Here is a 245204-nt window from a genome sequence, read left to right as displayed (position 1 = left end):
AAAGAATAGAAAGATTAAAATTATAAAAAATTTAAAAATAAAAAAAAAATATTTCAATTAAAAAATAAAAAAACTAAAATCAAAGAAAAAGAAAAATAAAAATTATATTTTAACTCCTTTTAAATTATTATCCAACATGTTAAATAAATTGATATAAAGTTTTTTTAATGATCGATTGATATATATATATATATATATATATATATATATATATATATATAACTGCATTAAAAATGTAATCTACAATAGTTCTTAAAAGCATAATAAAATTTATTTTACTTTAATAATTACTTAATTAGACCTGCAAATTTAATTTTTATCATGGATATGAAAAGATTTTGTTACAAGAGATACATTTCATTTGCGCAACCTCTATGTCTGGAAATACTAGTCTCGTATCTTTCTGCGATGAAGATACGTTGCTTTAAGCATTGTTAAAAAAAAGTCCTGAAAATTCGGTTCTATTTTGCCGGTTTGATATTTTGGATTTTATAATTTTTAAAATAAATTTAGTAATGATTACATTAAACATTTTTTTAAAAAGAAATCGATTAGCCACTTGTGGCAATTTTACTTGCAACTAGTAGTAAGTACACAGTTTTTATTATTAAGAGAAAATAAAAAAATACAGTAAAATGATAACGTTATAAAGAAATAAAAAAACAATATCATAAAATAGTATAAGAAACCATAAATAATACAGGTAGAAATACTATCATAATGGAAAAGTCAAAGGTATTGTATTATTGATTATTTTACTTTATGTAATGATTTTATAATATATGGGTTTTTTTATATATATAATAGTGTAAATTACACATGCATCCATGATGTTAACATTTATTACATTTAATCTCATTCGTTTTTATCATACATAAGACTATTTTTGTTTTTTTACTATTCATTACACTTTAATCCCATGATTCGTTCACATTATCAAAGATAACGAGAAAAAGAAAAAAAAAATGAGAATTTAGTGACATCGCCATCATGTTCTCAACCCCGATAAAGGTGACATTATTGTACTTGACTAAACAATTATTGAGTGTCGCAATGCTTCGTTGAAGGAGGTGAAGTAGAAGTTGCCAAACTGGATGACCGCATCTGACATGAAACGAGAGCACTAGTCATTGGTGAGGTCGTCTTGATACGGGAAAAGGTCAAAGACGACGTCGGAAGAGGTAGGGACGATGAAGTTGTTGTGGTTGGTAATTGTGACACAGTTGACGAGAAGGTGAGGAGCAAATTCACGATATTTCTATGAGTAAAATTTGATGTGGATTGGAAATAAATTTACACGAGACTAATAGGGATTTTTAGGACATTTTACAAAAAATTAATATGATTAATAACCGTGACTAGTCAGGAGAACTAAAAAAAAATATAATTTTAAAAAGGATGTGTAAGTGTAATAAATATTAATCTAGTATAATTTGTTGTATATAATAATATATGGGTTTTATATGATACTCCAATAAGCATAAGTTATTCATGCGCTAGGTAACATCATATTATATTACATCTTAAATATAATGATTTTGTTCAGTAAAAAAAAAAATACATAATTGACGTTGTTTGTTTACTTTTCCAGCACATATCAGTTACGTCCTTCTATACTTTTGATTACGAATGTTTTTAATTATAATTGTAGTTTAGGACAAAGTAGGTTTAGCAACTTCAATTTATCCCCAAACTGTCTCAACAAAATTTTGTATTTTAAGTGGAACATTTAAGGCATCGTGCATAATTTGTATAATAACTTTTAAAAAAGTTAATTATTGTGTTGTTAATAAAGTTGCAAGATATTAAGCAAACTAGAATAATTACGAAAGTTTAAAAAGTTATGAAACTATAAATTTAAAAAATTCAACTTCAAATTATGTATGTTATTTTCGTTGATAATATTATCTGTTAGTTAAACGAGTTGCTTTTTTTTAATTATTTAAAAATGACGGGCGACACATTCTGAACTTATGTTTGCAAGGACGCATGTTACTGTGCCTTAAGTTTTAATGAAAATTTCTATTTGTGTATAATTGCACACCTAATTACGTTTTGAAGATTGCTGTGACTGTATACATCATTTGTACCTACACGTAAGATCTAATCATTTAATGTATCAAAAAAGTGATTAATTTAATTAGTAACAATAAATTTTTCTTTAATTTAGAATTTTTCTAAAATAATTTCTGTAAGGAATACTTCTCTTTTTTTAATTATTTGTTAATATATTATCTTTTTTCTTTAAATTATAAATATTTATGAATAATTAATAAAAAAATATTATAAGTTAAATGTTATAAAAAAATAAACATTATTTTAAGTGACTCTTACAAGGAGTAACAATTGAAATAAGAATGAGTTCATGTGGTGTGATGTGGGCATTTCAATAAACAACTAATGTAATTAGTTTTCCACGCCCGTACGTGACGGCCCACACTCTATATTACGCAAGAGATTGCTATATAGGTTGGATGAACTTATTATAAATAGATGATTGGTTATGTTTTCATTTTTCTAAACAACTGAAATAAATATATAGGTGACTGGTTACTTAGGCTTTGGTTTGTGAGGTGTCAGAGTTCTAAACCTAATTTAGAGGGAAAAATGAATTTGATATTATATTTAATTTCTCCCAAAAATTTAGAGTTAAATTTGGTTTGATTTTTCGTCAAAAAAAAAAAATCACTCGAATCAAATTTATAAAATATATATAGTTCAATTAGTTTAGTTTTTATTTAAAATAAAATTCGAATCAAATTAAATCAATTACTGTTTGGTTTAATTCAATTTTTATGTTTTTTAATAAAATATTATTTCATTAAAATATGTATACTTCTTTCATTTTTAAATTAAATTACATTAAAAAATTATTAATAACAATCTAAAAACTTAGTAATATGTTAAAACTTCTACAAGAAAAATCTATCATATTTTCATTCATTTCAAACTAAACAATATTAAAAAAATCATCTAAAAAAAGTAATATACATTATATAGGTTTCGTATACATAACATTATCATTATACGGTAATATCCAAGTGATATACATAACACGAATAATACTAAAGTAATATAAGTGTTGTGATTCGGTTTAATTTCAAAAATACAAACAAAAACAAATCCATCAATTTTAGAAAAAAACTATTCATACAAATCCAAAAAAAAATGGTTCAATGTTTATTTTGGATTAATTTGAATTTAATTATACATACCCAAAAGTATGTTTGAAGCTAAAATTTAACCTAAAAGCTCTTTGGGAGAAGTAACTATTGGGATAATTTTAGAAATTCAGTTTGACTCAAGCTTAAATTTACAAGCTATAATCCAAATATACACTTAAACTAAAGTGGATAAAACACACACTAATGTTTTGTTTGGATTAGGAGTGGAAAAAAAATGATAGAAATAGAAGAAAAATTTACTAAAAAACATAGTTACGTGAAATGACAATAAAATAGTTACTCCTATATTTTATTATTTCCTCAAATTTTTGAAATAATTTACATATATTTTTTTATTGACTCGTTATTTTAATATTCATGTGTTTTTAGTTTAATATAATTATGCACGTCTAAATTTATAATCTCTTTAATTTTTTTAAATCCGTCTCTATTTAAAAGATAAATAAAATAATAACACTTCATATTCTGGACACTAAAGTAAAACACAATACATGCATTAACAATAACTAATATTTTTTCTTATTTTTTACTTTTTAGATTTTAATTAAATCAGAATTATATTTATATTGGTATAAAAGAATAAATAAATAAAATGAAATTCTTAACTATTTTTTAACGAAAATAATAGGCAGAAATGAATTTTTTTCTACGAAAATAGCATTCCTCTTCATGTAACCTTGAATAGCGGAAAAGAAGTTTATTTTTCTATTTTTTTATTTTTTTAAAAAACTAAATACAATTTTATATACCATCAAAAATATATATAATAAATTTTTTAATTTAAATCATTTTTATGTTAAAAACCAATATAGTAAAATTTTATTTTTAAATTAAATTCATTTTTAATTAATATACAATTTATAGACTTTTTTATTTATTTTATTATATTTTCTATTTCTGTTTAATAATAAAAAAACAAATATGTAGATTTTTTTCTTTTCATTTTTATTTATTCAAATTCAAATAACAATTTTTTTTGCTCATTTTCTTTTCTCTCTTATGAATTATGATTCCTCGTCCACCAAAAGTGTAAAGTAACTTTCTTTTTAGCAGCTTTGTACTTTCGGTTTCGACTAATGAGTATTGAGTAATGTCAATGACGCTTGAAACTTTCCATAGCAGCCCGGCATTTTGAGTAAGCACTCCTCCAAATTCCAATGGCCTCTAATTTCTATCGTCAAAGCCGTACGAATTAAAAAATAAAACATTATTTCAACTATAAAGTAATCTATATTATCATGCACAAGAACTTCCAAATTCTATGTCACGTCAGGTTCAGTTACGATTTGGTTTTTTCTTAATTTTCAGTTCAGTTATTAAATTTAAAAACCTCATAACTATACAAAAGAACAATAATACTCTATATTAAAATAAATAAAAAGTATACTTTTCTGAATAATGCCGCAAGTAAGAAAGCCATCTTGATTTCTCCCTAATTGTTTTATTTTTAAAACAAATATGAAGTCCAAATTAAGAGGTATTAAAAAAATTTCATATATTTTCACCAAAAAATATACTAATAAAAATATTAATCATTAATATTGTTTTTATGTAACATGTATGAAATTATTAATATATATATATATATATATATATATATATATATATATATATATATATATATATATATCATGAGTTGGATAGTATGATGCATCCTACCAACAATATAATATATTGACAGAACATATTCAATTTTTATTCTAACACAATTACAAGTTAATATAATACATCCTATTATAAGTGTAAATTTATAATATACGTTTGTATTTATAGTTTAATTTTTTTAAAATAAATGCTATACTAATGAAATAAATCCAACTTCTAATCATTAGTTACAACTTTATTTTAATGATGCGAGCAAATTAAATACAAGGCTAGTTTAGTTCAACTTTAACTTTTCTGTATATTATATATTATATAAATATATAATGTTATAGGGAGAACTAATGATTGGATATTGCTGACCAATATTCTTAAAATATTGATTAAGAAACTAAAATGAAAAAAAAATAATAAAATTATGCGCTCTTCCTAACTTTTTTAAACTCACCTGTAAAATCTTTTTTGTTTTGATTCTTTAAACAATGTTATAAGGACATCAATTAACATTTATTTAAAGTGGGTATTGCAATAATCATAGTGGAGTAGAATGTAATTAATTTAAGAATGAATGGGTATGAAAGATTGGTTCATGGTTGGGTTAGGGCTACAGACAGCTGTTTGGAAATGTTGGTAGACTTAAGTTGATGATTGGAATAAATACTAAATAGGTGTGGGACTCTGCAACCATATATAGAGGGCTCTCCTTTATGCAATTTGCTCAAATAATAATTATTATGGTCATAAGTCACCCTTAGCGTGCGCAGGTTGCCACCACGTTCTCCTATCCTATAGTCCATCTAATGGTATGTATTCTGCACCGGAAGGGATATAAAATACATTATTCAAACCATTAATTATTTTTATCCTTCAAAAATATATAATACTGATAAATTTGTTTCTGAAAAATAAAATAAAAAAATCTTTGAAAGTATAAAAATTGAAATAAATTTATTTTATTGTTAATTTTCATCTATTAACGTTATAAAACTTACTTACTTGATATGCAGAGATAAAAATATTATGAAATTGATGCTTTCTCAAACATACGAATTAAAATTATTAATAAATATATTTTTAAACTTAACAACTTATTAACATTTTCGTCCATTAAAAGATACAATTGCTTTATAAATATATTCACAAAATATATAAATCTAATTTAACAATTTAATTAAAAGCCTTTAAATACATTCATCTGAATTGTTTAATTAAATATTTATTCAATAAATTTTTTATATAACAATTTATATTATTATAAAGCTAACCATAAAATTTATATATTCAAATAAATTGGTAAAAAATTATTATGATAAATTTGATTATAAAACTTATTATCAAAAGCTTAATTATAATTTACCTTTACAAGTCTAGGAGCATGTTTAATTATATTATTTTCAGAAATTATAATTTGATTGATGAAAAAATTGTTGTTGTTAATGTTCAAGCATATATAGTAATTTAGATATTATTGAAATGTTTCTTTCTTGTTCAAAGTTAATTCGAACAGATACGAAATAAACTCAGCTCAGTATAAGGTCTTCCAAACACATTTTTATATAACGTTTGGTTTTTCCTATTTAAAAGTTAATTTCAAGTTTAAACTAAAAATAATAACTTTAAAAATAAAGCTAAAAGTTATTTAGCTATTCCCAGTTTTCTTTTTTGACTCATTGGTTACGAAAAAAGAGAGGAGAAATGCACAGATAAGAGTACTTTCACTTTGTGCTGTAAAAAAAAAATAAAAAAAGAGTACTTTAACTTTGGGCTCTAAATCACAAAAATCTTAGTTTTGGTTGCTAAGTGTGTAGATTGCAGATTGCTACAAGGGAGGTTGGTTGTGGGTAGGCATGGTAATGGGATCCGAGTCCCCAAGTCCTTCCCCCCTCTCTGTCTTTCATTTTTGTTGGAGTCTAAAAATTAGACCTATTTCCGCTTCTGTCTGCGGATCAGATTTTTCGATCTCCTATCTTATCCTATTTTTTTACTCATAAAAAATAGAAAAATAAGATAATTCTTTTTTTAATTTGACTAAATTTATTACAATGCTAAATTGAAATTTTAGGTAAAAATTATCTGATATCATTTTTTTTGGATAGCTTAAAAAAAAGTAATTATAATATTTTGTTCACCAGGATTGAAATTTCAAGTACTTGATAACAAAGTAAAAATTATTTGTTCTTTTTTTTTAGTTCAACATGAAATTAAATAAAAATTATACACAATTATAAGAAAAATAATAATTTTATGCATAAAACGAATATAAATTCATTAACATTGGGACGAGTGTGAGGATCAACATATCTGATTTCATTCTCGAATCCAACTTTCTTAATAGGAAAAAATTTAAACCTGACCTCAATTCCAATCGAAGAAAGAGTGAGTCCATTTCAGCGGGGATGGGTATACTTATCATGCCTAGATGTGGGATCTTTTTTATTACTAATAGTATAATTAATTATTAAATATTTAAAAAAAAAACATTTTAAATGTTTTACGTATATTTACGATATATTATAAACTTAGCGCGTACAACACACAAGATTCTTACTACTTCATTTATATTTTCTAATAGTCCAATTTGACCATGTCAACCAATTTTTTATTCTATCTTTCTAAAAATTATTAGGTGATTATGAATTATCACCTGATTCATGGTTATAATTATTACATAATAACATGTAATCAAATATTATTAACTATCATGGTAAAGGTTTTTATCTTGTAAGTAAATTAAAATTATCACCTATGATCATTTTATTAATTTTAATTATCTTAAAAGTCATTTTAAACATAATTTTTAATGGTTGACGATATAAAAATCCAGAAATTGTATAATACATAAAAATTAAATTCAAGTTTCAAACTTAAAACTAACTATCTTTATCAACGTGTCATAAGTGAGCTTATTAAATAATTAGTGCTCTACTTCCACTACATTCAATGTGTTAGTGATTATTGAACTAGGATACTAAACTAAAAAGAATCTCTTTTTTACTTAAAATAACATTAGGTCTTTTGGAGGGTATGTGGAGACATTAAGTTTTGTTCGTCCCATGATTCCAACTAATGAACAAACCCAGCAAAATCATATCGTGTAAGCAAGTTTTGTGGCCAGCTATTTGCCAGTATTGTTATTCTTTAATTATTTTCCAGGATTTGCACCAAATACTAGTTCTTCCTTCAATCATTATTTTTTATTCAAAGCAAGGATGATGCAAACCGTAGAATAATGGGTTTTGTAGATTCAAAGGTATTTAATTTGGCAGTGCATGTAAAGCAACCAAATTAAAAATGGTGCTAATTAACCGAGTTCTATAGCATGATGAAGTGGGGACTGGGTGACACTTTCATTGGCTACCTCAAGCCTATGAGGTCGTGAGAGCTACTTTTGTTGCAGAATTCCTCACAAGCGTTGAAACATGAAATTGCTTTCCCAAAGACAAAGTATGTCTGCACCTAGTAAGTGGGAAACCAATCTCCATACGATTAGGCACTGAAGTGGGACTCCTCCCAATCATGCATGTTTTATGATATTTTTGGTGGTTTGATAAAAATGGCGGGTTATTATTGTGTGAATTGTATTAGGTAGGAGCTGGATGCTGTTAGTTTATTGTTATTATCTGATAGAGTGTTCTTTGTAACTTTGGCATGGTTTGGTCATTCCTTGTGGACAAACTATTACTTGTGTTTAATAAGTTTGGTTTGCATCATAAAAAAATGTGTGCATTCTATAAATAGTCATACTACTACAAGGCAACAAACAGATGATGAATATTTACAGGAATTTTTTTAAGATAATAAAGAAGAAACAAATGTAAAAGCTGAAAAATCCATATTTCAGACCAACCATTGGTCTCTTGGACATATTTGCCTTCTATTAACTTTTATAAGCATGGACAAAGCTTCCCACTAAAGGTCTTACATACAATGCAAATTACACTGCAGCAATACATAAATACACACGATATCCAAATCTTTTTTTAATTAATATAATGGCTGTAATGAGGTTTAAACTTAAAAACTTTATGCAACCTAATCCAAACTCTCACGGCTAGTAATGAGTTGGATATATCCAATTTATCGACAAGCTTTACATCTTATTCATCACATACTATACAAAAATCATACAACTATTTCCTCTAAAAGATTATGCAAAAATAAAATTATAATGAAAATGAAAATTCCAAGATGAAGTTGCAATAGCTATAATTATTGTTCCTTCAAATACTATAAATACTTCAGAATTCATACAGTGTCCCTGCACCAGAAAATAGAGATTATGAAAATATGTCAGGAGTATTAGATGTTCAATATATTCAGGTTAATAGACAAGAAGCCTAGACAAAAAATAGTAGTTGTAATCCCATAGTACATTAAAATTTCAGTCAAGCAAGATATACTAATTTATGTAAAGCAACTTGTCCAGATTATTTGGCTAAATTAAAGCTACCTAAAGTTGCCATGACTTCTTCATTTTCAATCTCTGCATCAGTAAAAGTCAGGGCTTTCTGCAACTTCCTTGGAGAAAACACCTCAACCTCAGCCATGTATGTGGCAGTCACTGGTCTGTGGTCTGAAAACCTGAGTTCAGTCCTTCCATATCTTAGTAATCTCATTCCCATGCCATAGGAGAGAATACGATCGCACCTGAAAGGTAATTGCAAATTTTATAAAGAAAAATCATTTATAAAAGAAGGATTTTGCCAAAAAGTGTGGTAAAGATATTGGTTAAGGAATCAATATATAAAAAGTTTTTATTGCCAAGTTGTATTGAAATCATGTAGGAGTGCATAGCTACATTTTCTAGTAAAAACTTTCAACTTTTGATTCCTTAAATAGTACCCTTAAGACTTTAGTTAACATTTTCTTACTTAAAAAACCATGTGTTAAATGACTTTTGTGTTTTCAATATAATAAATCCTTTCATTTCTAATAAAAAATTTCACCTATGATTCCTTATCCTTAGCATTTGCCTATTAAAAAGGACAATGTTAAGGAATCAAAAGTGGAAAGTTTATTTATTTAAGTGTACTCTCCTGTGATTTTCAATGCAACCCCAACATAATCTTTGATAAAAAAAAAAATATATTTATTAATTTCTTAACCAATATCCTTAGGATAACAGGACCCATAAAAAAATCATGTACTAGTCACAAACACCTCTGGTTCTCACACCATTAAAATTCTTGATATTTTGGGGTGTGTATTCAAGACATAAAGTATAATCACACAACACAAGGACACAGAATTATTAATACTTGATTTTCCTCAGAAAAAAAATCAGTTTAGAAATATGAGAAAGCAATGATAGTTCACTTAGATAATAGAAAATAAATATATAAACCCAGACTAGCAAATGTTGAAGCAGAATCTGAGTTCAAACAAACTCAAGCATACCATGAAGGTGTGCGCCTCCCAACCTTTGGGTCCTCTCCATAGTATTTATCTGAATTATTCTCATACTTATACGTTGGTGGAAAATTTAACTTGCCTTCTGACCATCCACCAAACACACCTTTCTCGAGCTCTTTTGAAAGCTGTCATAATAAGATATCAATAAGCTAAACAGCCACTACTTAGTTCTTTTTTTCCATGCTGGTACGTTCAACATTTTTTAATCCATAAATGGTACCAAAAATATTAAAAAAAAAAAATAAAGGCATCGACTTTAGAGCTATTTATCTACCTTGGTCCTATTAGGAAGCGTTAAGAATGCTATAAATAATAGTTCCACTATCAAATTTTGGTTACTAACAGACAAATGTTCTCTTTAAGGCAAAGGATGTTATTGTTAAGTTAACACTTGAAAAGAGATGATTTAAAATTAAGACCAAAGTTTAAAACTAAAAAGACAAGTACAAGTACGACAAGTACAAATTCAGATCCTCAAATTTGAAAGAAAAAAAAAATTATTACAAAACTACAGTTACCACATGTATCACGGAAAAATTGTCAAACAAAACAGTAGGATAAAATCACCAACATAACTATCGAGAAAATTTTATAAAAATCTGGTAACAAATATTTTAAACAGTAGTTTGAAAATAAAAATAATATAGATTTTTTGGAAAACTTGTCATACATTCTTTATTTCATCCTCTTCTATCAATACAATTCCTTGCTTTTGAAAAAGACAACTAGATTTGCCACTATGATAAACTGAAATCAAATTCTTCACCAACTTGTGTGGCTATTTTGTTTTGGACCATATAATTGTTATGCAGGGGCCGATTCTTATGTAGTACACATCTTAAGAGTATCTATACAATTACCTGGTCTTTCTCAATCAATTTGGACCATTGTTTTTTTGAGATAAAATCTCTTGTTTTCTCATATGACAAGTTGATACGATAATTCAGATCACCCAACCAAATTATTCTCCTGCAAATAAATTGGAACTGATTAAGTGATTATTATAGTTCTTTTAGACAGAACTTGTAAATACAGAGTTAAAGCAACCAGCCAACCAGACATAAAAGGAATTATCATCATGAAAGCAATCGCACCGAAAAGTTTGATAAAATCATCCTTTTGACAATCCATTGACTAAACACCAAAAAGAAAAATAACTTCTCAGCCAAATAAATGAACAATTACCATCTTATGCAAAATACCCTAGTATCAAAACTTTTCCCTTGTATATGCAAAGAGACTGTTTTCAGATTCGAGTCCATGACCAGCCAGTCACCATGGCTTGCCCTCAATTTCCATCTATGCAAAAACTAGACAAAATAGAATATTCAAAAGACCAAACTAACATATGCAAACCCAATAGGGCTAGCTTAGTGACAAAGGGTTTGAGTAGTTCACATAAGTTCTAGGTTCGAACCTCGTTGCCATTGTAACAAAAAAAAAACACTACTAAATGCCGGATGAATTTGTAATTTTTTAAGTACCTTCATTTAAATAGAAATTTCTCGCTTACATAAATAAGACAATAAGATCAAATCAAAGCAAAGCTGCAAGAATTTAAGTCCGGAAGTAAACTGTTTTTCATCAAATATAAATTATATCAAAACCATTTCGTAACCAGGCACTTGCCTAGGCTGTAGACTAGTGCCTTAGAGGATTATCCGCCTTGTCCCTCAGAAGAAACATTTTTTGGCTACTTACACTGCCTGTTTTTCCAATGGATATCAATTCACAAAGTTCAATTATAGTCAGGCTTACTAAACTACCACAACAAAGAAACGTTTCTTTTTAATGCAGAGAATGGATATGCAAAATATACACACAGAATAAATTTATTGGCACCATTTTTTTATTGACACTTATAATCAATAAGCAATGTACCATTTGCTTAGAACATTTTAGTTTATCTTTGTATGTAAAACATGCACTCACTCATGATCAAGGATGTTTCTGGGAACTCCAATATCCGCAAGAGAATAAAAATGAGTTCGTTGATGTATTTCACGCACATCAGCATTTCTTTTATGTTCATCTCCCTCCTTTTCACCTGCCGTAAGATGGGTACATATGAAACAAAAGAGTGTCTGGTATATAGACATGCTGATAGATATTGATCCCTGAAAAAAAAAAGAGTTTCTCATTATCTCTGATAAGTACATTAACATTGATCAGATGTCAAGATCACCCAATAACAATAAAATCACCTTGAACAAAATGAAGACCAATATAATCATCACAAGAAGTTATGTTAAAAGTTAAAATTAACTGGTGGATTAACTTCTTTTTTCTAATACTAATGCTCCTAGCTTAGTGTTATCATTGAATGAGATAATCAGTACTGAAAGTGTCATCATTGCATGGTGAGCAAACCATATATCAATACTATACAAAATATTAGTTTGTGTGGCACCACCAAACAAACCAACTGTATTCCAAGTCCACAATAGATAGCAGAAAATAAATAAGAACCTATTTGATAAGCGAGTAATGCAGAAAACTATATATAACAAAAGGAAAAAGATTATGTTAATGATAATGTACTGAGTAGGGAGCAAATGCTACAAACTCAAGCAGTAAAGAAAAAAAATGAATATTCTAAAGAAAAGGATAAAGACCTTGTTACCAATATAGCCCATAACACCAACCCCAACAGTTGACACCTTCAAATTCTGAATATGTTTACGCAAGCTACGACGAACCCATATGGTGATGAAAATCCCAACCATCTGTTTGCTCACTATCCTTACATATGATGATCTTCTTTTCCGCTTCATTAAAGCTTCAAGGTCAATTTCAGCAAGCAAACCTATGTCATCTATGGTTTTTTTGAAGGTCTGACATGTTCTGAAAGACTTTGATGCTGAAAAGGATCTGACAGATTTAAAAGAAGTTGGTCTATCCAATGGTCCCTGAGATAGCAGATGTAGTGGTGGCTCTGGCCAGCTCAATCCAATCCTATCAGAACTACTAATCATTCTGGATAGCTTACTGGCCTGTTGAGAAGATGATGTTTCTGTTTTTTTGGGCAAATTTTCGTCACGGAAACAATTCAGCCTACTCAACCTCTTTCCATCAGAAAACTGTCTCTTTAAATCATTGCCTATTGGTTCTTCTGTGTTGGCAATATCAGCAGCATCTGAAGCCTGAAAATTAGTATTCGAGGCTTCTTCATATGTGGTTGGTTTATCTGCACCTCCATCATAAACATTGTGTTCTTCATCCAACGGATGGACTTCCTCACCAATATCACCATCACTTTCAAGTAATATTTCTTCTTCTATGTCTGGCGCATCATCTGATGGCTTAAATTTTGATGGTGATGGGGGATCGCTGAAGGATTTCATCTTTGGTGCTTTTGGTCTAACTCTATTCAGTGTATCTCGAATAATGTTTTCCCATTTCGGTACCGGCCGAGTGTCTTCAGCACCAAAAATGTTACCAGGATTTAATGGTACAATCTCCTGAAGACTGCAGCATTGTAATACTATGTTCTAGTCAAACAAGGGGACAAATATCCAAATGCATGAAGAGAAAACTGATTATATAAAGAAAATATATTAAAAGCAACAGCAAAATGACATTGTATTTAGGTGTATATTCAAAATAGTTAGAAACAGAAAATAAAATAAACTTTTGATAAGGGAACAACTTACCCAAGAACATAGATATCAGCTGGCTCGTTAATGCCTAACCAATCATCAATATCTAGGTCATCAGATGGAAGCTTTCCTCCAACATTCCATGTTCCAACACAAACTCTAAGACAAATATTCACCAGAATCCAGATATGAGAGGCTTGAGCAATACCATCAAATGAACTATGCTTTATACTCTTTCAAATCATCACAATTAGAGTCTTCTCTTGCTAAATAATCACAAGAGTAGTGCCTCACCTTAGTTCCTTTTTGTTTATATACTGAGACCTAGAAGTTAATGACTTTTGCCTCCTTAACCTTGGAAGAAATTCTGCAGTTCATTAGAAATTGAGAGGGTGTGATAAAGACAATTAAGAAGAGTAACATACTAATCTTTGCGATTCTCAGATTAGAAAAAAATTCAGAAACTATAATTTCGTATATGAGAAGGAAAAAAATAATGACCATTTGACTCAATTGGAGCTTGTTCCTCTCTGCTGTCCCCAAACCGTGTCCGTTTTCCCAACTCTGCATATTCAAATTGAGACAGATCACAGAAACCAAACTGAAAAGGAGTTGTAGAGTCTCAATTCTAAATTTTCATATCATTTTTGGCACTAACCATAATGCTCAATTTCCATATTCTAATAAAATTCAACAACATGCTGGGATCAATTTTTCCAATCTTCAAATGAACACACACAAACACACTCATAACAATAGAAATTTAGAAACATCATTGTAAACACTCACCTTCATTATCTGAGTCACTTTCAGGGTCATCCTCATTATCATCATCAGGGTCAGCGGTGTAATCAGGCTCGTTACTAGCCATGTTAAGCCATTTGCGCATAACCACTCTTGCCCAAAAGAGCTGCATGCAACACCAAACCAAAAAAGCACATCCAACTCTAAGCCCAAGTCCTTTTCACTGTGCCTCAGTTTCAAAAGATCAACAAACCCAAAACACCAACTCTCACAGGCATGCAGAAAGAAGCCATGCACAAGCTCATGGTAGAGAGAGAAACAGTACCTGTTGGTTGTTTGCTGACCCTTGCTTCATCACTGTTCAAAATGACTATAATTGGACAAAGCAGAAGACAGTAGCAGAACTGAAGTAGTGCCTAGAAAAAAGATAAAGAACAGTGTGAGAGGGAACAAAAGCACATCCAAACAGTTGTCAACGTTGTCAAATTGTTATGAAGTGGAAACAATGGGTACTTGAACTTGAAGCAGCAAAACTGGGCTTTTCTTATGATACTTTTTTCTTTGGCTATTAACTATGGTCTATAGTAGTAATAACGGGGCATTTTGATAATTTGTTGGTTTCACATAGAATTCTTCGCATAGTATTTTCAAAATATGATTATTCACACCATTAGATCCAGTTCAGTGGAAAAGACATCATTCGATCGTTATCAAATGGCTTATATTAATCTATATCTTAATATCTTATATTCATACAAATGTAAATTAAGGATATTTCAATTGGACTGCAACGTAACGTGACCAAAGATGGCTAGAGTGGGTCCGTGCCTAAAATCACGGGCCATGACCAAGTTTCCAGTTGGAGGTTGAGCTAATAAATTAGAATAATCGTACTCGCACATGTCAACAGTTCCCAACTGTTAAACACGTGGCATACCATGGGGAGAAATCTTCAAATTTCTTAAAAGCGCTTATGAAAAAACAATATACATGACAAGCCAATTAAGTTATTAAATTAGGTGCCAGACATTAAATTTTATTAATCATTCCATAGTAGTACAAAATTAACAAATTAAACTTGAATTCTTATTTTATTGAAAAAATACTTAAGTTTCCTCCGGTGAGACTTGATTGAAAAGTTTTAAATATGATTTATACATGATCTTCAAGTGAAGTCAATAATTTTTTTTTTAAAAAAAAAAAGACAGACAGACAGAGAAAAACTAATGTTTATGAGAGTATATCAAACTCCCAATACCTTGATTGGAACTAATTTAATTCTTATTTTATTGACTAATTAAACTTGAATTCTTATTTTAGTGAAAAAATATTTAAGTTTCTTGCGGTGAGATTAAGAAGTTTTAAATATATATTGCTCTAAGGTGACCCTCAAGTGAAGTCAAGGAAGATTTTTTTTTTTTTAAAAAAAAAAGAAGATTAATGTTTTTGAGGGTGGATCAAACTCCTAATACCTTGATTGGCACTAATCACCACCCTTGATCCACAGGATCTCAGGTAGTATTGACACTTATTGATTTAGTTAAATTAAGTTACTGTAATAGAGCACCTCCTTGCCTAAAACTAGATTAATTTCTTCTGCGCACTCATGACTCAACATATATGGATTAATCAGTAGACCGCGTGAAAAGCAACAACCCAATTAATGGGTCAGTCTATGGTATAAGGGAAAATTAGTGTTGCATTCTTTTACAACCTAATTGGTTGAACAATCAACTAATGAAATGACAAAAAAGAGAACTCATCATGAGATGAAATGAACCTACGACTAGAAGAAATAATTGAATCACATCACATTTATCACGTGTAACAAAACAACCAACCACCAGTTGGGGGAAAAGAAGATTGTGGAATGTCTCAGAAATGATTGAGTTATTATTATATATTAAACCTCGAAGAAAAAGTAAACCAGAAAAGCGACTAAAATGAAAAGGAAAAAAAAACGATTTTTTTTGTTTTTCAAGTTTGGGATGAGTGGAAGTGTATAAAATAAGAATCACGCTGCAATGCCCATTTTTTCAAAGAGAAGTGATGAGGTTGTGTGAAAAAATAACATTCGCATAAACATCCATTCATTAATTCTCTTTAATTATCATTTGTGTTTACAAATGGGCATGATTATCATTTTGATCAATAGCCATATTATATGCATAATTTCGTATATAACTAGTTTGGTACCTCATTAATAGTGTTTATGAATGCATCTAAATTATACCAGAGACACTGACAAGATTACAACTCCGGGTATAATCGTAACCCTCAACTTTATGTAATAACTTTCTTCGTTAATAGTACAATTATTTATATACACAGCGCATCATAGTTTGGTTTGAGTAAATATATGGACACCGACGAGTTTTCTTGTGTGTGTGATTATATTGGCTTATAAGGTAAGAGATATAAAGAAAATCTCACATTCCATGTTTTGAACAATAAGGACCTCAAACTACAGGACCGACAAGTTATGGTTTGAAGATCAGAAAATTTTAACATCAATTTAGTTTTATTTTTTAAAAAAAATTCCTGTTTTAAGTATTTGGTAATAGTTCTCATTTTCAATTTTATAGGATTGTGAAAACATGCATGTTTACTTTGAGAATTTATTTTATTTTTTAAGAATTCAAAATATTGAATGAACTTATTTTTCTTAACCTGCTAGTAAATGAATAAAGTCATCTTGATCCCAAATTAGACAAAACATTTTTTTTATTTAAGTCCTCTAAAAAATATATATTTCCTTAATTTAAAGTATATAAAACTTATAAAGTATTTTTTTGTTTATAATTATACATTGAATTCTTATATATTGACAATATTAAATATGTTTTTTTCTTTCGTATATTATATATTTCTTCACTTTAAAGGAAACAAATTCTTTTTATTAAATTTCACTTTTGTAATTTTTTTTATCAAGTACTTTGAGCATAATTGTTATGAAATATTTAATACACGTTCTAAAATATTTAATTATTTTGAAAATATTAAATTATTTTTCATTAATTTTTTTAATAAATATTATTTTTTATTCCTAGTGTTTTAATTAAGACCCTGATTAGTATTTTTTTCATCATTGATACACTAATTATATGAAAAAGATTTTATTTACAATAGTACTATAACAGTATAACTTATAAAATTCATGGTGTCGCAAATTAAGACGCAATGACTTACCTATGTTTGGATTCTTGAAAATAAAAGGGAAAGCAATAGAAAAGAGAAAATAGGATAAAAATAGTAATTTAAATTTATTTAAATAAAATTTTAATTATTATAAAGTATTTTTGTACAATTTATTTATTTCTGCTTTCAATCATCAAAATAAAAGAAAAAATCTTATTTCTATTTATTTAAATGACATTTTTTTATTACTATCCTTCCCATTTTCTTTCTTTTTAAAGTAATATGCATAATGTATAATACATAATATGAAGCACACATGACACAACGATGCAAGTCATGAAGAATGAGTGAATCACCGGCAAAGGAAGCGAGTTCCAGACATGAAAACAAGCACGCACATGCATGTCACATTGACTTAGACATGTCCTAATTCCTAAACCCACAATCATATATATTCATATAGCCACGAAGCCATTGATTCCTAAAAAAAATTGGGCAAAAGCCTCCATTTATATACAACAAAACTGAGCAAATCTGGTTTGAGGAAAAAGTGACTGTTTGTCGTGACTTTTTTTTTTAAATAATGATCGTGCCTTTTTCTTTATCGTGAAAGACAAATGCTATTCCTCACATATGTATTTAGTTTTCATAATAATAACAATGATGATGTATGTATAAAACTTTGAGGTTGGTAATTGTGTAATCAAATTTGAAATTTATACTTACACCAAAAAGATTGAAATTTATACATATGCATATGCATGTAATCACATGTGGGATTTTATATCAAAATGATGTAATTTTTTTCCAAAAATTACCAAAATTGGTCGATTCAAAAAAAATTTGAAAATGGATAAATCGTCTATTAAAAGACGATTTCAACATGAAAAAGTTATGTTTTCATAGGTGTTTTTTATTTTTTTTATTTTTTTAAAATTGTGATGATTAAAAAATTATCACAAATTACTTCTTAACCCTCATAAATAAACATTTGTCTGTTTATGTAGTAAAACAATGTGATAGTTTTAGAAGTAATTTGTGATTATTTTTTAACTGCTACAATTTTATATATAAAAAAACAAACTAAATAAGTAATATTGTCTTTACAGGCACATTTTTTCATGAAATCATCCTTTTATAAGGACAATTTATCCATTTTTGTGATTTTTAAAAAACCTATCCATTTTAATAATTTATGAACAAAAATTATATCATTTTGATACAAAAGCCCCACATACAAGGTAGAGTGTTTGTAAATATCTGTATCTAATATTATTGATAGATTTTGTGGTATCGATCCAAACCCAGTGTCATTATATCATCACAATAATAATAATAATGGTGTCCAAGCCTAGCTAGTAAGTTTTTAAAAAATTTAATTGGACATGTTAAAGCAACTGTAAGACTAATTTTTTAATCAAAATTGACCAACCTTCTCCAAATTAATAACGAGACTAACATTCAAATTCCTAAATGTATTAAAATGAGCATAAAAAAGTATGTAATTATCCATAATTACGGGTTAGTACGAACAACTGAACAAGGATAGTTGTCAGCATTATCAAGATGAAGTAACATCACTGATTTGGTCTGCCATGATATTGATAAAGATACAGGCATTATAACGACTGATTTATGCCCACGCAAGAAATTCATAAAGATATAATTTTTTTTGGCTTTGTTATCCTTATGAATTGCTTTTAAAATTGTCATATTTTTTTGGTAATTTTTAAAATTGTCATATTAACTTAGCCTTTGAAAAAAAATATTAACATTATAAATTATACTTTAGGAATATTATGAAATAGTAATTTTATAATTTATAACATCAATTTTATAGTTGTAAAATATAAAAATCGTACTTATAAAATATGACTTACTTTATGTTGATATTTTATTTATAAAATTACACGGATACAATACAATAATTTCAAAAATAAAACATATAGTGGTACGATGAAAAAACCAACTCTCTCTCGCTCTGCTCTCTGGATTACTTTTATTTGAAACCGTATGCAAGCTTTAATTAGGCTTGGTCTGCCATGATCACCTTTATCTTTGATAAAAGGAAGATAAGTACTCAAGTATTTAGAAAGAAATTAAGTTAAATTTAAACCCACTTTTCAAGATGACATCAAAACATATTATTTATCATATTATTCATATACTAAGTCTAAAAATATTAAACGCGAGACGATGTATTGAAAAATACCTGATGTAATTAATTGTATGGTGTGCAGGGTGCGATTTGGGAGGAAATTTCCGCCATAATGGTTTTTGAATAGTTGTTTGTTATTTTGATATGAGTGAGTGACTAAAAGTTGATTAATTCATAAGGACGAAGATTCTTAATTTTATAGTTTTCCTTTGTCTTAGATTCGGTCTCTTGGGCTTTGTTACTAGATCAGATATCTTGAGCCTTGCCTTATTGTCCACCACACATACATATATATATATCATAATAGTAGTCACTAAGTTGGTATGCTTGGATATAAGTGATACTAACTTAAATTGTAGAGTTTCAAGTTAGTTGGTTAGAGATAGGATAAACATAAAATAAAAATAATGCGATCAACTCTTAATTTATGAATTATTTTTTTTGAATTGAGTTAGACATAAACCATAAGATAATAATTAATATTATAAGAGATACAAGTGTTAAAAAATAATTAATGTTATATATTAAAAAGTTAAAATAATAAGAGTAAATTACACTCATATTCTTTATATTTTTTTTAAATTGCATCCTATATGCTTCTTTTTTTACACCCTATAAAAAATTCCTTAATTATTTATATCACATTACACTTAGACCTCTTTCTTCCTAAATATAGTTTAATAATTTATATTTTTTAATGAAAATTTATGTCTAAAATAGTTCCATCTTCTTCCTCTTGACTCCATAAAAAATATAACACAATTTTCAAGCTAAAAATATTTTAACATTCTTGTTTTTTGTTTACTCTAATTAGATGTGAACTCATCTTGTTAGTACGTATGCGTTAACCTCCTTTCTTTTTTTTCTTTTTAGTTCAATTTTTTTTGTGTATGTTAGATCGTTTGGTTGCTGGATTTTTGTCGGATGTGTTGTCAGTAATGTCTATTGATTGAATATGATCAATTAAGAGTTGCATCTTCTTCAAGTGTCAGCAAAAATGAAGTGAGAGTCAAATATTAAAAGAAAAATTGTAATTGCCTTAAGAAAGATCCATTCATTGAGTCAATTGCTAATTTGTTATTGATTATTCAATAAAGATGTTAGGACAATTTCATCTGGTCATATATTTTAATTAACATTATTTAACAATGTTAACAAAAGAGAGTAAAAATAATATAAAAAAGAGAAAAATATCATATGCAACTTAAAAAAAAAACATAAGATGAGAATGTAATTTACTCAAATAACAATTATTTTGAAATAACTGTTTTTCTTATATACAATATTATAATGGAAGAGAGAGAATAATTTATTTATTTGATTGATGCAAATTGATGACCCGACATTATCGTTTCTCCTTAAATCATTAAAAAAAATGAATATCTATTGCATTTATAATTTTAAAAAAATTTCAAAAATAAAGGAAAATCATAAGATCTTCCCCAGGAGAAAAATTAGATTAAAATAAATTATCTAATCTACTGGGATCAACTTAATAACGGGATTAGGATTGCTTGTATAAAATCTTAAATTCAAATCATACTACCGTAGTTCTAAACCAAAATTTAAAATCATCTTTAGTGTATATATGGGGATCGAGCTATACCCTGGTATTTTTCATGATGAATCATGTTCAAAGAACTAAAGTCATATTCATTAATTGCTATACCGACAGTTAACTCGTATATAAAGCAAAAATGTTCAGATTATAGAGGTGTAAAATAATTAATAGAGAAAAACGAGAAGAATATTAGTATTGATCAAGAAGAAAACGGAGAAAATTAATTAATATCGTACCTCTGAATATGAGATTAATTAGCAGCTAGAACGGCAGTGTACTTTCGTTTTGTGGTGGAAACCCCTGGCATGCAGTGTACTTAATATGCTTCTTCTCTAGACTTCTGCTGTTGCTACACCGTCACTTTCAGGGAAAAGGAGAAAACGAAAAGGGTTACATATATATTGTTGGTTAAGCTAAGATAAGGTGTACTTTTACGTTTTGCTTAAGCTTAATTGAAGAAAATTGCATTGCTACCTATGTACCATATAGTATATGCAGAAAAATGACACCCATGTCGGTCCACTGCTGCTTTTAATTCTTTCCCTCTTCCTTATGTTTCTGTATGTTAGAAAAAAATGTTTCCCTCAATTATTGACTAATGTATACTTATAACGAAGTGGGGAAAGGGTGGAGCATTTCTTTCTTAATTTCTACATCTTGTCTGACCCAACACTGATGGTACACGTGGCCTTGCTTTAATTTCTGTCATACTCATACCCGCGATATGTATGTATGTAAAAAATAATAATTAAGAAAAAACATTATATGTGGTAGCTATACAAGGTGTTGGATGTGGTTCTTCTAAAGAAAAAGGAGGTGTATGTGGTTCTTTCACTAGATCTACAGGTGAAGGTAGAAGATTCAAGAGAGACAGAAAATTTCAACATGCAGGTACAAGCTTAATTTTCGCGTGAAATTTTCGTCTTTTGTTTTGCTATTGTTGGATGGACAAATGATAGTTTGATGCATCATCATAGTCGCTCCTTTCGGATAGTTATTGTCGGCTAACCCTATCGTTTTTATCGTAACATGACAATTGGCCAACGTGTAATGATAAAATAAAAAGATCAGCATATATACATGCACCTTCCTTACTGGTGAGTGTGAAATTAATGGCCATGAATTGATGAGATGGGTTTTTTCTATCTATTTCTGTTTGATTGGAAATTTTGTTACAGTTAGTTTCTTGAACAAGAAACCGATTTGATAAAAACAAATTTGTTAAATTAATAACAAGATTAATTAGGTTAATTCAACTTATTATCGTTGCGGTATTTGGCTTAACATTTACGTAAGAAAACTCGCATCAAAATGAAATAATGTAAAAGCAAGTATTTTATGCTTCAATTTATGTGCATCAGCCACGACTAACCAGGAACCAAACACATGGATAATATGTCAACTTTAACATTGTGTGTAATTAAATCTAGAATAAAAGAAATATAAAACTTAAATTAAAGTATACTTTATAATATTGTTTTAAAATATCCCGTTGTATATAAAAAGAGTTTTATAATCATATATACTGACAATTTAAGTTGGTAAAACATTATTTTTTATTAATATTGTACAAAATTATTTTTCTCTTTTTTTCTTATTTTTCACACAGTCAATGCGACTATGGAAGTAACATTTTTATTTCTGAGATAATTATAAATATTTTTTTCCTCGATCTCTCCGACATAATAGCCTATTATAAACAGCTAATTTTACTGCATTTTGCATTCAATTTACGATGTTTAGTCTTATCACTTTGTGTTTGACTATTATTTACTCAATTATACTCCCCAGAAACTTTGTCCGGATATCTCACATAGTATACATATATCCTATTATCTTATAGTAGTATATCTCACATATGATGGATGACAGCAACAGGCAAGGAAACGTACGCAGACAGCAACCGATGTAATATTTTCAACAAATGTTAATTGCTAGAATGATGACTTGACAAGCTTTATACAATTAATTAAGATCAATGGCCAATATACAATTAATTAATTACATATATACTTATATAGTGGGAGAATAGTGTCTATCAGAGTTTTAATTTTTTGTACTGTTTTAATTACAAAGACTTCATTTATTTTATTTTTTAAAAAAGTTGATTCATGGATTATTTTAAAATTCAAAAGTAAATGATTTCCACTCATAATACCAAGGAATAATAGTAAATGAAGGCAATATTTATTGTCTATTTCTATAATTAACTTTAGAAAAATTTTATTAATTAAACTAGCTATACCTGTTATTATTGTTTTGACCCCCTTTTTTTTATAGACTAGTTTCTTTTTTGTGTGTCAGCAAAATCAAAGATATATTAAGCAAGGTACCAGAGATGTACCAAGATAGAATACAAGTTTAAGTCCATCCCTGGTTACTCTATATTTATCACATATAATAAATATAAATTAATCAATTTTTTTTGGTGGCATATAAATTAATCAAGATGCCAAAAACAAAAGGCATATAACGTATCCATCCACCCTTTTTAAATGGTATAGTAAATTAAGTCAAAGTGATAACCCAACTATCAAAATTCAGAACCCATCAATCGAGGGTTAAATAAACACATCAAGAACCTATCAATAGTAGACACATGGATGTGAAGCATGAATCATAGCCAAATGTTTGTTAGAGATAATGATACTGGTGAGATAACTAATTCAGGAATAATATAAATAGACCCTATATATATTTTATTTCCTTTCTAACTTATTACTTATGTCTTTTATTTGTGTATTTAAAAAAAAAATCGACTTAAATGTCGAAATCCTTGTACACCATTGGATTTTAGCTTGTGAGAAGCCATAAAGATTCCATTCCAATATTCAATTCCAACGAATTGATATTAAACAAATTATTATGATTATTCCCAGACATAACAGCAAAAGTTTGTTTATTTTATTAATTTCCATTGAGGGGAAAAATAAGTTTCCTCGATAACAAGTGTCACAAAGCCCGCATAGCTTTCCTCATTGTCCAAGCTTTACCCCATTTTATTAATGTAACTAACAATTTGTTTGATCGGGGAAAATAAGGGAAAGTTTTGTTTATTACTTTGGATATGATTCCACATTGACATAGGTTTTTAAAATGGTGAATTTATCATATTTCCCTTGCTTAATTTCATTAATTAATCTAGTATATAGTAAACTCATGCCAGGTGCCACATAGAAACCTACTGATTATTTTTTTTAATCATGGAATTCTTAGGCATGACATGTAACAAAGTCAAATATTTGGGTTTTTTTTTTTGCCAATCAAGGTTTGTTTGTTCTTGTGACGACAGTGGACAGAAACGGAAGTGTTTTAAATTTTTAATTAAGGGCAAGATTAGCTGACATTGCATTTGCATCTTATTGACTCAGCACTATTTGGATTCAGTGAATAGTGATTTCAAATAAACGTTTACCACAAAACTAGAAGATTTAATATTGAAATTGATATTTTAAATTTGTATTTAAATCTATTACAAGAAATTTACTTATTAACGACTATGTTTTTTGTTAATTTTATGGTCAATTAAGTGGCGGTTTCATGGCCATCGATGAAAGAGTCATCACTAATTTATTTGTATTGATCAAAAGAGATCATATATTCCTTTAAAAAAAATCATACATAATAGTGATAGTTTGATCATTATTTAAGCGGATCTTAAAATATGATTATATATAACCTAAAATAAGAAAATGTGTTGGTCATTACCAAAACAATTTTCAGCTTCCATCTCACTCCCTTTTCTTTAATTCACTTTCTTCTTCAATGCATGTTTCGGTGGGAAAGTAAAGTTATAGTGTTTGGTGCACAAAGATAGGCAACCCGATTGTTGGCCGTTAGATTAATGATCTTTATATTGAACAACTGGATTTGGTCGGTGGCTCGGTGCAATCTTTTGTACCAGTTAATTAGTTTTTAATAGTTATGGGTTATTTTACTTTTATACCCCTTCTTTATTATTAATTATTTGATTACAAAATGTTCATAGAAATATTATTGTCTTATTTTCCTTTGGTTAAGAATTTGATTTTATTTAATTATGATTTGTTAGGTATTGGTTGGTCGTGGGTGTTGGTGTCATTGTAGGAAGGAAAATAATTTCAGAGAGTATTTGGTGAGGCTCGTGAGGGTGGCTGGTGAGGAGGTTGTAAAGGATAATGTCACAGGATTAGGCATCAAGTCATCGTAGTCAACACAACAGAGGATCTCTGGCACGGTCAAGGCAGTGTGAAGGAGCTTGTTGCGGAGGTGCTCAAGGAAGACAGAGAGGCCAAAGTTGGAGACCTTGAGGTCGCTAATGGCATCTAAGAGTAGGTTCTGCAACTTGAGATAGGAGTGAGTGACACCATGGCAGTGGCATCCGTGAGTAGGTTCTCCAGCACACAAAATAATGACCACGATAGCATAATAAAAAACAACAACAACCAAATAAGAACAAGCACAAAACTAAAGGGGTTGACAATCAACATGATAGAGTCCTAGAAATGCCGACAATCAACCATCTTCAACGAAATTAATCTTCAAAACAAAATCCTACAAATACAATATAGGGCTTATTTTTACACCTGGAATGGTAAAATAGTATTTAAAGTTCATAAATGACATTCTTATCTTTTCATTAAAGTAATGACAAAATTATCTTTCTATGTTAACTTAAAAAAAAATATTAAAAAGTTTAAATACTAACCCTCTTGCGATACCTCATTTGTATTTCGTTGATCACAAAACACACCAATTAGGTGATCACTTTAGTTTGTGTTTCTTCTCTCATTTTCCTCGTATGTCGCTATTGTTATTTAAAATAAATTTCTTAAAACTAGAGTTATGTAAATAATAAATATAGAATAATAAAAAAAACTTTTTTGTAAGTAAACATAAATAAATCCATAACCTGTAAAAAAGACTAATTCAATTTAAATTGTTTAAAATTAAAAAAAATACTTCAAAAGTAGAAATATCAACATGCATTCTAAAAGAGTAAATAAAAATAAACTCAAAAAAGAAGCCACAACACAAAAAAGACATTGCAAATTGTAAGAAAGGAAGAAGCCCAACTTCGTGCAAGGGGAGCATTAAGCGAAGAAAGAGGAAGGGAATCAAGAACCACAAAACACAATGATATGGAGAGAATCAACGAAGATGCATAAATAATTGCCATGAAAATATTCAAAATCAAAAGAGACTCATTATTGGCAAATAAAGATTCAGAAGGCACCACGTCATTGATCTGTCCTATAAAACAGGAACAAATCGACGTGTTGAGGGGCACTCCAAATGGATTTTGCTCTCTTGAACGTAATCAATAAGACAAAAAATTCAGGCATGCTTTGAATACAAGATTAAGGAAATTCATAATAAAATATCTAAAAGTGTAATTCGTGAATTATATTGGTCTAACTTTTTTAAAAATTTGTGTGACATGATAGTATTAACATATGTTTAAAAACTAAAACAACAATAAGTAATTAAATCTATAAACTTGAATGAAACAATTAAAAATTAAAAAAAATTGAAATAACTTCAGAGACCAGTATAACAACTTTTTAAAAAAATTAAAACAAATTATACTTTCAATAACTAAAATAATGATTTACTTCATTCCATCATAATTGTGTTCCTCCCCTCCTTTATCCAATATAAAAAAAAGTCATGTGAAGTAAATCATGTGCCTTTCATTATATTATGGAATGAATATTTTAGAATGTAAATTTATATTTTGAAATGAATTTTATGAAATACAATATGAGTACAAGATTCAATAATGAAAATGTGGGAAATAAATGCCATCACAAAAGACAAGATATACTAATAAAAAAACAAAAAAAAATCCATTTTGATATTCCTTTTAAAAGGTGTTGCTTTACACTTCCAGCACAATTGTTTGTACACTAAGTACAACATCGTGATTTTCATTTTACCCTTCCTAAAACTCCACGGATTGGGCTTTCGAATTGAAAATTCATATGATACTTACATATTAGACTTACGGATTGATAATTTGTATAAGAGTTACATGTTAGACAAAATGAGAATTATGCAAGTTATACTCGATGTAGCAATTTATATGTTGCGACCTTTCAAACAGCCTCTTCTATGGTCCACCAAACCATAAGAGATATCTTCTTTTGCGTTTATTTATTTTTGTTTGTTCCACAAGAGCCGTGAAGCCCAACAACTTAATTTTGGGATTAGTGTATTGGGCTGAACTTTCGTTTATTTGCTTTTGTTTCAAATTTATTTTAGTGCAACTACTTGAGGCACCTAGCATTTTTGCTGGAATACCTAGCAGATTTTGAAAATGGCACGGTTTGGGGAGGGATTTTTTATTGTTTTATTCTTGAATTTGATTATTTTTTGTTACAAATAGGAAGTTTGATTTTTCATTTCTGTAACATCTTTTTTTTTTGCAAAATTTCACACCCTTAGTGTTAGTTTTTTTCGTTAGGTGATTATTCGTCGTCGGAGAAAAAGAGTTACGTAAAAAATTTAGAAACATACGAATTGTCAATCCGTATGTTTCTAAATTTTTTTAAAAAAATTTAAATCTACATGACCATATAGTGATTAATAATTAAATTTTAAACCTTAAATTTTGGTTTCAATATTTTTTATAACTATCAAATTTAATATATCTTTAAATTTTATTTCAATCATTATCTTAAACTAACAAACTTATCATATTTTAAATTTTAAATTTTGGTTTCAATATTTTTTATAACTACCAAATTAAATATATTTTTAAATTTGATTTTAATCATTATCTTAAACTAACAATTTTATCATATTTTAAATTTTAAATTTTAAATTTTGATTTCATATTTTTTTATAATTAACGGATTTATTGTACAATTAAAAATTATGTTTCAATATTTTTATAACAAATTTTAATCATTTAAAATTTTTGTTTAAATATTTTTTTGTAACTAACAAATTTAAATTATTTTTAATTATGATTTCAATATTTTTCATAAGTAAAAAATTCAACATCTTTTAAATATTTGTTTCGATTTTTTAAAAAAGTTAAACAAATATAATATAACAATATTGAAAATTAATTATTTTACAAATCTAATCTTAATTTTAGCAATCTAATCTAATCTAATCTTAGTATTAACTAATATATGATTTTATAAATAAAATCAATACTTAACATATAAATCAGAAAAAATTATAAAATTTACTAACATTACAAAATAATATTACACTACAAAACAATTTAAATAATAATTGACAAATATATATTTACAATGTAAACAAAAAATTAAAAAAATAGAAGAAAAAAATTGAAAAAAATTATTTAACAAAAAAAAACTCATACAGATTAGCAATTCGTATGGATCATAGGGATTGATGATCCGTATGAACCATAGAGATTGATGATCCGTATGAACCATAGGGATTGATAATCCGTATGTGGTTTTTTCAGAAAAATGTCATTTTTGTTTGCGGCATTGCTTCAAACAACAACATCAAACCAATATTAACAACATTTAACACCCACGAAGGAAGAAGAAGAAGCACCAACGGAGTGAAACGACACAGGGAAGAGGAAGAAGAAGAACCACAGTGGCGCAGGAAGTGGAGGAATAAGAAGGAAAAAAGAAGAACCACAACCGCATGGGAAGTGGAGGAAAAAGAAGAACTGCAACGAGGAAGAAGAAGAGTCGCAATCACGACTTGTGCGTGAAGGAGAATGAAGAAGAAGAAGGAGAATGAAGGAGACCACCACAAGGAGGAAGAAGTACGACACAAAGGAAGAAGAAGTATTGCGGCGTACGGACACACACTGTAGCCGTATTTATATTAATAGGATGAAGGGTATTTTAATCCTTTCACCTAAGGTGTTAGGTGTCCCAACAGAATTGCTTGGTGTTCAAAGTAACACCCTTGTTAGGGTAAGTTTATTTTTATGAATGGAAGTGGGGAAGAGAACACACAGGCCCAATATCTATTAAATCCCTCAGGAACAAGCTTTTTTAGGATAAGTCATTGATTTTAGGAATAATTATTCTTAATAAATAAATAATAAAACACGAAATGTCAACATTAAAAAATATTCTGTAAAAAATCTTTGAAGATTTAAAATATTTTGAAAAATAAGTATGAGTGTTTTTAATGCTCATCAGTTTAATTATTCTGTTTTTTTTTTATACTTTTTTTATATGTTTATGTATTTAATTATCATGTTATCTAACTATTATTTAAGTATTTTTTATTATAACTTCAACGTGTTATTTGTCCATTATTATATATTTAAAAATATAAATCTATTATGCATTATAACTACAATACAATTTAAATTTGAAAATATTTATTTATATACACTTATAAATATATATATATACATAAATATTTATTTTGTGATACTTAACTAATAATTAAGCTTGATATATATTTTTGGCTTAATGCACTTTTTATCTTTAATTTTGCAAACGATTTTTATTCCAATAAATTAACTTGGCATATTTTACCTTAATTTTTATGAAATTTACCAATTTTATCCTTCATTAATTTAATCATAATATAATTATATGTTTCATCTCTATTTTTTGACAAATTTTATATTCAACTTTTTATTTTTTGGATGAATTTTACCCATAAGTTTTTATTTTTTTTTATAAATTTTACTTTCATTTTTTGTGCTTATTAAACAATAAATAACAGAGAAAAAAATGATAAATCTCTTAAAATTTAGGAATAAAATATACCAAATTAATTTATTGAGGGTAAAAATTATAAAAAAATAATAGTAAAAAATATAATTAACTATTGTTTTTGGTAGGAATGAAAGACATGAGACGTTTACAAATAAGCTTGATATTTGAATAGTAGGAAAAAATTTCGCTTTTGCCACAAAGAAAATCTATTGAGACTTTTGAGATTACTAAACTGAACTAAAAGGGTAAAAAAAAATATCAAGAAGAAGAAAGGCAGAGAGCGAGACACATGAACTGAAAACCTGAAAAGGATAAAACAAAAATAAAAATTCTCGTTTCTGTCTGAAAAAACCAAAGGTGATGCTGTGTGCACCACCATTCCAAGATGCCATTTACTCTTCATCCCTCTAAATCTCTTTGCTCTCCCAACTTCACAATAACACCAGGTAAGGATACTACTCTTTTCACCAACACCTTCTTCTTCATCAACAAACCACGCAAAAACCCCACAAAGTTTCGTTCTTTTGCCAAGGTTGTTCTTTACACTCCCCGTGCTTCCATAGTTTCTAAGAAAGATCCAATCTTGGGCTATACCCACTTCACACTTCGCTCCAGGAGTGATGGGTTTGATGGCTTTTCCACTGATGTATCTCAAGATGATGGAACAAGCCAAGAACTTGAACAGCTTGAGTTGCTGAACAAGCCTTCACCAGTGCTTGTTACCGAAGAGTCTTCTTCTGAGGTTGAAGTGGAGGAAGAGAAACCCTCCAAGGAGGAGGCTTTGGCACCTTTCTTGAAGTTTTTCAAAGGCAAAGATTCTGGGCAGGAGGTTGAGGAAGATGGTGAGGGGTTGGAAGTTTCTGAAGAAAAAAGTGATGTGGAGGGTGAGAATGAAGAGGGAGATAAGAAGGTTAGTGTTGAGTACTATGAGCCCAAACCTGGGGATTTTGTGGTGGGTGTTGTTGTTTCAGGTAATGAAAACAAGCTTGATGTCAATGTAGGGGCAGACTTGCTAGGTACAATGTTGACCAAGGAAGTGCTTCCCTTGTATGGTAAGGAAATGGAGAACTTGTTGTGTGATGTGGACAAAGATGCTGAGGATTTTATGGTTAATGGGAAGATGGGAATTGTGAAGAATGAGGAGGCAATAAGTGGAGTGCCAGTGCCTGGAAGGCCTGTTTTGGAGATCGGAACCATTTTGTTTGCTGAGGTTTTAGGTAGGACTCTTAGTGGCAGGCCATTGCTTTCCACCAGAAGGCTCTTTCGCCGGATTGCCTGGCATCGAGTGAGGCAGGTTTTTCTCTTTCTTTTGTTCCTCTTTTTCACACCAGTATGTTTTGTTTAGTAGATATTCCTACTTTCATGGTGAATTTGTGATGAGGCATCAATACATTCTTGCATTTGCTTCATATATCTATGTATCTGTATTGAATGCATATTGAACACTGCTACATTTGGATACTTTACCTACACATATTTATGAAGCGTGCAAACCTTTTATTTTCTTTTATTATGAAAATCTGAGATGGCTGGATACTCCTCAATATGGCTAGTGAGAGGGAGGTTTGAAATGTTTCAATATGGATTCTTTAATTTTCTGAATTTTCATTTTCCTCTAACTATATGGCATGAGATGCTGCCCATATCAACACAAATGTTCTTTTCTCTTCTTTCATGAGATCGAGAATGAGAACTTGGTCACTAGACAGGGCGCAAGTTGCACACACACAACGAGCAAAACATCCTGTCCTTTCTATAAATGATACTCAAGGAGGAAATAAGATTGATAATATTCCTGCTTGTTGGCAATAGGCAGGGATCTATGACAACATAATTTATAATTTCTATTCTATTTTTAGTAATGTCCATGAAGAATGCTTAGTTTGGAGTTGTGGAACTGCAATTATATATTTATTATGTTTTATGATTTTTTTTATGTATATCTTTATATGTGCTCTTCACATATTCATCCTTTATATATTAAAAATAGGATACATATGTGTCATATCCGAGCATCATTTTGGATTCAGCAGTTCTTATGACTACTTTATTGGAAAAATACAATATTGAGAATTGAGCAAGCAATTGTTTTGCTCCTCCAAATATATTCATGAAATCACATTTGTCCTCCATATATTAGTAACATCAAATTGGTCCTTCTATGATAATTAATGCCTTCAATTTTGTCTTTCAAGGGTCAATTTGTTATAGATATGTGTGAGGGCAAAAATAGACTTTCAGGGTGTGTTTGATTGTGTTTGTTTTTTTAGTTTTTAAAAACTATTTTATAAAACAAAATTCAAAACTTAATTTTTAGAGCGTAGTAGAGAAAATATGGGAGAATGTAAGTAAAAGCATGAGTAATAGAAAATTGAAAGTAGAATACCATAACAACTTAGAGATTTTCTATTTTTTTTTTTTCATTTTAAAAACTGAAAAAAAATTAAAACAGTTTTCAAAAACTACTTATCAAACAAATTTTTTGTCTTTAAAAACAGAAAATACTAGAAAACAAACTGGCTGTTACCCTTTATTATTTTGTATCAACATATTAAGTAAATATTACATCACATTTATCCCGAAATTGTGGTCTAAGAGGAAATATACTGTGATCTAATAAGAAAATTGATGAGCATGATCTCATGAATGCTACATTATCCTTGTTTGTAATCTTAACTCATCATGTAAAGTCAAATAACATCTTTCTAATGCTGATGAAATTTAAATTTTAAATTGTTTAATGTTTTGGACAGATAAAACAGCTCAATGAACCTATAGAGGTTAGAATTACTGAGTGGAATACCGGGGGCCTGCTAACAAGGATTGAGGTCTGTACCATTGACCTGAATTTTATGTTCATGTGGCATTTGAGTTGATGCTTATCTCTTCTTGAATTTGGATGGGCAGGGTTTACGAGCTTTCCTACCCAAAGCTGAGCTTGTAAAAAGAGCAAATAGCTTTACTGAATTGAAAGAAAATGTAAGTTGCAGCTCGGAACTTTCCTTCCAGCCATGGAAAAAAATCATTTTTCTTATTGGGACGGCTTCTGCTGATACTCTGATTTTATTATCTGTTATTTAGCATATCTACTTATAACAATATGTATAATGATGTAGGTGGGGTGCCGTATGTACGTACAAATTACTCAGATAGATGAAACTAAAAACAATTTGATACTTAGTGAAAGGGAAGCTTGGGTTAGTATTCAAATCTTCCTATTTTCTATTCTTCCTTGTTTTTTAGCTTCATTGTTTCCAAAGTTGGAGTTTTTAGGCTTTTCTTTCTCTCTTTTGTCTTTTGAAATTTCTGCTGTACAATATTATATTGCAGCAAAAATTGTATCTTCGTGAGGGAACACTTCTAGATGGGACTGTGAAAAAGATCTTACCATATGGAGCCCAAATTAAGCTAGGAAAAACTAATAGAAGGTCAGTGACTCTTGGATTTGGATGGCTTTGTGCATATTTTTTGTTGTTTGATAAATCACAACTTTATTCAAAGGGATTCTGCAAGCTATTATTCTTTCTTTCAAGGAAATGCTTTTTAATAATTTTCTCTAATGTCCTTCTCGGTCTCCTTCCACCCCTTTACAAGGCTAAAAACCATACAATTTACTCTCCTCACTTGTGCCTCCAATAGACTTCTTTACACGTGTTCAAACTACCTTAATCATTTTTCTATCATATTTTTTTCAATGTGTTTGTTAGGAACCAAGAATAGAAATAAGAAAGAAAAGTAAGATTGTATTGAAGGGGAAGAAAAGAACAGTAGAATAGGAGAGAAAACTCTCTTCCAAGGGTTTCTCCTTCACAATGGGTCGATGCTCAATTTACAAACGACAATACATCTGAATGAACCCTGCTATCCTTCTTCCGCTTTTTATATCGAATTAAGCCCTCTAATTAACTAACTCATTAATATTCTAACTAGATAAAGTTAACAAATATAACGTGCTTCAATCCTTGTTCCTGCATAATTTTCTTATTTATTTCCCTACCTATCATAATTTTAAATTATTCCCATGCCCATATCCCTTATCACTCATCTATCATCTGACATACTGGTTGGGCTGCTTTCTTGTTAAAAGGGTTCATAGGGATTTTTACATCTTCAAGATTTATATATCAACTTCATGAGTTTTATTGTTAAATTTAGATTAAGCCTGCTTATATACAACACCCCAACATTTTAGATGAAACCTATTGTATGCCTTTCAGTGGATTGCTGCATGTTTCAAATATCTCTCGAGCTGAAGTTACTTCTGTCAGTAACATACTTTCTGTTGATGAGAATGTCAAAGCTCTTGTGGTGAAGTCAATGTTTCCTGATAAAATTTCTCTGAGGTAATGGATTGCTGACTTTAACTTCTGCAATTGTTGGATACATTTCAGTTTATTCCTGTTTCTGTAATTGCTGACAATGAAAAAGATGATAGTAAATTACTTTTCTTGCCATGCAGCATTGCTGACCTTGAGAGTGAACCTGGCCTTTTTCTATCAAATAAAGAGGTATATTATTTATCATTGTTTTTCTATTAAAGTTCTCTGTGGATTTAACTTGGACTGATATTGTTAGATGTTTTAATTACTTTTTTGGTCATGAAAAGAGAGTATATATGGAGGCTGATATGATGGCAAAGAAATATAAGCAAAAGCTACCACCTTCTGTCACCACTCAAAGATTAGAACCCCTACCAACCAGTGCCTTGCCTTTTGAAAATGAAGCACTTTATTCCAACTGGAAGTGGTTTAAGTTTGAAAAATAATGATGAAACAAGTTGACACAAAAAGCATGATACTTTTCACTGACAGAAGCTCAACTGAGAGAACTTGACATTGCATGGGAGCAATGCCTGTCTGGAAGAAAACATCAAGAGCCTCAGTAGTTTTGATTTTGATGAGTCATTGTTCGCCTGATGAGTTCCATAGAGATCACAAGCTATTATGTGGTCAAAAGGGTCAAAGCATAATTCAGTTTTATTCTTTTTTTTCTTGTCACCGAGAAAGTTTTTTTCCTTTCTTTTTATCTTAAATTTTCCGGTGCCAGGCATCATTTTAAAGATAGGTTCATGTAGTTTTATGTAAATTCTGGGATAATTTTCGAGCTTAATTTTGATTAACGCTCAGAGTAAAGCTTTTGCACTATCATCATATTGTGTTAACTCTTTATTTTTTACCTTTCAACTTAGAAAGTTGTTAATTTTCTAATAATATCGAATGATAGTGTAGAAGTTTTACATGAGAAGATCAAAATTAAGTCCAATTTGTATAACATTCACTTCCTCAATTTTTGTCTTCTTCCTTTCTTTACTTCATCTTGAATTTTGCCCTATGCTTTCTGTTTATTTTTTAATGGTTTGGACAACATGAATTACTAATTTTAGTCACAATAAACAAATACGAATTGGAGGCTTAAATTTCAGTTCATTTGAAGGTTGTCAGAACTCAGAAGTAAATCGTATGAATATACGTTTCCAAACAGAGAAAACTGACAAATCAGAAGAGACATTGATTGCAGAAAATTTGCTAAAAACTAGCTAGTAGATAGATATACAGCTCACGTGAAAAGAGAAAAATTAGGAACGAATTTAATTGAAAGTTATAAGTTATAACTCATTGAAAACTTGAAAGAATTGAAACACAAAAATCACGTAAAAGAAAACGATAAAAGCTTTTCAAAAATACACGTTTGATTTCATTCTGACTTTTTTTTAAGGGATTATATACTACTTAACAGTCAATTCCTTATCTAAAAATCATGTTTTTGAAAATTTAATACTAAAATATACACAGTTGATATATATATATATATATATATATATATATATATATATATATATATATATATATATATATATATATATATATATATATTTCTCCAGTTTTCTTCGAATGTCCATTTTTAAGTGCTTAAAAAGTGACAAACAATATCAACTCTTGGCCAAATAAACCCACTAGAAAACATAAATTCAAATTCACCACAGCAGAACATTGAGGAAACAACCAATCGGTAGCAGTGTTACAACTGGTTAGTTTTATGGTATAGATTTCGAGATGAATAAAATAAATCAATTTAGCAATTGATTTTTGTCAAGTCTACTATCTTGTAAGTAAATAAAACTAAGAGGAAGATGCAACGTAGCCGTGAGTATGACAACAAACTGCCAATAGTAATTATAAAAAAAAGTTATTCACAAGTCATGAAAAGTAAACAATAGAAATGAGATTTTAACATTAACATGATAGAGAAACCTTCATGGTAAGTTAGCAGATCGGGGCCCACAATCGTAACATAACACAACCTATCATCTGAGTTATACACAACTAAGTGGGAAATTGCAAATCTGAACCGAGCACCATTTCCAACCTATCATCAATTTAGTCCATGAATGTTGAACCCCATACTCCTTTATCAGCTAGACAACCCAATGATCTTTTCATATACTCACAGAAAGAAACACAGACAATTCCATACAGCATTTAGCTCCGGACTGCCAACATTGTCACCGTCGTCGCATTCAGGCAGCAACACTTTGCCAAATGTCTCCGTCCCCAGATCGAAGGAAAGAATCCTCAATTGATTACCTCTCTTAGCTATCCAATTAAGAGTGTCACTCATTCCTCGTTCCACAACATGAAATAACGTTGACGAGTATCAGACAAGCACAACAAACCACTGCAGGATCCTAGAATGCGGTAATCGTTATCCATCATGAAGTAATGCCTTTCAGCAGGGATTGATGGGTTTTGTTAGAGTGACTGCAGAAATTATTGACATAATTTGGGAGGGCGGCCAAATTGAAAATTTGCAAAAACAAGTTTCTCTTTCCCATCTTTGTAAGTAAAATTCATTTTCTCTTCGTAATCTTGAAGAGAAAATTTTGAAGGAAAAAAAATCTGTAATGTTTGTCGCATGTCATTCATGTGCTACTGCTTTCTAAAAAGTACTAGTTTGTAATGTTTGTCCATTCATTTTTTTCTTCGTTGGCATGTTCTTTTTAAAAATAGTAAACTTTGACCTTGTCATTTTTTCTTCCTTGTATCCCAATCGTCTGCCTATGTTCACCGTATTCCACTCCCTCTCAAAAGCACCATGATAAAAATGCTAGCTCTAACGTGAAGCCTATGAAGAAGACTATAGCAGCGGGAACAGGGAAAAAAGAAAATTTAGTTTGAGTCCTGAAAATAAAATAATTGTGGAACTCAAACAAGTTGTACCAAAACCTTCGTCTATAATTTTTACTATTTCTGGACTGCACCCTCCCAACCAAAATGACCCATTACTCGCAACAAATACATATGTAGAATGAAAATAACAATAATAATAGACTCCCAGACCCCGAAAGCTCAACCATTCAAGCCTCAAAATTCAAACCCAACCCTAACTTTGCAAGCTGACAAAAACTCAAGAGGACACAAACAGCTCAATTCAGTGACACAATCCGGCAACCATCAAGTATGAGAATATCCCAAGATATGGGCGGCAAAAACATCAACCACCTAACCTTGTCAGATAGCCAAGTATAGAATATGAATAAGAAATACTCAAGCTGAGGACGCAGGCTCTTCAACTGCCTTGCTTTCCTTTCCTGATGCAGATTCTTTCTCCACAGTTTTGTCCTCAGACTTCTCTTCATCTTTCTTCTCTGCATCAGCCTTCTCTTCAACACTTAATTTCTCAATAAGACCAGCTGCATCAGATGATTCCTTCTCATCCTCTGCCTTTTGTGTTTCAGCAACTTCTTGGAATGTTTCCATGAAGCTTTTGCAATCTAAAAGAGACAAGGCAAAAGAAAATGATTAAATATAGAGCTACAATTATGGCAAGCACAACAATTTTAGTTGACCAGGGAGAAAAAGATAAAACTATCCCTCAGCCAAATAGAGCATAGGAAAGAACATCAGGGGTTAAAAAAGAGAGATGTTCACAGGCACGTCATTGTCTAGATCATCCAGACTTAGGAAAGGGGGTAAATGGCAAAAACATTTCACTTGACATTGACAATGATAACAAGTACACTCTGAATCCATGAAATAGAAGAGGGAGTAGATGCATAAGATCAACTAAGGCAACATGCATCCAGCCAAATTACTAGTAAAGTCTTTTTATAAATTTATTACACACATGCCATTGTGATGTTAAAGTCTTTTTTCAGAACCAAAGATCATGTAACACAGAATACAAGTAATGGTACATCAAAATATTGAAAGAAAATTCAAACAAGTGAGTTACCATATGCAGGTAATATATTTTTCTGCATCTGAACTATGATACACACAAACCCCCATTGCCTAACGATTTACTAAATTTATTAAAGTTGAAAGATGTGAAAGACACTATTAACATAAATCAAGCAATTATTTCATAAACTTAGTATGCATTGCATAAGACAGTAAAACAATTCCTACAACTCATAGTTGACTCAGGTTAGATGTTCATTATCCACTTAAAAAACTAAAAGATATCACAAGTAAATGTCATGAGTAAGTGATTCTACTAGGAAGAAGGAACCACATCATATGAATTTTTAATACTCAAAGCCTTTCAAAAGCATTGTAAACATGTAACTGTTAAGGCCAGAAACTATATCAAATCATTTTTGCTCACTTAACCACTTCACTTAGAGATTTTACTTAAAACTGGGAATATGTGCACAGATGATTTCACTAATCAATAGTTCAAGACAATACCCAACAAGGACACTTTATCAAGAAACCTACGGCCAAACTATGCAGGAGAGCAGATATCGAATTGAACAGAGCGTGAACGCATACTTCAAACCCTGAACTCAACAGAAGACTTAATACAAACTTTACATTGCAAGTGTGTTAGTAGAGATGCATCAAATGCAACTTTATGATGATGTTTCAAAGAGCCAGTGGTTGCAAAAAAAACAGTGCTTAGTCGGTCTATTAAACAGAGTGAATAAAATCGCACAATTACAAAACACTGTGCTTAGTTGGTTCAAAGTCAAAATAGCAAACACAGAAGAGGAACTTCGCACTTGACATATTTATATTGCCACCACCACATCTATCATGAAACGTACATTGGCTGATCAATGAACAGCAACAAATAAGTGGAAACATAACTTCAAGGCATCTAGATGTGAATTTGCAAACATCTAATCACAAAAATCCATCTAAATCAAGAGAACCACAAAAACACCAAACACATCAAATATTATTAGCTCCAAAAAAACAAGCACAACTCACTTTCAATAGAAGGAAAACGGATGCAGAAGAGCTCGTCCTTGAGTTCACCATCAGCAAAATCCCTAGCATGCCAAACGCAGGATTTCTCGTTCCCAGCGTGCTCTTGCACACTCATCGTAGGCAAAACTGCAACAATCAATAACAAAAAAACAAATAAACAAAATCTCAAAATCAAAATTCTGAAGCAAAAACAGACGCAAAACCGAATAAGAAAAGAAGAAAGCACATACTGAGATGATTAGCGCAGATCTTGAGCGTCTTGGATTGCCTCATGAGAAGCCTAACCTTGCCGGAAGCCTTATGCTTCAGGAACTTCACAGTGCCGGCGCCACGCTCCTTCCACTGGTTCCCGTCCTTGTCGAACCGGTAAAGCTTCGATTTGCTGCGATCAGCGAGAAAACAAGCATCAACCGCACCAATCAGTGGCAAAACAGTAAAATCGGGAAGCAAAAAAGGAGAAAAACGAGAGAAAGAAAGAGCGTTACAGATCCAGGATTGCATCTTCGTCCTCCTCGCCGGTGGTGACAGCAACCTCCTCGAGCTTGACGATTGGAGCGACGTGAGCTCCGGTGTCCTCGTCGTCGCCAACGGCGGGTGCCTCCTCCTCTTCTCTGTGCTCGGGATCGGCGCTCGACATCTTGGGGAGATAGCGATAGAACTAGTGTGTAGTGCCGCTAGGGTTTGGAGAGTGTGAGGGACGGGTTTGTGTGTGCTCTAGAGAATGTTGTAGAATAGAGAGTGTGAGTGCGAGGGTTATTTTAAACTTTTTCCAAAAGGTAGTTTAGGTAATGTAGAATTTTTGTTTTTTTATTTGTTAAAATAGGTAGATTCGATAATTTTTATTTGTTATTCATAAGTAATAACTAACTATAACTAATTTTGTTTGGATACATCTTATCTTCTCCTTTTTTACTGCGGATTCATCTTCTCTAATCTTATTTACTGTTATTTTTTATTCATTTTTTAAGGTTATTTATTTTTTATTCTAATAAGATTAATATATTGGTATTTTCATTTTATTTTATTTATCATAATTGGTAATCATTGTTTCTTTTTTAAAATATTTTTATGTTATTTACAACTTTTTTTAGATACTGATTATTTACAACTAAAATCTATTTTCTTTTATTTTCTAATTATTTTCCATTTAATAACATTATCTTATTTCTCCTATAAATAAATAAATTATAATTTTCATATTCTTTAATTCTTAATTTGTAATTTTGATCCCTTCCTATCTAAAAAAAGATATAATTTTAATCAATTTTCCAATTATATATATATATATATATATATATATATATATATATATTATTTTGGTCCAATTGTTATAAACCCAACGTATTTGCTTAAGGTGCCATAAAAATAATTAAAATAAACAAAACATAACAAATAAAAGAAATAAATATATGTCAAATTAAAGATTAAGCTAAAATTTCTGATAACATAACCCCTGTTTTTAGAAATAAATATAACCCTTATTTTCTTATATTAAAATGTGTTTTTATTATTCAATCAAATAAATCTCTTGATTTCTTATATTAAAATGTGTTTTTATTATTCAATCAAATAAATTTTTTGTTTACATTAAAGATTTCCATCAATTCATCCCTGGAGACACATTCTTTTTGGGATGTAAAATCATCAAAGTAAATTTCATTTTTTACAATAAAATCATCTTTAATTCTTCATACACATCACACATGACTAAGAATCCAACATTGAAAACATGTTTAAAAAATCTATTTATCTACTAGTTATGTTGGACATTGTTGATTCAATCAAATAAATATAATTACATGGTAGAAATTATAGTGTATTATGTTTGTATTTTCTTTGATTTTCATTGAAAATAAAGTAACACCCATGCTTTGCATGCATAGATAGAGGAAGAAAAAAAATTAAAACAACAACTTCATGCTTTTAATGGGTGTGCATAGAGAAATAAATAAAATATATTTTTTGACATGTAAGAATTAAACACAATACCAAATAATTTATAACAGTACACATTTTGTTCAACAAATTAAACTAAACCTTTTGCTAAGAAATAAAATCGTGAAACAAAAGTTGGATACTTTGTCCTGTTAAAATGAATACACAAACAACACTTAGCTGAGTTAGCTCAACAAAATGGTGACATGATTATTTTTATAATACTATTTAAAATAAATACATGTGTCAAAATAATCAAATTCATTTGTCAATTTAATAATAAATAATAATGTTAACTCATATTAATAAAAAAAAACGTCTAACATTCATCCAAAATCTTAAGTATTAAGGTGGATATTGAAGTTTGAATTTTGATGTAGACAAATAAGACTGAAAAATACATTGTGACGTGTCTTATTCAGCGTTTTGTTAATGGTTAATTTTTTTTATAATATTGTGTCTTTATATTTCTATTTTGTTATTGTATTTTTATATGCTAAAATTTATATATTATTATGTATCGACGTTTATGTTAATTTTTTTAATTCATTTTGTTTTTTTACTTATTGTTCCGTTTAATTTATTTGTTGATCGCTTATATGACTCTAAAAATAATAAATAAAAAGAAATTAATTATTTTGATTACTTTTTTTAAATGGGCTCAAGGGAGACAAATTAGTTATATTTATTACTTTCAATCTTAATATATATATATATATATATATATATATATATATATATATATATATATAATATTCTTCCAATTGAAAGTATGTATTCTATAAACTATCTCATTTAAATTGAGATTTTTTTGGAAAAAAAATAACAAATAACACTACAAATCCAACAACTACAAAATCATCTCTACATTTCACTATATCAGTTAACTTTTAACTTTTATATATATATATATATATATATATATATATATATATATATATATATATATATACACATTCATCAATTGCAATGCATCCAATCCATATAAAGTCCAAGCCATTGGACATGCTCAATAGTAGGATCTCCATCACACAAAAATTGTTGTCACCATATGGATTGAAAAATAGAAAATAACACTAAGCATCAAGTATTTTTTTTGGGAAGGTAAGCACCATTATATATGCACATTTCCTGAATTTTGTCATATACATTGTTCATTATTTAACAAAAAAAAAAATCAGAGTTTTTATGGATCAAAAAAGTTGATTTCAAATTAAATGTTAACAATGAAAAAAGTCAAAAAATTAGAGATTTCAAACTTGAAAAACAAATTTGATTGTTATGATTTAGTAATATATTAAAAAAATATTGATTAATATGAAGATAGGCCATAAGGTTGATAAGATAAAATAAAATAGATAAAGAAAAACATAAAATATTATAATAGACGATGAAGAAAAATGTAACAAAAATAGAGGAAGAAAAACATAAAATATTATAATAAATGATAAAGAAAAGGATAACAAAAATAGATGGAGAACAAAAAAAAAATCAGAATTTTTTTATGTGACAAAAAAAAGTTGATTTCAAATTAAAATGAGGGTAAACTAAGGATTTCAAATTGAAATTGAAATTATATTTTAAAAAATAAAGGAAACTAAGATTTTCAAATTCAAAAAATAATTTTAATTGTTATGAGTTAATAATATATTTTAAAACAACATTGACCAATAGAGGAATGACACTAGATCATGATGTTAGTGATAGAAACGATTAGAGATATAATAATAGATGTATTGAATAAATTGTGCTGAGTAAAAAGATAACAAAATAGACGAAGAAGAAAAATATATATGAGCAAAATAATTTATAAACGATAAAAAAGAATAAAAACATGGGAATTATATATATATATGGAGAGAGGGAGAGAGAGAGAGAAAATAAGATTAAAAAAAAAACATAACAGTGTAGATGAAGAAGAAAAAGAAGAAGAAGAAATAGATGAATAGGGAAAAACATGTAAAAACAAGAGTCAATATTTCCTTCTTGCTTGAAGTGGAGGTTCTTTTACTAATATAAAAGTTGCTTGAAGTGAATTAAGGTTCTTTTATGTATAAAAAAAATCATTTGCTACTTCCTTCTTGCTTGAATCACAAAGTATTCAATAACAGGCAATCATGGAGGGATCATGGAAGTTTGAGTTGTATCGAATGCGTTGAATTGTTTCCGGCATTCACCAATGCAACACTTGAAAAACATTAAAATAATACTAAAAATGAGTCTTGAATGCATTGTTATAATTGACAATTCTCATCTAAACAAAATGAAATTTCAAACAACATGTAAATCAAATTACAACAAAAAATATAATTATAGAGAAAGTAAAAATATGAAGATGCACAATAAAAGAAAGAGAAATGCAAATAACAGTGAAAGACAAATGAAAAAGGAGAAGAGAGAATGACGTGCAACATAAACAAATTCAAAATAATAATAATAATAATATTGGATAACTTTCTTAAAGAGAGAGTGAATAAAAGTGAGTGAAATAGTTTTCCAAAAAAAGTGAAGAAATTTTTATTTTTTTTTATATTTTTACTGTTGTTTTTATTTATTAAGGGTATAATGGTCTTGTAGAAAGAGAGTCTAAAAATGGTTATCCGACTATATATCACCTTTATTTATTGTTATAGATTTGATATTTTTTTATAAAAAATATCTTTATTTATAAAAAGATTTAAATATGTTTGTTTTCCATGTAAGTTATCATTTTTTTAAAATATTTGGTCTTTATAAATTTATTTTTTAAATTTTAGTCCCTGTTGGATCATTTTTTTTTTTAATTTTGGTTTCTATAAGTCCTTTTGTTCATATAAAGTCCTTGTAAATTAGTATTTTATTTTTACTTTTTTTAAAATTTTAATCCCTTAAATATCTCAATTTTTTCATTTATATAGTCTCCATAAATTTATTAAAACCAAAATTTAAAAAGTGTAAGCTTACAGACCAAAACGACACTTAAGCTTATAAAAAAAATGACATATGCTATTTACACCCACCCTTTTTCCTTAAACTGGTACACCCCTTGGAAACCCCATCATTCTCTTTTGTAAACCCCTATCTTTTTTGCACCCATGCTCTTTTTTTACTCCCATCAATTGATATATTAATTTCTCCATACATCTTACTAATATGATATTTCATGTTCATATACAAAAAAATAGAAAAGAAATAAAGTTGTGATGAGATAAAACAAAATAAAACAATAAAGGAAATGAATTTAATGATAAGCATACCTTGAAACCTAGTTCATGTAAAGGAAAATGCACAATGTTACATTTAATATTAAAGGAAAATGCAATATTATGCAATGAATATGGTTGAAGATGAGATTCAAAATTAGGATTCAAAAACAACAAAGATGAGATGAATATAAGATTTTAGATGAGGTTTGAAATTAAAGGTTTATAAAATGATAAAGATGAGATGAAAATAAGATTTTAAAGACTAGGAAACATAGGGGGTGTAAGATATGGGTTTAGAAGGATAAATATGGTAGAAAAAAATATAAAAAGGGGGAGGGGGTGTAAATTGCAAGTGCCAAAAAAATTGTCTTTGTAATCCTTGGGTGTGGTGGGCCTGATGGGCCCATTGGTATTTGCCAATGAAGCTTAAGCCTGTGAGGTTTGACCCAAAGAAACGTGAGGCAAAACCGGAATAGAACTCGACCTGGTTGCCTCACAGAGTGACAAGTCAGAGAAAAAAAAAATCTCGACCTGGCTGGTTGTCACAATGGAAAGCAGTAGATTTTTTCACCATGACTGCACACGATGAGTCGCATAACTATGGTAAAGAAAACCATGTATGCCACGATGGAAAACTGACAAGAGGAGAAAGCACTTTAGGATAATATAGATGTTAGACTAAAATATATTTCGATGCTTTATTTTGTTGTAAAAACTCGTTTTGGTTCCTAAACTTAAATTTTGAGTTAATGTTTTTTTTTTTAAATAGTCAGCGTTTTCGGTTTTGAGTTATGATTTTAAACTTTTTTTTTTTGTCTTATTCAAAATGTTAAACTTGTCACCGTGAAAACTATACAATCCAATAATGTTCGAACAAAAGAATGTTATAATCATAGTGAAAATTTCGTAAAGATCGAGTCTCACAAAAATTGAAAAACTAACAAGTGACTTTGATATTAGATTTTTTAATTTTAAAGTTGCTAATGATATTTATTGTTTACAAGATTTTCATCATGTTTATGATTGTTCTTTGGATTAAACATTAATTAAGTTTTATAATTTCTACGTAGGTAAATCCAAATTATTTGATTTAAGCATTAAATTTTATGATAGAAAATTATTTATTTGTTCCCACTTTTATTATTACTATTATTATTGTTATTTGGATTTTCTTCCTATTACAAAACTTTTATATAACATCCTGTTAAGTGTTTTCTTTTAATCACTGCTAAACTTTCACATCGTGTCCTAATAGTCCAAACCTAAAAATGGCTTTAGGTTTTCCTCTTTGAATTTATGCCCTTTTTATTTATTTATATGGCATGCCCTTTTCTTTTTATCTTGGTAATAAAATTGAATTAGAAAAGTATATGGGTTGATCGGAGAGTAAGAAATTGTTGAAGTTGCTCATGCGAGTCATGCCCACCCATCACAAAACATTGGGTCCATAGAATTACTGGCAGCAGAAGTTACACATGTGTATTGTGTTGGAGTAGGCTTTTACTTTATGCACTTCTTCTTCTTAATTTATTTATTTTTATTTCTGCACCTCACCCTATTTTGGAATGATCAGAAGAATATCCTACTTGGAAATAGATATTCGAATACGTATCCAGATTATTTATCTCTATTCCGGTGATTAAGGTGGATATCCGTATCTGAAAATTAACCATTCGCTTTTTCAATCTTCTAGGACCAAATAACTCAATTTTCTTCCTTGGATTTTCTGTTATTAAAAAAAAAAAACATTTTCATATTTTTTGAGTTTTTTAAAATAATTTTTAGCTCGTCCAGATGGTTCCTTGAAAAAAACACTAAACAAAGTTCGATCGGATCCCATCATATAATGCTTCCACTTTAAATCTATACTTATTGCAAATTAGTCAAAGTTCCCCCTTCAATGGCTATCAATATTGGTTACAATTTTTTAATCACTTCAAGTCCTCTTTAATCAGTACTACAAGACTAATCCTAATTAGATGACATGAAGTTTGATCGGAAGTTATATGATTTATCTTCATGAAGTACATATCATATCTTTTTTTTTTTTTAAAGTCATATATTTTTGCAATTGTATTGTATGTCTTAAGACATGCAAGATCATCATGAAACCCAAAAGTATTTAAAAGCTAAAAAAGTCTTCGCAACACGCGTGTGAATTGTTTCTCCGGCCACTAGCCGCTTGGATTTATTAAGATACTACCACTATGGCTTAAGTCCATCTCCTTTGTCCTCTTCATTTAGAATTTATTTACTATTTGTATTAAGAATGACAATCCCATATTTAAACGGCAACAATATATAGACAAAAGTTAATTCAGTAATAAAAGAATTGATCCTAAAAGAATATTTTAGAGTGATCATATTGGCACCCCTATTTATATCTTAGCATTGTAGGGTTTGGGGCTCTATGAACTTAACTATGATTAGAATACAAGCTTATAAGCATTCAAAATCATTTTTTGTACCTCACCATAGGATTTCTGGTAACATACACCATACTAGTAGCAGGTGCTACACAGCGCATATATGCCAATTTCCTTAGTTTTCTTTTGACCCTTAATATATATATATATATATATATATATGAAAAGGAGGCTAATAAGCCATTCCATATTAACATAACGTGGGTGTGTGAACTTTTGACCCTTAATATATGAACTATGAAGTAGCTAGGACCCCGGAAAACAAGGGAATCCTGTACACTCTGAATACCCCACTGCTTCATTCTTTAGGGTTTTTATGTATTTATTAGTTATTACATTTATGTGCACTGCTTAGTATAAAGATGCTTATTATATACTTGAATGGATAAAAATTTAAACTTGTACACTAAAACAAAGCACCTATTTTTTAATACAAAGCTAAAAAAATAATAGATACATGTTCCCGGTGTACTTCACTGCAGAGTGCAGAGGCCTAGGTTTGTCTTTGATTGCTTTTGAGTTCAGCTTCTTATCTTAATGGATTCACCATGTCCTATCAGGATATGCCACATATAATTTAACATTTTTTTATCAGACAAGAGCCATAATATCCCCCATAACTATCATAATGGAATTCAATTAAAAAAAATTATATTGTAAACAATTTTTTGTATACATAATAGTTAATTAATACTACCGTGTTGTACATGTAGCGGCGCATTAAAGTAAACTTCGATTTTTTTTTCAAGTGATTCTTTGCTACTAGAACTGCCTAGTTGCATGGTCAAATTATTTTCCCCCCTAAATTATTTATGGTTTTTGAGCATCGTTATTTAATTTGGTGTAGCCCCAAAAAGGGGAAAAGAAGGTGATACGTGTATTCTTTTTAGAGAGGACGTGTATTCTTTAGTTTGATCATATATGAGATGTAATTATGATATACGTAAAATGTGAAGATCTTGGTTTACACTATACGTTACAGGATGGACACTCACAATAACAAAACAAATTTTCACGAATAACTATACCATTTTGTTAGCTAACAAGGGATGTAATTGAGTTATTTAAGTGCATAAGTGTTATAGATTTGATCGTCTTCAATTCTTTTGAATAAAAACATTACCATTTTGCTAGGTAGCTAATTGAGACCAACCCACACACCATTGAGTCAATATTAAACTTTTACCTTAAGAAATGTAAAACGCCACTTCAATAACCTTTATATGTAATGTCTTTCTTGTGGAGAATATGGTCGTCTCATCTGACATTTATGTTGCAAGTTTTTAGGACTATTTTTTCAACTGTTTTTTTAACATACACTTAGATTCAATTTTTGGCATGTATATAATTACCAAAGAAAAAGATCAACCTTAACTCCATTTTAGGTGATTCGACGAAGAGAAGAGAAGGATAAAAAGAAATAGAAAATATAAATATAAAAGTGATACTTGTGATAAGTAATTTAATGAAAAAAAGAAAGATAAAAAGAAAATAATATGGAAACAGGACAAAAAGAAAAAATAAATGTAAAATTATATTTTTAATTACAAATTATTAAAGTCTAAATTACTATTAGTCAAATTAGAAAATTTGTAGAGCAGGAATAGTCAAATTTGTAAAATTTCCATTATTCAACGGTACATAAACAAACTTATATGATTCTATTTGTAATATTTATTTATCAATATCTCATTGGTTCATAAAGAAACTTGTTTGATACAACTTTCACCTGATTTATCAACTAGTCATTCATTTTGTACATACAGTTGATCAGAACATTTTTCCAATAAAAATTAAAATCTTAATTTACCATATTGCCCAAAATTAGCACTTCCACTGTACTCAACCGTGTTAGTTGTCTAAGAATATCATAGTTACCAATTCCAAAAGGTTCCCAATTCTAAAATTTTGTGACATTTATGAGAAATAAGCCTCGTGCAGCTGAAATGTAAGAACAGTCAAAACCTAAAGCTTAATAAAAACCCTAATCGTTACCTGTGCCCTAATTTATTCCAAAACCTTCTCAGTCATGTGACACAATTTTCTTTTGCTCCACTCCCAAAACAAACCCACCTCCTCCTCCTCGGTAACCAGATCACTCTAACCTTTCTTAATTCAATCTTCAAAACAGTAATCACTCACACAGTTAAAAAGTATAAACAAACAACGTAAATCTTAATTACAAATTTTACACTACCAATTTAGCCCCTCCCACGTAGGAATTCCTCTATTACTACGCTACCTTACACACAATGTCCTTTTAAAATAACAACTACTACTACTTGCTTAAAACCAAGGCCACGTTTAATGATGCTTAGTTTATGCAAGAAAAAGACATTGAAATTATTTTGCTTACTCTACCCTTTTAACCTTTCACAATCTCCCAGGCTACCTCACTCCTTATATTATCATCAAAGTGCTCTTTCTGTTCCCAAGAAGGAAATCTTACTGTGTGTGCCATGCCAACTCCATGGACACATTTGCACAAAAACACACAGCTCTGAATCTCTTGCGTTGTCCCAATTGGAGCCCTTACCACCAGGATTGAGATAGAGGGAACTTATCCACAAATACCTAATTTTGCCACATTGATGCAAGTACTACTGTTTTGCATTTCATAGGACCTTGATAAATTCATGCAGGTCTACAAAAGGAAACTTTGTCTTTTTAGGCATATATTTGTGAGGATTGATATTCACACCAACGTTGCTCTCACATAGTCACAAGCCTCACAAGTCACACATTTTTACTCATCAATATACATCACTTTATTTTCACTCTATAATTTTTTTAATTGCCCTCCTGTGAGTACTGAAAAAATGTTTAGGTCCTATGCCTAAAAAACCTCAAATACCTTTGGTTAGATAATTTTTTTTAAGTTATTGATATGTAACTTATTGACAATTTGATGGTATATCAAAATTAAACTTAAAGATATTTGGCATGCAGTTTTATCAATTAAATTAGTAGTATCATTTACAGGTTATGTGGCTTGCAGAATTCATCAATATGGCGTGAGAATTTTGGTCTGTTTGATAAGTCAGTCACTACAGCAGGTACAAGAACAAACATGGAAGCCCCACTTCTCCCTAAATAGTAAGATAATGAAAGGGTAAGGGAGAGTGTCAGTGAGTTATAGGAGGAACAATTTGATTTTTGTAAACTGTCAACATTGTCCCAATTCATTAATTCCCTATACTAAATAATGGAGGTTAATTTGGTACATGTACACAACAACGAATACTGCCAAAGCAATGAAATACTAAAAACTAGACTAACTATTTAAAATGTAAAAAAGATACTGGGAGGGGAGGTTTTCAAAGTGCATTGAACTAAAAAAAGCTCAGTCACCGCACTACTAACACCGTTGAAGTAAACTCCTTTGTTATTATTACCTGTAAGCAGTCACGCGAATCATGGAAACCAACAATGGTGCATGCACCACAAGTGCCAGAACTTAGATTGCTATGCCACCATTAGCATAACACCAAAAGTACTGGAACAGCAGCAGCATAGTAAGCATCATCAGAAGCTTGGATTTGGTTTTCTACCATTTGGTGGCAGAGAGAGTAGAGCTACTTTTTGGTAAGAGAGACATAAGTTGCACTCTTCATTCTTCATCTCAGCTTGTGATCTTCCTTCTTAAAGATACGTGATACAGTCTCTTTTGTTTCACATGCTAGTATTGAAAACGTTAGTGTGAAACTTAAGCAATAGAGACACTCCTTCACATGCACTTGGTCTCCTAGAGTGGACTTTCTTCACCAATCACCACCATCTTCAATAGCTGAAAGAAAGATTGACATAGACACATAGTGACCCTATAATCATCAACACACCATTAGACCAAGTTCTTAATCTCCAAAACCAAGCCATATTTTCAGTCCTAATGGAAAACATTGTTCCCCATAGTAGTGTTACCACTTTGTTATTTTCCTTGCTATTCTTCTGCCTCACCCTGACAACAAAGATAGGAGTCACTTGTCTCTCCCCTGATGGACAAGCCCTTCTTTCTCTTCTGCCTGCTGCAAAATCATCATCACCTTCCGTTCTCTCCTCATGGAACCCTTCAAGCTCAACACCTTGTTCATGGAAAGGCATCACTTGCTCCCCACAAGGTAGAGTCATCTCCCTCTCTATTCCAGACACTTTTCTCAACCTCTCCTCTTTACCTCCTCAGCTCTCCTCTTTATCAATGCTTCAACTTCTCAATCTCTCTTCCACCAATGTCTCTGGCTCCATTCGACCCTCTTTTGGTCAACTCTCTCATCTTCAGCTTCTTGATCTATCCTCAAACTCTCTCACTGGTTCCATACCTGCTGAACTTGGAAGGCTCTCTTCTCTTCAATTCCTTTACTTGAACTCTAACAGATTGACAGGAAGCATTCCTCAACACCTTTCCAATCTAACTTCACTTGAAGTTCTTTGCCTCCAAGACAATCTTCTCAACGGTTCAATCCCATCACAGTTAGGCTCTTTGACATCTCTGCAGCAGTTTCGGATAGGGGGCAACCCATATCTCAATGGAGAAATCCCCTCACAGTTAGGCCTACTCACCAACCTTACCACTTTTGGTGCAGCTGCCACTGGACTTTCTGGTGCCATTCCCTCTACATTTGGTAACTTGATAAACCTACAAACTCTTGCACTTTATGATACTGAAATTTCTGGTTCAATACCACCGGAACTCGGGTCGTGTTTGGAGCTGAGAAATCTGTACCTATACATGAACAAGCTCACCGGTTCTATCCCTCCTCAGTTGAGCAAGTTGCAAAAGCTTACTAGCTTGTTACTTTGGGGAAATGCCTTAACTGGTCCAATCCCAGCAGAGGTTTCCAACTGTTCATCGCTTGTTATATTTGATGTCTCTTCTAATGATCTCTCTGGTGAAATACCTGGGGACTTTGGGAAGCTGGTGGTTCTGGAACAGCTTCATCTATCAGACAATTCACTCACAGGTAAAATACCATGGCAGTTGGGCAACTGCACCAGCCTCTCCACTGTTCAGCTTGACAAGAATCAGTTATCAGGTACCATTCCATGGGAGTTAGGCAAATTGAAGGTTCTGCAGAGTTTTTTCTTGTGGGGTAATTTAGTGTCTGGAACCATACCATCCTCTTTTGGAAACTGCACAGAACTATATGCACTTGACCTTTCAAGGAACAAGCTGACAGGTTTTATACCAGAAGAGATTTTCAGCTTGAAGAAGCTGAGTAAGCTTCTGCTTCTGGGAAATTCATTGACAGGAAGGTTGCCATCAAGTGTTGCAAATTGCCAGTCTTTAGTGAGGCTGAGGGTTGGAGAAAACCAGCTTTCGGGGCAGATTCCGAAAGAGATAGGCCAATTGCAGAATCTGGTGTTCCTTGACTTGTACATGAATCGTTTCTCTGGAAGCATACCAGTGGAGATTGCCAATATCACGGTTCTTGAGCTGTTAGATGTGCACAACAACTACCTCACTGGGGAAATTCCATCTGTGGTTGGTGAGCTTGAAAATTTGGAGCAGCTTGATCTCAGTAGAAACAGTTTGACAGGTAAAATTCCTTGGAGCTTTGGAAACTTCAGCTATTTGAACAAGCTCATCCTCAATAACAACTTGCTGACAGGATCAATCCCAAAATCCATTAGAAATTTGCAGAAGTTAACTCTTCTTGATTTGAGTTACAACAGCCTTTCTGGTGGCATACCTCCTGAGATTGGTCATGTTACAAGCTTAACCATCAGTTTGGACTTGAGCTCGAACGCATTTACGGGAGAAATCCCAGATTCAGTGTCTGCTTTGACACAGTTACAATCACTTGATCTTTCTCATAATATGCTTTATGGAGAAATCAAGGTTCTGGGGTCTCTCACGAGTCTCACTTCTCTCAATATCTCCTACAACAACTTCTCAGGTCCTATCCCAGTAACTCCATTCTTCAGAACTTTATCTTCTAATTCATATCTTCAGAACCCCCAGCTTTGTCAGTCCGTGGATGGGACTACATGTTCTTCAAGCATGATTCGAAAAAATGGTTTGAAATCCGCAAAAACCATAGCTTTGGTCACAGTCATTCTAGCCTCGGTTACTATAATTCTCATTTCATCCTGGATTCTAGTAACTCGTAATCACGGATACAGGGTTGAAAAAACACTGGGGGCATCGACTTCCACATCAGGTGCTGAGGATTTCTCTTATCCTTGGACTTTCATCCCATTTCAGAAAATAAACTTCAGCATTGATAATATCTTGGATTGCTTGAGGGATGAAAATGTCATTGGAAAGGGTTGCTCAGGTGTTGTGTACAAGGCTGAGATGCCAAATGGGGAGTTGATAGCAGTGAAGAAGCTATGGAAAGCAAGCAAAGCAGACGAAGCAGTGGATTCTTTTGCTGCAGAGATTCAGATTCTTGGATACATTCGGCACAGGAACATTGTGAGGTTCATAGGTTATTGTTCTAACAGGAGTGTTAATCTTCTTCTCTATAACTACATCCCAAACGGTAATCTGCGACAGCTGTTACAAGGGAACAGGAACCTAGACTGGGAAACAAGATACAAGATTGCTGTTGGATCAGCTCAAGGTCTAGCTTACCTTCACCATGATTGTGTCCCTGCAATTCTCCATAGAGATGTGAAATGCAATAACATACTCCTAGACTCCAAATTTGAGGCATATCTGGCCGATTTCGGTCTTGCAAAGCTAATGCATTCACCAAATTATCATCATGCAATGTCCAGAGTTGCTGGTTCCTATGGTTACATTGCCCCAGGCAAGTCCACATGGCTTTCATTACCTTTTTCTTAACCTTATTTAAATTCTTACATCCTTTACATAGTTTACAAAATCATTGCCCTTAAATTTGTTGTTTTAGTTTAGTGACATCCAAAGGAATACTTGGAGATCCATATTTTGTTATTCATTGCAATTGGTTTAAATTCTAACAATGTTTTATTGCACCAATGCAGAATATGGCTACTCCATGAACATAACAGAGAAGAGTGATGTCTATAGTTATGGGGTGGTTTTGCTAGAGATACTAAGCGGGCGTAGTGCTGTTGAATCCCATGTTGGAGATGGTCAACACATAGTGGAGTGGGTGAAGAGGAAGATGGGAAGCTTTGAACCAGCTGTATCAATACTAGACACAAAGCTCCAAGGTCTGCCAGATCAAATGGTGCAAGAGATGCTTCAAACACTTGGCATTGCTATGTTTTGTGTGAACTCTTCCCCGGCAGAGCGCCCAACGATGAAGGAAGTGGTTGCACTACTAATGGAGGTCAAGAGCCAGCCTGAGGAGATGGGCAAGACCTCTCAACCTCTAATAAAACAGTCCTCAAATCAAAGCTGATTCCTCCACTCTTCTTTCTTTTTTCATTATTTCTTTTACTTCCAAATTCTAATGGTTAGTGATTGATTTTCATCTTTTCCAAGATGAAAACAAGGATGCTGCTAATGTGGAAACATGAGATGAGAGTAGGAGCTAGAGAGGAACTGATGTTTCATTCAAACGGCTATTGTTGTACAGTTTTAGAAATACAGATATTGTCAGTTATCTGCATTATGAGATTGTGATAGTAATATTTGTGTTTCGCCACCATCTACTATTGAGTAACTATGCTTTTTCATGCCATCTTTTCAAGTTGCTAATCCATGTTATTATAAGATTTGCTCAATCCTAAATAGTTTGCCTTAATGGACTTCACATGTACCGAAAATTTGTCATATATTCTAGTTGCATGGTACCAGTTTTTCTGCCTGAAATTCTGCTGATAATGATTAGGAAAAACTGAGAAAGGACCTTTTGAATAAATTGATTTTAAGGTAGAAATTTAAAGTAATTTTTTTTAAAATTTTAATAAATTATGACCAAAGATAAAGTTTAAGTAAAAAAAATAAAAATTGTAAGCATCCTTATTCTTGTTGTTCACTTTGGTTATATTCATCACAACTAATTAAAAAACTAGCTGAAAGTTAAAAAGTTAGCTGATAGTTGACATCTGATTGTTGAAAAATTAATTTATTAAATTAGAAGTGTTCGATAAAACTAGTTGTTAAGGTAATCGAAAAGTACAACATAATAAAAAAAATAAGATAATGATTTTTATTTAAAAAAGATAACAAGAAAAATGAATAAATATATCAAGGATAAAAGTGAAAGAAAATATAAAAAGTTAGAAACTATTAACTAATATTTTAAAAAAATGCTACTTCAAGTAGCGTTTTAAAAAACACTAAGAAGCAATTAAAAAAAACTTGCTTACTCAATAGTCAAATAAACTTTTAAGTCAATACAAAAAATTAAAAACTAACTAAAATATCTTTCCACCATAATCTTTATAAAATCATCATGCTAACTTTTTATTTTGTAATATTCACTTTAAGTAAAGAATAACTAAAATGGATTTTTTTTTTACAAAAATTAAGAATTAAAGTAGAAAATTTATAAAGTTAACGCTTACCATCTTAAAAATTACAACAAGGTTTTACTCAGAAAAACTTCTTATTGATTAAAGTGGTGTGTAGCTTAGTTTCCATTAACCACCGTCTCATATTTTTGTTTTTTTTAACCATGAGAATAAAAAATAATGTCAAAGAATTTATAATAATCCTGGCACACTTATTTAACCACTATCTCATGTTCTTTTAGGTAAAGAAAATAAGCATTTGGAGAGTTTTGCTTCCGTAACTGAATCCATCTGGCTCCACTCCTATTTATTTTATTTAAAAAATATTTTAGATCTCATTCTGATTCTACGTAAATAATTTCTTTGGCGACATTAGGTTTCACATCAACAAAAGGGTACAAGAGACTAGAGAGAGCCGAAAGGTGTGTGAGGCTGACCTGACAGGAAAAATACAGAACCTCTATGGCCCGGAAGTTTATTATTGAACAATAATAGTGGCCGTAGACAAAACGCATGCTTTTCTGCAGAGTAAATTAATGTTTTCATCATGCAAAGATTGCTTTTTTTTTTTTTTTTTAAAGTTTACATACATAATGCCATCACACTAAGTTGAATTTCATTCAATTAATACTCAATTTTAAAATATAACTATTTTTATTTAAATTAAATTTAGAGAATACTAAGATCAGAAACTTTATATAAAAATTACTACTACTCCACTGGTGGCTGAACTTAGTGGAAGAGCAAATGATAATTATAAAGACTTCAAGGCTCAAATTAGAAGTGATTTTAGCAAAGTAACATTATATGAAACAAGAAGATATCTCATTGTAAGAGAAGTCTTGATATTTATAGATGAGGGCCATTTACAACAGGTTCAAGGCAATTACCAACCCACATGGACAGTTGCCAATCAAGTGAATCAACCATTGGTTTTGGAGAGTCATACTTCTAGGATCGTGCCTCACTCTGGAACACTAACACTTTCTTCTTCTTCTTCTTTTTTATCATAAATTGTAATAAAATCTTGTTTATTATTTTTTCAATTAATATTGCTAGAAGACATTTAAAGAATGACGTTACTAAAATATATAAAGTGGACTCTGAGGCTTACAGATGCATGAGCCTTATGGAGAGGTTTAGGTGTGGGGGCCAAGATAGCAGTCTGTTGGGAGACAAAAGGAAACAAAGTCATGCTTCCCTCTCCTTCTTCCATGTCTTAGCAGACACTACATTTCCTTCTATACGGCGCTTTGATTTGTCAGACAATGTTCGTCAAAAGGCAGAATAGTCATGTTCATCAGTTTGCTCTCCGAATCCCCCTTCTTTTATTGCATTCATCCCCTCCAAGGACCTCCGACAGTTTGTAGGATAGCAAATTTTGTCAACATTGAAAAAGATGTTGTTTTAGATGTTTCTTCTTCTTCTCTGTTTTCTTATGCTACAACACTGTTATTTCAAATGGTGTGTCTGCTGGTTTCTTTGGATTGTTCTGTAAGAATGTTTTTGGGTTGAGTATCCCTTGTACTCGCTATCCTTTGCCTTTTAAAAAACTTTTACTTTACATTTGTGTTTCTTATATTATCCTTACGAAACCATTTACAACTTCAAAATTTGAAGTTTTAATAAATGGATATATCATGAATAACCTTACTTTTTTTTTTTTTATCGATGATATGGTTGTGAATTTGGTCCGTGATTGTTGAATATTAATCAACTTCCTTCCGAAAAGCTTCCGTTCATATGTGTGAGACTATCTGTTAATTTTCTTGTAAGGGTATTTTTTTAATCTGCTAATGATAAATTTATCATCAAGTAGGCATCTCCTAATTATGCAGAATACCGTGTCTCAATTCTTTAACACGTGTTCCTTCATGTGCCTCTAAATTAACTACAATAATACAGATTTAAGAAAATGGATTCTTACTTGAACATAACACAAGGGATTACATTTCATGTTTTTCTTACCTTTATTATGTGTCAATGGAGCTGCGATAAATACAAAAAGTTCATCTTGATTTTCTCTAGTAGAACAATATTCATTCTTATATTTTCATTTTCAGCTACAAGCATTCCTCTAATATACTAACCATAGAAACAACATCCGAAAGAGTATTCTTGCTTTATGCTAATTATTATCTGTTCAATATGTCAAGGAGGATACAACACGCTTGTGCTTATAACAGAGATATAGTATAAGAGTAATAAATCTGAGATACAGGAATTCCTTTGGCCATGAGGCCTATCTGTAGTCAGCAGCTGTAGTTTATTCACTTTATTGCTTTAGGGATGACAACTCAAGGGAGATTAAGATCTTATGTTAGTCGCACTTTTCTTTCTTTATCATAATATTGTGAGATTAAACCTTACTAAAGTTCTAGAGATATGCGTATAAGGATAGTACCAAACTAACAATTTCTGCATATAAAACTATTTGTTCACTCTCAGTGCCTGGATAACATGGTAATCATCACATTACATCAGTTAAGTAGCAACAAACTAAACAACTACATGCGGCTCGAAAAATGTTTGGCTATCTATTAGTACGTAAAGAGATGTGTTGTTTTCTAAATATGTTCAGTAATCTACATTTAGATATATAGGACAACAAAATATCAAATGTTGACATGTAAGCAGAGTATTCAATTTTTCATCCCACAGCTAAAATAAGTAGAACTATCTCACAGTGGGCGAGAGAAATGTAAACAACAATTAGAGTTGTAATTATTAAAATAAGTTTATTGATTGTCAATTTGTTACTTTCAGTTTCCTAATAAGCACCTCAATAACTAGTTTCCCCTGTCCTCGTCACACTATCAGCAAATCTAAGAATTGGTATAACAACATCCCTTTAATTGAAAACCAATACAACAAATGCAAACCCTGTAACGAGAATACCAAAAGAATAACAGCATCAACATCCCTTTAAATGAAAAGAACCATAGTAGTAGTCACTAGTCAGAGCTCACATATAAGTGACTTAGAGTTGGCTTGGCTTTCAATGCATTTATTCAAAACTACAGCCAATAAAACACCCTAAAGCAATTCTATCAGCCGCACAATCAAGCTCTTACTCATTCAATTGTGCAAGTTCAGCTTTCAATTGTTCAATCTTGAGACCCATAGACCTCTGCAGAGCCCCTCTTTCCCTCTCTGGCAACTTAGCCAGCAATCCCTCGAACATGCCCAAAACCTCGTTGACGGCGGCGCGTGCACACTCGGCTTCCTCGTCGAAATAAACGGTATCTTTGGACTCCAACGCCATCTCTATCTCTTCCCTCGCCTCTGCAAACTTGAGGTTGATGGTGTCCACCTCCTTGGTGTGGTCCAACGCGCCAGACCCACCAGCGAAACTTCTCGGATATTGCCGAATCGCGAAGTGGGTGTGAGGGATTGTGGAAAAAGAGTGGAACTTTGAGGTGGACGCGACGTGGGTCGGTGGAGTGAAGGGAGCAACAATTGGGGATTGGTGAAAAGGGCGTCGGGTTCTGAAGAACGCGTTCAAGAGGGAAAGCTTTTCGCGGCGATTCATTCTGTTAGTGTTGTAGTTTGCAGCGGAGCGGCGAGAGGGAGAGACAGAGTGGCTCTTAAACCTCAAGGTCGAAGAACTTCAAGTCACATACGTAGCAACATTAATTCGATTATGATAGAGCATTAGATTAAGGATCCCTTGATTTTTTAGAAGATTAAAATTGAATCATCGTAATAATCGGGTTTGTGTTTACCTTTATGCTAAGTTAAACACTAATTAGAGAACTTTCAAGTTTTTTTTCTTTAAAAATGATAACTAGTGATTAAGGGATTAAAAAGAAAAAAAATATATTAAAAAAGTAAAATTATGTTGTTTATAATTTTTTACATTAAATTTTTTAACTCCTCTACGATTTTTTAGGATGGATTTTGCGTGAGATTTCACTAAGTAAAAAAGAAGATATTTAAGAGATAAAACGTGAGTTTGTTTAAATTTTTAAAGAAACTTTAAAATAAATTGTTTTGAAAAAAAATCTTTTTTTATTAAGTAGATAAATTTTGTTTTTTGAAAGTAACGGATAAAACTATTTATTTTATTAAAATAAGCATTTTTTAAATAAATTTTAAAAAATTCACCCAAAGTTATAATCAATTAGCTCTTACAAAATTTAAAAAAATGTATTATTTTACTCTTTTTTTTTTTATCTAAACCTTATCATTTAGTTTGTTATTCTGTAAAAAAAAAATATTTTGTTATTTTTCTTTTTGGTATTTGTTATCTTTTTTCCATTAGATATATGACTTACACGATTACTTTTCTTTAATCGTCTTCCCCAGCTGAAAGCACGTATGAGTATTGCTCCCTCTATCATAAATCTTTTCTAATCTTATATATTGTTACGATATAAATTGATTGAAATTTAAATTACAAATCTTGATTATAAAACTAATAAATCATTATATTTTTATCTAATCTTTTAAATTTTATAAATCTGAATCCAAACACTCTCGATCATCCAAAATCTTTGAGGTGAAGAGTGAGGTGATGATGAGCAAGAACACTCACTGCCACAGCGTTTCTACTCAAACGATGCCTGAAACCACCGCCAAGATTCCCAAACTTGTTTCTCCAACCGGCGATGAATACCCTTCGTGCCATTCGTTGCCGGTCTTACCATACGATCTGATATGGGAGATCCTCCTTAGGGTTCCGGTGAGATCCCTTATCCTGTTCAAGTGCGTCTGCAAGTCATGGAAAACCCTAATATCTGATCCCCAATTCGCAAAGGACCACCTTTGCATTTCAACCGCCGATCCAAATATGACTCATCAACGAATAGTCGCCCGCCATCACCGTGATATCCTATCATTCTCGGTGCAATCGCTGCTCCAAAACCCATCAAATCCTGCTAAACCTCATAGCTGGAGGATGAGTCACAAGTACTGCATTGTAGGTTCTTGCAATGGCTTACTTTGTTTGTCTCGTTTTAAACATGGTTATTGCAGATTGAGATTGTGGAACCCTTGCACCGGATTGAAATCCAAAAGATTGTCGATCGGCTTTTACCCTGTTGATATCACTTTCCATGGTCTTGGCTATGATCATGTGAATCACAGGTACAAGTTGCTAGCAGGTGTGGTAGATTATTTTGAAACCCAGACCAAAATATATTCCTTTGGTTCGGATTCCTCTACTTTGATTCAGAATCAGAATTTACCGCGTGAACCCATCAGGATGCAAGGGAAATTTGTGAGTGGCACTCTAAATTGGATAATTGAGAAAGGTACAAGTGATGATCATCAATGGGTGATTCTTTCCCTTGATATGGTGACGGAGACATTTGGTGAAGTGTTTCTTCCTAAATGCGTCGAGGACAGTGAAAAGATTTGTCATCCCATTCTAGGTGTCTCGCGTGACTGTCTTTTTGTTTGTTTCTTAGATTCGAAGAAAGCTCATTGGAGTGTGTTGATGATGAAGGAGTATGGAGTTCGAGATTCTTGGACTAAATTGTTGATGACCCCTCACATTAGTATCTTCAGAACACAATATTTATATCCCTTGTTTGAGACCTTGCGCATTTCAGAAAATGGGGTTGTTCTCCTGAGAACGCGTACCAATTTACTTCTGTATAATTCCAATGACGGTTGGTTGGTTTATCCTAGGATTAGGCGCAAACTTGGGTTCGACATGCATATTTACCATGAAAGTTTGGTTTCACCAAAGAGTTAAAATCCACATTTGTGGATATTCCATCTTCTTGTGCTTCTACGATATCTGATTAAAATAAGGCTACTGTATGTTTCAGAATTTTTGGGCACTGCATTAATTTGAATGACAGAATATTATTGGGTCACTCACTGCTTATTTAATTGTAATCCTACTGCCTAAGTTTAGTTTTATTTTTTCTTAATTTATAACTTTAAAGTTGTTTTTTTTTTCTTTTTATTTGTTTGACTTTAAAGTTGTAATTTTTTTTTTTTTTGTTTTTACAGCTCTAAAGTGATAAACTTTTTTCTTATGACTTTATTTATTTATTTTAATTATATGTTATATTATTTTTGATTTGTTATTAGTTTTATTTAATATTTTGTATATATTTTTATATGATTTTATCTAATATGTTATATGTTATTTTATGGTATAATTTTTTTATTATTAACAACAAATAATAATTTAATAATAAAAATAATTTTTAAAATAAAAACAATATAATACATTAACATAAAATAAACAATAAAAAATTAAAGAGAAACATAATAATAATGACATCTTCCTCAACAACAACAACCATTTTTTAAATTTAAGTAATTTAAGTATTTTATATTATTTTTTTCATTTAAAAAAATCAAATTCCTTAACATTACTAAAAAGTATATATATAATTTTGAATATAGAAAATTTATTAAATAAAACAATATTAGAGAAACATATAAAATATATTAAATAAAATAATATTAAAAAAATATATAACATAGAACATTAAATCAAACTAACAACAAGTAAAAAAATAAGTTAACGTATAACTAAATTAAAACATTTATTTTTATTAATTAATTAAATAAAAAAATTATTGAAATTATTTTGAAAAAAAAACAAAATAAACTAGAAGTCATAATTTAACATACGACTTCTAATAAAATAAATGGCTTAAAATAAAAAAAATAAAAGAAAAGTTTACATCTTTAAAGTCATAAAAACAAAAATAAAAAAGAGTATGACTTTAAAGTTATAAAAAAAGCCCTATGATTCTAAGTCGTAAATTAAAAAAATAAAATAAACTGAAATAATAAAGTTTATGACTTCAAGTTAAAAAATAAGATAAGAACCCAAAAGTGATGACACCCGTTAGTGACCGACCTCAAAATAAGTAATAATTCAAAAAAACGAGGCCCGTTGATTTGATCTTGTATTGACAAACATTTCCTTGTCTGATAATTAGTACAAGTAACACGCTGTCACATTGCTTTAATAAGATAATAGTGTAAATGAAATTGTAAAGCTCTGAAACAATTTATTTCGTGATAGCCATGGAAAGCACACAGCAAGGCCCTGTTATTCATTTTCTTCTAGTTTCTATATGCTACTCTTGGAAGAATGTGTGGCAGACAAACTTGTAGAACCATGTTTAATGCTTTAAGATTCCACGTGTGACAGGTTTCACTAGGAAATATAAGATCACTTGTAAAGTTCAGGCTTCAAAACACCAATGTAAGGCAAATTTCTATAGAGTTCAGCGAAATCCAGTCCATAACCTACAACGAAATAGTCTGGACACTGCATACCAAACATATGTAAACAGAATCAATAGATATCACTCCTATCTCATACTGCTTAGTACATAACACTTCATGTCAGTACCATAACATAGACAACGTTGCTGCATTACAAACTATTCAGATTCATGCTAGAAACTATCTAGGGAATAAAGACTCAGCTAAAGCTGAAAATTCGAAAACTAAAATTATCAGCTAAAAGTTAATTGGAGTTGGATATTGATACGAGACCAAGAAGAGTACTTTTCTTTCATATTTCCATTCAAGTAAATAAGCAAGAAAAAAGAGGAAGCTATTGGATTAACTTAAGAAACACTTACAATTAGGAGGTAAAATAAATCAAACTTCTTTCACAAGTTAAAACTAAGTTATTCACCTCAATTTTTAGAGAAGTTAACGAGAGAACTTGTAAAGAATTTGAGGTGTATAAGCTAATTATAACTTACGAAAGAAGTTTGATTCATTTTACCACCTTATTTTCTTCTGCTATAAGTGTTTTCTGATATGTTTATCCAAACACGCCCCAAGTCTCAATAGAAGTTGAGATGAAAGTTGCAACTTAATTCTGAATGTTTTAGGAGAGCCTTCATGTCATGTGGCATGTTTTGGTATGCATAAAAAAATACAACAACCCCAAAACATATAAAAGGGAAGAATGGGAGCATCATACCTCAAATCCCCGGTAGTATTTCCCTTCACCCAGCAACTGAAAATGAACTTTTCTCCTTGCAGGTTTATCAAGGAAAGTGCATACAGAAACAGAGGATACTCCCTTTGATTTCAAGTGCCCAATGACTTTAGATAAGGTATGTCCAGTATCTACAATGTCTTCAACCTAATTATCAATCCAATCTTAATGATTTTAAAAAAAGTGCATATATAACTATACAAATAAATACATAGGGCTAACAAAGAGGGGAGGGGAAAAAATATGTTAGTAACAGAAAAAAAAAATGTAAATAAGAAATTATTAATAGTACATACATATGAAATTGAAAAGATTTGAAAATAAGAATATATATATATATATATATATTTGAAAAACAGTTTTGCAATTGTTGTGTTGAGTGGAGGAGGAAAAGGGGGAATATACCACGATGACGTGACGGGCGTTGACGTCGACCTTCAAATCGAAGGAAATGGTGGGTGCGCCATTGGAAACGGTTCCGAAACCGTAGGATTCAACTCGGACGAAATCAACGGCGATGGACAGATCTATTTTGCGAACGAGGTCAGCCAAGAAGAGGAATGCCCCGGTGGCCACGCCGACGACCACGGGAGCCGGAGATTGTCCGCCGAAGTCGGCGGAGATTTCGGCGGCGAGCTCGGAGACACGGCGAGAAATTTGGTCCTCGCTCCATAGGATTCTCTCGATATGGGAATGCATAGCCAATAGGAAGGGTTTATGGGATGCGTTGCGTTGCAACCACCTGCTACACTAGGGCTTATCTTATTACTTTATTTAGAATAAATTACTGTTTTAGAAATTAGAGATGTATCCTTTATATAAGAAAAAATATACATTTAATAACTGTCATGTAAAAAAAACAATAACCAATTTAATTTTCAACGTCACATTAACTATTTTTTCTATTTATAATCATAATATTAACAATGAAAAATAAAATTTATAAATAAATTAATGATGATAAAATAATAATTTTATAAAATTATCATTCTTTCATATATTTATTAGTTTTTCTTTCACACATTCAATAGACATATGTCAAATAACTTGGAAAAGTCACAATTACTCTTCAATAATAATCAAGTTATTTTAAAACTAAGAGAGTCATTGATGAAAAATTTCTGATGTTATAAAGGAAATTGTTGTTTCATTATGCATTAATCATGATTGTATGAGCATATAAACTTGATTAACAATCTTAGAATAACTTTAATGATAAATCTCAAATTGGAATCTTAAATCATTTTTTGATAGATTCTATGGTATCCTACATGATTGATAATCTCTTAAGATTTATTATGTTTTTTTCTTCTTTATGGTAGATCTCATTTGAGATCTTAAACAATTTTTTTATGTTTCACATGGACCTCATTTGTAAATAAATAAAAATTGAAAACAATATAACAAATCAAATTTTTTTCTTTCCCCAACATCTCACTTCCCATTGATAGTCTCACTCTCTCTCTTGTGTCTTTCTCCACTTCCTAATGTCTCGTACTCAATTTTTTCTCTCTCCCTCTCTCCAACCTCTTCTTCTGCCCCTTCCCCTTCCCCTTCTTCCTCCCTCCTCCACGACCTCCCCATCCCTCTTCTTCTTTCTTCGGCCCCTCCCCCTCCATCTCCCCCTTCTTCCCAATTCAATGTATTTTTTTGTTCTTCCTTTTATGTTCTTGCATTTTTTCTCCTTTTTCCATTTTTTTTCTTCCCGTGGGTTGGTCTATTGGTTTGTTGGTCCATTGGTTTGTTTTTAAGTATTTTTTTGTTTTTTTGAAAGTTTGTCTAGAGATCTTCAAGGTTTTACTACAAAAACTCATTCTCCACCCTTGAAATCTCTACAACACCTTTATTGCAAGACTTCTGCAAGACTAGATCTTGAGCACGCTCAAGATTTTACACTAAAGATGCTTTTATACTTTGTTGCAACAAGAGAATCTAACTCTTCAAATTGATGAAGACTATTTTGGCAGAGTGAAACAACAGATAAATATGAATTAATTAATTATTATTTTACTGATAGTAAAAGAAAGATTGCATAAAATAAATAAGAGAGAGAAAATCACTTTTTCTTAAGATATCATAGTAATTAGTTAGTTGGAGAGTGGATAATTAAGAAGGCTTATCGTGTGTAAAGTGGCAAAGGTTAGAAAAATCCTAAAAAAAATTAGAATGACAAAAGTTTAATGAACATCCAAAACTCCTATGCAATACCTAGAAAGAGAAAAAAGATATAAGTAGCATAAAGTTTATGATATGATAAAAAAGAGATATATAATCACAAATGAATTGTGTTAGTGGAATCTTTAATTATCCTTACTTTTTTATCTTTAATGGTAAGAAATATATTATCACTTTTAAATGTATTTTATATCCTTAATTTATTACAAAGTCTATTACTAAGATATCATTCATTCCTCATTGATTGAAAAAGTACTGTCATTATATCTAAACAATACTTAAAAATTACTAATTTAAGGCATTTTTGGAATAAAATAAGAATTTGTTAGTATCAATTAAAAATAACTAATTTAATAAGTTATTTTAGGGGAAAATTGCTTTCTTTTAGTCTTGATGGTTTAGGTATATGTTTCTTATATACAAGATCAAAAGTAGTATTATATCATTCTCCCTCTAAAGGAAAAAATAGACTAGGTTAAATTATATTTTATTAGGCTTGATTTTGTTCTCGGTCAAAAATATATGATTTAAGTAAGACTTATTTATTTGTCATCATAAATTTTTTTTAAAGACCTAATAAAGCCTAAAAAGTATGATATGACCTAAAATTTTATTTAAGAATTTATTTTGTGATTTAACATCAAGATAGAAGTAAAAATAAGTGTGTTAAATTTTTATAAGTTTGAGTCCGATTTATTATGTGACATAAATATATTTTTAGGTTTAATTTGACATTTATGATGACTTATTTAAAACATACTTATTTTGCAATAAGACCTTTCAATATGACATAAATTTATCTTTCAATAAACTTAACTTTTTTATAAAGTTTAACATGCTAATGTCTAATTGTATATAATAAAGTTATATAATATTTAGTAGAGGACATATCATATAATAAAAATGCATCAGAATGAAGAGATTAAATTTGAATCGTATAATCAAATATGATAAATAAGATTTAATGTTATATGATCAATTGTCATGTGATTTTTTGACATTAAATTTTAACTATTCATATATGATTTAGATTTAATCCTCTAATTTCATAAGATGTTTCATCATATTTACTAAATGTTTGAATTTTAACTCAAACCATATTATATTTTATAAAATAAATGTCAATTAGGTAAGTCAACTTTATTGACTGTATTTGAATGTGAATATTTTTCCGGTGAAAAGTGTATGATTTAATTTGTATTGTTCAAAAAGTTGTTATTTCATAGTGTGGAAATGAAAAACAGAAACTATGTCTGAGGAACAACACTCCCAAGTCCCAAGGTAGGACAATTCTCCAAGACAACAAAATGAGATTCTCCTTGAGCAACTTCCTTGGCGAGACTTTTGTTTCTTAGCCGTCAATCAATTTTTTTTTCATTTAAACATAACTTATATATTATATCACCATTATCTCGTTACCAAAAAGAAATTATATCTTTTGTAAAAAAATATATTATATCTTTATTATCTATTTTTTTGATCTTGTGTATTAAATATCTAGAAAGATTAAAGTTTAACTCACTCTTATTTTATCATGTTCTTCCTCTCAAAAAAAAAATAAAATTATATCATATTCTTATCTCACACTTCTATTATATCTTATATTCTGACCACAAATCAAAACCTTATCATAAATGTTAACCATAATCTTTCATATATTAGTTAAGGAATTAAACATACAAATATTTTATTAAAATGTACAAAAATTATTAGTAAGATTTCATCTTTATCTTTTAGGCAAAAGCTGACAAGTATTTTTAAGATATTGGTTAAAGAATTTTAAAAAAATATTTAATTTTGATCAAACAAAACAAAGTTCCAAGTCAACTGGCCATTTCTAAAAGCAAAGTTCCAAGTACTTATGATTTGGATGTTGCCACTGGGCTACTTGGCTTCCATGAACCCTTTGGATGTAATTCAAACAAGGGACGGAGGCTACTTGGCTTCCATGAACCTTTGGATGTTGCTATGGCTAGAAAAGAAGCTCCAAAGCTAGCTATGCAGATGTCAAGGCCTTTTGTGTTGGCATCATACCAATCCTTGACAGGGTTCAAGTTGTGTTTATAAAGTTTTTCTCCATAGTAGGATTATAAAACTAATCTCAGTTAAGGGTTTAATTGTATTTATAAAGGTTTTCATCCTTTTCTACAAAGATACTATGTTTTACAAAAATCGAATCCTAATTTTTTCTCATAAAATCATCTTGGATAAAAATTTTGACTTTTATTTAGTCATTTTATTTTCTAAGTTGGTAATTGTCCCCACTCCCAAACCTCTCTTCTATATAGGAAAAAAAAATGTACTCTGGGGCTGCACAATCCTAAATCCTTTCTCACAGCAAACGAAAAAAATGTTGATTTCTAAACCCATTCAGGGATTGCAGGCATCAAATTGTCGAGACTCGATCACTTCCACCGAATCTCAGGGCCTAGAACCAGCCACCAACAAAACTTACAATTAACAACCACACACAGTTTATTAAGGACACGCGTCATAACTACAAACATAAGTATGCCACGCACCATCAACCTTTAACCTTCTAGAAATCAAAGGATCCAAGAATCCTAGAAACCGGAAGGAAAGTGTCTGCTTATTGGAATAAAAGGGATCTACAAATGCAAATTGGTTGTTGTATAGATTCTTATGAAAAGATTGCAGCAAGTGATTCCAGCATCAATAGTTTCTTACTTTCTTCTATGTCCCTCCCTTTTCTACACTGAGCTAAGCAAATCAATGATTTTATTTTTACAACACCGAAATTCAAAATTTAGGAAGTCAGAAAAGAATAAACTTTCTCATATGAATAGAGAGGAACTCGTTTTACAAAAAGAAAAGGGCAAGAAGCTTGAGCATACATGAAAATAAATAAATAAATATGATAGAAGAAAGCTAAGACAGGTTGATGAGGCAGGAGACAACAATGTTTAGAAAGAGATATGAGAAAGACATTGTGATAGGTATTAATTATCAATGGGATCTGCAAATAAGAGAAGGAAACAGAGAGAAGGGTGAGAGCACAAATGAAATGAGAGCAAATGCTCTACCAAGCTAGAGAGAGGTTCTTTGAGCTCCAAGTTCTATTGCAAATCCATCATATCACCACAACCCAAACCCCAATTCCAATATAATAGAATCACTCCTCAATTTCTCTCTCCTCTAACTAACTTCCACTACCCCTCCACAAAACAGACACAAAGCATCAGGCCTTATCTGGTTTGGGCCTTCAAGAATACATCTTGAAGGGCCTATCCCACTTTGTGACTAATTTCCTATCACATTGCAGTCATTATGACAACAGTCTACAAAGGATTAACTACAGTGAAAACCTCTGTTATTTGAAGAATTAAAACTAGTGTTGTGACACCTCAATATTTAAATTCAGCTGGCTTTCTCGTTAATTATAAAACTGGTACAATAGATTATCATCGGATGAGTGCTAACCAATATTATCAGACAAGGAAGCAATGTATAAATTAGTGATCAATATTTGTTTATTGAACACACTTCGCACAAAAATAAGAGAAAACCTCAATACAATGAAAACATATAATAACATAAAAAAGTTCAATCTTAAATGTCTCAATGTCTTGTTTTAACAGCAACTAAATTCTTAAATTGATAAGATTTTCTCACTCTAAAGAAGAACAAGACAAAAACAACAGGAAGATTCAGCTTCAATTCAATTACTAAGTTTCAGACATAGGTATCTCCCTCAGATTTCTACATTAACAAGTGGGTATTATAGATGCAGTCCATCCAAATCCACTAAATCCTTAAATCCACAAGCACTCAATCTTAAGCTTTAACTAGACCTGAATAAATACTTTTAATTGATGATCCAATGGAATTACCAACGAGCACTCAAGTTTCAAGCGCGGATTGCTTTTGCACGGCTTCAGGCAACTCATCCACACTTAAACCAAATTATGTCACGAAGGCAATTGGCAGAATCAAACCGAATATTAACATAAACAACTAGTAAATAACATTTAGACAGATCATTCATACGGAATACAGAATCTGTGCACGAACAAGGCACAATAAGAATTAGAAATTCCAGCACAAACTACATAGCATATGAAAATAGACAAGAAATAAATGAACACCGTGATTTCTAGATCTACGCCTTATTACGCTTAGATTGAACAATAAAGATAGAGATATAAATAATAATCGTAGGAATAATGAAAAATGAACCATCTATTTGAAAAGTGCATTGGTGGAGGCGAGAACTGACCTTGCTTGTGACCGACACCTTTTTCGGAATAATGCAGAGGGAGAAACTGTTGCAAGAGAGAGAGAGAAGAGTGAGAAACTTTGCAAGAATGAAGGAGCGAGAGAACCTATTGAAATCCTAACACAATCACCTTCTTTTTCTTCTTCCTTTCCGATGCAGTCACCAGAAATCACCGCCGGCAGCTGAACAAGTGCGGAGGTTTTCGGGAGAAGCTGTTGCAAGAGAGAGAATAGTGAGAGAATGAAGGAGCCAGAGAAAGTGTGTACAACACAAAAGAATTTCAAATTCTTTCATAAAATGAAAGAATTTGAAATGCTAATATTTAAGTTAACTAAAATCCCTGATCAAAATAGTCAAATTTTTTTTTTTTTTTAATTTTTATCCAAACATCTTATTTAATTAAAAAGTAATTAAAATCCTTTAAAAAATTAAATTACCCTATTAAATTTCTTCATCCAAACATACTCTAAGAGTGTGTTTGGATGAAGAAATTTAAAATTCTAACAGAATTTCAAATGCTTCAATTTAAATTACTTCATTTCTAAAATTTTGTGTTTGGATAAAAAATTAAATTTCTTCATTTTTAAAATTTTGCGTATAACTAGTTTCCACTATATATGTATATGATTCGTCCTATGCCAAACCACATGAATTTGCTTCCATGTCCCATATCGGGCACCGGCAACAAAAGAGAGATATATACCAGAATCACAATGTTTACTATATATATAATTAATCAAGTACAAGACGACAAGATAATAAAATATTAGATGCACTTCATTGAAAACTATAGCCTAGAATGCTCTTTAGGCAAATGAACAGGGAAAATATTAATTGTTAAAACATTTATTTAACAACTTTTTAAAAATAACGCATCTAAGAATAATATGTATATAAAGAACGTTGATCTTTACTACGTGTCAATCATCACTCCTATTCCAGTAATTTTTATTTAAATATCACTCTTATTTTCCATTAATCAAATTAACAATTTAAAGGAATAAAATTTAGTTAAATAAAAGTAACAAGAAACGCATTAAAGTGATAAACACTCCTAATTAAAAAAATAAATATTAAAGTGTAAGTTTGTGTATTGTTTATGATCAATGTGCCAGCCTTCTTTTTTTTTTTTTGTTGAGGGAGTTCAATATGTAAGTCAATACCATGCTGGGGAGTTTTCTTTTAGGATTGAAATAGTATTTTTAGGATTGCCAGTTTTCTTTTGGGAGTTTACTTCTATAATAGTTACAAATATGAGATTTTGTGAGTATTTTTAAATAAAGGCAGTCAATTATAAAGTGAAAACGTTAATTTAATTGCCAAAAAAAATATTTTAATGATAAGAAAATTAAAAATAAAAGTAGTTAAATCCTTCAATTTTAGAATTTTTAAAAAAGATTTAATATCAAAAGCAAAAATCTTCATTAAATAAATATTTTTTTTTATAAACTCATTAAATAAATAATTAGTTGAAAAGAAAACAAATCATTTAAATTTATATATAAAGTTTAATAGGCATGTCTTTTTTTTTATCACAAAAGAGGAGCTAAACAGTAAACAGCCCAGAAAAATAAATTAAACAACAATAGAACTTGGAAAAGAAAAGCCTTCAACAACCTCCCTAAGGAGAAAGCGAAACAAGATCACCCAAGTTAGCAAAGGGCATGTTTGTATCGACGTTGTAAATATGGTGGCATGAATTCCAATGCCACTTCAATGCATAAAGTAATACAGGAAGTTGGAGACAACAGAACGGTAATACAAGGCATGCACATGCACTAAGTGGTCCACACAAGACACAACGCCTGACTAAGCAAAAACATAAACAGTCTATAACAGTAATGAGATCTTGGGCAGGATTTGACTAATAATAGAAATATATCACAAAATAGGCATATGTCACAAAGTAATAAGAGACAAGCCTGCATAAAAATGAGTAACACTTATTTCACTCTAAAAAATCCTAGTGCTGACAAGTTTAGTATACATTAAAAAATCCAGTACAAAGGAAGAAGAAGAAAGAAGTTTAAAGGATGTAAGATTATCATCTAAAGGTTGAAGGAAACGAAGATGCTTCTTCTGAAGATGGAGATTCCAAAGTGTATCTTCCTGACCTTGGAAAGGGCTTGGGTTGTGTAATTCAAACAAGGGACGGAGGCTACTTGGCTTCCATGAACCCTTTGGATGTTGCTATGGCTAGAAAAGAAGCTCCAAAGCTAGCTATGCAGATGTCAAGGCCTTTTGTGTTCAAGTTGTTTCAGAAATTGGCTGGCATTGAATTTGATGAACTCAATTCCAAGGTTTTGCCCTTAATGCCCATAGATGAAATGATAGGCAAAACTGCAGGACATGCTGCTTTTGAAGGCATTGCTAATGCAATCATACAAGGTAGGAACAAGGAAGGATCCAGTTCCAGTGCTGCTAGAATATTTTCTTACTTGAAAAGCATGGGAAGTGCCATGAGTTCAGGAAGGAGAGAGAGAATAACAACATGACTTTGGAATGTTGAAGAGGAGTCACTCACAACAGAGAAGCTTCTGGCGTTTGCCATGCAGAAGGTTGAGTCCATGACAGTCAAAACATTGAAAATTCAAGCTGACATGGCTGAGGAATTAGAAGCCCCATTTGATATTTCTGCAAAGAAAAGAGAGGGTGGGAAGGATCTTTTGGGTTCAGTTATTCCACTTGAGGAATGGATCAGAGACCACAGCTATGCTAAAAGTGTTGCATGTTCTGATGGGGAACCAGAAAAATTGACACTCGTGTTGGTTGTCCAATTGAGAGATCCAATGAGATGCTATGAAGTAGTTGGAGGACCTGTGATGGTGCTGATTTATGCAACAAGTGCTGACACAAAAGGGAAGGAAGAGGAGAAAAGGTTCAAGGTAACAAGCATGCATGTGGGGGGTTTCAAGTTATTAAAGGGTCCAAGACAACCACTACTCTGTTACAACACACTCAAATTCTGTTATGCATGGTGATATAATCATATTCATATCCACATGATTGTCTAAATCATCCTCCACAAATTCAAATGTTGCAATTTAATAGCCACAACTTCGTTAACTCACTAAAATTATTATTTTATCTATTTAAATGGTTAGTGCAGAATTTTTCTTACAACAGAGAAGAAACAATAGCAAATCACAAGTATATCCAAGACAAAAAGGCATTCTCCTTCCAAGTATCTTTCGCAGGGTGAGGGTGAGGGGTTTCTTAGAAGAAAGCAAATCATCTGGTGAACCAAGGACAAACTTGTTTCCTTCTTGTCCAATTACAAAGACTGTAGGGAACCCCATTAAGGAGGTTTTGAAGATAGGGCCATACTTAGATATCCGTTCTTCCAACCAAACAGAACCCTTATCTTGTCTCTGTGCTTTGAGAAAACTAAGTGTCTCTCTGATGATAGGGTATCCCAGAGACCCTTTTGGAACATTTTTTGTTTGACTTTTTGATAGACACTTTGAGAGTAGAAAAGCTAAACTCAAAGTGAATGCAAATAGGACAAAGAATAGTATCCCATAAACCATTGACTTTAGCCTTAACGAATGTTGAGGTTTGGCAAATATAATGAAACAGTGACTTCAAATCATTCAGAGTAGTAGCTATGTGAATCAGATGATAGAAAGACATAGATAACAGAAATCATACATGGCCTTCTTAGACTTTCAGTGATGAAGAAATCGAAGACATTTAAGCAGATTTTTTAATTTTTTAATTTGGTACAACTAATCAAATGTATAATTAAATCAATTGAATAATCAAATCAATGGGATCAAGATGTTTTATAGTTAAATTTTTAAATCAAAAGGATTCCTTATTAAATCAAAAGGATTGCAGGATCAAAGAATTGAGTATGTTCTATTTATGGTTTCATCTATAAGGAAGCATTTTAGAACATAATAAGGTAAAAGGCAGTGCTGCAGGCTGCAGCAACAAGAAATAACTACCATGATTGATATTGATGATATGCAAATATCAACATCTTTTGTTACTTACATCTGTCCGAAAGTCAGAGGCATGGGTGGGTTACAAAGCTTGATGAATAAACACAGTGAAGAATAAACACAAAGTGAAGAAACCAAAGTTCTTATAGAAGAATAAACACAAGCACCTACAGTGCAAGGTCTGTTCCTAACAAATTTGCAAAAATACCCACAGTACAAATTAACGAAATCAAATAATAGCAACGAAATCAAACAATGAGTACCCAGTACAAAACCAATGAAATCAAACAACTAAATAAAAAATAAATCACAAATTAACGAAAAAAATGAACACACCGTGGCACAGCGAGAGTGTGGGTCGAAATCGCAAGGGAATGAGACTGTGGGTCGAGATCGGAGTTCTCGGAACCTCTGAGAAAAGAGAGTACCCGCAGAGAGATGAGTGAGCGCTGGTACTGGAGAGAGGAGTTCTCGGAACCTCTGAGGAGAGACCGAGAGAGAGGAGTGAGCGCTGGTATGGAGAGAGGAGAGAGGGGTGAACATAGAGACGAGTGAGCGCTCTTACGGAGAGGGGTTCCTGTGGTGAAACAGAAGAGAATTTTAAATTTTTTTCTTTTTGAAGGAATTTAAATTTCTGTGTTTTAAGTTAACTAAAATACTCCCTTAAAATGCTTGAATTTTAAATGTTTTGTTCAAACTAAGAAATTTACCGTATAACATTTCAATTTCTTAAAAAAAAAATGAATTACTTCATTCAATTTCGACATTCATGTGATATTATGAATCTTCTAAAAAAAAGGTGATATTATGAATATTTGATAACAAATATTTTATGAGATTCATTAGAAGAGTTTGTTGGTGTTACTCTCTCGATTTTTTTTTTCTGATGGCTCTCTCGAATTTACTACTAACATATCTAGGTATTTTTAATTACATATAATATTTAATTCATAATAAAATATTTCTTATTATTTTATTTGAATTCTAATTCTGATCATTATTATGTCATTGAAACAAAATAATTTTATTTAATTTTTAATTATTGATCAAATCAATTTACAAATTTACAAATGAATAACATGCATTTATAGTTCTTCTTTGGAAAACAGGATTAATACTAACTAAAAAAAAGATTTCATATTTTAAAATTAATTCTGGGCATCCATGTCATTGAAACCTTTGATATTGATGGGCTAGAAAAAGTCAGATTCAAAAAATTATTTTGCCAAATCTCCCATCTTTTTTGTCTTGGAGATTACAGGTATTAAACAAGGCCTAAGTTTTCCAACAAAATAACAGACCTTGTGAATTTGAAATGAGGAAAAACTACAAGGGCAAATAGTTTAGTCTTGCATGTGTAAATAAAATTGCTCGAGTTAGCTGCTGCAACACTAGGATTGCTTTATTGTTTCAGTATTTCTGTATGTAAAAGCACAATAAATATAATACAAATAATGTCTTCCCAGTGCAGATAACATAATATATTTTCTGAAAAGAATAGAAAGAAAGCTATAATATTAGTAGAATTCTTATTAATCAGTGATTTTCAATTTAATCATCACTAATCTATTAACAATATAAGAGATGGCAGGGTAAGGCTTCACCTAAAGAACTCACCACAGAGACACCCCAAAAATTCTGAAACAAACAGTAGCTAGCCTAACACAACATGAAGGAATCCACAAATGTGAATTTAAAATTGTGGTGAAACCAAACTTTCATGATAAACATGAATATCAAACCCAAGTTCATCCACAATCCTAAGATAGTCCATCCTACCATCATTCAAATTGTAAATAACTAATTTGGAAGATGTAGTCTTGAGGAGAAGAACACCATTTTCTGAAATGCACAATGGCACAAACAAGTGAGACCATCTACAAATCCCAAGCTTAATGTAAGGGATGGTCACCAATTTAGTCCAAGAATTTGGAACCCCATACTCCTTCATGAGCCACACAATCCAATGACCTTTTCTATAGTCAGAGAAACAAACACAAAGACAGTCACGCAAGACATCCAATGTAGGACTACAAATCTTGTCATGGTCCCCATCAGGCAGCAACACTTCGCCATAGGTCTCCGTCGCCAAATCGAAGGAAAGAATCATCCTTTGTTGATCGTCGTTGTTTAGGTCTCTTTTCGCGATCCAATTAAGAGTGCCACTCACAAACTTCCCTGGCTTCCTGGTGGGATGACACGGGAAATTCTGAATCACCTTGCTACAATAACAATCTGCACCAAAGGTATATAATTTGGTGACGGATTTTTGAAAACTACCCACAACAACCAGCAACTTGTACTTGTCGTTCACGTGATCATAGCCAAAGCAATAGTAAGTGAAACAACTCCGAGGCGAAACCATGATTTGGAATTTTTTGGATTGCGATCTGATGGAAGGGTTGCACAATACGACATGGGTTAAGTTAATATCAGACAAACACAATAAGCCATTGCAGGAACCAAGAATGCGGTACTTGTGACTCGTCGAGGAGTAATAATGGCCTTGTTCAGGGATTGAAGAGTTTTGCAGCAGTGAATGCACAGAGTATGATACGAGTTTGGAAGAGGTCAATTGTTGGTGGGCAATGTTTGGATGGGCGATTGAGGTACGAAGGCGGTGCATGGCGAATTGGGGATGGGAGATTAGGGTTTTCCATGATTTGCAGACGCATCTGAATTGCAGAAGGGATCTCACCGGAACCCTAAAGAGGATCTCCGAGATGAGTTCCTCTGGTAAGAGCCACAATGGAGAAGCAAGTTTGCAGGGCATCCTCTGTCTGTTCCCTTTCAACGCAATATTTTGTTACAACATTCTTCACCAAGGATTTGTTTTTTTGTTCCTTATAACACATTCACTTAGGATTCAATTCAATCACAGCTTACTTAATTGTATTATATTCTCTCTCTGGATGCAAAAATATTACATAGACAAAACTAATTAATCACCTTATTTAGTGATATCGTATCATTTTTTTTAAAAAAAAATAGTGAATTATCATATTTTAAAACATCCCTTATTTAAATGCGTTGTTTTTTTTTTTACTCATGATATTGAATTTCAATGAAAGATATTTTAATAATAACTTTACTTTTCAAATGAAATTAATAAAATTAAATAATATTTATTATTATTTAATTAATATAAAATTAGTTTTTTTAATTTATATTACGGTATGCGGACTATAAATAAGGTTTTACCATATAATCTAATAAGACATGTCAACTCCTACTTAATTCTTTGAGTAAATAATAATATATCATATATGCATTAACAAAGATTTTTATTATTCAATTACAGACTGTAATATATAATAAGTTTGCTAACTTCAAAATAAAACCTAACCAAATGAAATTAAAAAGGATTAATACTTAAAACAAATGGAAATTACATAAAAAAACTAATAAAAATAAAATTATAAGAAACCCAAATAGACATCTGAATAAAGATTATTTAATACTGCATGCATAAGTTAGTAGTTAGTAGAATTACAACCTGAATCACTTTACAGTCAAATCCAGATGGAAAAATTTCCACTCCAGCTACTTACTGGAATTTTCCAGTAGAAGAGAAAAAGCACCATAAAATTAAAGATACGATTATTCGTGCAAGTAACAAATGAATAGATACTTACGACCTGAATATTTACTCTGATTCTGACGATTCAACTTAATAACCAATTACAGTGGTAGTGATATACAGAGGAAAAAATTGAGCATTTATAACACAAGAAAGTAGAACAATTGCTGCTAGGGGAACGACATCGTTCTTCTGCAGTAGTGTTTGCAGAGATAATGATCTCCAAACTATATCTATTGCACTAGTATGTTAATTTTGTCTTCTGGTGTTACAATATCTGCTCAGGCATTATCTGATTCCCTTTTTTATTTCCTGCAACTATCAAACGAAGTAAATGCCAGATCAAGCCTTATAGGCAATCCACTCTCACATTTGCAAGAACATATCACACCGTTTACTGTTTTACATGCCTTTGGTTCATGAACACCATTGCTATGTTGCCTCACCAGAAATCCCCTTATATCTGTTATCTGCCCTATTATAAAAAAATTATAACGTTTCTAAGTAAACTATAAAAAGTAGAGATAGAGATTATGCAAATAAAGGTTGGATGACCTTCATTCTTCTTTTATCTGCTAAACCTTATAATGGTGAAGTAACCAGTGATAAGAGTTTCAGTAAGACAGAATACTAACTTCTAAACCGTTAAAGGATTCTGCCACCCCAAAAATATCTCACTTCATGCCTGTTCGATTCCCAATACAAATGTTCAAAAAATAAAAAAGAAAAAAGTGCTATATGCTGGCTTGCCTGTCTCCATGATTCACTAAAACAAAGTAAGCAGGAGTGAGCTGGTGTTGATGGGAGGAGTGGGTGGTGTGGCATTGTGACTTTTGTGGAATTGAAATGTTGGATGTTGAAGTACAAAAAATTCCTTTTCACATTATTTACTATCAGAGAAAGATTTTAATTCCATTTTTTTCTTAATGTCTATACAAAAGATTTTGCTTGATGATCCTCTCTGACTCGAAGGAGGTTGCTGGTCAGCCTCGATGTACAGAGGTTTGTATAACTCCAATGATGATAGGCACCACCATGTTATTCTGTTGGTTATTTTTCATGACCTTGTAAATAACATTTCTCTTCCAGTTATAATTGGCAGTTGGTTGTGTTTATTACTCTCCGTGACCTTTTAGATGTTCTTCAATTTAGTAAGAAAATTATTTTTTAAGAGTGTCCGTCACTTCTATTCTTCATGTTAACAAAAATCAATTGCTGATTTATTTTATTCATCTCAAAATCTACACCAAAAAATCTAACTAGTTGCAACACTTACCACAAGATTGGTGGTCACTTCAGTCCAATTAGATTAGCCAATTTAAAACAAAACTAAGTTTGTTTCATATTGTATGTGCAGTAATAATGGTCTGTTTGTCAACAGAAATAATTCGTAATTCAGCTTAACATTTAATATTAAATAAATCACATAGATGAATAATAGTTTATTAGAACCCCTAAAGTCCGTATATGTGACGCCAACAAAGATTAATGTCTGCTAAGTAGCATTCAAACAAAATATGAACATTCTATGGTCCATGCCGCATCTCAAATTGACAATCAACGGATAAAAGTTCAAAAATTATTTAAAACATTCCATGGTCCATGCCTCATCTCATAGGTCATGGTTTATTAATGGAACATGCTTTTCCTGCGTGTACAACATTCTCTAGCTTCGTCCTTCCTAAAACAGGACTACAATAAATGGTACAGTTTATCAAAATGGCAACCTCAAGGTACACAATAACAATTTACTCGCACAATCAAGACATACAGTATGCACTAAATGACCAAAAAGAATTTGAAGAGTTTCAACTTTCAACTACAGCATTAAGGGGAATGCATAAAAATTATTCAGTATCTCCAGATCAGCATGCACATCCACTCCTCTGCTCATTCTCTGGAACTGCTGCCTCAGGAATCCCTTGAAAATATCTGCAATTGAAATTGAAACAAAGAGTTATGAAGTCAGCTAAGCAGCAAAAATTAAATTGGAAATCAAATTCTTATGTTTGGAACATGAATATTTAATATCATGTTATATTTTTACGGTTTCACCCTTATAATATAATCTCTCTCACTCTGAATAATTAAAAAATCCATCCCCACCCCCTCTCTCTTCAATAATACAGTAAGAGAATCATCAACTTGTGTCTACTCTATTTCCTTCACTAACAGTGTTATTAAATAGCAGCCATGGTGGCGCCAAGGTGTGGTGGATTTTTTGCCTGCCAACCGCTATAGGCAATTTATGAAGGGAAGCCTGTCATAAGGCACAATGGCGTGTTTATATGCCGGAATTTTGGCCTTCAGCCATTAATAAAACCGATGTATATACATACATTCTTTTTCCTGATGGCTCAAAATTATGAATATCACACTAAACAAAAGGCTGTTCTTTTAATTTTCAAGACAAAAAGGCCAAATACACAAATGGGATATGTAATATTGAGGAGCAAACTTCAACCAGTTCCTCTCCATTTCTTCTATAAGATTTTCATCTCAAACAGGAAAAAAAAAATAGAGCAGTGGCAAGAATTCACAATCTACATTGGAGAAAATATTACTATAAGAACCAAGTGAAAAACAGAATGTAATACCAAAATATAAATATCATCTCATAAGTCATACGAATACACAGTTTTGGATACTTACTATCGGCTGCATAAAGAAATAATTGAGTGGCAGGTATACAATTCATATTTTTTAACCAAACAGAGAAATCCCAGAACAGGAAGACATTTGAAGACTCTATTAGACATTATGACTCCATAAAAGACCAGATAATTTGGCCATCTATTTTTCACAGCATTAATCAAGTTTTTTGATTCAATATTGCCTCTAGAAAATGGAACATCAAACTTTCTAAAATATCAACTGAACTGAATACTTTTTGGCATTGGAAGTTTAAAGACAAAAGAAGCTTTTGATTGAACGGTATCATTTCCCAAACAAGATAATCTCAGTTGTACTTTTGGCATTGATACAAGCATTGTTAGCATGTTTGAAGTGAAGCAGTCATAATAGCATAATATCACATACACAAACATGTGGGGAATATAGCAAGTTATAGCAATGCGTTTTCATGATAAGTGAAAGGATCAAATATTGACCCTTGGAGATTATATGAATGGTTAAAATTAGAACTTAAAGGACAAATGATCACTAGAAAACGTCGCATGACTTTAACTTCTGATCTTAACCATACATGCTCTGTTCTCTTTTCCTGAAAAACCAATTTAGGCAAAGATGACCATTGAGGGTAATAAAAGATTACTTGATTGGCTGCTAGACAAATAAAATGGTGTCACAGAACATTTGCTCCAATAACTGAACATCAAACCGAATATAGCAACTGAATGAAACATTTCCTTTATAGGTTTTTGAATCTGCACAACTTGTTTTTCAATATTGACATTTGACAATTGGTTTTAGATTGCTACTACTTTAGATGACTTCTGCAATTTCCTTGGTTGTTGTTTTAATATCTTAAGCTCCTTCACTATCAATTTTTTTAATAAGAGTCTTCCTCACAAATCACGATTACTTTCTTTCTAGTTTCTAGACAGTAGACACATTGATTTCAAGGAGAATTTGCCAAAGACAATTGGATTTTTTCACAATAGATTCCATTCCTATAAATGGGTTTAATGCCTCGAAATCAGCAGTATCAATGAAATCAATGTCTTCAATGCATATTCCGATTCTTTCCATCCGCTAACTTTCCACCTTTGCTTTTTCACCCCCATCTTTTCTTCCATAGTCCAAAATTTTGAATTGGTGGCTTTATCGTTTTCATAGATTTCACTAGAGTTGGTAAAAACAAGTTTGACTCAACAAGTCAACCCATTTAACCCACCAAAAATGACAAGTTGAGTGGCAGCTTATGTAAACTAATAATCTTGCAGGTTGTGTAATGGGTTCGCCATTAAGTCAATTTTATTGTTTCAGTCTATGTTGTTAAACTCAAGATTCTACCTAGGATCGGGAGGGAGGTGAAAACTCTTAACTTGGGGATCATAACTAGGAAAGTAGGATCCTATGTTTTTACCTAAAATGAAAAATTACACTTATATATGCAAAAAAGAACAACGTAAATAAAGAAAATAACTCTAAATCACAATATTAAAACAAAATTAAGTTGAAAAACTATAATCAGAAAAGCGGGGCAAAAGCCCTTATTCTTATTTTTGTTGTTGATACGAACGTTGTGTTGTTGACCTTGTTAAGGAAGTAGTTCTTGAACAAACTTGGGCCAAACTTGTGTTCCAAAGTTGGTCCAAGCTGTAATTCAATGGATCCTGTAACAATACAATGACAGGGTGGAATTGGAATGGGTCTAGAACCTTGTGGAAGACATATTCTCCACAAAAGACAAGCTGAAAACAGTTGCTACAGCCAAAGGGTGGCACAATTGGTAGCGCAATAGAAGGCGTAGGTGGCAACAGACCAGGCGTGGTGTGGTGGTCCAGCAGTTGCAACATGGAAGATTTGCAAAGGGATAAGGAGAAGGTTACGAATGGGTAGGGAAGGGCTTCACAAATGAGAATGAATGGATTTTCGGCTTGCTCTACCTCACTGGAGATCGATGATCGCATGATTGCACACAGAAGATTGCAATCCCACTTCAATCTTGCTCACCAGCAATCTCGCCAAGGTGTGTTCAACTCATAGGATCCTAAGAGGTAAATTGTGATTTTAACAACAATGGTTTAAATAACTTGGCCAACCCCCCCTAACTGCTTTTTTTTTTTTTCAAATGATAGCCATGCTACACAGCCTAACCCACTATTAAAAAATTGATGGGTTGACCTTCACATAAGTTTAAAAAAAAGGGCAGTTGACCCACCATCCCACCATTGGCCTAGGTTGACCAGTTTTTCCATCTAGAAATCATGTATCATATATAAATGGAAAAGCTGCTTCCCACAAACTAACTACCACTGTTCTTTTTGGCCAAGCAAAGACAAAAGCAAAAGTTAAAGCTAGTTTCATATGTTTTATGGACAAAATTCCACCCTGAATTCTAGACTCAGCTTTTATTGTCTTTGTAATGTCATTCTATAAGAATCCAATTAGTTTCAAAAGGTTTGGAGAAAGAGATTCTCATGGAAAGACAATACAAAGGCAATACAAGTTGATCTGATAGCTTTAGATGCAACTATAAAGTAGTTCCATGAATAAGATGGAGCTACTAGTTCAAAAATTGAGAGTGCAAAAGATGGGGAAAGGTCAAAACCATTGAATATTTCTATTCTTTATTTCTATTAGTTTCAATACTATTACTTCAGTACAAATTTTCAATTAAAAATAAAGAAAAATAATAGAATTAATCTATTTTTAATTACTATGATACACACAAGAAGAAATGTCATCATCTTTAGCAAATTCTCTTCCAAAGCAATCTGCAACTAGAAAAGATTTCCAAGATAATTAATAAGAAAAAGAAAAAGATTATCAAGAGAAAAGCTTCTATTGCATACATCATTACCAAAGAAGTTAGGACATTGCAGAAGCCATGTGCAATAGTAGTAACTCAAAACAAGTTATCAACATAGAAGTTGTTGTGAAAAACTGAAAATTTAGGTTTTCATGTGGCTAATCAAGTTCTTGCGAGATCATTTATTGCCTTTAATGAACACCATCTTTACAAGAAAATGGATGAGTTTGGATATTGCTTGTATCAAGGCCAAAAACACATCTAAGATGTAGTCCTGTGATTGGTTGAGTAATTAGTATTGACTTGTACAAAACACTAAGATATAGTCAATGCTTCCATAAGATGGAGCTCAAAAAGAGATCGTAACTTTCAAATTAAAACCTTTCCAAAGACCTTAATGGCACTAGCAATCTTCTGTGCTGTTGAAGATGGTTTGGAAAATTACCTTGACATCTTTCATATGCATAGCAGCTAATTAAGATTTATTTTAGATAACAAATTTTTTACATTAAGTCAAAAGCTTTGGCAAAATACAGAAGTATGTGCCATGCAATGCATATCAGTGAACCATCTTCTATTTCTAGCACTTCATTGACATTCCAACAGCGAGTGCCTGTAGATATGCCTTATTGCATACTGGTTGTATATTAATCTTAAAGCACAAGTAGTACTAGCATCATAGCCAACAGATGGTACATGTCTTGTTCAATTATATAGTACTACAAATTATATTTGTGTACATCTTCATACCAATCCAAAGTTCAACTTACATGTCTTGTTCGTGCTCATTGGCTAGAGCAGCCTTGGCAATACACAGGAATGCAGCATCAACATTGTAATCCTCTTTTGCAGATGTTTCAAAGTAGGGAATATTCCCTTTTGAGGCACACCAGTCCTTCGCTTTCTTCTCAGAAACCTGTGTTTAAGATAAGTATACATTTTACATTTACACAGATAAAATAAGAAAACTTTGAGGAGTAACAGTATTTGCCTAGTGCCTACCACTCGACTATTCCCACCGTCAATATCGATCTTGTTTCCGAGTAAAATAAACGGAAATGCCCTTGGATCAGGAGGGTTTGCCTGGATCACAAATACAGTGAGAACATAAATCTAAACAGAAAGTCCAATATTGGTAGGTCATACACAAGTGTGAGACAATTTGTCGATATTGTGAGCACACACTAGCTAGTAGTCAAACCAGTAAGAGATATAGAGCATTTAGAAAAGAACAAGAGCAACCTGTTTGAGAAACTCCTCGTGCCAGTTCTCAAGGGTATCAAACGATTTCATCACATTCACATCATACACAAGAACACAGCAATCGGCACCTCTGTAAAATGCAACCCCGAGACTCTGGAATCTCTCTTGCCCAGCAGTGTCCCATATCTACCAACCAGACATACAACACAACAAATTGAAACACAACACAATTTTCGCAACAATCCTAAAGCAGCAAAAATAAAAAGAATACTGAAATACCGTTGAAACAGGAAACGAAACCCACTTGTAGAGTGACAAGTCTGTCATCAATCTGAAGCTCTTTGGTGACAAAATCAGCCCCAATGGTAGCCTTATATTGCTGACTAAACTTCTTGTGCACGTATCTACACAGTTAGCTAAGGTCCACACAGAACTAAATTCCAAATAAAATAAAAAAAATAAAGGACATATAAAATTATAAAAATAAAAAGCTATAAAAAAATATCATCAAATTAACCACAAACACAAATCTAATCAACTTTACAGATGCACTAATATAATTATAATAAATCATTATAATGAATCAAAGCGAATCAGAAAAGCGGTGAGAAAGTGCGACGCGCGCCGCGTGAGGATACTGATTCATCAACGAGGTCTTTCCAACCCTGGCAATGGCAATGAACGAATCAGATTTCTCGGGTTTGGAAAAGGGTGGTGTTGCAGGGAAAATAGAAAGAACGTACCCGCTATCGCCGAGAACAATGACCTTGAGCAAGGTTCGCCTGCGCAACGACATAGCTGTGCTTACGGTGGGGGTGCAACGCACTCGATGGTTTGGTTTGGTTTCGCTTCTTTATTTATTTGGGGGATTAGATTTTATTCGACGGTCAACTACGAGCACAAAAGGGAAAAAGGGACACCATTTTCGATCGCTTTCTGCACTGTTCCTCTTGTACTCGACCCACTTCGCCAAAAACCATATAAAGTTATAAAAAAAAGGGGGAAATATTTTTTCTTTATTATAAATCAATTTTATGGAAAAAAAAGGAACAAAAAAATCTTACGTGGTTGGTCTATTCATGTTTAGATTATAATTGTGAATTATTATGGATGATGTGTCTTTAATTAATTATTAAATAGATTTAAAGGTAAATTAGTTAAGACATCAATTATTTATGCGAGAGGTGTTGCGAGGTAAAGTTACGAACCTTGGATGAATGATACCATGCCACTTTAGAGTTAGAATGCGTTTGATTTATTAAAACAAATGAATTGTCCGGCATAAAAATATTTATTTAATGTAATTTTAAAAATAATTAAGGAATAGTATAAAATAAATAATAATGGATTGGAAAAATGCTTAAAAATTTGTAATTTATTTAAATCTCTTATAACTTTTTAGTCAAGTATTTAATAAAAGTAAAAATATAATATTATTTCTATTTTTTTATTTTTTTCATTATTTCACATTTTTTTTATTTTTCTATATGCGCTTGTTTTTTTTAACTTTTCTCTCCAAACGTCATACAGTGACTGTGGATGAGGACATCTTCTCTGTCGACGAGGATCCTATGAATGGTTGTTATTTTCTTTTTACTCATTATTTCTTTCTTTTTATCTCGCGCCATCAGGTCTTGCGTCCAGTAAGTATTAGGGATCGTGTCTCTTCCGTGAAGGTGTCTCTCCTTTATTACGTCGTCAAGGTACTATCAATTCACCTAAAATTTTATCAAATACATAAGTATATCAAATAAGATATAACACAAAATTACTTAAAGTATATATCAATCATTAAACAGTGTATAATAAAAAGTTAATTTGTGACTCAATTACTTATTTTCTATATGTCCTACTTTTTTTTTACAAATCAAACACATCTTTAATAATTCCGAATTCCGAGGTGAGTTGGTTTGCATAACAAAAACAATACTAACAAAATACACCCCAAGATTCCACCATAATTATTTACAACTTTTGTATAGCAATTGTTAGCTTATTATGTGTTATGTTATGAGAAAAAAGGTTTATAGACTCGTATGGTAAAATTTATATTGATATCCAATTAGGATTTATTAGTAAGATGTAGGATAAAGTTTATTGATTTTTAAATATTTAAATATAATTTTATTTCTATAAATTTAGGTAATTGTTATTTTTAATTTTTTTTTAAATTTCATTTTTATTAGTCTTTTAAATTTTTAAAAAGTTACTTTTAATCCATTTCATTATTTATATTAATGATGTTATAATTTGTGATCCTTTTATACCATCATAAATATTTTTTAAGATGATTTGTGACAGTTTGAAAAAAATTATATGTAAAAATTTACAATAATTTTACATTAATATTTTTATTTTTTTTCTTTAAAATCGTCCAAATATATAAAAAAACTATCACCAAACCATATAAGTAAAATATTTTTGTGATTTTAAATTGCTAGAAATCATTTTTTTAAAAATAATATTTTTATGATTAAAAACTATCACAAAGTTTTTGAAACTATGAACACAATAAACAAAGACGCACTAAAAATAATTTTTTTTAAGGACTTAAAAACAATTATTCAAATTGAAAGTACTAAAAATATATTTAATCTATTTTAAAATATATAATTACTAAATCGGAGCAAACCAGATGGGGAAATTGGTTCATCAAGTGGTTGGTTCAAATAAATTATATTATTAATTCAGAAAAATCAGTTTAAAAATTAGAAAATTGGTACATAAATTACAATAAAAATTTATAATAGGAAGATTTTTATTTTATAAAAAACGAATAATCAAGTTGAAGAATTTATAAACTTGTTAATATTAGGCAAGAATTGCATTATCTTATAAATGAGATAATTGTACGTTACTGCACAATTTAGTCAAACAAAAATGATAACGCCATTATCTCTAACATTATATTTTTAGCATTTTATCTATAATTAACTAAAATTTGTTGATAAATACTAATTTTGGTAGATTTTATTTCTAAACCTGGACAACAAATTATTAAATGATATGTGAAACTCACTAAAATTAGTAATTTTTAGCAAATTTTAATCAATCACAAAAAAAAATATTTTAAAAATTATCTGTGTAATTTATCTTTAGTCAAATTTGCAAAACACTTTAAGAGAGTGGCTATCTGAGGAGTTGGTTGGTGACACTAAATTACTGATGTTGAAGATTGTGGGGGGTATTTGGTTTGCTCTAAATCAAAGTGTTTTTAAAAATAGAAAACTAGATTGTAGCTAGGTGATGAGCAACGTCTTTAACCTCAGAATATTATTACCTAGTCCGAATAGTCAAATTCATGTTGAGTCAACGTGGAAGAAGCCCCCAGATTGTATTTACACAATTAGAAAGGATACAATTGTCCATGATGCTCAAGGAAATGTTTGAGACTGATTAGTTCAACAGTGAAAAAAGAAAGACGAGTTAGGAAGATCTTTGTTTCATGGTTTGGTGGAAGATTGTTGCAGGTTTATGCCAAACTCTTACGTGAATAGTTTGTGATTCACACTGAGAGGGGACAATAAAGTTCCTCATTATTTACTTGTTTTGTCTTCTACTTATTTAGAATTCGGGAGATCCATATGATGTGTCTCCTATTCATTCTCATTAATGATTTCAAGCATTTATCCCTCGCATTACTTTTTCAATTTTGCACATTTTTTAAAAAGTTTCCTTTACACACATTTTAATGTTAGATTTGTTTTTTTTTTAACACCGTGTATATATATATATATAACTTCTATTTTTTAAAATCATAATATTTTGTTCAGAACTTGATATTTTTAACCTTTTTATTTTTATCAATTATTTTTAATAATTTCTATGTCTACAGTTCTTCTATTTTTATACAAAATATTTCCTTTTAAATATTTTTATTATTTTAAAAAAGTATGTTAACGTTAAACATTTTATATTTTTTTAGACCTTATTATATTTGTTCCCTTTTATATATTTTTAACTTTATTTTATTTTCCTAAGGATCACCACCTTTTATTATAATTTTTAAACTTCTATTGCTATAATTTTTTTCATATTTTTCTTAAAATTACCTTATTGCAATTTCAAAATTTTTAAGCATTAATTTTTAATTTTTTTAAAACATTACATGTTTACCTTTTCATTTTTTTAAACATTAATTCTACACATTTCAACCTTTTATTTTTAAAATGCCCTCTTATTTTTTCACTTTTTCTTTTATAAATTTTGATTTATTATCATTATCAATATTTTATAAATATTTGTATTTTAATATATTTTTATTAATATAAGAAATTATTTCAATAAGCATAAACCCTTTCAAATGCATGCCTCTTGTCTTGGGCCCTGTATGATCACACTTAATCTAATAGTGTTGGCAGGATTAGTCAATTGAAACATTATCAGTGAAATTGAGGATCGAACAAAGAATATGATTTTTCAAAAAATTGAAAAAATAAGTAACTAAAATTGTGAATTATAAATGAAAAACAAAAAAATCAATTTAGCAAAAAAGGAATGAACAAAATTAATGAAATTTTAAAAACAAGAAATAAAAAAAAAATTGAATAGCAAAACTTGAGAAATCAAGAAAGTAAATAAGAGTGGGATTAAGCCAAAATAAAACAAAACCTGAATCCATTGGTAGGTAGGTTATTTTCCTATCAAAGAATTAAATTACAAGTTCATGGAGTCGGTGAAGGTCCTATGCTCTTTTGCGTAATTTGAAAACAAAACCTAACAGTAACACCAAGTAGAGCTTGTTTTCCATTCCATCTGCACCGAACTGCGGTGTAGTGTTTGTTGGTGTCTTGAGCATGGCGACGCAACTGAGCGATGCGGAACTCATAACCAGCTTGCAAGCCAGGGTCAAGGTATTTTTCATTCAATTTCAGCCAATTTTCCATGTTTTTTTTTTTTTTTGGTTTTCAGTAGAATTATTCTTGGTTTCTGCAACTATATATCCTTTGCTTTTGTTGCTGTTTGTTTGTTACTAGAAACTGAGATCACCTTGAACAGAAAAACCAGTTACATTTTTTTGGGCTTGCATATTTAATGTGATTTTTCCTTCTGATTTGTGATTCATACTATTAGGAATTAGAAGCTGAGAATGCAAAGTTATTGTCCCAACTTGCTGATTGCCGCAGTCACGAGGTTAGCTAGTAAACTGTTTCATAGCTATCTTCGCGTATTTTTTACTGTGTTTTTATCTTTTTGGCCATTGGAGTCCAGTGATAGTTTTCAGCTTTGAAAAATTAACCAATGAAAAAGAAAGAGGAAGGGGAGGAAACTGCATTCTTCAGTGCAATTTGTTTGAATTTGTGATGCAGATGGAGAAAAAAGTATATGTCCCTGATGAGAGAGGCGGGAAATCAAAAAAAGGCAACAGGAAATCTGAAGAGAAGATAGAGAAAATGCCAGGTTCCTTTTTTTCTATTTTTTTCTTTAGGGGACTATACCTCTCCCTCCCCTTTATTTATTTATTTTTCAAAATTATATAAAATTTGAAAATATAAGCTCCACTTCTGTTCTTCAGTAAAAACTTTGTACTATGTCTGATGAACTTCATAACTTAATAATTTCAGTTGTTTTTTTTTTATGCATATGCTTTGTTTCTGTTTTTCAGCTCCAACAGTGTTTGTTTAAAAAATTATTTCTGGCCTATGTATATGGGTTTCCCCTCTTTCACTTCTGGCTTCTATCAGTTTAGTTAAACAGATCAACAACTTTAAATTAGCTTTTGCATCATGATACAGGCTATAACACAAGGTTTATGAGTCATCATAGCAGGAGATATGTAGCTTTAAAAGTCATGTACTTTGGAAAAAGGTATATACTATCTCTGTAATATCTGGCTTTGTTTTCTGTCTTAACAATTTACCTCAGCTTCTGTCTGAGTTATCGTGAGGTTGAGAGTCAAGCCTTTCACCTCAGCCTATGTATTTTCTCAACCAGTGGGAACTGGGAAAAGGATTTTGTTGCTGTTTTCCATCTTATCAATTTCTGCTGAGGTGCTGATCTATATTGAAAAGACAGATTTGCATATTTAATATAAATTATTTCTTTAATGCACGCACACACACAAAATATTATAGAATTTTGATTTATCAAGATCATGCTACAATCTATCAATTATAGATTTCTATTTTAGTAAGTATTTTTTTATATATCTTCAGAGCTTGCTTTGTAGGTGACGTATGATAGATCCTTCATTATGTGAAATTCCCATGATTATTTAGTTCCATATGATAGATCTTTAAAGCTTTTTTCTGTTTTTTATTCCCTACCATTTTGCTGATTTGGTTCTTTACAGTTAGATGCTTATTGAATTAAATTCCATTGATAAATAATATTAAGGTTTTTTGACTTCCTGTTAAAAATACAGGTTTTATGGTTTTGCTTCAGAGGCACAAATGGAACCAACTGTTGAGGTTTGTTTTTTCAAAAACCCAAGCCAATAATTCTCAATCTGCACAAATTGATCATGAGTACCATGAAGCAGAATTTTCAATATTATCAGTTTATCTAAGATTATTATTTGTTCTGGATGAAGTATTATGGTTGTCATCTCTGAGGATAGTTTTGTAAAACCATTGAATGGCATTGTGTGTGAATGGCTCTGTTTTATTTATCCTTTATCATTTTTCTTGCAGTCTGAACTTTTTAAAGCTTTTGAGAAAACAAGGCTATTGGTTGGCGATAAGAAGGAATCACAGTATTCAAGATGTGGTAGAACAGACAAGGGGGTTTCCTCTGTTGGACAAGTAAGTTGATGCACAAAAGAGTAAAAGAATAGAAAGGAAGTGCTTTCTATTAGCAATGACTGATGCATAACATGATTAAGAAAAGCTAATTTGATCTTTTCTATTTTTGTATTAAGATACCCTAATAAATAATGATCTTTGTCCTTCTAAAGAGTATAGACCTATATGGCAAATGCTATGGAAGAAAAGATGAGGTACTTTTGCTGAGCGCCTCAATAGAGATAGAGAGAACTATAGAGGAAATTTCTAAACAAGTTAATATATTATAATTAACATTGGGGCTCTTTATCTTTGGGGGAAGACCTTTGTATGGGCGATTTATGCTTTGCTTGGGATTTCTTCATCTCAATTGACTTTATTTTCCCTTCCACTCTATCACACGCAAGGTTCCATCATTTCTTGGGACCTTCATTTTTCTTGAAACCTGAATGAAGACAAGTAACTGGATTGGAACCTCTGTTATTGTTGCTAAACTCAGTGCACTTGTATTCTTTAAATGGTCAAACGAATTTGGATCCTTGATTCTTCTGGTGTGTGTACATGTAGATTATTTTTCCAATTTCTCACTAAGTCCCCCAAACCATGAAAAATTATCCTTAAAATAGCCCCTTTGGAATACACTTGCTTATATGGTTTTAAGTCTTGAATCTGGACAGAATTGGTCAGTAAGATCGATTGTAATACTATATCACTAAAAGTTGCAGTTCATTGACCAAATATTACTTTATCTACTAGTAGGCATGTGATGTGTTATCGTAGGTTTAGAGGGATGTCATGGTAAATAATACTACCTCTGGTCCTATATATAAGAAACAATTACCTAATTCATCAAAACCAATAAAAGTAGTTAGATTAGTTAGTTTGCCATAAATTTTAATTTTATTCCAAGACTACCCTTGACATCAAATGATTTAAGATAATTAGGACCTAGGAAATTTAGCAATAAAGTAGTCCTATGTTTCTTATAATTAGGACCTAGAAAATGTTACCTTATTTCTTATATATAGGACTGGAGGTAGTATCTCTATAGATTTGGCCTTTAATTGAGGTTAATGGTGTTGTGTGATCTATGTAGACAATCTCACCTAGTGCAATAAGGCTTTTGTTGTTGTTGTTGTTCTTCATTGAATGAGGTCATTGAAGTGGGTAGGTTAAATGTCAGTGTCAAATTTCTAATTGTTGTATTTCACTATTGTACTGTTGAATGGTGGAGCTTCATATAATCTGTTAATTCATTATTTAATTGGTTCTGATGATGACAACATTTTGAAGCAGGTGATAGCTCTTTTCCTAAGATCAAACCTCAAGATATCTGAAACAAATAATGGAAATTCTGGAGTTGTTTTGGATGAGCAACATGGTTAGCGGAACAATCTTTTTAAAATAATTTTTTCTCTCTATTGCTTCTGATTTTCATCATTTTTTAAGAATTTAATCTTGTTAGGCCGAAACATTCTTAGCATGAAATCCATACCATATTTGTATTAATCTAAAGCCATCAAGTCTTGAGGTGTAGTTAAAAGTTAAAACTTCATGCTCGGAGGTGGTAAAAATGGTTGAATCGCGATAAATATTTAATCTTTCTGGATTAGCTAATTTTCCTCCTTTCATTCCTAAGGTAAGTGGAGATATTCAATTGTATAATACTAGTAACCAGTAATAAGATATTTTGTGCATCATAGATATCAAGAGGATTACTTGAGTGGTAGATTTGTTGCTATAGGTTTGGGGCCTATGCTGGTTATACAGTATTTATTGTTCAGTTCATGTCCATTGAGTTGTATATTGCTGATGCCAAAATGATGGTGGTGTCCTATGGTTTTAGACAATTATCAATGTAAATACAAATTTGTAACATTTTTTTTGACAGTTTTATAATTATCAAACCATGCTCTTAACTTTTTACTGCATCCTTTATATATCATTGACATCTGTGTGGAAAATTATGTATCTTTATTTTCCCCTTTCATAAAACAATCCTTTTTTTGTAGAAGGGGAAATAGATTATGTTAGAGTGCTAAATCGTGTCCTTCCAAATGACATTAGAATTATGGGCTGGTGTCCTGCTCCTGTGGATTTCCATGCAAGGTTTGTATGCATTTTTTAAAACTTTTCCTTCTTATATGATGATTAAATTATACAGAGAATAATGATTGCAATAAACTATTCTTAGGTGGGTTTGAGCCTAAATCGACCCCAAAAATTAGTTCATAGGGTGAGGACTGTTCCCCACTTATATACTCTATCTTGGCACTATCTCTAACCAATGTGGAACTTGGGTTGTCATCCACGCACCAAGCCCAAAAGGGCTGGGCATGAGGGGGTGTATTGGGAAAAACCCAAGTACCACATTGGCTGGAGATAAGGATAAGATAGAGTATATAAGTGAGGTGCATCCCTCACCCCATGAATTAGCTTTTGGGATTGAGTTAGGTCCAAACCCACATTCTAAGAACAATGCTGGACAAGGGAACTACTTTCCCTTGTGGCCACACTGGACATAGTTGGATTTTGGGGTAGGATAGTGATGCAAGCTGAATTGTCTGTATTTACTGACGCTAACCTTCATATTGTGAAGATCTTTTGCAATAAATTTAATTTAACTCTTTACTTAATGAAGCTTGATATCTTAAATAATTCTATTTTCTTATCGTGTTCCATGTTTGCTTTTTCAATACAGGTTCAGCTGTTTAAGCAGGGAGTATAAATATTTCTTTTGGAAAGAAAACTTGAACATCCAAGTAGGAGATCAATTTTGCTATGCAGTTTCTATAATTTCTTGAACCTTGTTTTGTCTTTCTTTTTCTCTTTCCAATCATTTTAAAGATTTTTGAAGCATGCGATCTGTAAACACTTGTCATTGATTCTTATCCCATTAGGCCATGGAGAGTGCTGGAAACAAACTTGTAGGAGAACATGACTTTAGAAACTTCTGTAAAATGGATGCAGCAAATGTGCACAACTACAGGCGGCGCATCAAGTTGTTTGAGATTTCTCCTACAGATGTGAGGTTAAGATTGGTAGACATTTTTCTTACCCTCATCCTTGTGTTTCTGTATGTGCATTTTTGCTGGCAAGAAAATAGAAATATGTAGGAAACCAACACTTAGAAATTTATGTAAATTGGATGTTGCAAATGTGAACCACTATTAGAGTGTTGCAGCTTATCTTAATATTCAATATATCCTGAACTTATGTGAAGCTAAGATTGGTGGAACATTTGCCAGTTTTTGGGCTTGAAGTCAACACTTTTTCCCATTTACCTGCAGGTACAATGATAATCAACTTTGGGTGATCAAGATAAGAGGTAGTGCCTTTCTATGGCATCAGGTTCGCTGCATGGTTGTTGTTCTATTCATGGTTGGCAAAGGTCTTGAATCTCCAAATGTGGGTACCTGACACCCTTTTATATAAATCACTTCGATAAAATTTGATTTTTATCATAATTTATGCATTATTTTTACTTTATTTTGGTCCTATAGTAGGTGTATTAAATACAAATAGTAGCCAAGAGAGGTATTAAAATTTTTGGTCCTATAGTAATGCATTCTTGTGCAACAACAGTAGCCAAGAAAGGTATTAATTTTTTTTTAGAATGTATTAGTTGAAAAAATTCTGTTACTGTTGTACAGCATAATTGTTTTTATCATCTCGATGTCTGAATTGAGGTTTTGATAGTCCTCTCAAACTGCTGCAATCATACATCAAATATTTTAACACTTGCACAATCAACCATGGAGAGAGACCTTTTCTACTGAGAGTATTTCTCTCTCTGGGATTCTATGCTTTAGCTGTTTAGTATATCCTACATTATCAGGGGGTACAACTCATTCACACGGGGGATAGACCTATTTAAATGTTTGTTAGGAAATTGTATTGCCTTCTTGCTTATGATGGTGTCACCTAGGGATAACAATAGGATTCAAACTCAATGGGTATCATAAAAAAGTACCCATTGGTAGAGTATTTACCTAATAAATGGGACTGGGCTTGGATATGGGTAATTATCCACAAGACTTCATGTGTACAGGTGAGGTGAGAGTATGCGTACTATACTAACCAATCCTACCCGTACCTGCATAATATATTTATTATATACTTTATAACTAGAATTTGAAAGTTTTTAAATAATTTTTTAATTGAGTTGAAGAATTCTATTTATAATGCTTTATAATTAGGCATTGATTATCTTTGAATATTTTCTTCAATTAAGTTACATATTTTACTTCAATCAATGCTCTTCTTTATTAGTTTTTCATAATTAATATTATTATTATATTAAAATTAATGTTAAATCCTAGGACAGTTCATCTCTACATATGGATTTCTTATTCTGTAGTTTGAGATAATAAGTTGTCAATTACATGCTTAAATTTGAAGGTGATTGATATCCTACTGGACACTGCTAGGATCCTAAGGAAACCCCAGTACACTATGGCTTCAGAGGTTCCATTGGTTCTTCAGTCCTGTGAATTTGACAACATTAAGTTTATGTGTTCATCAGGTATTTCTGATTTGTAAGACTTTTGAAGTATGGTGACTGGCTGGTTAGTTGGATTCCTTTCCGCAGATCTTGTGCTAGTTTGTTAGCATATTAATGCCGTAAACTTTGGTTGCATCCAAATTCCAATATCTTCTTTGCTTGCCTATTGGGTCTTTTTTACTTATAAAGTTTGACAACTTGAATTTATTTAATTGATTGCATATCTAGAGGCGGGAGAAGCGTTGCATGTACACTTGGTGAATGAATGCCAAATTTACCAGCTTCAAGCTGCAATCTTTCATGAAGCTCTTCTTAATTGTGTGCCTCTATCAAATGGTGTTGCAAATGCGTTAGCAAATTACTTCCCAATTACTTTGCTTACTTTTATTCACAGTGATCTATTATACTGATAACCCTTCCTTTTCCAGATCAAAGCTTGCTGCATTTTCAAGGATCCAAGAAGAAAGTTTCCCATGTCCCTCTTATGTCACGACCAACTGAGCGTAAGTTCTGTCTCCTGCAATATTTTGAAATTTTTGTAAAAATTACTTAAATGAATGGTATAAATGGAACGTGAATGCATTGTTTTCTTCCAAGCTCCCCACCAAATTATATTCACGAAATATACTTCTTTTTTTTTCTTCATGTAAACGAAATATACTTCTTGGTTCCTTCATTCTGACTGCTTTCTTTTTGTTGTTGAATCAAATCTAGCATCATATGAAGAACGCCGAGCCAAACTCAACACAGTTGCATGAAGATTTCGTTGGTCATCTCCATTATATAATCTGTTTGGGTCAGCATTTGTAAACTTGATTTTGGATGATCATAATTTTGTAAAATTGATTTTGGTTAAATCAATATGAATTTTATTGTTTTTGTCTTTCAAATCTTACTAAATTTGGTAGGAAATTATTAATTTATTTGAATAAATTGAAGTATATGGATTTAATATTTTATCCTACTAAGAGTATGCTTGAATAAACAACTTAATCAAGCATCTGTGGAATTTGCTTATCATGTAAACACTCATGTATATAATCAAATAGGAAGTAAGATTGAATTATTTTCATAAATTATAAGTTGTTTTCATCAGTTATTTTGAAGAACTTATTGAAATGAGTTAAAAAAAAAAAAGAGAGAGGTTATACAAGTACTTATGATTAAAATAAGTTGAAATAAAATTAATAGGTTTTTTCAAATGCCTTTTAAGTATACTTTTTTTTCCGCTTTAACCGGGCTTCTTAACAGATACAATTTGGGGGTACTGGTTAGGTGAATGTCTTCTTTCAGAGAGGTAAATCCAGAATTTTATTTGGAGTTATAATTCACTCTTACTTTTTTTTATATTGATATTTTTCATCATTTAGTTTACTTTTACCGTAACAAATCATTATTGGATTACTAAATAGACCATCTAACAAGATAAAATCAAATTAATTTTATATTTAATGAGCTTTCTTTTTTTACCGAATAATGAGCTTTACTTTTTTATCGAATATTAAATGAGTTCTAAACATATAATATGATTTCTAAATTAATCGACATTTCATTTTTTTTTCTTCTTAACGAGTTCCACGTAAGTTGTTCGTTAAGACAAATTAAATAAATTCAAATAATTCCTCTTTTAAAGATTCCAACAACAACAACAAAAAAGAAGATTCCAACAACAACGTAACTATCGATGCAAATTACTTTAGAAGTTTAGATTCTACTATTCTAGGTTGCATTTTATCTTTTACTATAAGGAAATGGGATGGTTCTCACTTATGCAGTGCTGCCTTTCATTGACGACTGATACGTTGAGATGTGCAACCCAATATCGATGAACATGAGAGCTGAATGATTATGACACTCGCAATTTACCAGTGTATTCTAGATCAAATTTTATATATCAAGAGTTTTTTACTGTTCATAATAATAAAATATTATATGATAGACAAATTCACATAAATCATTTCAATCTATCTGGAATTCAGACTTGGTGGGATGACTTTGGTAAAACAGACAAAAGCTAGTTCCCAACACTTTGCTTGTCTATGTCTCCAATCTCGGGTTCCTAATCTGGCAATGAGCATGTGGCAAAAAGTTGAACCACCCAAACAACAACTAAAGCCTTTTCGTTCCTCTTTCTCGGTGATGGCGGGTTAATCATGATTCATGACCCTATGCTTGTTATCATATGTATGGGTAGGCATGGTCGCAGTCGCCTACTATTCATTCAATTTCAAAGTGAAAAATCCTTTAGTATCAAGAATGATTGGTGAGTGGAACCCATCTACACCCAAAAGTTTCAAATTCTGGATTAGATTAATCATCATTTATATAAATAATATCTAAAACCTATAATATATTTTTATACTATAAATTATAACTTAGAGAGCCTTTTTGTCATTTCATTTATATCAAACAACTTTATAATATTACTTTCACTATATTTCTTATGTTTCTCTTAAATCAAACAACTTAATATTTTATTATACTTTTTATTCTATTTCTTCCTTTTCAAATGATTTTTTGTGTTAATCATGTTATTAGTGATGATTAATATTCTTTAAAAAACCTAACTGAATCACCTATAATGTAATCATTGAAAAACCTTAATCAATATCTCACCTAAAGAAATATAATTTAAGACCACTAAAACAAACAACTTGTTAGTCTTTTTAAATGTCTAACTTTCATTTTCATCTATTTGAGAATAATCATTTATCACTTTCAAGTTATTTTCTTTCATTTTTCAATTTAATTCAATAAATTTTTCAAAAAGAAATTATCAATAGTTAAAAAATATTATATCAAAATCTAAATTATTCATACTAAATTTAAGACATAATTTATATGTTCAAAGTTATTTATTTATTACAAGTTATAATTATAACAAAAATATATATTTAAATTATATTAATGTATTATAAATTTAAATAAATATAAAAATATTTATCTTTTTATCAAAAAAATTAAAATACAAGAGTCAAAAGAAAATAAATATTGTATGTATCATATTTAGAGAGAAAATTAAAATGTAAATACTATTGTATTCTTTTGACTATAAGGAAGAGAGAGAGAGAGAGAGAGAGAGAGAGGTGGTGGAGGGAAATTCGGATAAAAAAAGAAGAAAGCGAAACAAACTTAAAACGGGTAGACAGAAATTGTTGTGCATCACTCGCGTCGACGTCTGTGTATGAATGTGTTTGTGTTGTGAAAGAGAAAATGGAAGCTGTGATGGGACTGATGCGGAGGATTCCGCCGAAACACACAGAAACAGCTCTGTCTGCGCTTCTGAGCCTTATGCCTCACCACTCCTCCGATCTCCTCTCTCAAGTCGATCAGCCCCTCCAGGTCTCCCTTTTCTTCTGCCCTAAATCTTTCCTCAATTTTCTAATGAATGTTGTCTCACGATTTGCTTTTCCAACTTTCAGGTTCTGTGCGATGTCGAATGCGGCAAGGAGTTCATTTTGTGTGAATACAACAGAGACGCCGACTCTTACAGGTTCATTTCATTTTTCCATAATCATCCCTATTTCTCTGGTTTTTTCTAACAACTCTTTTTTGTTAAGCATGTTTCACTTTTATCAAGTATTTTTAGTCAATTTTTTCAATTGTTATGAAGTATATCTAGTTAATTTTTTATTTATTGAAATCATCTTTGAGTAGCATGTACCGAAGGAATGTGACATCTAATAAAACCTCAAACCGTGTTTGGTATAGCATTTAAATTTAAAACATCGGCATTTTCTTTTAAAGGGGATTTATGTAGAGGTAAAGATATAGCAAGTTGGTTGTGCCTGGGAGAAATATCAGAGAAAGAGAGGGAAAATGGAATAAATGATTTTCCACAAAGATTAATATTTGTTTAATTCTATGTTTTTAATCTAAATGAAATTTAATATGTTTACTGGTCTTTTGATGAATATGGCTGTGTAATATAAAAATAACAAAATATTTTGTGGAAAACACGATCTTGAAATGGAGACCAGTACCAATATTTAATTTTTGTTGCTGGGTAGTTCAGTTCCTAGACAGATCTGTAATTTATTTCTCGGGAGTGTTCCCCACAATTTTCCCTTTTTAATGTGTTTACTATTCAGGGACGGTTTAAACTTATTGTTGTTGTATATCTCTGCAGATCACCTTGGTCAAATAAATATCATCCACCATTAGAAGATGGGTCCCTCCCTTCTTCAGAGTTGCGGAAGCTTGAAATCGAAGCAAATGACATATTTGCAATATATCGTGACCAGTGAGGTCCTTTACTTACCTCATCTTTAGAGCTTATGTGTTTTTTTAGATGTCTAATTAAGAAACCTTTCTCCCTGATTAATTATTATTTATTACCTAATTTCCGCTTCTTCTTCTTTCCAAAGAAAATGAATTGAAGATCATGATCATGTTTGTGTTGTTCTTCTTGCTGTCTATCTGAATACAATTATTGAGCTATTTTGTTTTAAAACAATATGCACCATTAATGGATAATATCATAGGTATTATGAAGGTGGCATTTCATCAGTTTACATGTGGGAAGATGATAATGAAGGTTTCGTAGCCTGCTTTTTAATAAAGAAAGGTGGGGCTGTTATTTGAGTAAACTCTAATGCTACTCATCCTTTTGACCTATTTTCTGATGTGATATTTTTTGCAATTCCATGATTAAAGATGGCTCAAAGACAGGGCAGGGTCGACGGGGATATTTAGAGGAAGGTGCATGGGATGCTATACATGTTATAGAGGTAAAGTATCATTCCATTTATAAGACTAAACATGATAAATGCAGATGTATAATAGTGACTTTCAATAGATTGGGAAACTAAAATATCTCTGTTTAGTTCTAATTTTTCTGATTCTTTTCTTGCAAGTTTATTTCATTAATTCTTAGTCCTCTCATTTTTTTTGTTAATTTAGGTGGGACCAGAGGAAGAAGAAAACACCAATTATCGGTTAACCAGTACAGTTATGCTGACTCTGACTACAAATAATGAGTCATCAGGAACTTTCAGTTTATCTGGATCAATTAGACGTCAGGCAAGTTTTGACAGAATTAGTTCTTGTTGGCAATTAGATCATTTAGTTAACGCTTGCATGCTAAGTTTTTTCTGTCTTGAGAAGCCACATAATGAACAATGCACCTTCATTGAACATTGAATTAATTACATGGTTCTTGTTTGATAAAGTCCATATATCTATATGCTTTTTAGCTTGAGGCAACTTTTTTTTTAGTTTTTTCTTAATCCAAAATTAGTTTTTCCTTATATTTTAGATGAGTATGAAGCTATCAGTTGCTGATGGTCATCTTTGTAACATGGGAAGGATGATTGAAGAAATGGAGAGTAAGCTGAGGAACTCACTAGATCAGGTACTTCTTGATTATACAGGATTCAACTGCGTGCTTGTTGTATTTGAGATCAGCTTCTTTACTTTTTGTTCTTTGATGGGGAAGGGTTTGGGTATTTATCAAATTTGATATTCAGTTCGTTTGTGTCTATGACATTTCAAACTATAAGGCATGTTAATGCATGTTACAGGTATACTTTGGCAAAACAAGAGAAATGGTTTGCACACTGAGACCACCATCTGAAGTGGCACAGATGAGAATGCCTGATAGCGCCTGAGAGCTGACGTGTCGTTACTTGGCGTATAAGAGAGAAATTTACTTTGTTTTCTTCATATGTTTTTGCGTGTTGGCTGGTAACTTGTGTCACAGTATTTGAAGGTAGGTAGTTTCACAATGGTTGGTGGTTCGGGTGACCATTGTTTTACAGAGGTAGTTGTGTTTGTTGTTTGAGTGTCAATTGTTGTTTTCTGTAGTGGATAAGCATCATGTTTGTTGTTGATACTTGACTGATGATTCAACAAAACAGTGAAATTCCAAAACTGCTGCCTATGAAAATGCTTGACATGATACGCTTGTGTGGAAATGACCTTTCAAAATCTCGTGCCACTACAAGGTGGATTATTATTTCATCATTATTGTCATTAATTTATTATTAATATTAACAAAAAATTGCGATATTAGTTATGATATTTAGAAGTGAAATTTAATTTTTAATATTATAAAGTTATGAATATTATGTTATTTTTGTTTAATATTGCAATACATATTATATCACAAAATAAATAAAGAATTAGGAGTAATTATTTTGTTAAGAAAATAATCAACATGTAAACATTATCACTAATACTTTCACTTTCTTAGGAATATATTAATACAAAAATTCGTTGAATAGAAAAAAAAAAACCAAAATATTCAACCTCAAGGAGTGGACCATGTGAAGTAAAACATGGTTTCACATTTGATAGATGGCAAGTTTAAATTTCAGTTGTGTTTTTAGGATGAGCTGTAAGTATATTTATAACTATTTTGGGTTCGAAAGCTTCTTCTGCCTTAGATTGGAGCGTGTCATCTCCTTTTCCTAAAAAATTTCTTCATAAAAAATCAACATTATTCTTATTAATTATTATATGAACATACGGATCGAAAGAAAAAATATAGTGCAATAAAAAAAAAGTGTCATATATTTGGAAACAAAACAAATTAAACATGCAATTCCTTGATGAATGATTTATTTTTGGTTACATAGATTTGTTTTTTTGTTACAATTCGGATCAATATGAAATAGAAACAACATATACAATTGAATGAATAAATAAGAATATTGAAGAGGCTTACAAAGAATAGTGAGAAATGCAACAGTAGAATTTGACTTAGTTGATAGAACTGCAAATCTTTCTTATGATTCCTGCTGAAGCAGTTAATGGTTGAATATCTCCCATTTTAATCATAGCAGCTGCGAAGTCGGACTTAAAGGTTGTAGGCTTATTGCTGTATTCGGACACAATAGAATCTGTAGATCCTCCACTAAACCGAATTTGATCTGATTGAAGAAGACCCTTCTGAATCAAATTCTTGAAGTAGTTGTTGTCGAAAGAATTGGGTGTGACCAAGTCTAGTGCTGCCGTCCAAAAGCATCAATCGAAAAAAAGGGTACCTGCCTATTCTATAATAAGTTTAAATCATTTTCATGTTTTCTAATTGATTCCAAAATCTATCCTTAACTCAGCAAACTAGAATTATCAATTTAAATTTAGAATTCAATAACAACTCTAAGCCACTTTCATATTCTTTTGGAATGCTTAGGATCAATAATCAAATAGGCTTCCACTCAACACAATGAAGCTCAACCAAAGCAACAATGCATTCATATAGACTAAAGGCTACGAATTAAATTAAAATTATTTCTAACAAGTTGAATTAGAAAGTCATGTCAAAATTTCCTTAACCTAATATACTTATTTTCAATTCATAACATCCAAAGTTATTTTAAATCGTTCTTACAATCAGTTCATTAAATTCCAATAGACTTTTCCATTTAAGTCTTGGGTGGAAACAATTTATAAGATTTATAAGTCCAGAAAACCATTTATACAAAACAAGTCACAATTCATATTAACACTTACTAAGAGAAAGCAATTTCAAAATCTCAAAAAATAATCAATTATGATTGAAATCAATGAGTGAGTTAGGTACCTTAACATAAGATTAAACCAACTTCCTTATTGACACATAGGTATCTTAGAGTTGTTTGGTTTGATTTTAAATACTATTAATTTGAGACTCCAAGTGTTGTAATTACTAATGTTAGAACTTCTTAAGATATTACTTTTAGGTATATTGTTACTTGTTTCACCTTTTTTTTTCATATATATTTTTACTACCATGTTTATAATATTAATGAATCACATTTTGTTTATTTGTTTCAGCAAATCTGGTTGAAATTAAGCTTATTACAAGAAATTAGTTTATAGGAAATATTTTGTTTTAATTTGTATTAGTCTATTTTAGAATATTATGTTGATGATATTAAATGAATTAATTTTACTACTTTCATACATTTGATAATATTGTATTAATTGTATTAAATATCTGGATGAATCATGATATAAAATAGTAATTCTAAACAAAAAAAAAAAAAGATCAAATTTAAATGGTAACCCACTGGTCCAAATCAAACCAAATCGTTCATGAATGTGTTGAGTTGGATTGAGTTTCAAAAAAAAATTATGAAAATTAAAGAGAACTAAACTGATCAAATTTGATTGGATTGAGTTCTGAATTTGACCAAAACTGACCTTAACTAGCTCACAAACACCCTTATTTATCAGCATATATGAAGAAGAAATCCTATAATATTAGGTCGAAAGAAAATATTCATAATTTATTTTAAAGATCAAATAAATATATAGTCTTCAGAGATATATTTCATATATTTATATTTGAGTAGTTGAGTTATACAATTTTTACGATTTTTTTTTATCATTCATTTTTTCTTTTCATATATCTTATGATGATTCAATCACATGCATTAAATCTTTATTTTCTATTTATCCCACTTTTTTTCAATTTATATTTCTCTTATTTGTAAAAGTATTATACCGAATATAGTTTCTTTGATTTATTTTTTATGCACTAGAGCATTGTGCAATAATTTTCTAGGAAACTAACCTGAACACCATTACTGAATGCAAGGTACGAGCGAGAACTTGTCATCTCCTTAAGTGCATGCATTTTCGTATTAAGACATATTCAAAAGGAAAAGTCAAAATGTCAACTTAATTAACATCATATCACGTGAGCTGGCATTGGCGATAAGCAACCAATGAAGAATGGGTCACAATCACAAATCACAAATCACAATGTCAAAAGGTTTCATACATATATACATAGTATTTCATACGCCACCAGCTTTAGTACGCACCGGCACCGCGTTGTAGCGGATTTTAGTGACTATGACAAATTCTCACTCTATCAAATGTACTATAAATTGATCACCATTGCAGCCTCTTTTTTCATACATTTATTAATATTCATATTTTTTCCTGTTATACGAAACTAATTCATGGCGTATAGAACTTCTAGTATCACAAGTTCGTTAGTCACATTGGTGCTGTTAGGCACAATATTATGTGATGCAGAATTGTCTTCTACGTTTTACGACAGTGCTTGCCCCATTGCACTCAGCACCATAAGAACTGTGATTCGCAGTGCAGTATCTGCGGAGCGCCGCATGGCTGCGTCTCTCATTCGCCTTCATTTTCATGATTGCTTTGTTCAGGTACATATATGTTGATTTATTAATTGCATGCGTGTGCTTAATTAACTTGCTAATCCTAATTCGAACCATATTGCAGGGTTGTGACGCATCAATTTTGCTTGATGATAGCTCCTCTATTGAGAGCGAAAAGAGTGCACTTCAGAATGCAAACTCAATAAGGGGATATAACATCATCGATCAAGCAAAATCTGAGGTGGAGAAACTATGCCCCGGAGTTGTGTCATGTGCTGACATTGTAGCAGTAGCAGCACGTGATGCATCATTTGCTGTAAGTCACTGTAACAAACTAGCTAGCTATATATACGTTAATTAATTTCATGGTTTTAACTAACTAAATAATTAACATGCATTTTTTTTAAAATTATTGATTAGGTGGGAGGTCCATCATGGACTGTGAAGCTTGGACGAAGAGATTCAACCACTGCAAGCAAAAGTTCGGCTACTAGTGACCTTCCACGATTCACAGACGATCTTGACACTCTTATCTCCAGATTCAATAATAAGGGTCTCACTGCCAGAGACATGGTTACTCTATCCGGTAACTACTTAATCATCAAGCTTCACAATTTTGACTTAGACAATTATTAAACAAATATATGTTATGAAAACATATGCAGGTGCCCACACAATCGGACAAGCTCAATGCTTCACATTTCGTGGAAGAATATACAACAATGCAAGTGATATTGATGCAGGATTTGCTAGCACTCGCCAACGTGGTTGTCCATCCGTTAGTAATGATGATAATGACAAGAAATTGGCATCACTAGACTTGGTCACACCCAATTCTTTCGACAACAACTACTTCAAGAATTTGATTCAGAAGAAGGGTCTTCTTCAATCAGATCAAGTTCTGTTTAGTGGAGGATCTACAGATTCTATTGTGTCCGAATACAGCAATAAGCCTACAACCTTTAAGTCCGACTTCGCAGCTGCTATGATTAAAATGGGAGATATTCAACCATTAACTGCTTCAGCTGGAATCATAAGAAAGATTTGCAGCTCTATCAACTAAGTCAAATTCTACTGTTGCATTTCCCACTATTAATTCTTATTTATTCATTCAATTGTATATGTTGTTTCTACTTCATATTGATCCGAATGGTAACAAAAAAACAAATCTATGTAACCAAAAATAAATCATTCATCAAGCAATTGCATGTTTAATTTGTTTTTCAATTGTATATGTTGTTTCTATTTCATTTTTATTTTATTTGGTGAATTGTTTCTATTTCATATTGATCAAGGAATTGTAAGTTTTGTTTTGTTTCTAAATATATGTGTCGCTTTTCTTGCACTAATAGATTCTCTCTTTCAATCCATGTATATGTATGATATTAAGAATAATACGGCTTTTGTTTCTGTTCAAGGAATTTTGTGAATATTTTTTCCGTATTAATATATTTAATAACCAGCTGAAAGTATTAATGATAATATACTTATTTGATTTTCAAAAAGAATATATTACCTTTAAAAAAAAGAATATATTAGTCTTCTACCGTTTCAAACTATAAGGCATTTTTTTTTTACAAAATTATAAGGCATGTTAATGCATGTTAGAACGAGGATTGTATAAATATTGTTTATTTTTGTATAATTAAAATTTAATATTAAAAAACATTTTCTTCATCTGACTACCGATACAACTATTTTGTTAAGTTTAAATAGAGTATGAATACCTTTTAAATTATAAAAAAGAAAAACCAATATTGTTATAACTTATAATTTCCAAAACCGGATTTGAACCCATGACCAACAAGTCACCAAAGCACAACTTTACCGCTGCACCAGGACTCGTCCTCTTATCTGGGCGATCAATAAATACAATAAATGTAATATTAATTTAACATTAATTTTTAGTGTGAACCAATAATAGTTTTGTTTCCTTAAATTTAATCATTCACTAAATTAGAATTAATAAATGTAATATTAATTTATACATTAATTTTTGTCAATCATCAATCAATCAATAATTTTGTTTCCTTAAATTTAATGTAATTTATTCAATTAGTGAAAATGTGATTAAGCTTATATTTTTAGCTGAAAATACAAAAATTAATTAATTAATTAAAATGCAATTCATTAAATTACTAAATAGTTCCTAAAATGGGCGACAAAAAAAAATACAATACTATTCCAGACAAAAAGAGTGTCAGCTCGTGGATTGGACCACCCAACTAGTTTCATTTCTAAATCCGTTAATTTTATGACAATCCTTTTCTGTCTATTTAATTTTCTAACATGTAATTTTAAGGCAATTAAGTCCCCTAATTGATCGATTTCATAACATTATTTCGATCAACTACGTAACAAACATAGCGTCCAAATTCGATCAACTTCACAGAATCATAAAGGAGAGTCCGATTTGTTACAGAATTAACAAATTTGAAGACTACTTTACATACCCAAGAAGTTTCAACACAAGTTAGTCATTTTCAAAGACAAAATTATATATGAACACTTTTTTTAACCATTCAAAAGTAAATGGATTATAATGATATCTTCGACAACCCAATGGTTCTGGATTACAATAAAAATTCATAATAAATTATACAAGTGAACCAGTAGTAGGAATCACAAATAATACCAGCGTAAAAACCCGGTACGGTACTCTTTTAGCAACTTACACCTTCAAAAATGTGTTTTAAGTACATCATAAATTCATAATAAATAATGAAAAAACTCCTTAATCACATCATCATAGTTATGCTACACAAGGTGGGTTGGCAAACCTAAAGTAACACGATGAACTGAAAAAGCCAGTAAGCTCCAATGAACTTGAGAAATGCCTACAGTGGTAAAGCCTCTGGTCTGGTCCTAAGGAAAAATGATGCCATCAGATGCCTACAGTGTGACTATTCCTTTGCTAGCCTTGCCTCGAACCCCCCTTCAGGCCGCTTTACAAGATTGAAAGGCATGTATGTCCCGAGAAGTTTGTCCCATATGGAAAAGAATGGCTGAGAATAATTGTACTTCAGCCCTTGCAGTTGATGATGAATGTCATGGTAAGCTGTGTTATTCTGGAAAAAGATATGGAAGATGTTGCCAGGCAACCACAATCCACAGTGATCATCAACTGTTTTCACGATGGCAAAGCAGAAGAATACAACTGCTGTTCTTGCAGTCATCCCTGAGACAAGATATGAGATGGCACCACCTACAGTGTCAAGTAGAAGACCCTCGATGGGGTGATTGTAAAGGGCTCCTATTGCGTAAGGAACAACAAGTCTGTGATGTTGGGAGTGGATATGGCGATATAAGAACTTGTTCTGATGCATGTACCGATGCACAAAGTACTGCCATGTATCCATCACGAACATTGCAATGGCGATTTGCAAAATTTGCTTGGGGATAGAAGGCTGCACTATAACACCAGATGCATTTGCTGTTGTGGTCAACTGCAAAGTTATAGCAAGCGTTTCAGACTATCAGTCACTTGACAACTAAAGATTTAGTCTACAGAAAATTATTTGATTTCTAACATAGCAACTGTAATTTCCCTCTCTCCCTGCATTTATTATGATAGGATAACTATAATTTTTATGAGGCATCCAGAAACTACAAAGAGTTCATGTAAATATTCAACGTATATAACTCATCATGCAATAGCCAGGTCTATTAATATAATCGCTTCTATACTTCAATTTCTTAACTTGTACCTCTTAAGTATATAGAGGCCAGGCAATATACTGGTTTACATGTAACTTCATCAGGTTGCCAAACCAAACAGGAAAGCCTAGAGTAATAAATAAGTAAATAACCAATATCAAAATGAAATACCATCTGCTCAACTGACACTAAATATATATCTACAACAACAACCAAACCCTAAACCCTACTAGGTAATGAAACTTAAATACAGATCCACAAAAGACAAATTAATATATTTTGAACAAAACAAAAGCTCAGGAGAGTCTGAATTATAGCTAGAGCAAATCTCAGGGTCCATTTAAAATTTGATATGCAGATTAACCTTATTAACTTGCATGAAATGGCTCTTAAAAAAAATATACTTCTACAGTGTTGACAAAGTAAAAGGGAAGTTATGGGCCAACAGATTGTGTGCATTTGTTAGTTTAAAAAAAAGACTTTTTTCCCCATAAAACTCAAGCATGGCCACATATTTATGCCTAGCTTATTACCAAGTATCTGAGTGCCAAGTTCAACAAGCCAAAAATGCCCATATTTTATGGCAGTGTGCTGTTTTTGTGAATGTAATTTTAAAGAGGTAAAAGAGAAAGAGGTGAGTGTCAGAAATGAAAATGTTAAGATGGATGTGTGGCCACACAAGAAAAGATAAGATACAAAATGATTGTATATGAGGAGAGATTGATGTAGCACCAATTACAAAAGTCCCAAGAAGCACGGTGAGAAGAACAGATTGCATGGTTTTTAGTCCTATGAAGAGGAGGGGAGACCAAGAAGCACAATGGAAGAAGTTGTCAAGGAAGATCCCATGGTAAATAACATCTTTGAAGCTTTGGTCTTTAACAAAGTTGAATGGTGTCGTGCAACCATGTAGCCAACTTCACCTAGCAGGATAAAAGCTTTGATGGTGGCGGTGGTGGTCTTATATTGCCTCCAGATGTGATTTCTCTTATAGTATTTTTTCTTCTTTTGTCAGAGGTAGAAAAGTGGAATATAAATTCAGGCAAATTTTAGACTTGAGTGAACTCAAATTCCCATGAATGGATGCTTCCATCAATGAAAGGGCAAAAGGCAGAGTATCAGATTAAAGCCAAACCTAGTTCATAATAAAATATTCAACTAACAACTATAGTGTAGATTACTTCTTCCAAACAATCAACTATTAAATTGCATGACAACATTTTAAAAAAAGAAACTATTCATACCATTTAACACCTTGATATAGGATTTAAGTGGGAGAGAGAAAGAAACAGAAAGACAGAGAAAGAAAGAGGAGAAGGGGGAGGAAGAACACAACAGAAAGGATAGAGAGAGACAAGGGAAACAGAGAGATCAAGGGGCCGAGCACTGCACTTCTGTTATTGTTTCAGTGTGCCTAATATACAACAGCCCTACTTTATTTATAGGCAGCTACCCAACAGCAATGAAATCCTATCTAACAATAGCGGACTGACTGACTAACTAACATTCTTCTTATTTATATTTTTACATTTACATATCACAATTCACTGTTGATATGCCAGCTCATCTGCAACATCAAACCATTCACATATCAAGCATTTGGATAGATCACCCCTGAATATGCCACACCATGCAATTTGGTGGATCATATATTATGTATAGAAACACATTGTGCCACACTGCCCATGCTGAAAATATATTACCCAGTAAAGAGATCACATTTGAAGCTGTGCAAATTTATGCAAAAGGCCGACAGTTCCTAGTGTTAGCAAAAGACTATTGTTTTGTGATGGACAAATTAAACTCATTACATGGTGGGAAATGGTTACCGCTGAATTATTACTATGTTTAATGAATTCACTGAGTTTTCATGCTCAAAAGATTATGACTGTGAGGGCATGAGAAAGCAACAAAAACAGTAATCCTAAATTAAAATGGTAAAGAAACAGCGACAACATTGAAGTCACCGATCTCTCTCTATCTCTCTCTATCTATTTGTGTGTGTGTGTGTGTGACTGTGTGTATTTCAGTCTGCTTTTTTTATCTGCTTTCCATTTGGTATGCTTGAAAATATATATTGTCGATATCACTCTGCACTAATAGAAGATTTAATTGGGCTCTTTTATTCTTCTGGCTTGGTTTCTTAATACTCTTGCTTTGGTCTCGTTTTGGGTATTAAAGTTGTTTAATCAATTAAATGTGTCAATTGGGCCAAAGATATTTTAAGTAACACCTTTTTTATTTAATGCAGAAATTTTAGCTTACCGTAACTGACACCATATAATTTTGCAAGTCATACAATGACACAAAGTGGCCCCTTATCCTATGCTAAAAATCTTAAGATAGAAAGGGAAGATAAGAAAAACATAAAGAGTCATTTATCCTAAAAACAAAAAAGATGAAAGTAACACAAAAGCAACAACCAGAAATAGGGATATTCAAACGAAATAGTAACTACAAAATGGAACAACAGTTTCATTTTCAAAATGCCATTAGCAACAAATGTGAAGAAAGGCAGCAGCAAGCAACAAGGCACAAACTTGAAGAATAGTTTTATCAACTAAAAAACTATATTAACTACAAAATTTGGACAAATGCTATTTGCATAAATTAACTGAAATGTTGAAGAACTGACCAAGAAGAGTGCTACAATTGCCTGAACAAGCTGCTGAAGTAAAACACCCTTCACAACTGTTGAAAAGGGTACCAAATTCTTCTTTTCCTCGTCTCTCCTCGTATGCAACCGATACCTATCTAAAGGTGGGAGCAAGTGATAAAATCCAGCATATACCCAATAAAGGACGATAGGTGCAAACGTGCCCATCAATTCATCGCTCACATATCCTTCCCAGAAAACCATTGTATAAGTTCAAATGTGGAAACAAGTCAATCAATTTCAAGCAAAAACAATCCAACCCAGAAACAAACTCAGCAAGTCAAAGCAGCATCACAGCTCCAGATCTTAACTTGGACAACTTCCTTCATTCCCTGGAAAGGAAAATCAAAACTCTGCACTTGCCAAGAAGAAACAAAAAACAACTCAGAAATAAACACTGCAACTTCCACCACATGTTTGTTTGCATGATTCTTAAGCTTTACAAAAACCAAAACAAACAAAAAACAGAAAGAAACACAGATTTTTGCATTAAACCACATTGAATTCCCAAAACCTGAAAATGTGAAGATTTTGAAACTTCCCCAAGAACTATCAAAGCATGCAACTTTCAAACAATGAAGAAGAAACCCATTAAGGAATCTGGCACAATGGCTTACCCAGATGATTGAAAAGGTTTTTCACCCACGGTTTGAGTGCATTGCTCGATCAGATCTAGGGAATAATCCGAATGGATAAACACTGGCGAGTGGTGACAGTTGTGAGATTCCAAAGATCTTCAAAAGTTCGAATTTTTATTTCAAATTTGAATTAACTTGTATTGTTTTTGTGCCCTTTATCTTCTCTCCCTTCTCCCCTCAGAGAAAATAAACGTGTTAGGGAGACAAGAAAATGATTGAGGCATTTTCTTTTCCCCTCCTCCATGACCTAATTGTGATGTTCGGAAACGAGAGAATAGAGATGGATACACGTGTTGCTAACTCGTGATCTTGATCAGACTCTCCTTCAATCGCCAACGTTCGAAAAAAGTTTTTCTTTTTTACTTTTGTCCATATTTCTTTTTTATTTGTCTTTTTTTATAATTGGAAAAAATAACAACGCATTTTTAATATTTAAAAAAAAAATGCAAAGAGAGAAGAAAGTTTTCCATACTCTAGTGACTATACTCTAGTCGGAACTAACAGTATTTGGTAAAAAAAAAAAACAAAAAACATCAGTTTGAGGATAAATCACATTACTGCTGATGATATAATGTAACTGTTACATCATTGATTAACATCTTGTTGTTAGAGAGGTGTTCAGAAAGATCAAACTAAATTGAACTAATAAAATACTTATCTGAACCGCTTTTAAAAAAACAAATTATTTTGAAGAAAAATCTAAATCCAATCACTTTACGAAAATAATTCAATTAACCAAATTATCTTTTAGTGAGATGTTGAATTTGGTTTGATTCTTTAGACACTTTATCTATATATAACTAAATTTAACTGAATCATAAAAAAAAACCGAACTGTTTAGAAAAAAATAATCAATCCAATTTATTAAAATAGTTTGTTAATTGATTTTTTTTATAAGATTGATCAAAATGGATCTGGATTTTGAAAAAACTCCAAATTTTATTCAATCTTATTAGAAATTAGAAAGAAAGGACTAAAAATGTCAGATAATAATAATAGAAGGATTAATATTATTTGAAAAAATGTTGAAGTACTAAAAGTAATTTTCATGAAAAGATAAGTATATAAGTATAGAGATTGATAAAAATAATCATTGAGCAATTAAAAGTAAATTTTAGAAAAAAATTATCGATTAAAAATACAATTTATTAACAAAAATTATACATATAACTATCTCATCATCGCTTACATGTTCTTTAATGACAAACATAAAAAATATTAATAGAGGAAAATAATAAAATATTGGAACTAAATCTGATTTTTTTTTTAAACTAAACGTATAATTAAAAAAGTCTAACCCCTACAATAATAAATAAAATACCAACTAAAAAAACATTAAGACTTTTACATTACATTTTTTTAATCACATTAGGATTGACTTAATTGTGAGATAAATTTGTGTGATATACATGTGATCTTAGTTGTGCATACTAGATTGAATTATTAAAAAACTTCATAAAAAATCTCATAGATTCAAAAAGATTATATAAAAAGAAAATTATTATTAAAATTTTAAGCTTATACTTTAATGAATTTATATCATACGAATTTAAAAATTTTGAAATTTATTTATGAATTTAGAAGAAGTTAAAATATTTTTTCATTCGTATAAAATTGGAAATAAATGATTTTGTTCTTTTTATTTTTTTTATGTCCTCCATCATCCTAAAACTAAGAACTAAATTATAATTTTGATTTTATTGTTTTCACAAATTTTTTATTTTGATTCCATAGTTTTCAAATTTTACAATTTTAATCCTTCTCTTAATTTTAAAAGTTGGATGAGATTACATATTTAAAATGAGTTTATAAAAACATAAATAAGATTATTGTTTAATTAAATCAAGTAAAATTAAAAAAATGTTATATTTCAATTTTAAAATGACTGGAGAGATAAATTTTGGGTGACAAAAGTACCCCTATAAAATGCTTTTCCCTTTTTCATATTGTTTTTCCTCGGCAACCTTTCAACAACTCATTTCTTCCCAAATTCACACTCAACCGGTCAACCCTCATAATCCAACACGTACAAAAGAAGCAAATTCTATTACTACAAAGATTCATCCTCACGTGTCACCATTTTCACCCATTAAGTTTTGAATTTAAATCATTAGTATTTAATTATGTTAAATACTTTGAAAGTGAATTTTCTCACTCAAAATAATTGGATTTGACTCAAATAAAATTGCAAGAATACATATCATCTACATAAAAAATAATATTTATGTATATTATATATTTTATCCACGTAACAACATAAAAACAATTTTTTTAAGAATAGTTGTTATATTATTAGCCATATAAAAATCTTAAGATCGTAATTGTACATATAAAACAATAATGATATCACTAAGTTACGCGTGGAGAGAAGAAAAGATAATGAGTATTTTTGTCTTTTACATTTCTTATAAGGGTGGTGGTGTAGCGGTTAATAATATTTTATGTGTTTGTTCTATGTTGTCCTACAACTTTTTGTGTTGTCTGTTCCACACACACACAGATATATATATGTATATATATTTTAAATCAAACCTAAAATAAGTAATCTTGTGATTTTTTATCCCTTAAATTTATGTAAATCAAATAGACCTAAGTAACTTAATTTAAACAACTAAACACTTATAAGAAGAAATGTATCAAGAAATAGAATGAATAAAATCATATTAAAAAAGAGAAGAATAAAATATACATAAAATACTGTACGAAATCCAAATATACAATTAAATTATTTTTAGGGCTTAATTGAATTTTTTATCTCATGCTTTATTATGATTTTAGTCATCCTAATTTTAGTTATTTTCATATATCTTGTTCATATAATTATTTTACTAAATAAGCTAGCTTTGTTCCAGAACAAAAAGTAAGATCTATTTAAGTTTGAGTATAATTAATTTTGAAAAATTAACAATAAAAGTTATTTTTTAAATATTTAACATAAAAATAATTATAAATTGTAATTTAGAAATAAGAAAAATTAGCTATTAATTTAAACCAATTCTAACAAATCATGTACTATCTTTTAAAAAATTATATTCACTCATAGAGTTAAGATTTGTTTTATTTTATAAATTTAATTAATCATTTAGTTCTTATAGTTTCTAAATTTATTTCTTTTAGTTTTTAGATGAGTTAAAAAAATTTAACGACAAAAATTATTAAAAATTAAAATATGAATTTTAAAGACTAAAAAATTCACATATTAAACTTTAGTTTTAACAATTAAAATATCCACTTATTAATTATAAGAATTAAAATTGATAAATTTAAAAATTATAAAAATTAAATTGGTAATTGAACCTATTTTATATTATACAGATAGCCAAGAAAAATAACCATTGTGATCAGCACAGGTGTCGAGATAAGCAAAATGTGATTTGGAGTGTCTGATACGATATCGAAACCAATGTTCACACCCAATATTCCACTCCGGTACACCCAATCTCACGTAAAATAGTTAAACCCATTCCACAACGTTTAACCCCAATGCCCTAATCACCGTTGATTACCACATGATCGAGACTTAAACCCCACGCAACCGCATCACGTGAGTGAGCTCACACTCTGACTTCTTTACTCAAAGGCACTGAATCCCACCTTGAAGGAAGGTTCGCAACCACTGCTATTAGCTTCCTTCTTTGACCACAACACTATCACAAACCCAACCCAAAACCAAAAACCCTCACAAATTTCCCAATTCACGCGTTTCTTTCTTTTCAACACTCTCTCTCTCTCTCGCAACCACTGCTATTAGCTTCCTTCTCTGACTCAGTCTTTCGAATCCTCTCACCCAGAGGTTCGATTCGTACCATGTAGTGGTGGGATTTCAGCTTCGCCATTTCTTGATTCCAAAAAATTTTGTTTCTTTTTTTCCCCCTAATTTGATTTCCCCAGTTAGGGTTTTTAATTCTACTCGATCGCCGGTTTCGAATACCCGGAGGCTCGAATCGTGTTGGGGGTTTTGGTTTTTGATTAAGGAAGTTTCCGTTTTTATTGTTGGGTGATCAAGGGTTGTTTGATTTTTTTTTGCGATCGAGAATGGGTGAGGCTTCAGGAGCTGGTTCTGCTGATTGTTTCAGCCAGATGATGTCGTCGATGCCGGGTTTTCGCTTCCATCCCACGGATGAGGAGTTGGTGATGTACTATCTGAAGCGGAAGATTTGTGGGAAGAGGCTGAAGCTCGACGTGATTCGTGAAACCGATGTGTATAAGTGGGATCCTGAGGATTTGCCTGGTAATTGATCAACCCCTTATATCTTGTGTCTTTTTTTGTGGGTGATTGTTATGTCGTTGACTTGGATTTGTGTTTATTTTGATTTGGTTGTTTTGTTTGATCGTTTAGAAGTTGTTGGTTTGGAGATGAGGGTTGAGATCTTCATGTTGTAAATATTGGTAATGTTTGATGCTCATATGGTTAAGTGATGTTTTGGATGTGTTTTTTCAGGTTAGAGTACCAATCGTTGACTTGGGTTTGCTTCAATAAGGTGTTGTGTGTTATTTGGGTTCTTTTGATTTGTTGATCTAAGCAGTTCAGGTTATTGTTGATGTTTTCTGTTAGGGTGTTTTCAGGAGTTTGTTTTCTTTAGCTTTTGAGGTGGATGTAAGAGTGATTCCATCCGTTTTTTTTTTTTTTTTGGGCTTTTTAAGTTTCAATATTGTCAATGCTTTGGAGTTCTAAAGTTTTGGCTACTTTTAGGAAAATTTTATACATATAGGATATGGGGTGCATCTCTAACCATCTGTCATATATACTCCCAAAATATCTTTAATCTGAAATAAAACTCTGATTACCCTTCAATTTCTTCTTGTTTGATTACTAACTAACAATGGCTTGTAATATTTTGCAGGGCAATCTATATTGAAAACTGGAGATAGGCAATGGTTCTTTTTCTGTCACAGAGATAGGAAGTATCCTAATGGTGGAAGGTCTAACCGAGCAACCAGACGTGGGTATTGGAAAGCAACGGGAAAGGATCGTAACGTGATATGCAATTCTAGGTCAGTTGGAGTGAAAAAGACCCTGGTTTTCTATGCAGGCAGAGCTCCTAGTGGTGAGCGGACTGATTGGGTTATGCATGAATATACCTTGGATGAAGAGGAGCTTAAGAGATGCCTGGGTGTTAAGGTACCACTTAATTGGCCATTTTTTGCTTCAAATTTCTCGATTTGTTGTTTTCTTACTCATTTTGATCATGAGAAGAGTACTATTTACTGACCTTTGGGTTTTGATATAAATTTATCTTCAGGACTATTATGCACTTTACAAGGTTTACAAGAAAAGTGGGCCTGGTCCAAAAAATGGTGAACAGTATGGCGCACCATTTAATGAAGAACAGTGGGCAGATGATGACATAGTAGATTTTAATATCAACTCAACTGATCAGGAGGCTCCAAATGATGTTGATAATGGTAATGTACTGCAGCCTTTGCTTGATGATGAAATCGACAACATCATTAGGGGAATTTTGGATGATGAGCTTGTCCTTGATCAGCAGCATGTGAATGGTTATCCTGACTTTCCTCAGGTCTGTGATCTTCTCCATATTTCTTCCAAGTTCTCATTAATTTAGCTCTATTTTTATTTCTTTTTTGTTTATTGTGTGGGTGGGGTGTGGGGGTAGGAAACCTTTAGCAGCAGACACTATATTATGTAATTATATGTACTTTTTCTAGTTTTGATCTTGTTGTCTATAAACTGTCTTCCAATTTGACATCAAAATTTTCCAGCTTATTTAGCAGTTTTAGTGGTAATGATTCCCGTTGTTCTGTCAAAATGTGTGAAGAGCTGCTGTACTTGTGATTTTGGATTTGTGAAATATAATGCTACATTTGAATTTCTCTACTAAAATAAAGAAACTGGAAGGGAGTTTCTCTTTTGTTTGTTGATTTGTAATATTGGTTTCTCTATCAGTTTTTCCAAAGCTGCTACTGATTTTTTACTCTTTTAATTTCTACGTGTCATTTCTGAAAGGCATTGACTAATATTTTTTCTAAAATCGTGTAGGTTGTTAGTGAAGAAACACAAAGTACTGTTGTGGATCAGTTCTCTGAGGCTGTGATGTTCCCTGAGCCAGTCAGAATCACACAGCCTAGCAACCAATTTTTTGATGCACAGCCTAGCTTTGACTTCAATCAGCCAGTTACTTCTCATTTGCATGTTTCTGAAGTATCTGAGGTCACTTCTGCTTCCAGCATTAAAGCAAAGGAGCTTGATTTTAATGAGGATGGCTTCTTGGAAATTAATGATCTCATTGATACTGAACCTATATTGGCAAATATGGAAAATCCTGTGGAGTACCAGCAGTTTGAAGATGGGTTAAGTGAACTTGATCTGTTCCAAGATGCACAGATGTTTCTTCGTGACCTGGGGCCAATTATTCACGAAACAGATTCACATGCATATACAAATGCATTTGTCAGCAGCAATATTGAAAGTCAAAGTTACCAGTTGCTGCCAAATCCAGAGGATGCCAATCAAACTGTCGGTGAATTCTGGATGCACGGTGAAAGAAATACCCCAAGTGCGTCAGAAGGCTTTGTTGATTCTTTCTCGCTATCATCCCCAGGTATAGTAATCAGCACAAGATACAGTGTTGCTCCACTGCCAAATAATGATTTTACTTTCTTTGATTCGGATGGAGATGCAAGGTTCCCATCTCATTTGTGCTGAGCTCTTCACTGTTTACTGCTCCTGATTAACATGCCAGCTTATGCATGGCAGAAATCTTTCTGGAGTATAAAATTTTTCCATTTTGAGATCTTTAAAAACTCAAATTAAGATTTCTGACTATATTCCCACTGGGAAAATGAGAAGCGAGCCAGTTTCAAGTGTCTTTTGTAAAATCTAAAACAAATGTCTTAGGATATCCCCTAATATATGCTAGTTTTTGTTTTTGGTCATGTTTTTTAGGTGTTGTATATGAATCTGTTGGCTTTCCTACGGAAGGCAATAACAATCAAAGTAGCACTGTGGAAGATGTTGCTACAAGTAGCTTCTCCTCTGCTCTCTGGGCCTTTGTTGAGTCAATACCTACAACTCCTGCATCAGCTGCTGAAAGTGCTTTGGTGAACCGAGCATTGAATCGAATGTCTAGCTTCAGCAGGTTGAAGATCAAGCACACAAACATTGCTGCAGCAGGTAAAGACACTGCAACTATGAAGAGAGCAGGCAGAAAGGGACTTCCATTCCTTTTCTTCCCTATTATTATTGCTTTATGTGCTTTTTGTTGGGTTTTTGTTGGAAACTTAAGACTATTGGGGAGATGTGTCTCTCCTTGAATATATATATATATATATATATATATATATATATATATATATATATATATATATATATATATGTAAATCCAAAGTTTTGCTGCTAGGTATATTTTCTCTGGAACCTCCCAGAATGATTGTTGTCTGGGATCTCTCCCCGGAATTACCAAACAGTGCTGTCCTAACATTTTCTCAATATAAAAAAAAAAAATAAAACTTTGTGAATATTGGAGGCAATATATGTAGGGTAATTTCTGATGAGCCTTAATTCAAGAGAAGGCGCTGTAAAGGAAATTGCAGGGTGAATTGCTAACTTGATTCACAAAAACTTTACAAGTTTTTATACTTGTCTAATCTAATTTTTGGATAAGTTTATTTAGTTTGTTCTTTTAGGCCCCATGGAATATATTGTTCTTTATTAACCCGGAGATCACTTTATTTTGGAGTTTGGTTGTACATGGATAAGATCTTATCTTGTGGAATGTGTCTTTGTATTTTTAATGTTCTTTTGTTGGTTGTAAGTTGTAACGCCGGCATTGGCATTAGCATTAGATTCATATTTTCGATTATTTAGCATGTGCCCTGAATAACCGGTGTGCAAGTATGGATGGAGAACCGGTTATTTCATCAACCTGGACAATTCATGAAAATGGTCGTATTAATATCATATCTTATCAAAATATCATAGTAAAAAAGTTACTATAATAAACCAATAAAGTAAGTGAATCCAATTTTAACTCGTGTTTATAAGTTTTAATCAAGTTGGAACTAGATTCACAAAATTAGCCCTATTAAAATTTCAGGCCATAAAACAAGAAAGAAAAACTTGTCCCGCAAACTGTTATGAAAATCGGTTAGGTTATTGACTCGGTCCAAGCACTGATCAGTGGGTTTTACAATATATATATATATATATATATATATATATATATATATATATAACACCTAACAAAATATAATTTGATATAATCATTTATTATTATAAATTATTTTGTGAGTATTATCATTAAATAATTAAAAAATTATTATTTTTTATAATTAAATATAAAAGTTATTAAATGATGATAAATAAGTCTGATAAAAATGTATAAATATTAAATCATATTATTAATATTATAATGATTAATTATTATATATTGTTATTAAGATATCAAATAATATTATGAGAATATATTATATGTTAATGAATAATTAATCATTAATAATTAAACCTATTATAGGAACTGTAGAAAAAAAATCTTACCGGATTAAATTAGGCGAATTTAATTTGGATGACTGAGTCACATCAAACTGGCTCAGGTTAAACCATGCCGGTTACATTTTCGATCCAATTTTGATAAATATGTCACAAACACCCCTTTTTTTTTAGGATTCAAACACCTTGTTAAAATCTACGGGTTTAATATCAGAGTGAAACACCTGATATATTGATATATTAGTCATATGATCGGTGTGCCAAAAATATAACATATATGCTTAGTAGGTTAGTATCCGTGTATGATGCATACTAAATTCAAATTTTATAATTTATAAGATTATATTTTAAATATGTTATTAATTGTTTAGTTTAAATTTTAATAAATATGTATTAGTGAATATGTTGATAAATTTATATATATATATATATATATATATATATATATATATGAAATTTTTTATAATTAAAAAGTATTGTATTAGGTAAGATTTTTTTCAATTTAGTGACGTATTGGATGCATTATTATCCCATATAACTAAATATTTAAATATATTTTTATATAGATACAATCAAATGCTGTTAATGCAATTAAATATTCAATATATCAACCAATTTTCGATAAAAATCAATTAGCATGAAAATTAGTATTTAATAATATATTTATATTTGATATTAATATTTTATTCTAACTCCATACACTAAAGTATTTAAAAAGTCTATAAATTATAAATCCTAATATTCATCATATAAATAAGTAATTTATATTTTATTTTCTTGTCACGAAGTAAAATTATAAAACGTAAAAAAAGAAACATAGAGGAAAAAGATTAAAAAATAAATTAAAGCTATAAAAATTAACGATATACATTATAAAAACAGGATTATATGACAATAACACACATCATAGTTTTGAGGTATTGATAAAAATGACTTTAAATTTGAACAAGTGTCACAACTGTGATTAAATTGATATTTTTGTTCGACTATTCTTTTATATATGTATATAGATATATAGATTATATTGTTACCATAGCAATAAAAATTATTTTAATAAATAATGAATATGTTTTAGAAAAAGACAAATGAAAACTATGGTCATGTTCAATTTAAAATCTAAAAACTAAGATTACAGTTTTTTTACTCAATTAAGGTTACAGTTTTTACATAGTATAATTCTATTTCTAACATTCTATTTCCTTTTACCATTTTTAAAACCCATCGTATCACTATAAATTGGAAAAAATGTTAAATAATAATTTGAAATGTTATTTATTGAAAAAATTTAAATATTTAAGTAATAATAATAATATTTAGACTTAAATATGTTTAAGATCTCTAATAAATTTTTGACTTAAATATGTTTTTAGTCATTTAAATTTGAATAATTTTTTTTTAGTCCTCCAAATTCAAAGTTAATTTTTTAATCCTTGAAATCTACAAAATACTTTTTTTAGTCCTTATGCACATTACAAGTCAAACATGTGGAATACTGAGATTTATGATTTGTAACAACTTTTAAGTTTTGATGATCAAAATTTGATTTTATATTTTATATTTTAAAGTATGTTTTTGAAGGTTAAACATTACCATAATCAAGTAAGTACAAACATTAAAAAAAAACCATTGATTGATTTTAAAATTAGTTTAATTTTTTATCGACTTGATTTTAACATTTTAAAATCGGTCAAAAAACTTACTTTAATATAAAAAATAAAAAATCAAATTTTGACGATAAAAACTGTCAAATATTATAATTTTTTTATTTCTTATTTAACTCACACTTTGCCAAAGGACTAAAAATAATATTTTACAAATTTTACGGACTAAAAAATAACTTCAAATTTAGAGGACTAAAAAATTATGACTCACATTTGTGGGACTAAAATCACATTTTAGTCTAAATTTTTTCATTATTTTGAGTCTATAATATATTAAATTTTTTACTTTGAGTTTCTACCATTAAGTAAGTGATGATATGTTACTTAGACATTAATCTTTCCAACACTATCAATAGTTGTGATAGTGTCATATAATCACATAATTGACTATATAAACTTAAAACAAAACTCAATAATTTTTTAGAGACTTTAAATATATTTAAGTCAAATACTTATAAGTTTACCTTAAAAGAAAAATAAAAATGGAAAAAAGGTTAAATATTTTTTTAAAAAATAATTACTTTTAGAAAAAAGATACATAATAAATTTTAATTTTAATTTTTCACATTTTACTCTTGAAGACTCCATCATATTATCCATTTTGTTGTCTTTCTTATCATAAATGAATAAAAGATTCATCTTTATCTTGCATCACATAATCTTTCACGTTAGATAACATCCAACACTTGATAATCAATATTTTTTACTACATAACCCAACTCACAATTCAAAACAATAAGAAACATAAAAATCAAACTAATAAATAAATAACAATACCAAAAAAACTAATAAAAAAAATACCTATTAGACAAAAAAAATCAAATGCCTGATAAATTAAAAAGCAAATATATCAAAACTTTTCACCAAAGAAAAAACAATGAAAAAAAATACTAATTCTTAAAAAGAAATAGTACAACACATTAAAAAAACAAATGTATTAGGATCATCTTCCCTTCGCAACTCATAAAAGAGAAAATATTACGTATATTTCTTCGTATTATTAAACAATAAACACAATCAAAAGTTGAATTAGACATCAACTCTTCAATATATTAGCACAATTTCTTAAAACTAAAAATACACTTAAAATAAAATAGAAAAATCATGTTGTGATTGTGAAAGATATATATTAGCATAACTCCTAAAGTTCACTTTGAAGCATAAAATAAAGCACGTGCAATGATGTGAAGTTGTTGGAGAAATAGTCACCTATAACAGCAAAGAGACGTAGAGAAAAATAAAACTTGTTGATAAATTAATTTTACACTTAAATTGTTGTCTTTTTAATAATCAAGCAAAACAAAGATGACACAAAGAGCTTGTTGTCTTTTACAATTGAATTTTGTTTCAAATGATGCATAGAGGGGAAGTCATCCCAGATGGGATCTACCAATTTGTAACAAATTTTCTTTCCGCCTGCCTTCGAACAAATAAATGAAATTCATTGTATTATAGTTTCATTTCTCATTTCACCTGAACCAAATAAAGTTAGGAAAAGAACGACCAAAAAACAAAAAAATGAACTATAATGAATCTTAGGTGGAAGAAAATGGAAGTGTTAGAAAAAAAAAAAAGAATCATTCACGTTTGCAACATAATCAAAATTAAAAGTTATGATGCAGTAGAGAAAGAAAATGAAAGAAATTTTTGTTTAAAATCTGAATTTAAAGAAAAAAATACAAAAGAAGTCATTACACTAAAATTAAAATAATTAAAAAACTACATAAAGAAATTAAGAAAATTAAATTAAAAAATTACAATAAAATGATAAATGGCAGAAGAAAAGTTAGAAAATAAAAATCAATCAATAAATTACACGGTTACAAAGTTATTATAACTAAATATTTGTATCCTTATTTTTTATTTTCATTATTATGGACTTAATTCTAATTCTTACAATTAATATCAAATAATTTTCCTGTTTTTCATATAATAATATGTTATTATAAATAAAAAACTATAAATAAAATTATATACAATTTAAAGGGAAACTAATGAAAAATATAGTTAGAATCGTTAATTATGATTAATATCAGAGTTATTTAATTATTTAAATTGTCATTTTTTCATTTTTAATATAATAATATGTTGATTATGAACTAAAAATAATATATTATTTATATTTTAAATTAAAAATTATAAATAATATTCGAAGTAATAATGTTAATTAATATATAAGAAAAGATATGGTTATGTTTAAATTTATCAATAATATTTTAAAATTAAATTAATGACAAATGATAATCATCATTGCTATATTAATAAGAATATTTTTTTTTTATATCTTTAACATGTAATATATATATATATATATATATATATATATATATATATATATATATATATATATATAGTTGATAGTTGATTGATAGAACAAAAATGAAACCCTTTCATTAACCCAACAGTGTCGCTGCAGGAGAAGAAGATCGAATCGAAACGAAACGCGAATAAGTTTCTTTCTCTCTTGCTGGACGAATAATGGTTCTGAGGAGGAAGAAGATGGAGCAGCGCTTCACCTTCTTCTGCTGATGTTGATTTCATGGCCACCTCCCAGTCCCAGCATCGCTGCGTTTTCGGTATTCCTCTTTCTCACTCTCTCTCTCTCTCTCTTCGCACTTTTCTGGTTATTGAAGAAATGGGAAATCGAAATAAAATATATTTTTTTTAATTTTCTACCTCTGTGACTCCATGTTTATTGCAACCTTAGATGATTTTGATTTCAATTAGATTGGAAATTGTGAAATTGGTGGTTGTTGGGTTATTATGACAATTGTTGTGATTCTGTTGTAGTTGGGAATATACCGTATGATGCCACAGAGGAACAGCTTATTGAAATCTGCCAGGAGGTTGGCCCAGTAGTCTCATTCAGGTAACTTTGAATAAAGTTAAGCTCTTTTTGTTATGAAGGAATGTTCTTAGGTTTTATTACTTGTTACAACAATTTATGTTTTCTTCCACTCTGTCATTAGGGGATTAGTTCTAGATTATGAAAGTAAAAAAGATAAAATGAATTGAGCTTCTCCCAGAAGTTAAAATCAACTCATGCACTTGGCTTTTACCTTCATATTTTCTTCTCTTGTAAGTGTTTGTGTAGAAGTTTATCCAAACAGGGCTACAAGTGGCTTTCCTAGTTTGTTCTAATGGATGAGTTTCATTATGAGATTTTTTCTGTAATTTCTTGGAACTGCCTTTTGCTTCTTGACCAAAGGTTTATTTGGTTGAAGACTTGAACTATTCCCATCTTCTTTTATCCACAGACTAGTTATTGACAGAGAAACTGGGAAACCAAAAGGTTATGGATTCTGTGAGTATAAGGATGAAGAGACGGCTTTAAGTGCTCGACGAAATCTTCAGGGTTATGAAATTAATGGGCGGCAATTACGCGTTGATTTTGCTGAAAATGATAAAGGGAATGATAGAAACCGAGAACAGGTATATTGTCAAAACTTCTTCGAATAGTGACAAGTTAGTTATTCTCCCAAATCTTTGCTATTTTTACTTTAAAGAAAGTGCAAATCACCTGAAAAGAAGTCCAACTCCAAACTAGTCATACTGGCATGCACCGTGAAAGCCATGAATAATTGGGCATATGTTGTCTCTCATTTATATTTACTTTTTATAATTAGATTTCATTTTCCAAACCACAATATTTGATCAATGTGAATTGTGAAACCAAAAATTGATCTCACATGGATCAATATATCTTTTACTTGTTTATTTACATTTTTGACCAAACAAATTAAGTCACCCACATTCTCGCATAGGTGCTAAGCCTTCTGACACTAAAGTAATGTGAATATATTAAATTCATCATTAATTTCAAAGATGTCAAAGGCATTTAGGACAATGCAAAGATTTTCTTTTCTTGTTTTCCCCCAATTTCTGTGTTTGTGTAGGTCAAAATACTGGAATCTTGTGCTAAAAATCAGTTTTATTTCAGATTAAAATGATTTTTTTTTCTCTTCTGGCACAGGGTCGTGGCGGTCCTGGAATGACTACAAATGTTGGTCAGTTCTTATTCTCATGCCATTCTTATATGCTTTGATAAATTATCTTAGTTCTTACACATATAATTACGGCATCATCTTTTTCATCCCGTGTTTTTCATTTTCTCCTTTTATGTATTAAAGACCATCAGAAACAAGTTGGCATCCCAGCTGTCCTTGGGGAAGCTGTTCAGCATCAGCCTATTGGTCTTCATATTGCCATAACAGCTGCAGCTGTCATGACAGCAGCTCTAGGTGGTGCTCAGTTTGGCATCCAGTCAAATCAAAATAGTTTGCAGAGTCAGTCAGCATTAGCACATGATCCTTTAACTCTGCATCTGGCCAAAATGTCCAGGAGTCAGTTGACTGAGATTATCTCTGAGCTGAAGGTAACTATTGAGTAAAGCTAATTTCGCCTTCCTAGACAACCATCTCTTTTCTTGACTTATTTTTGTTCTTGTTATGATGCAGGGAATGGCTACACAGAACAAGGAACTGGCTCGCCAGCTGTTGCTTTCAAGGCCACAGTTGCCCAAGGCTCTTTTTCAGGTCTGTACTTTTCTCCTGTATCGATTCCTTTGTGAATTTATTCAAGCACAACATTCTTTGATGAGAAACTTGTCTCTTTCTAGTCATGTGTTTGCATGATAGATGCCCGTTATGGTAGCTATCAAGGGATGCTTTCTTCTGGAATTATATGTTATGCCTTGGTTGTTGTAGGTTATGTGCGATCTCTGTTTTTACTTGATTTGCATACCTTGTGGCTTTTTTGTCATTATCCTTTACACTTTTTAAAGTTGAAAAACTTAGCCTGCCATTTTATTGTGTATACTTGAACTGCACCAACCATGATTTAGAATTTAGCCAGCTTTTATATGGGATACGGGTTGGTGTTTTATTTACAGTTTGTCTTATATGCAGAGAGAAGGCTTTTCTAATGGCCTAAGTGCTATTTTTCTTTTTCTTTGTACTTTCTGTTTTCTCTAGGAGTATTCCTTAATCCTTATCCTCAACTCTTGTAATTCTCTTTTAGAAAATTTCTAGTCTAAAGAAAATATATCAATATTCAATGTGTGGGTTGTAATTTAGAATCTTTCAATTTGGTGTGCTACCCTTGGTCTTCATTTTGACAATCAATGCACAACTGATCACTCTTTCTGTGAAAGTTACATATTGTTGGTGTGTTCTATATAATGAGCAATATTGTAACTCCAAAAAAATATAACCATTGGGGATTTTGTGCTTCTCTCCTCCAAATTTGTTTCAGTGTTGTTGAACTTGGATCTATATTTTGCTAGAAATCAATGGTTTGGATAATTTCTCTGATCATTATGTTCATAATTTTCTGTATATGCAGGCTCAGATAATGCTAGGAATGGTGACTTCCCAAGTGGTTTGTTTTACTACCTTTTCACTTGATTTTCATTCCTTTTATATTTTATGCCAAATCATGTCATCCAGGACATAAGAGGGTGCTTTAGGGTGTGCCATAAATTTCACCTTCCAAGGCTGTGAATTTGCATATTAGAGATACCGTGTTCTGGGACAGTTGGAAGCAAATATAAGCTAATATTGTTTCATCACGTGTTTTTAATACTGCCTGTGAAAAACAATGCCTGGGCTGGTTAAAAAGGAGAAAGGGAATAGATTTTCTTAAGCAATTGGATACCTTGTATGCCTTGGCTGTAGGAGTTTTCTACAAATGATTCCATGGACAGCTGTATACATCAATTGTATAGGAGGACTAGTCAAAATTTGGGGAACAAATAGTCCAAAACTTGAGGTCAAAGTTTAATAACTAATCAATTAACCATTAATAAACAAAGCACAAATAACTGAAATGACTTAAGGAAACAGGCACAAACAAAAGCCCATCTGCCGACATGCTTTAAAATACCTTATTATAAAATTAATAAGATACCCCTCTAGGACTGATATAACATCACATGAAGCAACAACAAATAACCCTAAACAATTGTGATCTTTACGGTTTATGTTATGTCAACTTAACATTAAATTTACATCAGACTACTGAGATCTTTTGTTCCTTTAGCTTATTCCTTCTAGATCTTTTAATTTTCCTTTCCATAATAATTTTTGCAGTTACAAATGCCGAACCTTAGGCTGGTTTCAGATCAAACCTCACAGTCTTTAATGAATGAAGGCCAGCTGGGTCAGCCATCATTGGTTCAAACTCTGTCAGGCCTTCCTCCTCCTGGGCAGGGCAAGTTGCAGCCTGGTTTGACACCTTATGCTCAAGAAGGCCAAGTCAACACCATACCTCATAATCCTTTGGCTCCTAATCAATTAACTGCACATCCAAAGCCTCCAGTGCAGCCTCGGATTCCCCTTCAGCAACATCCAAACAATCTTGTACTGCCAGGAACATTGTCAGGGCAGTCTAATTTAATGCTTCCTTCTGCACGTCCTCCAGGTTTGGGCAGTTTGTCTGTTAGGCCTCTAATTCAACCGGGAACTTCAACTGCTCTGAACCAGCAAATGCATCCCTCTTTGCTACAGCATTCTGTACATGTTGGAAACTCAACTGTAGGACATAATATTCAAATGGTTCGTCCAGACGCCAACTTTTGCCAAGTTTTGCTTGTGTTTTTTAGTCCTTTAATGTTGCACATATATTGACACTTTGAAAATTTATGCACTTTGCACCTCCATGCTGCTTCAACCCAGCCTTTCTTTCCATTGAAAGATTATTCCTGTTCTATGCATTTTGTTATTGCTTATTCTTATTTTGATGTAGCAATTTGTATTAGAGAAAGAAACTAGGTGTCTGTAGCACATGATAATAGAGAATACAAAAACTAGGCAATAGGAGAAACACACATCAACTAAGCATAGCTTTCCATTCCCTCTGCATATCTATCAGAGAAGAAATTGTCTTTTTAGCGCACCATAAGGATGCCTGATATATCACTTTATCTCATCAAAGCTGCAAATGAAAATATCTATACTTTAAAATCCTGGAATTACTATTTATGTTATGACATACTGGAATTACTTAATTTAAGATCCTGTCTCATTTGACATCCCTAGATGCCACAGCTAAGGTGGGCTAGGGGTGACTGCAGTTAAGGTGGCTTTCCAACAGTGTCTCTCCTTTCTTTTTTAATAAATTCTTTGTTTATCAAAAGAAAAAAAAGGTGATTACTGATGAAGAAAATCACCAAAGCATCTACTATTGAAGCATCACTGACATTTTATAATGTTTTCCTATTATTTACCATACATAGAAATGTCAAGTTATTGATTGACCATAATTGGCTATTTGCTTTCAATATAAAATGCTGTGGAGCAGATAATCTGTAGAAGCTTATTTTCTCTTCACTTCTGCTGAGCTGTCTACAGCTTCTATTTTTTATGTTTATATTTTTAAAATAAAGCATCTAACTTTATTTATTAAAACAGCATTGCCCCTCCATGTCATCAGCAAATTCTCAGTTACTGAGTAAAGGTGATAAATCTTCTAAAGTTATTGAGGATTTAAATTGGGCCAAGAGAGCTAATACACATTCAAAATCAAACATTCCTTTGGGAGTAGAGAAAACAAACATGGTTCATGATTCTTCAGAATCTTTTACTCGGCCGTCAAAGGTCATGAAATTGGATGAGGGAAGGAGTGCCCCTCTTTCTTCAGGAATTTCAGACATGCCTTTCACCGATGGATCATCTCATATCCTGGGAAGAAGTTCATTACCTGTACATGCAGCTCCTAAAGCGGAAGGGCAATACTCTGAGCAACAATTTTCTCAGGTATGTGTGACTTGGTGATTCATTGATAAGAAGTTAAGGTGAACAATTTTCTTGTGAATTTATTCAATGATTCATTGTTAGCATTTGAATTTGGATTTGGATGCAAAAATTATTGTAAGGTCATGTCTTTCAAGATTCTGATTTTGAATAGCCTTCCATTTGGTTGCTAAAAAAGCTAGTCTAACCCAGAATTGCATAATATTGCCTGTTTCTTAAATATACTCTGAAATTAACATTAGATTATGTGTATGATTAGATATAGTTAATTGAATACCCTTTGTGGATGAATTAAGGTGATAGACTAGTTTTAAACTTTTAATATACTTTTGAAATGAAGATTTACGTCAGTGAAAGATGATGGCCCTGCTTACTATTGCTGATATTTAAGGATTTGGATATTTGACTTTGACATATGTAGCCAGCAGTTATGCTATACATGTTTCGTATCTTTAGTTTGAAATATGATCAATAAGTGGATAAATTTATGCCTTATTTTTTTTTGGAAGGCGAAATATATATTATATTATTGATTAAATAAAACAGTACAAGTGGTACTGAACAAAGAAAATACAAAGCACCTCTGGTGCTGCCTCCCAAAAACCCAAACTAACCCATCAATAGAACATCACCACATAGGTTAACCAAAGGACCCCGATATATTAGAGGACCAATGGTTGAAGCTACTGTTGAAACCTTTCTCTCTAGCTTTTATCCAAGACCAAGCTGTAAACATAGCCTCCTCCATGACTTTAGAGTGATCAAAAGGTTTTCCTTGAAAGATCAAGATATTCCTATGGTGCCATATGGTACTAGTTAGAGCCACCCACCATCCACACCATCTGCTTTGATTTATATTAACACCAAATCCTTCACAAAATTGAGCTAAATGGCTTGCTGGGGAAGCTGGAAGAGGTCCTACAGCCCTGACCCACCCCATGGATTCCCACCACAGGGGCATAATCCTTTTACAATTAAAAAAGAGGTGACCCACTTCCTCCTGCTCTTGACCACAGAGAGGGCATCCTTCATCTTGGAGAAGCACATTTCTTCTTCGCAAATTACCCTTAGTGGGTAACCTGTCCTTGAGAAGTCTCCAAGTGAAGACTGCTGCTCTTGGAGGAACTTTCAACTTCCAAATTAATTTGAAGATGCTGACATCCGAACCTGAGGCATTGTTGTTCAGCATTAATCTATAAGCTGACTTGGTGGAGTACACACCACTAGATTCAGCTTTCCACCTCATAGTGTCCTGCAAGTATCTCTGGATAGGAATAGAATTAATCTCCTCCATAAAGTTGACTGCCAAATCATTTTCATGGTCAAATAAATTCCTCCTCCATTTAAAATCCCATCTCCAGCTATCTTCATAGAAAGTCCCCATTTTTGAAATGATACTATGCTGCTGTCTGCTAATCATATAGAGTGAATTATACTTCTGCTGCAGACTGAATTCTTCCCCTAACCAGCTGTCTGTCCAGAATTGTATTCTATCACCCCCACCAACACTCCATGCCATGTTTTGATGAAAAATGCTGTGCTCAGGCTGGTGATAAATCTTCCTCAGGTCCCTCCACCAATATGAGCTTCCCCTCTTATCTCTGCCCCTCTGGAACTGATTCCAACCTCCGTATTTGGAATTTATGATTCGAACCCATAACTGCTGCTGATCAGTAGCTAAAGCCCAAATCCATTTGCCCAACAGAGCTTCATTGAATTTAGGAATATCTTTAATCCCTAAACCTCCTTCCTCCCTAGGTAGACAAACAACCTCCCATTTTACCCAAGGAATTTTCTTGTAGTCCTTATCTCCCCCCCACAAAAAATTTCTCTGCAGTGCTACCAATCTATGAACTACCTTTTGGGGGATCTTGAAGAAGGATAGAAGATATATTGGTAGAGCATTAAGGACCGAATTGATTAGGGTCACCCTTCCTGCCATGGATAGATTTTTCTGCGCCCATTTAGATAATGTGGATTCACATTTAGTGATCAAAGGCTCCCACACAACCCTGCTTGAGGGTTTAGCTCCAACAGGAATACCTAAATAACAGAAGGGGATTTCCAGTTGTCTACAGTTCAGGGTTTGAGCAGCCTGACTTATCCAATTGACCCTACCTCCTATAATCCCAAACTGACTTTTAGCATAGTTAATCTTCAGACCTGAAGCCAATTCAAAACCTCTGAGCATAGCTTTCAACACTAAGACATTCTCCCAAACAGCTTCACCCACAAAGACTGTGTCATCTGCATATTGTAAAATATTAGTGGGTTCCTTTGTCTTCCCAACCATGTAACTTCTGTATAAGTTTTTCTGAGTTGCTTCCCTCATCAATCCTGTGATGCCTTCTCCAACTATATTGAAAAGTAAGGGGGCTAAAGGATCCCCTTGCCTCAAGCCTCTAGTAGGAGCAAACTCCTTTGTAGGGCTGCCATTAACGAGGATGGAGATGGTTGCTGAACTGAGGCAGGTTGAAATCCAGTGTCTCCATTTGGGACAAAATCCCATTCTTTGCAGCATGTAGTCCAAGAAACCCCATGAGACTGAGTCGTAGGCCTTTTCAAAATCCACCTTGAAAATCATAGTTGGCTTTTTACTTCTACAGGCTTCCTCAATCACCTCATTGAGAATTACAATTCCATGAAGGATGTGTCTGTCTTTGATAAAGGCTGTTTGTCTCTCATCAATAAGGTCAGATATAACATTCCTCAATCTATTTGCTAATAACTTAGCTATCACCTTGTACATACACCCAATCAAGGAGATTGGTCTGTAATCATCAAAGGTCTGAGGGTGTTTAACTTTGGGAATTAGGGCCAAGAAGGAAGCATTACTGCCTCTAGGGAAGCAGCCATGCACATGAAATTCATCTATAAATCTTCTAAAGTCAGTTTTCAGCACTCCCCAAAATTCTTTAATGAAATTGAAGTTGAAACCATCGGGTCCAGGGCATTTGTCCCCACCACAACTCCACACTGCTTCTTTGATCTCATGATCCAAGAAAGGGGCAATCAACTCCTCCCTCTGCCTTTGATTAATTGAAGAGAAATGAACTCCATCAAGGGTGGGTCTGCGAATATGCTGTTCAGTGAATCTGCTGAGGAAGAACTTCACAGCTTCATTCTTAACTTCACTGGGGTTCTGAACCCATTCACCCTGAATGAGAATTCCATGAAGGCCATTACAATGTCTCCTGAAATTTATCACTTTGTGGAAGTAAGAAGAGTTGCTGTCCCCTTCTTTTAACCATTTAGCTCTAGATTTCTGTCTTAAAAGAGATTCAAAAGCAGTTGAAGCCTCCCACAACTCTTGCTGCAGCTCTCTCTTAGCCTTAATCTCAACTTCGGACAGACTTCTATTAGATGCTATATCCTCCACTTCATTTAGCTTCTTCTGGATTTTGTGAATCCCCTTATCATTGACAAACCCAGAGTCTTTACTCCACTTTCTTATGGCCTCTTTCAGATATTTCAACTTATTTTTTAGCACAACTCCCCCCCAGCCCCCCTGCTGAGCACTACTCCAAGCCTCCTTCACCACTCTTTGGTAACCCTTTTGCTGTATCCACCAATCAGCAACCCTAAAAGGCTTAGGGCCCCAATCCAGCATCTCAGTTTGCAAGAGGGTAGGACAATGATCCGAGAAATCCCTTGGGAGAACATATTGACAGCAATCAGGCCAAATAGACTTCCATTGGTCTGAAACCAAGAATCTATCAAGCCTACTCTTGACACTTCCATTAGGCCTAATCCATGTGAATCTGCTACCAACACACTTAATCTCCTGGAGTTCCATATCTGATATCCACTGATTGAACTCTGAAATGCTCAAGGGATCAGCTGTTCGATTAGAAGAGCTAATTCTTTCCTCCTGGCTTCTAATACTATTAAAATCTCCTAAGAAGCACCAGGCACCAGGGGAATTAGAAACTCTAAGCTGCGTCAGATCCTCCCAGAGAGCTCTCTTCCCAGCAAGGTCACACGGGGCATAAACATTCACAAGGAACAGCCTCTGATTGTTTTTAAGCCACCTGCCTTCAAGCATTAAAAAGTATCTACCTTTCACCCTCCTTTCTACTTCAAAAACAGAATTATTCCATAGACACAGCAGTCCCCCAGCAGCCTGTACAGAAGGTACATTGTCCCAAGATGCAGATGGGTCACCCCATATGGACTGACATATACTTTTATTAAAACTCTCTTTTTTAGTTTCTTGGATACAAACAATATCCACCTTATGCTTTGAGATAGTCTTTCGAATAGCTGTCCACTTAATCCCCCTCCCCAAACCTCTGGAATTGTATGATAGGATAATCATGTAATTTGTTTTTTACAACCCATCTCAGCTGCCACCATATTATCTCTATTCTCCATGTCTAGCATAAGCTCCTTGAACTGTATCTCATCTCCCTCAAAGCTGAGGCCCAAATCTCTTACTAAGGCACACTGCTGTTCTATGTTATCCCCTTGGGTTGAAGGCATACGGTCTGTTTTTAGATAATGGGCTTTTCCATGACTTAGAGGTACCTCCTTTCTTCTAACATAAACCTTTGTGGCTGACTTAATTGGGCCCTTTTGCTTCTGGCCCGTTTCCCCCAAAACTTCCTTTATATCTTGTTGACCAGATTGTAGGGTGACTGTGCAATTAGGCGTGTTAGTCCTATGCATGTGATCATCCTCAAGGTGTCGAAGCACCTCACTGTCCCCCTCTGTGCCTGTGTCTGAGTTTCCTTTATTAGCCATATAAACCAGTCCCGTCTGCCCCTCATCACCTGTAACGTTCTCTGAAGATTTTGCTACATGCATGCTATCCCCGTTTCTTCTTTCCCCTTCATTAATAAAGTCATTACTATTCAGAGTAATGTGACCGTTGTGGGGTTCGGGAGCCACACCATACGAGGCGTCTGCGTTTTTCTTTCCGTTGACCACGTTGGAGTGGGCCACGTCATCCGTGTCGCTGTTGGACCGGTCCAAAGCGGAACGACCAAGGGATTTTATCCAATGGTCACGACGAGCTTGGGACGAACGAAAGTTGTTGCAGAAACCATCGTCCATGTTGGCAAAGCCGCCGTCACTGTCCTCGCTGCCGGATTGGTTCCCAAGAGTTCCGTCTCCGGGAGAAGCTGGAGTGTTTGGCTGCGTCGATAGAGGTGATGGCGGAAACCAGTTACTGTTCCGATAACTCTTCATTTTCGCCCCTATACCGCTCGTATCCTCCACCACAGTGAGCTCGTATTCCTCCCCGTCAATGGTAGCCCATAAGTTCTCCTGAAAGCCCAGACTTCGATTTGTCCGAACAAGAATTCGTGCCACATCCATCCGTTTACGTTCTTCCACATACTCGTCGACCTCCACCATCTCCCCGATACCCTTCAACACCATCTGCAGATATTCAGGTTTCCACACAACTAGCGGAAGACCCCCTAACAGAATCCATGTGAGCCTGTGAGTTGGTCTGATGTGCGGAGACCATTTTTGAAGGTCCGTTATGGGTGTGGAACCGTTCTTCAGTTCTTCGTTAATCAGTTTGGCCGCATTGGAGTCATCCATATAGGGGAGAATAACCCAGTCGTCAACCCAGTAGCAGGGGTGTATATCGTGATCAATCACCCACCTTAACTCCTCTTCTATCTTTTCGAACATCCCTCTATTCTTCAATCTCCCCACCCATGCCTTCTGGAGCCATTCACTGTCCGCCATGTTTGAATTCAAAACCACCGAGCTCTGTTTTTCTTTGTTGATACCCTGAGGAGTTTCCTTCATCTGATGTAAGCTTCCTTCACCAAGTGTCCCGTCCTTAACCACTTCCAGGTATGAACGTGGTCTATCACCATAACAGGGACCTCTGTTCTCCTGCTGCTTCCCCTTCTGCTTCTCCTGACTACCCACCACTTTCTGTGAGGACTCTGCATCTGAAAGTGCTCGATACACCTTACCCCTGTCAAACCTTGGGCTGTTGACAAACAGTTTCATTCCATCAATGAAGATGTTGTTGTCCAAAACTCGTTCCAGCTTCTTCACATCCGTCACATCTTTGAACCTGACGAAGCCGAACCTGTGCCCTTCCTTATTTTTGTGTTTGGGAATAAAAACTTCCCACACTCTACCCCATTTCTGGAAAATCTTCCATAGATCAGTCTCCCTTATCCCTACAGGGAATCTGGAGAAGTAAAAAGTGGTAACATCTTCATGATTGCTCCAACGCGTGTTCCTGTATCGCAGCTGTTTTCCATTACCAACCACCCTGCCTCGGTTTTCTGCTGCGTTATTTTTCCTCCTACGTGATACCTCTACCCACTCTTCATGTTTGGTGATCTGATCATTGACATCCTCGTATCCTGTACTCCACGTCACTGCAACATTCCTATGGTAACTGAAACCTTCCGCTCTACTATTTCGTTTTCCTTCTCCGATAGGAGATGTCCTCCCAGCATACCTTGATGAAGGAACACCACGATGAGAAGACACCCTCCTCCCACATTCTCTCTTGTGCTCACTCTCTCTGGTTCTGTGTCTGCCTACTCTCTCTCTCTCTAAGCTCTCGTGGTCTCACTCTCTCTCTCAAAGTTCTCTCTCTCTGTCTATGTCTCCTCCCTCTCACTCTCTCATCTCTCTCTGTTTATGCCTTATACACACTGCCAATGAACCAAGTATCTTCATTCAAGATTTCAGAAAAATTGACGTCGCAGTTGATGTCGGAACCATCTTTAGTTCACTAGCCTGCACTTAGGGATCATGCCAATATGACCACTAAATGGCGTGGAACTAGATTGTTGGATATAACCGATCATATCTGTACTTTAGGGATCATGCTCACATAACTCTGTCTTGGTTACGAGCTTAAGTCTGTTATGACCTGAATTCCATGTTATGAGAGGGATTTTATGCATAGTACAAAACTCATCATATATTTTTATATAAAAAAATCCAAGGTTTACTCCCAACTTCTATTTAGAAGCATAACTTTTGCCAGAAAATGCCTCTAAATGTTTCAGATTTACATTTCTTTGTTTACTGTTTCAAATGCTATTGTTTTGATTCTTTTTTACCACAATGGACCCTATCTTGTTTGATCAACGTTTTGGATATGTAAATCATTATTCTTATTTTCTTTGCTCATCCCAGCTTCCACCTGATGTGGAGTCTGTTTTGCTGCAACAAGTATTGAATCTGACACCAGAACAATTGAGTTCCTTGCCACCAGATCAGCAACAACAGGTCATTCAGCTCCAGCAGGCTCTACGGCGAGATCAGATACAGCCCTCATAACAAACAGGGAACTCATCAACAGTTCAAATAGCATAAACTTATTTGTATACTAGCATTTTCTGTAGATTAGCATCAGAATATCCAAATTCTTTCAACCACTATTGCTTCTTTTTGTAATTTGTTTTCTAATTCCTTGTCCAAATATTCGATGTAGCATTGAGGGGCTCCAGATGGGCGTATAAATCATTTAGAAGAGATGTACAATAATAATTTTGACGATAAATTTTTTTCCGTTGACATAACCTTTGGTGTTGGTTGAATATCTTTGCCTTGTCATTTGAGCTATTATAAGCATGCATATATGGTTGAATATAGTACTCCTGCACCGACCAAGTTGCGTTTTATCGCTGATACGGTGATACCACTTAATCAAGATAATAAAATATCCAACTCAATATCCAGCGTATCAATTTTCATTTCTTTAATTTCCCCTTGTTTCGTTTCTTTAATTTTCTCTTTAATCGTCTTCCTAATTTTCATACAGCAAAGGATATATTAAGCTTATAATTTATTAAAAATTATAAAATCGAGAGATAATCATGTGAGTTTCACAAAATTTTATTCTTTTTTATAAATTTTAACCAATTAAAAAAATGTGTTTAAAAGAATGACAAAGTGTTCCTAGCATTTCTAGGAGGATGCATTATACCGATGTAATTTTGTATACATGTGTCATCCAATAAGATGATATAGAATTTATGTCATTCATAAATTCCAAATGTGTAAGCTAATTGACTTGTTGGGAAAGGAGAACTAGTAATCCTTGTGGACCTACTAATATTTCGTTAAGAAAACTGATTAATCCAAACCAGACCACTGGAGTAACGTCCACACCAGCAAGAGGAGCAATCACTTTGCGGGTAGGAATGAGAAGTGGCTCAGTAGGAGCATAGGCTATTACATATGGAAATTTCCCCACTGGGAGTTTTGGGTACCAAGACATGACTATTCTTACTATAAAGAGAAAACCAAACACTGAGAGGAAGGGACCTAGAAATCCAATGGCCAACTTTGCAGTAGCAGGGTCAAGATCTGCAAGAACCAATCTTGTCATGAAATCTGAGGAAGCGTGTGAAGTTTCTGGCATGCTCAGTTTGAGAGTATTCAAGTCTACATCTGAATTAAGAGATATCTGTGTGGTGGCTGCATCCACTAGTGAGGATATTGTTATGCCAGCAGAAGCTCCAACTTCTGTGTAGCATGAGCAACATTGCATGACTCCGGAATTGTCATTGACATTTCTTTTAGTGTGATACTTTGAACTTTTCTGCAACAATGAAAATCTCAAATTAGACTGAGATAACATGGTATTTTGCAGCGTGGAAGAAAATACACGTGTTTTGAAGGGAAAGGAATCATTGAAATCTTGAGACACGTTCAACTCTAGCTAGTAGCCATATAAACCGCCATAAGATGTAATTACTAATTAGGAGTGCCAATTGGTGGATTTCAAGTATCTGAATCCAAACCCAAGAAACTACCCAATATCTGAATCCTCCAATAACTCGAAATAAATTTACATTTGTCCCACTTAATCCTAAATACCTGAAATATCCGTTCAATAAGCTACTACAATTGGGAATTGATAGAAATTCCCTTTTTATTTTATTGACAGTAATAATATGTGCTGTAATCTCTATAAAACATAAAAATGTGTATCAGAGAAATGACCCCTAGTAAACCAATCCATGTTGGGATTATATAATACTACCTCCGGTCCTATTTATTAGAAACAAGTTGCAGTGTATTTTACATTACAACTTGTTTATTATGAATGGGATATGAATAGGACCGGAGATAGTAATAATTATGACCAGATTTTGGAAATACTCTTATGTCGGTAGGCCATCAAACAAGGGCCTAATATATGTTTCAATCTTGTCCTTTGAACTGCAAATCAAATTCTTCACTCTACTAGGGCATTTTATCAAAAGAGCGTGCACACTTTCAAAGTAATAACAAGATAACATAGCACATTTTCAATGCTTTTTTCCAAACTCTTTTAAATATATCAATAATAAGTGAAGGAAGGAATGCAGGTTCCATGACAAATTTCTGCTAAACAAATCACCACCTCAATATAATAATCTACTTATGCAGGAATTCGCAAAACTAATCTATCAATAGTTGAAAAACCAATAATTTATCACATGACCCCTCTTGTCGTTCTCACCAATTTCAAGTCAAACATACAATATAGATTTACACCTCAAATTCATCCACTTTTGATGTCATTTAAAACAATCATATTTGTCACCAGGATCCTTAAATTAGTAATAATATAATGAATGAATTTTAAGAAGTAAAATATTTCAGCCATTTGAACTATATTTATGCTAGCATTCTGTGTAAGCTATAATCTGAAAACACTATCTGTGGGGATGTCCACATCAAATATGATCTTTCCCTTATTTTTCCTGCCCTTCCTAGTTAAATCAATTTCTATCAAATCACAATCGCACCACAATTCCATGTTAAAGGAGGTTAGTTCACCGCACAAGCTTGTAGCACAATTGGACCGGCCCAGTCTCTAAGATTAGGATGTGATTCATGATGATGGTGTAGGTTTCATCCTCCACTCATTAACCCACATATCTCTCTCCTTATCTCAGGTGCTTGCACTTCAATGTATCAACAAAAAAAGGGTTTTTGCTCATTCTAGTCATCAGTTGAAGCCAAACATTGTTTTATTTGCTTGGTTACTATGCAGAAATAAAGAAAAACAAACAATTAAATGCTTAAACAGACTTTTGTTCACAATATAAACTATATTGGCGCACAGCTAATTCAACAAAAAGAAGAACTACTTATTTATTTATTTATTTATAATCATTAACCCATTTCGAAATTCTAGACAGAAAAGAAAATATGAACACGAATTTAAACAACAAACGCAAAAAATCGCAAATGGGTATGCCAAACTTAGCTAATGAAAGCATTCCCACGAGAAATTTGCAGATAGTAACGCTTACCCAGACCCCAAAGCCAAAATTGGTTGGTTTGAATATTGAAGGTTTGCATTGCCGTCCTACAAAAATGGAAAATTGAAACAAAAAAAAGTGTGAAGGGGGCTTTGATAGAACGGAGAGCATATGAGAGTTGAATACTTACCTCTGATTCCCGCATGAATATGAAAAGTGTTCAGATTCAGAAGATAAGATTGCGTTGCCATTGTGTCTCGCTAGAACAGTAGAACGTACTAAAGGTAAATGCACTTCCACTAATATAAATTTATTGAGAATATCAAGTATTGAATTTCTCATTTAATCTCTTGATAAATTATTTTATTAAATTCTATGGACTAGAATAAATAGTGATTTTTAATCTTAAATTTGGGAACAATTTGTGTTTTTATTTGTATATAATTATCTATTATTTTTTTTGAAATTTAAATTTAGGAGAAATTTATGTTTTTATTTTTTTTAATCTTAAAGAATTATGTTATATATTTAAGAATACTTTCACATTAATTAATCAATTAATTTGATAATTAGTTAAATTAAAAGATACATGGTTGAACGACGTTGCATATCCATCTTCTCCAAAAACATTTCTTTTGGTGATGAGCCTTCCAATGTTGTGTGGTTAGTGACTATGAGAACAAATAATTTCTCTGAACAATTCAATCCACTCCAAACTGCTATAATCGTATTATTTTAAGGATGCGATAATCATTGTATCATTTTTTTGGGTAAAGTTAATCATGTAAATATATTTTTTTATGTTATCGTGTACATATTTAATGACAAACATATCTAATAATTTATATTTCAAGATCTTCTTTCAGAATCAATTTTAATATACTAATAATTAATCGAATATAATTTTTTTTGTTATTATTTTGTGGGAGTATTACAGAAACTTGGGAGGCAAGTTGACAATGATTGCACTGGTTTTCAATTTTGTTTTTTAAGACAATAATCACACCTATGCCGAAACAATTGGGATTTTTTTAGATTTGGATACAGTTACTAATTCATGAATGATTTGACATAAAGAATGAAACTTCCTTCTCCACTCTACAAGAATTTTAGGCAAGCCGCTCCCACCAGAAGGGGCCGTCGCATTTGCCGCCAGCAATGGCTTCCCTCTCTCCGCCAAAATGTACGGCTCCTACGAGGTCCTCAACGTGGACGCTGTCTACATCCCACTCCCCACCAGCCTCCATTTTCACTGGGCCGTGCTTGCGGCCTAGAACAAAAACCACTTGCTCCTGAAAAGCCCGTGGCGCTCGACGTGGTACAGTTCCACCGCATTCTGGAGGCCTGCAAATCCAGTGGTTTTCTCTTCCTACACTCATCATTTGTTCTTGTACACCCAGCATTTAGGGTGAAAAACCAAAAACACTCTTAGGTATAACCTATACGGATTATCAATCCGTAAGGTCATCACGGATTCATAATCTGTAAGGCCACGGACCTTCGCAACAAGGTTGGCGGCGACAAAGAACGCGTGCGACGTGAGAGGAGACGCTTGCCGACGATGAAGGAGGAGCGAAGGGACCTCGCGCGACAATGAAGGAGGTGGCGGTGACCTCACGCGACGGAGGTTGGCGGTTACCTCAAGGGACCAGAGGGAGGGTGATGGCCATGAAGGAGGTGGTGGAGCTGCGACGCGTCGGAGGTTGGAACGAAGGGCGGTGGCAGAGCTGCGGCGCGACAGAGGTGGCATAGTGGAGTTGGTGAGGAAGGTAATGGTCTTACAGATTCACCATGGATTGTGAATCCGTATGAAGGATTTTCACAATGAGTATGTTTTTAATAAGGGGTAATTTTCAAAAAACAAAAAATTGTTGGGTGTACCAAAAAAACGTTAGGTGTGCAAAGTAATTCCCGAATCCAGTGGGGTGCAGTTCATGGATAGCACCATCTGGGTCCATAACCCAAGGACTGCTACCATGGCCCACTTCCTCAACGATGCGCAACGTTTTGGTATCCTCAAATCGGCATTCAGTATTCATTCCATTCTGCTTCTTATCCCGACTTCAACTTAATTTCAAAAATGGCTACAGACTTTGGGATCTGTCAGTTGTCACACAAGTCATTTGTGTTAGTACTACTGAGGAAAGCTGATCGAGCAAAAAATTTAACCTTAGGGACTCCAAACGGATTTATTAAGAATGAAACTTTTGATGATTCACAGAGTGAAAGGATACGAAGCATTTATCAGTTATTCATTTAAGAGAAGGTAAAGAAAGTTCTTTTAAGTAGTACTACTATTTCATAAAATATGCAGATCCTTAGCTACATTTTATGTTGTTTCGAGTGAGAATTAGAGTTTTAGTTCAGTAACTCATGTTAATATTTGATGTAAATAAATATAAGGCTGGTTGGATAGTTAAGAAAGAAAAAAAAGAGATAAAAGATGACAAATTGGATTCTTTCTACTAATAAAAACTAACTATCAATTAATATTTATAGATAAATAACAAAAATTAATTAACAATTAACAATTTGTTGATAAAAAAATATATTTGATGTAAACTTTTATCATGTGAGTTAATGAGTGAGACTTCTATTCTGATTGGTTTAAATATTTTGCTGACAAAAGGCACCAGTGCTAGAAAATACATCTTTCTTAAATGGAGCTTAAGTATCTTACGAAATACGAACTAATGAACAAATGGAGTCATTGTGCCATTTATTTGTTGTATTTCCAGTTTGGAGGGTCTTACTAATATAAATTGGGCTTCATTAAAGTTTTTAGGACCAGTTGCACGAGTTGATGTTGCATTTTGATTGTCATATTTGCTTGGCCTAACTTTGTTGAATTCATTCCTCAGATTGAGTTATTTCCTTTGTTTTTCCTATTTTCAGGGGAGGGTATGTATGTTTTCCCAGATTGATGAGTAGTCTTGTGTTCTGGGTTGTACAGGTGTGCACCTGCTTTACATTCGCGTGAAGTCGGATCTTGATGCTCTTGGTTCTCTGGGTGATGCAGGATGGTATTGTATTAGGGCAATCCTGTTGGCTACCAACTACGTACGAATTGCCTAAAACAGTAGTTGCTTCATATGAACCTGTGCTTAACAAAGATGTGGTGATATTGGACTGTGGGGCTTCTCTATACTGGGAAGATGGGAAAGTAGCAACCTTCCATTGCTCCTTCTTGGCAAACTTAACCATGGACATAACAGCTATTGGCACAAGAGGAACTCTGCATGTGCATGATTTTGTTATCCCTTATCATGAGAAGGAGGCATCATTTTTGGCTGGTACAGAAACCGGCTTTAATGATCTTGTCACAGGGTGGGATAAACAACCAAGTAAGAATACAGTGACCACTGATCTCCCTCAGGAGGCTCTTTTGGTTAAAGAATTCGCCGGTTGGTCGGAGAAATCAAATTCAAAAACTCCAAGCCTGACAAGAAGTGTCCAACTATTACTAGGAAAACGCAACTGGTATTGGATGCTGTGAAGGCTTCCATTCACAGGGGTTTTGTGCCTGTTCATATTCAGGAGTAAACAAGTCTTTCCACTGTATCTGATTGTGTACCCTGCCGAAGTGAGATCCTCTTTCTGTTGTGCATTCCAAATAAAATTTCACTCTACGTTGTAAGTATTTGTGAGTTGTTCCTCTCTGCAATGTGGTGGAAAAACAGCAGGTTCTGTAAGCTACAACCATTCTAATTGTTAAATTTAATGTCTTTCGAGGATGGTGATTGGTGAATAAAACTGCCTTAACAGTGAGAAAACCAGTGATGACAAGAATAACTAATAGTACCTTGGTGTTCATCTTCATCATATAACTAGTTAGTTGACCTGTTACGCATGTATCAAAATGACTTGTAATATAAATGATTTTTTCTCCTTGATATTAAGTAAAACATCTTGACATACAGCCCATGTGTAGAAACTTAAATGAAAAATTATTTGTAAGGTATATTAAGTATACAATTATTTTAAAAATTATATTTAAGCTCATTTCTAATTAGTTCACAGAGCAAAGCTTTTTACACCCACGGAATATCAAAATTAAACTCAAATAGCTTGAATGTGCAACCTTCACACACCTTTGTTCCACACTTGATCTCAAGGATCATCATCCATGAAAGAATATTTTGTTCTCAATCGATGGCTGTTTGCAGCAAGTAAGCCTAGTGACTAGTCTGTTTTTTGTGCAGTTGTAAGGGCAGGGGTGTGAGCATGGAGTTTGTTTATAATGGTCATGATTTGAATGAAAAAGGAAGAAAAATGGTGTGTTGATATGATTAAAGAATCATGGTAATTCTAATGCAAGGAATGCTGGGACTTTTTGTTGAAGAAGATAATAGATGAAGGCATGATAACATGTTGACGAGTGAATGCTGAAGGAGAATGTGTGTGCTTGTCGTGAAAGTTAAGTGGGAGAGAAGAAAGAAAACTAAAGCAAGGCAATAAATGTTGTAGGGACGTGCTTTTTCGGGAGGAAAAAAGCAATGATATACACATAGGTTATTTTGATATAATTAACCCAAAGTTAAAAAATTAATTACTTAAATTAAAAGGATTCCATAAAATATAATTGAAAAGTATAAAATGATAAAAAATAATAATAAATAATTTATTTAATAAATATAATCAGAAAATTAAATAAATATATTGATGATAAAAATAAAATAAAATATAAAAATAATTAGAAATTAACGTTTTAGAAAATTGTTATTAAGATTTAAAAAATATTAGAAACTATTAAAAAAAACTTTCCTTCAGCTAATAAGTTTTTTTTATCATCAAAGGGATTAAAAGCCCGAAGTAGTTCTGATTACTGGTCAACACAACCAGAGAATCTAGGAGTTTCTCCACAAAAGGAGGAGGATGATAAAAAAAGTATACAATCAAAATTTAAAGAAAGACCAAACTTGGCAAACCAATCAGCCGCAACATTTGTAACATTGCCACTGCTAAAATGGCTTTTAACCTTAGTTTTTTTTTTTTTTTTGACGGAACTCTTAATCTTAGCTAAAAATGAAGAACAATGTGACAAATTATAATTGAACAGTTATCTGAAGAAAGTTACACAGAAAATAACGAATTAGAATTGAATGGTTAAAATGGACGCTTGACCAAGAAGGTTAACCGTATAATATTCTTTTTAATAATTTGACACGTATGATCATATCATACATCTGGAGCATGACCATTCGTGCATTTTCTTTTCATACAAAATAATATTATTGAAACATGAACCACTTTTTTCCCTACTAATGGGCCTAAAACATAAATTTTAATTATTTTATCCTTGAAATAATCATGTAAAATTAACTAAATTATAAGTTGACAAATAAAAAAAACTTATTAGTTATTGAAATAAATTATCAAATACATGTGTTGAATTAGTTTATTTTAAGAAATTAAAATATGATATTCGTTTTATCAATTTGAAGTTATTTTCAATAATATTGTTTATAAGATTGAGCTTCTAAATAAGCCTTCTTTATAGCAATAATGAAGAGGGTGTTTGCTGGACTTGAGTTTAATATATCTTTCCCACAAACGTGTGCTAATTACAAAGTAAAACCCATAATATAATGAAAAGTCAAAATTGCAAAAAATAAATAAATTAAAGTCAATGACCAAAAGATAACGCTTGTTTTGATTAAACAATCTTAACTATTCCATGGAAGTGGATATTCTATGGCTTTTTAAGTAAAGCTGTTGTTGCAGTGTTTTCGAAGAGGTACAGTTGATAACAAGTTCACTAAATAAGGCAGTTTCTAATTTATTACGCTGCCTTTAGGCTTCAGCTCAAATTGCTCGACGAATCCTTTTTAAATTTCTTGTAATTAGTAGTACAATTTTCGTATTGACTTTTCTTGATAAACATATGTGACAGTGAGGCCGCACCAATATTTGAAGACTATAACTAATTAATGCCCCTCAAATCTATCTATATTTAAATCTCTTCTCCCAAGATACACTAACACTCCTACATAAAAGTTTTTCATATATATATATATATATCACAAACTATTAGCAATAACATTATAGTATAGGAGTTGCATAGCATTTTCTTCTATGAAAATGACGTGTGGCAAGAATCTGTTCCTCCAAATTCTGTGGTGTTTTTCCTTGATCGGTCTTAGTTCCCAAGCACAGAATTACACTTTTGTTGTGAGTTCCATCAGAGATCCTTTCGAATCCTGACACTTTATCAGGAAGTGGTGAAAATGTTATGCGCCATAGCGTTCATAAATATATTTTTTCATGTTGTTTTGGTTTAGTTTTCCCTAACTATTGCTGCACGAAGCTGCCTGCCCACCTAATTCTTCTTGAACTTTATATATAGTAGTATCTTAAGTAGTGGCCAACGTAAGAGTATTTAATAATAGTAATAACTATTATTTGTTGAGGGTTATTATATTATTTATTTTATAGTTTTTTTGTAGATAATTTTTTTTATGAAATTTATTATTAGTTTTTTGTTATAAAGTTATCATATGAAAAATTTATGCGTATATTTATAAAGAATTAAATTTTAATAAATAATTAGTAAACTGTTGGATAAATGTTGCAGGTGACAGAGGTCAAGTACACAAGACTCTGTTCCACAAAAAACATATTGACTGTGAATGGAGAATTTCCAGGACCAACTATCAGAGCCACCAGGGGAGACACAATCTTTGTAGATGTTTACAACAAGGGCAACTTCAATATTACTTTACACTGGTATGGAAAATAGTTGTTTTTTTATTGATAAATTTTAATTTGTTAGTTTTGTTAAAAAATATCAATGGAAGGAATTTAAACTGAAAAATAATACAACACAATGGATGGAAATGAATCAAATATATGTTTAATTAACTAAAACTTATATATTTATGAACAGGCATGGGGTGAAGCAGCCAAGGAATCCATGGACAGATGGTCCTTCATACATTACTCAGTGCCCAATCCAACCTGGAAGGAAATTCACACAGAGGTTGATTTTTACTTTCGAGGAAGGGACCATATGGTGGCATGCTCATAGTGAATGGTTAAGAGCCACTGTCTATGGTGCTATCTATATCTATCCCAATAAAAATACTCCTTACCCTTTTCCCCAACCTGATGCAGAGATTCCCATCATATTTGGTATGGAAAATATCCTCAATTTACACTCATTTGATCAAATAATTAGAATTTTTTTTATCTTACCAAAATCTGGAATTGTGACACGTCATGATGGACGTGATTGAGTGGGGTTTCTAACTTCACACACCTTTGATAAGAGAGAAAACCTGCAAAACAAAGGACTTCGACGCTCAAGTAAGAATATAAGTAAAGAGAATAAAGCAAATATATCTTAAGAGAGAGAGGGGCACATGCTAGTTGCTTGTGTGTCGAGTGCATGAGTGCATGATGGGATGTGTAGAGGGTTCGATAAAACCTGTATTTATAATAATAGTTGAGTGTGACTGTCGGTTCTTATTTGTAGGGACTGATGCAGCCTTTGAAATAATTTTGGGGTTGTAGATAATATCAAGGAGTTTATAAATAATGTTAAAGATAAACATTTGCTTATAAATGAAATGTAAAAAATAATCGTACCTTGTATGTAGATAATAGGTGGCCTTATAAATGATTAATTACCTGCTAATAGATAAAATATTTAAATACATTTAAATATTAATAAGTCAGAGATAACCTGTTTACTCGAGAGTCCGATTACTAAGAATTAAGAGTTCGTGTTTTTGTAATATAGCTGAAGTGGAGGGTTAACACATCTCTTAAAGTAACATGTAAGATGTTACATGTATCTTGTGGGTTTTGAACAATATATAAACAAAAAAAAATGTTTAGATTAATAAAAGGACATATAAATATCTATTAAACAACCCTGGCAACACAACATATGCATCATATATCATATACCCTTCCCCTGTACCGTAAACCTCCATGTGTTCCAATCTTAATATCCATGAAACACATGAAAAAGAAAATTCTGATCCCAATGTGACGAACAAACAACCTCAAGATCCTCACGTATCTTCAAAGCTAAAAAATAACTAGAACATATATATTTGATAAAAACATGGAAAAAATGTAACATTTTATTTACTTATTCATGCATATGCAGGAGAATGGTGGACGAGTGATGTCAACGAGGTCTTCAGACAATCTATGGAAAGTGGAGCAGCCCCAAGCGTATCTGATGCTCTCACTATCAATGGTCAACCCGGGGATCTGTTACCTTGCTCAAGTCCAGGTAATCATACTATGATTTATTTGATGCATGCTTGGTTCAAAAGAAGTAATTATTTGTCAAAACTAATCATTTGCCAAGCTTGCACTTAGAAACCAAAGTTTATGAGTTTAATTTCTAAGTAGTATCAGGGTAATTTTTTTTTTCTCTCAACTAATAAAAGTCAATAATATCATACATGATAATCTATAACTGTACTAACAGTGTAAAAAGTCTTACCTATTATATTATATTCTAATTAAATTCAAACATTCTACTATAATCCTATTCATGGTTCCAAGTTTCAACTAAATATTTCTTATTTCAAACATTTGTATCGTTAAGGTTAGGCTCTGAACGCCAAGCTACTTTGTTTTGATTTTCAGAAACATTCAAGTTAAATGTAGAGCAAGGAAAGACTTATCATCTCCGTGTTATCAACGCGGCAGTGAATCTCATTCTCTTCTTCTCTGTTTCCCAACACAACCTCACTGTTGTTGCTGCTGATGCTGTGTACTCAAGGCCATTCACAAGGGATTATATTTGCATATCACCGGGACAAGCAATGGATGTATTGCTGCATGCCAATCAAGAACCTGGTCACTATTATTTGGCTGCAAGGGCATATTCAAGTGGTGTTGGAGTAGCCTTTGATAACACAACAACCACTGCTAGAATAGAGTACAGTGGCAATTACACTCCACCTTCATCTCCTTCATTGCCTAATCTTCCAGACTTTAACGACACCCGTGCGGCATTGGACTTCATTACAAACCTAAGAGGCTTACCTGAGAGAGCCCCCAGTCAGGTCCCAAAAAACATCACAACTCAAATAGTGACCACTATTTCTGTTAACACTTTGCCATGCCCAAATGGCAGAACCTGTCAGGGACCAAATGGAACCATTTTCGCTGCTAGCATGAACAACATAAGTTTTGATACCCCCAACATTGACATACTAAAAGCTTATTACTATCATATCAATGGGGTATTTAAACCGGGATTTCCTAGATTTCCACCCTTTATATTTAACTTCACTGGGGATTTTTTGCCTATAACATTGAACACACCAAAGCAAGGGACTAGGGTTAATGTGTTGAACTATGGTGCAACAGTTGAAATTGTTTTCCAAGGGACAAACCTTGTTGGAGGGATAGACCATCCCATCCATCTCCATGGCTACAGTTTCCATGTTGTTGGATATGGGTTAGGCAATTTTAACCAAAGCGTGGACCCCATGAATTTCAATCTTGTTGATCCTCCTTATTTGAATACAGTGGTTGTGCCTATAAATGGATGGGCTGCCATTAGATTCGAGGCTGTAAACCCTGGTATGTGGCTTGGAATACCAGCTTAATTCTATTAATTTGAACTTTTTTTTATTTTTCCATTTTTTGTTTTCTAAGTTGAGAGTTTAATTTTGTTACATGAATTGCATGCATGTGATTTCAATTACAGGAGTATGGTTTATGCACTGCCATCTAGAACGCCACCAATCTTGGGGTATGGAGACAGTTTTTATTGTGAAGGATGGAGAGTCTGAAAATCTAAGATTGCCACCACCACCGCCAGACATGCCCCCATGTTGAAGAAAATTAAATTCTGTACTTTTCCAGTTTAGTGAACTTTGAAAACATTACAAATTTGTTTTACCTTTTCTTTCAAGAAGGCGTGTATTGCAGATTTGGAGAAAAAAGTTCTCCGTGTGCTTTGATTTGTCATAACTTTGTTGTTTTATTATTTTTGGCACTTGTATTGCAGGGCTTTTCCATCAACATCTGAGATTTATGGCATTAAATTCCCCTTTAATTATGATTTTCTTTCGGCTGTTGCTTTGGTGTCTTATCTTAATTTGTTTGGTTGAAGGGTCACATGACTGTCGCCAAGTCAAAATTGAAAGTAGCTAGGCTCAAACATGTCAAATGCTAGATAGAGCAATTATCTTCATACAATTTGCATAACTATGGGAAAGAAACTCAAAGATGTTGAAATTATATAGGATAGGTACGTAGGAAAAGGGAAATGATAAGGAAAAAAAAATTGTTTCTTAGTGTTATATAAGCACCACATCACTAACTTCATTCCCATTTAACTTGATGGCAAACATTTAGAAGTTTCCTCCTTGATTCTCCCTAGGTTTAACTAGTTTCTAACATTGATTCTGACATAAAAATAACAATTAGTGCTTTTTACTAAAATAAGAAAACAAACAAAATAGAATTGGATTAAACAGGCAAACCATGAATCTTCAACTGTTAATTTCAAATTCTGTAGCATACATGAATCGAATTAGTACAAATACAATTTCATTTACCTCATTTTGAATAGATAGCATGAAACTGTGAAGCAAGCAACTTCTCAAGCAACAGAAAAGATACCAGACCAAGAGCTTAGAGGTGACAATACAATCCACAGACTAGGTTTAAAATGAATTGAAGACCAAGAAGTACCCCGAGAAGATGAGATGAAGAGATATATGAAGTCAGGAAGATGAGAGAAAAACCCTTGCGAATTTGCAATTAAGGGCTCGTAACATAGGCTTGCTAACTTACTAGAGAAATGTATAATTGTTTAACTGTTATGGTTGGCTTGGAATCCAAGTGATGCTGCCAATGGAATCTAAAAACCATTTTCTTCAACACATCAATGGTGGATTGTTTGGTTTGCTGTTGTTTGGTATCTTCGGCTGCATAGAGATAGTGTTGTATTCAATCATGAAATTCCTATTACAGATTTTGTGTTTGATATGATTAATTTAGATCTTGGTCATGGTTGTCTAGAAGGATAAAGAACTTTTCATTCTCTTTGTATGAATAGTCAATGAATCTCAACCCATGGAATGCATGAAGAGAATGTAGGGTGTTAGACTGTTAGCCTAATGATGTTCATATAGTTGTGTGGGATTCTTGTACTTATGCTGATAGGATTGCAGGTTAAGGAAAAATAATATGTTTACTTGTATATGAGATAGAATATACCCCATGTTTTTTGGTAATGAAAAGTTTAGGTGAGTTGTGCACTTGGGATTTATAAGAGCCAGGGCATGAAAGGTCCTCACATAGGTAGTGAGATTGGAACCTACATTTTATTTTTTTTGTAAACAGAATAATATATTTAACAAAAGAAAGCTGAACAAAAGCACAACGGAAGTCATGATTCAACAACATACATAGTCTCTTACATAAGCTCCCATAAAGAGACAAAAAAAAGTGATGCAGACCACACAAATCAGCACCAACATAAACAAGTCTCTAATGCAAAAACAAAAGCATACATCAAAAACCCCTGCTGCAGCAGACAATCAAACAATAGAACCCCTTCATCCAATATATAAAAGAAGTAGCAGAAAAAAGGAAGCCTCCAAGGAAACATGCCACTTTTAAGGAAAGTTCAGCAAGTGTAATTCCTTTCCAAACAGAGAAAACTTTCCACCATACTCACTCCATAGATAGAGTGGAAGTGCATACTTGCCCGAAGCCCATATAAGAGAGGTGAAAACTTCAGAGATGGTTTAAGAGGATGTAGTCTAATAGATACAGGACATTGGATTGGAGAACCAATCTGGAAAAAACAGATGCTTTGAAGCTAAATGAGCTTGTAACCAAAAGACTGCACCTTTATGAAGTCCAACAGATAGATCATGTCAAAGGATTCATGTTGGAAAATGATTTTGTTACCCAACAATCATATTGACCATACAGTTTCATGCCATAAAATATACCAAACCTTTAGTCTTTTTCCCTCTAATCAACCCTCCATAGAGAAAGTGATCTGAACTAGAAATAGGATGAACCACTTCAAATCCTAATTGACTTTAATTTGTAATGTTTGACTCTGAGCTTTCTTTTCACTTTTGACTTGGATTTGTAATCTAGCGACGGTCATGCAACGATTAACCAAACAAAGACGAGGCACCAAACTTAAGTAATAGCCGAAAGAAAATCTTAATTAAAAGAGTGTTTTTTTATGCATTAATTAAAGGAGTTCTTGATACTATAAATGTCAGACATTGACGGAAAAGCCCAAAACGTGCAAAAAATAATGAAACAACTATTAAATTATGACAAATAGCAAACTAAAGACAATTTTTTTCTCCAAAATTCCAATACATGCCTTCTTGAAAGATAAGGTAAAACAAATGTGTATCATATTGTTTTCAACGAATCAAAGGTCACTAAACAGAATATATCAAAATAAAAAGGCCACTAAACAGAGAAAGTATAGATTAATATTCTTCAACAGAGGGGCATATCTGGCGGTGGTGGTGGTAACGTTTCATTTGAAGCCTTTCCATTCTTCACAATAAACACCGTCTCCATGCCCCAAACTTGGTGGCGTTCCAGATGGCAGTGCATGAACCATACTCCTGTAATTGAAAAAGCACATGCATTTCATGCAACATAAACAAGTTCTCAACTTATAAAATTAGAAAATTGGAAATTAAGAATTAATTAAATTAATTAGTATAATAAGGCAGAATTCTATGCCACATACCAGGGTTGGTAGCCACAAACCTAACAGCAGCCCAACCATTTACAGGCACAATCACTGTATTCAAATAAGGAGGATCCACGAGATTGAAATTCTTGGGGTCCTTGCTTTGGTTGAAATTGCCTAACCCATATCCAACAACATGGAAACTGAATCCATGGAGATGCATAGGATGGTCTATCCCTGCAATAACGTTTGTCCCTTGGAATACAATTTCAACCGTTGCACCATAATTCAGTACATTAACCCTAGTCCCTTGCTTTGGTATATTCAATGTTATAGGCAAAAAATCCCCAGTGAAGTTAAATATAAAGGGTGGAAATCTAGGAAATCCCGGTTTAAATACCCCATTGATATGATAGTAATAAGCTTTTAGTATGTCAATGTTGGGGGTGTCAAAACTTATGTTGTTCATGCTAGCAGCGAAAATGGTTCCATTTGGTCCCTGGCAGGTTCTGCCATTTGGGCATGGCAAAGTGTTAACAGAAATAGTGGTCACTATTTGAGTTGTGATGTTTGTTGGAACCTGGCGAGGGTATCTCTCAGGTAAGCCTCTCAAGCTTGTAATGAAGTCCAACACCGCAGGCGTGTCGTTAAAGTCTGGAAGGTTAGGCAATGAAGGAGATGAAGGAGGAGTGTAATTACCACTGTACTTTACTCTAGCAGTGGTTGTTGTGTTATCAAAGGCAACACCAACACCACTTGAATATGCCCTTGCAGCCAGATAATAGTGATCAGGTTCTTGGTTGGCATGCAACAACACATCCATTGTTTGTCCCGGTGATATGCAAATGTATTCCCTTGTCAATGGCTTGGTTAACATACCATCAGCACCAACAACAGTGAGGTTGTGTTTTGAAACAGAGAAGAAAAGAATGAGATTCATTGCCGCATTGACAACACGGAGAAGATAAGTCCTGCCTTGCTCTACATGAAACTCGAACGTTTCTGAATATTAAAAGAAAGTGTTGTGTTTAATTACATGATCATCTTCCTTTCAAAAAAATTAAAAAAAAACCCTCAGAGATACAAATGTTTTAATGAAGAAATAGTTACTTTAAACCATGAATAAGATTATATCATAAACTTAGAATTCAATTAGGATACACCAAATGGAAATTAAACTCAAACTTTCTATGAGCATGTCTGTAAAATGCTTACTATTGAAAAATAATTACTATTTTGAACCAAACACGTATTCAAATAACTGATAATATGATTATGTTAATCATTGTGAAGGGAAATTTTGATGCCTACCTGTCATTGAGCAAGGGTACAAATCCCCGGGTTGACCATTTATCGTGAGAGCATCAGATATATTTGGACCTCCTCCAGATTCAATAAATTGTGTGAAGACCTCATTAATATCACTCTTCCACCATTCACCTGCATATGAATGAATAAATAAAATGTTACATTTTAATTTAGCCATGTTTCTATCAAATTTGTTCTAGTTATTGGATCAAATCATAAGGAGACAGAACAAATCTAAAGGATATTTTTCATACTAAATATGATGGGAATCTCTGCATGAGCTTTGGGAAAAGGGTAAGGTGTATTCTTGGTTGGATAGACATAGATAGCCCCATGAATAGTGGCCCTTGACCAGTCACTATGAGCATGCCACCATATGGTCCCTTCCTCTGTAGAAAAAATCAACTTCTGTCTGAATCTCCTTCCAGGTTGGATAGGGCACTGAGTAATGTATGCAGGACCATCTGTCCATGGATTCCTTGGCTGCTTCACTCCATGCCTGTCCATAAATCAGTTTTAGTCAATTAGGCATTTGATTCATTTTTCATACATGCGTTTTTTTTTTCTATTGCTCACAGAATTGCTAGGATTGAATTCAATACCAGTGCAAAGTGATATTGTAGTTGCCCTTGTTATAAACATTAACAAAGATTGTTTCTCCTCTGTGGACTTTGATAGTTGGTCCTGGAAAATTTCCATTCACTGTCAATATGCTTTTTGTCGAACAGAGTCTCGTATAATTGGCCTCTCTCACCTGCAAGGTAATCAAACTGATTCATTAATTTCCAGGGGTTTAACAATTTGCTTATTATTATTAAAATTTAAATAACAATAATAATTTTCAAGAAAAAATTTATCCGTGAAAAACAATAAAAGAAATAATGGAATAAAACCCAAACCATAAAAAACAATAATTTAATAGGCATGCACTATAAAAGTTTCTACTTTATCAAAGATTCAAAAGTCATTTTTCGTGTGGCTTAAATGTAACAAAAAAAATACATGATAATCAATGATTCAACAATAGTATAAAAGAAACTTTACACATGTAGTATATGTATTTATTCAAAAGTAATACAGTCATATTAAAAATTATTGGATTCACCAAAAAAAATATCACAATTGATTGTTGTTGGTAGAGGTGGTGGGTTTCCAAATTCCAAAATCTTTACGTATATTTAGCATGAAATAACTGAAATAGCATCAATGTACTCCTTCAAGATAGTACTTAGAGGTAAAAAAAAAAAAAAAGATATTAAAAAAAGAAGAAATGGAATAAGATGAAAATGAACGATAGGAAAGGAAGGATATATCATGAAAGATGGAGGGGGAATGGGTTTCACCAAGAACCAAGAACCCTCAATAAAAGTATATACTACCTTTCAAGATTCTACATTACTGCCATATGTATCATATACGTACACTTCAAGAAGCAAGAATTATGCAGTAGACAGCTTCATGCAGCAATAGTTATGAATAAAGAAAGATGAAAAGTATCTTTATGAACGCTATGGCGCATAATTAACATTTCACCAATTTCCGATGCAGTATTAGCTAGGAAACGAGATAGGATGTGATGGGACTTACAACAAAACTGTAATGACTCCGTATTTGGGAACTAAGACCGATCAAGGAAAACCACCACAGAATTTGGAGGAACAGTTTCTTGCCGAACGACATTTTCTTGAAAGAGAAAATTTTATCAACTCCTAATATAACGCTACTACTATTAGTTTTTGTTAATATATATGAAAACTTTTCTGTAGGAGAGGTTTTTTGTATCTTTGGGGAAGAGATTTAAATAAAGATAGATATTTATTATTTAGGTGCATTAATTAGTTATATAGTCTTCACGTATTGGTACGGCCTCACTGTCACATGTTTATCAAGAAACTTAAGAGGGGTTCGTCAAGTGCAAGTTGAGCTGAAGGTATAAATTAGAAACTACGTACCTTATTTAGTGAGCTTGTTGAAAACAGTACTGTAACAACAACATTAAAATGCCTTGCATGATATATGAATTGCTAGATGATGCTATCCTCGGAATAGTTAAAATTGTTTAATCAAAATAAGTGTTAGCTTTTTTTCTATTCACATTTTTTTCAGTTCTGACTTTCATTATATTATGGTTTGTACACTTTGTATATACGTACACGGTACACGTTTGCGGGAAAGATAACATTAAACTTGCGTTCAGCTAATTAATACCCTTCTTACTCGATTAAATTGCTATGATTAAAGAACATATATACATATATATATATATATATATATATATATATATATATATGGAAATACAATTTTATAAATAACTTTTTTAAAATTATTTCAGAAAAATAATAACAAATCGTTTTCTTAAAATAAACTAATTCAACACACACACTAACTCCAAACCTAAAAACAGAAGATTAAATCCGTGACGTAGTGCATATGGATATTGGACTTCGATAGGGTTTGTTATTTGTTTTATATTTGATAGAACTAACGTTGAAAATTTTGATATAGCTAGAAAAAATTGATATTAGAAAAAATCAATTTATATTTAACAATGATATTTTAAAGGCTAAAATATCATTTTGATCCATTATAATTTTTCATTTTTTTTCATCTTTTATGTTTTAAAAGTCTTCCTTTTAGTCTTTTTATATTTATGAATGAACTCAAAATAATTTTTCTATCCATTAAATGATTATGTGTGTGGTGTTAATTTTATTATTATTTTATTAAATTTTTTAGTCATTCAAGACTAACAGAAATTACTTGTCTGAAATAATTTAATAGATATTAAAAAAATTAATTGAATATGGAGTATAACAATTTTAAACATTTGGGTTTGGCTATTGACCGAGCCAATATAAGAAGAAAGAGCCACCATCCCGTTTAATAGAGATAAATAACCAGGCAGCACGTAGTTGTTTGAATTAGATTTTTTTTTTTCTTATGGTTTTTTGTTATAAGTTCCATAGTTAATTTGAGCTACTAGTCGTTCAAGTCAACATCAAAAGGAAACAAATTAAAGCTTGGATAGGTTAGCAAATGGTTTACAACATCTACAGATTATTAGAATTAATTTCAGAAATGTACTGTACTATACGTTTGCATTCATACTTTCATGTAATAGTACACACAACTTATGCATCGAGTTAGCTGGATCATCAAAGTTTAGGTCCAACTCCTCACCAAAAGATAGCAATTTATTTAGCTCAAAACCAAACTTATACATTGGATACCTGATTTATAAAATTAATATTCATAATCAATTTTAGAAGTAGTCCTTGTCACCAAATTTATGATTTATTTTTCACTCGTTTTTATGTCACAATTAATCAGATTTGGAAAATGCGCGCACTGTACGTTATATTTAATTTTTTTATGTTTCTTTTAAAACCATTAATTGATCTGATTTACTGACATTTTCCAAGGAGTCCTTGTCACCAAATTTATGTTATAACACGTATAAAAAAAACATAACATTGTTTTTTACCACAAAATAAGATGTAATATTGTTTTTGTTAATTTAAGGGATCATTTTTTTGTCAATTTGTGGTGTTTGAAGACTTATCTTCCGTGGGATTTAAGGCACGGAAGTCTGACCTCAGGAGCATGACGATATGGCAGGATCTGCAATGCTATATATATATATATATATATATATATATATATATATATATATATATATATATATATGCAAAATTATATTTTTGATCTTTTAGTTATCTTCAATTTTAATTTTGATCCGTCTTTAAAATTGTTGATACATTTAGTCCTCCAATTATGTTTAATCATGTAAATGTGCTCCCCAAGTTTAGATTTAGACATTGACTGTTATAAAATAATGTTGACAGTCACGTGTCACATTTTGATTGGACGATGATGATGATTGTCACATATCAGGTTCTACAATGAAAATGTATTATTGTCAACGTCCAATCAAAATGTGACATGTGACAGTTAACATTCCTTTATAACAGTCAATGTTTAAATCTGAACTTGAAGTCATATTTATGGGATTGAATATAATTGAAGAACTAAATGCATCAACAATTTTAGAGGGGAACCAAAATTGAGATCGGAGACAACTAGGAGAACCAAAAATACAATTTTAATATATATATATATAATATCATTATTCACTATTTGTTTCGTCACCTTTCAAATATGTCATCGGTATTGTTATGGTACGTATCCTTTTCTCTGATCTAATAAATTTTTATTTTTTCGATTAAAAAAAAGTTGAATATGTATATTAATGAGGGATTGAACTTGTAAACTTATTCATAGCTTTCATAACTTAATCAACTAAGTTGATTCGAGAGGATATAATTTAGACTTAGAGTATCAATTGAAAGAAATATTAGTCATTGCTTTTAAACATACGGATTATTAAATTGGTGGAGGCGTGTAATTAAAATTTGAAAAGAGATTAATTACATACATATTAATATATAATATATTAATTCTTTGAGATGGAAATTAATTAGTTATATATATAGGTGAATGGTGGAAGAAAGATGTTGTTGAGGTTTACAATGTTCTTCGTAGAACTAGAGGAGACACGGCTAATTCTGATGCGTATACATATAATTAATTACGAAACCTGGTGATCTCCATCCATGCTCAAAGAATGTTACTCCTAAGCATGCATAATATATACTATATGTTATCATTGTTATGTGTGACCGTGACTGGTTCATAGATTATATAATTATGCTTAATTTATGTACATAATTAATGCAGAAACCGGTTAGGGTTGATTATGGAAAAACGTTTCTACTTAGAATGGTGAATTAATGCAGCAGTTCAGGACATTCTGTTGTTTGCCATTGTGAAACATAAACTGATGACAGTGGTGGGAAATGATGGTAACTAGCTATGTAAAGCCAGTGAAGGTAGACATCTCGCATGAATATCTCCTGGACAAATGCCAACATGTTAATTTATTCGTTTCAATTTTATTTTATTTATTTCCATTATTTATTATTGATTCATTTGCAACTATTATATAGCTATGGATGTCACTCCAGGCCTCTTTAATTTGACTGAGACTCCATCAGCTACCTGATTGTATATAGGTAAATTCTACTATTAGTCGAAGAATTTTCAATACCTTCAGGAGCAAATCAATAATATAATATTATGTGTACTATTATTTTAATTTTAAATTTTAATGATTTAAAAATTAACATATTTACAAAATGATCCTAAATTAATTTACAAAATTTAAAACTAATTTGCATCTCATCCAATCTCGTCGGTCACGCATTGTCCGATATCGTTTCTTCTCCAACTCGGCTACCACCTTCATCGCCAAAATCAAGGAGACGTGGAGGTTTTGGCGGCGCTCCAGTGGCTCCTCCTATGTTTCCCCCTCGGGACCTATCCCTCTATTGGCATTGTTAGTTATAACTAATTATAATTAGTTTGTTAGTAATTTTCTATTAGAGTTTGTTACTTATTTCTGTTAGTCATCTTGTTTGTATATATACCTACATAGGATCTTTTCTGTATATAGTTAACAGTTTACTCTTTTCAATATAGTTTTCTTCCTCTTAATATTTTCCTCTGTTCATGAGTTTCAATGTGGTATCAGATTAGAGTAATCCACTTTAACATCGATCCAACTTGTTCTTCCTCCCACCACATTCTGATTTTGCTTCTGCTGGTTCCCATGGCCACCCCCACTCATTGATCCAAGCCAAGACTCAACCAACCCTCTTCACCTTCATCATTCAGATGGGTCCGGCCTCGTTCTCACATCTCAACCCTTTGATCACAAGAATTACACAACCTGGAGCAGAGCAATGAAGGTAGCGTTCTCTGTCAAGAACAAAACGACATTCATCGACGACACACTCTCGAAGCCTGACAAAGACGCTTCTACATACATTGCTTGGACGCATGCGAACAACGTTGTCATCTCGTGGCTCTACAATCCTGTCTCTAAGGATATCATCACCAACATCTTGTTTACCAATACCGCGAAAGAAATTTGGGATGACTTAAAAACCAGGCTTTCGAGGAAAAATGGCCCCAGAATCTTCTAATTGAAGCGCCAACTCATGTCGTTGCAGCAAGGCACCAACGATATCAACACGTATTACACGAAACTTAAGTCTATTTGGGAAGAATTAGCCAGTTACAAACAAACCTTCTCATGCACTTGCGAAGGTCTTCAACAAATCCACACTCACCAAGAATCTGAGTATGTAATGTCATTCTTGATGGGCTTGAATGATTCTTTCTCTCAAATCTGAGGTCAGAGTAATGTTTTCTCACTAATCCTTCAAGAAGAAGCTCAAAGGGAAATTGTGGTCACTCACTCACCCACCAATGCTTTAAACAGTATAGCTTTTTCTGTTAATTCTGCATCAAAGAACCAATATGACAACAATAAAGGGAAATACATCAAGAAAGAAAGACCCAAATGTGCTCACTGTGATATGTTGGGGCACACGAAGGATAAATGCTACAAGCTTATGGGTTATCCACCAAATTACTTCAAAGATTGTACTAGTAACTCGGTGAATCAAGTACAACACACACCCGAAAGTTCACCTCCTGTTTAGGCACCAACTTTAACAGCTACTCAGTGCTAATAATTGATCTCTTTCTTAACCAATCATATGAAAACCGAATCTACAATTGATGTAGTAGCCACAAATGTTACAGGTATCTGTATGAATGTTGCCTTCAATAATGATCACCACACTTGGATCATTGATACTGGGGCTACCTCTCACATTTGTTGTTTCAAAGAATTGTTTAATTCATATACTGCCATTTTCAAATCGCATGTCCTACTGCCTAATTCCATGAAAGTTAAAGTAGAAGGAATATGCAGTATTAAGATTAATGAAGACATTTTCCTACATAATGTTTTGTTCATACCTACATTCAGATTTAATCTCCTCTACCTTGTCACTCTTATCAACACTAATCCTTTTCGATTTACAATGGAACCTGACTCCTTTATTTTACAGGACCTCAAGACCTTGAGGAGGATTGGCACTGCTAAGCAAAAGCAAGGATTACTGGTTTTTGAGTTTCCCAAACATAGTCTTTGTTCAAAATATGTGAATATTTGTAATAATGTCTCATATGAAATCTGGCATAGAAGATTAGGCCATATACCCATTCCTGTATACAAAATAATTGCTAATAAAATGGACCTTACTTTTGTAGATTCCAGTTATCATTGTAGCACTTGTCATATTGCCAAACAAAATAGGCTCCCTTTCCTAAATCCCAATAGATTAAGTGAACATTGTTTTGACTTGATTCATGCTGACATATGTAAACCTTTTAGGCACCTCACTCATGATCGTTTTAGTTACTTCTTAACTTTAGTTGATGATAAAAGTAGGTTCACATGGATATATATGCTTAAGAATAAATCTGATTGTATTATTGTCATACCTCAGTTCTTTTCCTATGTTGAGAATCAATTCAAACTAGTATTAAGGCCTTTAGGTTTGATAATGCTAGAGAATTGGCTTTCAAAGATTTTTTCCTTCAAAAAGGTGTCTTACATCAATTTTCATGTGTAGAGAGACCCCAACATAATAGTGTGATAGAAAGAAAACACCTACATATATTAAACATTGCTAGGAATTTAATGCATCAATCTAATGTTCCTATAAAAATGTGGGGAGAATGTGTTAAAACTGTTGTCTTTCTGATGAATAGAACACCAAGTCCTATTTTGCAACATAAATCTGCTTATGAAATTCTACATCAACAACTGCCTAACTATTCTGATTTTAGGACCTTTGGAACTCTATGTTATGCATCTACTCTTCTATCCACACGACACAAGTTCAGTCCAAGAGCTACTGCAACAGTTTTCATAGGCTATCCTCATGGATATAAAGGCTACAAGTTGTTAGACTTGACCACTCTCGAAACTTTCATATCAAGGGACGTGAAGTTCTTTGAACACATGTTTCCTTTCAAAGACAAAGATTCTACAACAAGGTCCACTAATCCTCTCAACCCTCACATTACTCCAAATCTGATCACTCCAAGCACTTGTGATGATTTTGACCCTACACACACACAACACCATCCAGACAATCAACCAAGCATACAAAACAACATTCAGCCTAACCCACCTTCAGAAAACCAACTCAGAAGATCAACTAGACAATGTGGTCAACCTAAATACCTTACTGATTATCATTGTTACAATGTAAATATGGATTCCAAACCTCTATATCCTATCCAAAACTACATTAATTACTCAAAACTTACAACACATCATACCCACTATATCTGTCAAATTTCTAAAAATCATGAACCATAGACTTACAAGCAAGACATCAAATTTCCTCACTGGAAACAAGTCATTCAAGCTGAACTTACAACCATGGATCTCAACAACACTTGGACCATCACTCAGCTACCGCCCAACAAGAAACCTATCACCAGCAAATGGTTATTGAAATTGAAATTGAACTCAGACGAAACTGTGGCCAAACACAAGGCAAGACTTGTAGTGCGTGGTTTCACACAACAATATGGCCTAGATTTTAAAGAGACATTTTCCCCTGTGGCTAAGATTACTACTCTCAGACTCCTTTGGTCCTTTGTTGCTTCCCAGCATTGGCACCTAGCTTAGCTAGATGTGAACAATGCATTCCTTAATGGCAGCTTGGATGAAGAAATCTACATGTAGATCCCTTAAGGCTACAACCATGTACCACATTCTCGATCATCTGCACCTCTTGTTTGCAGGCTGAATAAGTCTATTTATGGCCTGAAGCAAGCTTCAAGAAGTTGGTTCAATAAGTTTTGCACCACATTGACCTCTCAAAAATACATTCAATCAAAGCATGATTACACCTTGTTCACCAAAGGAACAGGTTCATCATTCATAGCCATTTTGGTTTATGTTGATGACATTGTCATTGCCAGCCTAGATAAAACATCTATTCACTCTACAAAAATCATGCTTCAACAATACTTCAAATTAAAAGATTTGGGTAATCTAAAATTCTTTCTTGGTCTTGAACTCTCACGATCTCAAGTAGGAATATTCATGTGCCAGAGACATTATACTATGTCTATTTTGGAGGACACTGGAATGCTTGCTTGTAAGCCATCTACAGTCCATATGGAAGCTGATCTGAAATTGAATGCAGAATCAGGATCACAACTTCCAGATCCAGAAACTTATAGAAGACTAATTGGAAGACTGTTGTACCTAACCATCTCAAGGCCCGATATTTGTTACACTGTTCACAAACTAATCCAACTTGTATTTGATCCTTGCTCAGGACACATGAATGCTGCCAACATCCTGCTAAGATACCTTAAGCACACAGCTAGACAAGGGGTCCTCTTTAAGATCCATGCTTATGTAGATGCAGATTGGGGTTCATGTCTTGATAGCCGAAAGTTGACAACTGGATATTGTGTTTTCTTAGGAAATTCATTGATTTCCTGGAAGGCAAAGAAATAGAAGACAGTTAGTAAGTCTTCTATAGAAGCAGAATATCGAACTTTATCATCTGTGTCAAGTGAGCTTGCTTGGCTACAAAACTTGCTAAATGATTTCAACATTAAGATATCATTTGCAGCTATCTATTGTGACAACAAAGCAACAATCTATATTGCTACAAACCCCACATACCATGAAAGAACCAAGCACTTAGAGATTGATCTGTATTATGTCAGAGAACAAGTTGATAAAGGAGCACTAAAGCTGATTCATGTCAGAAAACATCATCAACTAGCAGATGTTTTTACAAAATCTTTGCCTCAAAATGCTTTTCTCGGTATAATTTTCAAGTTGGGTATCGAAAATATCTTTCTGCCATCTTGAGAGAGGATATTGGCATTGATTATTGAAGCCTTCTTGACCAATTCTAATCAGCTCATTCCGTGCTACTTAATTTTGCAAATTGCATTCTCATGACATTAGATAGGTGGAGAAGATTTTTATTTGTCAAAATAGTTTTATTATTTTTAATTTTATATAACAAGCCTTTTTAATTTTTAGAATATTTAAAAAAATACTGGGGACGGCACCAAAACCCGTCAAGTATTGACGGCACGGAAGCAAGCACCTTCTATATATCATTCCATCTTAACGTTGTTTTCAAAATGTCAATAAAAATAAATTATATTGTTTTTCGATCATATGTATATATAATAGAAATTAAAGCGTTGTTATAACTCTCTTTTTTTGTATACCCTGACGTTGGATCTTTTGGACTTGGTATTGGCACAGCTTGTGCTATATAACCGTTATTACAACTGCAATTGGTTTCAATTAATGCTTCACTTTTCATGGCGATTTCAATCTATTATTATCGCGGCTTTGCTGCATTCACGTATATTATGCACATCCAAACGGGCTTTTTGGCTTAATTACTTCGCTTATGCACCTCTTGCTGACTTCCTTCTTTTATACATGAAAAAAAATCTAGATTGACTTGAAAATAAAGATATATATCTCTATGAAGTACTTTATGTTCTGTTCTAATCATGTACATATTACCTATTAACTAAACAATTACATTAATTGTTTGATTATCTTTATTATTATGAAAACATAAATTGAAATTTTTTAAATATAATTTATTTATTTTAAAAAAAAATGGAAGGAGTCACACAAGACCCGCTTGTAATTGTATATAGAAACCCTAATGTAGTATTTTATACCATAATATTTGTATATTAGATGACCTTGATTCTTAACATAAATTGTGAAGGTCCGCCATATTTAGCGTTGAGTGCACGTCTAATTTTAATGAGCCAATTCGAACCAGTTCGCATCATAAGTTTGCTAAAAGAATTCCTTAAAGGCAAATTAAATGTTTGTAACTCCCGTATAGCAATTTTAGTTTAGTTTTCTATACTTTAAAAATAATACCTCAATTATTATAAGACTTTCACGCGTGGTTTATATTAAACAAAATAAAATCTAACTTTTGTATACACGAATGGCTCATTAATGATAATAAAAAATAACTCCTTGGATCAAACGAAAGAAATGGATTATACGACTATCTTTGCATTATATTGCTTACAAAAAATATAAAAAAACAAAAAAAAAACAGTTATCTTTACATTGTCTAAAAAACAGCCACAATCGGATGAGTTTATAACTTAATAATAAGCAAAAGTTGGCAACATTATAAAACTATAATTTTAACGGCCATGAAATTAAATAATTATCAAATCTCAATTTATAGAAAACACGAACCACATCTTACATACATAGGGGTGTATATATACATTCAAATAGGAAACAGATTGTTCACCTAATTAAAGACTACTCTCACCCATGAGCAGCTTAAGTTTCCAAGACATAAAATAAAGCTAGGCCGTCTGCTGGGCAAAAAAAGTCATGATGAACTTTTGAAGAAATCTTACCCTAAAACACCGTCCAAAAACATAAACCACAAAATCATATCTCCAAACTCTAGTGATCCGTCAAATCCTCTATTTTCTATTGGATTTATTAGCACTTAATTTGTTATATATATCTTGGGAAACAAGGGGCCAAGAGGGGACAGCTTTATTGAATCAGTTTTTCTTAGTTTCATGAATTAAAAAAATAATTAAATTTGTTTAAATTGATCGATCTTCAGTCTGGCAAGAACAAATGGAGAGAGTGAGAGGTTAATTGCCAAAAGGTGGCAACACATCAGCATGTTGCACTTATTTACGCATTATGCTGACTCTAATCATGTCATATGCGAGGAAAACAGGGAAATGAATGAGAAGAAACAGCCATTAGAGAAACAAATGAGCAGTTAATTCTATATTATATATTCCATGATAGCTATGCTTCTTACCTGCCCCACTCCACCAAATATAATTAAATCATATAAACACAATATCTTCTTTCTTGCACATCCTACATTGTTCCACTTCCACACATGGCTTACAATGGAACTTGAACTATATATAAATTTCACCAATTAATTAAACTATACCTCCTCAATCATCCTAGCTATCAATTATTATATAAACCCAACTCTATATCTTTCTATGTCTCAAACAACAGCTCAAGTTTCCAAGACCAAGCCAATGGAAAACCTTTCACCATTGATTTACAAAAACCCCATTAGAAGAACTTCTAGGCGATCTACAATGTATCTTGGTGTGAGAAAAAGGCCATGGGGAAGATATGCTGCTGAGATTAGGAACCCATACACCAAAGAGAGACACTGGCTAGGCACATTTGACACTGCTGAAGAGGCTGCTATAGCTTATGATCTTTCATCTATCAAGATTTGTGGCATTAATGCTCGAACTAATTTTCACTACCCTTTTGTGTCTCTTCCACCACTTCCTATGTCGTCATTGCCTCCTCCACCGCCACCGCCGACCCCAGAGTTGGATCCAAGTGTTGAAGTTTGTCTAGAGATGATGAATGCTGCTTCTTACGATGGTGATGATGAATCTCTTGTTATTGCTTCCATTTTGCAAAGTTTTTCTAATTCTGGTAACTGTTCTTTTTAGTTTTTGGTTCCAATGAGGCTATGGCCTGCCTCTTATCAAATCAATAATTCTATTTTTTTTTCTTTGCTATATTCAGTAGTCGTTAATGTAAGGCTTCTACCAAAATTTCTACATATTTAATTACTTGTACCAAAAATACTTCTTTGGGGTTTTTTTTATTTCTTTTTTATATTATTATTTAGATTTTTATATTATAACTTTGTTTTTATTACTATCATCCTATTTACATTTTTATTTTATTGTTTTAACATTGTAATTTAACATTTTGATAATATTAGTATGATAATACTATACGCAATATAGTATTTAAAAACACACAACGATATATATTATCAAACTAATCAAAATGATGAAACTATAATGTTTGCTTTAGTATGTTATTTAAATTTTATTTTAAATTTAATTAAAATATTTTTTAAAAGCATAATATAAAATTAACAATAGAATGCACAGTACGAAAGAAATGTAATAATTGAAATTAAAAAATGTAATTAAAATAATTAATTTTTAAACAAAAAATATAAGATTTCAAAATTCATTAAAAATTATAATCATAATTATCCAAAAATATATTTTATCCATAAAATTAATTTTTTATAAAAAATATTATATAAACAAGATACACATCCATTCTTTTCAATTTATATTTACGAAGAACTTTAACAAATAATTTTATCAAAACACTTTTAATTAAAAAAATTAGTTTGACAACTTTCAACTAATACCTTCCAATCATCGGTTAGTTTTCATCTATCAATTATCTTTTCAATTTTTAACTAGTTAATTTATCTATTACTTCTTCTCTCCTTTTTTATTTACAAGACACAAATTTAAAATGACATTTATTCATTTTTATAAAACTTAATTATTAATATTTCTCACATTAATTATTTATAGACTAAAAATACCTCATATTAAAAAAATAATATATTAGCAAATCATTAGAAGAGATAAATATTAATGATAAAGATAATTTTGGAAAAGATATAAATTTAAGATTATTTTATTATGATTAAATAAATTAATATTTTTTTTAATCTTAATAAATTAAGCAATTGAATCTTATATATAAAAATGAATGAAGTTTTTTTTTCAAAATACATAGTGCTAATAGTCTAACTTGGGTATTCTCTAAAAAAAATTACAATCAGATAAGTGCTGCCTTATTTATCAACATCGATTTAAAATTTTGAATGCTGTGAATGGAGTAAAATGTATTTGATATTCAACTAATTTTTTCTTATTAGATGAATTTATTTTGAAATATAATAATACCTTTAATCATAATTTTATACCTAAACCAAAAATCAAATTTGAAATATTAATTAAAAATTCCAAGTGATGAAACATTTATGTCTAACAACTTTTAGTTTCCTCCCATGTCTTTAGTTATTGAAGGTTAATTATAATGCACATAAATTTTAAAAAATGTATATATTAACGGCACGGAATGGGGATGTTCCCTCTTGATACGGACGAAATAAAAGTAACACACTGTATATATACCATTGTATTTGTCCTGGTTTGACACACCACCTTCTTGCTGATACCTCGAACATCACAGTATCTACTTGTCTTGTTTTTTTTTTCTGTTTAATTGGCCCCTCTTTTGTGCCGGAAAATAAAAAGAATGGTGGCACAATTATATATATATATATATTAACGGTGGCACAAAATAAGATAAATAGTACTACGATACTAAAAATAAAATCTCTTCCGCTGTATGAAGCTGAATTGTAAAGCACAAGCTAGCAATTAAATATTGATATGGATTTACAGGTCAGGCCTTCTATATATATCTGCATAAATATTTAATTCCCACACACGTACAACTCTATCTGAAAATGGCAAAGAAGAAGGAAAATAGGAAAGAAAGGTTAAAATAAACAGCTAGAGGAAGCAAAACTATGACAACTAGACTAACACTAAGAGGAAATTCAGCATAAATTTTTCATTTATTCTCTGAAGGCCTGGGCCCTTGGGTAATTAAGTCCTGACCTTCGAGTATCACACACTTTATAATCCTGCAGAAATTAAAAGTAATATCATTGATAATTAACCTGATCACTAATTAAAAATGCAAAGATTTTGATATCTAGAAAAGAGAAGAAAAATAAGTTTAAATTAATGGGGTATGAGATTTGAGAACAGGGACAAACTTACTAGTAACATTTGGGAAGTTAAACTTACCAACCAAGTGAAAAGCCATGGTATCTATTAATTATGCTGAGGGCCTGACCCATCGCTAATTTTAGACCCTCGACTGCCACGCGTTGCCATTAAACTTGCAATGATCTACGCAAAGTTTTTAAAGATTTTGATCACTAGCTAGCTAGTACCAAAAATTAAATGGGGACTTTATTTTGGATTATTAGTTTATTACACACACATGACATATCCAATGTTTGCATGCCTTCTAGTACTGGTGATGCCCAATAATTAATGACAGAAATCATTTTATGCAACAGGAAAAAAAATTGAAAAAAAAAGACTTGGTAGGTTATATGATTTGTTTAGATTTAATCATGGTCTACATGGTTACATGGAACAACGTTAACATTATCTTTAAAGGTGAAATTGCAAATGTTGAGCGAGTGTTGAGTTGAACCATATAAAATTTAGACCTTAATCATGATTAATTGGTTAAAAAGTGAAGGGTTTTTCTTTTATTTTATTTTTTGAACGCATGGTCTATGAATTCTATGTTCTACATTAAAGCATCAAAGTAAGTACCCACTATTCCCCTTACCTAATACTATATGTTTGTTTTGTTGACAAGAAAGCACACAAACACACACATATGACACATGTAGAGAAAGATTGAGAAGGTAGCATAGCACATACAATGGTTTGATTAGTTGTGGAAGGTGGATCTGCAGCATCTGGGGAGCTTTTGTGGGTTGGAGAGTTTGTAATAGGATCATCTGCAGAAGGAGTTTGTGGCAGTGAGCTTTTCTCTTGTTTATTGGCCTGTGAACACATTGTGTTTTCAGACTCATCAATACCTACACACTTCAAGAGAGCCCTGAGTGCTTGTTGAAGAAAATAGCAAGGATGGTACACATAGAAAGTGGCTGTTCTCTCTTCTTCAATGGATGGTGAAGACCCTTCCATTCTTCGATCTTTACCTTCTGCGTCTCTCAATTAATCTTATGCTTGTTTGTTTCTCTCAGCTCCCACCACCCCCTAATAAATACAGTCCCCGCCTTCTCCAAATCTTCTAACCTGGATAGGTTGATATTAGCTAATATTTCTTCGGGACTTAAGTATAAGTAATAAAAACATAATTTTAGAATTAAATATAATTAAATATTTCTTCTGGACTTAAATATAAATAACAACAAAAATAATTTTAAACTTAAATATAAGTAAATATTAACTAGTTTTTGAAAAAAGAAAAAAAACAAGAAATTACTGTAATGTCTATACTTGGCAGTAGCACTTCAAAGTATCAATTAATACTGCCATCTAGAATGAATTGAAGAGTTATAAAAGCTATGCTACCTACTCCAGTAAAGATGTCAGGTGATAGCCATTAAATATTAACTCGGTGAAAGTAATTGTGTGTATCCTCTTGTCCTTATTGCACCTGATCTCATTTTCAATTACTACTTCGTAGTACGTTGATTGTCGTATGATATGAAGATTGGTCGTAGAAAGTATTAGGCCCATGACGGATGAGAGAGTGTTTGAATGATAAACAAGTGTAGTTTTGTAAAATTTGTTTTTCTAATTTAAAGTACATCTTGACACATATAATTACATTATTTGTATTTTATACCAGCATTTGAGAACCATATTGAATATATAAGGGTTTGACCCAATTATAAATTTGTAATTGTCTTTGTTTCCAACAGACAAATTAGCCTGGCCCAGATTAAGATTACGCGCATCTAAAGGACCAGGCCCAATGCAAGTCCCATAGAAACATGAAGAGAAAGAAGACAAAAATAAAATAAATAAGGCCGAACGTTAGTGGCCTTGAGAATCTCTTTGGACTTTCATTTTGAGAGAGATAAAATTTTGGTGAAAATAATTCTTGAAAATTGCCAGAATGGTAGGAGACTGTATATTTATACAAAAGTTATATGATATACGGACATAATTATATTATGGGCATATCATATGACCAATTTTCTCTTGAAAAAAATCCGTTTCAGCCGTTTAGTTTTGATGGTAGTAAAGAAGAAAGTCCTTTATTACTATAAAAAAAATTATATTATGGGCTTAGACCGTACAAGTACTTGAAATAAGATGGAAATTACCATTCTCACCTACCAATTGCTATTAATCATAATGGAAACATGTTTTCCTTGGGTGTTTGATGAAAGTGCACATCAGAAATGTATTTCTATGGTGTATGTCAATGAGATAAACCACAAAATCACATTTGTGTTTTACACTCTTATCAAACACAAAAAGGAAATATGATTCCATTATGTATTTCTACACAATAGAAACACATTTTTGTTGAACAAACACAAGCAAAAAACAATGTTCCTCTCACACGGGTGAAGGAGACACAGGATAAAGGATGTGAGGTAGTGGGAGCAGAAAAAGGATAAAGGATGTGAGGTAGGAGATGAGAAATTGGAGAAGGAGAAAGAGAAGATAGAAACAGGTGAGAAGAGAAGGAGAAGGGGGTGTAGGGAAACTGTCAACAGGGATAGTTTCGTCCTTTGCATTGAATTTGAAAACGTAAGGGGTGAATAGCAATCCCCAGTTGACAATTACAAGCCATTTTATTTTATTTTATTTTAAACTTAGTCGGCATTTGCTACAAATTTATAACAAAATAAAAACAATACCTTTATTCAGGTAGATAGAGCCATAGGGAGCTAAAAGGTCAATTTTTTATGGTTGAAGCGATACACAATTGTTTTGTGCATAAAATTACGATTTTAGTTTTAAAATATAGCTTCCAATATAGCAAAAATTATTATAAATGAATACAAATCAAACTTAAGGCTAATTATTCCCCAAGCACATGTCGCATTTGTTTAACTAAAAATTAAATGATAATTACACCTAACAGTTTGTTAAATTAAATAAAGTAAATAAGAATAAGAATAACAACAATAAAGTAAACATGCATACACACGTGTGAGTGTGAAAATATGAGGAGGGGGTTTGGGTTAGGCCCAAATTGTAAAATAGAGAAGTAGTCCATCTTGAAAAGGCAAGGGGCTTTTTCATGGGCCCCTCAGACGAATGTCTGGTGAATGCGACCATTTGGTTTTTTCTATGCAACAAAACATTATTTATTTGTAACGCATCATGATTCATGAGGTTCCAAACGAAAAAGAAACTTTAAAAAAAAAAAAAAGAGAAAAAAGTCACACGTGGGACTGGGGAAAGTACCTCTCAACCAAATCAACAACTTACATAAAAGTCCAAAATTAGTGGGTTTGGATATTATTATTTGGTTTGGAATTAAATTGGATGGTGTTAGACAAATAGATGGATGGGTACATGTTATGTAACTAGGAAAAATATGTCTCTTTCTGTGAACACCACAAACTTCAGGCTTAGCGTTTGTCCTCATGGTTGGAGGCACCGGATAACAGACATTTATATCTTTTATTATCCACTGCTTTTTTATTATATTTAAAAAGATTGGTACGTGGCTTTTCTCATTTTCATACATAAAAAACCTAATCCAATTAATAATTATGTTTTGCTTTGCATAAGCAAACTTTTGTTGCCAATTTTAAAAATATTTTACGGTTTTTCTTTTTCCACTTGGAAGAACTTTATTAGGACAAAATAATTATAGAAAGGGATTTTATTAGGATAAAACATAAGTTTCAAATCCAATGTTTTATGATGTGTAAACTCGTTGACACTGTTGTTTTTTTTTTCTTTTTTAAGCGGGAAAAGATGAAATGTGAGTTGGAGGAAATATTAGGTACAGTGCAAAGAAAATAATTACTAGAGATAAATGTTAATATTTATATTTTACATTTTATTATTCATACATGATACATGTATTTCTCTTTCTATTGCTGTGAACACAATCCAACAACTATGTCATCAATATGTTTTCATGTAATTCAACAGCATCTTTTATCAGTAATTTTTTATGTTGATAATCGGTTGCAACATTTGAAGTTTTTAACACACTTACCGTATCCCCTTTTTCTAAAAAAAAAGAAAAGAAAAAAAACTTACCGTAAGCTTCTTTTTTTCAAAAATAACCTTACGCTTTTAATATTCAGCAAAAAAAAAAGTACGCTTTTAATAATGTGAAGTTTGTTGAACATTTACCGGTAATTAATACTAAAATTAATAAATTTAGTATCATATTAAAATAAACTAGGTCTAAATCAATTAGAAAATATGGTAAAAAAAATTATAAATATTTTTTTCGGAGAAAATTTTGTCACGGTAAAATATTAGTTGGCCAAGTTATTGAATAGTCCCTTCATGTTAAAAAATAAAATAAAAAATATCCCCTTCAATTAGACTCCATTAATATATCTAAATATTACTTTTGTAAATAATAATAATGTTTTTTTAGTTTTAAAAAAATGGTTTTTATTGGCATGTTTTGGTGTTGTTGTCGTCGAGGTCGCCTTTACAGCCCTCTCCTCTCCCCGTAAGAAAAGTACTTCTGCAATCATTAATGCCATTAGAATCCAACATCATAAACTCCATTAGAAAATTTATTTATAATTTTTTTTTCTTATTCGGTGTCAATTTAAACTTGATTATGTTTTGTAACTGATAAATTATTTAAACTAAATTTTATATTTAAAATTTTCCTTAGTTATTAATTAATCAGATTTAAATATAAAAATATATAATTAAAACATAATTATAAAATGTTCCTTGAAACAGGCATATATTACAACAAAAGGGAAAAAATTAATAGTTTTTTCCTCTAAGAAAATATAAAACTGTGAATTTAAGTTTCAAATTCCACAACTTGCCTAATTCAACTGGAATTTAAAATGTGTTATTCACACTTCTTTAAAAAAAATTAAAATTAAACATCAAAGAGCACTACTTTTAAAATTGGTCGAACTGAAAAGCCGATAAATTGATCAGGTATTCTGTTCAAATTAATCACTAAACGGATTTGTAGGAATATATAGAGTATCTACAATAGAAATTGCTTAGTTGCACCGATTGTTTATCAATAAAATATTATTTTGATATGTTGTAAGTGATTTTATATGGTGTAAAATTGAAGAAAATTATTTATTAATTTAAACATATATTCTTATCAGATTCTTCGTATTTCAATCTGTGTAACCTTTTTTTTATGATCGAGCTCTTTCTTAATTATGGGGTTAAATACTTAAAAATGGAATCCGACATTTAAATAAATGTACGTATCAGTTATGTGTGATAAGTGAAATATAACTTATTTTCTTTTCCTGATATTAATAGTCGAGGAAAATAATCGAGTTGGTAATTATTTAGGATGTCCACTAAAGACTATATGTGGTCGTATTAGTAGATTTCGTATAACATTTAAGTTGCTTAGAATTTGGGTTAAATTAAATATAATAGAGAATATAGAACTTGGATAGAAAGAACATTTGTGAATTAAATAACTTGTAAATATAAAATTATATTGAAAAAAAATTAAATTACTTAAAAATGACGTGAAATAAAGTAAGTTACTTATATGAAAATGAGAAAAATATTTAAGATGCTATTAAACAAGCACCTCCCTCTTTAATTTCTTGAAAGATAAAAATAAATTACAAGTTATTTTATTCTTACCTTTCTATTAAAAGTAATTTTATAACTAAAATATTTTTTACATTATCCTTTTTTGAAAGACGTACTAAAAAACAATTGATTCCACGTAGCCAATTGTTGAACTTTTTCATGTTTAATTAGCTTTGACTTTTTTATCCTGGTAGTCTTAAAATGGTGGGGACAAATTCTTCAACCGGTTAAATATATGGTGTACGCAATATTTTGACAATACTTTTAACATGCAACAAAAAAAAAAATCCACGACAAGCATGTAATACAAATATTACCACATAAAATCACAAAATATCACAGTCACACAAGTATAATTTAATTTTTTGAGTCAAGTATAATTCAATTATACTTACAAAAGTTGTACTATTCCATTGCGTAGTCCAAAGTGTGGACAACAAACAATCATTTTAAAACCACCCATGCTGTAGCATCCATACATTTTTTAAATGAATTAGTGGTTCTTTTAGTTAATTTTTATTTCACTAAAAAACTATAAAACAAAAATGAGTGCTATATAATTAATGGACTGTGTTCAGTATTTTTAAATAAAATATTTTCAATAATCATTCCAAAATATCCTTAAAATAATAATCATTTCAAACACAAACAATGTTACCTCTTAATCAAAATTCTTTCATCGGAAGGAGTTCAAAGGATTTTTTTTGGTATAATTTATTTTTTGACAAAAATGTTTAAAATAAAATTGAAGCTTAAATACAATTTTCTCACACTCTTTGACATCTCATATCTAATGTGATATGATATCATATACCAATAAAAAAACGATTTTTCACATTGTCATTTTAGATAAGTTCCCTAAAAGTAGATATAGCATGTGAATTTATGGCTTTTTTGCAATATTAAGATAGATATTTTAAATATGTTGATAAATAACTGATTTAGAAAATATGTTCCACATTGATCATAAAAAAGCTAATCTACAAAGTATTTTCTACAAAAAACAGTTAGCAACTAATCTAGAATATGGACACCTGATTAATACATTTAAGGGAAATGACTTTTCTCCCCTGGAAGACCTTTAACATGTTTAATTTTCAGTTATAAAATTAACTTTAAGGTAAAAATAATTTTACAAACAGATCAAAATTCTTAATTTTACATTCATTTTCTTTTTATATACCAAGAGAACTTGTATTAAAATACACATTGCAACATTTTTAACTATAAACCAATTATATACTTTATCCTCACTCCCACCATAACCTTCATCTAAAATATAACCTAGCTAATGATGAATTTAACCAAAAGAGTGACAAAAGTTACAATACTACAATAGAAAGAATCTATCAACAACGATAACAAAAAAGATAAATACATTCTATTGTATCGCAAGTCTCGTCATGGACATGGAGTGCAATTAGTGCTAGTGCCCCCACTTTGAGACTTTGGGTCACATGGTATGGTATAGTACCTCCTCCTTGACACGAAAAGATCACGTTCCAAATCATTTATCCCTAGAAAGCAGTGGCCAGAAAAGATACCTCATTATCTTGGGTGGCCAATTTAGAAGGAAAAAAAAAATCATTAAAAAGTTTTAGCACGAGAAGCTCTCCACAATTTAAGCCCCCAAACAATAGTCAACACTGAAGAAGAATAAAGGATAATATGGCGGAAAGGATACAGTGTTGTTTGCACCCAAACTCTTACTAATGTGGCTGACACAAATGGACATTTGATAAGGATAATTGATATCATAGTCCCATGTTTTAGGCTTTATTAGACTCCCTTAAAAATAAAAGCAGCTAGAAGGTACATCTGGCAAAAAGATAGTGTAGTGTAGTAACTATGTGGGTATCAAATCTTACCTTATATAATAAGCTTTTGTTAACGCGTTTTATAAAATAAATTATTCAATAAAATATATTCTATCCAACACATTAAAATACAAAGAATGGAATTGTTTTTTTTAACGGCAGTAATTAATATTGAATTACAAATAATGGAATTGTAAATAATTCTTAACATGCCTTTTTAAAATTTGTAAGTTTAAGCTCTTTAAATTAATTGTGGATATTTTTTTTATAATTTTAAATGTTTTTTATATTTTCTTTATATTTTGAAATGTATACGAAGCCTCAAAAAAATATTTATACGATATGAATGTAGTTGACAATTCATTGCAAGTAGTTTATAATATATTTGAGTAACTTATAAATTAATTTGTATAATTAATTATTATTCTTTTAAAATTTAAAATTCAATCTCGAGATGACTGATTAAATTAAAATAAAGTTACAATTGTTGATCACTTTATTGATGGTAAATATTAACATTTTTTAGACACTATTTGAAGTTGCAATTGATATCTTATAAATTTTTATCCCGTCTGAATTTTGATATTAATTATTTTCTTGTCTGATAATAAGTAATTAACTACGCCAAAGATACCTCCTTTTTAAGTTATGTCACTTCCTGATACTGACGTTGAAAAAAGCATGCAAATGCTGCATTGTATTCAAGTTGGTTTTCCAATTGTAGCAAGTCAACTTTGTTTTTTGGCATGAGATGTTCTTTACATCACATTAATTAGTTTTTAATATTTATCAATAGCCTGCTTAGGTAGCTAATTAGCTTCCCATTATTCTTGAGATATTCGGTAATTAAAGGACGATTGAGATGAATTGTGGGTAATTAAAGGACGATTGAGATTAATGGATTGGTTAAAATATTTATTAAATGTTTATTTTTTAAGGTTATATTCATTGACAGATCCACGTTGTTGGGTGTGAGAATAATTGCCCCATAATTTTTTTTTTTTTTACATGGATATATATAATAATATTTATTTTTTGCTGCCAAAAAAAATAGTTTTGCTCCTATAAAATATTTTTTCTTTAAATGAATGTAAAATATTATAAGAGATAAAAGAAAGAATAAGTTGATATTAATTTTTTCATTTTATCTTTTCAATTTTTTATAGTATTTGTAATGAAAAAATCATATATTTTAAAAATATGAAAATATGTAGAGAATAATTATAATTTGTAAAAACATAGGTATTTTAGATTTTTTTTGGCCTACACTACACATTGTGTATTTTGCAAAAATTTGTAATATTTTTCTTGTATGAAAATATTTTTAAAAAAAATTGTCCCTAATAAAAAAATCTCTGTATCTGCCACTCCTATATGTATCTTTTCACAATATATTTTTATAGAGTAAGAATGGGTGACTAGTTGGTTATGACCAGTTGATTACATGAAGGGTAAAAAAAATTCATCTAAATATTTAAATAGTTATATATTTAAAATTTAAACTTAAGATCGAGTATTAACTAAATTAGAATAATTAAATGTTAATTAATTCACTTTAGTATTAAATATCCACTTTGTCCCGGTGATTTTAATTTTAATACTGTACCATGGAAAGAGTGGATCTCTTTCAAGAAATAAAAGAGAAATTTCTATTGCTATGGGGTCTAGCCCCTCCCCTCAGGGATCCTTTCTTTGTCCTCATTTCTTGTCATGATTTGAAGCTTAAGAATCAATCTCTGAATCCTCACTTGTATAAAGCCAGAAATAGAGAAATCATGCCTCTGACGAAGTGTTTGTACTGTTGCAGCATTTTCACAAATAAATCCTTTAGTATTTAGATCAACTCCACACCAAATGAGCTCCTTCATTTATGTTTTTTTATACATAAATATATGATACTATACATAACACTTCATTTCTAAATTTTGAAACTTAGGAATTTGGAAATGGTTTGCCCTGATATTCAGTCTACACGAAAAAATAACAATGCCCTGAAAATATAAAATAATTTTATATTATAATTTAATTATAAATAATGATCTTAAAATTATTTTACATCATCATTATCCCACAGAATAATTAAACTCTATGTTAAACAACTGATAATGATTAATTCCTTAAGAAAAAACTGATAATGATTAATTTGTAAGGTTGGTTGGGTTAGATATTAATCTAGATTCATGATTTTTTAATTGCATCCTTAAACTAAAATAAAAAGGTCCTTGTAATTATATGATGATGACTTAAAACAGTCACAAAATAACAATTAAAATTTTAGAAAAAAGAACAATTTAAAAAAATTTAAGGATTCAATTTAAAAATCTATTAAGGTTCCTGTGTTGTGTTTTAGAAAGATTCTTAAACGTTTGTATGAGAAGTATTTTTTGGCAATTTTAACCGCTAGAAAATTATTATCACAAGAAATTAACATGTGATGCTCAATATAAAGCATCACATCATCAATTAACAGGGAGACTTAGTAGGAGAGGCCAAAAACATTAAAATACAAAAATATCAAAAACTAAAACTGATCATTTTTTATTATTAGAAACTAAATCTGAAAATTAAAAAGCTTCTAAGACTAAAAATATAATTAACACTATAAGAGTGTAAGTGTTACTTTGGAAATTTTGGCTGGCTGGGATGTCTCACCAGTCGCAAGTTGATTGAAATTTGGGTCTTGCATTTTCACATTCTTCCTTTCACTTTAATAGAACACAGTCCCCTTCGTTGGTTTTAATGATTTTGGGGGGATGTAACTATAATGTATTTCATTGTTTCTGTAAAACTACTATATATATAAACTCATATATTTATGACCATCTATCTATTTTTCTCTCTATATATTTTGGTACATACCAATTGACATCAGATGTTAATTTTTATACTTATAACTTTTAATAACTTTATATAAGATACAAAATCAGTAAATTCAACTGTTAACTTATTTAATTTTTTTTATCATTATAATATTATTAAAAATCTTAATGATCATTTTTAGTAAGTTTCATCTCCTAAGTATTTTTTTTATCCATAAAACTTAAATCAATTTTTTTTATAAAAAAATTCAATATCATTCCAACCAACATTATTATTATTATTATTGATATTTAGTATGTTAGGTTTTATATAAATTAGATATTTTTTATAATGTATATATATTGATGGAAAAAAATGTATATACAATTATTATTTCTCACGATTAAAGTTGTTCTCACTTGTTACTTTTTTGTATCTCTTTTATATACACGTGTGTGTATAATTTTATTTAAGGTATATATATATACCTTAAAAGGAGCAAAGTCTAACAAATAATTCATGAATTATTTACTGTTTTGCATTTTAATAAAAAGCTTAAAATCAAATTTGTGTTTTAGTCACATATGACATTTCCTTGCTTAATTATTACTTAATATACTATACAAATACTTAATACTTAATTTCAAAATAATACTTTACACTTTTATTAACAATTAATATAATTGGACTGTCTCTCAAATGCCATTTAGTGTATGATAAAATTCATAGTTGGATTCGAATTATTTATATAATAACATTATACGCCAATTTAAATAATGTATTCATGCAATAGGAGAAAGTTGAGTCGAATCTCTGTAAGTTATTTTACTTTATTGCACCACCACGACCACCACCTTATAAAGCTTCTGCCTGTTTCTTTCACTGAATCATGATAACACATTTGGCTACTCTTGATAAATAGAAAACATTAAAATAGTTAGGTTAGTCAAAGGCATGCTGGTGTAATAACGTGAAATGATATGATATGGTACTTTAGGTTACTATATATAATTTGTTGAAACTTTGATTTCCTCTAGAAGCCAATACTAACAATTATCATAGAGCATCTTCTCCATTTTATTGGTAGCTTGGATAGCAATTTCAAAACTTAGTTCTTGTGATTAGAGATGTCAATACATAGAAAGAAAATCCACTTGAATATGAATCTGACAACTCGTATTTTCAGTTCCCCTGCTCCTGTTGTTATATAACAAATCCCTCGCACTTTAATCAGGATTTTAAACTGGAGCTGATACTAAAAATAAAGTATTTGAACATTTCTTTTTTATCACTAACAAGCAAATGTCTGGTATATATGTATTTTACCGGGTACTTGTAAACGGAGAATAATTATAAAATATAAAAATAACTACAAATTCTTTTAGTAATAAAAACATATACTAAATTATAAAAAAATGGGTGTTCAAATATTTTAATTTGAACATTTTAACAATATTTATTTTACATGAAGGTATTTTAATCATATTTTGTAAATATTTTATTATGTTTTATATTAACTGAAACATATTTGAGTATTAATTAAAAAATTAGTATTTTTTTTATTTAATTTGGAAATAATGAAAGAATAAATATTAACTGAATTTTATATGAAAGTTTAAAAGACATGAATATTATAGTTTTATAATTTTTAACCATTTCAATAATATAAACATTCTAAAAAAATGCAGAATATAACATAAAATAGAAATACGGCAAGAATGACGTGGGGCCGTAATAGTCTCAAGTTCAGACGCTTTCTGTTACTTGTACCCGTGTCCAGTTACCCCTTTTATTCCATTAATACCTAATTTCATTAATACCTAACAAATCATAACTAACTATGTATGAAAAACAAATCAAGCATCAGATTTACCTAAAATTAGGGACACATATGCATACCAAACAATCTCAAACAAGTTTGATCACTTTTAACATAAAAAATTAACAAATGAATGAGGTGTTCCATCATTACATTCTTATGGTCCTTTGCAATTTGCATACACAAACGGCAACCTCTCCAGAAATAAAAGTGATGGTATTAATAGCAATTAAAAAGGCATGAGTAATTCATGGAATTTCATGCACAAATGGCAACCTCTCATTCAAGAGATAGAAGCAGTGACATTAATAGCAATTAAAAGACATGAGTAGTTAATGGAATTGGATTTTTGTTTTATGCAAGTAAAGAGAGAGAAAATATATAGGAAAATCAATAGTAATGTAAAAGATATCAGTAATTCGCGGAATTACTTTTTTGTTTTATTCAAGCGAAGAAAGAGAAAACAAAAAAAAAGGAAGAAAAAAAACGCATTAAAAAGGCTCAGAAGAAAATTATACCCACACATTCATAATTAAATGAGCTGACTTAAGGACACTTCAAATGTTTCTTATAAACAATGATAATGATAACTAAGCTATATTAATTCTATAGTAAATTAGTATTCAATTATGCTCAGTTTTTGTGACTAACAAATGTTATTGTTTTTAATTTCTTTTGTTACATTGACTTATTTTTTATTGTTTACTAGTAAGTTCTTAAGACCCTGTAAAAAAAAACTTCTTTGGACTTCAACTATGCTCAGTTTCGATTCTTTTTTTTTTTAAATAAGTAAAATTTATTGCATTATCAAATATTAAATATAAATTAGGTTAAAATAATCACCCATTTGAGCTCATTAAAATTACTTTACAAGTTGTTCATAAATTTTTTACTAAATATATAGTAAGTTACAAGTTGCAACTTAACTTATCTCTTCACAAAACTCACTCTAGAGTTGGTAAAAAAAACAAATTGTTGCATGCACTTATCTATGATTAGATGAAAATCAGAATTACCTATCATACAAGAATTGAAATTATAATTAATTGTAACAACTTTGCAACCCAATTTTATGATGACATCTGTGATTTATTGGTTATGCAGTTAGAGATGACATTGAGGAGGACCCAATCTTCAACATCTCCAAGGGTTGGAAAACCATTGATGATTGATGATTTCACTACAAGTTGTTAATACATTTATTAATTACTCAAATGTTAAATATACTCAATAGGAGTATAAAACTTCAAACATCTGTAAAAGTTATAACCAATAGTGTTTCTCTGTTTGGCATATCGGATCAAATTATTGTACATTTCTATTTTCAAATGCCCCAAACTTTACTTAGATTGTGAAAAATTATTACAAGACTATTTTCACAAGCTCAACTGCAAAACATTACAAAGATTCTTTTAACATTAACATACTTGATTTTTTATATTTAAATTTTATTTTATTTAAAGCATTAAATCTTTATTAACTATCTCCAGAACTTTTTTTAAATGAAAACAAAAGATGCCGCTTGAGCCATTCCTAGTGGTACGGTTAATCAAAGGCCACGTTTAAGGGAAGAAATAAATTTTAACGACTAAAAACGCATCTGGTACTCATAATGGCTTTCCTAGGAAAATAATTTTCATTCATAAAATCAATTTCAAGAAAAATAACTAACAATATTTAACATAAATAATAACAACTTATATCTTTTAATTAAGAAATTTAAGATTTAAATTATGATTAATCATTGAATTAAGATAAATTATACTTGAAAAAAATTATTCACCTTATACTTTTGACTATAAAATACTTTTTTTCAGGAAAAAAATTATAATTCGTGATTAAAGCATAAGTAAAATGTAGGAAAGAAAAGAAAGCATCTTAGAATAAAAAAATGAGAGGAAGGATGACGTGGCAGAACCCTCAAAACAAAAGTAATGTTGGGCCCACGAAACTCACTCGCATTTTGACCAAAAAACGGGGTTTTGCCCCTCCATGTTAGAGTCACGTCACTTTCCACGATCTCGCGCGAGAGCGTTTTTGACTGCGTTCGGGCAGCGGGCAGCACCGTTCGGGCAGCTTCATTTTTCCTTTCTCTCTATCTACACACCACTCTCACTCCACGCCTTACTCAAAAAAGATAACGATCTTACAGTCTCACCAGCTGACAGAGAAAGAGAGAGAAACAGTATCTGTGTTTTTTCTTCGAATATAGCTAGAGAGAAAGTGAAAAAGGAAGAAAAAAAGGTTTTTTTTTTTTTCATTTCTTGAAGAGAGAAAAAAAATTAAAAATGGGGGAAAATGTTTTGATTCTTTTTGGTGTTTGAGAACAGTTTGTTTTGTATTTTTGGGTTTGAGTTTCTGGTGTTGTTCAAAAGAGTTATTTTTTGGTGAGATCGGGTTGTGGGTGTGGTGTGGTGGGTGGTAATGGTGGAGATTTGAGAGTTAGGGTTTAGGGTCATTTGAGTTTGAGTTGGTGATGGTGGTGGTGGAGGAAGAGTGAGGGTGGTTTTCTTGTGATGGTGTATTGGGGTGTGAGGTTTTGTTTGGATCCGAGGTTATTGGCTACATAGGGTGATGGAGAGAAAGTTCATGGCCTTAGGTTTCATTTGGTGGGTGGTGGTGGTTCATCCACTATGCCTGATTTCAGCTAACATGGAAGGTTTGTATGGAATGAAATTATTGTCTGTGTGGCTGATTCATTTTATAACTCGTGGAACAAAAAATGAACTGTTTTCAAGCTTGTTTGGGATTTTTTGCTTGCTGTTTCCTTGATTTTATTGAGTTGGGTAAAGGAGATTCTCTTTTCCTTTTTGTTTCCTCCTTTGATATGGGCTTCAAGAAGTGGTTTGTGTATTCATGGAGGAGATTCATGTTGTTGGGACTGCTCTCTTTTGGTGTTTCATCAATCTTCATTCCCTTTGCTTGTGGGTTTGTAGAAAGGATGCTGTAGAAGTGACTAGATGGAATTTTTTTTGTCTTTGTTTATTTTGGTATAACAAGTCCTCAGAGATTTTCCACCTCTTTATTCATTTATACCTTTTTAAGGCAATGCCTTCTTGCTGGCTATCCTATGAGGTGCCCTGCATATGGGTTACCCCTTCTGCAATTCAAACTAAGTACTGAATGTCAAGGGGGTTAGCTAAGTTGGTTGAACAATGTGTGAGTTGTTGTAAATCTCCTGACATTGTCTTCGATTCCTATGAAGAAAAAGAAAACTAAATACTGAATTATTGTTTGTATGGGACTATGGGTGGTAAACAGTGTATATCATGGAATTTGCCCGACCTTCCCTGATTTTGTTCACCTCTCTGCAGGTCAATAAATTCTTAGTTGTAATCTACTAGATGCTTTAGAGTATACGTGCATGTGTAGGAAGCTACCGGACTGACCAAAACGTGCGTGTCGTGTTGCACAAACTCATGAACTTCCCTGTATTTTTCAATCCTGCTTTTTGTGCTTGAAGCCTTGAAGTGTATTGCTCCAATCTATATGTTATGTACTTTTAAGTGTATTTTTTTTTGTCTGCGCGCATGTGCCTGTCGTGTTGCATAAACTAATCAACTTCTATGTATTTTTCAATCCTGCTTTTTGTGCTTGAAGTGTTATTGCTCCAGCATATATGCTATGTTCTTGAAGTATATTATTGTATGTGCGTGCGTGTGCCTGTCGTGTTGCATTAACTAGTGAACTTCTGTATTTTTAAATCCTGTTATTGCGTTTGAAGTTTATTCCACTTGCACCATCCTATATGCTAAGTTCTTGAAGTGTATTTTTTTTTTGTCTGCGTGCATTTCCCTGTCGTGTTGCAATAAACTAATGAACTTCTCTGTATTTTTCAATCCTGTTTTTTGTGCTTGAAGTGTATACCTCCAACCTATATGCTTATGTTTTTTAAGTGTATTTTTGTATGTGTGCGTGTGCCTGTCGTGTTGCATTAACTAAGGAATTTCTCTGTATTTTTCAATCCTGTTTTTAGCACTTGAAGTGTATTGCACCATCATATATGCTATGTTCTTCAAGTGTATTTTTTGTGCACGCGAGTCGTGTTGCGTTGCATTAACTAGTGAACTTCTCTGTATTTTTCAATCCTGTTTTTTGCACCTGAAGTGTATTGCACCATCCTATATGCTATGTTCTTGAAGGGTATTTTTTGTGCACATGTGTGTCGCATTGCATTAACTAGTGAACTTCTCTGTAAATTGTGTTTTTTGTGCTTGAAGTGTACTGCTCCAACCTATATGGTATGTTGATTTTTTTTCTTTTGTTTTCACGTGTTGAGTTGCATTAATTAGTCCTTGAAGTGTGTCCTAATCCTGTTTTTTTTTTTGTGCATGACGTGTATTGCTTCAACCCATATGGTACAATATTTTTCTTATGTGCAATTTCTAACTGCTCAATCATGCAACATTACTGCTGGAAACGTTCATTGGTGTGGATTTGACATGCAAGTATATTCTGAACTTTAAAGTACCTGATTGTATGTTCTTGTGTTTTGAAACAGGAGATGCTTTGCATAGTCTGAGGACAAACTTACAGGATCCCAACAATGTTTTGCAAAGTTGGGATCCTACACTTGTCAATCCCTGTACATGGTTTCATGTGACATGCAACAATGATAATAGTGTCATAAGAGTGTAAGTTGCTTGTTCCTGGATATCTGTCACGTGTTCTTTCTGCCTGAACAGCTTCTTTTAATCGAGGATGACTTCTCTAATGTTTGCGTGTGATCTTTACTTTGCTCGGTTGTCAGTGATCTGGGGAATGCTGCGCTGTCTGGTCAACTTGTTCCGCAGCTTGGTCAGCTTAAGAATTTGCAGTATTTGTATGTTATCCCTTGATTTGATGTTCCAATGTTTTTTTTTCTTTCATCATTGAATTTTTGTTATGAGCTTTGTTAATGAAGTCACAACTATTCCTGAACTTTCCTTTAATTTGGAGCTGTGATTATAAATTATTTATTGAGATTATCAAGTTGGGTCCTGATGTCCTTACTATTGCATCTTCAATTGCCAGCTGGATGATCATGTTGTGTGTTGGCAATAATTTGAGGTTTCTGTTCCTTTTCAGCTGGTTTTTATCATTCTTTTAGACTACTAGACTAGATAATGATGCTTGTCTGTGTACTGCTCCATCCTGAATTTTAAATCATTAGTCTAGTTGTTTCAATGGAATGATTATGCTCAATTGAATATTATTACCGGTCAATATTGTATTCTACTGATTAAAATTGCTATGCAAGTCAACCAAATGGATTGAGTTTTTATGTGTGTTTAGAAATCTTGAGAAAAAAAAAAGAACTTGTCCTACCTTGCATCTGTTTTAAATTACTGTATCCTTTTACTACAGGATTACTCTTATTCAGAAGTTGGGGTATGCTCCTGAAACAAATTTTGGAATTTCCACGAAATATTATAAAAATTTAGGCAGAAGCTGATTTTACTAATATTGATTTAAATATCTTTAATCTTTATATCTTTTTGATGTATATTGTTTTACATAATAGGGAACTTTACAGCAATAACATTACTGGCCCTATTCCAAGTGACCTGGGGAATCTTACTAACTTGGTGAGCTTGGATCTGTACCTGAACCATTTCACTGGCCCAATCCCAGATTCGTTGGGCAAGTTGTCAAAATTGCGTTTCCTGTGAGTATACTTGTTCTATCTATGCTGTGGACAGTCTGATTATTTTTTAAAATGTCAATGACTAGTATTTTTCTGTTCAAGGGTAAAATCTTGTTCTGGTGCTTGTCAATCTCTTCGTTCTTGATTTTTTGGATATCAGGATAGATCTTAATTCTGTTTATCTATTATGTCTAAGGATAGTCGGCTTAACAACAACAGCTTGTCGGGTCCTATTCCCATGTCACTGACCAATATTACAGCTCTCCAAGTTCTGTGAGTGCCACTATATCTAAAAATATGCTATTCATTTCTCTATTTTTTGTATGCAATTCTAATATTTTTTTCCTCAATTTATTTGTCTAATGTAGGGATTTGTCTAATAATCATCTATCGGGAGTGGTTCCCGATAATGGCTCCTTCTCATTATTCACTCCTATCAGGTTTCTTACTGAACTTTTGGTTATTGTCACACTGGTTCTGATTTGTAAATTTTTTTATAAACGGGATTCCCTTCTCAGTTTTGCAAACAACATGGATCTATGTGGACCTGTCACTGGGCACCCTTGTCCAGGCTCTCCTCCATTTTCTCCTCCTCCCCCTTTTGTCCCTCCACCTCCAATTTCTGCCCCAGGTAATCTTCCTTCTGTTGCAATTGCTTTTAATTAATAGAGGTGATTTACAAAGCTTGCATTTTCAATTTTTTGTTATGGATGTGGCTTGTAGTTGCTGACCATATTTCACGCACTCACCCGTGTAGCTAAATTGTTTTTAGTCATGGCATTGGACTGAATATTGTGTTTTATTGCTTTTGGTGTTAAGATCCCTTCCAGTTCTCTGTGGGACAGTTTCTGCTTTCTATTACTTCATATGGCCATGTTGCATGTTTTCCTTTATTGCTGTTGATTTTGATGTTAAGTTCTGAAGAGTAAATTCTTTATTGTCTCATTTGGAATTGGAAATCATTGGTCGGTCATATCTTCTACTACCTTAAAGATTTGTTTGTGTTGCTGCACCTACATGGTTTATATTTGTATATTTATGTATGCAACACTAAACATAAAGAAGATAAAAGAAACAGTGATGATCCAACCTTCCTCTATATCGAATTGCAGGGGGTAATGGTGCCACTGGAGCAATAGCCGGAGGTGTTGCCGCTGGTGCTGCTCTATTATTTGCTGCACCTGCAATTGCATTTGCCTGGTGGCGTCGAAGGAAACCACAAGAATTTTTCTTTGATGTGCCTGGTGAGCAATCAAAGAAGAATGGGTATAACAGTTTTTGAACTTATTTAAAGAATATATAATTTGATTTCCTTGAATATGTTTGCAGCTGAAGAGGACCCTGAAGTCCATCTGGGACAGCTTAAGAGGTTCTCACTGCGAGAACTGCAAGTTGCAACGGATAGTTTCAGCAATAAGAACATTCTTGGGAGGGGAGGATTTGGTAAGGTGTACAAAGGACGCTTGGCAGATGGTTCACTGGTGGCTGTGAAAAGATTGAAAGAGGAACGCACTCCTGGTGGGGAGCTTCAGTTTCAGACTGAAGTGGAGATGATTAGCATGGCTGTGCATAGAAATCTCCTCCGACTACGCGGGTTCTGTATGACACCAACAGAAAGGCTACTTGTTTATCCCTACATGGCTAATGGAAGTGTTGCTTCTTGCTTAAGAGGTAGATCTTCTGTTTTATTCTTTTTAGCAATTGTTAATGCCCTTTTGAATCCTTATTTCTTCTATTCCTTTCTTTGCCCCCTTCCCCCTACCCACCCTACAGGGAACAGGGTTCTCATTTACCATTTCTCCCATAGTTCTACTTTAGCCTATGCTTATGAAAGTAGTATAGTTGTTGGATGCTCGAGCTGTGGCACATTCTATTCATAATTATATAAAAAGGGATTCTCAAGTTTATTATTTTGGGGGGCTATTTCTTGGGGAAAGTTTATTCCAGAAATTCCCAAGCTCAAAGAAAAAAGAGACGACCAAGTAAAGATATAAGAAACTAAGCTGTTTTATGAAAATTGTATAAGCCTGATTCCTAAACTAGAGGAAACCCCAAGGAGTTCATAGTGACACATTCTATGCTTAAGAAAATTTTACTTGTATTATTGGCCCACCCATACTGGTTATATTCTCAATCATTAAATGTTTATTATTGTCTTATAATTTTGTAATTGCTTTATTTTAGAGCGTCCTCCATATCAAGAACCCCTGGATTGGCCAACCCGGAAAAGAGTAGCTTTGGGATCTGCAAGGGGTCTTTCATATTTGCATGATCATTGTGACCCAAAGATTATTCATCGTGATGTGAAGGCTGCGAACATATTGCTGGATGAAGAGTTTGAGGCTGTTGTTGGGGACTTTGGATTGGCCAAACTTATGGATTACAAGGACACGCATGTGACAACTGCTGTACGGGGCACTATCGGGCATATAGCTCCTGAGTACCTTTCCACTGGTAAATCTTCAGAGAAAACTGACGTTTTTGGTTATGGTATCATGCTTCTGGAGCTGATCACTGGACAGAGAGCTTTTGACCTTGCTCGACTCGCTAATGACGATGATGTTATGCTGCTTGATTGGGTATGTTGAGTGGAAAATTATATCCTTGTGTTTTTATTATTTATGGTTTACCTTGCAGTTAAAGTCCATCCAACCCCTCATAATTGTTGGAGTACCAATTATGTTGTTGACTTAGGCTGTTAGGCAGAATGATTGTGTCCATCTAGCACTGGATACTTCTCAAATATGAATGACTGAATGGGTGAAGTATCCAAGAGTATCAGTATCAGGAACCTGTCCAATATTGATATGTGGTGCAAATGCAAGTATTAAGTTACCTTTTCAGTATTGTAATGTATGTCTAAATCTAATTCAGCTGAATATTTTCACAGGTAAAAGGACTTCTGAAAGAGAAAAAGCTTGAAATGTTGGTAGATCCTGATCTACAAACCAACTATATAGAAACTGAGGTAGAACAGTTAATCCAGGTTGCACTACTCTGCACACAAGGTTCCCCGATGGACCGACCTAAGATGTCAGAAGTGGTGAGAATGCTTGAAGGTGATGGCTTGGCAGAAAGATGGGATGAGTGGCAAAAGGTGGAAGTTCTCCGGCAGGAGGTGGAGCTGGCCCCTCATCCTAATTCCGATTGGATTGTCGACTCAACCGAAAATCTGCATGCAGTAGAGTTATCTGGTCCAAGGTGACCTTGGCACAGTAGTAAATTAAGAAGAAAAAAAGAAAAGAAAAGAAAAGAATGGATTTATTTATGACTTTTTTTTAACTATAAAAGTTTTCTTACTTTTTCCTTTTTGATTCCTTCAAGTGCCAATATCCTGATTACATCTCCTGTAAGTCCGCTGCATTATATTCATTTACATTTGTGCATAGGGATCACTTTGTCAAGTTGCAATTTGTATCATCTGCTGCATTTGATGAAGTGATGTTTACTTAGATGAAACAATGACAGCTTAATCTTTTTTGTACACCCTTGTTTCATACTCGCTCAATCTACAGTTTATACCTTAAAAGCCGTGGAAGTTAACATTTTATTCAGATCGGTTCTTGCTAAAAATAAGCATTTCAAATGTGGATTTATTACATGGTTATTACCGAATAATGTCCCATGCATGTGATCAATTATGGTAGTAATGTTGTTAAAAAAAAGTGAAGCCATAATATTGGAAAGTCGTCTCTGTACAGTACACGTTTCATACTAAATAAATAAAAATATAGCTAGTGTTGAATAGCGTACATCAACATTATGGATTGCGAGTATCAAACAATATTAATCGACAGCAATTGGGATTTTGGGCGACGTGTCAATCTTTCTTGTGTGAACCTACATTGTGATGTGCATTGTATATATTGTTCAAGTAGTAGGTAACTAGTTAAAAAAAAAAAAATACTATGTAATTGACGAAATAAAAAACCGTGAAAGGACTAAGGAGTGTGGTGGGGGTGCAAATGACACAGAAATTCTTTAACAAACTAAAATATATTTTCGATTCATTTTTTTTTTCTTTTAGTAGTGAAAATCTGTGGAGAAAGTGGATTAGTTTGTAATCCATTTTTCTATCTATCTTTAAATATTTTATTGCATTTAATTCATAGGAAATTATCGTCTAACGAAGTAACACATTTGGTGCCGATTTTTAGACGAATTTCTGTTTGAAAAACGTTCTAAGGAGTCGATGTGTCTAAAAACTGGGAGTAGTACTGCTTACTTTTGTGTTGATTTTTAGATACTAACTCAATTCTTAATCTACTCTCTGTGTAAAGTAAAATAACAACTTGAAGCGTAAATATCTCACTTTTTTTTATTTTCTGAATTAATTCATTATTTATATTTTTCTCTCTCTCTTTATTGAGAGTGACTTTCACTCACTGAAAATATAATTTTTTTTACTTTCTTTATTTTCATGTGAATTTTTTTATTTTAAATTAATTTTAGGTTATAAAAATTATATTAAAAAATTGTTAATAAATAACAAATTTGATTATCATACATAAATTCAAAATACAAGACAGCATAAATTCTATAAAAAAATTATATTTAAGATTTAACTATGTATATATGTAATGACACATCATATGGAAGGATTTGTTACGAAGCAATGCCTAATGATTTCTATTTGGTAGGAATTTACCTCGTTGGTTTGAATGTTTACCAATTTTAACCCTAGTCGAATTACGAAATCCTATTTACAGTATCATTTTAGGTGACTTGGTGAAAAGGTCAATTGCTCCAAACTATGAAAGATGCTAATGTGAGCATATAATCTAGGAATATTGCAGGTACATAAGTGCCCAGCTATTGAGAAAAATATTATCACCCCCCCCCCCCCCCCCCCCCTCCCCCCAAATCCCTTTCTTGAATAAAGCATGTTTCTCTAGGTCATGAGTCATAGAGTAATGCTACTATATTTCTAAAACTATTATAAAAAATCATAAAAGATTATCAAATTTAGTTATTTTTTCATCAGTAGTAGCTTGATCAAATTTAGTTATTTAAATTCCAATGCCCTTATCTTTTAATTGTTTGAATAGGAAATTAGAATCTCCCTACCAATGATATCTCTAATTTCATTTTAAATGGTTCTTATTGCTAAACATATGAATAAAAGTATGAGAATTGTATCCTTTTAAGTAAGAATTGTAAAGTGAGAAGATAAGAACATATTTATTATTTGTTTAATTTAAAGTAGTTCGTAAATTTCTTACATTATGCATTTTTGTCATTTTAGAGAATTTAAATCCAAAAATATGTTGGTATAAACAAGGATGAGAATAGGTTAGTTTGGATAGGATAATAAGATACTATATACATTACTTGTACTAAAAAAAAATTCATATACTCGGATCCCTATTTGCATGGTAGTAACTTTAATATTTATATCTTTTTCCATTGAATAAATATCATGTATTGGGATCCCTATTCACATGCTTAGTAACTTTAATATTCATATCCTTTTCCATTGAGTACATAAATACTTGTATCCTTACATGTTACTTGCACTTTAATTATTAATTAATTATGAAAACTGATAAATAAAATAATAATTAAAAATAAAATAATAATGAAATTAAAATCTCATTAGATCTTTATAAAACATAATAAATAAGAAATAAAAAAGAAGCAAGGTGATATTTTTTCAGAATTAAGAAATGTGATCTATCTCTGTAAATAAAGATCATGACATTTTTCTATAAGTAACATATATAAGCCTTATTTTTGTTAATTAAACACCGTTATCTATCTCTTAGCAAATAAAGAATGTGATATTTTTTTAAAAAAAAAATTGATTGCTTAAGTATTATTATTATTATTATTTCACACCCGTATCCGTTAATAAAAATTTTGGATAATTATCCTGCATATCTGAGTTCATATCCATTAAGTGAGTAATTACCTATCTATCATGAATATAATTTTTTGCGCATATGGATCATGAAACTCAAGTAGTTCATAATTTTCTTTCAACCTTTGCTACCCGTTAGATATTACGGGAAAAAGAGGTGATTTGAGGTGGGTAGGAATTTGTAGAGGCAGTAAGATAAAGTTTTAGTATCGATTACTAATTAACTATCATGCTGTGATATTTATAGGTGCATGACATGCTAAAGTCAATGCACAGCACACATAAATATGAAACATAGATGGGTACAACGTGTGAGATCCAATCTTGTCCATTAAATATGCACGTGTAATAAGATTAAAAATTAGTACACAGAAAGGACATCACATGGATGACTCTAATGAAATGAAATGAAATGCAATGCAAAGACAAAAATCGGAAAACTGGATTCAACTACGTAGTTTTTTGTCACATCATTAACTACTTAATTGAATCCAGTAGAACTTGGCATAGCATACCAAATGACGCACATTTCTAGTTGGTCTAATTCATACTATCATCTAACACGTATAACAAGCCTAATGACGCGGTACACGTCAAATTTAGCAAAGAAATTTACATATGATAATATTTGACACAGTAATCTGCAACAAGGTTACAATTACAATAATTACATAAGATAGTATAGGGCCGTGATTATTTTGCATTTGAAAGCATGGATCTATGAATACTAGATACAGAGAGAAACATGAAGTTGACTACTTTTGTTTCCAATATATACAAATAAAATATTGGATTTCTACATTCATTGCAAGCATAGTCACTTGCTTACCACAAAATAATTCATGAACAAGAGGCTCCTTATATAGCAATTAAACACTGCAAAGCCAGCCATAATACGTACTACCTCGAGCAATAGTCCAAATAACTTATGCAGCAGCATAATACCCACTCATGAGCAAGACTTGAAAGTCACATGGAAAAATGTGTAGTTGTTTTAAAATTGCTTGTCACAATCATGACTGAAATTCCTATTATCTGAATGTATGAGACCAATTATTTGAGTTTTTTGGGGTGAATAAGTTTGGGTATGAGAAACCCGAATAATCATCTAGTGAAGGCAATCTCTTAAGCTGGTGATGAGAGGATTTGTCATCCAATACAGAATGATTGTGTAGGGAAGAACCAAAATCTTCCTTGGGTATATCAAATGAAGGAAAACTTGATGAATGAGAGAATGAGAAGGCAGGCTCAAACTCCACATTATTTATGCCACCATCATCATAGTCATTTGCAGCATTTTGTTCAGTGAAATGTTCCCTTTCTGTTTCAGATTTATTACCAACACTTACAAAGAATGGATTCTCAAAGCTGCTATCTGACACATGTGCACCATTTTTCTTGGTAAGCTTATTATCAAGGGGAGTTGAGATGAATGACATAGACTGTTCACTGTCCTTTTTATCAAATGAAGTATTAGGTTTATGTTTGTCTGATCCAAGTGATCCAGATTGGCTTGATGATTGAAGATCAACTTCAGTGTGTTTTTCTTCAGGAAGAGGCAATTTTGACACACATTGACTACAAAATTGAATGGGGTCATTCTGACAAGGAGAGAACATGTCAAAATAATGAAATATGAAGTAACAAACTAACAATACCATAGTAGCTTTATTTTTTCATCTGGCTAGTGAATCCTAAGTAGCAATACTATGGTATACTTACCAGTAAGTCCTCATGTTTTTTAAAGGACTTGGTTTCTGAGGCAGTTGGATCCCAGTCTAACTTATGCTCAACAGCAATTTCTTTTAGAAGTTTCAGTTTCTTTTCCTGTGAAGGTGCTTGAACTGACAACAGCTCTATTAACTGCAATTGCAATTCACATGGGGAGTGTCATAGAAGAAAATAGCTTTCAACCTTGCTGATAAATATGAGCATGTATAATTGTAAAAATAAAGAGTCTGTATATGACAAAAGGACAAAAATCAAGTCCCTTACACCTTTCCATCAAGTTTTCTAATCAAATGATGACACATAAATGTTCTTTTTCAATTACAAATAACCCGCATAAAATGTGTTGCAAAATTTTAAGTAAACATGCAAATGTCATCATTTGATTGTACAACTTGATAAAAAGGATACAAGGAACTTGATTATAAGTTGTTTCCAAGATAATAATTCAAGGAACCTGGCCATTAACACTGCAGTCAGGGGTGAGATCAGTTGCTGCAGATACAAAATCCTTTCCGTATTTGGAAGCAAATAGCGACTGAACCTGCAATAACTCTGGCAGATCCGCACATCTTGGTGCAGCAAAACATACACTAGATATTGCTTCCTTCAAATCAAGGGGACATTTCCTGAACAATATTGAAACTTAAGATGTTTAATTGGAAAACAATAGTTTTTCCTTTTTCAAACAATGGTTGGATTTCAAAAATGCAAGTAGAGAACTTAAATTTGCTATTATAATTGGACACTGATTTCCTACACTTGTTCAATCAATGTGTGTCCTCGGCCAAACTAGAGTGTTAGGTGATGATTTTCTTATGATTCTTCAAACCTTTTGCTCATTATGCTTATACTCCAAGAGGCCATTGTATGTTTGAAACTAAAAAGGGGGGATTTTGCAAATGTTTCTTGAATCTCAGATGTAAAATAATTTTTCAAGTACTATTCACAACAGCTCCTCTGTTTATAACAAATAAATTGAAAAGCATGTTGATCATTATTCATTCATATACATCGTTCTTCCTCCTTATAGCTTACCAATATCAAGCACTTATATATTGAGAATGTAGACTTTTATCAATGTATGTGCATGTTGTGTGATTGTTGCTTTGTTCTTTGGCAAACCTTTGTGATTGAACAAATGCAATGCGTGCAGCAATAAGTTCACAAAAGAGTTGAATGATGTCTTGAGCAGCCATGATGTTCTCCTCTCTCATAACATGCTCCACCTAATATCATCATCACGAACAACAACACCAGCATGCGGAAAAGTGTTCAAAATCTTGAAACAGAAACAATAAATAAACAATATATATCACGTGGAAAAAGTGAGGGGCATGATTGAGACCTTAAGGCTAGCCTTGGCTTCTTGACCAGCCTCAAGTAGCTTAGCAACGTCTCTTCGCATCTGCTTCAGATGAACCTCTCTTCTGTTTCTCAGCAACTTTATGCGTGGAATTGTGAGTTGCAACAAGGTTGCACTAAAAATGGAAAACTACAAATCACTTAAACAGATGACACAGAAATGTTGAGAAAATGAAGGAGACAGGAAGTACCATTTGGAGGCTTTAAAGGCTTTGTTGAAGAAGCAACGAAGCATTGGCATGTTGAGAATGAATCTCTGTAGATAGATAATTGCAGTGAGCTTAGGATATTGAAAATAGAATGGGAATTCATTAAAGATGACACCCTTGCTTAACAAGCAAGAAACCCGGATGTGGGTGACGCGTAGTATTCAGATTCATTAAGCACATCCACATCTTCACCTTCTTCTGTTACTACTTTATATTCTCAATAATATAGTTACTCTTTTATATGGCACGAATATGGGGTTAGGTGATTGATAGGTGTATCGTATATTTCTTTTTCTGGTTTTCATAGTTTACACTCGTTTTCTCTTCTAATGGCGGATGGGATGGAGGACTCTTAGTGAGGGCAAATTATTTTTAAAATAAAAAATAAAAATATTTTTTATCTTATATATTTTAAAATTAAGGGAAAAACAGAATAAATTACAAAAAATTAGTGTGTGTTTGGTTGTCAAGAAATAGGAGGAAAGGAAGAATTTTTCTAAAAAAAATTATGTGTAATTTTATACCTCTTTCTTTTTATTTTAATTTAAATATTTCTTCTTTATAATAGTTCTCAAGAAGAAGTATAATAATTTTCTTTAATATGAAATTATCATAGTAATTAACAAGTTATTTGTTGTATTTTAATTTCGGACAACTAATGTCTTAGGGCATTAGTTGAATGAATATTATATATAATTAAATACTTGTAGAATTAATGATTAATCAAGAAAAAATCCATCAACTCTAGGTAATGAGTTTGAGCTCTATGATAGAATACCTTAGATAGGGCAATTGAATTAATGAGTTTCTTGAGTCATTCATTGATTAAATATGTTAGCTTATTAGAATTTGATAATAATACTACACTCTAGTGCTAACCTTGAGTTATGAATGATGGAAGGAAATATTATATTATTCTTCTATTATTGGTTCTTAAGAGTAAAAATGTTATTTCAGGTTATCCGAACGTTGAGGAATGTTGCTAGATGCCTATCTTGTTAAGTAAATTAATCATAATTAATTTAGTACTGAACCTAAGAGGTCACACACAAACGAGTGTTCCCGTCTTTGAAAAAAAAATAATTTATTTGATAATTAAATTAGAGAATTTAATTTAATCAAATAAATATTTTATTAAAATATTATTATATTTTTGGTAGCACCAAGAATATAATTAATATAAAAAAAGGAAATGTTATTTTATGAATGTAGAAGTTGTCTATAAAATAAGAATAATATGTTATTGTTACATATAATGTGATTAATTATTGTAATTAATCATGTGATTAATAGTGAATTATCTCTGTATTATATGAAAATGTTTCTTACACTAAAAGATATAAGATATATTTTTATCTTTAGAAAGGTAAAGAAATATAAAATTATTTTAAATAAAATCTTTAGTGTTTTTTATAAAGACCAAATCCATGTCTTTTTAACATTATAAATAGAAACAAGGCAAAGTGTACTAGACACACATTACAAAAGTTTAGATCTAGACCTCAAAAGTAAAAAGGAAAATTGTTCTTTAGAGTTCCATTTATTCAAGAGTTGATCGTAATATTATTCTTTAAAATCTTTACATGATTAAAGAACGTGCATCCGAATACATAAATCTATTTTTTTCTATTTATTATTATTATCATTGTATATTTTGAATGTAAAATAAATCCTAATTTTTTTACCACAAGAAATACTTCTATGTAACTAATATCGATCTGTACTAAGAGGGTGGGATCAAATTATCAAAAAAAAAAAAGGGAAAAAATAACAGATATCGTAGGATTTCGTACAACACCCTGAATTGTATCTAGATAGATAGACTAGATCCTCCGGTGAGTCTTTAAATGTCATGTCCATATTAGGATTATAAGTTATGATGGATACTACCCGATTTTCGTCAATTTCAATCATGAATTATTTTTACAAAATTAATCAAAATTGAAGGTTTTTGAAGTAAAAAATTAAAAAAGAAATCGGGAAAAAAGACAATTTTTCAAATTATTTCTAGAGATTCCAGTTCATGGGATTTTCTTTTTAACATGCTTAATTAAGGAAAGTAAAATAGTTGAGGATTTTAATTGAGTGAGCCGGTGCATGCAGTTACAGTGAGTGAGGTGCAACGTGGTCTTTCCTCCTTCTTAATTCCTCCAACAGGTTCATTCATAATTTGTATTTGCTCAATTACCTTCTAGACAGGAATTTCAATCTCTTTCTATGTGTTCAGTCTTCAGTATGATTTCTGCAACTATTATATTTTCAATGTGTTATTATTATACTCCTTTAAAAATTTCAGAGGAGGGAGGTTTTTTATTTTTTATTTTTACAGGAGGGAGGTGTGAGAAGGGGTAGTGAATATAAAATTTCACTAAAGAATACTTTATTTCTTTCTTAAAAAAGCCCTTTTCTGCGTTTAGGTGAGGCCCAAACCCAAGGAATAGTGGGCCAACCTTTGAAGTCCTCCACTTAGCATCCTCCATCATCGTTGTTGCAGAACTGAGAGAATCACAGGTCAAGCCTTCACCTTATATTGTGTTTATCATTTACGAGTTTAAAGGTACTTTTGCCTTTTGTTTTTTCACATGCTATAGGATAAAGAAAGAAAGATCCAATTGGAAGTTAAATGTTATTGGATAAATTTCTCTCAGGTTTAGAGAGAGTTGAAGAAAACATTTCATTGATAATTGAGCAAACACAATGAATGCTCCACCTCATCATGACGATGAAGACGACAACGAACAAGTTTTCCTTGATGAGTCTGACATCATCCATGAAGTTGCCATGGATAATGAAGATCTTCCTGACGCTGATGATGATTCTGAACTCGGTATGAACTTGCCGTAAGTCCTTCGAAACTGCAATTTCAATATGTCTATATGTTGATATGCCTTGTGTGTGATTTCTCTATTACTTCAAAACAGTCAACTTTTATTTTCTGTATTATACTTTCATTGATGTTAGAATTGAGATGTATTGTTTTTCAGTGTGTTAATTAATATATTTGGTTGTGATATTATTTTAACCATTTCAGAGGAGGAGGATAGTAATTTTGTGCACAAATTCACTGCTCATACCGGTAAGATTTCTACTTTTTTTGTTTGTGTTTCTGCTTAACTATTCTGATTCTGCCGAGCATTTAATTAGATTGAAATCAAATTCAGGATTCTAAGTAGCATGATATTCTGCAATGGCATTGTTGAGGAACTAAGCTTTTTTTTTTCGTTTCTTTTTCAAATTTTGAACTCGTGTACTCAGTTGGGAATTTATGATATTTTTCTGATTTCTTGAATTCTTGTTTAGGTGAGTTGTACTCAGTTTCCTGCAGCCCCACAGATGCAGCCTTGGTGGTTACTGGGAGCGGTGATGACAGAGGATTTCTCTGGAAGATTGGCCAAGGAGATTGGGCTTTTGAGCTTCAAGGTATTTGCATGACACTAGAGTTACTGATGGATTAATATTTTTCCAGTTATCACTAGTGTTGCACAATAATTAGTGAAGTCAAGATCATGTTACTTGCTATTTATTGACTGTCCAATTGTTTTTATTATTATTAATTTTGTGCAGGTCATGAAGAATCTGTATCTACTTTAGCCTTTAGCTATGATGGTCAGCAATTGGCATCAGTTAGCTTAGATGGAATCATTAAAGTCTGGGATGTATCTGGAAATTTGGAAGGTAGAAATTTTGAAGGACCTGGAGGGGGCATTGAGGTGAGATTGTTGGTGAAAACAAGGTGTTATTTTTGTAGTTACTAGTAAAAGAAAATATCAACTGGAAATGAAAACAAAAAACAAACCAAACCCACCCTTAGTTTTCTTGCTTTTTCTGTTGTTAATAGTTACTAAGTTAGATGCCATGAAATCTTTCAGTGGCTTAGGTGGGATCCAAGAGGACACAGACTCTTAGCTGGTTCTGAGGATTTCAGCATTTGGATGTGGAATACTGATAATGCTGCCTTACTTAAAACATTTATTGGTCATGGCAATAGTGTAACCTGTGGTGATTTTACTCCTGATGGTAATAATTTTTCTTTATCTTGGTGCATTTTTTTGTTAAATGTTATTTGTGGTATATATTTTTAATTTCCATTTCTTTTTACTTGGTACCTTAGGGAAATAATATGTACTGGTTCTGACGATGCAACCTTGAGAATTTGGAATTCAGAAAGTGGAAAAAGCACTCATGTTGTGCAGGGTATGTAAATTGCTCTTTAGTAATTGTGTTTGCTTTCTGTTCCTCAGCAATGCATTTTTCCAATTATTCGTGCCTCCAATCTAAATAGTCTGTGGTCTTGGAATTCTCCATAGTTATTTTTTTATAATAAAAAAAAAAACACATTCTGGCATCTTCCTCAAGAAAAAAAGGATGGGATGCAATTTGAGCAATTTTTAAAATCAATTAAAAGCATATGTTTTATCTCTTTTCTCATATCAAGTAGGGACAGACAACATTCATGAGGTCAAACTTGATCTTTATCAAGTCATGATAGTTTCACAAAAAATTGATGTCTAATCATTTTACTTTCATCTGCAGATTTCCTTATTTCCTTTTTCTTCTTGCTTTTGATAACCTGCTAGATTTTGCTTTCTAGGCCATCCATATCATACCGAGGGATTAACATGCTTGACAATAAATTCAACTTCAACTCTTGCTCTTTCTGGTTCTAAGGATGGATAGGTCCATATTGTGAATATCAACAAAGGAAGAGTATGTGTTTTCATTGCTTTTGATATTCACAGCATTATTGTCTTTAGTCTGTTTGTCTTGTCTTGTTTCTTTTCCCTTGGGCATGATGCCTTGTTATTTTGAGAAACCTTGGGTTGTGTCTTGACTCTTGGGTAATGTTTCTACTTTATAAAATTCGTGTCATATGACTTCAAATTCTATATCCTACTAAAATCTCAGAGATAATAGTTGCTTAAAAGAAATTTGAGGGTAAATCATCTAATCCACTGCTTGATGCTAAATATCTTAGGATTTATTCAAAGAGTAATAGCCTCTAATGTCAGTTGCAATAGTTCGAGTGAAGAGCAATGTTTTCTTGGATTACTGTTGTCTTGTGATTTCCTCATTTCTGTCAAGGGCAAAGGGAACAAGCATGTGAACATGTATGGGAATCAGATCTAAGAGTGTTTAGCAAGACTAGTTTCTGACTATATTGTACCTTTGTTGTAATTTAATTTTCACAATTGCAAGACTAGTATGAGCGATGCTCAATTCGACAGTAATTAGAATTTGGAAGCCAGCTCCTATCTTCTCCCCAATATGGGTCAAGATTGGTACATTTTTGTCATTCTCAAGATAATACTTACTCAGTGGATTTGTGTATGGAATTTGACTAATTAGTTAATCAGCTTGGCAATTTTGTAATTAGCTAGACTATGAGCTTGAGTAGGTCTTCCACTTAACCCTAATATTTTGTGTTCAATGAAATAACACAAGTTTTCTAAGAATTATGTCCTTCCATAGTATATAGACTGTCTTGTACTGTTTTAAGACCACATATCCTAATACTTTCACCACTTTACAATGTGCTAATTGTTTCATTTGTCTCTGCATGCTGCAGAATTTATTAGCTTCCTGCTTTGTCTCTAATAATGAGTTTCATGTTTAACAGGTTGTTGATAATAATGCCCTTGCTTCTCATTCAGATTCCATTGAGTGTGTTGGGTTTGCACCAAGGTATGTGTTACAATTAACAAACTTCTCATAGCCTGTCTATATGTGCAATCTTGCACATATTCGTGTACTTGTACGCTTCTGGATTTATGCACATGCACAATGAAAAATTTATTGGACACAGAGGTTGTTTGAAGAGATGAAGATGATGATCCACCAATATAATGTTACAGCCAAGAATAGTCTCATTATTGGTAACAGCTTAATAGGCATAATAGAATAGGTTTTGTTATAAAGATCAATAAACCAAGTGCCATTGACTCAAGAAATGTTATTAGACTTACTTGACCTAACCTTCGGTAACTTGGTTTATAGTATACACACTGTTTTTGATAAATAATTCTACTTGTTTCCAAAGAATAATAGACAGCTAAATGACACAAACCTTGCAGATGGAATTATGAATTGTTTGTTCTCTTAAATTTAAGAAAATTTGATGTGAGTCATCAATAATTTTGTACCTTAAAATTTTATGGTAGTGGTTCCTGGGCTGCAGTTGGAGGCATGGATAAAAAACTGATCATCTGGGATATAGAGCATTTATTACCCCGAGGCACTTGTGAACATGAGGTTTGTTGGAATTGCTTTGTCCAAAGTATCATGCTTGTGGCTTTGTGCATTCAGAGACTAAATGAGTTCTCTGTAATATACATAGACTTGAAATTGTAAAAAAAAGAAAATCCTATATCTGATGCTTTAAAGGAATTTTGCCTTGTGCACAGGATGGAGTATCATGTTTGGCATGGCTTGGTGCATCTTATGTGGCTTCTGGTTGTGTGGATGGTAAGGTGAGATTGTGGGACAGCCGGTCTGGCAAATGTGTAAAAACATTGAAGGGGCACTCTGATGCCATTCAGTCTCTTTCTGTGTCTGCTAATCACGATTACCTTGTCTCGGCCTCAGTTGATGGAACAGCTTGTGCTTTTGAGGTTGAAAATTTTCGGTGAATAACCCCTGTTGTATCATTGCATAGGATGAGGTTGAGGTTGTCAATCATCTAAACAAAGCCCTCTGTGTTTGTGTCCTTGGAGGAGGGATGTTACTCTACAGAAATCATATTGTTATTTTTATGCTGAAAGTAAAATGTAGTAACATGAGCTTTTCCTGTACCCAGACAATTATAGAACAAAAGGTTGGGTTTCTTTTTTTCTATATTATTTTTCATCTTTAATATTATTGGTTTTGAACTTTGATGTTTATACTTAGAGAATTGTGTAAGGGGTTCTAGTTCAATTGGTTAAGTAAAGGCACCTGAGTTGTTGTAAATCTCCTGAAACTGTCTTTGATTTGCACGGATTTAAAAATACTTAGAGAATTGTGTATTCAGTGAAGCTGGGATTTTTTTTCATAACAATTGTTAATGTGTACAAGTTTTTCTTAGGGATTATTACATGTAATAAAATTCTCTAAAAGCTGCTTAGGCATCTTGTCAAATCACTTTGCTGTGCAAAACGTAACTAATTTGTAGCTGTTGTCTGGTGCGTTCACAAATTTTAAAAAGGGCTAAGTTAAAAAATAATAGAATTACAAAGATTACACACAGAATTAAACTTCACAACATGCATCAAATGTAATTTTCCGAGCTTTCAATTTGTGGAGGAGGTATTTTCAGTTGTTGGGCTTAATTCTGTTAAAGCCCAATAAATACTTTGCTTCCTGCAGTTCCCTGGCGGATTGGCCATTCGATATTGTAATGAGGGGTGTCTGAAGCAAAATTCGGAAGTGCATGAAGTTTCACTTCTGTTAATAGCAGCCCATTGACATTGAACTGATATCTTTCTTCTTCTTTTATTCTCATTTTATTTGGTCGAAGATCAAGGTTTTTCTTTATTGTGTTTTAAAAATGTTTTTAAGAAAAAGTAAGAAGAATGTTTCATGACATGATTTTAAATATATCTTTTAAAGGAAACAGACAATCAAATTTCTCCACTGTTACAGATAAGATGTAACATAATTGATAGATGACTTGATTCCCAGAGTTAATATGATAGTTTAGACCCTGAAAACATCTTTCTTTCAGCAAAATTCCCTCACTATCATCAACGAAAGGCTTTCATTCCCACTATTCTCCACATTTTTCCAGCACTGACGCCAAATATACTATCCTTGAAGATACCAAAACTCCACCAATCACCATGGTAATAATGATGCTACACTGAATGAATAAACTCCTTATATCATTTCCTTGTCTCAGTTTTCTAAAAAACTGACGTTGTAGCGTTGGGAATATTCTTAGTATTGATATTCTGAACTTAAGCCTTTGGCCGCTGAAGAATCGAAGACGTTTGAATATGTTTGGTATGGATTATATAATCAATTATTTTAATCTGATTTTATATAATAAAAAAACTTGTTTATAATTCTCTTCTCATTTGTTTGACAGTAGTGATGAAAATCAGATTATAATATTAGATTATTTCTATTACAAAATACTTTGCTTAAATAATTTTTTTTAAAGATTGTGATTAACAGTTAACAAACTAGCTTTTTTATTTGATTTCAAGTAATTTATTGTTTTAAATAAAAACCATTCACTGTAAATATTTTTAAATTCATTTTTGTAATTTTACTATAAAAATAATTATTTCAGACAATTCAAACAAAATAGAGTATCTTAAAATTATTTTTCATTTAACACATTCATTTTTTTTCTCATAATCTAAATACACACTAAGAACGAAAAATACATGAGAAGATTTGAGTTTATTAAAAAGATGTTACCCTAAAAACGGAAGTATTTTTGCAAGCATGGTTAAAGTTGCTCTTGTTTTTTGGTTTTTATAAACATGTTTGAAAATTGTCTTAAAGCTTCATACCAAAAAACAGATCATCAAACTGATGGCTTTTTTGTTTTTCTGCTTATAAAATAAATAACTTTTTTAAAAATAATAATCACTTTGACCCAAATATTTTCATATAGAATTTTATAATTTTTTACTTTTCTTTGTTTGAAAAGGATAACAATTTAAATATTAAGCTTTATGGATGGAATCTCATATCTTGTATCCTAAGAAAATGACTTGTTTCCAGCTTCTATATGAAGTTTGTTGTCTTATTTAACTTGTTTCTTTCTTTGCTCTCAGCCGCACAATATTAACTTCTATATATGTTCTCTTTTAAAAAAATCTAAATATGGTATTCTTGTGACGATTTTTTTTAATGTGTAGTTAAGTTAAGACAGTATTTAATTTATATTATTTTTTAAATTATCTTTTCTTTAAAAGAAAAGAATGTGTCAAACTCAATTTCACAAACCCAGTCGGCCTAATAATGAGAAAAATAATTTTACAAAAGCTCGAAAAGATAAAAGTAGCTTTCCTTTAAATGAATGTAACTTTATTAAAAAAACAAAACTTTTAGATAAAGCTAATTTTAGAAAATCTTTAATTATCTTTTCTTTATTCTAAATCCAAAAAAATATACTACCCAAAAAGTTTCAACTTAAAACTAAATTCAAGTTTAAAATTATAAATTATCAAATCATTTTAATTTTAAAATTCATTTTTTAACTTTAACTCTTTAAAAATTTCAAAGCTCTAAAAAAGTCACGTTGAATAATACTGAATACTGAAATAACTATTACTCCAAATAACATTCTCCTTTGATTATTTCATTGCATTCTTCTTAATAATTAATATTATTCTTTTTCTTCTATTTTTTCTTTTTCACACTTTCACTGTCAAATAACAAACATACCCAATTCAATTTTTAACCTAACATTTTCTAGGTTGTCATAAACGGGATTGATAGTGACAAGGCAATGGACAATGGGCCGTAGATAGAGCAATAGAGAGTTTGAAGATATCCCAAATGGCGGGCAATATGCCTTGAAATTGGCAATTTGTGCCTTAATTTATTAGCAACTTGCTTATTATATTATGTTATGCCCAGCCCAATCCAACAAACAAATAGCAACTTGCAACTTTCAAGTTTCCTACTTGCACAAGATAACTCTGTTGACATATAACTAAAACCACATTTGTGTTTGGAACATTTTGTCAAATATCGAATGATGCTTATAGTAAGAATTCAATTATCCATTGATTCGTGAGGAGCACAAACATTGCAACTTCCAGGAGGATTTTTTATTTTGGCATATGAAGAAAGGGATCACCTTTTTTTCTCTTTCCTTTAGTTGAATTCACTGAATATAGAGTTATCCGATAATTTTCCCACTTAAAAAATTAATTTACTTTCATCAATATTATCAACTAACACCCAGTTATTTTCATATTCGAGTTCTTTTACTCCTTGAAATTTAGAACTTTCTTGGAACCATACACTATTAGATACCAGATATTAGGCCTATAGTAAAATTCGTCGGGTGTTATCTTTTTTACGTTGTCACTCACTTATTTTATGTAGTTTGTGACGTTGAAAACATCAACGGTCCAATTTGAGATTACTCTTCTCTGTATTATATATGCAAGTTTTTGAGGATACAACAGGAACTTTCCAATTTAGAATCCGGAACTCAGGACAACAAAATTAGCAAGCCAATTTTACAAACCCAAAATTAGAATGAGGAAAAAATCTTAAGCAGATAGGCACTGCATTAGTGTCATCAAGGTCTAATCTCGTGCACATTAACCTATGTCTCTTACGGGCCAGTTTAGAAGAAATTGATTTATAAACAATGTGATCAACTAGACATAGGTTCATGTATTTCTTTTTTTTGAGTGAGAGATCACAGTGCATCTGTCCGTTTATTATTGTTCTAAGAAAATTTTATATACTAAAAGAAATTAAACATGAATTTTTTCATTAAATAAATTATTTTCATTCGTATAAACATATCAAAGTTATCTATTATTGTGTTGATCATTTGGGTTGGATCATGTACCTTTTAAAATACCTCTAAAAATTATAACATTTTATATATCTAAAACTTTGATAATTTATTCAAATAGTTATTTTTCATTGTTTTTTTAGTTTGGGAATAATCTATACTTAGATGTATCATTCGAATGATAATTATTGTCATGATAGCATTGTAGGTAAAGTCCACCTAGACAGTAGTTTTGGTTGTTAACTAAGTTACTCATGGTAATGACATATGCACATATCTATTCACTGTTAAGATCATAAAAAAAAAATTGCATATCTCAACTCATTATAACTTACTTGCACGGTAATTATGAGGTTTTGTTATAATATTTTATAATTTTAGCCTCTTTATTTATAATTTTTTCAATAATTTAAAGTTAGAATAATACAACATTTATTTTCTAGCGTTAGTACTAAAAAGTGAACAATTTTATTTTTCCACGCTATCTTATGGCATGAAATCTTATATCTTTAGCTATCTAAATTTTTAATACTTATTATTATTATTATTATTATTATATTAGTGTAGAATATTTATTAATTTTGTTAATGATTAATTTCTGTAGAAAAATTTAATTAATAAATTAATTAAAAGTATCAAACCTAGTTTTACTCTAATCAATTACGTATCGATAAATTTTTAATACTTTAGTAACGCATATGATACTATGGGAACTATTGTTCACGAGCCAAAAATATTGTGCACGAGGCACGAGATAACTCTTTAGCTTTGGGCCGTTAAGTATAACAATTAACAAGTGTATTATGTACATATGATATGGGAACTATGGTATTCATGGACCCAAATATATATGGCACCCCAACAAAGTCCAATAAATATACATACTTTATTTTACGGCTAAAACTTCATGTATTTCCACTACGCCTTCCTGTTCCTGCGGCACCCATTGCATTCCGGGTTAATAGGACCGAGCAGGAAGTATTAGTGAGAGAGTAGAAAATAACATTTTTATTTTGGCACTTCAAGTTTCTTATTGGATGGGTTGAAAATTAAAAGATCTGTATTAATCAACAACTATTTACAATAAATGATTAAAAACTATTTTAGAATTTCATTACATCACTGTTAAACTTTTAATATAAATAAAAAGGTTATGTTTGGTTAAATTTAGATTTTAAATTTAAGGTTAAAATTGATCATTTTCATTCTTACATAATAAAGACATTTTCATAATATATACCTCTTTCTCGATCTTATGTTGTGGTTTTAACATTCATTAAATTTTAAAATTGTAATTTATAACTAAATATTACAAAATTGGATTTTTATTAAAATTAAATTCAAATCATTTATTTTATAATTAATAAAAAAAATTCTTTAATTAAATATTTAAATTAATAAATATATTGGTGTTTTATTTGATTTTTTAACAGTAATTAAGACTAGTTGTCGAACTTAGTTAGTCAATTTGATATCACCCATTTTAATCATTCCACCTCTAAAGTTACTCAACTCATTGAGGTGGGTTATTTCATTCCAACTAAACTACTCATCAACTACACATCGATTAGCCTAACTATTCCTTTGAATGCAAAATCAGATGAAGTTCCGGATCTAATCCCATTCAAAGAAGGGTTATAACATATCTAATTGCATTTAAAGAGGGGTTTTAACATTTGTAAGATGTAGTCTAGTATTAGATATTTTTATTTTAAATAATATATTATATATTAAAATAACTTAGCATAATGAAATATTATTATTTTTAAATTATATAAAATTGTGTATAATACTTATGAAAAAATAAGTTTTTTTTTTAATTTTCTCTAAGTGAGTCTAAAATGATACCCTTTTTCATTATTATTTTATTTTTAAAATTAACTGTAAAAGCTTTCAAACAATGATAAAAAAAAAAGATATGTGTGTGGTAGCCATTGATAGAGAAAAGGAAGAAAAATGGGGGGGGGGGGGGGGGGTGGAGAATACATTGAACATGGGAATGCAGAGATAGGAGGAAACCAAGACAACGAATGTTTCAGATCTTAGCATAATCTTGCGACACCGATGGCGCTTTGAAGAGACTATTGTCACCAAATAATTGAATATCAAATAACACGGTTTTATCTAAATCTCTAAAACTTTCTAGGTAACCAAATATTAGGCCATGCAACACTTCCAATAATATACTATATCACTACGCAATTGATGCTAGAAATTATTAAGACATGGTATCTCTTAAAAGAGATCACCAATTCAATTCTACACGGTCTTTAACTTTTTGGGGGTACGTATTAGCATATGGCCGTTCCAGTTTGGCTATAGAGTGGAGACGGTGGTTTTTGGTTAAGTATCCTATGGATCTAATTATCCACATGTATATGGATAGGAATTGAAGACTCCGGATTTGGTCCCATCACTTATGTATGTTCAACAAAATATTCATAAGAAAAATATACACAAACTCGAAAGACAAATAAAAATAGAAGGCATATATGGAACGAGAATATAAATAGTTTAATGTTACTACAAAGAACATAATAAAATTGTCTTACATAAAAAAACAACTTGAAATAAATAAGAATCACGGTAGTAGTTGATAACTATATATACGACTACTTAAAAAAATAGTGTGTATTTATTTTTTAATCTTAATAGGAATGAACATAGGTAATGAATAATTCACTCAATAAATACCCGTAAAAATTGTTCATGATGTAAGTTAATTATATTATTTGTTTGATAAATATGGGTACAAACACAAGTATTATGATTTATGAATACCTTAGTACACCCTTCATCCTACACTTGTTTTTTTACAGCCACTTCATCCTATACTTATAAACACACAATTATAATAACAATTTAAAAACTAAACTTATAGAGTAATCGACTATTGTTAATTTGTCCTCTGTTATATATCAATCTATAGAGCGCTGAGAGGACCTCGACGGAAGCTAGCTATACTAAGTACTGACCATTAATTAAATCATAATGTATGACTATGACTATACTATAATGTATTTAATTTTATCATTGTTACATTTTTATATGGACATGCGTGTAGACTATTATGATTATTGTCTAGCTTGTTGCAATAATAAAATCATTGTGTATTTTTGCATTTATTATGACTTATGCTATAATCTCCGGCCACCTTCTGATGAAGTCAAACATCATTTACAGACAATGATACGAAAGTTAATTATTTTTAACATATTGAGAAAACAAATAAGATAGCATCTGTATAACAACGGTAAAATAGTCAAATATATATCATATATCAACAGTAGAAATCAAATGGCCAACTACTAACCTAGAAAAAGAGAGAGCAAATCATGAAACTCCGAAGGAAGCTTACATGCGTTATTAGGATGAAGCAAATGGTTAATGGTTCAAGAGATTTTGAATGTTCTAATACGAAAAGACATTTTTAAAACCAATATATAACAGTTATTTTATTTGTCGCCTTACATATCATTATCTTTTTTTTTTTTTTTAAATGGTGTGGGTGTCGTTAACCAAATAGCACAAGAAGCATTTAAAATGCTTGATACAAATTTCTTAGTTAAAGAAAAATAAAAAGTATTTTTAAGTATTGAGATGTTAAATATGTGTTTGATTGTGTTTTTGTTTATTATTTTTCAAAAAAATTATTTTGAATAAAAGATTTCAAAAAATTGTTTTTTAAACAATTGAAATAGGGGAAGAGAATATGAAAATGTAAGGAAGAATATTAATAATAAAAAAACAGAAAATATAAAAACTTAGAGATATTCTATGTTATTATTTTTAAACTACTCTTATTATTTCTTCTTTTTTTTGGAAACAAAAAATATTTTAAAAAAACTATATACCCTAAAAAAGATCCACTTTTAATTTTAATTAATTAACCCATTTTTAAGGAATTTGATATTTATACACTATTAGATCAAAATTTATGTTAATATAACTTAGAGGATGCTAATTATACAATTTAATAAACTTATTATATATAATCGTCTAATTGTAAAATTCAATAAAGATGTTGTATAAACACTTTTTTTTTTATAAAAATGTTTTTGAAAATAGAATATCTCTAAATTCAGTACGTTGTTCCATTTTCTGCTTTTTATTGCCTACATTTTTTCATCAAAATTTTATATTTTCTTCCTCTATTTCAATTTTACTTTCATTTTAATTCATTGACCTATTCTTTAAAAATACTATCAACCATTTCAAGTCCATGAAATGCTTTTTTTTCGTCATTCAATTTGATGTTATATTTTTAAATAGGGACATTTTTTTAAGAGGAACGTGTATTATTTGGATTTTTTATTTATTTTTCTTATAAAGGAAAAAAAATGCTAATATAGGTGACAAATTCGGAGTGGCCGGAAGTCACTCACAAGTACCAATTATGTGTGCAATTATTGCTTCCATTCCATACACGAAAACCCCTCACCCAATTACATTGTTCCATTTCATAATCTAATATCATGATATTCACAAACTCTTTGCAATAATTCAAGGATAAATTAATCCATAATGCCACGTGGCGATCCACCTGTGATCCCAATCATTGAAGCAACATAACTAATCAGCATCTCTTGGAACTCAGATACAACTTCTAATGAAAGAAAGACAAGTGGACCAATCATATGTCCCCGCGTCACTCATTCAAACTATGATTCCAAAATTATCCTCAGCCGCTAATTATGTTGACCACATAAAATCACATTGAGTCAGTGATTGCTCTCCAAATATGTTTCAACGCGTGATTTTAGAATGATATTTTTTCTTTATTATTTTAAAATATAAAAATAATAAAACACATCACATACTTTCTAATTAATATTCTAAATGTACGTGTTTTCCTTAAAAAAAATGCTCAATATACTTTTTAATTTTTACTTATTAACAGACTAATTAGTATGTTGAAGATAAGATTAAATTATTTGAACACAATTTGAGTTTGATATTTGACAATAATTTTTTTCAAATTTTACTTACCCACAAACTCTAGATTAGTTGATACTATGAATACGGTGTTAAGGAAAAAAAAACTAATTTGTTTTAATTTTTTTTTCAAAAATAACTTTCCCCCCTCATTCTTTAACATCTTAACGGTTGTATTACACATACTTCAATTAATTATGAAAAAATTATTGATTAAAATACTATTTAAAATTATTTTATGAAACATTATAAACATAATTATAAAATATTATAACAATATTTTACAATAAGTTTATATAAATTTGAAGTTTGATGCGGCCATGATGCACCTTCAATGCTGCATTTCGTGAAGCTTATTATGTTATTTTAGTCACAACTCATTACCTCACATTTCATGTAATTATAGAAGAAACTAAAGCTTTAATGTGACAAAAAAAAAAGGATTAAGGTTTACTAGGTTTTCATTTTTTTTAAATACTATTATAATTATAATTTCAGATGAGGTTTTTTATAATAAAAAAGTTGAATTATCTTTGGTTATATTTAGTAAATTTTTACAAGGAAGGGAGGGGGGATCTTCATTTTAATAATTTTTTAATATAATTATATAAAAAATACAATGCTATTATAATACAAATTTAATGTTCTATGTTTTGATTTATAAATATTATATAATTCTATTACTCTATAAATAAATAAATAAAATATCCTCCATTCCTTTCCCTTATAAAAATTTACTCCCAAATATATAATTTTTATTTATTTAGTCGCGTACAAAAGTAAAAAGTACCAAAATAAATAAATGATACGGTGTCCTTTTTTATATATACATATAAGTGATGCAATATTTCTCACCTTTAATAAAATAAAAAATAGAATACCTTAAATTATACAATAAAGAAATTGTCCTAAAATTCGACGTTTTCCTCTATTAAAAACTGCAGTCAAAAACAAAAGTATATAATATTTTTCACAGCATAATGTAAAAAAAAAAAATGTTTGTTCTTGTGTTCCCAACTTTCTTCCTTGTATTTGACTGTACCTCGGAGGATACAGCACGCAGGCCCATTAAAGTGGCAGATTCGCCTTAATTTTCAGTGACTAATTTTACGCAACAATTCTCTAAAATAAAATAACAAATAAAATTCTACGCAACGATTTCTCTCGTGAATTTAGTTCAGCTGTTGGATATAAAGAAAAGTGTGAAAGGGAATTAAAATATTCAAAAAGTTGAAAAAGAAACAGACGTCTAACCTCCTAAATGCAATTGCAACAGACAACGCCGTCTTTTCCAAAATCAAATTCCATTTCGGTTTCAGACCATCTAACGCGTTTAATTCAAATTCAACCCCTCGACGTTAACATAATTGCGCCTCTGGTACGCTATCCATCACTATCAATGTGAACCTCATCAGCATTCTAAAATGGATATACTACCATTTACTGTAGATATTTAACATATTTATTTAAGTTATATACTGAAAATATGCTATTCGCTATTTTAAAATGTATTCCCTAATATATAAATCATTTTTATATAAAATATATTAATTATAATTTAAAATTTTATAAAATAACAATAAAGTGTCTGTTAAAATTTCTCTTGAATACGAAGGTTCCTTGCCTTGTATATTTTTCTGATGCCCCGCCTTCCTTTCATCCATTCACAACTTTACAGTATAACACTTTTGATAAGCACAAAACTTAAAGTATAGTTCTATAACTATTTTTCAATAAGAATTAAAGTTTTATTTTGATAATATGCAAAAATAAAGGTTTATATTAAAATAATATATGCATGTTACTGAGGTTTTTTTTTATTTTAAAGAATGCATGTTACTGAGGTCATTTACATAATTGTATGTAAGTTTTTTTAATTTTGATAATTAACTATAGTCCTATTCGAATGAATTTTTTATTTACTTATAAAAAAATAGGAAGGTAAAATAATTAAAATAAGTTGTTCACATAGATTAAAATTAATTTATGTACTTAATTTTTATGAAAAAATTCATTTAACTTCTTTAAAAGTTAAGGTGAGTAAATTGATTTTATCTTATGAAAAAAATCAATGTTTTATATTTTTTTATCTTATAGTAAATACTTATAAATTGACCCTAAAATAACAAGATATCTTACAAATTGAAAAGTGTTACTAACATTTTCATAAGTAATTTATGCACTTTTTTCAACAGTTTTATTCTTTATTATTGGTTGAAAATCATAATTTTATAGATCTCATTTTTTGTTTAAGGAACTTTACACGTGATTTTATTTTTCAACAAATATAACAAAAAACAAAAGCAAGTTAGAAGAAGTGCTATTATATTATATATTAGGAACAATCCTCTTTTCATAGAAATTTTTAAAAAAAGTAAATCATACTTATCTCAATATCTTGCGTGCAATATCAAACGGTTATCTATATTTCAGTATTTCACCACCATGTTAGCAAAAAAAAAAAGTATACGACCACCCGTGTGCCGTGTAGAATAGAATAGTATTATTGTTATGATTTAATATTTATTCTTAGATGGTGATATAGGACCAAGATTCAATAGGCCATGGTGGGTGAGTAATTAATGTAAGAGGCAATATAAAATATTAAAAAATACCTTTTAAATAAACCCGGCTTCTGTTTTATAGTTTAACTTATGGAATAAATAATTTTTCGTAACAAACTAATCATCAAATCGCAGACGACGAACATGTACTTAGCACATTCATGTTAGCAAAGGTCAATAAGTTCTCAGTGGCTGATATAGATTTATTTATTTTAGATGCGTATATTTTGAAATTCAAATTCAAAAATTTAGACACAATTCGTTTTAGGTTATTCTATTTTTTAACGTGTGCTGCTTCATGGGGTATTATTGGTTATGATAAGCGTGGTAATTTAAAAGCTAAAAATGATTGAGAATAAGTTTTAGAAGGTATTCAATAAAAAAATGTAAGATATAATAAGGAAAAAATTATAAGATTATTAAATTTTATAATAATTACTTTAAAAATCACACAAATAATAATATAAAATTATTTTACTCATTAATACATCACTATTAAACTCAAATAAAATTAGAAGTTACACTGTAAGAATATATATACTCTGACATGCTGGCTATTTTGAGTTTTAGCCGGCAACATTCATGTGCATGTTCTGACATGTTTCAAAGAATACTTGGTCATCAGTTTATTTTAGAGACACTTTGCGAAAAGAATACTTAGAAAAGCAAATAAAAAGTCATTATTAGAAATATATATTAGGAATAAAAATTTAACAAAATTTTAATAGGGAATATAAGCAAAATATTTCTAAAATTAGTTTTGTAAAAAGTGCACTTAATCTTAAATATCAGCTACAATTAAGTTATGCTCATCTAATGCCAACTTTCACGGATTATTATTTCCGAAGTAGATAATTAAACGTTAAATATCTGTCCTTACCCACCACCCCTATTGGTCCCACTTCAGCATGTAACTACTATTTTTGAATTTCAAACTTAAATCCCTGTTTTAGTGTTGGATCACCTCAACAAATATGTATGTAACATATCTTCATAATTTTATCTCTCTGAGTCCTCTCCCTCCTTTTAACTTTTAAGTTTAATTTTCAAGTCAACTTGTATTTAAGAAAAATAGATAAAAGTATTTAGCGTTAGATTGTAGAATATAAAAATTGTTTAAGATAAAGAAACAATTATCACATAAAATATCATTTTATCGAAGATAAAGAAACAATTTTATCTCTCTTATGTAATTATGGTTTTGACTGTTTTAAATCTTTGTTAATTATATTTCAAATATTCCATTTTTAGGTGTATTTGAGATATTCGAGAGCTTATGATTAATTTCTCAAGCAAATGAAATTCATTTAAGGGATTGATGTTTATAATTTTTTTTATATGTATAAATCTAAAATTGATAGCCGACCCCACCTAGTGGGATAAGGCGTTGTTGTTGTATAAATCTAAAATTGAACCTACAACGACAATCTTAAAGGTATTATATTACAGTACCATAGTTTGATGATTTAAGATAATGTGTGTTGTATTTCTATACTTATTATTTATTTTGTTTCAAAATCATAAATAAGATTATGATGAATGTTAAATTGTCTTCTTAATATTGTGCGCACTAAAACATTTATTTATGGTCCAATGTTATAGGAAATTTTTATATGATTAAATTAATTTGTAAATTTCTGAATTATTCAATAATTTTTAATTAGGTTCTTTAATTATTTTTATAATTGGATCCTTGTTGTAAGGTGAAGCCTAGAAATTTATGAAAAAAATATTTGAGTTGAGTGGAATAAAGATGTGAGAATACTAAATGAAAAATTGGGTTCAAAACTTACAAATGTAAAAATATTAACTTGGAGAGGTGAAAATATTCATTATATAGCCCTAAAGATGATAACATTGAATGCAAGAACTAATTAAGTTATTTTTTTTAACGATAATTAGATGAAAAGATAAATTAAAAAAAATAATTATAAGTTCAATGACTCAATTAAGAAAATAATCTAACAACGTAATTAAAAATTATCAAATAATTTAGAAACTACAAATTATTTTAATCGTTTTATATTATAAACTATCAAGTAAACTATCGTAAACATTTTACTTTTTCTAACGTATAATGTGTATTTAAACACGACTTTTCAGAAAAATACTGTACTATATATATAAATTTAATATTTTTATAATATTTTTTCTCTGAAAGATTTTGCACTATTAATATATATATATTTTCTAATTTATAATTACGTGAATGATACACACAGCGCAATACACGAAAAAGGGCGAATCTTGAAATATCAGAAACCTGGAGGTGTCTAGTTGCAATATTAAGGCATGGGAAAATACCCTTTCACGTCCATGACGCGTACATAGCCACGTATTTGGACAAAGATTAGCCCAAAATCTAGCGTACGTAGCTGTCAGTATAGGGTACACGCGACCCTCCAAACAACTACTAACAAATAAATAACTAACATCCAATTTCCAATTTTCCATGTAACATTTTCTTGTAGATAAGAAAATTTTGAAAATATGAAGAAAAATATAAAAAATATATATTTTTTTTTGATATTTTTCGGAGGCAAGCAAATAGAGTGGTCCCACACAGGTAAAATTTTCTTCGTTGTGTTTTATTCTTTTTCTTCTTCTTCTTCTTTCTACTTCTTTTCCTCTTCACACAGTTCTCTTGTTTTTTTTCTTCCATTCAGCAATTCTTCCATTCTTCATATCTCTCCTTTCTCTTGCTTACCCTCTTCTGTTTCCTCCTAAAAGATTGCGACTTTGCCTATGTGGCTCGGTTTCTTTGACTCGTTCACACCAAATTCTTTGCTTATTTCTGAAAACAGTGCAATTTTGTGTCTTTAGGAGCTCGGATTCATTTGGGGGTCACATCCTTGTATTTGTTCTTGGGTTTGCTTTGACGGTAAGGTGTGCATTTCTTTCTATTTTTTTTTTTTTAAATTTCAAATTATGGGCTCTTATTTTAAGCCTTGATGGGAGCGGAAAATGGCAGCTTTCTTGATGAATCTTGGTCTAACATGGAGGATTTGATTGGAAACAGAAGATTTGATTGAGTGCTTTGTCTGATTTTTGTGGATCAGTCTTGTTTGGTTTCCTTTTTTCATAGTAATGTTCTTTCTGCTTTGAGCTCTGATTCATTTATTCACTACTGTTTCAAAGCTGTGTCTAGCTGTTGGCATTGCTTGCCATTTTAAAGTTTCCAATTCTAGATTTTGGGTTCTCAATGCTTTGTCAATGCACTGTTTACAAATGAATCTGGAATTGTAGTCCTTGATTGAGTTTTGTGCTGTCTTGTGTTTTAATTTATGTGTGGCTAATGAATCTGTGTCGTCCCAGTTGTTTTTACTTTGGTACCAATTCTTTTGATCTTGTATGGGTTGTTTGCTTTTGTTTGGAAATTAATATCACCAACATATCACCTTAAGTGGATGATTTTTTCTTTTCTTTTTTGCACTGTTAGACTAGCAATATTTTCCTTATTCGTTCTCTCGATGGAAACTGAGCTTTCCTTCCCGCAAGCTTTGTTTGATTCAACTTGCTGCTAAGTTGTTCTGTATTTCCTTTCCTGTGTTTATTGCATCAATCCATAAATAGGGCTGATTTTTCTCCTTAGGTGCACTTCTTAAAATGCTTTATCATTTTCGTGTAGTCCATGAATTTCAACACGCTCATATCTTACCAAGAGGCTTCCTGTCTTTCTCTCTCTCTGAAAATGTTTTCCATAAAATAAAGTAATTAGCATAAGCAATGATTTCTAATTTTCTATGATCTTTTTATGCTCCATGAAACACTTAGGGTCTTAAAACAATCATTTGATTCTATGGTTATATAAGAGCGAATATCTGTTTGATATAGGGTGCTATTGTGAATTCCGGCTTATATTTATTTAGTTAGATGATGCTTTTTCCTCTTTCTTTTCATTCTTTACATGTTACAGTTTTTGTTTTATGTACACATTTTAATTTGAATATGTAGTGTTTGATAACTATTACTTTACTCAAGGAAAAGTGAACTGAAATTGAATTTTATGCATCTATATATATATTTTTCTTTGGAAGATTTGATTTATTCTAGTTGGTCTATATAAGGAGTAGGAACATTATTATATTGACTTTTTGGTGAGTTTTAATGAATTAGTTCAATAAAGAGAATTTTTTTTTGAAAAACTCACTTAGTACTCATATACTTTTTGTTGTACCAGAATAAGTGATCAAAATCAGGCCTCTTTATAATATAGTTTCTGGATCAGTGTTGGATCGGATGTGTAGTATGTGCCGTTATTGTGGTGTGGGCTTGTCAGAATCAAATTTTGACAACAAGAAACAGGGAAATGAGAGTAGTCTAAAGTTGAATGGTAAAGTTTCCATTAGGCCTTGCAAATCTTGTGGAGAGAAGCTAGAGCGAGCAAATGCGAAATGGCATAGTACAAGTCCTTATGCAACACCACTTATCAGTCCAACTACGTCATTGCTAAGTACTGATAGCTGTGTCTCCACTTGCAGTAATTACTATCCTCCTGTCCTCATTTTATAATGTTGATGATATTAGTCTTATATCACAAGATGGTCTTTATATAACCCAGTCTTTCTTCAATATCTGATATTTCAGGTGAGTTTTCAGTTGATGTGAACTCATGTGATAGGTACTTTAGCTATGTCCAAACAGAGGTGTGAATATAATGCTTAACTCAGCTATGCTCAAATACTTGCTTTGTTTCTTCTATTAGGAATAGTCAAGAAGAAAGTTCAGTTGAAGGTGTTGTGGAAGAGCTTGATTATAAGTTGAATGGTTCACCAAAAGTGATGGAAAACAATAACAACAATGAGGGTTACACAGTGAGAGATGTGGAGATTGCACAAGGACATAACTTTCAAGAAGTAAAAGCTGATTTTTCTGAAGAACCTACTGCATCCTCTGCTGCTGAAGAAGCTGAATATTCTCTTCCTGATGATTTGGATGTCCAAACTTGGGAACCTCCTGAGCCAGAAAACCCACAGGATGATATGGAAAATAGTGTGACTTGTAATGACGACGATGAAGACCAGGGCCTAGGGATTGCAAACTGGGGTGAGCCTACCTCTATGAGTAGTTCTGAGAATGAATTAAGTGGGAGCTATAGGTTCAAAGAGGAAAAACAAAGAGCAATGGAAGAAGTAATGAATGGGAAATTCAAGGCACTTGTTGGTCAGCTTCTTAAATCTGTGGGAGTTTCCTCTTCTGATCAATGTGATAAGAGTTGGGTGGACATAGTTACATCTTTATCATGGGAAGCTGCTTCTTTTTTGAAGCCTGGTGCCATTGGAGCTAATGCAATGAATCCTGATGGATATGTTAAAGTGAAGTGCATTGCTGCTGGTTCCCGCAGCGAAAGGTAAAAAAAAGAAATAGGTTATTAAGAATTTGCTTTCTGGTATTTCTATTTATTGTTTGTATATACTTGCACTAACTGGTAAGGACATGGTGGTATATTTATTTAAGAGTTTTTTTTTTTTTTTTTTGTTTCAAATGCATAATGGTATTATGTTACTATGGTTAGGCTTTTGAGAATTCATTTTGCATTATGTTATTTTTAAGGTGTTTCCCCCCCTTAGCTATTTAAGAACTTTTTTCAAAAATTCTTTTCCATATTGAACGACATATAGAGTTCAATTATTGTGACGTTTTCAGTTTGACATTTCCTTTAGCAATATGTTTCACTTGTTTTACTTTGATATTTTTTTCCTACTATATTGAACTCATAGGAGTCTTGCCTGTCTCATAATCATTTAAATGAAAATTGAGCATATAAAAATTAACATACAATTTTATGAGTCATAATAGCAAATTTTAAAGAAAATATTTTGTGTTGTAGTCAACTGATCAGAGGTTTGGTCTTCAAAAAACATGCTGCTCACAAGCATATGCCTACTAAGTATAAAAATCCAAGATTATTACTGATCAGCGGTGTGCTTGGCCATTCTATCAATGGGCTGTCCTCATTTGACTCCATGGACCAGGTTACCTAATTAGATTGGATTCTGTCCTTATTAATATTCCATTCTCTGGCTGATTATTTTTTCGTTTATAGGAGAAAGATGATCTGAAATCTAAAATGGATCGTATAGAAATGTGTCATCCAAATGTTATATTAGTGGAGAAAACTGTTTCTCGTGATATACAAGAGTCAATTTTGGCAAAGGGAATGACACTTGTGCTTGATATGAAGCTTCATCGTCTAGAAAGAGTTGCATGTTGTACTGGTTCACCAATTTTATCATGCGATAATTTGAACGGTCAAAAGCTAAGACACTGTGACTTTATCTATTTTGAGAAGTTTGTGGAGGAACATGATGCTGTTGGTGAAGGAGGAAAGAAGCCCATCAAGACTTTGATGTTCATTGAGGGCTGTCCTACACGTTTGGGCTGCACGGTATGCCATTACCAGTAACTTAGAAACTCTGGTTTCTTATTTATTCTAATTCTTAATCTTCCAAACTATTTAGACAGATTCTTCATCTTTTGTGACACTGTAAGTTTGTATGTGTTTATTGACATATATTTATTTGAAAGTACATGTGCTTGAATAGTTTAGCATTCTGTCTCTTTAGCATGCTATGATTATGAAGCATCAATATAGATGTGGATACCATACTGCACTTACAGGTGTGTTAGTGTATATGACAATATATTAAATAATGACACAGCACTTTTTACATATACTGATGCTGGTTTTCACTTTGAAAGGAAATGTTAGAAAAATATAAAACCATTTACGTATTTTTTCCTAACAGCTCAAGTCTCAATGAGTTTTCTAGTTATATTCCTAGTCAATGTTGGACATCTTAACACATGCCTCACATCCAGGATTGGACATCTAGAGCCTCAAGTTTTGCAGGTTGAACATCTAAGGGTGGCCCAATATTAAGACCAGATAGAATTTATATAAAACCATTCATGTGTCTTCACCTAATAACTTAAGCTTTTGAGATAGTTGATTCATGACAAAAAATAAACTGCATATCATATGGTTGTTGTATACTATGGAGCATGTTGTTAAACATTAAAAACTACTAATGCTCTCATTTTCAATGAATGGATGTTTCCATATATCAGTATAATGCCTGACGAGTATTTTCTCTGACTTTGGTATACAAGAAATTTTAAACAATTTTTTCTTCATAGTTATCAGTGTAGCAGTAAGTTAAAATTGGCTTGCAATCCTTTATTTCCAAACTGCTCCTACAGGATATTTATTCTCCACCTTGTGCTTTGTTAGTTATGATGTTTATGGATTTTGGCTACCATCATCTGCCATGATATGAATGTGAAATTATAGTTTATGGCCTCTCTTCCTGAAAATGTTTTTTTATCTAGTGTTTTGGATGTTATTAACTTAAGCTTTACCTGCAATTGCAGATTTTACTGAAAGGTACACACAGTGATGAACTGAAGAGGATCAAATGTGTCATGCGGTGTGCAGTTGTCATGGCATATCATTTAATCCTTGAAACCTCCTTTCTTGTTGATCAGAAAGCAATGTTCTCTACCATTCCTGCTGTGAGTGTAGCAGATATCTTGCCAACTGATAAAAAATCCTGTGATTTAGCATCCACTAATTCAAGCATTCCATCTCTTGAGTATTCTGCTGAGAATGGAATAGTTAGTACTGATATTCCCATATGCAATGGACTTCATGAAAACAACATCAATGGTTTAAACCTAGGATCAGAGGAGTTTTCTCCATTCTCTTGTGAACCATATAATCCAGCCGTATTTTCTGGGTTCTCAGCTATTTCATCTTCTCTTAAAAAGGTTATGGGGGACAGTTTTCCCTTTGCATCTTCTGCTCCTTATCAATCTTTATCAGCTTACTTTGGCTTCAATGGAAGGAAACCTGACGGTCAGGTTAATGAGTCGATTTCTGTTTTAAACTCTCTGGAGGCTGATGAAAATACCATGATGGAAGCAAAAAGTCATTCTAATGAAGTGAAGTTACTTAATGGTGGACAATCCCTGTCTTCACCTGTGCATTTAGATTCCAATGGGGATATAAGTAAATATGATGAAAATAATAGAAAAGAACTCCAACGTAAAGAGGATATCAATGCAGTGTTGGATTCTCAGAGTATTTTGGTCTTGATGTCTAGATGGAATGCCTTAAGAGGGACTGTATGCCAGCAAAGTCATTTTTCACATATTATGTTCTACAAGAATTTTGATATTCCACTTGGAAAATTTCTGGAGGATAACTTACTCAATCAGGTTTTCATTGCTTTTTTCTCCCCCTTCATTGCTATATTTAGTCGACTAATGGTAATCATATGATAGAGTGTGATTCTAGATAAGTTCATTTAATAAATCTATACTTACAGTTGACAAGCATGTTGGAAATGAAGTTTTCAAATGCAATATCATTTTTGTGTGTGTGAATTTGTGTATTTTCTCTGCAAAATGCGGTTGGACTGGGTTTATGTTCTAACTGATTGTTTTTTGTTTTATATACAGACAAGACTTTGTGATGCCTGTCAAGAATTGCCAGATGCCCACTTTTATTATTATGCTCATCACAGTAAGCAGCTTACTATCCAAGTTAAATGCTTGCCCCAGGAAAAAAGTTTGCCTGGGGAGGCAGAAGGGAAAATTTGGATGTGGAGCCGTTGTCGAAAATGCAAGTCTGGTTCTACAAAGAGAGTGCTGATATCCACCACTGCCCGTAGTTTATCATTTGGAAAATTTTTGGAGCTCAGCCTTTCTTACTATTCTTCTAGCAGAAAATTGAGTTGTGGACATTCTCTTGATAGGGATTTTCTCTATTTCTTTGGGTAAATTGGTCTACATATTCCTTTTTATAGTATAATCTGCTCTGTACTTATTTATGTTTTTGTTCAACATGTTCAATATTTGATTTAAAGAAACAGATGTAGTGTTTATTAGCATGTCTACCTTGACTTCTAAATTCTATTGATTATGAATTAGGCTATTTAGTAACATTTAGTTGATTTCATTTTGTACTAATACAAATTTGAAGTGCTACCCAAGTACTTTAAGATTTGGGCATGAACTTCACTGTGCTCAAGTATGTTTATTTTTATATTGTGCTCTGTATAGGCGCTATGACTTGTGGCTTAATAACATAAGGAGGGTTGGCAGTATGTTAACCTTGCGTGTTATCTACATTGATGCTGGGTTTTTTGTCTTCCTTATCATGCAGATTAGGTCACATGGTTGCAATGTTCAGATATTCTTCTGTTGCCACATATTCTGTGTGTATGCCTCCTCGAAAGCTGGAGTTCTGTGGTGCAATAAGACAAGAGTGGCTTTTGAAAGAGACTCAGAATGTATACTCCCTATTAGGCTATTTTTGTATAGATATTTCTTTGATTTGTACTGGCTGAAATATTTTGTATACATAGTTGGGCATAGTTATGTTCTTAATTCTAATACATTCCCTACACTAAAATTACCTATTTCCCCCCCTGTTTAAGGTGTATATGAAAGGCATAACATTATTCACCGAAGTTGCAAACTGTTTGAAGACAATACAATTTGATGGCCTTGGAGGATCAATTAGAGATTTGTCTGAAGTTGAGAAGATGTTCAAGCAAGAGCAAGAAGAATTCGAGGTTAGCTTTCTGTTTGGAGAATGATTTAGACATTTTTTTTTTGACAAGGAATCAACTTAAGTCCTAATTTGAATGTGCTTCTAAAAGTTGTGAGCCCCAAATCCCTCTTTCCTACCTATAACCTCAAATTTGGACATTTGTTTAATATGGTATGCCATAACTTATTTAAAAAGATTCTCTTTGCATTATTAATAATGAAAATAACTAAGATAATAATACATGGAATGAAAGTGAGATAAAGTCTAATAGAAGTAATACAATAAAATTTTAAAATTTAATATTTGATATTACGATAGCTCTAGTCAGAAGTTTCATTGCCAATGCAAGATTTAATTTTAGTGTAATTTATGGTCTGGAAAGATTTAATTTGTCACTAGTTATACATTAGTTTTAGATTTTCATTTCGTTTGATTTCAAGTTTTCCCCCTTAATGAAAGCTTTGTGTATTGTGATTAGTACGATTACTGATGTTCTCTTCCTTTGACTTCTTGTGTTATGATAACAGGCAAACATCAAGACTGCTGTTGCTAAAAAAGGGGATCCAGACCAGGCTGCCTTCAAACTTCTCAGTTTAAACCGATTGATGTGGGATCTTTTGCTTCAATCCTATGTGTGGGTCCGGCGCTTGTACCCATTACACTCACCTGATGGTTTAAGACTTGAATCTGATGTCTCTGAGAAAGTTATGCATGAACATGATTATTCAAAGGTGGAAGGTATTGCTAGTAGAGAAACTGGGTCTATGGGTAATTTTATGGAAGATGGGGATGCCAATGTAAAAATTATGTTTGGCTCATCTGTGCAAGTAAATGAACTACCGATAAAGGAAATTCCTATCAGTGGACCTTTTCTAGAGTGCAATGAACTGGCTGATCCATCTAACGCACAGAATGAGAGGATACCGATTGTTGATGATTTGAGATCAAGAAGATCTTCTGACCAAAACTTGAATTTGAGTCTGGATGTTATACCAACTCATCTTGAAGTAGGTGAAAACTCTCCAGTTTCTACAGATATTCAAACTAATCATTTGGTTGCTGATTTAAAGGTATTAAACAAAATTTCTTCCTTTCATTCACCAATTTCCAACATGCTGGATTCAAATGATTGGTTCTGGAAGCCATTTGCTGACATTCGACAGATAGGCATAAAGGAATTCCAGAAAAGATTATTGCCAAAATTTGAATTTGTAAGCAGCTCTATTGCTGAATATATACCCACAGCCCATCAATTAATCACTGAGGAAGGTACAAGGTTGCATATCCCTCTCAAGACTGACAATCATGTTGTGTCTGACTTCGAGGGTGAACCCTCAAGCATAATTGCTTGTGCACTGGCCTTATTGAAAGATGCATATGAGGTGTCAGAAATTGATGATGAGGATGAGAGAAACGAAAGTGGAATAACTTCAAACTCAACAGAATGTTTGCATGGCTTGACCAATGGTGCTGCCTTAACTTCTTCACACTCATTTTCAAGAAGTTCTTCAGATTCAGATTCTGTGCATTCTGCAGGAAGCACTTCTTCAGAAGAGTCACGAGCCTCTCGTGCTACAGAAAACCATAGCATAGAGATTGCTATGGGTTATGCTAAATCACTTGGGAGGGAAAAATATTCAGTGATATGTCATTATTTTAAGCAGTTCCGTGAACTTAGAAATTGGTGTTGCCTATCTGAGCTTGATTTTATTGCTTCTTTAAGCCGCTGTAGGAATTGGGATGCCAAAGGTGGAAAAAGCAAGTCCTATTTTGCAAAAACACTTGATGACAGATTCATCATAAAGGAGATTAAGAAGACAGAACTTGATTCATTTTTGGGGTTTTCTTCTCTGTATTTCAAACACATGAGAGAATCATTTGAGTCTGGCAGCCAAACTTGTCTTGCAAAAGTCTTGGGGATATATCAGGTCGGTGAGCTGTTTGTTATGCATCTTTTTCTTTTCCATTGGGCAACTTTTTCTCCTGTTTTAGGCTTACATGTTGTTCCCTGAAAATAGTTACTAATAGGGAAACTAAAAAAAAAATGCTATATTTTCAGGAACCAAAAATATATTTAAGCCACTGCTATATTTTCTGGCTTCATAGAATTTTAAGCATTTCAATCTCAATACAGGTTACTAAAAGACACGTTAAAAGTGGAAAAGAGGTTAAATATGACCCCCTCATGGTGATGGAAAATCTTACCTACAATAGAAATATTACTCGCCAGTATGATCTTAAAGGTGCTCTTTATGCCCGGTACAATTCTGCTGCTGATGGAGCTGGAGATGTTCTGTTGGATCAGAACTTTGTGAATGACATGAACTCGTCCCCATTATATGTCAGTCTTAAAGCAAAGCGTTATCTTCAACGTGCTGTTTGGAATGACACATCTTTTCTGAATGTAAGTCTGCATTACAAGCAATATGCCTATAAGCACAACTTTTCTCACTGAAATGTATTTCTCTGGACCAATTTATGTGCTAAAGATGGGGTATATACTTGGTAGGATGGAAAAGAAGGATATAATATAAAAGGAAGGGGCTGAAAATAAAATTGACAATTTATTTAACTATATTTTCAAATATGAGAAATTGTTGTACCTTCCCTTCATTTTTCCAATTTTGCATTACTAAAACACTTGTAATCCTCACCATAACTGGTATTTGTTTCTAAATTTTAATATACATGATGTTGCCCTAGTGTTCATATTTTTCTTGAATTTGTTCTTGTTTTTGACTTATTTTCCTGCTCATCTTATTGTTTATTTCCTTGTTTGCTCTATGTGCAGTCTATCAATGTGATGGATTACTCCTTGCTTGTTGGAGTAGATTCTCAGAAGAGCGAGCTTGTCTGTGGGATCATTGATTATCTCAGGCAGTATACATGGGATAAACATCTTGAGACATGGATGAAGTCTTCACTTGTTGTGCCAAAAAATGTGTTGCCGACTGTAATATCTCCTAAAGAATACAAAAAGAGGTTCAGAAAGTTTATGTCTACATATTTTTTGAGTGTTCCAGATCACTGGTGTTCCCAGAAATCCTCCAATCCTTGCAAACTTTGTGGCTCAGGGGAAGATGACCCTTCTCAGCAAAAGCCCTAGCACAAGAGTGCCAAGTGGTTTCTCTGTCCAAATCTTTTTGATTTAATTTCTCAAAAGAAAAAAAAATACAAATTGAGAATTTATGCAAGTAGTTAGCAGTACTGTATATAGACAGTCAATATTGATTATAAACCTAGCCCCCTGCTATTCTGCGATTTTTAGCGAATTTCTAAGGATGCTGTCATACAGGTCCATCCTCTCCCAGTATATGAGATGAGTAAATTTTTGTAAAGCCTAAGGTAAATGTAAAGGTTTATTTAATCATTGAAAAGTACAGTTGCTAGCTTTCCTTTGTACCCCTCCCCTATTTTTTTTTTTTGCCACTTTACAGACTAGAGTAAAAGCACATGCTTAAATTGTTTTCTTAATCAGATTGTTATTGATATTTTTCAAAACAGTAGTGTTACATGCTAAACAAAAAGTGCAAGTTAGAATTTGATAAGAAATATGCTAAATTGCATAGAATAATGTGATAGGAAATAGGAACTCATAATAAGTGTGCCAACTTATATAAAATATTGTATAAAATCGTTTTGGCCGAGTAACATTTTTTCCTTTAAAATTTGATTTAAGGAGGGGTGGAGAACTGGAGATTCTGAAGCAGTCAAGAAGGATACAGTTCGATTTTCCTCCCTTGTGATGTTCAATTGTTTATATAAGTCAACCGAAGGGGACATATAAGTAATGAAGCAACGCTTTGAATTTTATTTTTTTTTTCTTTTCAAGTTTCATCCCAACTAGTTAATGGATTCATGGAGAGTGACTACGGATTTCTTAGGTGACATGTGACATGTGACATGATGGTTTCAAATCCAACCTGAGGAAACTAATTAGATTAAATGAGTGACGCACTAAGAACAATGATTTCGACTGTTATAGAGTAAGGATCATTAGTTGATAATTTTTCGATTTTTAAATGGAGAACTTACATTAGAAGAATTTTGAATCCTAAAAGTAGTGATTGTTAGTGAATGCCAAAAAAAAAAAAAGCAAAAAGAGATGATTCATTTTTTTTTTTTTGTTAAATATGCTTTTGATCTTAAACTTATAAAAAATGCCCCGTCTTAAGTTTATTCTGCTAACATTTTTATTCTATTGTAATCAAGTATTATGGTTTAAGTGATGACATAAAAATCACATAGATTGCATGACATTAATTAATAAAATGTGATAATTACATTTTTTTTTGATAAATTATGTTTTTATTCTCGTCTTCTCATTAAATAATCTGAGTGTCTCAATTATTTGTAAAAATTCACTTTGATCCCTTAATAAATTTTTTATTAATCTTAGTGTTTCAACTTTTTTTTTTACTGTTTCAACTATTATTAGTTATTGTCTTAGTTCCTTCCATCAAATATTATCATTAAACAATGATGTGATAATCATGAGACTTGTCATGTAATTTATTAATTTTATGTACCAACTATTAATGGCATGGTGAATGTTGTCGATTTGAGAATTTGAAGTTCTGATGGTGTAAAATTGTGAGAAAAAAAATCTTTTTTAATTCTTATATTTTTGGTCAAAGTGAAAGATTCTTGTAGTTTATATTGATGGATTTGGTTCACAAACTTTAAAAAAATAAGAGACTAAATCTACATATTTCTTAAAGTTTGAGAATTAAATTCATCTATATGGAAATATAGGAACATTGACCATATTCAACTAAAATTATAAAAGACTAAATGCAATTTTTTTTACTTTTAAAGAACTTAATTTTAATACACCAACAGTGCATAGCATTTTTACAACATCATTCATACATAATCATGTAAAATAAATTTATCGATTTTTATAATGATAACCTTAAAAGTCATTTCAAGGAAGATGATTCTAATCGTTTGATTTATAACTTTTTTTTACACAATATGTGACAATTAATCTCAATTAAAATAAAAATTTATTTAAACTATTTTAATAAATTTTTAAATATTTCAACAAAATATCAAGGAAAGTGCTCTTCACACAATTTATTTAGTGGCACACAATTGTAAAAAATGGCATTATCCCAATTCAAATGTTCGTCCAAAATATAGTTTGCATGCAGAGTCATTCACAGGCGTAAACATTGCCCAAGCTAAAAGAAAATTCCCGCCGAAAGTTATTGCTATATTAGGAAAAGTATATTTCCACAAGAATTTTCATTTCCAAGGAAGGAACCTGAAAAAAAAATAGGGTCAAGAAAGACATGAATACCTTGTTTCTTCAAACATAAAAATTAACGACCAATATTTCACTGTGAAAAAGTTATCAGACTAAAATACCAACAGAACCATGTAAACATATCAATTCAAGTGCAAAAATAATGAAGTGAAAATGAACCGAGTAACACACTAACTCACGGTCAATGGCAACTAACTTCTACACATAAAATCCAGCACATGCTCTGTCAGCTGAGGAATGATCTCGGCAAAACTATCCAAGAATAGCCCGGCCAAAGGATACAACATTTGTCAACAAAAAGAAGGGTAAAATTGACACCCACAACTATAAATTTTAATTGCAGTTCCATTACCAGCATTCTTAAATAGTGTCAAAAAACCTAGTGCCACTAAACAGTTGAAGGTGATGATTAAAAACACAACTCAGACTTCGTCCTCATGAAGAAGCATATTCGGAATGCCCTTGCTGACTGGAAAACGTCGTCCAGTCTCAGGGCAAACAAGGGCACCTTCTTCAAGGTCGAGTTCCAAGAGAGCATGGTGAAACCTGTTCAGAAATTCATCAGAATCTAGCATGGAAGAGTTGGCCTCCTCAGGTAGTTCAGTATATCCCATTGCCCGCGATGCATCAACAAAAGCCTTCCAATCAACCTTCTCAAACATCTTTTCCAGAAACTCACTGTTCATTTCCATGGTCTTTTCCACCACTTTCTCTGCTTCAATGCGCAAAGGAAATCCATTCACCACACCCTTTATGTTCGATGACAGCATGTTATGTGTTATAAGTCTCATCTTTATCAACAAGTCACAATATCAGCAGCAACACTTGGCACTTAGCCCTACAAGTTCAAAATACAAATAAACAACACAATCAAGCATCCCTACAATACATAATCCCAATGAATCAAGTTTGTGTCAGGTTTTAGTGGCTGCTACATGGTTTTTGAACATATCACATGTCTAGGCAAAATGAAAATGAATTAAATTATACCCAAGACAAGAATCTTGAACAAAGTACAATAGAAAATGACAAAATCAGCATGTTTAAAGTCTAAACACTAAGCCAAGCTACAATATCAACTACCAATGCTAATTTTTTTTTTTAAAAGTCGTTATGCCCAAACCTATGGTTTACAATTTATGCCAGTATTACCTAATTGGCCATCATTATCACATATTGGTAAAAAGTTGTAACAACCTTATAATTAGTATACTTGTTTAGCAGAAATAGCATGGATTTTAACATAAAGAAAATGCGAATCTCTTTGGCATAGCCACATCATAACTTGAACCATTAATTTTTTTTTGCATAACAAAAGCTTGCAAATACCTAGATTATCTAGAGAAACTGGGTCACATTCACATACAGCATCGAACAAGACCACTTTCAAAGTAACTTGTACATCACAGTTCACTATTGTTTTACATAATTCAATTCCTTATGCTCAATTGGTCTTTTATTTCCGTTGCAATTCAAAAGAAATGAGCAAATACATCCAAAGCACATTCCAATTCAATTCTAGCTATACATTCCTCTCACTCTAAAGATAAATTGAACTATTAAAATACCAACACACAATTATATGGCCACTATAGTTCCATGCACCAAGTCCTAACATAATCCACTTTGAAACAGCAAACCATAAAGATACCAACTCAAGTACAAACAATGAGTTCACACTTCACAGGCCACGTAGCTATACAGAACATACCTCATCAGACCATTCAAGAAGGTGTGTACGAACAGAATGTTGGTGCTCAAAACAACAGGTCAATGATACAGATTTTCAGAAAACAGAATTGATGAAACAACGTATGCAGAAGCCACAACACACACACACACACACACACACACACACACGCGCGCACCTTTTACACTTCAGAGGATGTAATTACAGAATTTACAAGACAAGGGACTTGTAGGCGGAAAAATTGGAGAACACGACATGTACCAAAGCTCTAATAGTTTAGGGTTTTTTGTCCTCTTATTGGTTAATTAATTCAAGCAAGAAGCTTTGAATTTTGATGCCCAGAACCCTACCGAGATAAAGAGAATCACCGTGCTAGACGAAACAGAAAGAGAAAGAGAAGTACCTGACGGAAACGCGACGCTCCGGCGAGATGTGACGGTGGCGGAAGACGTTGACGGCGGAGTGCGAAGACACAACGCTGCAGTGTGCTGTGGCGGCGAGATGGTCTGTCTGGGTATTGGGTGATGAGGCGGTCTAGGTTCTTAAAAGGTTTACGAAAATACGAATTCTTATTTTAAATTAGATTTAATTTAAGATTAAAGGCTGATTTGGTGATCTACGCTATCCTATCTTACTGTAAATATACTTTTTTTTGCATTGATAGCATATGATAATGATATAATTATTATATATGATAATTTTTATAATATTCAACTTATGATATAAAAATATATGTATTATTATAAAAATTTAAATTATATTTTTGACACAAATTTAAATTATATTACTAATTAAAATATTGAATAATTATTTTTTTTAAAAAAAATCAAAAATAAAATATATTTTTAATCCTTCTAAAATATGTAAAATTTGATTTTAATCCTTCTAATTTTAAAATATGCTAAAATATGCCATGAGTCATTTTTTATTTTCTATCTAAAACACTTCTTGTCTCTGTAAAATGTTTAAACTACTTGGAAAATCAAAATTAGACAAAAAATGACACATGACACATGACACATTTCAAAATTAGAGAGTGACTAAAAACAAATTTTTAGAGGGAATACAGTTGAACATATTTTAGAGGAATTAAAAACATATTTTATCCTATATTTAAATAATAATTATAATTTTGAAAAACTTGTATAGTGGTGTGTAGTTCTTATGTGTTTCCTTCTACAATGATTAAACGTGATGAATCCTAATTGTTGATTATTGCCAAAATTTGAATCCTAAAGTGAGCATGAGTAAAGAAAGCAATCCTAATCGTTGATGATAAAATCAATGATTGATATTTCAATACATCAATGATTTGTTATGCATGTGAAAGTAATATCCATAATTATTTTCTAATTAATGACTGTGATTTGTTACTTGACCCTTTAGAGAAGCCAGATCCATTAAGGGAAACTTGGACGGAGGCAAGTGTAGGTGAGGAAATGTATGATAGGGTAAAGAGTTGGAGTTAAAAGGAGTTTGACAATGATATATATGGTAGTGATAGTAGTAGTGACAAAGAAAGAGGGGAGTTGTTATGAATTATGATTGCGCAAGTGAGAGAAAGAAAGGCCTATAGTCAATGATAAGCACACCTTGGCCGATATACAATTGCATCTTGAAGACTAACTTCTACACCATACATGAAAACATATCAATTCAAGTGCAATAAGAATTTCTTTAAAAACTAACATCTGCACCATACATGGAATCATACTAATTAAGTGCAATAAGAATGAAGCAAAAATGAAATACCGAGTAACACATTACTGACGGTCAATGGAAACTAACTTCTACACCATACACACAAGTATCCCAGTATCTAAAGATTAAACGCCCCTCAACCCCAAAAAAAGAAGAAAATGAGCCCTTTTGGTACAAAATTGAACCAGATATTAACCCATATCTCAGCCCCTTTTAAACTGGAAAAATATAGAACTACTTAAATTCAAGTACAATGACAACGCCGTGGAACTGACGCACCAGGTGGTTTTCTTCTCTCTCGAATTATGGCTTCTTTTATCATTGGCAGTTTTTGGTGAACTTTCTTCCATATATGATTCACTGCACCATCCACAGGTATTGGTCCAATACCACCTGGATGGCCATTATCATAGACAAAGATGGGCTGTACCTGAGCCATATTTTGGCGGAACCTGTCTTTCTGCTCTTTGGAAAAGCTTTGAAGATGATTGCCTAGCCAGCTAGGTTTCCGGGCATCATTAACTGCTGGAAAAACAGAAAATTCTGCATAATCCACCATACCTTCAAATGGAAGCTCGATGATGTCGCTGACAATGACGGGTATACAAAGACTTTGAATTGCATCAAAAAGTCGGCATGAAGTGGGTGTATCCCCAGCTGGATGCAGGCAAAACTCTGATGTTCTCATCCCTTTAATTGATTGCTCTCGCCCAGTTGCATTAGGGAAGCCTTCCTCCATTATAACACCAGGTTCACTAACCAATAGATCCCATAACTTCTCTCTGATTATACCTCCCTGTAAATTGAAAGCTTTGTCAATGAGATAAGCATGGAACTATATTGAGTTAGGTTTTCACAATTAGAAAGACCAGTATAACCATATTCTGTTGGATGAGTATAAATATGAATTATCAGTTTCTATTTACAATAAAACACAGTGGATTAGCTTAGTTTCTTATTTGATCATGAGAAAAAGCAATCAGAGAATTCACTCCAACTCTCCAAGGATGTTAAACATTTATCACCAAGATTATGCTATAGGCTTTTTATGATAATAAAATCTTTCAAAGTAGTCCCCCAGTTGCCAAAATGAATAAAAATTGATTAAAAAATTAGACATATTTTCCCTAAGTAAATTTCACAGGTCATATCAATTTTTAATAGATTAATAAATTGGTACTTAATACAGTAGCAGACATCCTGTGTGGTGGGAATCGATGTCATGGGTGCACCTGGTGGGTGCTGTCCCGCAGCATCCAAGACAACATTTTCTCCAACACATTTTTGGAGTGCCGGAGGGAATGAAGACTAACAGATGGATATGGTGGTGACTAGCACTGACATGGACCATTTGGAAGCAAAGAAATAACATTATTTTTTCCAATGATACATTTAATGCAAATAAAATTCTGGATGACGCTATTTTCTTGTTATGGACATGGCTCAGACACTTGGAGAAGGGTTTTGATATTCACTATAATCAATGGTCATCCAATCTCAGCGAGGGGTTTGCAAGAAATTGAGGATAGGAAACTATAGTAAATATATGTAATACATATTTATATATCCATTATCTGGTTTAGGTCAAACATAAAGTCTGATCTGAAACCAGCTTGAAGGTGTAACTTGTACTTTTCAGTACCACTGGTACTCAATTAATATATATATTATATTTTTGCTGATAAAAAAAAACAGTAGCAGACATCCAAAATGAATTCTCATAGGCTTTTAACCAGTTGATTCATGCAAAAATAAATAACTATGGAGTGTCAAAAGGTAAGGTCTTGTGTATGTGGTAGGAAATGTTGGGCCTACTCTTGTTAACGCTAACAGTTCTCAAAGAGCAAACCATACATTTAGAACAATGAAAACAATTATGTACCTCCCACTAAGAGATTTTTCAGTAAATCAAAATGTCATTAAATAGTTATGAATCATATTTGCCCAAATGGCAGATATGATTAATACTTCCAATGCATGTGGGAAACCACATATGATGAAAAGTAAAAACCAGAATGCTCCTCATATTTCTATCACAAGCAAGCATTTTACTAAAAATCTTGTAAGTGATTATCTATATCTAATATTCTAATGGCATATCCCCCTTTTTTTGTGAAAACACAGGAAGAGAGTAACATCACAGGCATTATCAACTTCGTGTGCAACTAGCATAAGAAATGACTAAATAACTGAATAAATGCCTTCTATCTTGGAGACAGGGACACTAATATAATAAATTCTTATCAGTTATCACAAGGCATGTCCAAAACATGAGCGAGAGTGTCTTATAATCAGAGACAGCAAGGAGAGATCATTTCGCCTTAAAAACTTCTGAGCAATGATACTCCTTAGAATACATGAAGCCAACACAATTTTTTTTTTCCTGAAAAAAACTGACAAAAAGCAGACACACGGATCTGCTCAAGTTTGGAACTGTCTTCAATCTCAATTTTTCTAATAAACCATATCCTTGATAAGATGGTATCACTACACTCCAGAGCTAAATTTATCTAAGAACATATGTATCCGGTTGATGTGAAAATCTCATAAAGAAAAAGTAAATCAGACAAAAAGAACCACTTAACAAACTTGGCCACTTACAACGTCGACTGCATTTGTGTGCAATAGCAAACTACAAATTCTGTCTTGGTAGGGCATGTATTTTTATTACTATTAAATTGAAATAGTTAATGGCGGGGTTACCATTATCCTTTTTGTGGGAAGGAATATGTGTTCCTAAAAAAGCAATTTGTCCATTTATTCGGGGTCTTGAAGGGGCATAGAAACACATAAGAACTCTTGAATTGAAATGGAAAAATAGATGTAACTCCAGGCAAAGCACCACCCTTCATTTTCAGTCTTTTTAAGAATATGTTACCGCAACAACTGCAATTTAAAACCTTTAGACAAGTGATGAAACATAAACACTATCTAACCCGGTGCCTATGTTTAGCTCCTTTAAAATACAGAAGCTGGTGCCGGACCTTGTTTTCCGACAAATCCAATCTGGGCAGCAGATGCATGTACGGCACAATGACATCTTTAATCACAGAAACTTGCGTGTGCGGAACCACATCACTCTCGCCACAGTTTGAACCACCACCACCTCTGGACCAACCACCAAAATCGCCACCGGGTCTGCCAAACAACGCTTCAGTTTTATTTTAATTTTAACACCCCTGACAAGATTCAGCCAACGACCAAACAACATCATAACATAACCCCAAACACCATTACATCACATTCAAGGGAAAGGTCGCAAGTTCGCTCCCCTCTTGCTAAAAAAAAATTCAACACAAAAGAAAAAGAAGGGTTTTTGCAAAACGCACCGGTTAGCACAAACACGTGGTCACGTCCGCCGGAGCGGTTCCAGACTTGGGTGGATTTAACGGCGTCCATGACCTGCCTCTGCCGCTTGTAATCGTCGTTCCCGTGCTTCTTTCTGAAGGCGCCTTTGTTGGCGCTGAGCGTGGCGAAGAAGGGGACGAAAACGACGTCGGCGAGAAGCGGGTCCAGGACGCGTTTGGTAAAGGAATTGGCGCGGTGCTGGGGAGGGGTGATGAGGTCGCCTGTGATCCAGTACTCGGCGCTGTACTGTTTGATGAGAGGGTTTTAGGGGTAAGGGGGGATTTGAGCCGTCCGCAACTAAGATTGAATAGCCATTTATGCAACTCAGAGTAAAATTCATCATAAAAAAGATAAAGGTTTTTGAGTACTTTAAAATTAGCATATTGAAGAGACGGGCTCAAATCTTTAAGTTGACAAGTACTCATGTGGAGCTCTGAAAGTCACAAGTTGAAGCCAATTAGTTTCCTTGTGAAGATCGAGGTTGAGATATTCCAAGGAGGAAATGTGGGAAAGCCATGGCCATTTAAGACTATGGATGGGAAATTAACTTACTATTCGTTAATTTTTTTTTACACAAATCCACTTCAAAGTCTAACCTTATGCCGCAAGATCATTCTGATTTAGTTAGCAAACTTTTCAAAATTATGCTTGATGAACTCATTAAGGAGATAAAGAAAGGAGAAGTTTTTGGCAAAGTTAAATCACGTATATAATTTTTATTCTATCTATTTTAGTGAAATCTTATGAATCTATCAATTGCTTTCTATTTTTTTAGTAATTTATCCAATTGATTTTTAGAAGCGTGGTTTATCACATGCTCATATTCTTTTGTTTATGTATCCTGATTCAAGATATTTAAATACAGATGATATAGGTATAATCATTTCATCAAAAATTCTTGGCAAAGATCTTGATCCATAACTGTTTCAAGTAGTTACATATCTGATGATGCAAAAAGGCAAGTGCTCAAAAAAAAAAATTGTTGATATTCCACTTCTATCGATGAAGATGGTTACCTGTATATATGATATATGTATGAGGCGAGACAATGGTATGTCAATTAAAAAGAGTGAGTCATTTTTATATAACAGATATGTGGTTCTTTACAATAGGCATTTTCTGTTGAAGTTCAATGCTCACATAAATGTAGAGTGGTGCAATCAAACTCACTTTGTTAAGTATCTTTTCAAGTATGTAAGCAAAGGACATGATCGTGCAACTGCAAGTTTTTTTTAGTCCTGGAAATGGAAAAAATGACTCACAGTGCATCAATGAAATTAATATGTACTATGATTAATTGCATATATTTGTCTGTGAAGTTTCTTGAAGAATATTTAGTTTTGATATTAATCACAAAGAACCTTCGATTGAAAGGTTGTGCTTTCATTTGCCTAATGAACAAACTGTGGTTTTTGAAGATGCAGATCCTCTTGATAGGGTGATTAATAATCCATTTATTCATAAAACAATTTTTTTTTACTTGGATGGATGCTAACAAGAAATGTCCTTAAGCAAGGGAGTTGTGGTACAGTCAATTTCCTTTGCATTTTGTTTGGAAGGACAAAGAACATGAATTTATAGATACCATTTTGGAGACAAGCATTTGGGGGTCAGGCCATTATTTACGGAAATTATTTGCAACTTTATTATGTGAAAATCAGTTATCAAGGCCAGAATATGCAGTACTGCACTAATAATAATTATAAAAAATATATAATTATATTCAATCATTTATCCGCACAATTAAATCTCAAGTCATAATTATTTTTTTCAATTTTTTAGTGAATTAATTTACATCTTGAGTATATACTTCACATGGATCCGTCAAATAATTTTTTAGCGAATGATTTAGAACTCAAATTTTAATTAAAAAAATACTAGTAATGACCAGGTCCTCCCATGCAAAAGAGTTACACACTAACACCCATAATAAACCTGCAATTATTATATAGCAACATAAAAACGGAAAGACGAATTATTGCGTCAAGTTCCACTCTATATCCATCGTCAACAGTGAAGTGCGAATACTCAGCAACTGGAGCTGGGGAACCTTGTCTCTACTCGCTCTCGTCCCCGCCGGAGATCCACCATGGCCGGCAACCCCGCCACCACTTCCTCCTCCGCATTATCTCCCGAGAAATTTAATTTCAATTTCTCCCCCGATAACCCCTCCCGAATCACCCTCACTTCGGATCAGGTCAACCACTGCACCCAAGCCCTCAACATTCTGAAGGAGAAGCTCCACGCTCCTAACGTGATCACTCAGGAGTTTGCACACTTGCAGGTTCGCACCCTAATTTATTATTCTGACATGATACCACTAACATTGAGCTCACTGTGTTGCGTTGCGTTGCGTTGTGTTTTTTTGTGGTTTCAGGCGAACAGGATAACGCCGAGCGAGATGAGGAGAAGATGCACCGTCGCGTATGACGACGTCAATTTGAGGAAAAACCGATACACCGACGTTCTGCCATGTAAATTTGTTTCCAAGGGCTTCATGTGTTGTTTTCGGGGTTTAGTTGGGGAAAATAAAATGAAATTCGTTATTTATTGTTTCAGTTGACAAGAACAGGGTTGTTCTCAAATCTAGTACTGATTATAGACCTGAAGCACAGGGGTATATCAATGCAAGCCTTGTCTCGGTACTATTTTACTTCTGTTTTTTTTTATTTGATATGCTCTGAATGAAATTACTGTTTTGGAATAAGCTTTGGGGGGATTAAGATAAATTGTTACTTTGTCTTGCTGGTGCTTCTTCAACGTATGTAGACCTCCTCAGCTGGAAACGTGTCCCAGTTTATAGCCACGCAAGGTCCACTTCAACATACTTACGAGGATTTCTGGGAAATGATCATCCAATATCACTGCCCTGCAATTATCATGCTTACTAGATTGGTGGATAATTACAAGGTACTTGTCGATCCTAATCGTCAGTTTTGTCTTCCTCTTTGAATTTTTATTTATTTATTTAATTACATTATTTTTACTCTTTTCCATAGATGGCAAAATGTGGAGATTATTTTCAAGCTGAGGATAGGCCTAGAGAAGTTGGTAATATTTCTATTATTGGTAAATGGGAGAACACGACTGAAACTTCACTCGTGCTGCGCCATTTGGAGGTGAACCATAGAGAGGTCAGATGATTTTCCACTTGTAATGGTTGAGGTGATTAGGTTATATATCTTTCTTTAGCATGCCATGGGTAGTATTTTTGTTGATGGAAGAAGATATTTGGGGAGAGGCCTATCCTTCTTGAAAACTTTATTATTTTATCTAATTCTTGACCATTGTTTATAATTGTGTTGCTATAACACTTCTGAGCTCACTCTAAAGCCTAGGAAATCATAACTTTTCTTAGATATCTTGCACTTTAATTAGGGGTGTGCAAAAACTAGTTCAGTAAAAAAACCGCACCGAACTGATTTTGAACTATTTTAACTGGTTCAGTTTTATATTCAAATAGTCTGATTTAGAAACTGGTTCAAAGCCAAACTGGTTTTACATACTGATTATGAATTGAACTAGTTTTTAACCAATTTTAAACTAGTTTTAAGAGCCAAACCAAGTTACGAATTGGTTTTCGAACTAGTTTTTGAACTATTTTTTTCAAATAAAAAAAATATTTGAATGAAGATCAGTTCGGTTAACTGAATTGGTTTTGTAAAAATAATTCGGTTAACTAAATTGGTTTTATAAAATAGTGCACTAATTTTTTCTTGAACTAGTTCGGAAAAAAACTAATGTGGTTTAGGTTCGGTTACAATCCGGTTCAATCCGAACCGTTTTTTTGCACACCCCTGACTTTAATGCTAAACCTCAATTCTTTCCTTAATGCTTGATTTATCTCTCAACTATTCATAAGTGTTGCTGTAACACCAGAAGCCGAGTGGCCACTCCAAATTTAAGGATGCAAGTTTAATGCATGATGTATTGTGCTCATGTTATTGCCGGAGAGGGGTGGTTCAAGAGCTAGATTATATTTAAAAAGAAGCAGTTGGCTCTTACTCTTGTTTTTTGGAAGTTTAGGGTTATTTTGGTGCACAAGTTCACATATATTAAAATAAACGAAGATGGGTACTTTTGTCAACACAAAAAAAATGACATCCTTCAAAGTGATTCTTTCTAATTATAAAAGAATAACACATAGCTTTGCAAAGTTTTCTGGTTGAGTTGCTAGTTATTCTGCATATATAAATCTTCCATAAATAGGTGACGTGAGTTAAACTTTGAGGAACGACAAATACCATAAGTATGATGAATAAAATTTCTTTCTGTTAGTTGTTTCCTAATTTGGATTTGTTTTATCCTCTCCTTAGTTGTATATTCTCCCATTTCTTTCAAATAAAGTTTCTTTTTCTATTAGATAAAAATAACCCTTTCATATTTTTGTTTTTTAAATGTTCTGCATTCCAAGTGAAGTTGGGTGTGGGATCAAAAGCCTACTGGATATTGATTAATGAAAACTAATTTTTCAATTTCTAACCTGGTTTGGGCTGATGGGGGCAATTGCATTGATACATATCAGCCTGCAATATTATTCATCTCAAGCTATGTATCGTTTTTTTTGTATTGCAAAAATTCTTGTTTTCCCACCTGATGAAATATTTTTCTACAAAAAAAAATCTTGAGTTTTCATTTTAATTTTTGAAGGCACTCTAGGTTTCTCTCCATCATTAAGATTCAAGATGTATAGCATTCTAGTTCATATTTGCATATTGTTGCAGGTAGAAGATGCGCCATTATCTGTTTTGCATATTCAGTATCCTGAATGGCCTGACCATGGAGTTCCCAAAGATACATTTGCTGTGCGTGAAATTTTGAAAAGATTATACCATTTACCACCAAACTTTGGTCCAATAGTGGTGCACTGCAGGTTCATCTCATTCCTTATTCTTTGTTGTTCACTTCATGGCAGTGATGATGATAAATCACATGCATTGTATATATGTCTCTGAGACAAATTCTCTCACTCAGTGCAGGTATTGGTAGAACTGGAACATACTGCACAATTCACAACACAATTCAGAGAATAGTTGCTGGTGATATGTCTGCTGTAGATATTGCTAAGACAATAGCTATGTTCAGGTCCCAGCGTATTGGAATGGTTCAGACCCAGGTATCAGGATGTGCTAATTTAATATAAGTATGATTAATGAATTTACTGATTTTGTGTGATGGTAAAGAAGGGGCATATTGTTGCAAGGATTAAGGAACTAGGCTAGATAGTTAGGCAAGGAAGGATGTTTATACAAATTAAAGTTTGAAAGAACACTGTTCTCCTTCAGTGGAGAATCTATCAATAATCAATCCCTTTCTGTTGACAAAAAAGGAATATTTTATTACTCGGAATGGAAGCTCCTGTAGCTTCTGTTTTGAAACTAGATAAAAATGATAATGCCAGGAAGCTTTTAAATCTTAGAAATGTGCAGCAAGGAACTAGTCTAGATAGTTAGGTAAGAATGTCTCCACACTATTACTGTGGAGGAACCATGCTCATCTAATGGAATTGCGACTGTATTGAGCACAATCTTCCTAGCTCGAATATTATGTGGTTAGATTTTAATTAAATGTTGGAGCTTGGGGGCATTGGAATTAGGAAATTTATTATAATTAAATTACTCTATAACCTCCTATCAGAAATTACATGACCTGTTTCAAATTCTTATCAGATAAATACCCCGTACTAAAGATTTTTATAGACATATTCCTCTTCTTTTTTTTTTTTTTTTTTAAAGTAAAAACAAACAAACAAACGACTTATACCTGCTTAAAGGTAAAAATTTGGTTGTGGAGGCCTCAGTTTACCAAATTCCAAACACTTGGAATTGATCCCATTTAGGAGGTTTACAGTTTTGGCTTCCGATCCTAATATTCCTTGCCTTCGTCCCTAAATTTTGTAGCCATTAACCTAAATTATTATTATTATTATTGTACTACTTGCAATTTAAACATTTTGGCGACTATGCAATTTATCAGGATCAGTACATTTTCTGCTATAACGCTATCATAGATGAACTGGAAGACCTTGTATCTCAGCAGCAGTCGGAGTAGAAGGGTACATACTTCTTTTCTTTGTAATTTTTCAAATTTATAAATCGTTCAGCTCCTGAAATTCTTTTGTACTGGATAGGATTTGAATGTCAGTTTTCTGTATTCTTTAATTCTATTATATCCTTGTCAAAATTATTGTTTTGCGAGCTTGACGAATTGCTGTCTTGTGTTGTTTGATGTAAATCCAGTGCTGGAACTTGGAAGGATGTTGAAGCTGCTTGCCTCATTTTGAAGCTAACTATCAATTCTTCGAACGTTTTTATGTTCCTGCAATGCTCATGTTTTCCAGCAGCTGAAGTCTGAAACATTAGCATCTGGGAGATTTTATGAATTTCACCGAATTCTGTTATTCTCATGCTTTTTTGTATAATTGCAGGCAGGGAAAGCTGACAAATATTAACATCCTTTTGATTATATTGTTAGAATTCTATTGGGGAACAGAATGGCATAATGACTACAATAATGCATTGTCCCTCCTATTGCTATTTTTCATTTTCTAAACCCCTCCCCTCACCCTCCACGGCCCCACCTCCCTCTTTCATTTGGCATAACTAATTAGGATGCTTTTTTGGCAGAACTAATTTACAGCATATTTGGATTTGTCTTATAAGCTTTTGAAAATATCTTATGAAAATATTTTATAACTTGTACAAAAATAATTTAATCATATTTTGATTTTGATTCTATAAATAACTTATACATAAATACCTATACGATAAATACTTGTTTAATAAACGCTTAGTTAAGATATTTACTCCAAAATGCACCTTGGAGTACTAGGTGTACTTGTTAACTCTATGTACTAGGGGAATTTTGGATTGCTGGGAACCTCGCCTGAGTTATCTCTATGAGTATTAGTTTTTTTTAAGTACTGTATTTTTTTTCTTCTCTCGCTCTCCATCTACCAAACAAAAAGGAATGAATCATTTTTTATATTTTTTCTCTTAATATTTATTTTTCTCGTCTGTAACTATATCCTTAATGATCAAACATGAATGTCAAATTTTGTTACAGTTTATTATGGATTAAATATGTTTTTAATCTTTAATATATATTTAAATTTTGTATTTTTTTTCTAATAAAAAAATTATTCTAATGTTTTTTTATATTTGAAAAGTTTTGTTTTAGGTGTTTATGATGATGTGTCTCATAAATATTTGATAGCGCGATTGCTCGGAAATGGTCAGGATTTATTTTAAAATTAAAATTAAATTTTATGACAATTAATAATTGTCATAATCAATTAAAGTAAAAATAAATAAAATATTGAGGGCCCTCTTTTGAAGTTATCGCACTAGCGCTTCACACACCTTTTTCTCCTTCAACCTTCATCTTTCAAAACAAATCTCGAATTAAAAAAAGGTTGTTGTTGCTAATTAATTAATTACTTAATTAACAAAGTTGCACTGCTTCTTGATCTCACCATTAGAGCCACAATGGTGTGTTGCATGTGGTGCCGTTGAGATGGTGCAAGCGGCGCAACAACATCAAGGTTGGGCGTAGGTGGTGTCCGACAATGCTGGTAGGGGTCATGGCGACGTTGTTGATGGCACAATCGGTGTGCGACAATGCTTGTAGGGGTCTACATGCGAGAAAAAGTGTTTGGTCGAGAAAAGTTGCGTGCAATCAGATTTGGAGGTGGAGGCAGCATGCAACGTTGGAGGAGGGTGGCAAGGTTGGTGTGTGACTAGATCCAGTGGTTAAGGGGTGATGCAGTGGTGCAACGGCGGTGGTGATCGTTGATGGTGATGATGCCAGCATGGATGTTGGTTGGTAGTATTGCTTGATGATGAATAGTGGAGGTAGTGGTGTTTGAAAATTGTAATTTCAAAATGAATTGATTTTGATGGGTTTTAGTTACCATAAATTGTAATTTTAATTTCAAAAAGAATATTCACTGTTTTAAAATTGTAACAAATCGTATTTTAAAAAAATTAACTGCCATATCATCAATCAACGGAAAAATCTTAATGACAGGGGTAATAAACAAGACCTTTCATATGCCAAAGAGTAAAAATGAAAAAAAAATATTGAAAATCAAACACAAAATTTAAATATATATTAAGAATAAAAAAATATTTAAGCCTTTTATTATATATGGACTCAAATGCAAGAAGCTTCATGATTAAACTCAGTGATTAACACATGGAAAGCAGAAGCATCTTGATTAGGCCCAGCGATTAACACATGGAAAGCCCAAAGGTGATATATTAATTAATTTGATTTAAATACATCGACATGTAAAGATTTTCTTACAACTGTTATCTAATTATACTAATATTATTTATTTTCTAACAACTAGATTCTGAGTATTCATTGCAAGTGCATATTTTGAACTCGAGAGTTGAGACCTATTCATTAGATTGTATAGAAATTTAAAACTACTTAAAAAATTATAATTATAGTAATTTTTAATTGACTAATGGTAGTGGTTATGCATATAAAAATTAAAAGTCTTATTGAAGTAATAAACTATGGTTGTTAGCACATGGGAAGGCAACATCTTGAACTGAGAATACAAGTACATTGTTCAACTCATGAATTGAGGAACCTCGTCTCTCTGCAATGGTCACCAATACAACAACAGCTTCATCCTCTATATTTTCTCTCCATAAATTGAATTTCTGGCTCGATGATCTTTCCCCAATTTCCTTGACTGCGGATCAGGTGAAACACTGCAAAGAAGCTCTTACCTTAATGAAGGACAAGTTCGATCACACTCCTGAGGGCATTACCAGTTCAAACTCTTAGATGTTCAACTTTCCCCTGACTTATCATTATCATCACACATCATTCTTTAACTTATCCTAATTTGTATTTGGATATAAAAACAAATTATATTAAAAGAGAAATATTTACTTTTTCATATTACGATTTCCCACAAAAATTAATTATTATTTTTAGTTGGAACAATTTTATATTCATATCAATGTTTTATGTTTTTTTGTTTTCACTTTTCAGGCTAACAGGCCAGTAACAGAAATTGATACCCAAAAAATATGCGCTGTAGCTCTTGATCCTCTCAATGTCAGGAAAAATCGACACGACGTTTATCAAGGTAAATTTCCCACTTACCAATCAATATACACAAAACTTGTAATTGTGCATACAATAATTTGTAAAAAAATTATGCAATGGAAAGAAAAATAATTAAGAAGAGAAAAACGAAATAATTCTCCTAGTTTTTTAGTATGATAAATATTAAATACTAGGTTTTATATTTTTATAACATTAAATATATTATGTATTAGTGGTATATTTTATTTAATACTTTCTTCTAAAATATTGTAGGAATGCCGTCACTTCATGGAAAAATGAAATTTAGCATTAATGTTTGTTTCAGTTGACAAGAACAGGATTATTCTGAAGTCAATACAGGGTTATATCAACGCAAGCCCTATCTCGGTATGCTACATCTTAATTTTGTGGTCTTTATGAAGTAGATTTTGATTGGGTCTTGAATTTACTTCCCTGAAAATATATCAAAGTTTATTGCTACACAATTGGTCCACTTGAAGAAACTTATGCTTACTCATTTTTCATTCTTCTTCGTGTAATACTTTATGTCATTACTTTTTAATTTCCCTACTCTTTTTTAAAAGATTGAGTTGTGCGGAGATTATTTTCAAACGAACGATGGAAATGGAAGTAGAGATGTTGGTGAAAATATCTCTATTATCGGGAAAGGGGTGAAAACTACAGAGACTTCACTGCTGGTATTGAGCCATTTCAAGGTCAACCATAATATGGATAAAATATGTTTTGGTACTTTCGGTTAGACTTAAATTTAATTTTGATTAATTTGATCTCTCAACTTCAAAGAAGAAATAGTGGTTTTTCTTCCTACTGACGGAAAAAATTATGTGATGAAAGACGAAAATCACATGATTAACCAATTTAATCAAAGTTATAATACAAAATTAATATTATTTTTTTTTTATCAAAACTACAAAAATTAAAAATATATTTTATACTGAAATAATTTTTTCGACCAGTTAATTAGTTTATATGGAAGTAGGTGAGACTTGGGGAGGAGCCATATTTCAATCTCCTCCTCCATGCAAGTGCTGAAGAGACTTTTCTTTGATCGTAATATTTGGAAGTTAAATATATATATATATATATATATATATATATATATATATATATTAAGTACATCAAATATGTGACATGATTAATAAATAATTTTATATGTTAAACATATTCATAAAAAATGGTTTAAGTAGATTTCAATATCTTATAAAGATTAGTCCAAAAAATTGATGTATTTATTCAATAATATTAAATAATTCAAAATATATAAAAATCGGTATAATTTTTAAATTATTTGATATATCATCAATTAAAAGTCAAAACTTTATTTTAACATTTAGTAAACTTTTCAAAATATAAATAAACATTAACCATAAAATTATATACATTTGAGTTTTTAATTTATTTTAAATTATACATAAATAGTCATCAAGATGATGTATATGATTCAAGGTCATTTCAATAGTGAGTGAGATTTAAAAAAAATATTTAAAATTAATTAGAGAATTATATATAATCTTTTTGTCAACATACGTGAGTGAGTGACATTTTAGCTTAATTTATAAAAATTAATAATATGTTTTTTTTATTAATAAACTTAAAACTTAAATTTTAACAACTTTATCCTTGAACCGATCTTGATATGATTCAATAGTTAGATTTATAAATTTCACATTTTATAAAAGTTATTAAAAAGAATAAGTGTAAAAAAAATCTTACTCATGACATAAGTTAATCCTTCTCCTACGTAAGGAGAGACATCAAGCTACACTACACTTTACAAGAATAATCTTAAGCCAAATTACTCTCTTTAATAACTTTTGTACATATACATTTTATTAATCTAACCATCATTGAATATATTGATTTTATCTCACCTATTATACATATCAGATAAATAAGACATTTATAGATATATATTCTTATAGTTGATATTTACTTATATTTTTAAAAATTATAGTATATATTGTATTTAATTTTTAAAGAAGTGTCAAATAATTTCAATTTTTTTTTCAAATTTGTAGATTTGATCTACCTAATTAGTATTTTAGTTTATAACATATTGGTGTGAATTACTCATGGACCCTGCCTAATTCCATAAAGCCATGCATTCTGAATGCCCATCAATGATTACAATTCTTCAAATGAAAAGCCATAACTGTCCCGAATGATAGCTTCCGGTTAACTTTAATCTTTGGTTGCAGGTACAAGATACGCCATTATCTGTTTT

At 31.8% G+C, this 245204-nt stretch overlaps 25 protein-coding genes, 1 long non-coding RNA gene and 3 pseudogenes across 47 annotated transcripts in view; 16 read left to right on the top strand and 13 right to left on the bottom strand.

Moving 5' to 3' along the window:
- Window positions 1-8604: 8604 nt before the first annotated feature.
- Window positions 8605-21994, bottom strand: LOC114372034 (type IV inositol polyphosphate 5-phosphatase 3-like). 5 transcript variants are annotated; one of them, XM_028329415.1, is made up of 13 exons: window positions 21874-21994; window positions 21636-21759; window positions 14868-14958; window positions 14588-14708; window positions 14300-14362; window positions 14093-14165; window positions 13853-13957; window positions 12815-13667; window positions 12132-12316; window positions 11060-11168; window positions 10185-10324; window positions 9238-9434; window positions 8605-9045 (listed from the first exon to the last, which is right to left on the bottom strand). In XM_028329415.1, exons 3-13 carry the CDS (start codon window positions 14895-14897, stop codon window positions 9026-9028), a joined length of 1896 nt encoding a protein of 631 aa, XP_028185216.1. In that variant the 5' UTR covers window positions 14898-14958; window positions 21636-21759; window positions 21874-21994; the 3' UTR covers window positions 8605-9025. The 5 variants fall into 5 exon arrangements, with proteins under 5 accessions (XP_028185216.1, XP_028185219.1, XP_028185217.1 ...); XM_028329418.1 differs by having other exon boundaries at window positions 21636-21748; window positions 21882-21990; XM_028329416.1 differs by having other exon boundaries at window positions 21882-21983.
- An 8316-nt stretch (window positions 21995-30310) lies between these two features.
- On the top strand, window positions 30311-35365 carry LOC114372411. The gene is made up of 8 exons (XM_028329945.1): window positions 30311-31350; window positions 32810-32884; window positions 32964-33035; window positions 33173-33253; window positions 33387-33484; window positions 34274-34399; window positions 34516-34564; window positions 34663-35365. The coding sequence occupies exons 1-8, from the start codon at window positions 30442-30444 to the stop codon at window positions 34819-34821; spliced, it is 1569 nt and encodes a 522-aa protein (XP_028185746.1). The 5' UTR covers window positions 30311-30441; the 3' UTR covers window positions 34822-35365.
- A 1847-nt stretch (window positions 35366-37212) lies between these two features.
- On the bottom strand, window positions 37213-40013 carry LOC114372214 (ran-binding protein 1 homolog b-like). The gene is made up of 4 exons (XM_028329669.1): window positions 39757-40013; window positions 39502-39653; window positions 39272-39397; window positions 37213-37827 (listed from the first exon to the last, which is right to left on the bottom strand). Exons 1-4 carry the CDS (start codon window positions 39906-39908, stop codon window positions 37601-37603), a joined length of 657 nt encoding a protein of 218 aa, XP_028185470.1. The 5' UTR covers window positions 39909-40013; the 3' UTR covers window positions 37213-37600.
- Window positions 40014-50040: 10027 nt separating this feature from the next.
- On the top strand, window positions 50041-54399 carry LOC114370271 (probable LRR receptor-like serine/threonine-protein kinase At1g34110). The gene is made up of 2 exons (XM_028327575.1): window positions 50041-53569; window positions 53766-54399. Exons 1-2 carry the CDS (start codon window positions 50707-50709, stop codon window positions 54146-54148), a joined length of 3246 nt encoding a protein of 1081 aa, XP_028183376.1. The 5' UTR covers window positions 50041-50706; the 3' UTR covers window positions 54149-54399.
- A 3506-nt stretch (window positions 54400-57905) lies between these two features.
- Window positions 57906-58906, bottom strand: LOC114370122. The gene has a single exon (XM_028327407.1). The coding sequence runs from the start codon at window positions 58735-58737 to the stop codon at window positions 58276-58278; it is 462 nt and encodes a 153-aa protein (XP_028183208.1). The 5' UTR covers window positions 58738-58906; the 3' UTR covers window positions 57906-58275.
- An 805-nt stretch (window positions 58907-59711) lies between these two features.
- Window positions 59712-61021, top strand: LOC114369489 (F-box/kelch-repeat protein At3g23880-like). Its single transcript, XM_028326721.1, has one exon. The coding sequence runs from the start codon at window positions 59722-59724 to the stop codon at window positions 60904-60906; it is 1185 nt and encodes a 394-aa protein (XP_028182522.1). The 5' UTR covers window positions 59712-59721; the 3' UTR covers window positions 60907-61021.
- A 1005-nt stretch (window positions 61022-62026) lies between these two features.
- On the bottom strand, window positions 62027-74098 carry LOC114372202 (hypoxanthine-guanine phosphoribosyltransferase-like). Of its 3 annotated transcripts, none has more exons than XM_028329654.1 (6): window positions 73834-74098; window positions 69681-69762; window positions 69551-69596; window positions 63544-63883; window positions 63121-63285; window positions 62027-62451 (listed from the first exon to the last, which is right to left on the bottom strand). In XM_028329654.1, exons 1-6 carry the CDS (start codon window positions 74038-74040, stop codon window positions 62353-62355), a joined length of 939 nt encoding a protein of 312 aa, XP_028185455.1. In that variant the 5' UTR covers window positions 74041-74098; the 3' UTR covers window positions 62027-62352. The 3 variants fall into 3 exon arrangements, with proteins under 3 accessions (XP_028185455.1, XP_028185456.1, XP_028185457.1); XM_028329655.1 differs by having other exon boundaries at window positions 62046-62451; window positions 63544-63880; XM_028329656.1 differs by lacking the exon at window positions 73834-74098 and having other exon boundaries at window positions 62046-62451; window positions 63544-63888; window positions 69681-69758.
- A 904-nt stretch (window positions 74099-75002) lies between these two features.
- Window positions 75003-76355, bottom strand: LOC114371995 (F-box/kelch-repeat protein At3g23880-like). Its single transcript, XM_028329356.1, has one exon. It carries the CDS (start codon window positions 76268-76270, stop codon window positions 75191-75193), a length of 1080 nt encoding a protein of 359 aa, XP_028185157.1. The 5' UTR covers window positions 76271-76355; the 3' UTR covers window positions 75003-75190.
- A 2205-nt stretch (window positions 76356-78560) lies between these two features.
- On the bottom strand, window positions 78561-84685 carry LOC114371996 (ras-related protein Rab7-like). The gene is made up of 7 exons (XM_028329357.1): window positions 84461-84685; window positions 84356-84382; window positions 84022-84121; window positions 83757-83903; window positions 83517-83597; window positions 83285-83430; window positions 78561-79009 (listed from the first exon to the last, which is right to left on the bottom strand). The coding sequence occupies exons 1-7, from the start codon at window positions 84511-84513 to the stop codon at window positions 78943-78945; spliced, it is 621 nt and encodes a 206-aa protein (XP_028185158.1). The 5' UTR covers window positions 84514-84685; the 3' UTR covers window positions 78561-78942.
- Window positions 84686-88340: 3655 nt separating this feature from the next.
- LOC114369376 (tRNA pseudouridine(38/39) synthase-like) lies at window positions 88341-95833 on the top strand. 7 transcript variants are annotated; one of them, XM_028326597.1, is made up of 15 exons: window positions 88341-88570; window positions 88791-88850; window positions 89027-89117; window positions 89453-89525; window positions 90082-90127; window positions 90350-90460; window positions 91736-91820; window positions 92452-92548; window positions 93141-93201; window positions 93340-93470; window positions 93730-93847; window positions 94841-94964; window positions 95172-95279; window positions 95372-95446; window positions 95658-95833. In XM_028326597.1, exons 1-15 carry the CDS (start codon window positions 88514-88516, stop codon window positions 95699-95701), a joined length of 1281 nt encoding a protein of 426 aa, XP_028182398.1. In that variant the 5' UTR covers window positions 88341-88513; the 3' UTR covers window positions 95702-95833. The 7 variants fall into 7 exon arrangements, 4 of the variants coding, with proteins under 4 accessions (XP_028182398.1, XP_028182399.1, XP_028182400.1 ...); XM_028326598.1 differs by having other exon boundaries at window positions 88445-88570; window positions 92455-92548; XM_028326599.1 differs by having other exon boundaries at window positions 88445-88570; window positions 95172-95261.
- A 2180-nt stretch (window positions 95834-98013) lies between these two features.
- On the top strand, window positions 98014-100848 carry LOC114370085 (probable F-actin-capping protein subunit beta). Its single transcript, XM_028327369.1, has 8 exons — window positions 98014-98285; window positions 98366-98436; window positions 99073-99186; window positions 99428-99510; window positions 99600-99673; window positions 99846-99965; window positions 100201-100296; window positions 100466-100848. The coding sequence occupies exons 1-8, from the start codon at window positions 98157-98159 to the stop codon at window positions 100550-100552; spliced, it is 774 nt and encodes a 257-aa protein (XP_028183170.1). The 5' UTR covers window positions 98014-98156; the 3' UTR covers window positions 100553-100848.
- A 2973-nt stretch (window positions 100849-103821) lies between these two features.
- On the top strand, window positions 103822-105160 carry LOC114369646 (lignin-forming anionic peroxidase-like). Its single transcript, XM_028326879.1, has 4 exons — window positions 103822-104053; window positions 104130-104321; window positions 104426-104591; window positions 104671-105160. The coding sequence occupies exons 1-4, from the start codon at window positions 103838-103840 to the stop codon at window positions 105066-105068; spliced, it is 972 nt and encodes a 323-aa protein (XP_028182680.1). The 5' UTR covers window positions 103822-103837; the 3' UTR covers window positions 105069-105160.
- A 1354-nt stretch (window positions 105161-106514) lies between these two features.
- Window positions 106515-111183, bottom strand: LOC114372396 (very-long-chain aldehyde decarbonylase GL1-9-like). Of its 3 annotated transcripts, none has more exons than XM_028329927.1 (3): window positions 110833-110903; window positions 110298-110671; window positions 106515-107451 (listed from the first exon to the last, which is right to left on the bottom strand). In XM_028329927.1, the coding sequence occupies exons 2-3, from the start codon at window positions 110520-110522 to the stop codon at window positions 106909-106911; spliced, it is 768 nt and encodes a 255-aa protein (XP_028185728.1). In that variant the 5' UTR covers window positions 110523-110671; window positions 110833-110903; the 3' UTR covers window positions 106515-106908. The 3 variants fall into 3 exon arrangements, with proteins under 3 accessions (XP_028185728.1, XP_028185727.1, XP_028185729.1); XM_028329926.1 differs by lacking the exon at window positions 110833-110903 and adding an exon at window positions 110936-111183 and having other exon boundaries at window positions 106554-107451; XM_028329928.1 differs by lacking the exon at window positions 110833-110903 and adding an exon at window positions 110936-111183 and having other exon boundaries at window positions 106554-107451; window positions 110298-110650.
- Window positions 111184-114604: 3421 nt separating this feature from the next.
- Window positions 114605-118711, top strand: LOC114370604 (NAC domain-containing protein 17-like). Its single transcript, XM_028328002.1, has 5 exons — window positions 114605-115187; window positions 115801-116078; window positions 116200-116478; window positions 116958-117519; window positions 117864-118711. Exons 1-5 carry the CDS (start codon window positions 114992-114994, stop codon window positions 118229-118231), a joined length of 1683 nt encoding a protein of 560 aa, XP_028183803.1. The 5' UTR covers window positions 114605-114991; the 3' UTR covers window positions 118232-118711.
- A 4731-nt stretch (window positions 118712-123442) lies between these two features.
- Window positions 123443-136350, top strand: LOC114371235 (cleavage stimulating factor 64-like). The gene is made up of 10 exons (XM_028328691.1): window positions 123443-123642; window positions 123857-123935; window positions 124324-124498; window positions 125040-125073; window positions 125197-125441; window positions 125524-125601; window positions 126410-126445; window positions 127156-127620; window positions 128476-128820; window positions 135943-136350. The coding sequence occupies exons 1-10, from the start codon at window positions 123606-123608 to the stop codon at window positions 136084-136086; spliced, it is 1638 nt and encodes a 545-aa protein (XP_028184492.1). The 5' UTR covers window positions 123443-123605; the 3' UTR covers window positions 136087-136350.
- Window positions 136351-136684: 334 nt separating this feature from the next.
- On the bottom strand, window positions 136685-139334 carry LOC114369924 (protein COFACTOR ASSEMBLY OF COMPLEX C SUBUNIT B CCB3, chloroplastic-like). The gene is made up of 3 exons (XM_028327207.1): window positions 139198-139334; window positions 139059-139114; window positions 136685-137353 (listed from the first exon to the last, which is right to left on the bottom strand). Exons 1-3 carry the CDS (start codon window positions 139256-139258, stop codon window positions 136814-136816), a joined length of 657 nt encoding a protein of 218 aa, XP_028183008.1. The 5' UTR covers window positions 139259-139334; the 3' UTR covers window positions 136685-136813.
- Window positions 139335-140009: 675 nt separating this feature from the next.
- Window positions 140010-142933, top strand: LOC114369925 (annotated as a pseudogene).
- A 2104-nt stretch (window positions 142934-145037) lies between these two features.
- Window positions 145038-149011, top strand: LOC114370313 (laccase-15-like). Its single transcript, XM_028327623.1, has 6 exons — window positions 145038-145178; window positions 145582-145733; window positions 145894-146138; window positions 147124-147252; window positions 147615-148559; window positions 148687-149011. The coding sequence occupies exons 1-6, from the start codon at window positions 145083-145085 to the stop codon at window positions 148815-148817; spliced, it is 1698 nt and encodes a 565-aa protein (XP_028183424.1). The 5' UTR covers window positions 145038-145082; the 3' UTR covers window positions 148818-149011.
- A 2247-nt stretch (window positions 149012-151258) lies between these two features.
- Window positions 151259-154721, bottom strand: LOC114370314 (laccase-15-like). Its single transcript, XM_028327624.1, has 6 exons — window positions 154561-154721; window positions 153576-153727; window positions 153228-153472; window positions 152977-153105; window positions 151723-152667; window positions 151259-151594 (listed from the first exon to the last, which is right to left on the bottom strand). The coding sequence occupies exons 1-6, from the start codon at window positions 154651-154653 to the stop codon at window positions 151464-151466; spliced, it is 1695 nt and encodes a 564-aa protein (XP_028183425.1). The 5' UTR covers window positions 154654-154721; the 3' UTR covers window positions 151259-151463.
- Window positions 154722-164845: 10124 nt separating this feature from the next.
- Window positions 164846-165605, top strand: LOC114370998 (ethylene-responsive transcription factor LEP-like). The gene has a single exon (XM_028328401.1). It carries the CDS (start codon window positions 164974-164976, stop codon window positions 165445-165447), a length of 474 nt encoding a protein of 157 aa, XP_028184202.1. The 5' UTR covers window positions 164846-164973; the 3' UTR covers window positions 165448-165605.
- A 1564-nt stretch (window positions 165606-167169) lies between these two features.
- Window positions 167170-168681, bottom strand: LOC114370661. 4 transcript variants are annotated; one of them, XR_003657898.1, is made up of 4 exons: window positions 168453-168653; window positions 168292-168371; window positions 167638-167742; window positions 167170-167471 (listed from the first exon to the last, which is right to left on the bottom strand). XR_003657898.1 is itself a non-coding variant. In XM_028328054.1 (3 exons), the coding sequence occupies exons 1-3, from the start codon at window positions 168559-168561 to the stop codon at window positions 167403-167405; spliced, it is 258 nt and encodes an 85-aa protein (XP_028183855.1). In that variant the 5' UTR covers window positions 168562-168681; the 3' UTR covers window positions 167170-167402. The 4 variants fall into 4 exon arrangements, 2 of the variants coding, with proteins under 2 accessions (XP_028183855.1, XP_028183854.1); XR_003657897.1 differs by having other exon boundaries at window positions 168292-168657; XM_028328054.1 differs by lacking the exon at window positions 167638-167742 and having other exon boundaries at window positions 168453-168681.
- A 12975-nt stretch (window positions 168682-181656) lies between these two features.
- On the top strand, window positions 181657-188745 carry LOC114371953 (somatic embryogenesis receptor kinase 2-like). Its single transcript, XM_028329293.1, has 11 exons — window positions 181657-182224; window positions 184067-184199; window positions 184316-184387; window positions 185069-185212; window positions 185393-185464; window positions 185560-185631; window positions 185710-185822; window positions 186304-186435; window positions 186521-186862; window positions 187376-187770; window positions 188082-188745. Exons 1-11 carry the CDS (start codon window positions 182140-182142, stop codon window positions 188394-188396), a joined length of 1875 nt encoding a protein of 624 aa, XP_028185094.1. The 5' UTR covers window positions 181657-182139; the 3' UTR covers window positions 188397-188745.
- Window positions 188746-191649: 2904 nt separating this feature from the next.
- LOC114370617 (IST1-like protein) lies at window positions 191650-194541 on the bottom strand. Its single transcript, XM_028328013.1, has 6 exons — window positions 194336-194541; window positions 194128-194260; window positions 193905-194008; window positions 193237-193408; window positions 192774-192914; window positions 191650-192652 (listed from the first exon to the last, which is right to left on the bottom strand). Exons 1-6 carry the CDS (start codon window positions 194383-194385, stop codon window positions 192083-192085), a joined length of 1170 nt encoding a protein of 389 aa, XP_028183814.1. The 5' UTR covers window positions 194386-194541; the 3' UTR covers window positions 191650-192082.
- A 2375-nt stretch (window positions 194542-196916) lies between these two features.
- On the top strand, window positions 196917-201363 carry LOC114370187 (annotated as a pseudogene).
- Window positions 201364-214936: 13573 nt separating this feature from the next.
- LOC114372307 (putative 1-phosphatidylinositol-3-phosphate 5-kinase FAB1D) lies at window positions 214937-225274 on the top strand. 4 transcript variants are annotated; one of them, XM_028329800.1, is made up of 13 exons: window positions 214937-215201; window positions 216501-216800; window positions 216908-216941; window positions 217026-217670; window positions 218151-218295; window positions 218367-218708; window positions 219695-220540; window positions 220784-221100; window positions 221490-221616; window positions 221764-221901; window positions 222407-223807; window positions 224014-224283; window positions 224671-225274. In XM_028329800.1, exons 2-13 carry the CDS (start codon window positions 216560-216562, stop codon window positions 224983-224985), a joined length of 4821 nt encoding a protein of 1606 aa, XP_028185601.1. In that variant the 5' UTR covers window positions 214937-215201; window positions 216501-216559; the 3' UTR covers window positions 224986-225274. The 4 variants fall into 4 exon arrangements, with proteins under 4 accessions (XP_028185601.1, XP_028185602.1, XP_028185603.1 ...); XM_028329801.1 differs by having other exon boundaries at window positions 214937-215206; XM_028329802.1 differs by lacking the exon at window positions 216908-216941.
- Window positions 225275-227219: 1945 nt separating this feature from the next.
- Window positions 227220-229399, bottom strand: LOC114369214 (multifunctional methyltransferase subunit TRM112 homolog A-like). Its single transcript, XM_028326411.1, has 2 exons — window positions 229245-229399; window positions 227220-227989 (listed from the first exon to the last, which is right to left on the bottom strand). Exon 2 carries the CDS (start codon window positions 227940-227942, stop codon window positions 227574-227576), a length of 369 nt encoding a protein of 122 aa, XP_028182212.1. The 5' UTR covers window positions 227943-227989; window positions 229245-229399; the 3' UTR covers window positions 227220-227573.
- A 1097-nt stretch (window positions 229400-230496) lies between these two features.
- LOC114371810 lies at window positions 230497-234504 on the bottom strand (annotated as a pseudogene).
- Window positions 234505-235835: 1331 nt separating this feature from the next.
- Window positions 235836-240442, top strand: LOC114369538 (protein-tyrosine-phosphatase PTP1-like). The gene is made up of 9 exons (XM_028326766.1): window positions 235836-236174; window positions 236268-236364; window positions 236450-236532; window positions 236660-236800; window positions 236890-237024; window positions 238615-238763; window positions 238865-239006; window positions 239867-239945; window positions 240130-240442. Exons 1-8 carry the CDS (start codon window positions 235980-235982, stop codon window positions 239939-239941), a joined length of 1017 nt encoding a protein of 338 aa, XP_028182567.1. The 5' UTR covers window positions 235836-235979; the 3' UTR covers window positions 239942-239945; window positions 240130-240442.
- A 4604-nt stretch (window positions 240443-245046) lies between these two features.
- LOC114370987 overlaps window positions 245047-245204 on the top strand; it is a 1318-nt gene continuing 1160 nt past the window's right edge. The window contains exon 1 of one of the 2 annotated variants that reach the window (XR_003657979.1): window positions 245047-245204. This exon is cut by the window's right edge and continues 123 nt beyond it. This is a non-coding gene — a long non-coding RNA (uncharacterized LOC114370987). The other variant, XR_003657978.1, reaches the window with a different exon arrangement.

Source organism: Glycine soja, chromosome 10 (genome assembly GCF_004193775.1).
Source record: "Glycine soja cultivar W05 chromosome 10, ASM419377v2, whole genome shotgun sequence".
Lineage (NCBI taxonomy): Eukaryota > Viridiplantae > Streptophyta > Magnoliopsida > Fabales > Fabaceae > Glycine > Glycine soja.
Note: the sequence above shows the minus strand (reverse complement) of the source record. Positions and strands in the feature narration are given on the sequence as shown.

Bases quoted from the DNA above. Each gene is read 5' to 3' on its own strand.
- LOC114372034 (XM_028329415.1), bottom strand. From the start codon at position 14,897: ATGAAGCAAGGGTCAGCAAACAACCAACAG. The intron at 14,709-14,867 runs GTACTGTTTCTC...TGTTGCATGCAG, and splicing joins GGTCAGCAAACAACCAACAG to CTCTTTTGGGCAAGAGTGGT. The intron at 13,958-14,092 runs GTGAGGCACTAC...TATTTGTCTTAG, and splicing joins ATAAACAAAAAGGAACTAAG to AGTTTGTGTTGGAACATGGA.
- LOC114372411 (XM_028329945.1), top strand. From the start codon at position 30,442: ATGCCATTTACTCTTCATCCCTCTAAATCTCTTTGCTCTCCCAACTTC. The intron at 33,254-33,386 runs GTTAGTATTCAA...ATTATATTGCAG, and splicing joins TTAGTGAAAGGGAAGCTTGG to CAAAAATTGTATCTTCGTGA. The intron at 34,400-34,515 runs GTAATGGATTGC...CTTGCCATGCAG, and splicing joins CCTGATAAAATTTCTCTGAG to CATTGCTGACCTTGAGAGTG.
- LOC114372214 (XM_028329669.1), bottom strand. From the start codon at position 39,908: ATGTCGAGCGCCGATCCCGAGCACAGAGAAGAGGAGGAGGCACCCGCC. The intron at 39,654-39,756 runs GTAACGCTCTTT...CGCTGATCGCAG, and splicing joins GAAGATGCAATCCTGGATCT to CAAATCGAAGCTTTACCGGT. The intron at 39,398-39,501 runs GTATGTGCTTTC...TGATTGTTGCAG, and splicing joins GATCTGCGCTAATCATCTCA to TTTTGCCTACGATGAGTGTG.
- LOC114370271 (XM_028327575.1), top strand. From the start codon at position 50,707: ATGGAAAACATTGTTCCCCATAGTAGTGTTACCACTTTGTTATTTTCC. The intron at 53,570-53,765 runs GCAAGTCCACAT...GCACCAATGCAG, and splicing joins CTATGGTTACATTGCCCCAG to AATATGGCTACTCCATGAAC.
- LOC114370122 (XM_028327407.1), bottom strand. From the start codon at position 58,737: ATGAATCGCCGCGAAAAGCTTTCCCTCTTGAACGCGTTCTTCAGAACC.
- LOC114369489 (XM_028326721.1), top strand. From the start codon at position 59,722: ATGATGAGCAAGAACACTCACTGCCACAGCGTTTCTACTCAAACGATG.
- LOC114372202 (XM_028329654.1), bottom strand. From the start codon at position 74,040: ATGTTCACCCCTCTCTCCTCTCTCCATACCAGCGCTCACTCCTCTCTC. The intron at 63,884-69,550 runs GTCAGTTCTCGC...GCCCTAGTGTAG, and splicing joins AGGTGTCGGTCACAAGCAAG to CAGGTGGTTGCAACGCAACG. The intron at 63,286-63,543 runs GTATATTCCCCC...ATTGATAATTAG, and splicing joins ACGCCCGTCACGTCATCGTG to GTTGAAGACATTGTAGATAC.
- LOC114371995 (XM_028329356.1), bottom strand. From the start codon at position 76,270: ATGCCCTGCAAACTTGCTTCTCCATTGTGGCTCTTACCAGAGGAACTC.
- LOC114371996 (XM_028329357.1), bottom strand. From the start codon at position 84,513: ATGTCGTTGCGCAGGCGAACCTTGCTCAAGGTCATTGTTCTCGGCGAT. The intron at 84,383-84,460 runs GTACGTTCTTTC...TGCCATTGCCAG, and splicing joins ATTGTTCTCGGCGATAGCGG to GGTTGGAAAGACCTCGTTGA. The intron at 84,122-84,355 runs GTATCCTCACGC...CTAACTGTGTAG, and splicing joins AAGACCTCGTTGATGAATCA to ATACGTGCACAAGAAGTTTA.
- LOC114369376 (XM_028326597.1), top strand. From the start codon at position 88,514: ATGGCGACGCAACTGAGCGATGCGGAACTCATAACCAGCTTGCAAGCC. The intron at 88,571-88,790 runs GTATTTTTCATT...TCATACTATTAG, and splicing joins GCTTGCAAGCCAGGGTCAAG to GAATTAGAAGCTGAGAATGC. The intron at 91,821-92,451 runs GTTAGCGGAACA...CTTTTTTTGTAG, and splicing joins TGTTTTGGATGAGCAACATG to AAGGGGAAATAGATTATGTT.
- LOC114370085 (XM_028327369.1), top strand. From the start codon at position 98,157: ATGGAAGCTGTGATGGGACTGATGCGGAGGATTCCGCCGAAACACACA. The intron at 99,187-99,427 runs GTGAGGTCCTTT...ATAATATCATAG, and splicing joins TTTGCAATATATCGTGACCA to GTATTATGAAGGTGGCATTT. The intron at 99,674-99,845 runs GTAAAGTATCAT...TTGTTAATTTAG, and splicing joins ATGCTATACATGTTATAGAG to GTGGGACCAGAGGAAGAAGA.
- LOC114369646 (XM_028326879.1), top strand. From the start codon at position 103,838: ATGGCGTATAGAACTTCTAGTATCACAAGTTCGTTAGTCACATTGGTG. The intron at 104,054-104,129 runs GTACATATATGT...ACCATATTGCAG, and splicing joins TTCATGATTGCTTTGTTCAG to GGTTGTGACGCATCAATTTT. The intron at 104,592-104,670 runs GTAACTACTTAA...AAACATATGCAG, and splicing joins AGACATGGTTACTCTATCCG to GTGCCCACACAATCGGACAA.
- LOC114372396 (XM_028329926.1), bottom strand. From the start codon at position 110,522: ATGGTTTTCTGGGAAGGATATGTGAGCGATGAATTGATGGGCACGTTT. The intron at 107,452-110,297 runs GTCAGTTCTTCA...ATAACTTTGCAG, and splicing joins CAATTGTAGCACTCTTCTTG to TTGACCACAACAGCAAATGC.
- LOC114370604 (XM_028328002.1), top strand. From the start codon at position 114,992: ATGGGTGAGGCTTCAGGAGCTGGTTCTGCTGATTGTTTCAGCCAGATG. The intron at 115,188-115,800 runs GTAATTGATCAA...AATATTTTGCAG, and splicing joins GGATCCTGAGGATTTGCCTG to GGCAATCTATATTGAAAACT. The intron at 117,520-117,863 runs GTATAGTAATCA...CATGTTTTTTAG, and splicing joins TTTCTCGCTATCATCCCCAG to GTGTTGTATATGAATCTGTT.
- LOC114371235 (XM_028328691.1), top strand. From the start codon at position 123,606: ATGGCCACCTCCCAGTCCCAGCATCGCTGCGTTTTCG. The intron at 123,643-123,856 runs GTATTCCTCTTT...ATTCTGTTGTAG, and splicing joins CCAGCATCGCTGCGTTTTCG to TTGGGAATATACCGTATGAT. The intron at 128,821-135,942 runs GTATGTGTGACT...TGCTCATCCCAG, and splicing joins CTGAGCAACAATTTTCTCAG to CTTCCACCTGATGTGGAGTC.
- LOC114369924 (XM_028327207.1), bottom strand. From the start codon at position 139,258: ATGGCAACGCAATCTTATCTTCTGAATCTGAACACTTTTCATATTCAT. The intron at 139,115-139,197 runs GTAAGTATTCAA...CCATTTTTGTAG, and splicing joins TATTCATGCGGGAATCAGAG to GACGGCAATGCAAACCTTCA. The intron at 137,354-139,058 runs GTAAGCGTTACT...TCATTGTTGCAG, and splicing joins ATTTTGGCTTTGGGGTCTGG to AAAAGTTCAAAGTATCACAC.
- LOC114370313 (XM_028327623.1), top strand. From the start codon at position 145,083: ATGAAAATGACGTGTGGCAAGAATCTGTTCCTCCAAATTCTGTGGTGT. The intron at 145,179-145,581 runs GTGAGTTCCATC...TAAATGTTGCAG, and splicing joins CACAGAATTACACTTTTGTT to GTGACAGAGGTCAAGTACAC. The intron at 146,139-147,123 runs GTATGGAAAATA...ATGCATATGCAG, and splicing joins AGAGATTCCCATCATATTTG to GAGAATGGTGGACGAGTGAT.
- LOC114370314 (XM_028327624.1), bottom strand. From the start codon at position 154,653: ATGTCGTTCGGCAAGAAACTGTTCCTCCAAATTCTGTGGTGGTTTTCC. The intron at 153,728-154,560 runs GTAAGTCCCATC...ATTACCTTGCAG, and splicing joins GGAGTCATTACAGTTTTGTT to GTGAGAGAGGCCAATTATAC. The intron at 151,595-151,722 runs GTATGTGGCATA...TTTCAATTACAG, and splicing joins GTTTGTGGCTACCAACCCTG to GAGTATGGTTCATGCACTGC.
- LOC114370998 (XM_028328401.1), top strand. From the start codon at position 164,974: ATGTCTCAAACAACAGCTCAAGTTTCCAAGACCAAGCCAATGGAAAAC.
- LOC114370661 (XM_028328053.1), bottom strand. From the start codon at position 168,561: ATGGAAGGGTCTTCACCATCCATTGAAGAAGAGAGAACAGCCACTTTC. The intron at 167,472-168,291 runs GTATGTGCTATG...TAATTTCTGCAG, and splicing joins CCACAACTAATCAAACCATT to GATTATAAAGTGTGTGATAC.
- LOC114371953 (XM_028329293.1), top strand. From the start codon at position 182,140: ATGGAGAGAAAGTTCATGGCCTTAGGTTTCATTTGGTGGGTGGTGGTG. The intron at 185,823-186,303 runs GTAATCTTCCTT...ATCGAATTGCAG, and splicing joins ACCTCCAATTTCTGCCCCAG to GGGGTAATGGTGCCACTGGA. The intron at 187,771-188,081 runs GTATGTTGAGTG...ATATTTTCACAG, and splicing joins ATGTTATGCTGCTTGATTGG to GTAAAAGGACTTCTGAAAGA.
- LOC114370617 (XM_028328013.1), bottom strand. From the start codon at position 194,385: ATGCCAATGCTTCGTTGCTTCTTCAACAAAGCCTTTAAAGCCTCCAAA. The intron at 194,261-194,335 runs GTACTTCCTGTC...TTCCATTTTTAG, and splicing joins GCCTTTAAAGCCTCCAAATG to TGCAACCTTGTTGCAACTCA. The intron at 193,409-193,904 runs GTTTGCCAAAGA...AATATTGTTCAG, and splicing joins GCATTTGTTCAATCACAAAG to GAAATGTCCCCTTGATTTGA.
- LOC114372307 (XM_028329800.1), top strand. From the start codon at position 216,560: ATGTGTAGTATGTGCCGTTATTGTGGTGTGGGCTTGTCAGAATCAAAT. The intron at 221,617-221,763 runs GTATACTCCCTA...CCCCTGTTTAAG, and splicing joins TTTTGAAAGAGACTCAGAAT to GTGTATATGAAAGGCATAAC. The intron at 221,902-222,406 runs GTTAGCTTTCTG...TTATGATAACAG, and splicing joins AAGAGCAAGAAGAATTCGAG to GCAAACATCAAGACTGCTGT.
- LOC114369214 (XM_028326411.1), bottom strand. From the start codon at position 227,942: ATGAGACTTATAACACATAACATGCTGTCATCGAACATAAAGGGTGTG.
- LOC114369538 (XM_028326766.1), top strand. From the start codon at position 235,980: ATGGCCGGCAACCCCGCCACCACTTCCTCCTCCGCATTATCTCCCGAG. The intron at 236,365-236,449 runs GTAAATTTGTTT...TTATTGTTTCAG, and splicing joins ATACACCGACGTTCTGCCAT to TTGACAAGAACAGGGTTGTT. The intron at 237,025-238,614 runs GTCAGATGATTT...ATATTGTTGCAG, and splicing joins TGGAGGTGAACCATAGAGAG to GTAGAAGATGCGCCATTATC.